Source organism: Desmodus rotundus, chromosome X, assembly GCF_022682495.2.
Source record: "Desmodus rotundus isolate HL8 chromosome X, HLdesRot8A.1, whole genome shotgun sequence".
Lineage (NCBI taxonomy): Eukaryota > Metazoa > Chordata > Mammalia > Chiroptera > Phyllostomidae > Desmodus > Desmodus rotundus.
The window spans coordinates 29,385,483-29,673,840 of record NC_071400.1 but is presented as its reverse complement, the minus strand read 5'-3'; the positions used below and the strand labels follow the sequence as shown (position 1 = coordinate 29,673,840).

Below are 288,358 nucleotides of genomic sequence, written 5' to 3'. Positions count from 1 at the left end.
ATCCCGTTCTTTCTATCCATATTTCCCTATCCTTTCTCCCAAGACACCTTTCTGAGTGCCAAGGTGGCTTCCAGGGGTAGACACATCCACTTGAAGACCTATAAACCAGGATAAAGACACCAACCATGCAGATAAAACCTAAGCGATGGGTATCACAGGACCCAGCTGAGGCCTCCCCACATACCGCCACATCTAGTACAGTGTGCCTAACAGTCTCTCACTCTCCTCAACATAAAAGCCAGGAAAGCAGGTTTCTAATCCCACTTTGGCCATCAGTCACTCTGTGGTCTGTTCAGGTCACAAAATCTCTTCGGCTATTTAATCACATTTTCCTCTACTGTGTAAGTGTTTGAATTCCATCGGTGTTTCTCAAAATGCATGGAGTCCTTGGGTTTAGAGGAGGTGCCTCCGAGCGGGTATGGAGGAGATCGGCTGGGCAGGACATTCTGCTTTTCACCCCACATCAACCAGAAGGACTCCAGTTTTCTCTGTTGTAGATCATGGGATTTCGTGTGAAATTTTGTTTGAACAAGGGGCTCCATGGCTAAAACACTACATTAAACATTGGACTAGAAAATCGCCATGGTCTCTTTCAGCTTTAACAGTCTAAAATCCTAGTTTCTTTCTGGGTTTCCAAGATACGCTTATCTTATAATAAAAATGTATGGTCTATTTTGCTCTAAAATAGTAGCTCAAATGAGTAGCTCAAAAGAGCACACCCATGGCAGGCCTCTAGGATGACCTACGTCTGAGCTGGTGATACCCAAAAAGTAATAACAGCTAGCACATCCTATATACGAGGGACTGTCACAGCCTTTTACGTGTATTAGCTCATGTAATTCTCACAGCTCTATAAAATAGGTACCATTGTCCGTGTTTTACAGATGAAGAAAATGAAGCCCGGGAGAGTTAAATAACTTGCCTGTTTTTGTCTGTTCAAACTGCTTTGACAAATTACCATAGACTGGGTACCTTAAACAACAAACTTTATTTGTCATAATTCTGGAGGCTGGGAAGTCCAAGATCAAGGTGCCAGGAGATTTGGTGTCTGTTGAGAGCATACTTCCTGGTTTACAGACAGCCACCTTCTTGCTGTGTCCTCACAAAGCGATGAGATTATTTTGTGGAGCTCCGGAGAGAAAACAGGAAGATTAGTTTAAAGTTACAAGGAGACAGAATTCAGTTTAGTAGGAAGGAAGAGTCTCTAACAATAGGATCTTAAAAAGTAGTAACTCATAGTGACTGGTTCTGCGTCACTGGAAGTGTTTAACAAGAAGCTGAAAGAGCATTTGTCCAGAAAATGTCAAATGAATTTCAACACTTAAAGAAAGGTTACATAAGATGACCTGTGAGCACTCTGTCAACTTGGATCACACAGCTTTCTGATATTCCTTGTGCTCCAGTAGTTGTTAGAGGAAGGAATTTATAGTGACTGAAAATACAAAGGACAGTGATATTATAAAACTAAAAGAACCACGAGATAAGGAATGCAAGCAATCTATATAAACTAGAAAAGTCAAGGAAACGGTTTCTCCCCATGAGCCTCCAGAAGGAACATAGCCCTGCTGACACCTTGATTTCAGGATTTCCGACCTCCAGAACTGTAAGATAACAAGTTTGTGTTGTTTTAAGCCACCGAGTTTGTGGTGATCTGTTAAAGCAACAGTAGAAAACTAATACACTATTATTGACTACATTCCCCTTCACCTTTTTCACCCATCCTTCCACCTCACTCCCCTCTGGCAACCATCAGTTTGTTCTGTTTCTACGAGTCTGTTTTTGTTTTGTTTGTTCATTTGTTTTTTAATTCCACATATAAGTGAGATAGTCAATAATAGTGTAATAATTTTGCATGGTAGCAGATGGTCACTAGACTTCGTGTGCTGATCACATTTAAGGGGCATATATATATATATGTCAAATCGCTATGTTATACACGTGAAACTAATATGCTACAGTATGCCAACTGTACTTTAATAAGAAATTAAATTAAACTAAAAAGAAACCTAACACAACAAACTCTGTATGAAAGACCAGCAGGTGTTAGATGGAAGAAGAGGTGGGCTGCTGAGCATTTTGCTCCTGAAGTCAGCTTCTGTAAGATTTTGATTAAAAAATGTAGTTTGTAGTTTTTGTTTTTTTTGTTGGTTTGTTCGCTTCCTTTGCCACTTAAAAGTCCTGGAGTAAGAGTATATGCCAGTTTTCAGTGGTCTCAAGACTTAGGTTTCTCATCTAGCCCTGTAGAGACCTGCAAGTCTGGACAATGATGGTGGGGTAGTTTGAGGCCCTGGTTCCACTTTATAGGCCCTGTCCACCCTCCCCTCCCTTCCACCACTCAAGTTCCACAAAGCCTGTCTACAGCTGTCTTCATCTGATAACTTCGTTCCAACTCAGCAGCTGCTCAAACACTCATTCCTTCAACTTGCACTGCGGGTAGGGTTTTTTTCGTACTTGCTAACATCTTGCTTTGAAATCACATATCTAGCTATTTACTCATTTACGTAATAACCTTTACTCCTCTCTATCCATGTTCACTGCCTTGCTGTTCTTCAGTTATGGTCTTACTGCAGGGCCTTTATACCAGCTGTTTTCTCTGCCTGAAACACTCTTCCCTCAGATATGCAGACGGCTAACCCTCTCACTTCCTCCAAGTCTTTGCTTACCCGTCACTTTCTTAATTAGGCCTACCCTGACTACCCAATTTAATACTGAAACACACACACACACTTTTTCAAATTCTCTTTTCTTGCCCTTTTTAAAAATAGAACTTATCTCTTCCTAACAGAAAGAACAGAGTCTGGTCCACAGTAGATACCTGGTAACTACTGTTGAGTGAGTGAATTTATTCCCTTCTCTGTGCTAATGTTAGGCCAGATCCTGGGGCATAGCTATAAAAGAGTAAAACAATGTGTGATTTAGAATCTTCCTGCCCAGTACTGCACATGGGTTTGACTTCATTGTGAATGGTTGGGCTCTAAACACTAGTCCCCTCGAGCTCAGTCCCATTCTCCCCCTTCTCCACAACCCTAATTGCTAGTGATTGCCCACTGCCTCCAACTTTCTTCTACTCAGTGGAAAGAATTGAGTGAAAAGGGAGTTAAAGCATTCCTTTCTCTGATGGAGGTGCTTATAGATGTATAAAGTGTTGAAGCATTTTGGAAAAAAACCACAAAAGATGCTTAGAACAATAGTTAATAGTTTCGAGGCTATATCAAACATACATTTGTAGGAAAACCTCCAACAACTCCCAAACTTTAAAAAAAGTTCAGGTGTGCTTTACCTTAAGCAACCCCAATAAATGAGAACTCAAAAACTTCTGCAGGGAAGCAGAACATGCTACACCAAAATGTGCCATTTTGGCAGGTGGATTGTTTTGAGCTAAAGGCAGTTAAAACCCAGAAGACTCAGGAAATGCTTTTTTCCTCCCCCTTAACTGCCTAAAATAATCTAGGTAGGGGTCGTGTACAACAAAGAGAGTTAGTACCATAGAAACTTAAAAAATATATTTTACTACAGTACTGTTCATTTCTTTTTTAAAAGATTTTATTTATTTATTTTTAGACAAAGGGGAAGAGAAAGATAAAGAGAGAGAGGAACATCAATGTGTGGCTGCCTCTCACATGCCCCCTGCTGGGGACCTGGCCTGCAACCCAGGCATGTGCCCTGACTGGGTATTGAACCTCTGACCTTTTGCGTCACAGGCCCACACTCAATTCACTGAGCTATGCCAGTCAAGGCAGAAACTTTTTTTTTTTTTTTATCAGAAAGACTTATCTACATGGCATGACAAAAATTTGTTTACCAAACATTTGCTCTTCTCATCTTCCTGTGAATTGTTTTTTTCCCTTTTGAAGCCCCAGACCCCCTACCCTTTTCTCCTTAGCTCAGAATGGCACATAAGCCTCAATGGCCTCCCTGTGGGTTTCATATTCTTATGGGACCCCCACATATAAAATTAAATGTTTTTTCTCCTGTTAGTCTGTCTTATGTCAATTTTATTATTAGGGCAACCAAAGAACCTAGAAGGGAAAAGTTTTCCACCCTACACTTACAAAAATAAATTGAGTCTGGGAGCCCTGGCCAGGTGTCTCAGTTGTTTGGAGCATCATCCCATACACCAGAAAGGTTCTGGGTTTGATCCGGGTCGGGGCACATATGGGAGGCAACTTATCAATCTCTCTCTCCTCCCTCCCCAGCCCTTCCTCTCTCTAAAATCAATAAAAACATATCCTCAGGTGAAGATTTAAAAATGTAAAATAAAATACAATAAGATTGGGTCTGGGAGTAGCTATTCACATTTCAAAGGATGCCTCACTACACAGAAAGAATTTACAATAGGGTTATTCTATATAGTTTGCTCAATTGAAAATATGAGGGGGGACCCCCCAAAATTGGAATTATCTTCTGGAGGGTGGGCCCCTTGTAGTACAGGCTTCCCCTGCTAGGATGAATGTTCTAGGAACCCATCCGTACCAGTGTACCAGCTGGCATTGTTGTGAGAGGCTGTGTTCAGCTTCAGTGAAATTTTTTTGAAGACTCTTCCAACACCTTTGCCCATTTCATGATGAGTGATTTACAAGCGCACCTGCCCACACCACGCTGAGTGTCGAGCAGTTTTTGACCAAAAATCAGCATGACCCTCATGCCCCACCCTCCCTATTGACCATATCTCAACCCGAGTGACTTTTTTTTGTTTCCTGGAAGAAAAAAGTCCTCAGATGGAAACATTTTGCTGATGTGGAAGAGGTGAAACAAAAAACAGCAAAAGCACTAAAAGGCATCAAAATTGAGTTCAAAAGCTGTTGTGAGCAGCGGAAAAAACATCTTGATAGATGCATTGCATCAAATGGAGAAGACTTTGAAGGTGACTGAAGTTTAAACATGCAAGAATAAATACGTACTTTTTATAAATACATCCTGGGTTTCTTTTGGGTCCCCCCTCGTACTGAAGCTAAATGTTCCAAAATGGAAGATTAAGTGATACAGGTTACATTCATACAATGGACTATTAAAAGTTATGCTCTTAATACAATGGGAACATGCTAATGTTGTAATGAGGGAAAATAAATTGGAAACACTGATGAGGATGTGAAGGGAACCCTTATATGCTTTTGGTGGGATTGTAAATTGGTGCAGCCACCATGGAAAATGTTATGGAGATTCCTCAAAAAATTAAAAATAGTGCTGGCTGGTATAGCTCAGTGGATTGAGCATGGGCCTGTGAAACAAAGGGTCACCAGTTCGATTCCCCGTCCGGGCACATGCCTGGGTTGCCAGCCAGGTCCCTGGTGGGGAGAGACACCACACATTGATGTTTCTCTCCCTGTCTTTCTCTCTCCCTTATTCTCGCTCTAAAAAATAAAGAAAAGAAAAGAAAAGAAAGAAAGAAAGAAAGAAGAAAATCTTACCTTAAAAAAAAATTAAAAATAGAGCTGGCATACATTCCAGCAATACCACTTCTTGGTATTTATCCAAAAAAAACCCCACCCCCAAACCACGAATTTGAATAGATATCTGTACCCTTATGTTCATTGCAGCACTCCTTACAATAGCCAAAATATGGAAGCAACCTGTGTCCATTGATAGACAAATGGATAAAGATGTGGGACGCTTACACAATGAAATCTTATTCAGCAATAAAAAAGAATGAAATTTTACCATTTGCAACAACATGGATGGACCTAGAGGATATTATGTTAAGTGAAATAAGTCAGAGAAAGACAAATACTGTGTGATTTCACTTACATGCAGAATCTAAAAAAACAAAAAAAAATGAACAAACAAACCCATAGGTACAAAGAACCAGCTGATGATTGCCAAAGGGGAGGTGTTGGGAGATGGGTGAAAAGAGGGAAACACACACAATGTTGGAAACAAACCTGTACAATTACAATGTTTTTTTTAAATCCATAATAAAAAGACTGGAATGCAAGACACCAAATAATTCACAGGAATAGTTTCCAAGTGTCAAGATTGTTAACAATTAACTTTTTGTCGTTTGAAATGTCTGATTATCCACATTTTAAAAATGAGTATGTATTATTTTTATTATAAAGATTAAAATGAACCTTTAAAAACAAAATCAATGTTTGAGTTCTAAATATTCAATTTGCACACAACTTTTCAGAATTGTCACTATTGGGGTGTGCTTGTGGGAGAGGGAGAAAAAATTTCAGGACAACTATTTAGCAAGTCTTCTAATTCTTTTCTATGTTTACGAATGGATCTATAAGGCCCTGGCTAGGTCGCTCAGTTGGCTATAGCAACGTCCCCAGACTAAGTGGAACAACAAATTGATGTTTCTCTCTCTCTCTCAAACCAATTTTAAAAACAGGTCTATAATAATCTAGAACTAAGGTAGAAGAATGGAAAACAACCCTGACGATCCTTTTAACAAAATGTGTGGCACTTGCTTCCCTGGGGAATGAGGGAGGAGACTGTGTCAAGTGATTATTTAAAGCCCCTACATCATTTTGCGGACTTGAATTTAACAGGTGGTTTCTTTCTTATTTGTATCAAATGGGAGAATTCTGCTTAAATATTCAAAACTGGTAGGGAGGGCTATACAAGAAAAGGCGAAGGCGGTGATGACAAACCAATAAATTAAAGGAGGCTGAATGGAGAAATCGCTGAGTCATGAGTCCGGCAATCACGTGAAGTTTTTAATAAAAACGAAACTTAACCAGAAGTGGTTGGCTTCCCCTCCCATTCCCACCCTTTCTTGATGTTGTTACTGGCACCGAGAGCATCGGTTCAATTTATCCTTTGGATCAAGGCCTGGGCGGACCCCGGTCGGGCCAGAGCAAACGGGGTGGCAGAAGGAGGGGGAATCTGGGCGGGCTGGCGCGCCATTGAACTTGTGAATCAGCGTTTCGGAAAAGCGAGCACATCGATCTGAGCGAAACGTTAGCTTTTTGTGTCTCCTGCATTTGGTACCTTTGGGGGGCCGGCTGCATCTGTGGGAGACTGCGCGTGCTGCCAGCGGTCAAGGCGACCTTGTTAGGCAAAGCGACGGTAGACATTGAGCTGGTGACTCCGGAGGTTTTGCCGCTGTCTAGGGATTCCTTCAGGAGCTTTCTCCCCCTGGAGGCCTAGCCTATAAATACAGTTTGTTTTTGCAGTGGGATGCTGCTTTATTCTTGGCGTTTGGCAACAAGAATAGCATGTAATCCTTACCAGTTAGTGATGGACTCTCGGAGAAAAGAACAGTGAAGTGTTGTCCTTTATGTCTAAAGTTGGTGTTTCTGAGTTCACTGGCAGTAGTTGCTTTGAACTTTAATGGTGTCCTTTATGACAGCAAGAACCTTCACTAAAGCCTAGTGCTGTCTTGGGTTGGCTATAGATGACTCAAACATAGACACCACAATCATTTCATGCATACACGTATGTCAAAACTGATCGAATCATACAACTTAAATATGTGTTGTTTATTGAATGTCAATTATACCTCACTAAGGCTTTTTTTTTTTACTGTGAATCATTTGCTCACATCTTTGCCTATTTTTATTATTAATTTGTAGAACCTCTATTCTAAAAAGAAATAATTCATCTGTTATAATTGTGGTAAATAGTGTCTTTCAGACTATTATTTTACCTTTTGTTTATGGTGTCTTTTGTAAAAACAGAAGTTTCGAATCTGAAAAAGAATCTGACAATCTTTTTCTTTATAAATTCTGGGCCAAAGAAATAAGTGAAGGTGTAAGGGTTGTTGATCACTATTCATAACACACATTTTTTTCTCTTTTTTTCACCGATCCCCTACCCCTCTCCCCTTTGGCAACCATCAATTATTCTCATAATGTGTCTGTTTCTGTTTTGTTTGTCTTGTTTTTTTAAAATGCCAGGTTTATCTTTCTCTGAATTATTTCACTTAGCATAATATCCTGAAGGTCTTATCCGTGTTGCCACAAGTGGCAAGATTTCATTCCTTTTTATTGCTGAGTAATATTCCACTGTGTGTTTGTGTCACATCTTCTTTACCCATTCATCTATAGAAGGGCATCGATAAGACTATATAAAAGTATAATTCAAAGGGTGAAGTAATAAATGGTAAGTAACTGATAAAATAGAAAAATATATTTCTTTTATCTATGTCATTGACAAATGAAAAAAATATCTATAGTCCTTTTTTTGTGAGTTAACTGTGCTTTATTTTAAAGCCTTATATTTCTGTAAATATAGGCACATGGTTTTATTGCAGTTTTTCCTAAATAAGGATATTTCATTAATATTTTATTTACTATGGCTGTGACACCTCAGAAAACACACAGGTATCACACCTCAAAAAGAAGAAGAAGAAGAAGAAGAAGAAGAAGAAGAAGAAGAAGAAGCAGCAGAAGCAGCAGCAAAACATCACAGCCCAGTAAGAGGTAACACAGCTCCAGAGTCAGAGGAGCCTGTCTAGGGAGTCAGGCTGGACTAAGTCTAAACTCAAATTCTGCTACTCATCAGCTGTAAGAGCAGAACTGAGCCCCTTATTTTCTCTGAGCATCAGCTTCCTCCCAGAGTCCTAAGTGAATCAGGGTAAGCAGAGGAGGAACAGAAAGAGGCATCACTTGGCTAGATCCTTGAGTCTAGGTGGGCCTCACATATGGGCTGCTGTCTTGTAGTAAATTTGTGTTGAATTGCTGGGAGAATGATCATCACAACGTTGATCCTAAGCAAAATCCGTGGAACCTTGGCACTAAAGGGTTGGAGGTTGGTGAATGTCTTCAAAATCTGAAATCTTTTCTGGCCTTGAGGACCTTTAAGGAATAAATGAGATAATAGTAAGTGGGAAAATTCAGAACAGTACTGGATACATAGTAAGTACTACACTCAGTCATTGGTACTTGTTTTTATTATTATTTTGTTATTATTATTGGTGGTGAAAGCACCTATGTAATAGTATCTTCAGCAGGGTACCAATGAAATAAAGTAAGTGAAGTTCCTAGCAGAGAGCCTGAGACATGAGGTGCTCAGTAGATGTTAGTCCTCTTCCTCCTTCTCGTTCCTTACTTTGAAGCGGTCACCTCAAATTCAGCCCACTCCATGAAGCTTTCCCTACTTCATGTCCCCCCCAACACATGTGGCTTTTCCTGTCCCCATAGGGCAGAATACAGGGAAGCATGGTGTGGGAGAAGTGGATCGGGTCACCAGGTACTGACCTACAGGGAAGCATCTAAGTTTGCACTGAGATTGCCCTGGATTTTGTGAACTTTTTAAAAAAGATTTCCAACTTTATATTTTTAATACAAAAAAGTTTAAAGAAGAGTACAATGAACATCTAAATGATTCCAACTAGATTCAACATCAACAGAAAAGTAACATTAAAAAGTTTAAATATTAATACCAAAATAAAATATCCTTTCAGTATTATTTTGCACTGGTTTTAGGTGTATAGCATAGTGATTAGAAAATTATATACAAGTGTTCCCACTAATATCTCCAGTACCCACCTGGCACCATACATAGTTATCTCAATGTTAGTGACTATATGCCCTATGCTGTACTTTACATCCCCATGACTATTTTGTAACTGCCAATTTGTACTTCTCGATGCCCTCACCTCTTCACCCATTTCCCCAAATGCCTTCACCTCTGGCAATAATCAGTCTGGTCCTGTGTCTATGAGTCTGTTTAAATTTTGTTTATTTATTTTGTTCTTTAGATTTCATATATAAGTGAAATCATATGGTATTGTCTTTCTCTGACTGATTCACTTCACTAAGCATAATGCCCTCTAGGTCCATCCATGCTGTTGCAAATGGTAAGATTTCATTCTTTTTATGGCAGAGTGATATTCCAATGTATATATGTACCACCTTTTTTTATCCACTCATCTATTGATGGGCACTTGGGTTGCTTCCATTTCTTGACTACTATAAATAACACTGCAATAATATATTCTTTTTTAAAATTGTTGTTCAGTTACAGTTGTCCCCATTTCCCCCATCAGTAAGTGAGTGGATCAAAAAACTATGGTGCATTTACACAATGGAATACTATGCAGCAGAGAGAAAGAAGGAAATCCTACCCTTCACGACAGCGTGGATGGAACTGGAGAGCATTATGCTAAGTGAAGGAAGCCAGGCGGTGAAAGACAAATATTGTATATTCTTTTGAATTAGTGTTTTGGGTTTCTTCAGATAAATACCCAGAAGTGGAATTGCTGTGTCACAAGGCAGTTTCATTTTTAATTTTTTAAGAAAGCTGCATAGTGCATTCCACAGTGGCTGCACCAATCTGCATTCTCAACAACAGTGCCTGAGGGTTCCCTTTTCTCCACATCCTCCCCAACAGTTGTTTGTGGATTAATTGATGATAGCCATTCTGACAGGCGTGAGATGATATCCCATTGCGGTTTCAATTTCCACTTATCTGATGATTAGTTATGTTGAGCATCTTTTTATACATATACTGGCCATCTGTATGTCCTCTTTGAGGAAGTGTCTATTCAGATCTTCTGCCCACTTTTTAATTAGGTTACTTGTTTTTCTGGTGTTGAATTGTATCAGTTCTTTATAAATTTTGGATATTAACCCCTTATCAGATGTATCATTAGCAAATATCTTTCCCCATTCAATAGATTGACTTTTTGTTTTCTTAATGGTTTCTTTTATTGTGCAAAAAATTTTTAGTTTCATGTAGTCCCATGTGTTTATTTTTTCTTTTGTTTCCCTTGCCTAAGGAGATACATCAGAAAAATATTACAAAGGGAAATGGCTGAGATTTTATTCCTTATGTTTTCTTCTAGGAGTTTATGGTTTTAAGTCTTACATTTAAATCTATAATCCATTTTGAGTTTATTCTTTTATATAGTGTAAGAAGGTGGACTACTATCATTTTCTTGCACCTATTGGTTCAATTTTTCCAACACCATTTGTTGAATAGACTGTCTTTTAGCCATTGTGTATTTTTACCTCCTGTGTCAAATGTTAATTGACCATGCAGGCATGGGTTGATTTCTGGACTCTATTTTGTTTCACTGATCTATATGCCTTCTTTTATGCCAATGCCATGCTGTTTTGACTACTCTAGCCTTGTACTATAATTTGATATCAGGTAGCATGACCTCCAATTTCATTCTTCTTTCTCAAGGTTGCTCTGGGTATTTGGAGTCTTCTGTGGTTTCATGTAAATTTTTTGGATTATTTGTTCTAGTTCTGTGAAAAATGCCATTGGTATTTTGATAGGGATTGCACTGAATCTATAGATTATTTCAGGTAGTATGGACATTTTAACAATGTTAATTCTTCTTATCCACGAGCACAGTTTATGCTTTGACTTATTTGCACCTTCTTTAATTTCTTTCTTCAGTATCTTACCATTTTCCCAGTACAGTTCTTGACTTCCTTGATGAAATTTATTTCTAGGTATTTTTGATGCAATTGTAAATGAGATTATTTTCTCTAATAGTTCATTATTGGTGCATAAAAAATGTAACCAATTTCTGAATATTTATTCTGTATCCTGCTGTTTTACTGAATTCATTGATCAGTTGTGGTATTTTTTGGTGGAATCTTTAGGGTTCTATCCATATAGTATCATGTTATCTGCAAATAATGACAGATTTACTTTTTTCTTTACAATTTGAATGACTTCTATTTCTTTTTTCTTGTCTGATTGCTGTTCTAGGACTTCCAGTGATATGTTACCTAAAAATGGTGAAAGTGAACATCTCTGTCTTGTTCCTGTAAGTGAAACACTTCTAGCTTTTCCCCATTGAGTATGATATTAGCTGTGAGTTTGTCATATATGGCCTTTATTATGTTGAGATAGGTTTTCCTCTGTTCCCACTTGGCTGAACATTTGTATTATAAATAGGTGCTATATTTTGTCTACTGCTTTTACAGCATCTATTGATATGATCATATGATTTTTATTCTTCATTTTGTTTATGTGGTATATTATGTTAATTGATCTGAGGATATCGTACCAACCTTTCATCCCAGAAATAAATCCGAGTAGATCATGGCATATTATCTTCTTAATGTATTGCTGAATTCAATTTGCTGATACTTTATTGAAGCTTTTTGCATCTATGTTTATCAGGGATATTGGCCTATAATTTTCTCTTTTTGTAGTGTCTTTATCTGGTTTTGGAATTAAGATTATGCTAGCCTCATAAAATGAACTTGGGAGTCTTACTTCCTATTGAATTTTTTGAAAAAGTTTGGGATGGATAGATGTTAGTTCTTCTTTGAATGTTTGCTAAAAATTTACCTGTGAAGCCATCTGATCCGGGACTTTTGCTTGCTGAGAGGTTTTTATTTTTATTTTTATTTTCTGCTTCGATTTCTTTAGTTGTAATTGCTCCATACAGATTTTCTGTTCCTTCTCGATTCACTTTGGAATATTGTATGTGTTAGGAGTTTATCCATTTCTTCCAGATTGTCCAATTTGTTGGCATATAGTTGTTCATAATATTCTCTTATAACCCTTTATATTTCTGTGGTGTAAGTTGTTGTTTCTCTTCTTTCATTTCTGATTTTATTTATTTAGGTCCTCTCCCTTTTTTTCTTGATCAGTCTGGCTAAAGGATTATCGATCTTTTTTACATTTTCTAAGAGACAGCCTTTGGTAACATTGCTCTTTTGTATTATTTTTTTAGATTCTTTTGTTTATTTCCACTCTGATCTTTATTATTTCCTTCCTTATACTCACTTTGAGCTCTGTTTGTTGTTCTTCTTCTAGTTCCTTTACGTGTAAGATTAGATTGTTTATTTGAGTTTTTCTTATTTCTTGATGTAGGCCTCTAGCACTGTGAATTTCCCTATTAGGACTGCTTTCGCTGTATCCTATAGATTTTGTGTTGTTGTGTTTTCATTTTCATTTGTCTTAAAGTATCTTTTGATTTCTTCCTTGATCTCATTTGTTGTTAACCTATTTGTTGTTTTAGTAACATGTTATTGAGTCTCCAAGTCTTTGTGTGCTTTTCAGTTTTTTCTTGTGATTTATTTCTAGTTTCATATGATTATAGTCAGAGAAGATCTTCATATCAAGCTTCTTAAATTTATTGAGACTTGTTTTATATCCTAACATGTGGTCCATCTTAGAAAATATTCCAAGTGCACTTGAAAAGAATGTATATTCTGCTGCTTTGGGGTGAAATGCTCTGAAAATATCAATTAAATCCATCTGTATCATTTAAGGCTGCAGTTTTCTTGTTGATTTTCTGTCTGAAAATCTACCCATTGATATCAATGGCGTGTTAAAATCCCCTATTTTGACCGTATTACTGACTGTTTCTCCTTTTATGTCTATAAAAATTTGCTTTATATATTTAGGTGCTCCTATGTTGGGTGTGTAAATGTTTATAAATGTTACATCCTCATGTTGGATTGATACCTTTATCATTATGTAGTGTCCTTCCTTGTCTCTTATTATACTTTTTGCTTTTTGGTATATTTTCTCTGATATAAGTATTGCTACCCCAGCTTATTTTCATTTCCATTTGCATGAAATATCTTTTTCATTCCTTTACTTTCAGGCTGTATGTGTCTTTCGTTCTAAGGTAGGTGGCTCTCTTGTAGACAGCATATATATGGGTCTTGTTTTCTCATTCATTCAGCTATACTGGGTCTTTTTTAAAAAATATTTTATTATTTATTTTTAGAGAGAAGGGAAGGGAGGGAGAAAGAGAGGGAGAGAAAGATCAATGTGTGATTGCCTCTCACGTGCCCCTTCCTGGGGACCTGGCCCACAACCCAGGCATGTGCCCTGACTGAGAATCAAACCAGTGACCTTTTGCTTCACAGTCCAGCACTCAATCCACTGAGCCACACCAGCCACAGCTCCCTTGTGTCTTTTGATTGGAGCATTTAAACTACTGTGTTTTCCCGTGTATACTGCACACTCATATTTTTGGGCCAAGTGTTCAGGAAAAAATCTTTTGTTTTAATTTTAAATTCAGTTATTTATTTATTTATATTTAGAAACAAAACCGATTATCATATTCCAGGGCATTATTTTGCACACAGATATTGTTATTGCTTTCTAGAGTTACACCTTTAGTTTTTTAAGATTTTATTCATTTATTTTTAGAGATAAGGAAGGGAAGGAGAAAAAGAGGGAGAGAAACATCAATGTGTGGTTGCTTCTTGCAAGCTCCCTACTGGGGACCTGGCCCGCAACTCAGGCATGTGCCCTGACTGGGAATTGAACCGGCAACCCTTTGGTTCACAGACTGGCACTCCATCCACTGAGCTACACCAACCAGGGATAGAGTTACACTTTTAATGCATAAGCATAAATAAAAGAATTAAAAACATTTATACAGATACGGAATTAGTACTACCCATGTATAATGTGCATCCTTATTTTTCCCTCAAAAATTTGGGCAAAGAAAGTGTGCATTATATATGGCAAAATATAGTATTTACATTTAAAGTGATTACTGATAGGTATGCATTTATTGCCATTTTATTCTTTTAACTATGTTCCTCTTTTTTATTGTTGTTCAAGTCTTTTATTTTTTTCAAGCCTCACTTTTTCCCATGTACCTCTTTTTTTATTTCTTCTTAAAGAAGTCCTCAACATTTCTTGTAATACTGGCTTGATGGTATAAACTCCTTTACCTTACTGTTCTCTAGGAAGCTTTTTATTTCTCCTTCAATTTTAAATGGCCCCCTTGCTTGGCAGAGCAGTCTTGGTTGTAGATCCTTGGTTTACATCACTTTGAATATGTCATGCTAATCCCTTCTGGCCTGAAATATTTTTGTTGAGAAATCAGCTGCAAGACTTATGGGAGCTCTCTTGCAGGTAACTAACTCCCTTTCTCTTGCTGCTTTTAAGATTTTCTCTTTGTGTTTAACATTTGCCATTTTAATTATGATGTGTCTTGGTGTGAGCCTCTTGGGTTTATCTTGTTTGAGATTCTCTGTGCTTCATGGATTTGTGTGTCTTTTTCCTTCATCAAGTTAGGGAAGTTTTCATTCATTATTTCCTCAAATAGGTTCTCGACACCTTGCTCTCTCTTCTCTTTTTGGTACCCCTATGATGCAGATATTGTTAAGCTTCATATCACAGAGGTCCCTTAGAATATCCTCATTGTTTTTATTTATTTTTTATAATAACAAGGGGTTTTTTGTATTTTTCTTTTCTTAATTTTTATTTTTAAAATTATTTTTAAAGAGTTTATTTTAGAGAGGAAGGGAGAGAGAAAGAGAGGGAGAGAAACATGAATGTGTGGTTGCCTCTCGAGTGCCCCCCAGGCATGTGCCCTGACAGGGAATCGAACTGGTGACCTTTTGGTTTGCAGGCTGGCACTCAATCCACTGAGTGAGCCACACCAGCTGGTGCTTAAAATCATTTTTTATTGTTACTCCATTACAAATGTCCCAATTTTTCCCCTTTTCCCTCCTCCGCCCATCCCACCGCCTGCTCCCACAGTCAATTCCTACACTGTTGTCCATGTCCATGGGTCATTCATACATGGTCTTTGTCTAGGCCCTTTCTCTTCTTTCCACCATTATCCCCTCCACCGTGCCCTCTGGTCACTGTCAGTCTGTTCCATGTTTCCATGCCTGTGGTTCTATTTTGTTTGTTAGTTTATTTGTTCATTAGATTGCTCTTATAAATGAGATCATAGGGTATTTGTCTGTCACCAACTGGCTTATTTCACTTAGTGTAATATTCTCCAGTTCCAACCATGCTGTCGCAACAGGTAAGAGTTTGTTCTTTCTGCTGTGTAGTATTTCATTTTGTAAATGTACCACAGTTTTTTGATCCACTCATTTACTGGATGGGTACTTAGGCTGTTTCTAGCACTTTGCTCTTGTAAATAATGCTGTTATGAACACAAGGGTGCATAACTTCTTCTGAAGTGGTGTTTCAGGATTCTTAAGGTATATTAACCAGCAGTGGAATCACTGGGTCAAAAGGTAGTTCCAGCCCTGGCTGATGTAGCTCAGTGGATTGAGTGTGGGCTGTGAACCAAAGGGTCCCAGGTTTAATTCCCAGTCAGGGCACATGCCTGGGTTGTGGGCCAGGTCCTCAGTAGGGGTACACCACACATTGATATTTCTACCCCTCCCTTTCTTCCTTTCCCCTCTCTCCCTAAAAATAAATATATATTTTTAAAGCAGTTCCGTTTTTAGTTTTTTGAGGAAACTCCATACTGTTTTCCACAGTGGCTGTAGCAGTCTGCATTCCCACCAACAGTGCACTAGGGTTCCCATTTCTCTACTTCCTTGCCATCACTTGTTGTTTGTTGATTCATTAATGATGGCCATTCTGCCGGTGTGAGGTGATATCTCACTGTGGTTTTAATTTGCATCTCTCTGATGGCTGGTGATGTTGAGAATCTTTTCATATGTCTATAAGCCCTCTGTATGTCCTCCTTGTAGAGGTGTCTACTCAGGTCCTTTGCCTAATTTTTAATTTGATTTTCTTCCTGGTGTTGAGTCATTTGAGGTCTTTATATATTTTGGAGATCAAACCCTTGTCCGATGTATCATTGGCAAACATATTCTCCCATACAGTCAGTTCCCTTTTCATTTTGAGGATGGTTTCTTTAGCTGTGCAGAAGCTTTTTAATTTGATGTAGTCCATTTGTTTTTTTACCCTTATTTCCCTTGTCCTAGGAAATACATCAGCAAAAATATTGCTATGTGGGATATCTGAAATTTTACTGCCTATATTCTTCTCTAGGACTTTTGTGGTGTCATGACTTACATTTAAATCTTATATCCTAGTAACCAGTCTCTACAAGATATTTTGGATGGTGTTGAATGTCAGAGAAGTGAACAGGTAGGTAGTCATGGAAACAATGGTTCTGCATGAGAAGATGGTATTGTGGACACTACAGAAAACTTTGTTTTTATGTTTTCTGAAGGTCCTTCCAAATGCAAGCCTCATCCAAAGCAAATTGATGTGGTCTCCACTCTAAGAGAAATAAGATAGAACTTAAGTAACACCACTAGAAACCACTGAAATAACCAACATCTGGTGCTCACCCTGAAATGTCCAGTTTTTGAGGGACAGGAAGGCCCGAGCTAAACAATAATCTGACTTAGAACTAACTGCAATTTGAGATTAGTTAGTTGGGTGTATTATTCAATTATTTCCTTCAAAGCATTTTGTTAACTGAGGAAAACATACCTAGTTGTGACAATGTCATTACCCCTTTTTGATGGTGGCTAATTTCTTGCATCCAACCTGACTTTGAATTTATCATTCTTTTAAATTTAAACCACTCTTGTGTTCAGGTTGTTAAATTCTATCACAGTGGTTCTTATGTTCACTTTTTTCAGTGATACTTTGAGTCATCTGTCAGGTATTTAACATCAAAACCGATGTGCTTTTTCGAGTCATCTCAGATTCTTTCCCTAAAATGGTCTGTCTTCCTGAAATCTTCAAGTATTTGCCACTTTTCTAAGTCTGGAATCTCTGTAAAGACAGAATCAAAATTCAATTTAAAGTGAAAAAATATCTTATATCTATTTTGAGTTTATTTTTTGTATGGTATAAATTGGTGGTCTAGTTTCACTTTTTTGCATGTACCAGCCCAGTTCTCCCAACACCATTTATTGAAGAGACTGTTTTTGCTCCATTGTATACTCATGCCCCCTTTGTCAAATATTAATTGACCATAAAGATGTGGGTTGATTTCTGGATTCCCTATTCTGTTTCCTTGATCTATGTGTCTGTTCTTATGCCAGTACCAGACTGTTTTGATTACAGTGGCCTTGTACTATAGTTTGATATCAGGTATTGTGGTCCTTCCTACTTTGTTCTTCTTTCTCAAGATTGCTGAGGCTATGCAGGGTCTTTTTTGGTTCCATATAAGTTTTTGAAATATTTGTTTTAGATCTGTAGTATATGCCATAGGTATTTCAATAGGACTTGCATTGAATCTATTGATTACTTTGGCTAGTATGGACATTTTAATGATGCTAATTCTTCCAATCTATGAACATTGCGTATGCTTCCATTTATTTGTATCTTCCTTAATTTCTTTCTTCAGTGCTCTATAGTTTTCCAAATACAGGTCTTTTACCTCCTTGGTTAAAATTATACCTAGGTACTTTATTTTTCTGTTACTATAATAAATGGGATTTTATTCCTAGTTTCTCTTTCTGATATTTCATTGTTGGTGTACAAAAATGCCATCCATTTCTGAATATTGACTTTGTATCTTGCTGTTTTGCCAAATTCACTTATTAGGTCAAGTAGTTTTTTGGTGGAGACTATAGGACTTTCTTTTTTTTTTTAGACATTATTTATTTATTTATTTAGACAGAGGAGAAGGGAGGGAGAGAGGGAGAGAAACATCAATGTGTGGCTGCCTCTTGCACACCCCCTACCAGGGACCCGGCCCACAACCCAGGCATGTGCCCTAGAATGGGAATCGAACCAGCAACCCTCAGTTCACAGGCCGGCACTCAATCAACTGAGCCACACCAGCCAGGGTGGATTTTCTATGTACAGTATCATGTCACCTGTGAATAATGGCAGTTTTACTTACTCCTTTCCAATTTGGATACCTTTTATTTCTTTTTCTTGTAAGATCACTGTGGCTAGAACTTCCAGTGCTATGCTGAATAAGAGTGGTGAAAGCAGACACTCTTGTCCTGTTCCTGATCTTAAGGGGAAAGGTTTTAGTTTTTGCCCATTGAGTATGATGTTGTCTGCAGGTTTCTCATATACGGCTTTTATTATGTTGAGAAATGCTCTCTCCAATCTCAGTTTTCTGAGTGCTTTTATCATAAATGGGTGCTGGATTTTATCAAACGTTTTTCAGCAGTTATTGATATGATCATGTGATTTTTCTCCTTTATATTGCTTATGTGGTGTATTACATTTATTGATTTGCAAATACTGTACCATATTTGCATCCCTGGGATGAATCCAAGTTGATCATGGTGTATGATCTTTTTAATGTATTTCTGAATCTGGATTGCCTTTATTTTACTGAGGATTTTAGCATCTGTGTTCATCAGAGATACTGGCCTATGGTTTTCTTTCTTCGTTGTGTCTTTACGTGGGTTTGGAATTAGGATGATACTGGTCTCTTAAATAGTTTGAGAGTATTCCCTCTTCTTGGATTTTTTCAATAGTCTGAGAATAATAGTAGTTAGTTCTTCCTTAAATGTTTTTTAAAATTCACCTATGAAGCCATGTGGTCCAGTGCTTTTGCTTTTTCAAACTCACAGTTATTAACAACCACACCTAAAACAAAAACAAAAGCAAACTAAGCAAACAACTAGTACAGGAACAGAACCACAGAAATGGAGGTCACATGGAGGGTTATCAACAGGGGAGTGGGAGGATGAGAGAGGGGGGAAAGGTACAGAGAATAAGTAGCATAAATGATAGGTGGAAAATAGACAGGGGGAGGGTAAGAATAGTGTAGGAAATGTAGAAGCCAAAGAACTTATATGTATGACCCATGGACATAAACTATAGGGGGGGGATGTGGGAGGGTGGGCAGGATGGATTGGGTGAAGGGGGGGAAATGGGACAACTGTAATGGCATAATCAATAAATATATTTTAAAATAAGATTCCATTGAATGTTCAGTTTATTTTTCGGAAGATCAGTCAAGTATACAAGTTGGGGGCGAGAGCAAGTAGAGTCAGTTTCCACCTACTTGGCTGCCATCTACTCCTCCTTGGCCTTGAATAGGCTGCAGCCTCTGGAAAGTTAGCACAGTGTTGTTGACTGAGGATGAGTCCACCAAGTGTCCAAAAGGTGATTTCAATTTCCATTGGCTACACTGAAAAGCAGATGCCCTGTCGGCCATTTTATCCTCATTGTTTTTAATTTTGTGTCTTTTTGTTGCTCTGATTGGGCATTTTCTGCTACCTTTACTTCCAATTCAGTGATTTGATCCTCTGCTTCATGTAACCTATTTTTTATTCCTTTTAGTGTATTCTTCATTTCAGATAATGTGTTCATTTCTGACTGATTCTTTTTATGGCTTCGATGTCCCTTTTACATTTACTATCTCCTTATTTAAGTTTTCACTGAGTTCATTCATTCTTCCCCTAAGTTCCTTGAACATCCTTATAACCATTGTTTTGAACTCTGTATCTGGTTGATTGCCTGCCTGTATTGCATTTATTTCCTTTTCTGGGGATTTTTTCTATTCTTACCATTGGGGCATGTTTCTTTGTCTTTCCATTTTGGCTGCCCATTTTTTCTGTATTTGTTTCTGTGTATGAGGTGTATCTTCTATGTCTCCCAGTCTTGGTGTGGTGGCTTTATATAGCACAGTCTTTCTTATCACCAGAGCAAGGTACTCTAGGAATGTCCCCTGTGTGGATTATGTGAGCTCTCTAGACATAGTTGAGTTTTGATTGCTGTTGGCCTGGCCATGCATGGGGTTGACCCTCAGGCTCGGTGATTGTGAAGATTGACCCTGACCACAGTGTATGAGCTGCTGTGTGAGTGCTGACCACATGAAACAGAATTTACCCCAGAAAGATCTGGTGCCTGCTGAGATCTCCCTTTGGACATGCCACTTGCGGAGCTAATTGGATCCTGCTCTGGTGTTGTCTGAAGCTTGTCACTAGGTGTGTTGTTTCTGGGCCCTCTTCAGAGGGATGCTGGTGCAGTTCAATGTCAAACACTGCCTGTGACTGGCCCTAGGCTACCTGCTTTGAGCTACAAAAGGATCCACAATTTGTGGCTTCCCCTGCTGGGCCTTGGTGTGTGTGGGAAGGGCCAAGCTGCACCCCAAGCTTGGCTTCCACCAGCACTGAGCCCCAGGGCAGGTGAACAAAAGGCCCAAGGCACCCTGAAATCCACCTCCACCTGCTTCTACCTGCCAGCTGTCTGTTAGGCTCAGCCTTTGAAACAGCCTTTGGCAGTACACAGGTTGCATGAGGTAGGGGCAGCTGGTGTTCACCAGAATGATATAGGTTCAACCTTGGTGCCAGTGCCAGGTCTGAGGTTACTCAGCAAATGTCCTGGGGTATTCCAAGTCTAGCTGCTACCGTCCTGGTGCCCACAGACCTTTGTGGTGGCATGGGGTCTCAGAAAGTTGTTAGGATGAGGCCAGAAGAGCTTATCAGACCCAAGAAGACCAAGAATAGTAGAGGGAAGACTCTGCATTGGTCAGGCATGTGAGGGAAAATGTCCTTCATCCTAGAGCCACCCAATCAGTCTCTCCAGAATTCTGCCTGGACGACCTGGAAAGCCCAAGCTCAGCAGGGCAGGGTCACTATGAGTCAGAAGGGTGGGGCTAGTGGATCTCCCATGAGGAGGTGATGTAGGTCAGGTTCACAGGCAGGTAGGGCGAATGGCCTCAGCCTCAGAGCCATGCAAATCAGTCACGGACAACCTCTGTGTCCACCCAGACCTCTACACCTTGGGCCCAGGCAGCTGAATCCTCCAGAGGGTGCACGCTCTGCAGGACAGATGACAGGGAGTCTGAAGGATGGGGTTTTACATTCCTTATGGCTGATGCCCTATGAGGGGGAGCACTATATCCAAGAAAGATGGTGTTTGTAGTGTGGGAGAACTCAGTGCAGGTACACTGGCTATTTTCCCTTTGGCTCTCTCCCTGGAGCCACAAACCCCAGGCTCTCTTCATAGGACTCTAAATTGCTCCAAGTGGCCCTCCCTCTGCCTGAGCCCAGGGTGAGTGGCTGTGAACAAGATTTGTGCATTGGCCCTTTAAGAGAGTGCTGGATTTCTAACAGACTCCATCTCTTTCTGGTGGACGTAATTCCCACTGATCTTTACAGCCAGATGTTTTGTGGGTGCCTCTTCCCTGCACTGGTGCTCTGGACTGGGGATTCTGGCATGGAGTTGAGACCCCTCATTCCTCAGAGGAAACCCCCACCACTGAGATATTCTGCCAGAATCTCAGCTGCTGTCCATTGGAGCAGGGCCAGCCCTCTTTGTGACTCCACCTTTTCTACTGGTCTCACTGTGGCTTCTTCTGTTAATCCTTGGTCATAAGACTTCTGTTCAAGTAGTCTTCAGCTGGTTATTCAGGATGATTGTTCTATAACTTAGTTGTAATTTCAGTTTGGTCCTGGGATAAAGTGAGTGTAACTTCTACCCACTCTACCACCATCTTCGATTCCTCAGACTGGAGTTAAGTTGTAGTTGCTATAACAGCAGGAAATGGGGTGTTACTGGTTGGGTTTTCCAGAAGCATATGCTGAGGTGGAATTTGGGGAACAAAATGTGTAGATATCAATATCTTTGAACAAGTGGGAGGCAAGATTGGGCAAAGGAGTCAAATGGTGATACCAGCCTAACAAAGCCTTGGCTAACCTAACAGGGAAGTCTGGAGTGAGCATTGCCTATAAGAGTATTCCACAATGAGTTGACAAGGTCAGGCCCCCCTCTCTCTTTTCAATCACTGGAAACTGGCTGCCCTAGGAAGAGCATGGCCTCATTACCAGACATGGAGGCTGACCCTAAAGTGACTGGTAGCAGGTGTGTGAGCACACTCTCCACAGCTGAGCAGCAGGTCATTCCTTGAATGGGGATCAGGATGGTGTATCCTCTGTGTCCACCACCCAGGGTGGTAAACCAACAATGAAGTAATATATACCAAACTGTTGCTTGTTCAGAATAGTGAATTCCAATATCTCAACATGTTAAGGAAGAAGATTGGTAGTCATCTCCTGATAAAAGTTAGTAGGAAAAGTTAGCTGAAATGTCTGTGTACCAGAAAACTTTCCATGTGCAGTAAGAGCAGCTTCCACTGAGAAAAGTTTGCTCTGCTCAAGAAGGAAAGAGACCAGGCTATTCCCAAATGAATCATATGCAATTGGTAGGGTTTTATATAACAGGAAACAGGGAGAGGTTAGGATGAGGAGAGGCGAGGGCTAGAGATAGAACAAATCTTAGTCCAGGGCTGTCCCAGAAACCTATATAGCCTCACAACAATGTTCCTCTTCCCTTACAATGCTTGTTAGAGTCCCAGATGCACCACCCCACACCAATCTACACAATCACAATCTCTGGGGTTGGAAGAAATCCAAAACATAAATTTGAAAGAACATATGCACCCCTATGTTCATTTCAGAGTTATTTACAATAGCCAAGATATGGAAGTAACCTCAGTGCCCATCAATAGATGAGTGGATAAAGAAGTGGTACATATATACAATGACATATTAGCCACAAAAAAGAATAAAATCTAACCATTTTGACAGCATAGATTGACCTAGAAGGCATTATGCTCAATGAAATAAATCAGTCAGATATGGACAAATACCATATGATTTCACTTATATGTGGAGTCTAAAGAACAATGTAAATGAAAAACCAGGAGAAACAGATACATAGATACGAAGAACATATTGATGGTTGCCAGAGGGGAGGGAGGTTGGGGCACTGGGTAAAAAAGATGAGGGGATTGAGAAGTGTTGGGAACCGCCCTGCCTGGTTTCAGAGGCTGTAACCCCCATGGTTAAGGCTGAGTCAGAGTTGAGACCATAAGCCATGAAGGAGACAAAGCTTATCTCCCTGGCAGGTGTGCCACCTCTGCCCACTTCACCCTGCTTGGCCCTGAGCTTGGCCGGTTAGCCAATGATGGGTAAGAATCCTCAAGGGAGGATCAACCTAAGACAGGTTCTGGTCATGGAAGAGGCCCGCAGGGAAGGACTCGGGGGGCTGTGGAAAAAGGGGGTGATGGACCCTCGCCCCTCGGCTTTGAAATAGCCTGAGTCCTCATTCTGTCTGCAAGAAGTCTCCTAATCTCTTGGCTGCCTTACTTCCCTTGCCTGACTTAAGCCTGAAACAATGACAGAGGGCAGTGCAGTCCTGTGCTGGGAGGGGCGGATTCCCTGGGGAATCAGGCCTAAGAAAAATACATACATTCCTGTGAAACCTACTTAATCTGTACCCTCAGCTTAAAAGATAAGGGTCCAGACCCGAGATGAGTCTGGTGCCTAGTTTTATGGCCCTCTAACTAATTGGCTGTGACTCAGAATAAGCCCTCGAAGTTCTCTGTAAATCCTGTATTGTTTAACCCTTACTGGCTGACAATGATTGATGAGCTTTATCTGCATTCCTATGCGAATGAACCTAATAAAAGCCCATGGAGGGAAAGGCTCTGGGCCCTTCTCCTTTGAGAGATCGGCCACCTCTCCTCCCCAAGCAGATCATGTCTTGGTAGACTTATTCTTCATCCGTGGCGGATGGGGGCTGCGTTAAAGCCCCTGACAGAGAACTACAGATTGGTAGCTACAAAACAGTCATGGGGATGTAAAGCACAGCATGGGGAATAGAGTTAATAATATTGCAATAAGTATGTATGATGCCAGGTGGGTACTACAAATACTGGGGGACACTTTGTAAAGTATGTGATTGTCTAGCCACTAGGCTGTACACCTGAAACTAATACAAAATAATGTTGAATGTAAACAAATCAGTAAGGAAGTAACCAATTAGATCCCATCATCTTCCAAATTTCACTTACTTAAACTTTATATTAGTTTAAAAAAGATTGCTGGCATAAACAACAGAGAAATGTAACATAATAAATATGGCATTTTAAGCAAAAAAATAATCTCTGGGTTTAGAACCAAGAATCAGCATGTTTGATAGACATTCCCAGTGCTTCTGCATGTTACAATTTGAGAACCCTGAAAAGGAGATCAGCACCATGGAATGCACTCCACAAGATTGCAGAGTACTTTCACTGTTAAGAGTCTGTAAGAACAGATGACCCACCCACATCCTCAATCACAAGCCTCTAATGGCAGAAATGGCAAAGTGGGAAAAGAACTAATGGCACAGGCCATGGGGGCATATGTAAGATTCTGTTACTGAACTTATCAACCAATTGCCATCATATAGAGTGAATCGTCCATAAATGTTGAAGAGATGTGGTAAAGAAAAAACAATCTGAATGGAATCCTGAGTTACAGAAGTAAACAGTGAGATCTCTCTCTAGTTAGTGTCCTGAACTCCCTGTCTCCAAGGCAGGAGTCCTTAAGGCAGCATCCATAGATAGAGTTCAGAGGGGTTCATGAACTAAGATGGGGGGAAAATGTAGCATTTTTATGAGAACCAGCCATTCACTGAAACGTAGGGGTTCCTAAAGTCACAGATACAGGCAACAAACCACAGTAGAATTAGCAATACCTACGACTTGGTCACCAATAGAAACCATGGATATATTTTATACCACTTTACTATTATTGTAGGTATCTTGAAATATGGTTTACTCACCAGTACTTAAATACTGGTACTTTTTACATCTCTAGATCTCGATATTTAATGTGTTAACAGGAAAGCACATGTATTATGTCAAACTTCATTGAATTATTTTGATAATTTCATTTTGATATAATTGGTTTCCTTTGTAATCACATATATACAATTTTGTGCCTTTAAACATTATTCTGTGCCAGGGTCTATAGGCTTAATCAAATTCTTAAAGAGGTGCATAGCACACAAAAACTTAAGAATTCCTATAGTTGAAAAGTCTATGTAGCTAGTGGTCACCTACATTAGTTCATTTATATCTCAACCACTTCCCAACCGCATATAACGCGGGTGGCAAACACAAGGCCCGAAGGCCGAATGCAGCCCTCCACCTTATTTCATCCGGCCCAGCACCTTGTTTCTACCCAGCAGCTCCTTGCCCCTAGTTAAGGAGTAGTTACATTTATACAGTCCTAAAATTACATTCGGCCCTTTGCAGGCAACTGTGAGACTGATATGGCTCCTGGTGAAAATGAGTTTTACACCCCTAGCATATAACACAACTACATTCAACATTTATACCAGTTATTTCCTGGATAAGACACATTAGAAAGGAGGAGAGACAGAAAATTTTGCTTCAGGGCCTTTAAGTTGGGCCATGCAGTTATTTCATTCATTCATTCATTCATTCATTCATTCAATTCAACAAATACTTATTGAACATCTATTATGAGCCAGGCACTATGGTGGGTACTGAGGGTACAGTGATGAATAAGATAGATATTGTCCTTATCCTCAAGGTGTTTACATTCTGGTAAGGGAGACTAGTGAGAAGGAAATAAACAGACAGCAAAATTTCAAGTGTTATTGCTTTATGAAAAAAAAAACAAGTCATAGACATAATAATAGTCAACACTTATTGAGTGGAATGTTTAATACATGCCAAATATTCCAAGCTTTATACTGACTAGCACAACTCTATATGGTCCCCATAGGTTTAGTGTTCCCATTTTAGAGATAAGGAAATTTAGGCACATAGAAGTGACCAATGCTGCAACAGGTAGTAAATGACAAAGGCAGGACTCAAACCCAGGCAACAGTTCATTTTTAGACATGTTAAGTTTGAAATATCTATAAAATATCCAAGTGGATATGTTAAGCAAGTGGGGATGTGAGTATGGTCATAAAGAAGCCCTAGCTGCAGATATAGACTCAGGAGCCATAAGCATAGAATTGGTTTTTAAAGCCATGGAACTGGTCCCCTGGGGAGAGAAAACAAGTAGAGAAGAGAGGCAAGCACAGGACTGAGCCCTGAAGCAATTTAACATTTTGAACTTAGGTAGAGGAGGGGAGACATCAGAGTAAAGATAAAAACTCCCGAGAATCCATGAGACGGAAGGACATTTTAAAGAGGATAGTGTAATCAACTGGGTGCGAAGTTATTCAGCATCATGATATCACTACTCTAGCACACTGGTTAAGACCATGTGGAGTTATTAAAGGCAACACAGTTTAAGAAATGATAATCCAGTGAGAAGTAGTGTAACCAGGATAACTATATATTCTTGGTTTCTGGACAGTCTTAGTTTACACCATTTTCCTGCTTCTAATCCAATTTAGCATTTGTCTCACATTTAAAAATTTATTTTTATTTTTTAAACAATTTTCCTTGTTTTTGGAGAGAGGGGAAGGGAGGGAGAGAGAGAGAAACATAGATGTGAGAGAAAAACATTAATTGGTTGCCTCTCATATGTGCCCAGACCAGAGACCGAACCTGCAACCTAGGCATGTGCACTGACCAGGAATCGAACCTGCAATGATTCAGATTACGGGACGACACCCAACCAACTGAGTCTCACCAGTCAAGACTCACATTAAATTTTTTTTCATTTTTTTATTGTTATTCTGTTACAGTTGCCCAAAATTTCCCCCCTTTTCACTCCTCTGCCCGTTCTACCCCTGCTCCCACCCTGTTGTCCATGTCCATGAGTCATTCATACATTTTCTTTGACTAGTTCCTTCCCCTTCTTTTCACCATTATCCCTCTCTCTCTACCCTTCTGGTTACTGCCAGTGTGTTCCATGTTTCCATGCCTGTGGTTCTATTTTCTTTGTTAGTTTATTTTGTTCATTAGGGTCCATTCATAGGTGAGATCATATGGTATTTGTCCCTCACCGTCTGGCTTATTTCACTTAGCATAATGCTCTCCAGTTCCATCCATGCTGTGGGAAAAGGTAGAACTAACTATAACAATTGGTAGTTGTACTAAAATAATATGGTTTGGGTTTAATAGGTCTCCTTGAATTTACAATTTCTACAGAATTTGTTCTCTCTTTGGTTCTTACATGATTAAACATGAAAGACAATCAGTGATAATCCTCTTTTCCTAACCCTTTCCAGATATAACATAATTAACCTCCTCATCAGGGAAAGCAGGTAGGGAGCTCACTGATAAAAGGACAGGTGCCCATATAACAGCAGCTAGGGACAGCTACTAACCTCAGTTCTTAGGTAGTGGTGGAGAAGGAATTGGACACTGTCCAGCTGCCTGCCACTTGGTATATTGGCCAGCTGTTTCTTGGCCTGCGAGTTTCAGATGTAAGTTGCAGAGGCTGTTGAGTTGCCAGTTAGCAGGGTTAATGGGAGATGCGGAGAACTACAGATTAGATGTACATGAAATATGTGTAGGAAATAGGGGCTAAGCAGTCCTGCATACAGTATATATAGAGAGTATTCTGAACATTCTTGCAACAGTGGTTGTGTAATTTATGCATGTGGTAAATCCACAACTATTTATTTTATTGTTTGATAATGCTTTTCTATTTTGCAATAAATCCTCTTAGCAGTAATGAGCACAAATAAATGAAAACATGTGTTTACAAAAATTTAGATACTAAATTTGATGATGTATATGGAACTCATGAAAATGTCAATTGCTGTTTAACACCCATGAAGACTACAGTGATATAACTGACCACACAAAAACCAGGAGACACCTATCTGCTGAAGAAGCATCTACCTCAGAAGATGGTATTTTCCTGTGCTCAAGGAAGACACATGCAGATACAGAAGGTTTACATATAACTCTGTTGATGCGGATCTCGTCCCGCAAGATCTGCTGTTGAGGTTTCAGTATTCAAACACACATACACACGGACTACAGAAATCCGGTGGGGGAAAAGGGGCTACGTGGACACTCTCCAAGTTAGAGAGAGACCTCTTCACCCCCGCCTGGACAGGCTTTATTGTTTTTCTAGGCCTCCTACATTAAAGATGGTCCTCATTTATTATTCATAGGTTTGTTTGGGGGTGGTTATCTTTGCAGACACAGGAGAGGAAGTCACTGAGTACATCAAAGGGGGATATTTGCAATGTAAAAGGAGAAATGGTGAAAAGGCTTTGTCCCATACCTGGGGGGTCTAGCCCAGATTCTGGGAAGATAAAGATACTCAGTAAACATTTGCTTCCTCAATTCAGGGTGAGGGAGTTTTAGCAAGAGCAAGTCTCATATCAGTCTAAGTACAATGCAGGCCTGATTTCCCACTGGAGAACTTATCCATGGACGTGGGTCCTGCCCGCCAACCTCGCTCCCCACTGGTTTTCCAAGTGGGGGCTGAGCCACATTTCCCACGCTTGGAATGGTTCCCCACACTCTGTGAAGCATAACTTGTCATGTAAATCAAATGGTTGTTCTTCTAAATTCATTTTGCTCAGTTTTATTCTCAATTTCCTTATGCATATATGAAAAGTGAAGTGGTAGCTGTTAAAGTGTTGGCTGAACTGGCCAAACAAATGGTTCCATGACACCAGCTTTGTATCAGTGTCTTCAGGTGCTTCAAATAGACGAGAAGTGAAATTAATCATGGTTTAATTATTACATCCAATGTGTGAAATCAAATAACTTTGGAAGTTAATTCAGATGAAGGTGATACAAAAACACTGAGTTCAGTAACAAAAGTTATCATTGAAGATAAAAATATTTGTTTTTTAAAGATTTTATTTATTTATTTTAGAGAAAAGGGAAAGGAGAGAGAAAGAGAGGGAGAGAGACATCGATGTGAGAGAGAAACATCAATTGGTTGCCTCTTGTATGCGCCCATACCAGAGACTGAACCAGTAACCCAGGTGTGTGCTCTGACTGGGAATCAAACCAGTGACCTTTCACTTTGCTAGACAATGCCCAACCAACTGCGACACACCAGTCAGGGTAATATTTGTCTTTTTTCAGTGATAATAGAAACACAAATTTTAGCAGAGGAAAATTTTTATATAAAAATAATGTTCTTGCTCTGGTCAGTGTGGCTCAGTTGGTTGGAGCATCGTCCCACAAACCAAAAGGTCTGGCTTCGATTCCCAGTCAGCGCACATGCTTAGGTTTTGGGTTCACCCCCAGGTCAGGGCGCAGTATGAGGCAACTGATGTGTCTCTCCCTCACTCTCTCCCTTCTTTTCCCTCTAAAATCAATGCATGTCCTCAGGTGAGGATTAAAAAAATGTTCTTACTCAATTATGAAATCTATACAAAAGGACCATCCTTGAGATTGCTTCTAGTGCACATACAATTGATATATGCATCCAAACCAACTGCAATATTACTCCAATTGCGAAAGGAGCTATAGTGTCAATTTTACAAATATATTTTTCTATAGACACAATTAGTATCTCAACTATATTTTTGGATGTGACAAAGTTCATGTTGAATAGCCAAAAAATAAGAAATAAAAACTTGGCACGGCAGCATGTGCTTTCTCTCTTTGCTGTGCATCATCAGATTATAGAAATATTTGAGCTTTCGAAGAACCATTTTGTTAGTCCACCTAAATGTCCTACAGTGGTACTGGACTTTTTTTAAAAAAAAGAATTCTCTAAATTTTGGGTTATTCTGTTTAACATCAGTTGGAAATATTTAATCAAAATGTTCAACAAATAGATTGCTAAAAAATCCCTTTGGCTTTTAAAGCTTTTACCAAATTGTAGTTAATGAAAACATTAAAATGTTTTCATTTTAGGAAGCTCAGGAAGACATTAAAATGTATCTTTAAAGAGGTTTGGAACAAATTATGGTGAACAATGAATGGGATTTAATTGTGAAATTGTATAGTTGTGCTTTGGGATATCTTGACTTCTGGAAAAACACTTGACATTTTGATAGAGCTCCTATTTCTTTCTTTTTTATCCTCACCCAATGACATTGTTTCATTGCTTTTAGAGAGAGAGAGAGACATTGCTTTTAGAGAGAGAGAGGGAGAGAAACACCAATGTAGGAAAGGAACATTGATTGGTTGCTTTCTCATAGGCGCCTGCTAGGTATAGAACCTGAATCCTGGGTATGTGCCCTGAGCAGTAATCAAACCCATGACCTTTCAGTCTACGGATGACGCTCCAACCAGCTGAGGTATATCAGCCAGGGCCAAGTTCGTATTTCTAAACTGGATAAAATTTTAATTGGGTACATTTCTATTCTGTATCTGAATGGAATGAAATTAAGAAGGCTTATGATTTTCAATATCTTTTATTAATTATACTATTACACTTGTCCCATTTCTCCCTTTTACTCCCTTCTGCCCTGCACACGCCCTCCCACCTGCATTCCCCCACCTCCTTAGTTCATGTCCATGGGTCACACATGTAAGTTCTGTGGCTTCTCCATTTCCCATACTATTCTTAACTTCCTCCTGTCTATTTTGTACCTACTATTTATGCTGCTTATTCCCTGTATCTTTTCCCCCATTCACTTCCCACCCCTCCCCGCTGATAATGCTACATGTGATCTCCATTTCTGTGATTCTGTTCCTGTTCTAGTTGTTTGCTTAGTGTTTTTTTTGTTTGTTTTTAGGCTTGGTTGTTGACAGCTCTGAGTTTGTTGTCACTTGACTGTTCATAGTTTTGATCACCTTTTTCTTAGATAAATCCCTGTAACATTTCATATAATAAATAAGGGCTTGGTGATGATGAACTCCTTGAACTTGACCTTATCTGGGAGGCACTTTATCTGCCCTTCCATTCTAAATGATAGCTTTGCTGAATAGAGTAATCTTGAATATAGGCCCTTGCCTTTCATGACTTGGAATATTTCTTTCCAGCCCCTTCTTGCCTGCAAGATTTCTTTTGAGAAATCAGCTAATAGTCTTATGGGAACTCTTTTGTAGGTACTGTCTCCTTTTCTCTTGCTGCTTTTAAGATTCTCTACTTATCTTTCATCTTGGGTAATGTAATTATGATGTGCCTTGCTGTGTTCCTCCTTGGGTCCAACTTCTCTGGGACTCTCTGAGCTTCCTGGACTTCGTGAAAGTCTATTTCCTTTGCCAGATTGGGGTAGTTCTCCTTCATTATTTTTTCAAGTAAGTTTTCAATTTCCTGCTCTTCCTCTTCTCTTTCTGGCACTGCTATGGTTTGAATGTTGGAATGTTTAAAGCTGTCCTGGAGATTCCTAAGTCTCTCCTCATGTTTTTGAATTCTCGTTTCTTCATTCTTTTGTGGTTGGATGTTTATTTCTTCCTTCTGCTCCAAACGATTGATTTGGGTCCTGGTTTCCTTCCCTTCACTGTTGGTTCCCTGCACATTTTCCTTTATTTCACTTTTCATAGCCTTCACTTTTTCCTCTATTTTGCAACCATACTGAACTATTGCTGTGAGCATCCTCATTACCAGTGTTTTGAACTGTGCATCGGGGCATCTGATAGGTTGGCTATCTGTTCATCGCTTAGTTGTATTATTTCTGGAGCTTTGATCTGTTCCTTCATTTGGGTCATAGTTTTTTGCCTTGGCACACCTGTTATGTAGTAAGGGGAGGAGCCTTAGGTATTTTCCAGGGAGGGGCAACCTCATTGCTGCTTTGTGGTGCTGTCTGTGAGGGAGGGGTCCAAGAGGGAACAATGTTGCTTGCTCAGCTCTCTGCCTGCTTTCAGTCACTTCCTCTGCTACTCACAAGCAAATTGGGCCCTTCTGGTGTTGATTCCAGGGTAGGTGGGTTTGTGTACATTCTGGGACCCTGTGGGTCTCTCCAATGAACTCTCCTGTGAGGCTGGGAATTTCTCCCACCACCACAACCCCCACAGGTTTCTTCAGTCAGAGGTTTTGAGTCTTTATTTTACCATACAGGAACCCTGGGTTGCGTGGTCTGTCTTGCTCCTCAGTTGTTCCTCCTGGTTTATCTGCATGCAAATGTAGGACTGCCTAGTCTGCCAACCACTGCCTTGCTCACCCCAGTCCTCTAGCCACCACCTTGCCACGAGTCCTCTCTCCTGGCTGCCGATCTCTGCCACTCCTACTGGTCTGGATGAATGTTTCTTCTTTAACTCCTTGGTTATCAGACTTCTATATAGTTCAATTTTCTGGCCATTCTCATTTTTTGTTTTTAAATTTGTTTTTGTCCTTCTTTTGGTAGTGCGACGAGGCACAGTGTATCTACCTATGCCTCCATCTTGGCTGGAATTCTCACATTCAGTGAATTTTTTTAAAGAAACATAGAGACAACTTTTTATTTTTTAATTAAATTGATTTGGGTGACATTAGTTAATAACACTATATAGCTTTCAAGTGTACAACTCTATAATACATCATCTGTATATTACATTGTGTGCTGATCACCCAAAGTAAGTCTCCATCCATCACCATATATTTGACTCCCTTTATCCTCCTCATCCTCCCCCCATTCCCCTTCCCTCTGGTAACCACCATACTGTTGTCAGTGTTTATGAGTTTTGTTTGTTTTGTTTGTTTGTTGATTCTGTTTTATATCCCACATAGGAATGAAATCATATGGTTCTTGTCCTTTCACATCTGACTTATTTCACAGCATGATACTCTCAAGACCCATCAATGGTGTCAGAAGAGGCAGAATTTCATCTTTTCTTATGGCTGAGTAGTATTTCACTGTATATATGTACCTCATCTTCTCCATCCAATCATTCTTCAAAGAACACAGGCTGTCTCCCTGTCTCAGCTACTGTGAATAATGTTGCAATGAACTTAGGGGTGCGTATATCTTTACAAATATGTTTTAAAATTTGGGGGTAGATACCCAGAAAAGGGATTTCTGGGTCATATGGTAACTCTATTCTTAATTTTTTTGAGGAAACTCCATACCGTTTTCCATAGTGGCTGTATCAGTTTATATTCCCACCAGAAGTATATGAGGGTTCCTTTCAGAAACAGCTTTTAAATGAATTTTGTCTTGTGAAAATATTTGTTGAAGAATGATATATTAAATAGGCAATTTTTGTGAGAAGATCTGAGATTAAATATGTACACATTTAAGCATTTAAAAATATAATTGTAAATGTCCTCTATTTAGTAGTCTTGATGATATGCAGGGTACTTCAGCACCTGTAGACATAGAATTTTCTCAGTTACAAATACTCTATGATTTACAGATTTGAACCAATTGGAGGTGTTAACAACTTCAAGTGTATTAGCCCTAAAATGCAAGTTTGAAAATGACTGCAGGCAATTTTATTTTTAAAAATTTAAAAATAATAAAATCATATTGAAAAATACATTGTTTAAAAAATATCAGTGATTATTATAAAAAGCAGGGCTAAGAAATTGATCAGACTATGTGAATATATACCAACAATAATTACTTTACTTATATTTCAAAATGTTCAGATAATCAATATATTGTGAATAATTTATCTCTTGCTCAAATATACAGATTGTTTTTAAATGATCATTACTTTTAAATGGTCATTACTTTTGACCATGGTTTTTGCACACCAATATAATAAAACCAATTTTTGGTGGAAAAAATAAATATTTAAAACCATGTAGTATTTTTAGAGCTGTCTTCACTCTCAAGTGTTGCAGTTTGGACAATTACTAACCCTAATTGTGGCACACTTTGCACATTAGCTTTGGCAGCAGCCGGCCAGATCTTCAATCTCAGCTCTGTGATTAGTAGCTATGGAACCATAGGTACATTGTTCAATCTCTCTCAAATTCAGTTTCTTCGTTTTTAAAATGGGGATGATAAAAAATAGCAACTTTCTTATTGGGTTGTTGTGAACATGAAATAAGATAACATGTATAAAGGTACTTAGCACAGCATCTTGGCATATAGCGCTCCCAATGAACATGAACTATTATTATCGCCGTGGTTATTATTATTAAGAAGTTATGGCCATGATTGTTGTTAGATGTTTCTTCTTTTCTGCTTATTTTCTTTTACAGAAAAACACTCTCAATAAATTTTATGTTCAATTGATTGAGCTTCAGGACCTCTTTTCACTCCCTGTAAAAGTGCTCGCATCATAGGCCCACACAGGTCTATGCCCACTCCCAGTGACTTGGTCCGGGGTCCAGTGCAGGGGGTGAGGTCAGGGAGATGGGGATAGAATCGGCAAGTGTTGACTCTAGGGTCATCCTCAAGTCCGAGCTCAAGTTTCTTCAACTGCGGCATCATGAGAGTCACCCCCAAAATGACATTTGAGTACTGTGAAAAATTAACTCCCACAAATCTGAAATATAAGATTTGGCTGAGTCTTGTACGCCTTCTCGCCAAGCATGGTATCTAGAGTACCAAACTATCCATAGGTTTAATTTATAAACAACAGCTCTGAATCCTTCCTCTGTGCAGCTATCACAATCCGTCTGTCATTACCTCAAATGTCCACCAGAGGTCCTCCTCTGCTTCGCAGCATTGTCACATTTTCGATCTGCTTTGCAGTTGCATGTACAAAAGGCAAACAAATTTTTCAGAGGGCTGGTGTTATAAATGCAGTGGCCACAGACATACACAGCCACTAGTGTCCCACAACAACCCCAGTAAATAAGAAGCCCCAACAGCTTTTCTTCAAACCATTGGCTTCAAGACTTGTAGGTAGTACTATCCTGACTTTCTTTTTTAAAATGTTTCTGGAAGTGTATCTCCTCCTGTTATCAGATTTTCTCTTTCAATGACTTGGTGTCCTAACTAACTCTGACCTTGACTTTATCTACAAAACAAGACCCAGTGGTCAGGAAGATTCACCAAATTAAATTACAGTACAGACCAGCATTTTCAAGAGTATTTTCCCTAGAATACTGGCACTGCAAGATGCTCTGCCAGCAAAGGTTCTGCAGTCAGCTGATACTGGGAAGCCATAGCCATGGCTTGCAAATTCATAATCTTTTATTAGCACTGCCTATGCTCTGCAAACTCCTGTAGTTTAATTTTTTTTTAATTTTGTTGAACCCTTGCTTCCCAAATTTATATGATAATATAAATTTGGGAAGCAGCCTCTCCTTTCTCACTTGTGTGTCTGTGATACCTCAAAATTTTAAGAGTATTCTATAAAACATATTTTGTGAAACATAGATCTAATCTAACTTTTTCAGTTTAAAAATTGGAGGCCCAATTGGGAGGAGGACTTTCCGAAGGCCACATCATAATAGTGGATACGTAGGCCTTGATTCCAGGTCTTCATATCCTTGTGACTTTTCTTTTAGGAAAGTCTCTCTGCATGTAATCATCTTTGTGCACAGATACATTTTTGTGGGCTGTATATTAATTAGTAAAAGTGGGATACATTTAATATTTCAAAGACAAGGACATTTTATAATTGCCAGAGGTTTTATATTGTGACACCTACAGTTTTATGAGCCCCCACCCTCTCCTGAACTGAGGGTTTCTATTCATAGGCAGGGACCATAGACCACAATTAATGGGACATTGTCTGTTGGAGTGATGAAAGTTGAACACAAGAGGGCGCTCGTTCCATAGTATATCAATTAAGATTCAAGAAGCAGGAAGGCACAGAAGCAGCACCTGTCAGAAGACTGAAATCCTTCCGTCCTAACTCAGTTCCATTTTTAATTTTTTGAGGTAACTCCACTTCTGGAAATATATCCAAAGGAACACAAGACACTAATTCTAAAGAACATATGCACTCCTATGTTTTTCGCAGCACAATTTACTATAGCCAAGGTTTGGAAGCAGCCTAAGAGCCCATCAGTAGATGAGTGGATAAAAAACTATGGTACATTTACACAATGGCCATAAAAAAGAAGGAGCTCCTACCCTTTGCAATACCATGGATGGATCTGGAAAGCATTATGTTAAGTGCATAAGCCAGTCAGAGAAAGACAAGTACAATATGTTTTCACTTATATGTGGAATCTAATGAACAAAATAATCTAACAAACAAAATATAAATAGACTCATAGATACAGAGAACAAACTGACAGCTGTCAGGGGGGAGGGGCCTCAGGGACTGGGTGAAAAAGGTGAAGGGATTAAGAAAAAACCTCATAGACAACAGTATGGGAATTACGAGAGGGAAAAGGGGTAGGGGAAGTTAGGAGAGGGTAAAAGAGGGATAAATGGTGATGGAAGGAGACTTGACTTGGAGTGGTGAATATGCAGTACAATGTACAGATGAGGTATTATAGAATTGTACACCTGAAATCTCTATAATTTTATTAACCAATGTCAGTCCAATAAATTCAATAAAAAGTAAACATAGCCCTGGCTGGTGTGGCTCAGTGGATTGAGCGCCAGACTGCAAATCAAAGGGTCACTGATTCAATTCCCAGTCAGGGCACATGCCTGGGTTGCGGGCCAGGTCCCCAGTAGGGGGTGAGCGAAAGGCAACCACACATTGCTGTTTCTCTCCCTCTCTTTCTCCCTCCATCCCCATCTTTCTAAAAATAAATAAATAAAATTAAAAATAAACACAAAGAAGACTGAGAAAAACAAAACACACCATCACTGTGAAGGCGATGATAATGGTATTATAGCCATGGAAGACAAATTAGACAAAAAAGGAGGCCAAATAGAACTATATAACAGTATAAAATCTCTGTTTCATAATCAACAAAAGTAAGATAAAAAAGTGATGTGAAAAAAGTGTGTGTATATACACACATACATATATACATATATCCTATACAAATCTATGAGACCACCAAATCTCCAAGAACCAAAGTATATCAAGTTCATATTAGATGAAATAATATACAAATAATAATTGCTAATATTTATTGAGCACCTGCTATGTGTTTGGTATCTTATGTGCACTACCTCATTAACACTTAAGCCTATGAGGTAGATACGATTAGAGTACTGTCCTCATTTTACACATCAGAAAGCTAAGGCTTAAAATCTTAAATAATTGGCCCAAGTTCACAGTACTAAGTAAAATAGACAGTTGAAACCCTTAAGTGTTTCCCTTGAGAGCACTCAACTACTCCTCGCTTCCTTCCCATGGCTTATAAGGCCCAGTGAAGCCTTGGTCCCACTTACCTCTCCAGTATTCCTCATCGCAATTTGTATCCAACGGGATGGAAGCACTTTCAGTTCCTTGTACAGTCTGTGTTCCCCGCATAGGATCCTCTTCTCTCCATCTTTACCTGAGTCAATTCTACTTAGTTCGGGTCTCAGCTTAGATATCACTTCCTCCAGAAGCCTCCTCTGCTTTCCAAGTCTGGGCAGATGACCTGCTTCTGTGCTTCTATAGCTCCCCATCATTTCAGCACACTGCATGGCAAGTGCCCATTTCCTGATCTGTACCCTTTGTTACATTGAAAATTTGGGGAGAGCAGAGAGTAGGTGTGTCTTGCCCCCACTGCATTCCTGGAGCCTAGCACAATGCTTGGGACATAGTAAGTTCCCCAGACATGCAGAAACTCCTCTACTTGAGACGTTTCTTACAGCCACAAACTTATATGGAGGCCAAATGTCATCAAATCTCTGCCACCAGCAGATGATTATTGGCTGTCATTTTGGTCTCTGGCATTGGTGTTCATCAGGCCTGTTTGCAGGGATTTTGCTTAGGTTTGAGCAGTTTAAGGAACATTAGTAACATATATCTGGTACATATAAAAGCAGTGAGAATGTTGAAAGTTCCACTAAGAAGGAACATAGAGTTATAATAGAAACAAAATTAAAATAAATATGTATGAAAATTACCAGTGTTTCGCAAAAATAGACATGGGTAATTGAAGAGTAGTAAATATTCTAATGGGCAAACACTGGATCATGCAACATGTGAAGAATGCTGTGCCTATGAAGACAAAAAAAAATAAAGACCACACCCTGACCGGTGTGACTCGGTGGGTTGGGTATCTTCCTGCAAACTGGAAGGTCGCCCAGTTCGATTCCTGGTCAGGGCACATGCCACAGTTGCTTTCCAGGTCCAGGTCCCCAATTGGGGTTCATGGAAAAGACAACTGATTCTCTTGCACATTGATGTTCCTCTCCCTCACTTTCTCCCTCCCATCCCCACTCTCTAAAATAAATAAATAAAATCTTTTAAAAAAAGAACCATGTATTTTGATTGAGGAAATGAGAGTCCTAAGCTAATTCCTAAAGAACCTTATTTGGGGGGTGGAGTACAGGGTAGAGCTAGAGGTTTTTGCCCACTTTGCAGGTATCACTTTTCAACCCTTATATAACACACTGCTATCCCAAGCTTCTCTGAAAACTATTATTGTGAAATCTTGAATTTAAAGATGTAATAGCAAAGAGCCAGGATAATCAGTCCTTATAAATGAGGGCCACATTCTTTAAAAAGCAAACAAACAAACAAAAAAAGCAGTGAATTCCTCCTATTGTGCACCCCCTTGGTCTATTTGTACATAATTTGATAAAATATTATCACCTACATTTGGTGATATAATTACCATTGCTTGAGTGACTATTAGAGGCCTCGCACTTCTAAACACTATCCCACTTAATCCTTACAAAGTCCCTGTGAGACTAATATTACACAATCTACAGGTTAAGAAACAAAGGCTCTGAAAAGTTAAGTATCTTCCCCCATGTCACACAACTGTGAAGTATTTATGTTGGAATTGGAAGTGTCATTCTGTTGGGTCCAACATGCTTATTTCTCAACACCAGCGTGCCTTCCCTGTTATTTCATTTCATCCTCACAACAATCATGTGAATGAAGAAAATTATTTCCCCCATTTCCAGATAAAAACAGTGCAACCCAGAAGTGCTCTAGGTCTCACCATTAGGTAGTGACGGAGATAGAAGTAAACTAAGATATTGTGTCTCTAAGTCCAGTGCTCTGTCCATGTCACCATACCTTCCACATTGATTTCTTTAAGGCTAATGGTTGGAGTCTTGACAAGGGTTGGACCTTCTCAAAGGCCCAGATGTATGAGCCTGGGGGTGAGGTAAAAGAAGGGCTTGCTTGCTCTGTTGGTGGGATGAGGAAGAGAAGAAGCAGCAGAGTGGCCGAGCCCTTGGATTTTGACCCCTAGCTACTAGGCACTTCCCACTGCTCTGGAGTTAGTTAACATTTCTAATCTGTCCAGTGGAAATTGCCCATTGCCGACCTTTAGTCTTGAAATGCAATCTATGGAATATTATTCAGCCATGATTAAGAAGAAAATCCTGTCACTTGTGACAACAGGGATGGACCTTGAGAGCATTATTCTTTTTTTTTAAATTGAATTTATTGGGGTGACATAGGTTCACAAAATTATTCAAATTTCAAGTATAAAACTCAACAAAACATCATCTGCACACTGCATCATGTGCCCATTGCCCCAAAGTCCCTTTCTACCCCCATTTCCCCACCTTTGCCCACCTCCTCCTACTCCTACCCCCTTTTCCTCTGGCTATCCCCACTCTGTGTCTATGTGTCATGTGTTATCTATATCTATATCATCCTTATCTATATCTATATATATCCGTATCTATATCACCTGTATCTATAGATCATCTATATCTATATATCTATATCTATCTATCTATATATATATCTATATGTTTTTTTGTTGAATCCCTTCACCTTCTTTACCCAGGTCCACAATCACCCCTCCCCTCTGACAGTTGTCAGTCTGTTCCATGTATCCATGTCTACATTTCTATTTCGTTGATTTTTTTCATTAGATTCCACATATAAGTGAGATCATATAATATTTGTCTTTCACTGAGTGGCTTATTTCACCTAACATAATGCTGTCACAAAAAGTAAGATTTCCTTCTTTATAGCTGTATTGTATTCCATTGTACAAATGTACCACCACTTTTAAAAAAATTTTTGTTCAGTTACACTCGTCCCAAATTTTCCCCCTGTTGCTCTCCCCTGCCTTGTCCAACTGCTGTTTCCAAAGACAATTCCTACCCCATGGTCCTTGACCCTGGTTCCTTTGTACATGTTCCTTGACTTGACCCTTCCCCTTCTTTCCCCTATTATCCCCCTCACCCCTCCCCTCTGGTCACTGTCAGTTTGTTCTTTATTTCCATGTCTCTGGTTCCATTTTGCTAATTTGTTTGTTTTGTTGATTAAGGTCCATTTATAGGTAAGATCATATGGTATTTGTCTTTCACCACCTGGCTTATTTCATTTAGCATAATGCTCCCCATTTCCATCCATGCTGTCACAAAGGGTCAGAGCTCTTTCTTTCTTTCTGCTGCGTAGTATTGCATCACGTAAATATACCACAGGTTTTTGATCCACTCATTTACTGATGGGCACTTAGGCTGTTTACAGCACTTGGCTATTGTGAATAATGCTGCTATGAACATTGGGGTGCACAGGTTCTTTTGAATTGCTGTTTCAGGCTTCTTAGGAAGCACTGAAATCATTGGAGCACTGCAGTCATTGTATCAAAAGACAGTTCCAATTTTAATTTTATGAGGAAATTCCACACTGTTTTCCACAGTGGCTCTACCAATCTTCATTCTCACCATCAGTGGATTAGGTTTCCCTTTTCTCCACAACTTCTCCAACATTTGCTTGCTGATTTGTTAATGATGGCCATTCTGACTGGTATAAAGTGGTATTTCATTGTACTTTTTTTGTTACAGATATATATGTATTTTATTTTTCTTTTTAAGTATATTTTATTGATTATGCTATTACAGTTGTATCAATTTTTTCTCCCCTTTATCCCCCCCTCCTCCCTGCACCCCCCATCCACCGGCATTCCACCACCTTAGTTCATATCCATGGGTTGTACATATAAGTTCTTTGGCTTCTCCATTTCCTATACTATCCTTAATTTCCCCCTATTTTATGCCGACTATTTATGCTTCTTATTCCCTGTACCTTTCCCCCCATTCTCCCTTTCCACTCCCCACTGATAACCCTTCATGTGATCTCCATTTCTGTGATTCTGTTCCTATCCTAGTCGTTTGCTTAGTTTTTGTTTTTCTTTCTTAAGTTCAGTTGTTGATAGTTGTGAGTTTGTTGTCTTTTAACTGTTCATAGTTTTTGGTCTCCTATTTCTTAGACAAGTCCATTTAACATTTCATATAATAATGGCTTGGTGATGATGAACTCCTTTAATTTGACCTTATATGGGAAGCACTTTATCTGCCCTTCCATACTAAATGATAGCTTTGCAGGATAGAGTGATCTTGCATGTAGGTCCTTGCCTTTCATGATTTTGAACACTTCTTTCCAGCCCCTTCTTGCCTGCAAGATTTCTTTAGAGAAATCAGCTGATAGTCTTATGGGCACTCCTTTGTAGGTAACTGTCTCCTTTTCTCTTGCTACTTTTAAGATTCTCTCCTAATCTTTAATATTGGGTAATATAAGTATGATGTGCCTTGGTGTGTTCCTCCTTGGGTCCAACTTCTTTGGGACTCTCTGAGCTTCCTGAACTTCCTGGAAGTCTATTTCCTTCACCAGACTGGGGAAGTTTACCTTCATTATTTTTTCAAATAAGTTTTCAACTTCTTGCTCTTCCTTTTTTCCTTCTGGCATCCTTATGATTCACATTTTGGAACACTTAAAGTTCTCCCAGAGGTTCCTAAGCCTCTCCTCATTTAAAAAAATTTTTGTTTCTTCATTCTGTTCTGGTTGGATATTTCTTCCTTTTGTTCTAAATCTTGATTAGAGTCCTGGCTTCCTTCCCTTCATTGTTGGTTCCCTGTATATTTTGTTTTATGTTTCTTTGTGTAGCCTTCATTCCTTCCTTTATTTTGTGACTGAGCTCAATCAATTCTGTGAGCATCCTGATTACCAGTGTTTTCAACTTTGCATCAGATAGGTTGTCTATCTCCTCGTCGCTTAGCTCTTTTTCTGGAGTTTTGATCTGTTATCTCATTTGAGCCATATTTCTTTGTCTCGGTGCACCCATTACATTGTAAAGAAGTGGAGCCTTAGGTGTTCGCCAGGGCAGGGCAACCCTCATTGCTGCTTTGTGGCACTGTCTGTGGGGGAGGGGTCAGAGAGGGAACAATTTGGCTTGCTACCTCCCCTCTAGCCCCACTTTCCAATGAACTCTCCTGTGAGAGTGGGAATTTCTCCTGCCTTCACAACCCCCACAATATTTTACAGCTAGAGGTTTTGAGTCTTTAGTGTCCTGGTCAGCCAACCCTGCCTCATGGACGTGGTCCTCCACCTTGCTGTGGGTCCTTTCTGCCCGCCCAGCTGCCCATCTCCACCCCCTTTACTGGTCTGAATGAATGTTTCTTTAATACCTTGGTTGTCGGAGTTCCATGCAATTTGATTTTTTGGCAGTTCTGGTTGTTTATTGTTTTTAAATTGGTTGTTATCCTTCTTTTGGTTGTGTGAGGAAGAAAAGCGTTTCTACCAACACCTCCATGTTGGCTGGAACTCTTCCTTGTGATTTTAATTTGCATCTCTCTGATGAGTACTGATGTTGAATATCCTTTCAGATGCCTATGGACTGTCTGTATGTCCTCCTTGGAGAAGTGTCTGTTCAGGTCATTTGCCCATTTTTTAATTAGATGGTTTGTCTTCCTGGAGTGGAGTTGGGTGAGTTCTTTATATATGTTGGAGATCAAACCTTTGTCTGAGGTATCATTGGCAAATATGTTTTCCCATGCGGTTGCTTCCCTTTTTATTTTCCTGATGTTTTCTTTAGCCATGCAGAAGCTTTTTAATTTGATATAGTCCCATTTGTTCATTCTTTCTTTTATATCCCTTGCCTTAGGGGACATATTGGTGAAAATATTGCTATGTGGAATATCTGAGATTTTCCTCCCTGTGTTGTCCTCTAGGACTTTTATGGTGTCACGATTTATATTTAAGTATTTTATCCATCTTGAGTTCATTTTTGTGTATAGTGTAAGTTGGTGATCGAGTTTCATTTTTTTGCACGTAGCTGTCCATATCTCCCAACACCATCTGTTGAAGAGGCTGTTTTTGCTCCATTTTATGCTCCTGCCTCCTTTGTCAAATATTAATTGACTGTAGAGACTTAGGTTTATTTATGGGCTCTCTGTTCTGTTCCATTGATCTATGTGTCTGTTCTTATGCCAGTACCAGACTGTTTTCATTACAGAGGCCTTGTAATATAGTTTGACATCAGGTATTGTGATGCCTCCTACTTTGTTCTTTCTCAAAATTTCTGAGGCTATTTGAGGTCATTTATGGTTCCATATATACTTTTGAAATATTTGTTCTATACCTGTGACATTTGTTATTGTTATTTTGATAGGGATTGTGTTGAATCTATAGATTGCTTTTGGTAGAATGGACATGCTAATGATGTTAATTCTTCCATTAACAAAAAGTGAAATTTTCTAAAATTCCATTTACAATTGCCTCAAAAAGAATAAAATACCTAGGGATATATCTAAACAAGGATGTAAAAGACCTGTACTTGGAAAATTATAAAACACTGAAGAAATAAATTGAAGAAGGTCCAAATAAATAGCAGCACATACTGTGTTCAAAGAGTTAACATAATTAAACTGTCTATACTGCCCTAAGTAAGCTATAGATTCAATGCAATTTTTATCAAGATTCCAAAGACATATTTCACAGAACTAGTAAAAATATTTCAAAACTTTATATGGAATCACAAAAGGCCCTGTATACCAATAGCAATCCTGAGAAAGAAGAACAAAGTTGGAGGAATCACTCTACCTAATATCAAACTATACTATAAGGCTATAGTAATCAAAACAACATGGTACTGGCACAAAAACTGACATATAGATCAATAGAACAGAATAGAGAGCCCAGAAGTAAACCCACAATTTTATAGTCAATTAATATTTGACAGAGGAAGCAAGCACATACAATGGGCTAAAGATTGTTTATTCCATAAATGGTGTTGGCAAAATTGGACAGATACAGGCAGAAAAACTAAACTAGACCACCTTCATACACCACACACAAGAATAAATTCAAAATGGATCAAAGACTTAAATGTTAGACCCAAAACTGCAAAAATCATAAAAGAAAACATAGGCAGCAAAATCTCAGACATAGCTCATAGCAATAGTTTATCAGATATATCTCCCTAGGCAATGGAAACAAAAGAAAAAATAAATAAATTGTACTACATCAAACTAAAAAGTTTTTCTACAGCCAAGGAAAACATCAATAAAATAAACACAACCTGCACAATGGGAGAACATATTCGCTGATACATCTCATAAGGGGTTAGTATGCAAAATTTATAAAGAACTTACAAAACTCAACACCAAAAAACCAAACAACCCAATTAAAAAATGAGCAAATGACCTGAATAGACACTTCCCCAAAGAGGACATACAGATGGCCAATAGACATATGAAAAGATTCTCAATATCAGTAATCATCAGAGACATGCAAATTAAAACCACAATGAGATATCAGTTCACACAGGTCAGAATGGCCATCATCAATAAATCAACAAACAAGTGCTGGTGAGGATGTGGAGAAAGGGGAACCCTTTTGCATTGCTGGTGGGAATGCAAATTGGTGCAGCCACTGTGGAAAGTGGTATGGAGATATCTCAATAAATAAATAAATAAATAAAAATGGATCTGCTTTTTGACCCAGTGATCTACTTCTGGGAATATATCTGAAGGAACACAAAACACTAATTCGAAAGAACACAAACACCCTATGTTCACTGCAGTGTTATTTACAATCGCCAAGATAAGGAAGCAGCCCAAGTGTCCATCAGTAGATGAGTGGATGAAACAACTATGGGACATTTACAAAATAGCACACTACTTGGCCATAAAAAGAAGAAAGTTTTACCCTTAGTGACAGCATGGATAGACCTGGAGAACATTATGCTAAGTGAAATGAACCAGTCAGAGAAAGAAAAGTACATATGATTTCACTCATATGTGGAATCTAATGAACAAACTGAAGTAACAAGCAAAATAGAGACAGACTCATAGATAGAGAGCAGCAGTTAGGGGTGGAGGGATTGATCAAAAAAGAAAAAGGACTCATGGACATGGACAACAGGGTGGTGATTGTGGGGGAGAGGAGGGTACAAAGGGATTAAAGGGTAATGAAAAAATGCAATAACAATCATTAAAAAGATTAAATCTAAGTAATGATGTGTACAATCTTTATGGAAATATCATAAAATTTTATTTTTTATTCATAAAAACTTATTAACAGTCATTTAAAAAGGTCTTAGCTTAAAGTACAAAAACAGATGGCTGGCCATATTTGACTTGCAAGTCATAGCTTCTTAATCCCTGTTCTAGAACAGTGGTTTTCAAACTTCAGAGTGCATCACAGTCACCAGGAGTGCTTTTTAGAACACAAATTTCTTAGCTGAACCCTCAGACTTTCAAATTTAGTAGGTTTGAAATGGAGCCTGAAATTTGCATTTCTAATAGTTTCTAGTTGGTACTGATGTCACACTTTGAGAATCACTTCTGTAGAAGAACAGAATGAGACGATGTGCTTTACCCAAAATCAAGATTCACCATATGATATAGTAACTCAGATAGTATTGGTTCATAGATAGCAAATATACCAATGCAACAAATTAAACATGTAGAAATAGACCCACATGTATATGGACACTTGCAATATACTGAGGTGGCCCTGCAGATCGGGGGAGAAACAGTTTTTTTTTTCCCCAATAAATGATGCTCAAATGGATTTCAATATTGAAAAAAAATGAAACCTGACCCTAACCTCATTCCACACCTGCAAAATCTATTCCAACTGGATTATAAATCTAAATGTGAAGGTTAGAACAATAAAGCTTCTGAGAAGAAAATATTCTTCAGATCTTATGGTAAGGAAATATTTCTCAATATACAAAAAGCTCTAACCATCATGGAAAAGGTGGATAAATTGGACTGAAGTAAATTAAGAACTTGTGTTCATCAAAAGATACCATTAAGACTGTGAAAAGGCAAGCTACCATGTATAATACAATAGCCATTAGCCTTGTGTGGATACTGAACACAAGAAATGTGACTCATCCAAATGGAGATGTGCTGTATGTGTAAAATACACTTTTTTAATTTTTAAAATCATGTTTATTGATTTGAGAGAGAGAGAGAGGAAGAGAGAGAGAGAGAGAAACATTCATCAGTTGCCTCCAACACTCACCCCAACTGGGGATCAAACCCACAACTGAGGTTATGTGCACTGATCAGGAATGGAACCACTGACCTTTTGGTGTATGGGATGATGCTCCAACCAACTGAGCCACACCAGCCAGGGCTACACTCTAGATTTTGAGACCCTAGCATAAAAATGTAAAATATGTCATTAATATTTTTATATTGATTACATGTTGAAATGAAAATATTTTAGATACATTGTGTGTGATGGTTAATTTTATGTGTGAGCTTAACTGGGTCATAAGGTGCCCAGATATTTGGTCAAACATCATTCTGAATATGTCTGTGAGGGAGTTTTTTTGATGAAAGTAACATTTGAATTGGGAGACTGAGTCAAGCAGATTGGTCTCCCTAATGTGGATGGGCTGCATCCAATCAGTTGAAGTCCTCAACAAAAAGGCTGACCCTCCTAAGAGTGAGTGGTGATTTCCTCTTGCCTGACTGACTGCTGGGGTAGGACATCAATGTTCCTACCTTTGGACACTAACTGAAACATCAGCTCTTTTGGGGTCTCACTTCTGCTGGTTTTATGGACTGTAACTATACCATCAGCTCTCCTGAGTCTCCAGTTCACTAATTGCAAATCTTGGGATTTCTCAGCCTCCATCATCATGTGAGCCAATTCCTCATAATAAATCAGTCTCTCTCTCTCTCTCTCTCTCTCTCTCTCTCTCTCTCTCACTCTCTCTCCTCTCTCTCTCTCTCTCCATATATATATTTCTGTTTCTCTGAAGACTCTGAAGAACTCTAATATATTGAGTTAAATAAAATATATTAAAACTAATTTCACCTACTTATATTTGGCTTTTTAAAAATGGCTACCAGAAATTTTAAAATTACACATGTGGCTCATATTTTATTTCTATAGGCCAAAACCAATCTAAAATATATAAAACAACAAGAAAAAGACAGACTACTCATAAGATAAATGGCAAAAGATTTGAACAGGAACACCACAAAAGAGGAAATCCAAATGGCTAAATAAAATATGAAAAAGATGCTCAATCTTAGTAATCAAGGAAATGGAAATTAAAATTACAGTGATGACAAAAAATAACAAGCATATAAGGAAACAGACCACCATGAATGGGTCAGCAGAAATAATAAAGAACAAACTGATATCCCCCCAACCCTTCAGATATTGGAATTATCTGATGCAGGATGTGAAGTTATTAATATAAGAAAAAATTTAATTAAAAGAAATAACTACAAAAACGAGCAAGCAACAACAGACAATCAAAATTACCAGGTAGACCTACATAAGAAGCAAATAGGACTTTTAGAAATAAAAATATAAATTACTGAAATTTAAAATTCAATAAATTCATTAAATAAATTAATCAGAAAATTGGGCACTGAACACAGAATTAGTTTATAGGAAAACAGGTCTAAGTTAATGATCCAGAATGCAGGCTTAAAGATGGAAAACATTAAAGAGAAATAAGAGAGCCCTGGAGAATGTGGCTCAGTTGGTTGGGCATCCTCCTGCAAGGCAAAGGGTCGCTGGCTGGATTCCTGGGGCAGGGCAGGTGGCTGAGTTGTGGATTCCAGATTCTGTCCTGGTCCCAAGTAGAGAGCACAGAAGGAGGCGACCAATTGATGTTTCTCTTCCTTTCTTTCTCCCTCCCTTCCCTTCTCTCTGAAAATAAATACATAAAATCTTTTAAAAAATTGAAAAGAGAGATAAGAGACATAGAGGATACATTGAGAAGCTCTAACATGTTAAATTTAGTTCCAAGGGGCAGAGAAGAGAAAGCATGGAGGAGAGTCAATATTTGAAAAACAAATAGTGGCTGAGAATTTTCAGAACTAATGAAAGACATGAAGAATTACTATCTACCAAGCAGGATAAATAAAAACGAATCCACACTTCTCCATATTAAAACTGCAGAACACCTGCTGCAAAGAGGCATTCTTACATATAAATAAGAGTGGTAAATCAGATCATCTGTAATGGAACAAAAATTCAGCTAAGAGCAGATTCTTTGCTGTAATAATGGAAGCTGGAAGACAGTGTATTAGTCTTAATTTTTGAAGTGTTGAGGAAAAACTAACCAGGCAACTAAGAATTGTGTGACTAGAAAAATATTTTAAGACAGACAGAGTTAAAACAAAAACATTCTCAGTTAATGAAAACAAATTTATACCAATAGACCTACACCAAATAAATTTCTAAGAGATGTACTTCAGAAGGAAAGTAAATTAACTGAGAGAGAAGCTCTGAAATGCCAAAGGAATAGTGAAGAAAAATTGGCAAATATAAATATTGAGCTAGATCTTGTATCAAATAATTTGTTCATTTAGTCAGCATGTATTTAGCATTTGCTGTAGTAGGCTGACAAATATCCACCTAAAGATACCAGGTCCCTGAAGCCTGTAAAATGTCATTTTATTAAAAAAAAAAAAAGAAGGGGGGTTTGCAGATGTGATTAAGGATTTTGAGATGAAATATCTTGGATTATCTGGGTGGGCCCAAAATGCCATCACAAGAGTCCTTATAGAAGAGAGGCAGAGAAAGATTACAGACAGAAGAGAGGAAAACCATGTGATGGAAAGCAGACTTAGAGAGAGAAGATGCTACATTGCTGGCTTCAGAGATGAAGGAAGGAGACAGGAGCCAAGAAATGCAAGAAACACAACTCTAGATATTGGAAAAGACAAGGAAACCAATTCTGCCCTAGAGCTTCTGTAGGGGTGTCCAACCTTTTGGCATCGCTGGACCACACTTGAAAAAGAAGAGTTGTCTTGGGCCACATTAAATACATTGTAACATCGCTTCTCAGCCTTTTGGCTAATATCAAGTGTAAATACGTTGTGACACATAGTCACAAAAATATCTCATAATGTTTTAAGCAAATTTACGATTTTGTGTTGGACCACATTCACAGCCATCCTGGGCTACATGCGGCCCATGGGGAACAGGTTGGACACCCCTGCAGGGAATGTGGCCCTGCCAAAATATTGATTTCAGCCTTGTGAAATTGATTTCTGACTTCTGGCCTGTAGAACTGCGAGAACATTTCTGCAGTTTTAAGTTACTAAATTTGTGGTAATTTGTTACAGCAGCCACAGGAAACTAAATGTACCTACTATAGCTGGACATTGCTCTAAGTGTTTGAGATACATCAATCAAGAAAACAAAGGTCTCCACCCTAATGGAGCTTAAGCTCCATATGAAACAAGCAGATTGCATAGTATGCTAAAAGGTAACATTATATGTGAAAAAGGAAAAAAAGAGCGGGGCAAGTGAGGAATCAGGAGTGTATGTGTCATGGGGTTGGCAAGCAAGTCAGTGTTTTATTTTATTTATTTTAATTTTTTTTTATTTATTTAGTTTTAGAGAGAGGAGAAGGGAGGGAGAAAGAGAGGGAGAAAAACATCAATGTGTGAGAGAAACATCAATAAGTTTCGTATTGTATGCACCCCAACTGGGAACCAAACTCGCAACCCAGGCATGTTCTCCAAGCTGGCATTGAACCAGCAACCTTTTGCTTTTGGGGGACAAGGCCCAACCAACTGAGCCACACACACACTGGTCAGGGCGCAGGTTGATATTTTAAATAGAGTGGCTACAGTAAGCCTCATTGAGAAGGTGGTGTTTGAGCAAACACTAACGTTCTAATTTGACATGTTTAAATTTTAAAAAGAGGGTAAAATTAAAGTATTGGACAGCAATACTGTGTAAGTTGGGAGAGAGGTGATCAGAATGAAAGTGTTCTAACATCCTTATGTTAATTGGGAGAATTTAGATATTAATTTTCAACTTTGTTAAACATATATGCTAACATATCAAAAGTAATCAGTAAAAGAATAGAAATTGAATATATAATTTACAAACAATTAGCGGGGAAAACGGAGTAACAAACAAAAAAACTCAATTTTTTTAGGCTGAGAAAGAAAAAAAAAACAAAGAAAATTGGAACAGATACAGAGCAACTAGTTAGATATCAGAAACAAATACAAATAAATATAACCACAATAAATGCAAATGTACTTGCCAGGTAAAAGACATATTAGTCAGATTAGGGAGAAAAAAGGAAAATACAGCTAATATAGAAGAGACACACCTAAAATATAAGAATACAGATTGCTTACAGTTAAGCAATGAAGAATTATACCAAGCAAATACTAACCAAAAACCAGTGTGCTTATATTAACATAAGACAAAATAGAATGTAAAATGCATTGCTAGGGTTTAAGAGGGTCACTGCATAAATTATAAAAGGTGGGAGATTGTAAGGCATTTTCTCAATTATTGATAGGTTAAAATTAAACTGACAATTAGTAACATATAGAAAATTCAAAGAACCTGCTTAACAAACTTGGTTGAAAACTGCTGCTATGAATGTTCATGGACAAGTCTTCTCACATACATGGAGCAAGAGTTTTTCCAGGATGAGGGTGGAATTGCTTAATCTTAGTGTTTGCACATTTTCATAAAACACTGCAGATGGAATTCAAGTGCCATGTCCCCCTCTCTTGACCTTATTCTCCTCCCTCTTCCTCCAGAGATTACCACTATCCTGAATGTAGTGTTTATGATTTTAAAACAATTTTTTAAATTTCACTATTTCAAATGTATATGTGTATTCATGTGCCCTTTAACATTATATTGTTTACACTGTAAAATTTTTTTAAAAGGCCTTGGCTGGTGTGGCTCAGTGGATTGGGCACCAGCCTGCGAGCTGAAAGGTCTTCGGTTCAATTCCCAGTCAAGGCACATGCCTGGGTTTTGGGCCAGGTCCCCAGTAGCGGCAACAACACAATGTTTCTCTCCCTCTCTTACTCCCTCCCATACTTCTTCCCTTAACACTCTTTCTAAAAGTAAATAAAGAAAATCTTTTTTAAAAAGAATTTTAAATATTTAATTTTAATACATTATTTAAAAACGTATATAAATGGTATCATACTGGATGTGTATCAGCTTGTGCTTTGCATTTTCACTTATTGTTTAGAGATTTATCTGTGTTGATATAGTACTAATTCATTCATTTTCAACTATTTAACAGTTTCTACTTTTTTATTTACTAATTACTGATGTTACAGGAATAAACATTCTTGTATATTTCTCTTCATACACAGTGAGAGAATTTCTCTAGGATGTATAACTAAGAATAGAATTGCTCTAATAAGACATGGACACTTTTTTTTAATCAGCTTGGCAATAACCCACAACCTTTGGACCAACTTGGACACCTTTTTTAAGAAAGGTTATTTATTTTTAGAGAGAGGGGAAGGGAGGGAGAAAGAGAGGGAGAGAAACATCAATGGTTGCCTCTTTCATGCCCCCTACCAGGGACCTGGCCCACAACCCAGGCATGTGCCCTGACTGGGAATTGAACCAGTGATCCTTTGGTTTGCAGGCCCGCACTCAGTCCACTGAGCCACACCAGCCAGGGCGATATGGACACCTGTGACTTTACAAAATATCGCTATATTGCTTTTCAAAGTACTTCTGTCGATTTATATTGTCACCATGGATGAGTTGGCATTGCTTATAACCACCATCATCTAGTGCTGTGACTTTTCTATTTATTTTGGTCAACCTCATACATATGAAATAGTACCTTATTGTTTTATTTTGCATTCTCCGTTACAGAATTATACCATATGCAGCCTTTTGATTCTAGCCATTTGGGTTTCCTCTTCTGTGATTTTCCAGTTCATATTATTTGCTAATTTTGAGTTGCCTATTTTTCTTACTGACTTTGTGAAAATTAGTAAAAGGAAACCTCACTTAAAATGGTGCCAGGAGGCTAGCAGAGAGAACTGTCACCCATGTGTCACTCAGTGCACACTACTGACCCCAACAGGAAGAGACATCCTTTGTATCTCTCACAGGAGGTGATACTACTTTACTACCTCAACACGTGGAAGAAAAGATTTCTCTTTGCTCAGTAACAGGTCAGTCAAAGGGAGACTGCCATAACTCAGCCAATGAAGTCACTTCACTATACTCTGAACTTTCACTTTCCTGCAATGAAAAAGTCCTCATTTGCAACAGCTCTTACCAAGTTAAAACAGAGCTTTCCTCTCCTGTTTCTGTGGACTTGTGCATTGTTCACCATTAGACCTTATGTCTCAAATTGCAATTATTTGTTGTTCCTGAATAAACCCATTTTTGCTGCAGAAATATTTGTTTGAGGTCAGTAACTTATAAGTCATTTATATTTTCTGAATATTAATCTTGTGTTGGTTATATATACTATATCTTCCCCCAGTCTGGATTGTCATTTCCATTTTTTATGGGGCCTTTCAGTTAAGTTATATTAGAACTATCTCAACCATATTATTTTGAGCTTTGTATTAACTTTGTTTTTTCTAAGCTTATTTTCCTGCCCCCTTTGTCTGACTCTATTGATCACGTTTCTCCCCTCACTGGCTTGGCTGTTATACATTTTGTTTCTTATTTGGTCACCCTTAAAATGCTAAAAAAAATTAAATTTGTAAATAGTAAAATTGATTTTTTTTGGTGTACACTTGCATGTTTTGACAAATGTATAGTGTAATGATCACAATTAAGAGAGTAGTTCCATTGCTTCCCAAAATTCCCTCCTACTATCCCGTTTTAGTTAGCCCCTCCCTCATGCCAACCATGCTAATTAGTTGATCTGTTTCCTACTCCTGGTTTTGCCTTTTGCATAATGTAATGTAAATAGAATTGTATCGTATACAGCCTTTTGATTCTGGTTTCTTTTACTTAGCATAGTACACTGGAGGTTTATTCATGTTGCTGAATGTATCAATACCCCATTCCTTTAAGTTGCCCAGTAGTAATGTTCCATTGCACAGACATACTACTGTTTAACTATTCACCAGTTGAAGGACATATTGGTTGTTTTAAGTTTTTGGTAATTATAAAAACACTCTAAACATTTACATAAAGGCTTCTGTATGAACAAGTTTTCATTCCTCTTCGGTAAATTAGGAGTGAGATTTGTAGTTGTCCTTAAATTTTAACATGCATAGTTATCCTCCCTCTGCACAAACCAAAGACCGTAATACATTTAAATTCCAAACTCCCTTTCTATCTTCCATGGTAGCTTTATTACTATTTAAGTGCCAATCTTATTTTTACATCCTCCAACAAAATTATTCTGAAGATGAAATTACTTTGGCCATCATTGCTTCTTGCACCCCACTCATCTAAATGGCACATTTTAATGCTCTGCTTTGGATCAATGAATTAGAAATTAAATGAACAGTATGGTCTAATATTATACTAAAAATTAATAGCCCCAAAATACACATTCTTACATGATAGAACTTAATGATCTGTTCTATGTGGGGTTATATGCATATATACTGGTCTAGAACAAGGAACTTTTCTAGTCCACTTCAATTGTAAAGGAGATGACCTCTATTACTGCCTAAATAAAAGTAGGGTGAGAAGGTTAACACAGGTCCCATGCATTTAACAGCCTTGAGGCTATCATGCTACCCTTGTCTTTGGTTAAAACACCTTACCTATTTACACCTAATTTCCTCTTAAAATAATCAAATGCAAAACCATGTTAAGCAAGACACAATATTCCTAGACATTTTATAAATATAAATTATATGAAGAATTTAATATTTTTAAAAGTTAGATAAAAGGGGAAAATGTTTGTACAGTATCTTTCTGCCTCATAATCAGAGCTCCTTAACTCGAAGAGGAATTAGAAACATGACGTCTTTGAAAGATGTCGACTCCACAGCCTGTATTGCAGTTAGTGTTTTAGGACAGAAGTCTCATTGACCACGTAGGTCTCATATTTCACACAGCCCTTTTAGTTATTATGTTGACCATTGTGAATAATTTTCAGACAACTAATGATCTTTTAAAAATATTTGCATACGATATAAACACACCAATAATTTAAAGAAATCAACAATGGAATAGATGTCTTTCTACTTAAAAATTTTCTTACTGTCTGCAAAATGTTTTAAAAATAACTTCTGACATATAGTGATGAACAATAAGAAAATACTTTTATGCATAGCAAGGACTTAGTCAACATAAAACAGTTGAATACCTAAAAACTTATTCTTTGATATTTATATTGTTTTCTATGTAATGCCTCATTGGCTACTTAAGACTAATCAAGAAACATGAAAAATATTTTATTTCTATGATAACGAATATACAATGTATAAAGATGTAATTTGTGACAATAACTACATAAAGGAGAAGTAGTGGAGGTGTATAGGAGCAGAGTTTTTAAATATTAAAGAAACTAAAATGGTATTAATTCATACCATTTCATTGTAAATTTAAGATAGCATTTGCAGTCCCCAGGGTAACCACTAAGAAAATAATGAAAAGATATACAGAAAAAGGACTGAATGGAAGTCAAAATGTGTACTGCAAAAAAATTCAACACAAAAGAAAGCAGTAATAAAGGTATTGAGAAACAAAAGACAAGATAGATAGCAAACAAAGAGCAAAATGGCAGTAGTTCTTTCTTTTGTTATTTTAAATGTAAATGGATTAAAGTCTCAAATTTAAACAGGAAGAGGTTGAAAGAATGTATTTAAAAAACATTAACTATAGGCCATCCATCAAAGACTCACTTTAGATCCCAGGACACTAATAGATTGAAAGAGAAAGAATGGAAAGACATTTCATGCAAATAGTACCCAAAAGAAAGCTAGGGTGGTTCTACTAATACCATACAAAATAGACTTTTAAGTAAAAACCTGTATTATTACAAGAGACAAAGAACAATATATAGGATGGGCAAAAGTAGGTTAACAGTTGTGAGTATCCAAAACAGTTTATTCTTATACTATTATTATTGCATTATTTACCATACGAACAACTACAAACCTACTTTTTAAAAAAGATTTTATTTATTTATTTTTAGAGAGAGGGAAAGGAGAAAGAGAGGAAGAGAAATATCAATGCGTGGTTGCCTCTCACGCCTCCTACTGGGGTCCTGGCCTGCAAAGCAGGCATGTGCCCTAATTGGGGATTGAACTGGTGACCCTTTGTTTCACAGGCCAGCACTCAATCCACTGAGCCACACCAGCCAGGGCATGCAAACCTACTTTTGCTCAACCCTGTAAATTAAAGGCCAATCCACCAAGAAGACATAACAATCATACATATCAGGGGTGTCAAACTCATTTTCACCAGGGGCCACATTAGCCTCACGGTCGCCTTAAAGGGGCCGAATGTAACTTCAGGACTGCAGAAATGTAACTACTCCTTATCAGTTAAGTGAGAGCTCACCAGGTAGAAACAAGGTGCCAAGCCGGGTAAAACAAGGTGGAGGGCTGGATTCGGCTCGAGGGCCTTGTGTTTGCCACCTGTGAATATATATACACCAGAGTCCCAATACATATGAAGCAAAAGTAGACAGAATTTGAAAGGAAAATAGACAGTTCTACAATAAGATTTGGAAAATTCAGTACTCCCCCTATCAATAATGGATAGAACAACTAAACAGAATATCAATAAGGAAATAGAGAACTCAACACCATAAGCCTATTTGACTTAGCAAACATATATAGCACACTCCACACAAAACTGCAGAATATACATCATTCTTAAGTCTACATAAAACATTCTCCAGGATAAATCATATGTTAGACCACAAAACAAGTCTCAATGAATTTTTTAAAAGTGAAATCATATATAGTACTTTCTCAGACCACAATAGGACATAATTAGAAATCAATAACAGAAAAAACCCCTGAAAATTTCACAATATGTGTAATTTAAACAACAAACTTTTAACCAATGGATTAAAGGAAAAAATCACAATATGGATTAGAAAATAGTTTGAGATAAAAATAAAAACAACACACCAAAACTCATAGAACGCAGCAAAAGCAGTGCCCAGAGGAAAATTTATAGCTATAAATGCCTACACTAAAAAAGAAAGGATTTCAAATCAACAGACTAACTTTATACCTTAAGAAACTACAAAAAGAGCAAAATAAACCAAGAGCTAGCAAATGGAAGTAATCATAAAGATCAGAATGGAAATAAATGAAATAGAACAGAAAAAGCAACAAAGTCAAAAGTTGGTTTTTTTGGAAAAGATCAACAATCTATCATTCAATAAATCCACAAATAGCAAGTGTCGGCAAGGACACAGAGAAAAGGGAACCCTTGTGCACTTTTGGTGGGAATGCAGATATATGTGGAATCTATAGAACAAAATAAACAAACAAAATTAAAACAAACTCATAGACACACAGAACAGATTAATGGTTGCCAGAGGGGAGGTGGGTTGGGGTACTAGGTGAAAGAGATGAAAGGATTGAGTTACAAATTGGTAGTTTTTTTTAAAATTAATTTTTATTGTTATTCAATTACAGTTGTATGCCTGAGGGACAAATACCATATGATCTCACCTTTAACTGGAACATAGTCAACAAAAGAAAAAAGCCAACAAAATATAACCAGAGACATTGAAGTTAAGGACAAATTGGTAGTTTTGAAATAGTGACAGGGATGTATAAAGTACAGCATAGGGAATATAGTCAATAATATTGTGAGGACTATGTATGGGGCCAGGTGGGTACTGACAATACAGAGGGAGAAGGCTTTGTAAAGTATATGACTGTCTAACCACTATGTTGTACACCTGAAACCAATACAAAATAATATTGAAAGTGAATGGTAATTGAAAAATAAATTAAAAAGAGATCAATGACACTCACAAAACTTTAGCTAGACTAAGAAAAAAAGAGGGTAGGCTCAAATGACTAAAATCCAAAATGAAAGCAGGACATTGCTATCAACCTTAAAGAAATTAAAAGGATTATAAAATAATGCTATGGACAATTGTATGCCAACAAATTAGATAACAAAGATGAAATTGACAAATTCCTAGAAACAAAATACTAAAACATTCAAGAATAGAAAATCTGGACTTCCGGCCAAGATGGAGGTGTAGGTAGACACACTGTGCCTCCTTGCACAACCAAAAGAAGGATAACAACAATTTTAAAACAAAAAACAACCAGAACTGACCAGAAAACAACCAAAAACAACCAGAAAATCAAACTGTATGGAAGTCCGACAACCAAGGAGATAAAGAAGAAACATTCATCCAGACCCGTAGGAGGTGTAGAGATGGGCAGCTGGGCAGGGAGGACTTGTGGCAAGGCAGCGGCTGGCAGACCCAGAGAGGTGGTGGATTGTGGAATGGGCAGGCCAGGCTGCAGGTGGCAGACCCCACAAGGTGGTGGTTGGCGGACCCTGTGGCCCCACATTCGCACATAGACAAACCGGGAGGAATGGTGGGGTAGTGAAAAAGACCTCAAAACCCAGGGCTCTAGTGCAGGGAAATAAAGCCTTAAACCTCTGATTGAAAACACCTGTGGGGGTTGAGGTGGCAGCAGCAGAAACTTCCAGCCTCACAGGAGAGTTCATTGGAAAAATCCACAGGGGCCTAGAATACAAACCCACCCACCTGGGAAGCAGCACCAGAAGGAAACAATTTGATTGTGGGTGTTGGAGGGAGTGACTTAAAACCATCAGACAGTGGAGCAAGCACCATGGCTCCCTATCAGACCCCTTCCCCAGGTACAGCATCACAGTGCAGCGACCAGCGTTACCCCGCCCCTTTATGTAACATGTGCGCCAAGACAAAAAAAAATGGCCCAAATGAAAGAACAGATTAAAGCTCCAGAAAAAATACAACTAAGCAAAGAAGAGATAGCCAACCTATCAGATGCACAGTTCAAAACACTGGTAATCAGGAAGATCACAGAATTGGTTGAATTTGGTCGAAAACTAGATGAAAAAATGAAGGCTATGCTAAGAGAAACAAAGGAAAATGTACAGGGAACCAATAGTGATGGGAAGGAAAGTGGGACTCAAATCAACGGTGTGGACCAGAAGGAAGAAAGAAACATCCAACCAGAAAAGAATGAAGAAACAAGAATTCAGAAAAATGAGGAGAGGCTTAGGAACCTCCAGGACATCTTGGAACGTTCCAACATCCGAATTATAGGGGTGCCAGAAGGAGAAGAGGAAGAACAAAAAATTGAAAACTTATTTGAACAAATAATGAAGGAGAACTTCCCTACTCTGGCAAAGGAAATAAACTTCCGGGAAGTCCAGGAAGCTCAGAGAGTCCCAAAGAAGCTGGACCCAAGGAGGAACACACCAAGGCACATCATCATTACATTCCCCAAGATTACACAGAAGGAGAGAATCTTAGAAGCAGCAAGAGAAAAGGAGACAGTTACCTACAAAGGAGTTCCCATAAGACTGTCAGCGATTTCTCAAAAGAGACCTTTCAGGCAAGAAGGGGCTGGAAAGAAGTATTCCAAGTCATGAAAGGCAAGGACCTACATCCAAGATTACTGTATCCAGCAAAGCTATCATTTAGAATGGAAGGGAAGATAAAGTGCTTCCCAGATAAGGTTAAGTTAAAGGAGTTCATCATCACCAAGCCCTTATTATATGAAATGTTAAAAGGGTTTATCTAAGAAAAAGAAGATAAAACATATGAACAGTAAAAATGACAGCAAACTCACAATTATTAACAACCACACCTAAAACAAAAACAAAAGCAAACTAAGCAAACAACTAGAACAGGAACAGAACCACAGAAATGGAGATCACATGGAGAGTTATCAACAAGGGAGTGGGAGGGGGAGAGAGGGGGGAAAGGTACAGAGAATAAGTAGCATAAATGGTAGGTATAAAGTAGACAGGGGGAGGGTAAGAATAGTATAAGAAATATAGAAGCCAAAGAACTTGTATGTATGACCCATGGACATGAACTATAGGGGGGGAATGTGGGAGGGAGGGGGTGTGCAGGATGGAGTGGAGCAAAGGGGGAGAAATGGGAAAACTGTAGTAGCATAATCAATAAATATATATTTTTAAAAAATCTGAACAGATCTATAAGAGATTATACCAATAATCATAAACTTCCCCATAAAGCCCAGAAGCAGATGGCTTCACTGGTGAATTCTATTAAATATTTAAAGAAGAATTAACACCAATGCTTCTCAAACTCTTCCAAAACAAAAGAGGAGAAGCAAATACTTTGCAACTCATTCTATGAGGCCAACACTACCCTGATAGTAAAGCCAAAGATACCACAAGAATACTACATACCAATACCCCTTATGAAAATAGATGCAAAAATCCTCAACAAAATACCAGTAGACCAAAGCCAGCAACGTATAAAAAAGGTTACACACCATGATAAAGTGGGATTTATGTGAGTAATGCAAGGTTAGTTCAACATGAAAACCAATCAATGTAATAAGGTAGTTCCCCCTTACTCGTGGGGAATGTGTTCTGAGACCCCCAGTGGATACTTGAAATCAGATAGTATCAAACCCTGTATGTAGTGGGGTTTTTTTTCCTATAAACATAACTTTTCACTTAAAGGAAGCACTTTATGGCTTCTCTTTGGCATATCCAAATTAACAGTATCACTAGTCTTGTACTTTGGGGTAATTATTAAGTAAAATAACAGTTACTTGAACACAAACACTGTGATATCATGACAGTGGTTCTCATAACACTGACGGCTATTAAGTGACTGCTAGGCAAATAGTGTAGACAGGGTGGATACACCAGACAAAGGGATGATTCATGTCCTTGGTGGGAGGGAGTGGTATGGTGCAAGATTTCATCATGCTACTTAGAAAGGTACACAATTTAAAACTTAGGAATTTTTCCTGGAATTTTCCAATTAACATTTTCAAACTGTGGTTGACTCTGGGTAACTGAAACTGTGGCAAGTGAATCTGTGGATAATAGTGGGGGCTACTGTACACCAATTTAATAGAACTAAGGGGAAAAAAATACATGACCATCTCAATTGATGCAGAAAAAACATTTGACAAAATGCAACATTCTTTAGTGATAGAAACACTCAGAAAACTACTAATAGAAGGGCATCTTCCTCAACATGATAAAGGGCATTTATGAAACACCTACAGCTAATATACTCGATCACAAAAGACTGAAAGCTTCCCCCCTAAGATGAGGAACAAGACAGGGATGCCTGCTTTAGCCACTTCTATTCAATATTGCATTGGAAGCTCCAGCCAAAGAAATAAAACATAACCGAACTGGAAAGGAAGAAGTAAAACTATCTCAATTCACAGACCAGTGATTTTCAACCTTTTTTCCCTTAGTAATTGCATGTTTTAAAAATTCTTGTTGTGCCATAGCACACTGATTGAAAATCGCTGTTATAGACAACACAGATGCTTTATATAGAAAATCCTTAAAATTCCACAATAACACAGTAGAGCTAGTAAACGAGTTCAGCTAACTTGCAGGGTACAAGATCAACACACCAAAATTGTATACATTAGCAATGAACAATGTGAAAACTAAATGAAGAAAATTCCATTTACAACAGCAGCAAAGAACAGAATACTGAGGAATGTATTGAACCAGAGAAATGTAAAGCATGTACAGTGAAGGCACAAAATATTACTGAAGCATCTTTTTTAAAGACTTAAATGGTTTGGGAGAACCAGGATGGTGGCGTAGGTAGACACACTGCGCCTCCTCGCACAACCAGAACTGACAGAAAATTGAAAGGCAAGAAGTCCGACACCAAGTAGATAAGAACATTCATCCAGACTGGTAGGAGGGGCGGAGACAGGCAGCCTGGGCAGAGAGGACTCGCGTTGCCATGGCGGACCGAGAGTGGCGGAGTGTGGGAGGAACGGGGCAGGCAGTCTGACCACTAGCAGACCCTGCGGCCCCACATTCGCGCACAGATAAACCGAGAGGGCCGGACTCAGAGTGGCGGAGAACGGGGCAGGCAGAGCTTCGGGTAGGACCCCTCGGCCCCACATTCGCGCGTAGATAAACCAGGATGAATGGCGGGGAGCGGAGCAGACGTTGTAACCCAGGGCTCCAGCGCGGGGAAATAAAGCCTCAAACCTCTGATTGAAAACACCCGTGGGGATTGGGGCGGCAGCAGGAGAGACTCCCAGCCTCACAGGAGAGGTCATCGGAGAGACCCACAGGGGCCTAGAGTGTGCACAAGCCCACCCACTCGGGAACCAGCACCAGAGGGGCACAATTTGATTGTGGGTAGCAAAAGGCCCAAATGACAGAACAGATCAAAGCTCCAGAAATAAGTCAACTAAGCAGCGAACAGATAGCCAACCTATCAGATGCACAGTTCAAAACACTGGTAATTAGGATGCTCACAGAATTGGTTGAATTTGGTCGAAAACTAGATGAAAAAATGAAGGCTATGCTAAGAGAAACAAAGGAAAATGTACAGGGAACCAATAGTGATGCGAAGGAAACTGGGACTCAAACCAACAGTGTGGACCAGAAAGAAGAAAGAAACATCCAACCAGAAAAGAATGAAGAAACAAGCATTCGGAAAAATGAGGAGAGGCTTAGGAACCTCCAGTACATCTTGAAACGTTCCAACATCCGAATTATAGGGGTGCCAGAAGAAGAGGAAGAACAAAAAACTGAAAACTTATTTGAATAAATAATGAAGGAGAACTTCCCTACTCTGGCAAAGGAAATAGACTTCCAGGAAGTCCAGGAAGCTCAGAGAATCCCAAAGAAGCTGAATGCAAGGAGGAACACGCCAAGGCACATCATAATTACATTACCCAAGATTAAGCAGAAGGGGAGAATCTTAGAAGCAGCAAAAGAAAAGGACACAGTTACCTACAAAGGAGTTCCCAATAAGACTGTCAGCTGATTTCTCCAAAGAAATCTTGCAGGCAAGAAGGGGCTGGCAAGAAGTATTCCAAGACATGAAAGGCAACCTACATCCAAGATTACTGTATGCAGCAAAGCTATCATTTAGAATGGAAGGGCAGATAAAGTGCTTCTCAGATAAGGTCAAGGTAAAGGAGTTCATCATCTCCAAGCCCTTATTATATGAAATGTTAAAGGGACTTATCTAAGAAAAAGAAGACAAAAAATATGAACAGTAAAAATGACAGCAAACTCAGTTATTAACAACCACACCTAAAACAGAAACAAAGCAAACTAAGCAAACAACTAGAACAGGAACAGAACCACAGAAATGGAGATCACATGGATGGTTATCAATAGGGGAGTGGGAGGGGGAGAGAAGGGGGAAAGGTACAGAGAATAAATAGCATGGATGATAGGTGGAAAATAGACAGGGGGAGGGTAAGAATAGTGTAGGAAATGTAGAAGCCGAAGAACTTATAAGTATGACCCATGGACATGAACTATAGGGGGGGAATGTGTGAGGGAGGGGGTGGGCAGGATAGAGTGGAGTGTGGGGGGGGAATGGGACAACTGTAATAGCATAATCAATAAATATATATTTTTAAAAAAATAGAAGGAAAGAAAATTACAAACATAAAAAAAAAAACAAAAAACAAATGGTTTAAAAAAGGAAAAGACGTTTTGTGTTCATGGCCTGGAATGGTAATATTCCCAAAGCAATCCCTATCAAACTCCCAATGGGCACTGGCGGGGTGGCTCAGTTGGTTGGAGTGTCATCCCAACGCCAAAAGGTTTCAGGTTCAATCCCCACTCAGGGCAGAAACAAAGGTTGTGGGTTTGATCCCCAGTCAGAGCAGTATGGGAGGCAACCAATTGATGTCTCTCTCTCTCTCTCCCCCCACCCTCTGTCTTTACTTCCTCTCTCTAAACCATATCCTTGGGTGAGGATTTTTAAATATCCCAATGGCCACCCGCTTTTTTTTTTTTTTTTTGCAAAAATATAAAAGTTGATCCTGAAATTCACATGGAATAGCAAGGGTCCCAAATAGCTAAAGACAATCTTGAAAAAGAAGTGGAAGACTCACATTTCCTAATTTCAAAACTTACTAAAAGTAGTAATCAAAACAGTGTAGTAATGACATAGCAACAAATATATGAATCAATGGAATAGACTTGAGAGCCCAGACATAAAACCACAGAAATATTGTCCATTGATTTCAACAAGGGTGACAAGACCATAAAATGGGGGAAAGAATAGTCTCTTCAACAAATGGTGCTGGAACAACTGGATAAATTTGGATGCTTACTTGATACCATATGCAAAAATTAACTCAAATGAGATTGAAGACCTAAATGTAAAAAATAAAACCAAAAACTCTTACAAGAAAATATAGGTGTAAATTATCACGAATTCAGATTTGGTGATGGTTTCTTAGCTATGATACCAAAAACACAAGACACAAAAGAAAATAGGTTCATTGGACTTCATTAAAATGAAAAGCTTTGTTCATCAAGACACTATCAACTATAACTGAAAAATAAATTTAAAAAGAGCACTATCACGTGAGTGAAAAAAACAATTCACAGAATAGCAGAAAATATTAGCAAACCATTATATCTGCTAAGGGTCTAGCATCCCTAATTTATAAAGAACTCTTACAACTCAGCAACATAAATACAAACCAACCATTTGAAAAATAGCCAAAAAACTTGAACAGATACTTCTCCAAAGAAAATGTACAAAGGGTCAATAAGTATGTGAAACGATGCTCAGTATCATTAGTCATTAAGAAATGAAATTCAGATGCTACTTTATAGCCACTAGCATAGCTGTAATAGGAAAGACAGAAAATAACAAGTGTCGTAGAAGGTGTGGAAAAATTGAAACCCTTGTACACTGCTTGTGGGAATGTAAAATGCTACAGCTCCTGTGGACAACTTTGGTGGTTCCTCAATAAGTAAAACACAGAATTACCACATAACCCAGCAATTCCACTCCTGGATATATACCTCAAACTTGAAAACAGGGAGTTAAACAGATATTTTATACAAATCTTCATAACATTATTTACAATTGTCAATAGGAGGAAGCAACCCAAATGTCCATCAACAGAAGAATGAACAAAATGTGGTATATACATATTATTATTCAGCCATAAAATGGAATGAAGTACTGAAACATGCTACATCATGGGGGTCACTTGAAAATATCATGCTAGCTAGGCAAAACCAGACACAAAAGGTCATATATTGTATGGTCCCATTGATATAAAATATCCAGATTAGGCAAACTCATAGTGATAGAAAGCAGATTAGTTTTTTCCAGAGGCTGGGTAGAGTGGTAATGGGGAGCTACTGCTTAATGAGTAAAAGGTTTCCTTTTCGAATGAAGAAAATATTCTGGAACTAGAGAATGCTGATGGTTGCATGAAATGGTGAGTGTAGTAAATGGCATTGTACATCTTTAAATGGTTAAAATGGTACATTTTATATTACGTGTATTTTACAGTAAAAATTAGTTTTAAATTAAAGAATGGTTTTTAAAAGATTTTATTACAAGAATTAGCCCTGGCTGGTGTGGGTCAGTGGACTGAGCACTGGCCTATGACCCAAAGGATTGCCGGTTCGACCCCCAGTGAGGGCACATGCCTGGGTTGCAGGCCAGGTCCCCAGGTGGGGGTGCGTGAGAGGCAACCACACATTGATGTTTCTCTCCCTCTCTTTCTCCCTCCTTTCCCCTCTCTCTAAAAATAAATAAATAAAATATTTTAAAATTTTTCTTTTAAAAAAAGATTTTATTACAAGAATTAGAGGATATGAGGATGTTTTTATAGTTTGCAAACCTATTAAGTTCTCATGTGTCTCTGTAGCACCTTCTTATACCCTACATCAAAAAAGGTTTTACAAAAGAAGTTAGATTTAAGTTTTTACCATGCTAGACAAAAATCTGTAGGAATGTTAAATATAAAAGTATATTATGTATCTGGTCAAAAAAGAATTACCCTTTTTAATATCAAGGAATTGAACAAAGTGTTAAATTTGAACCAAGTGTTTCCAGGTGAACAAATCTCTTCATTATTCAAATACAAAGCAAAACTTCTGTAGGAACCTGAAGTATTAATGAAGCACTAGCATGAATACCATAAAAAGCATAATTATCCAAATGCCCATTAGTAATGCACTTTTCTTTTTAATGAACAATTTGTTTTGGCAATCTTATGTAGATGAGAACAGAACATGTTTATAACACTCCTGCCATTCACAGCTTTAAACAGAATGGTCTTTAAAACAAACAAAAAAACAGCTACTGTAGAAAAAAAAGACTTATGAATGCTAAAATTAAAAAGCAAACAACTTCTGAAATTCTTGATATGCACACGCCAAAACAGAATAAGCTGATTTCCTGAAATGCACACACATGTACGAGATCAGAATTTCAAGAGTATGGTGAGACACCATGTTGAGACATGTCAGCAGACTCAGGAACTGGGTTCAAAAAGGATTCTTGATTTCTGGTTTGGTAAAGTTCTCGAGGAGCACCTTACTGTGAGAGTATATGGCCCAGAACTCATAACAATAGAAGAGGTCCATCAAGAACCGTAACTAAAACCAAAGTATTTAATCTTTTATTCTCCCCTCAATGTACATTTAGACTAGTTTCATACTGACTTTATGTAACTATTTGAGTTAGAGGATTTGAATGAAACAATGTTTATACTTCTACTTGATGTTTCTAAAACGAAATTTAAGAACATATAGCCACCTTGAGGATTCCTGGGAATTTTACTCACCCTTTACCATACCTTCTCCCCTCTCCTACATTCCTATGGCATTATTACTAAATCACCACAAAAATATAACAAATTTAAAAAATAACAAAATCGACAAGCATGAATCCAGTAAAAAATCACTAGGAGGAAGGTTTTAAGGTCTGTGGTTTTATAACTTTCTTCAACATTTGAATTTTAAAGGTCTTCTCTAGAAACTTTTTTAAATAAAAGTTTTATTGGAGAAAAATAGAACCACCACGTACACAGGGAAAAGAGCACAAAAATTCAACTGATACAGAATAACTGAAAAGTCACAATTATCCAATGTTTGCAATTATTTTTCAAGTTCTTAAACAGCTCCCTTCAACTTGTTTTTTAATGCAACCAATTTTTCAGCTGAACTAGCATCAAGTTTTCAAAATATTAAGAGCCTGAGGGAAGGGACCAGCCCTTAAGATGATGAAGGTGACGCCAAGAGTCTCCTCCTAACAGGAACAATTCTACATAAAAATTCCTTAAGAGTAACTACCAAGTCTTCTGGAACGGTCTACATATCTCAGATACCATCAGGGATGAGTTAGAACACTGACGTAGATGGCCCAGTATGGAGAAAGGCACACAAAATAGTTGCATTTCCTTGTCAGATGAGCTCATATAAGGAAACCAAAAGAGCTGAGAATATATAGGTAATGGCTATTCAAAAGAAATTAGGAAGGCATTCGAAATACCACATATTGTTACACAACAGTGTGCACACTGGTGCAATTAGACACACACAACTTTGTTCAAATAGCTGATTATGGGTCTTTGAGAACTCAAGAAAACATCAATAGCAGATAGAAAAAACCAAGTCTCTGGCTAGGTCCTAGGTATTCTTCCTCATGGCTCGAAAGAGTCAGGAAATATATTGGTGCAAAAAGCATTAAAGCAGCTCTGATTTAAAAAAACCAAATGTTCTGCTTTTCCTTCATGATCAGCTCATTTCCAAGCTTTAAGGAAAAACAAATTAAGGAAAAAACCCAAAACAAGAAACCTGTAAAAAAAAAAAAACACTGGTGGTAAAGAGAAGCCTTTTACTTGCATTATCAACTTCAAGAACAATATTTTTGCTATTTTCTATGTCTGAACAACACCCCTGAAAAGTAGGTGTCCAATCATTATGAGAATCCTTCAATTTTGAAAGGAATTAAGATTAACATGACAAAATTCAAAATTCCAACTAGGGGATGTGTGGAGAAAATGAAGGAGGACCTTTACATGTAGGGCTTTAGGAAGTTAGAACAAAAATGATAGGAAAGGCTTAATTACCAACAAAGAGTTGGGGTGCTTCCAAAAGAACTTTGGTAGAAAAAAATAGGAATGCTAAATCCTAAATAGCCTGTAAGAATCTACAGTTGGTCCAAGTTAAAGACAAAACTGTTCAAACAACATTAAAATCTAAAGGAAATTGAAAACGAGTTGATGGAATTTTTAGTTGTGTAAAAACTTATAAAATATGTGGGTTTTGGTCTCCTTTGCAATGTTTATATTGTATTCATTTTTAATATGAAGAAAGAGTTGGATTTTTCTCTCCTATTGTGTTCTTCTAGTACAAATGATCAGCAATTTCCTATTTCAGCTATTTTTATAAGTACCTGTTAATCAGCACAGTAAACTCAGGGCTAAGTCATATACACACATCCCATAACCATGACTGGAGCATTTGAGGATGTGTATATACAAGAGATTATATAAACAACTGTCCCTCTACTCGAAAACTTGTTTTCAAATAATTTTTTTCAAAACATTCCTTTGAGTGTAACAGAACATTACTTAGTAAAATATCGATAGCTATGACAACTTATTTTTCTTTTCAAGGGAAATCACAAAACAGGTGAACAGCCAAGTCCAGGGTGGTTTTTCTATTTGATAAATACATCCAGAACTCTGTACAGTAAATAAAGTTTGCATGCAGTTTAAGTATCTTTAAATGCCATTTTAAGCAAATAAACCTTTGCTTCATAATTAACGGTGTATAAGAATCCCACGTTTTTAATAGCCATAGGGACCTCTTCCCCAGTTCCAAAGAGGAATCATGAAGACCAAGTACTTTCTTAAGAGTTTTCTGCACATCATACTAAATAACATGCAAAGAGTTCAACAACATTCTTCTTTAAGTATTACTCTTTTAATGGGCATGTTAACCACTGAAAATGTCCACTCAACTATTTCCATTACACTGCTTCATTTGGTCATTGGTAGTATAAAAGAAGTCAAACAATATAGGATCAACAAGTTAGGTTTATCCACTGGCTACGACATGAGACACAAAATGCTCCAAGGCCAAAATTTTATGCAATGTAGTTGTACTGATTTGGATTTTCTTTATCTCTCTCCATGTAGTCCCGGTCAATTAAGGATTCTATTCTCTTCTTAAGATCAGCAGGCTGTAAGAGAAGGCAAATATTCAGTGCAAAGCTCATATGCATTGGCTCAAGCCCATTTACCAACATACCATTAAAAAAAGAACAGTTCTGGCTCACTGACAATGTATTTAATCTCTTTATTTTTTTATTTTTTAAAAATCAAAAATTTTAAAAGATAAGGTATAATGAAAATAAACCAGGTTAAGAAATGTTTTAAACTATACACAGACTGTCACACCTTGTCATGTCATTATACAACACTTTCTATTACTTTTCTATTTGAAAGAGGTCTTCTAAGAACCAGGCTATTCTCCACACAAATACAAAAGATGAACTCATAACTTCACATGGAAAAACATTATTTAAGTTTAGGGAGACAGAATGCTACCTAATTTTGCCAAGACAGTTTGTGATGATAGGTAGACCTTAAATTTGGGCAAGAGCTAGTTCTCAAAGTCAGGTTGCACTTCCATTACACTTAAAAAAATGTACTAAAGAACAAAAAATATACTGCAGAGATCACTATTTATAAGAATATTACAACAAATGGTGTGATAAGTATATTCTAATAACTCAGATCTTCATATTCCAGGTTTGATGTAAGATTTAACTATTACCTACCAGAACATTAGGATTTTTGAATCCTACTTGTGGTTTAAAAAAATTGAGAAAGCTTATAAGTTTGCTTTCATGACTGTATTCTTAGTTCTTAGATGACAAATTCCACTCTTTTGTATCTAGCCTATAAAAAATATAATCTTGCTTGCTAATAGTGAGTTTTTCAGATTGTGTAAAATGGCCACTTGATCAACAGGGTTAAAGAAGGAAATTTTGATGGGGCAGCCAAAATTTCAGCCACAATAATCAGAGTAATTCCAAGGTTTGAAAACCAAAATGACTTTCTCTTAATTATGGTGAACCTAGAATATCATCACTTCCTCTTACCTTCTCTAGCATCAGTAATCTTTCTGGCTGGAGGTGAAATGATCGTTAGGCAGACCATGAGGGTGAAAGTGTGGTAATGAGGAGGCAGTGTTAGGTTTGAAGAAGAGAGAAAGCCTACCTTATGGGCATTAACATCTAATGAGCAGCTATTATATGCCAGGCCCAGTGCTAAGTATTTTTTACACACGAGGTCTGTCCAGAAAGTATCCAGCCATGTAATATGAAAAATAGAGACATTTATTAAAGATGATAAGATACAAGAAACATTGTACATAGGACAACGACGCCTCAGTCCCCTTCAAAGCAGACACCTTGGGATCTCATACAGTTCTCCCAATCGCCATCAGCTGCCCCATCACGTTTTTCTGAATCTCATCGACGATCTGAAATCTCTTCCTTTTCAAAGGTGATTTTAGTTTTGGGAAAACCAGAAGTTCCAGGGTGCCAGGGTGCCAAATTTGGGCTGTAGGGGGGCTGAGTCACCTGGGTGATTTGATATTTCGCCAAAAACTCTGCACAAGACGTGATGCATTAAGCAGGCATGTTGTTGTGATGAAGGCCCATAGATGCAGCCTTCTGAATCATCCGAATAGGTCCCAAGGAGGAATGTTGAAGCTTAACACAAAATTTGATGCAGATTTGTTGCTCTACTCAGTCATTTTGAATGCGACGGCCACACAGTACACACGCTCACTCAGTGGCGCTACTGCCCTCACTGACTAGTACAGTGAAGTTGTCATTGTTCACACAGGTGCATTCCAGCCCACTCTCCTTGGCCACCAGGTTACATCAATGTCGCACAAACTGTTCTCATTATATTAATAATGGTTGTACCTTTTCCAGACAGACGTTGTATATTATCTCATTTGGAAATCTTCGAAAACTTGGAAAACATTGTAGTACACCACCACACTGTCTAAGCTTCTTTATCATTGGGAATTAACACTGGAGCATACATTTAATAACCAATTTCAGTTTGCCAGGACTATTGCTAAACTTTTAAAAAAGATAGTTAATGAGGGCTAGTTATCTGTATAGAGTTTCTAATGGCCACTCGTCAGCTAACTAAACAAAAGATTTAATTTAAAATAACAGATCTGCCCTAGCTGGTGTAGCTCAGTGGACTGAGTGTCAGACTGCAAAACAAGGAATTGTCGGTTCAATTCCCAGTCAGGGAACATGCCTGGGTTGCAGGTCAGGTCCCCAGTGGGGGGTATGTGAGAGGCAATCACACATTGACGTTTCTCTCCCTCTCTTTCTCCCTCCCTTCCCTTCTCTCTAAAAATAAGTAAAATCTTTTTAAAAAATAAAATAACAGATCTGTCAAATACCAAGCTGTGTGTGTATATGTGTGTGTGTATTTCAATTACAGTTTATGTTCAGTATTATTTTATATTAGTTTCGGATGTACAGCACAGTGGTTAGACAATTGTATAATTTACTAAGTGATACTCCTAATAATTCTAATACCCACCTGAGCCATATACAGTTATAACAATATAATTGATTATATGCCCTATGCTGTAACAATGTATTTCAAGCAGAAAAAAATAACAAAAATAACAAAATAGCTCAAAAGAAATATAGTGAATGAATCTGAAAAATTCAGACTCATTTAGCAGTTAAACTTTTAGGTATAAGACCTTTTATAAACTGTTTTCCCTTTTTGGTCACAGCTGTCCACATATGCCAACAATGGGTTTTTGGAATTATGTATATGAACATGAGAAATTAAAAGTTTTGACCCTCCAGCCCTGGCCAGCATGGCTCAGTCAGTTGGGTATCATCCTGAAAACCAAAAGGTCACTGGTTTGGTTCCCCGTCAGCATATATGCCTGGGTTGGGGGTTGCAAGCCTCATGCCCCGTTCCCAGTTGGGGCACTTGCAGAAGGCAACTAATACCATGTTTCTCTCCCTCTCTTTTTCCCTCCCTTCCCTTCTTTCTCAAATAAAGTAGAATAATTAAAAAACTTTTGATCCTCCACCTGATTTTGAGACTTTTAATCTGTGTTTAGAAGATTTATGTTTGAGCCCTGGCTGGTGCGGCTGAGTGGGTTGGGTGTCGTCCCACAAATGGAAAGCTTATGGGTTCAACTCTCAGTCAGGGCACATTGCAGGCGGAGTCCCCGGTAGCGGGCATGAGAGAGACAATCACACATTGATGTTCCTCTCCCTTTCTTTCTCCCTCCCTTTCCCTCTGTCTAAAGATAAATAAATGAAATCTTTTAAAAAAGGTTCATATTTGAAAATCTAATGTATTCTCTTTTATATATAACAAGCTCAATACGAAAACACAGAAATACCTACCTTTACTGGAAATTTCAACTGGTTGTACACTTCTGAAACCAGGAGATTGTGGCTAAGTGTCTTCCTCATCTTCATAATTCGAACAATTGCAGCATCAATTTGATACTGTCTGTCTTGAAATACTCTTTCTGTAGTGCTTGCTTGTTCCTCAACCTAGCAAAAGTTTTATTAACAAAAGAAACTTTTAAACTTAGGAATTGTATCTGAAGTAAAACTTGATTAATCCTTATACAAATTGTGTATTTTAGGAACATGACACACTGCTAATGTGTTAAATATGCTGAATTATCTAAAGAAACGTTATAAATACCAACAAATATAACTCCTTTCTGTCCTAATTACATTGCCCTGTACCTATGAAGTAATGACGATATTAATTAACAGCAAAATACCATCTCTGAGTTGCTTTTCTAGAAGTAGAGACATGCTGATTATGATTTTATCATTTTCTTTTACTCTGCCCTTGAATTCTTCTAAAAGTGCCACAGGGGTGGTTGACTAAATTTCTGTATGACATTAGCTTCTCTGTTAAAATGATTGACTCTGACCTCTGACTCAAAGTATGGCACCAACTAGCTAAGCTCATGGAGTCAACTTTTTACAAAAATAATTTTTTGTAATATATAAATCAGAAATACACACTGTTAGTGCTTACATTCATTCAAGACTAACAAATTTAGGTGTTTAGGAGTCAGTTTACCAATTTTATTGCTAAAGCAAGAATGTTCATCTTTAGCAACTAAATCAAAAGAATAGTTTGGGCTTTTTCCCCAGCAGTTCCATTCTGATACAGCAGAACTGTTTTAAAAGCACACAGTGATCTTCTAAAGGAACATGATACCTCTGATGTGAATGTGAACAAGACAGGAACTTGTTTGAGATACTGACCTCTGTCCCACATTAAAACCTTTTCTCAAGCCTTGCATTAAACCTACTGGAACTGAAACCAACTGGTTTCAACAAATGCTGTAGTTGTTGGTTTCCTTAATAAACGTCTGTTACAAATTCAAAAGGCAAACACACCAAAATATTCACTGTTAATCAAAGAAATACTAAATCATTCATATTTTTCATCAAGCAAGTTGGCAAAGATTTAAAAAAGAAAATACACTCTTGAGTGCTGCAAGGGCACTGTTAAGACAGGCCGTCATGCTGCTAGAGCACAGGTGGCAAACACAGGGCCTTTGGGCCGAATCCCGCGCTCCACTTTGTTTTATCCAGCCCAGCACCTTGTTTCTAGCAGCGCTGAGCTTTCACTTAACTATTAAGGAGTACTCACATTCAGACAGTCCTAAATTACGTTTGGACCTTTGAAAGCAACTGCGAGGCTGACATGGCCACCCAGTAAAAATGAGTTTGACACCCCTGTGCTAGACAGAGTGTAAATTGGTGCAGACTTTCTGGAATACAGTATAACATAATGTATTAAGACTGAAAATGTTCGTACTCTTTGACCCAAAATATCTATTTCCATGAATTCATCGTAAGGGAAGTCTCAGAGAGATTAAGATTTGGGTACAAAGAGGTTTATTACAGCTTTATTTACAATACTAAAAAGTCATGAATTTAATTGCCCAATAATGTGTGTTGGTTGAATAAATTATAATAGCCCCATAAAAGAATATTGTATGGCCAACTGTCATTTTATAAAGATATTTAATGGCATGGGAAAAATCTAAAGGTTTTATGTTAAACAAAAAAATCAGTATAGAAAACTACACTGAGTTATCAGGTCCAACTGTATGCATCTCTCCATAAAAAAAAATCACAAAATCAAATACTCAAATACACTGAGCTAGATATAGGCATAGAAAATGTTAATGTTAATGGTGGTGTTGTAAAATCTTCTTTATAAATTTTTATTATGAACACATGTAATTCCAGTGTATTAGGGAAAGGAGAATGCAAAAGAAATACCGTTTCTTTCATCTGAATTTGATTGATCTTTATCCTGAAGAGTTTGTGTTTGAAATCATCATTACAAATGAACTTGTCACCATCTTCAATATCTTTGCCCTTTGGATTTTTTGCCAGAACTCTAGCTTTGCCACATGCCAAAGACTGCAGTGTCCTCCTTAACTCGCCATCCTCTGAAGAAGAACAATGGCTCAGTCATTTATTAGTAGCTTATCAACAAGAACAGCTACATTCAACCTCAGCCTGACTTATACCCCATCTCGCAATTAAAATTGTTTCCTTTTTATCCCAAGGTCACTGGCGACTCCCTCTCTGTTCTATCCAATGGCTTTTTCCCTGGTCATTCTCTAAAGACTTCAATCATCATTCCATGAGGAGAGCTACCAAATCTTCAAAAATGATATCTCACTTCTTTCCAGTCCCACATTTAAAGGATATCTCCACCTGGATGTTTTTACTATCATCAACTCCAGTATGTTCAAAATTTTATTCATCTTCCCCATAAAACTGGGTCCTCTTTCCGACTATTACCTGTGAAGCTACCAACCTCTTCGGGAAAGAAACCCTAGAATCACATTTGACTCTTCCTTCTCCTTCATTCTCCACTTATCTAGTAAGTTGCTGCTTCCTTAGAGATGCCTCTTCTCCATTCTCACTGGCCTCCTTCTAGTCTAAGCCCCTTACCACTTTATGTCCAAATTACCCCACTAGTTTCTGGATAGGAACTTCTTCATCCTCAAGCTGCCCTATTGTCTACTAATTCCAGGTAAGTTGTTCATATAATTCACTTCCATTATGTCAAATACTTGCAACCCTACAATGTAGGTTTCATTTGCTAGATTTGTGAGGTTCTCCATGACCACGCTCCACCTGTCTTACTTACATTTTTATCTCCCTATTCTGTGTGCAGTTAAACACTTCATGACTCCTGCCCACACTGTTCTCATATCTATCTCCAAGCCTTTTCTCACAATATTTCCCCTTGCAGCATATGCTTTCATCCCTAAAACGTTAAGGCCCAGCTCAAGCTCTACCCCGTTCATGAAAGCTTTCCCAATTGTACCCATCCACAGTGATCTCTTGCTTCATGAAATTCTTAACACACTCCTAGTCCATACTGGATTGGAACTAAATAGTTGTAAAATTAGTTCAAGTGTCATTTCCCCCTTTCCCAGTGGTCATATTCTAAGTGCTGAGGAAAGGGATTATTCCTCTGCATCCACCCCCTGCCCAAGCTCTGAACCTTGTGTAGTGCACAGAGTGGACACTGAATAATGCTAATTGACTGAGTCAACACAAACCTATTCCGGTAGCCTGCTTGATCTCTTCTAAACTGAACTCCTCTCCTTCATTAAACATTAGCAGCACCAGTGTTTGAAAAAGAGAGACCTGGAGTTCTTTTTTACCCTGTTGGAGAAACAGCAGTGTTTAGCCATCATTAAAAAAAAAAACACACACATTAAAAATTAATCAAGTAACTAATCTCTTACAGGAAAGCACTTTTTTCAATTAGCGGACTTAGAAACAGGATTAACAGTATCCAGAAAAGCCATTATGTTCAGTGTAGGGCTTACATGTCATGCTACCTAGAACAGGAGGAAGGATTGGGTGACCTTCTTACAGGTCCTTTTTTAAAGCCTTATAATTAAAACTGAACAATAAAGTAATGAAAATTAATACCTTAGCGTCCTTCTGTGTCATTACAGATATTTATCATGAGCAGCAAGAAATCACTATTTCAAATGTATTTTTTACTTTTTTGATTCAGGTAAGTCGTGAAAAGCTGTAGGAAATCTATTCTCTAGTTCCCAACAACAAAAGAAGTTTCCTCTCAAGAAGTGGCAGTGAATTTTGCATTCACAGGTGGGAAGAGTGGGAGAAAGGGTTATTGCTTTTGGTTTTGCAGCAGGGTGAAATCAAGTGTCGAAAAACCACACTCATCATACTCAAAACTGATAAGCTATCACTGTCATGCATATTTTAAGGATAAATTTATAAACAAATTAAGAGGGATGACCTCAACATCAAAGGTGAGAGTGAAAACTTAGTTTGGGGAACATTCACTTACCTCTTTAAATTCAGCCTTTAGCACACAGTGTCCTAGGGTTGACTGCCACTGAAGTTTCCTGCCACTATGTTTGCCTAGGTAAAATGTCTTGAAAATCTCCTGAAGTTTTACCATCTACAGAAATAAAATAGAGTTTCTCTAAGCTGTTTCCAATACCACACATTCACCACTCTTTAGATTTACCTCATGTATAATAATTTCTGGATGTTTTAAAGACTATCCAGTAGGTCCACTGCTGACTGACGTAAGGCAATGATTCCCCAACTACCAAATGTAATGGCATTTATTAGTCTTCACACTCTTGCTTTCTCTGCAACATTTAATCATCTTCTCTTTTGAAACATTCACCTCTAATGCCTCTTGTGCCTCTGTACCATGTGGGTTCCTTTATCTACCTATTGCTTCTTCACTGGTTTCCTTCATAGGTTCCTTTTCTGACCACCTGCCAAATGTAAGCCCTCCCTAAAGTTCTGTCTCAGCCTTTTTCTTCCTGTTTCTACATTCTCCTTCCTAATGAGGGAGGTCTAGTCCCTGGATGTCCATGATTACCTCATTACCTCCATGGAGGATTCTCGGTATCTATCTCTGTAGCCTTAACCCCTTTTCTAAGCTTCAGTCCTAAGTCAGACATTTCTCCAAGGAGTTAGGATGGATTTACTCAAGCACCCATCACTCAGCAATCCAACTTCCAGGTGACCTATGGGCAAGATTTTTTGAGAGCTGGAAAGAGTGGTGAGTGCAATCTGGGGAACTGAAAGAAGAGTCAGGGAAACTGGCCCTGAACCCAAAAACTTGCCACCTTTAGCTATGCTCTATTAATTAGATATTAATGTAAGACAGGGTCCCTAGTCACCAGGGGATGGACTGGTACGATTTGTGGCCAGTTAGGAATCAGGCAGTACAGCAGGAGGTGAGCGGCGGGTGAGTGAGTGAAGCTTCACCTCCATTCGTTCTGGGTTAAAGTCAAGGAGGAACTTCCTGAGACTGCCACAAAAGCACTGAAAATCCTGCATCCTGCTTCCATTCCCAAATTCCTATCTTTGTGAAGCAGGGTTTTCTGCAGTGACAGCAACCAAAACGAGATTACGGAGTAGATTGGACATAAGCAACACACTTCAGGTGTCACTGTCTCCCAACACCCCCAGATGGGACCATCTAGTTGCAGGAAAACCAACTCAGGGCTCCCCCTGATTCTGCATTATGGTGAGTTGTATAATTATTTCATCATATACTACAATGTGGTAATAATAGAAGTAAAATGCACAATAAATGTAATGTAATGCTCTTGAATCATCCTGAAACCATCCCCCGTCCCATCCATGGAAAAATTGTCTTCCACAAAATGGGTCCCTGGTACCAAAATGGTTGGGGACCACTGATATAAAAGTAATATAAACAAAGCAAAATATTATAAGAATTGGTACTTGGTATCGGTGTGCTTACTGACACAAACTTTTTAAAAAAGTATCCATTTTTTGATGACAAGCAAAATAGAAGTATCATGTATTTCTATGCTTAAAACTTAAGTCCTAAACAGCAACTCTTACCTCTGGTGGTAAATGCACTTCCATAGGCACATATGTTGGCCAATAACCCATTGTCAGGATATTCACAGTTAATTCAATATTCCCAGGTACATTCTGGTTCTGCATATACTACAATTAAGATCAAACACACATACTGAGATCTTAAAACTAAAAGTGCATATATTTCATGTCATGTTAACAACCCATTCCAGAACTTCCCCATTAAAATTCCATGCAAATATTGACCATCTCTAAAAAAAAAAAGACAACTATTAAAGGATTATAAATGAAGCCTATGTTAAATACACTACAAAAGTACATTGGTTAACATTTTGTTACAATGGCACACAAGGATCATGTCACCTCGTTAGAGGCATTATCAACTAAAGTAGTTTCGCACATACAGCTGGGCAGTTATAGACTCTCTCTCCATTGTTTTCCCCATACCACCAGCAGTCCCCACCTTCGGAGACCCCTATGTGGCTTGGAACACCTTGCAGCAACCCCCATTCCTCACCCCACCAGCCAGCCCAAGTCTCCGGTTTTTCACTTGCTCCACTGCCTGTTTGCAGGGGATGACCTGAAGTAGGGAAGGAAGAAAAAGGGGAAAGGGCAAAGCAGATAAACCCTATTCTGTAGCTACTGTAGGACGCATGATCCTACTGACCCTGATCTTTCCCTTGAGTCTTCAACTCTCACTTCCCACTTTAGTGATATAGTTAGTGGTAAAGACATCACTATTAAAACCCTAAGAGAGAAGAATCTAATTTGCTATCACTATGCCTACGCTCTTAAATATTTCAAAACCACTTCTAACAACACCTATGAAACTGTGGCTCTAGCTTTTCATTCCCAATGTCCCCAAAGGCCTTACATAACCACCCTGTCACTTCTCCCTCTCCACTGCCAGCTTTGAACATGAGGATCATCAACAGTGATTATTAGATGCTGGAAAAAGTCTTGTTCTCACTATCCAGCTGCAGCTTTTCTAGTCCTGACTTCAGCTCAATACATTTTATTTCTATTTTTGTGTTATCTTGAGTGTACACTGAGAACACTAAAGTAGGTCACATATATTTCATTGGTGATTTTTTTCTTTACTATGAATATCATTTAAGTTGCTATGAAATATTTACAACAAAAACATGTTTCTATTTATCCTTTTCAGTACAAACCACAGCAAGTAAATAACTAAATATGTTTAAGTTCAAGGAATTTAGGAAGAGTTTAACTCACTTTTACCTGTTTGAACTGAATCATGATGTCTTTAGAAAGTTCCATGTCTTTAAACATTCCTTCAAGTTTGCTGGTGAAAGCAGCTCCACATTCTATTAAAATGTTTATATATTTGTAATATTTCAAAGTTGTTAAAAGCAAAGAATTTAAAATTGAAAATGTGAATATAAAACTCACTTTAGCATGAAATAGGATCTGTAACTATTCATAAAAATAAAAAAAAAATCCCTACCCCAAAGTGTATGCCCCACTAACTGAGAATTAAACTCTTTAATCCTGTAGTGACTCTATCTCCTATTTAGGCATAAAATAAATGGGAAATTTTTATACAAGTAATAAAAACAAGAACAATGTTTTATTTTTTAAAAATTGCAATAGCTCTGTATGTTTCCAACAACAGATTGGAAAACTCATGAGCTTACTCAATTTACATTTTCATCGTATGAATGAACATAGAATAAATGACAAAACAGTAAAAATTATGCTAACATTTCCCCCTAGAAATCAAAGATGAAAATGAACAGAAAGAATGACAAACATACCATGTTTAAGTTTGGACAGCATTGATTTTTCAGCATCTACAGATGCACTCTTCCCAACTAACAGGCGTTTGGCTAAATCTTTCTTATAGAAGGCCTCAAAAACATCCTTGCCTATGTTAAATAATAAAATACAACTCTCATAATATTCCAAGAAAAAGTTCTGACCAAATTGCTTTGAAGTGTTTAATAAATCACACCATTACTCCAACAAGTTATTTAAATTTATACATTTTATCCAAGTTTGTTAAATGCAAGAAACATTAGAGGTAGACATTTGTATTAGACATTTCAAAAGTTCTCTCCTACAAAGAATTAAGACTGCATTAACTTTTCTTTAGAAAAGCTTTAGTCAATTAGTAAGCTTTGGCATCAATACTCTAAATTAAAACAAGTACCAAAAATCAAGGCTCCTAATAATGGAAAAGTCAAAACACAGGGAAATTAAATAACATTCCTTAAGTATGCCAATGAATTAAATGCAAGGAACTTCATAGAACTTTAAATATCCCCAACAGAATTTTACATTAATTCCCAAATAATAGTCCCTCCAGGCTGATTATACTTGCTAGTTTCTCTGTTGAGTGCTTTGTTTTAAAACAAAAATAAACTTACCATAGATAAATCTAAATATGATCATAATTTTATCCAACATTTTTTCAAGTTCTTCATCTGTAGCTTCTTTGTTGCCAGCACGAAGTTTTGAATCTACATATTTAGCTAAAATGGGGGAAAGTTTGTTGTTTAGTGATCATGGGTATCCGTAAGGTACTGTGTATTACAGGAATATGATATACTGAGTTTTTCAATGCTTCAGAGGTATACATGCATTTTTAAAAACAATGTCACAGTTCATAAATACCACAGCCTTCATTCAAACCCAAGTGTTCTGGCTTCAGATCTACTGTACTTTCCACTAGAGTGTCTATTTTACAATGATGGTAAGCAATTTAAACACTATGTCTTTATTAAAACCAATCAGATACATTACAAAGTTGGAGGCAAAATCTGCAAAAATTCTAAGTAAAAGTAGTAGACCAATGAAATTTCATCTTTTTCACAGAGGACCCTAGACCTCCTGAGAGTACCTCCTCTTCTGACATTAAGTGGTACTGGGGTGGGAAAGCCTGAGAAGCACTGTGGTATACCACACCCTTATACCAAAAGGGCCTGGATTACGAGGTTTGCTTTTGTCCTGGACATTTTCCTTTTCTCACTGGCAACTATAGTTTCTGCTATCCTTTCTTGTACCCCTAAACTGTAGGCCTCTAAAAACAGCCCCGCCTCTAAATTGCTGTGGGCTTATAAAACAGATCTCAAGCATATTATAAATAAAAGCAAACAGGGTCCAATGTACTGTGTTATAATGAAAGAACATTATGTCTAACAGGTTGTCTCTGCGCCATTCTTTTGCTTCAAGGACTTACTCCTTACATCCAGGTTCTTAGAAACTACCAGCTAAGCAACATCAAATGAATGGTGTTAATACACTACAACCTGAAGTTTTATGAATAAAAGAACAACATTAAATAACTGGAAAAGAGACTGGAAAAATACCTATAAGTTCAGCAGGTTTGTTTGGTCTCTTGTTAATGAATGTTTCAAATGCTTCTTTCATGGCGTTGATAAATTTTTCATTCTTCAGAAAACAGATATCTATTATATGGTCAACCTTATCTTTAAAATCCAGCAATTCCTGAACCATGGTTTTATCTTTTTCAGGATTAATTACAATGGTGCTGCCAAATGCCTAAACAACAAAAATTACCACTTTTTACTAGAACTGAATTATCCACAGTGAAAACAATCCCAAAATCATATTTTAGGTAGGTATAAATAAAGCTGCTTTTTAAAAAAGATTTTACTTTTCAGAGAGAGGTGAAGGGAGGGAGAAAGAAAGGAAGAGAAACATCAATCGGTTGCTCTAGCAGGCTCACAACCAGGGACATGGCCTGCAACCCAGGCAAGTGCCCTGACTGGGAACTGAACTGGCAACCTTTCAGTTTGCAGGCTAGCACTCAATCCACTGAGCCACACACCAGCCAGGACATAAAGCTGTTTTTGAAGTCAGGAAAAGAAAAAATGAAGTGATAAAACATCCAGACTGACACACCATTCGTTTGTATCATGAAATGAAGGATGACCACTGGGTATGTACAATATCATAATAGGGCATGATTATAAGTCTCCAGGCTCTTTTCCCTACTTTTAAAGAAGTCAGCTTTAAGTTTTTTTTGTTGTTGTTTTTTTTTAAATGACAATCTGGCTTCAGTGTAAGATTTAAGAAAGGAAAGAAAGTTGGGGTCCTTAAAAGCCCTCTTTTCATATTCACTGCTATAACCACTGGAGCTAAGAAATCATGAGAGATATCAAGAAGGTAAATGTGTTACTGCTGATCTGCCACACGGCTATCATTCTCACGCTGACTGCTCTCAAAACTCCTATTACTTAAAAAAAGTATTGGCTCTAACAAATAAGAAATTCTTGCTGATATGCACTCTAGGTGTATAGATTATAAGCCATGGCAGAGGAAAAAATTCACAGGTTAATTGTTAATACCTTAATGTACTCTATCCACTGTTGCAGGAGAACCTGAACTCCACCTCGAACTCTACTGAAGAGCTGATACAGAAGAGATAAATCTTGAATTCGGTTTTCATCAAGAAGGTTATTTAAACCTGAAATTTGCAACATTTTGAAAAACGTAAACAAAAACGTCAGATATTTTATTTTAATACTGTATTATCTTTTAAAATAGATTTTATTTATTTATTTTTAGGGAGAAGGGAAGGGAGGGAGAAAGAGGGACAGAAACATTGATGCAAGAGAGAAACATCAATTGGTTGCCTCTCGTATGTGCCCCAACCAGGGACCAAACCCACTACCCAGGCCTGTGCCCTGACTGGGAATCAAACCAATGACCTTTCACTTTGAAGGACAAAGCCCAACCAACTGATCCACACCAGTCAGGGAAATGTCAGATATTTTAATGAAAATTAAGTTAAATTATTATTGCAATACCGTTCTGAGCTAAGACTAGGCTGTGAACTTTAATATAGAGATTTGCTCTGAATTAAATCAAAATAGACAATCTCCTTTCCAAATGAAACTTTAGCCTAAATAAAAATAAAATTAATTGTGTAATGGCTTACACAGCATTTAGTATGGTAGATCAGATGTATAAACCAATTTATAAAAACTGGTTTACATAAATGCACATTAAAATACTTCATGTGCGCAGTATACATATTATATCTGGCATTAGTGTACAGCTATATTTCAGAGTATTGTATAAGGCCTGTAGTACATCAAAACCACACATTAATAGGCCAAGTTTAAATGACGTTCTAATGTATTTGATTTTCAGAATGAAATAACTGTAACTGCATGAAAGTTCTAAAAAATGTATCTACTTTATACAAAAAAAAAAGATGGTTGGAGAGAAAAGTAAGACTTTTGCCTATCTGTGGCATTGCCAAAGCAAATGCAGGGTATACTCTAAGATAACTTAGCAGTGCTTCGTAGAAGTGCTTGGTTTTATATGCTATGAACAAAAACACTTTAATGCAAAAAGGAATGCCTTTCCTTACTGTATGTTACAAATTAAGTCAAGAATTCTCAAATGCCCACTGTTTTTTTTTTACCAGTATTGGTGGACCCCTTTCATCTCAGTTCCTGTATCTTTAAGTTAAGGAAAGAGGCACCTCTTGAAAGTTTACTGTAATAAATAGGAAAAAAGGGTTGTGTCCATACTCAGAAATGCAGCCACTATATGCTATCAAGCTTTTAAAAGGGCAATCTTTAAATTTGTTTCTGTTTGTTGCTACCATTTTAAAAGTGATCTGATTTATAAATTGCCAATTACCTTTCTGAAGAATTGCTGTTAAGTGTTCACCTAGAAGTTGTTTTTCTACAGTAGCAATTAATGACTTCCTACAAGGAAAAAAAGTTTAGAATTATTGAGTTTTGACTTTGCTAAAAATTTAAAGCCTCTTCTGGGCAAGAAAAATCCAATAGCTCATTTTATGTTCATTTTAATATCCCTATCCTATGTATAAATTTATCAGTGCTCAGGGTTACTCTGCTTTATGCCTAAAAGAAGGAAAAGACTGCATAGTTCAAAACCTGATTTACATTATGAAATAAATATTCCCAAGGTCCTTCCGTGGCTGGGTTTTCCAAGTTTCTCTGCTTTTATTTGAAAAGTACAGAAATTATCTATGCTGTTTACAGGAACTCCTTGCTTGGTAATATTTAAGGAAGCACAGAAACAGTTTGTCCTATGAATACCCACTAAATTTTAATCAGCCTAAAGATTTCAAAGATAACATCTGCTTTAATACTAAGCATACACACACAACCAATAATCATATCCTTAATCAAATCTAATTAACTAGGAAGATAACAACTTGAAGTTTGGATTATGAAAACAACTGTTAAAAATATCACAGCTGAAATTAGTTACTAACATGTTTGGGGATGCCTAAAGTGCCTTAAGCGAGTCAACAACACAGGTTAAGGCTATTAGGCAGAGCATGTCATACTTACTGGGTGGTCTGATCTAAGTAAGTAATAAGTCTGTCTGCTTCTTCTTCTAGACGTTTGTTAACATGATGAAGATATTCAGGAACCTACAAAGATAGTTTTTTTTTATATTATTGTTTTCCTCCCCATAAATCATTCAGAAAATGTCAAGTCCAAAAGATCCTGGGAGCAACCCTGTCAAATGTGACAGGGTTGACTCATATGTAAAATTATAGGTAGAGTTTATGATCCAGAATTTTGGCCTTTAAGAAGAGAGAAAAGAAAGGAGCACCTAAGTGACATAAAAGCATCACAATGTTGGGAAGATAAATGAAAAGGGCAGCTTATGTTCTATAAGTACGATCTAAGTGTGAGGCACAGTGGATTTATTAATCATGATTTTTTAATACCTCTCTTTCCTGCATTAATTTTTGGCCTTCGGCTGCATAAAGTCGGTTAGTTTCTTCCAAAAATCGTTGTTCAAAAGAATCCTGATAAATCTGGGAGGGGAAAACAAGATAAAGGAGTTCATTTATTCAATGTCCTCTATGTGAACAGCACTATGGATTTGGTTTTTACACATCAAACTAGGGATAGCCATCAGCTCTGTAGGAAGTGAAGTAGTTAACTTACTTGCAAATCAGAAAGCATGCTTAACAGGCTTCGGAGTAAACTTCTATCAATTGCTTCACCATTCCTCTCCCTCTCAATCAACAGAAGAATGCCATCAATGGTCTTATTCTGCACTTTCTGATCACTTATAATGTGGGCCCTAAATAACTCCAGTCCCATGTCCCTAAAATAAAAAAATATATATATACATCTAAATTAACAATGATACCTACCACTTCTGGAGAGCTGTACTTAACTCCTCATCGCATGTTAATTAGGGCTTCAGGCTTTGAAGCAGCAATTGTAAATGGATAAAATCCACACATTTAATTTTAAATAACATTATTAAACTAAAATATACAAGAGACTCGTTTTGTCTCTAATGAGAACTAAAGCTAAACTCCTGTCTTTTTTCCATAACTAAGTTTTGTGATCTCCTTTGATAAATTTCTTCCTTGGTCAAATTAAGAGACAAAATTAGTTCAAAATTATAATGAAGGCTTAATTGGTTATTTGTCATCTGGCTTGAGGACTCAAAACTCAGGAAACTCTGAAAAGCACTGTAGACAGATGCTAGGTACATGACTGGGGGAAGAGCTCGTTATACAATGCTATTCGATTTTCATTTATACATGGAATTTTCATAATAATAATGTTAAAAGATAATGAGAGAACACTTGATCGGCAACAAATAATACACACTCATAAATAGTTCAGAGCAACCTTTAATTCCCTTAAAAAAAAAAAAAAAAACTTCTTCAGAAAGTATCACAGGCTCAGGGAATGTTAGCATAGGTAAAACATAATTAAGAAGGTAAAATTGGTAAAAATACAAGTTCAGAAGCCAAATGTGAGTTTTTAGGAGAATATTCACAATATCACTTACTCTCTTCAATTAGTGTAATTAAGATTCAACTACGATTTGTAACAAGTCTTTTCATATTTTTTTTCTAGCATCCTTACCAAATGGAGGGTAGCATTGAATTCTGAAGAACGTAAGTTCTATCCAGAAACAAAAAAATGCTCCTGATCATGATCTGTCAATGTAAAAAAAAAGAAATAAAGCAATTTTTATATTTTGTGAAGCTGAAATATTTGTTCTCAATAAAATAAGAGTGAAATTGCAGGACTTGCTCGACTATATCCTAGATACTGAGGATCAAACATACGGATAAACAGATCTACCTGAGAATATGCCCACACCATTTTTATTAAACTACTCTATATTTTTATACAGTATATTTACTCTATAAACTACTCTAATCCTTGTTGTAGTTTCCAGAAAAGGGAAACTTTTTTTTTTTAGGTTTTTTAAGTAACACTTATTTCTTAAAAGTTAACAAGTGCATATAATAGGAAACTGAAAAACACAAGAAGCAAAGAACAAAGTCATCCATGACCACAAGCAGTTTTCAGTTTGACATGTCCTAAGTCCCCCGTGTATCTACACAACTAAGCTTCCGTTTTTGTGTAATTAAGATCATAAAGTTATGAATCATGCTTTTTCACACATCATGAATATTTACCATTTTAAAGTCTCAAAACTATGAGTATTCTGATAACCAAGAATACACTACACCAACTCAGTGTGGAAGAAAAAAAAATGTAATCCTGCCTTTCATGGCGAAAAAAATTGCATAAAGGACAAAAACAGCAACAGACCCCTAGATAAAGATATTGGCAAAGTTATAATTAAAATACTGCATTCCCTTAATGCTCAATTAAAAATGAGACACAAAGTAACAGAGTACATAAAATACAATGCTTCTAAGAGAATTCATTATGATCTGTACTTAAAATATTAGCAAGGAGGCAAGTTTCAACTGAAATACTGTACAGTGTATTCCTACAGTACCTAGAGATGCACACACAACGGTTATCATCACATCGCAGCTATGAACACATCCACATCCAGCCCTCCTTCAGCCGTCCTCCTGCCCCTCTGCTACCAGACCAATGGACAAGTCCTTTCGTCCATTTCTGAGATGGTTTAACAATTCTGTGTCCAAGATACCTCTTCTCTATCAATTGTAATGAAAAGCTATTTACAAACTGGTTAATTCACTAGCTCTACTTTTTATCATATACTGTCACCTTAGGATATCTAAAAAGCTCAAAGATGTTGCAAAATAATGAACCTTGTCCACAATAAACACAGGTAGTTCACAAAAATGCATATATAAACCTAAGGTTATAACCTAACACTCTCTTCTAGATACAGAGACACTAGCAAAGAGCCCTTCCCTTCACCCTTCCTCTTTTCCCCTCCACCATTTCAATGACTAAATACAGGACAGACCTCCCTAAAAACTAACAAAAGGGCATTTATAAAGGGACTACTTTACTACCTCTACTTTTAATATATTTCGGGCATTAAGACTTGTTTATCCTTGAATACATAGCAATATTAACTAAAATGCATATATGTAACAATGGTTAGACAATCTGAATTTGTCTTGACTCAGGGGCACAGAACCTGTCTCTCTGTACTTTCTTCCCTCCCCCGCGAATAGTCAGCATACTCTCCAAGACACAGAAAAGGGAAACTTAAAATGGCTCTATGACTTCTTTGCAACTTGAGAAGTGACTGAAAATAAAAAAAAAAGGAATCAAGGGGACATGCATATAATGCTTCCGCAGCAACAGTGTTCAGGGTAAAGCTGCCTTAAATTGTACTCGTGGGGTTTGGGGAGGGGGGATGGGTTTTAAGATTCTTAATTTGCAGAACATAATGTATGAAATAATACCAGATTAGGGAGAAAGTGAACAGTGATGTGAATAAGCTAAAATACAAGGCCATTAGGCATATTCACAGGTAATCTACTTTTGCATAGGGTATCCATCAAGACTGACAGCAAGTCATGTTTTTAATGAGATTAATACTTTTTGGTTAAATGTGACAAAAATAAAAATAATCCTGAGGTGCAACTCATTCTAAAATGCTTGCTTACTTGTAACTTGCAATTTTAAAACAAAAGACTAAATCAAAATTAGTTTCCAATTCAGAAGAAGAGCAGATGTTGAGGCAGGCCCCTATTGCAAAGCCTTTAAAACTAACATTCCTGTATTCAAAGAAATTTATTTAGCTACAATATTTAACTTTTTCCAGCTTACCATTTGTCTACAGTGGTTCTGCCAGCATCTATCGATCTTCTTTAGAAAAAGAACACTATCCAATGAATCCATGGGATGTATGTCAAGGATATTTAAAAGGGCTTAGTACAAGTAATACAGATATGCAATGTAAGAGCACCTTTGTCTTAAATACGGAATACCCTACACCTAATAAATGAAACTAAATAGCACTTAATTATAGGACAAATGCCATTTCTTAAATTATAAAGAAATTAGATCTCACGAAAAATACCTTTAAACAACAAGTCTTACACATAATTGTGTCTTCAGTTTATGATTTCCTTAGAAGATTATCTTTCCTCAAATGGAAATTTGTCAGGGCAAAAAGGGTAAAGATGTAAGGACAGTTTATTTACACTAATACCACAAAATAGATTTAGGCCCCAATTAAAGCTGAAAAATCAAAAGTTTGTTTCTTCTTTCTCTAGAAGCAAAATAAACAAAAATAACAAATCTAAAAACACAAGTATTCCATTTCAAGCTGGATTAAATAGTGAGAGATAGGATGAGACATAAACATAAAATACAAGATGTTTTGTTTTTAAAAGGATATTCTCTGAACTGATGAATTTGTGCTTTGATGTGATCTTCACAAATCTGTCTCAGCTGTTTGTACAAGTTTGCAGAAATCTTGTAAGAACAGAGATTTTCTACAGCCTGTAAGATTAAACACATACTTGATTAAGGAAAGGATGGGGGGAAGATTCTCAATTATTTACATAAAGTTCTTATTATTTTGATATTTCTCCATGTAAGCTTATTAGAAAGGATTGTGCATCCATTAAAAAAAAAAACAAAGTAAAACAACAATATCAATGTGGTGGTGAATTTTTCATAACTAATGTATTGTACCTAAAAACACAAATTAATATATTGATTATGGCTGTAAAGCTTTAAAAGATGGGGAATCAAGCCATGTTCCCCCCATGAAGACATTCGAATTATAACAACTGCTACATATAAATGCTGTCGTGTTCTTTAAAACATCCATTGTTTTCATAACCATTTTGAGTTTAAAAAATAATTTCACCAATTATTTATTAGAAGGGTTGGGGCAGTCTGACCATCATTTAATAAAAATTTATTTATACTTTGGTTTGCCTGAATAGAACAATGTAGAACTTACTGCTAGCAGTATTATGATAAGTACACTAAAATTTTTCTCTAAATTTCAGTTTCAAAGTATTTCAATAAATATAGGTTTTAAAATTTGAGCAACTGGGCCCTGACTGGTGTGGCTCAGTGGATTGAGCACCAGCCTGCAAACTAAAGGGTCGCTGGTTTGATTCCCAGTCAGGGCACATGCCTGGGTTGCGGGCCAGGTCCCCGGTGGAGGGGCACATGAAAGGCAACCACACATTGATATTTCTCTCCCTGTCTTTCCCTCTCCCTTCCCTTCTCTCTAAAAAATAAGTAAATAAAATCTTCAAAAAAATAAATTTTGAGCAACTGAAGAAACATTAATTACAAAATAAATGGCTATATTTTTACTTCATTCTAGTAATTAAATTGGTCTTCTTTTATACTCAGATCCTAAAAGGACAAGGTTCAGATTTCAGTGAGTTTCTTGTTATGTATATCAAAAGACTTTCAAGTTTAAAACAATAGCCATGGTAAAACTCTTTGGATGAGCTCTAATATAATCTACAATTCCAATAATAACTTAAGTATAACACCAGGATTCCTTTCTTACCACAACAGAAGACAAAAATTCCATTAAAATTGACTCTCAGGGAGCATCCAAGTTCTGTTGGTTGGAGTGGAATTTTATTAATATGTAGTTGCAAGTCATATTGCCAGCATGCAGGTCCAATAAATGAATTAGCAAACGAAAAGAAAGCTTAAAGAAAACCACTTATGCCATTGGGAAAGGAGTCACTACACATCACCAGGAAATACCAGATCCAGCAGCTAAGGAGGAATAAGGAGACTGAGTGTCCACTGGCTACTTTCCATGGGGCCTTGGGTTAGGCCACAAATGCCTAAAGGATGTCTTATTTATTCATATTCTTTTATGTTCATATTGGTCCTCTGTGGACTCTCCCCTTCCTCCTATAGTAGTCTTCTCATTGTATCTAGATATTCCTTTTGAACGACACATTTTCTCAGCATTTCTCATTTCCCTGCATAGATTCAGCTGTCTTCCTACTTCATCTTCTCCACATTTCCCATTTCCAGTACTTTCTCCATTCCCTTGTGATGTGTTCCTCTTTTTCCCACATAATAGTTCAACACAAATATCTATTTATCTTCCCACACAAGATACCATATTCCCTTACCACTCATTTAGGTGCTACTTCTCCCAATAAAACTTTCCTTAATTGTCCCAGCAACAAGTGACTCACCTGGCCCTATCACCAATCACACCATACTGACCTGTCACTAAGTCAATACTATATGCCTTTATGTATATATATCCTGTCTCCCAATTCTCCTTAGTGACAGAAGGAGACCATGTGCTCAGATCTCTTTATGTTCTTTAATACTTTTTGGGCTTTGAACCAGGTGAATATAGTAAATACTAACAAAAAAACAAAACAAAACAAAACAAAAACCCTAACATACATATAAGTAGCAACATGTCCTGCACATAGAAGAGGCTTTTATAGTGTAAAGGAGAAAACCAGACAGACAATATACAACTACAATACACTGTGCTAAGTGCTGTGATGAGGATAAGCATAGATGTGAGGCCCCTAATCCAGTTTTTAGGGCAGGGGCAAGTCAGAAAAGGCTTCCTGAGCAGAGGTAAAGAAGTGAAGTCCCAAAGACCCAGAAGGAAATGGATAGAGCGAGAAACAGAGAAGTAAGCTGGGTTTTATATGCATACAGCCTCAACTGTATTTAGCTGGAAGATGACTTAAGATGTCAGAGGAAAAAAAAAGCAGGAAAATCTAAAGTGAAATTTGAAAGTCAATTTGGAAAAGAACACTTTGTTTCTCTAATTTAGCCTTGAATGTTTAACATATAGACAAGAGCTAGTAAATTCCCTTCCTCAACAACCTTCCATCAAGCTCTTCAAGTACCATATGAAGAAATTCCATAGTAGGTATAAAAAATACAAAGAACTGAATATTGTAGTATGGTGCATGGCTTACTATCATTTATGTAAAAAAAATGAATAAACACACACACAGTTGTTTTTACATACATAAAGTATCTCTGGAAAGATACCTTCTATCTAGTAATGTCTGTGGAGAGGTAAACTAGGTGGGAATTGGAGGACGGGATAGAAGTGGAACTTTTCACTACACATTCTATAACACTTTTTGGGCTTTGAACTAGGTAAATATATTAAGTACTCAAAATGCTTAAATACTTACCTTGCCCAATAAAACCATTTTAATTTCCCCTCACACACCACATTTTTTATTTTAGCATAATATTCAAGGCCTAATCTTACCATTTTAGTATCATGTCTGTTTATAATCTTCTATATACCCTGTGACCTAAACACTCTCCTCACTTTTAAGCAAGGTTTGTTTGGGGCAGTCATGTGTGCCTGAAACACTGGCTTCTAAAAATTTTTGAGGAGCCACAATAAAAAATACATTTTGTGTCATAAGCCATTGTACCTAAAATAAATGTATGTAATTGAAAAAAATCTTCATGAAACTACACTTAATCATTTCTATGTGTGAGGTACTCTGATATTTTCTATTCTATTTCTTCAAAAACTGCTAGTCACAAACTACTAATTAATTTCATGAACCTACTAAATATAAGCACTTTAGGGACAAGAACTAAGTGATCTCTATATGCCCATGGCTTCTGTCCAGCTTTGCATACAATAAGCAGTCACTGATTCAACAAGGATTGAGTGTTTACTAAGTACTTACTCTGTATCCTGTTGGATGCTGGGATATTAACATGAATAAGCAAGGTAAATCACTACTTAAGGAGTTTGAGATGAGTTCTATTTTACTTCAAGATCTTTGAGACTTCTGGCCAAGATGGAGGCATAGGTAGGTAGATACACGTTGCCTCCTTGCACAACCAAAAGAAGGACAGCAACAAATTTAAAAACAAAAAACAATCAGAACTGCCAGAAAATTGAACTGTATGGAAGTCTGACAACCAAGGAGTTAAAGAAGAAACATTCATCCAGACTGGTGCGCCAAGACAAATAAATATGACCCAAATGAAAGAAGAGATCAAAACTCCAGAAAAAGAACTAAGTGATGAAGAGACAACCAACCTATCAGATGCAGAATTCAAAACACTGGTAATCAGGAAGCTCACAGAAATGGTTGAGTATAGTCACAAAATAGAGGAAAAAGTGAAGGCTATGAAAAGTGAAATAAAGAAAAATATACAGGGAACCAACAGTGAAAGGAAGGAAACTGAGACTCAAATCAATGATTTGGAGCAGAAGGAAGAAGTAAACACTCAACCAGAATAGAATGAAGAAACAAGAATTCAAAAAATGAGGAGAGGCTTCAGAACCTCTGGAAGAACTTTAAGTGCTCCAAAATCTGAATCATAGGGATGCCAGAAGAAGAGGAAGAGCAAGAAACTGAAAACTTACTTGAAAAAATAATGAAGGTAAACTTCTCCAATCTGGCAAAGGAAATAGACTTCCAGAAAGTCCAGGAAGCTCAGAGAGTCCCAAAGAAGTTGGACCCACGGAAGCACACACCAAGGCACATCATAATTACATTACCCAAGATTAAAGATTAGGAGAGAATTTTAAAGCAGCAAGAGAAAAGGAGACAGTTACCTACAAAGGAGTGCCCGTAAGACTACCAGCTGATTTCTCCAAAGAAACCTTGCTGGCAAGAAGTATTCAAAGTGATGAAAAGCAAGGACCTACATCCAAGATGACTCTATCCAGCAAAGCTATCATTTAGAATGGAAGGGAAGATAAAGTGCTTCCCAGATAAGGTCAAGTTAAAGTAGTTTATCATCACCAAGCCCTTATTATATGAAATGTTAAAGGCACTTATCTAAGAAAAACAAGATCAAAATTATGAAGAGTAAAAGAACAAACTCACAACTATCAACAACTGAATGTAAAACAAAAACAAAATAAGCAAGCAACTAGAACAAGAACAGGATCACAGAAATGTAGATCACATGGAGGGTTATCAGTGGGGAGGGCAAGGGAGAAGAATGGGGGAAAAGGTACAGGGAATAAGAAGCATAATTGGTAGATATGAAATAGACAGGGGGAGGTTCAGAATAGTATAGGAAATGGAAAAGCCAAAGAACTTATATGTAGGACCCATGGACATGAACTAAGGGGCCAGGGGATGCTGGTGTGGGGGGGCAGGGTGGAGGGGAATAAAGGGTCTGAGAGAATAGGACAACTATAATAGCATAATCAATAAAATATACTTTACAAAAAAACCTTTGAAACGCACTTTTAGAAATTTACTAATTATTTTACATTTCACTGAAACTATGGAAATCCCTGGAAGTTTGATCTAGTATAATTATTACAAAAGTAACCTCAGTTCACCAGCAACTATTTATATTAAACAGATTACAGAGCTATACAAGTCCCTTAAAAAATTATCTTTTCACTTAAGCTCACAATGATTACTGGTAAAAGTGCTATCTTAAGTCCTTTTTGAAGGTAATCAGGTATAAAATAAGAACACTGTAGCAAGGTTTTGACTTTTATTCCTCCAAATTCTAGACCCTCCCCTCCAAAATCCACACATGTCACATCAAAAATGTGTTTGCTTGGAAAAGAAAATACTGAGTTGGCCAAAAAGTTAATTTGGTTTTAAAGTAAAAATAAAAGGTACATTTTTCTTTTTTTCAATGAACTCTGAACTTTGTATTGGCTTCCTGCCCTGCCAAGGGATGCCCCCACTTCTGCTGCCTTTAATGCCTCGAAACTTTGGTGTTGTTGACCTCAGACACCATTTTGCCATTCACAGTCTTGTGGGTTGTGGTCTTTTGGATGGTTTGTAAGGAGGGGCTCTTGTCTAAGGCATCGACAAGATTGAAGTCCTCCCCTTCTTCTAGTAGGCTGTGGTAGGTGGCAATCTCAGTCTCCAGCTTGACCTTGATGTTCAGCAGGGCCTCATACTCCTGGGCCTGGTGCTGCCCCTCTGCCCGGGTCTGGGCCAGTTCTGACTCCTGGTGCAGCAGGATCCCATTGAGTTGTTCCATCTGCATGGCACAGCGCATCTCCACCTCCCTCAAGCTGTTCTCCAAACTGACCTTCAGATTCCTCATTGAGTCCAGGTAAATCTCCAAAAGTGGACCACACATCTCAGCTCCATGAGTGTCATCTCAGCAGCGCCTATCTCAGTGGTCTGCGAAGTGACCACTGTGGTGCTCTCTTCGATCTGGTGGGACCAGTACTTGTCTAGCTCCTCGCAGTTCTTCTGAGCCAACTCATCATACTGGGCCTGAATGTCTGCCATGATTTTGCTGAGGTCCTGAGATTTGGGGGCATCCAACTCCACAGTCAACCGAGAGTTGGCAATCTGGTTTTGTGGACCATATACTTCCTCCTCGTGATTCTTCTTCATGAAAAGCAGCTCCTCCTTGAGAGCCTTGATCTCTGCCTCCAGCTGCAGCCGAGTGATACTGGTGTCACCTTTCAAAGCCCATTGATGTCATTCTCCAGACTGGCCCATGGCCAACACCGTCTCATACTTGACTCTGAAGTCATCAGCAGCAAGACAGGCATTGTCAATCAGCAGAATGATGCGGGCATTGTCTATGGAATTTACAAAGACCTGAGCCATCAGGACCACGATGATCTTGAAATAATGCCCCAGGTCTCTGACCTGGGGTCCCTTCTTCTCTAGGTATTTCAAGATTTTACTCTCCAGTCTCTGATTATCAGCCTCCATGCTTCTCACTCTCTCTAGGTAGGAGGCCAGGCAGTCATTTAGGCATTGCATGGTCTCCTTCTCACTCTGGATGCCCCCTATGCCCATCAGATCCCTGGCCATCCCTGCAGCCAGGCCCCTGGATCCCCAGCTGCCCTGCACACTGGTGGAGTGGGACACTGAGATCTGGGAGCCCGAGCCCCTGGCACCTGCATAAATGCTGGATGCATTGCTGGCCGGTCGGACCCAGTGGCTGGGCAACTGTACCGAGCCCAGGGTCTGGTAGATTGTGGAGAAGCTGGAGCGTGTGCTGAAGCTCATGTTGTTCAGAGAGGAAGGCAAGAAGCCGAGACTCATGTTGAAACTGCAGTCAAAAGGTACATTTTTCATTTTCATCAATAACTTTATTGTACAACACAGTCACCATTTTGTTCTACTACCTTCTGCCATCTTTCAGGTAACTTCATAATTCCATCTTCCCAAAATTTTTTTATCTTTTTGAGCAAAGAACTGTTCCAGGTGCCTTTTGAAGTTCTCCAGGGAACTGAAATTTTTTCCATTGAGAGAACTTTGTAAAGACTGAAATAAATGGAAATCTGAAGGTGCAATGCCTGGGGAATACAGCAGATGAATCAGAACTTCCCAGCCACCTCTAACAGTTTTTGCCTGGTCATCAAAGAATCATGAGGTCTTGCATTATCCTGATGAAAGATTATGCGTTTTATGTCGACTAATTCCGGATACTTTTCATGGAGTGGTGCTTTTAGCTGGTCTAATTGCGAGCAGTACTTGTTGGAATTCATTTGGTTTTCTGGAAGGAGCTCATAATAGAGGACTCCATGCCAATTCCACCACATACACAACATCACCTTCTTTAAGACTTGCCTTTGGTGTGGTTGATTGTGGTTCATTTCACTTGCCCCACCATCTATTCCATCCCACATTATTGTAAAGTATCCACTTTTCATCACCTGCCACAATTTGTTTTAAAAATGGAATGTTTTCCTTACATTTAAGTAGAGAATTACATGCAGAAATACTGTCAAGAAGTTTGTTTTTTTTTTCCACTTAACTTACGTGGAACCCAAACATCAAAGCAACTAACATAACTAAGCTGGTGTAAATGTTTTTCAATGCCTGATTTGGATATTTTGAGTATATTTGCCATCTCCCACATGGTATAACATTGATTGTTCTCAATTAATGTCTTCATTTGATCACTATCAACTTCAATTGGTCTACCCAACCATGGAGCATCGTCCAGCAAGAAAGCTCTAGCACACAACTTTGCAAAACACTTTTGACACATTCGGTCAGTCACAGCACCTGCTACATACACTGCACAAATCTTTTTTGTGTTTCAGTTGTGTTTTTACCTTTCTTGAAATAATAAAGCATAATATGCCAAAAATGTTGCATATTTTCTTCCATCTTCAATATTAAAATGGCTACACAAAAATTCATTAATTTCAGTTGTTTTTTTAAATGCACACTGATATGACAGCTATCACAATACAATCTAACAAAATTGTTTTGAATGAAGTCAAAGACAAGTTAAGCACTACTAGAATCATCTTATGGAATAAATGGTTTTGGTCAACCCCATATAAACATGTAGCAAATGAAATACAAAACTATAAAAGGTGAAAACTGAGGCTTTGGGGAATATAGGATTTAAGAAACTGCAAAGGCAAAGAAGATTATATTTCGGACAAAGGAAGGAGTAGAAATGAGGTTGAGAAGACTAGAATAAAAAATAAATAAGAAAAATATTAAATTCCCACCAAGATGATCAACTCTGGCCACTGGTCTAATTGGTTGCATCTTATTTTTCAAACCATATGTGTAAAGAAACAAAATACATTATGAAATTTTTCAAATACTGATACAGCAATAAAATCTAAATTAACTCTTTTACATCTAGTAAAAATGGCTAACATAAGGTAATCAAAATATATCAAAAACTTAAGAATTTGCAGAAAGGCAGACAATGAAACCTAAATTATTTTACAGTACTTTTTACATGTAGTAAAAAGGGCTTAATTAAAATTAACTATCAAGGCCTAAGAATTTGTAGCTGTACATTTTTTTAAGTGGAAGGGAAATTACTGACTAATAATTCAGTAAAAAGAAGAGCAATACATTCATCTATCAATGGATACCTAGGTTGTTTCCATATCTTATCTATTGTAAATAATGCTACAGTGAACACAGGTGTTCATGTATCTTTCCAAATTAGTGTTTTCATTTCCTTTGGATAAATACCCAGAAGTAAAATTACTGGGTCATATGGTAGGTACATTTTTAATTTTTTGAGGAACCTCTATACTATCTTCCCCAGTAGCTGCAGCAATCTTCATTCTCCCCAACACTGAAGGAGGGTTGCCTTTCTTCACATCCTCACCAACACCTATTCGTTCTCTTTTTGATAATAGCCATTCTGACAAGTATGAGGTGATATCTCATTGTGGTTTTAATTTGCATTTCCCTAATGCAGTGATTTTCAACTTTTTCATCTCATGGCACACATAAACTAATTACTAAAATTCTGCAGCACACCAAAAAAAATTTTTTTTTGCCAATTTGACAAAAAACAGTATAATTTTGATTCATTCACACTGGACGGCTATTGTTGGGTTGGCTGTTGTCATTTTTTTTATTTGACAATCTAGGGAAAAGAGGTCAGTGCCCCTGACTAAATAGTCAGGTAGTGCATGTTTTAAAAATTCTTATAGCACACCAGTTGAAAATCAGTGATCTAATGATTAGTAGTGTTGAACATCTTTTCACATGTCTGTTGGCCATCTGTATGTCTCCTTTTGAAACAACATAGATGTTCATCAATAGATGAATGGATAAAGATGTGGTATACAAACACACACAATGGAATATTAATCAGCCATAAAGAGAATGAAATCTTGCCATTTTATGACAATATGGATGGACCTAGAGGGTATTATGCTAAGTGAAATAAGTCAGAGAAAGACAAATGCCATATGATTTCATGTATATGTTGAATCTCAAAGTAAAACAAATAAACAAAACAGAAACAGACTCCTACAGAGAAACTGATAGTTGTCAGAGGGAAGGGGGGGTTGAGGAATGGATGAAAAAGGTGAAGGGGATTACGAGGTAACATCCAGTTATAAAACAAATATGCCATGGGGTGTAATATATTACAGGAAACACAGTCAATAATATTGTAATAACTCTGTATGGTGATAGATGGTAACTAGACTCACTGTGGTGATCATTTCACAAGGTATACAAATACCAAATCATTATGTTGTGTAGACATTAAACTAGTATGTCAAGTATACTTTAATAAAAAAGAGGAGCAACAAATAACATGATACACTAAGCTTAAAAACACCAACGGAGCCCCGGCCGGGTGGCTCGGTTGGTTGGAGCATCATCCTGATACACCCAGGTTGCAGGTTTGATCCCCAGTTGGGGCACGTACAAGAATCAACCAACGACTGCATAAATTAGTAGAACAAAAAATTGATGCCTCTCTCTCTCTCCCTCCCTCTAAAATCAATAAAAAAGTTAAAAAAAAAAACCACCAATGGAATGACAAGTTAAACAAACTTACACAGAATACAATATAGAGTAGCTATCCATCTCTGCCAGGAATCTAACTGCTCTCCTATAACCATTGACTATTTAATTAAGCAAACATATTTTACAACGGATAATAACCTATATACTGAGATGGAAGAACTATGTCCTTCCAGTCTTGTGGTTATCTCTCGATAAACAAGTCATTAATAGAAGGTTCATTATTTAAGATTTATTTAATAAAAAGCTAACCAAACAAGAGTTCCTGTAATTAATAGAGACAAATTATTTTAATCAGAACTGAAGTATGGACTGGGCTTGCCTCAAAGATAATAGCTAGACATTTATGTTAAGAATAAATATAGCCCTAGCTGGTGTGGCTTGGTTGGAGCATCGTCCCATAAACCACAATGTCACAGGTTCAAATCCCAGTCAGGGCACATACCTAGGCTGTGGGTTCATTCCCTGATTGGGGCATGTATGAGAGACAACCAATTGATGTTTTTCTCACATCAATGTTTCTCTCTCCCTTCCTTTCTCTTTCTCTAAGCATGTCCTCTGGTAAGGATAAAAAAAAAAATAAATGTTACACTTTCACTCATAAAAGTTGAAACAATATAGAAGTATATAGCCACCTCCAAGAATGGTAGATGATTTAAAAACACTACACAGCCCTGGGTGGTGTGGTTCAGTAGATTGAGCACCAGCTTGAGAACTGAAGGGCTGCTGATTTGATTCCCAGTCAGGGCACAAGTCTGGGTTGCAGGCCTGGTCCCCAGTAGGGGGTGCTTGAGAGACAACCACACATTGATGTTTCCCTTTCTTTCTCCCTTCCCCTTTCTCTGAAAATAAATAAATAAAATCTTTAAAAAACCTGTTTAAAAATAAAAATACTACAAAGCTATTCATACAAAGGAGGATAACACGAGGAAAATAACTGCATTATTTAACATATTACAGGGAATTCTGGTCAAGATGGCAGAGGTAAGCAGAGCTTGCCTCTTTGCATAACCACATCAAAATTACAACTAAATTATAAAACAACCATCACTCAGAAACATCAGAAATTGAGTTGAATGGAAGTATGTCAACTATGGAATTAAAGAAACCACATCCATCCAGACTGGGAGGAGGGGCAGAGACGCAGAACAGGCTGATCCACATCCCCATGTGGTAGATAAAAATTTGGGAGGGTTATGTTGGGAGCGAGGAGTCCCAGATCCACACCAGGCCTCCCAGCCCAGGGTTCCAGTGCCAGGAAGATAAGTCCCCACAACTTCTGATACAAAACCCAGCAGGGATTGAGCCAGTAGAAGAAACTTCTAGAGATCCAAGCAGTTCTGCTTAAAGAACCCACACATGGACTTAATCAGACTCACTTCCTCTGAGCTCCAGCACCAGGGTAGTGGCTTGAAAGCACCAGTAGGTGGAGGTGGGGGAGGGAGGGAGGTTCAGCTGGGGTGGGGTGGAGGGATGGGGAGAAAAGGCACACAACTGTAATTGAATAATAAAAATTAAAAAAAAAAAAGAAAGGCACCAGTGGGATACAGGGAAGAACTGAAGTATCTGGTATCAAGGTGGGAGCTGCCGGACAGCTTTCTCCCAGACAGGCGGGTAGAAGCCATGTCTCTTTTCTGAGCCTTCCCTCCACAGCCACAGAGCTGGGCAGGGAGGTGCCATATCTGAGACTCCATCAACCTGGGTAACACTGTTTGCCCCATCCTGGAGATCCTGAGACTTTATCTCACCCAACATACTGGCCCACCAAACTGTTCACCATGACTTTTCCTTATGAACGACTGGTCTTGGATTGTGTTTCACAACTTCCTAAATCCTCTCAAACAAGCAACACCTGGCCTAAGTACGCTCCCAGCCCCTAAACTTCTTGCTATGTGGCCTCAGGACTGGCACCAGCAGCAGCCAGCCTAGATTCATAGCTTGGCTTTGCCTGGGAATCTCTAAGCCCAGCACAAGTAGCAGCCACTTCAGATTGCTTTATAGCTCAGGCAAGGTGGTCCTGGGAAGAACACAGGTAGGGGAAGACCTTGGCCTGCACCACCTGGGAAACCCCAAAGCCTGCACACCCACTGGACAGCTACAGACCATGTCAGAGCACCACCACCCTTCCCCTGCACAGCTGATCCTCTACGGAGGGCAGAGGTTGGTGGTAAGTGGTCACAGCTGATCTTTGCAGCTGACTGACCTGGGTAAATCCGTCTCCTTGACCTGCCAACAGCAACCAAGGTGCAACTACAAGAGGAGAGTGTACTCAGCACACACAAAGGGTGCACCTTGAGTACCCAGTTTGGGTGATAGGGGAGGCTGTGCCACTGGATCCTACAGGAGACCTACTACCAAGATAGGCCACACTACCAAGACACAGAGTCATAGCAGCTCTATCTAATACATAGAAACAAACACAGGGAGGCTGCCAAAATGTGGAGACAAAGAAACATGGCCCAAATGAAAGAACAGATCAAAACTCCAGAAAAAGCTAAATGAAATGGAGATAAGCAATCTATCAGATGCAGAGTTCAAAACACTGGTTATAAGGATGCTCAAGGAATTTAGTGAGGACCTCAACAGCATAAAAAATATCCAGTCAGAAATGAAGGATACACTAATGGAAATAAAGAACAATTTACAGGGAAATAAGATTAGAGTGGATGAAGCCAAGAATCAAATCAATGATTTGAAACCTAAGGAAGCCAAAAACAACCAATCAGAACAAAAAGAAAAAAGAACCCAAGAATAGAAGGACAGTGTAAGCAGCCTGTGGGACGACTTCAAGCATTCCAACATTCGCATCATAGGGGTGCCAGAAGGAGAATAGAAAGAGCAAAAAATTGGAAAACTGTTTGAAAAAATAATGAAGGAAAACTTCCCTAACTGGTGAAGGAAATCAACATGCAAGTCCAGGAAGCACACAGAGAGCTCCAAACGAGATGGATGCAAAGAGGCCCACTCCAAGACACATTAAAGTGCCAAAGGTTAAAGATAGAGAATCTAAAAGCAGTGAGAGAAAAGCACTTAGTTACCTACAGGGGAGTCCCCATAAGACTGTCAGTGATTTCTTAAAAGAAACTTTGCAGGCTAGACAAGATTGGCAAGAAATACTCAAAGTCTTGAAAAGCAGGGACCCACAGCCAATATTGTTCTACCCAGTAAAGCTATCATTTAGAATTGAAGAACACATAAGATATCCCAGAGAAGAAAAAACTAAAGGAGTTCATCATCACCAAGCCATTATTATATGAAATGTTAAGACATATGCAAAGGACTTATTTAAGAAAAAGAAGATCAAAACTATGAATAGTAAAATGGCAATCAATGCATATCTATCAACAACTGAATCTAAAATACAAACTAAGCAAACAAGAACAACAGAGACAGAATCATGGATACGAAGAGCATTTTGATGGCTGCCAGATGGGGTGTGGAGAAATAGGTGTAGAGGTGAGGGGATTAAGAAGTACAAATGGGTAGTTACAGAATAGCCATGGGGATGTAAAGTACAGTGTAGGAAATAGAGTAGCCAAACTACTCGTATGCAATGACCCATGGACATGAACAGTGGTGGGGGGATCACCTGAGGAAGCTGGGGGTGCTGGGCAGAGGGGGGCAAAGGAGGAAAAATAGGGACAACTGTAATAGCAATAATCAATAAAATATAATTTTTTTAAATTAATAAAAATATTACTTAGTAAAAGAGTCACATGCCAATACCAAAATTTTAGTTATTAAGCTACTGCATGTAAAAACAAAATACATTTTTTTATCCTCACCCAACGATACATTAATTTGAGAGAGAGAGAGAGAGAAACATTCATGCCAGAGAGAAATATCAATCAATTGCTTCCTGCACACGCCCTAATGGAGATGGAACCTGCAGCCTAAACCTGCAACCTATCAGTGCACAAGACAATGCTCCAACCAACCAAGCCACCTGACCAGGGCCAAGATACGTTCTTGAGAAAGTGCAGAAGGACACTGTTCCTAGAGAGCTCCTCTCTTTTTCTATTATTTTTTCAATTTGGCTAATGGTGTCTACCCATACATATTTAGAATGTAAACTATGTAGCAGCCAGCTGTTCTGGCTTAGTGTGGATTTAGATTTGAAAACACATGTGGCTTTAGAGCTGTATAATAAAATGTAATCTAAGATAAAGATATATTTTTAAAAGACTTAAATATTTATCATCATCATCATCATCAATGATATCAGTATATATAGCAGGCAATGTAGTAAGTACTTTTTTCAGGATTTTATTTATTATTAAGCAACCCTGCCATATAGGCTGTTTTAGTTTTCCCCATTTTGCAAATAAAGAAACCAAGGGTGTCAGATCTGTAATCTAAAGTAGGCTTATCAACTCAAAAGAAGTGCATTTAACCATACTACTATCTGTAGATGATTAAAAACAAGCAAAGAAAAAAATCCAAACCAAAACAATATTAACCACTGCCTCACTCTTGCAGGGTTCAAGGTTGTCAGTGAAAGATAATTTTTATACTCAGGTAGAATTCTCATTTAAAAACCACTTTGTTTACTGCAAATGCACTCAGAAGAGCATGTTCTTTTCCAGAAATGAAAAACTCAGGAGGCAGTGCATGCAATCCACACTAAGGACTTTCATGCTTAAGCTTTAAAGTAAAATGGTTTTGCATACACGGAAAAAAGTTCTATGTAAATATATGACAAATAAGTGGCTACATTAGGGACAAAGAGAGGATCAGATGGAAAATGAGAGGTTTGGAGAACTTTTGTTTGGTATACTACATACTTGTATAGTGTTTCAATTTTAAGAGAGTATCATTACATTACATTTCAGCCAGTCAGAGTCAAACAAACACCTGAAATCCAGATGGTATGAAGTAATTTTACTCCCTTTATCCTTTTATCCTTGTTTTTGAACTTGAACATCTCAAAATAATCTGTCTGAGAATCCAAAAGAGTATTTTAAAAAAAAAGCAACAAAAGAGCTACACACAAATGCTTTTGAATTTATTATTGCAGATGTAGTAAATTACTATGTAAAATGCAAATATTGACGTTATAATGCTGATTTTAGGCTACATAAATACAATTCAACAACAGAAGGTAATATTTCTAAAATACAAGAAAGAAAAAACAGAAAAAAAGATAAGTTATGAGCTCTTGAAACATAAATGGATTTGACAGAATCAATTTATCAGGAAAAATATTTTTAATCTCGAAAGCTCTAGAAAAATATTCAAGGTAAAGTAACAAGGTAAATTAACAACCATAATCAATACATCGTAAATATGAACTACACAAAATAACACATTACTGAAATTAAAGATACTGTACACAACCCTGGCTAGTGTGGCTCAGTGAACGGAGCACTGGCCTGCGAACCAAAGGGTCATCTATTTGATTCCCAGTCAGGGCACATGCCTGGGTTGTGGGCCAGGTACCCAGTAGTGGGTGCGTGAGAGGCAACCACGCATTGATGTTTCTCTCTCTCTCTTTCTCCTTCCCTTCCCTCCCTCTAAAAATAAATAAAAACTTTTAAAAAAGATACTGTACATAGTATATCCAAATAAACATCCTATGTATGCATGAATAAAAAAATAACCTTCTTTGATGACACACTTTTATCTCCTGAAGTAAAACTATTTATTTCCTTTAAATACTGCACTATAGAGGCATTTGAAGTGCAGTGGTATATTAGTGAGGCAGCATGGTAGGGAAAAAGCACTGAATTAGAAACTTGAGCATCTTAGTTTGAGTCTACTACTCTGGTGATATATGCCTCTGGGCACATTATTTAACTTCCTTGAGACTCAGTTTCATCATTGGTAGAGAATATGGACAATAATTACTACCCTATCTACTTCACAAAGAGTTTCTATAATGCTTAAATGAGATAGTATGAGAAGAACCTTTGAAGGCTGCCATGCACACAGTACAAAGTTATTGAACCACATGGTCTCTTAAGGCCTTTTCAAGTCTAATTCTGTAATTCCACTTTGATTATTGTACAACTTGGGAGCCATGTAAGTAATATACCAACTTAGCCAAATGAGGTGTGTTTATCCTGAAGTAATAGCTTAGGTACTACTACCACTAACACATCGCATTATACTTATGATATCATCAACACTGTAATGCTTATGGTATTACACAGCAACATTACCATGTTGGGCATTGTTCTGAGTGTTTTGCATGCATTGACTCATTTAATTTTTACGGCAACAGAAACTGGTGATCTCAATTAACAAATTACAAATGAAAAAGCCACACTGTGGCTTATGAAAAAGTGACTTATATTTCTGTATCATAGTGAAGCAAGGTGTTTTTCACATTTTATTTGATTCTTATAAGCAACCCCATGAGGCAAATAGGACAGACATTCTTTCCCTTATTTTACAGTGGAGAAATCTGAAGCTGAGGGAGGGTTTAGTTCCTTGCCCAAGACCCAAAGGTAAGAGTAGTCAAAACTAGATCAAAAACCTCTGTCTTCTTACTCCTAATCCAGGTTTGTCCATCACCATACTACCTCGCAACTAAAATAGATGAAAACTATTAATTCTGATAAAGTGAACAACATAAATTCTTACAAGGTACTTATTAATACAAAAACTCAAGCTACTGCCCTGGCCAGGTAGCTCAGTTGGTTGGAGCACTATCCCCATGTACCAAAGGGTTGGAGGTTCAATTTCTAGTCAGGGCACATACCTAGGTTGCAGGTTCCAACCCCAGTAGGGGAGCATATGGGAGGCAACTGATTGATCTTTCTCTCTTTCTCTCTCGCTCTCTCTCCCTTCCTCTCTTTCTAAAATCAATAAACGTATCATTGGCTTTGGTAAGGACTAAAAAACAAACAAACCTCAAAGCTACTGGACTCTGAAATATTTTTTTATGTGAAACTGCGGATGCAATAAAGGAAAGTAACTTTTTGAATTGGTTGTGTTAAAAATACAGTAAGATAGCCCTGGCTGGATTGGCTCAGTGGTTGAGAGTCAGCCTGCCAATCAAAGGGTCACTGGTTAGATTCCCAATCTAGGACACATGCCTGGGTCATGGGCCAGGTCCCCAGTAGGGGGTGCACAAGAGGCAACCACATATTGATGTTTCTCACCCTCTCTCCCTTCCCCTCTCTAAAAATTAAATAAACACATTCTTTAAAAATATACAGTAGGGTAAAATATCTTGGTAGCAAGAAGTATAAATCAGTAATTGTCCTTAATAGTATATTTAAATGAAACACTTCAAGTACAGACCCATTTGTTAAGCAAAAGAAACAAAACTGTACCTCACACCAAGTTGCTGGGCTACAACCTGAAGCTCATTTTTTGGCTAAGGTGTGTCTTGTAGCCCAGGAGATAAGACGAACATAAAAACAAGAAGTGGCAAAAGGCTAATAGGAAGGGGGTAGAAAAAAAATACATAACATGGAGAATATCTGCATTTCTTGAGGCTTTTCCTATAGGTAAGTAACACAACTTAGCAGGAAGTACGACAACAGAATATGTCACCCCAAATCATCTTTGGGATTCAGGCATATAGGTAAAACCTCTATTATACCAAAGTACTCCAAATTGTAAATCCTAATCAGAAGGGTCCAAGATAAGGCCAATTTATACCAATATGACTGTACCCATAGTTTATTAAAGTGTGCATAAATTAATCAAGAAATTGTAATTAGAGAACCAAAAGGAGACATAAGAACCCATATCAGGGGGATCACCTTGTAAAATATATGACTGTGTAACCACTATGTGTATACCTGAAACTAATACAAAATAATATTAAATGTAGACTGTAATTGAAAAAAATTAAAAGATAAAAAAATGTTTAAAAAGAAAGTAAAAACCATATATATCCACCTCCATTTATGCTGACCAAATCTGGTTATCCACATTAATACATACCTGATAGAGTTCTTCTAAATTATACTTAATTGAAGTACTATTCTGGATAGCTTCCACTGCTTCCTTCAGTTTCTGCCATGTTTCATCTGTGTAGTTTTCTGGTAATTTAGGCTTATCTAGATAGGATGTAAAAGGTTGCTATGAGAATAATATATAGAATAGAGAAACAGAAGGACCCATGAAATACATTAATAATATTACTACTTTTAAGGGTAAATTATGATCTTTATAATTATTGTTTGTAAATATTAAAGTAACCACTATATTTAGGCTTAATATAAAGAGTAAAATTGAAATGCCAGAATACTATTTAAGTCATTTTGACTCACCTATTAAAATTGAAGGTGAGGGGTTTTTTTTTTTCTCCTATTGACTTTATTGCTTCAAAAAGTAAAAATTCAAGAATGGAAGATAAAAAATAGCAATCCTGATCTTACTCCATCATGTGTGTAAAACTCAAGTCAGCCAACATGAATTTTGTACCTGAGATTTAAAATAATACTGAGTACCTATTATGTAGAAGGTATTTATAAACATCTTAATTTTCTTAATAATGCCCTGGGCAAGGTATTATTATCCCTATTTTGCAACTGAGAAAACTGAGGCTGGAAGATTCATTTAGTAAGCTTTGCTCAAGGTCACCATAGCCGGTCAGTGGCAAAATTGGGATTCTAACCCAAGTCTGTTTGACCCCCACAGTTATGCAGCATCTATAGAAATGGAGAGAACCATTTTTAATTCAGGTTTGAATTTAAACTACATCTATGAGCACAGGGAAAATTTTAAAATATTAAAACACCCAAATGACTCCGGAACCTATGTAGTATTTTCAGAATGGCTTTAAATTTCCTCTGCCAGCAACGAGTATTCTTTTTTAATTAAAACATCCAAATGCCTTAATAATGAGTGTTTAGTTTATGAGGGAGAGGAAAAAATCCAAACATAATCTCTGAAACCAATATGCAAATGCAATTAGGATCATAGCTCATCTGTTTAAAAATTCTCAGCTATTAAATCAATGTATTTTAAGTGAAACAGTGAACACGTTAGTCAATTACAACTTATATTTACTTCAGAAAGGTCTACTATTAAATCAGGAAGATTACAAAACTCTTGAGCGCCTGGGAATGGGAGAGAAGTAATAGAGAAAAGAAAAGGTTAAAAATAAACAACACTATAACCCTCTGCTTGAGACAAAATAGAGCATATTCCTGATTTCCACACTTATATTGAAAACACGAGCATGGAAAAGCTAATTTTCTCAATAGCAACATTTAGTCACAAGGCAGTTAGTTAATCTGGTAAATGTTACTTTAGTTCATTCATTTACTTCTCCATTTAACAGTTTAGCATCTACTACCTGCCAGTTAAGAGTGTTGAAAAAGTCAGTCAGAAAACTAGAAACACAGTCAAAAGATATAAAGTAATTCAGCTCAAGCTGACATTTTCTAAGTTGTTAAGTTTATATTTGTATCAATATAAAATTTTGCATCCATAATTCTCTCAATCACATATCTCAAACAGAAAAACGAACAAATTTTCCGAAAAGGTGCAGTCAGCACTTTAAAACCCATTTTAATGGTAAAATATAGATGTAGTAATTGTTCCTATCTTTACACTAGTGCCACACAGAGTTACTACTTCTGTGTATACACAGTATTTCTCACTTCCAAACCCTACCTTTGGAAAGAAATGCAGAGATCATAAATATTTTTCTCCAAATATTGTTTCCACAATGAGTTTCAAGGGTATAGTATTAAACATTGTGAATCTAACTATAAATCTTCTTTGAGCATGAAAAGATCATCATTGCTACCTGCATTTCTAGGGACTGGAGAATGTGGCCTACTGGAGCACAAAAATAAAAATCCCAGCAGTGCCAAAACTAACTATGCACCTGAAATAAATAAAGCTCTTTAGAATAGAAATTTCTCACCTGTAAAATCCGGATCACCCATACCGATTATCAATGTTGTAAAGAATAACTGATTAGATACAATAGGCTGAGACAGACCTCAAAAGCCTGCACAGAAACACCCGCTGTATGCTTCAGCACAAGGCTACCAACCACCCCCGGAAAATGAACCCTCCACCCAAAAAAGGACCTCCCTCCACCTCATTGATTATGCATAACACATTAGGCCACCTCTATACTGTTTAATATATTAACATAAATAGAGCACGTGACTGCTCAAGTGTCAAATCCTTAGTAGGTGATTATGGATTTTGGCCTTGGTTACCTTTAAAGTTCTTGATCACTAACTTCTTAGCAGAGCCAGGCTTGCTGTTAGCAAAGCTAGAGACGGTGGTAGAAGATTTAGCCAGGCCGTTTGCGTGATGCACCGAAGCCACAGAAGAGATTAGTATACTCTTATTTTTAAGTTGCTGCTGCTGAGATGTTGCAGCAGTTGGTGAAGATGAGGAGGAGGAAGAGGAGGATTCCTCAGCCATCTTCGCATCAAACCCTACAAACTCCAGGGTGTCTTCAAAACGCAGCTTCTTCTGTATCGGTACGTGGCTGGAAGCAGCCAACGAAACCCCCACGCAGAAAGACGAGGTTGAAGGGGATGCCGAATCCCTAGGTTGTAAAGGAGGAGTGGAAGAGGAGGGAGAGGTGGAATCAAAGTCTTCTCTCTCGTTACTACTGTTACTGCTGCTACTGCTGCTGCTGCTGTTTAACTTTCTCTTCTTGGCAGAGGTGGGCGGAGTGGTGCTGGTATTACCATCAGTGGCAGATCTGACCTCCTGAGCAGCAGCAGCAGCTGAGGGATTGGGGGAAGAAAAACCTGTTGGAAACATGAAAATAGCGGGGTCAACAGGCAGAGGAGCATCAAAAACCTACGTTTATCTGCCTGCGTGCGTGTAGGAGAGAAGGTGGCAGTGCTCGAGGGGGAAGGGAAGAAAGAAGAGAGGAGAAACACAGAGGACGAGAAGGAAAGTGAAGGGGGGGCTACACCGGGGGAATGGGAGGGTTTGGGAAGGCGGATAGGCTGACTCCAGGAGTGAGCAGAACAAGGGGGGAGAGCGAATGAGAACGCAGACAGGTAAACGGCCGTGCCGTCCCCCTTTCCTGCTTTACTGTCTCTCTCCCCCCCTTTCTGCTGGAGCGACTCAGTGAGTCTGTGAGGCTGCAGCTCCTCCTCCTTTTCTCCCTCTCTTTGGGAGGGGAGAAGCCGTGGTTGGGGGGAGGGGGGAAGAGAGCCAAGGCTTGTTATTGTCAATAGCACAAGAGGCTAAAGATGGCGCCACTTCCGGTCACGCGGCCCCGAGGGCGGGGCGGTATATGTCTAGGGGGTAGGAGGGGGTGGAGAAAAGCACTGCGGGCTCCAGGGGGCGGGGGAGCTGGCTGACTGTGCGAGGCAGCGGGCAAGCGGCGGCAGAGGCGCCCGAGATGCTCCGGCTTTTGAGCTCCCGCTTGCTCTCTGCTCTCCGTCTGCTGCCCCCGTTCCCAGGCAGCGCCGTCCTCCCCCGTCCCACGGATAACTCCCACCCCCTCCTTTACGGTCCCAGGGGAAGCTTCGCGCCGCAGCGCCCTTACCGGAAGTGAATGAGGAGACACTTTTCATAGCGCCCAGATCCTGAAGCCCCCAGGTCCGCAGGACTGGGGGGGGAAGGGGAAAAGGGGGGTAAGAGAAGTGGACCGGGAGGAGGGGCGGACCTCCGAGACACCTTCCGAGTCCCTGATTGGAGCTTTCTGAACGCGAGGCCAGTGGGGGTAGAGGTGGGGGGGTAGAAAGGTGGTGAGAGATGGAGCGGGAAGGAGTCTGAAGGGGAGGGAAGGTGGTGACGGTGAGGGGCGGCGTGAGCTAGCTGGGAAAATAGGGGAGGAGGGAGAGAGGGATGGAGGACGGGTGGAAGTGAAAAGTAAGGGTAGGGAGAATGGAAACTTTGAAAGAGATAAAGGAATAAGGAGGGGTTGCAAGGCCAGGGAGGGAGTAACCCCAAATGGAGAAAAACATAATCATGTCGTTCTGTGTACTGCTAGGAAGGAATGTCATGAGGTTAAGATAGGAAAGGAAAAGAAACTGTTTAGATAGCAAGAAAAACAGCTTTTGATTCGGGTGAGCTATAAATTGCTTCTCTTTTACGTCAAGGACACCAATGACCCAATACTGAATGGGCCTGAGTTTTGATCCCTTCCTCAGTAATGTAGCTACAAACCCTTTTAACTCCCTACCAGGAACACTTTCTAAGATGACTGGCTAGAGTTAAGAGTGCATTCTAAGGCCAAGAAAGAGGAAGGTAACACCACCACCCCCCAAACACACACCTACAACACGATTCCCAGGACCAACCCCCGACCCCATCAGTCATTAACCAAGTAGTTTACGTATTAAACGCCACTTTACCAAATTCTGGCTCGTACACTTTGTCTCGAAAAATAAATTTCAGGAGAAGATTGCCAAAAGTCAATGTTTTCTATCAATGTATTCCATGACCCAAAATTTTAAAATGGATTACTCATGAGAACAAACCTCTGAATCTGGTTAAATTAGCAACAATAAACCTTGTAAACTTCAGTTGGGAGTCTGTATTTAACTCGGCATTGGGAGGAGGTGCAGAGAACATAGGCAGGGGAGAGTAATAGGGAAAAAAGGGGGACAATTGTAATTGAACAACAATAAAAAAAAACTAAATTTGCCAACTTGTTGATCATTCTAACCGCAGAAACATTCAACGAGCGTGTATTGAGAGACATATGCCACAAACTACCCCAGGTCCCTGCCATTGAGAAGCCAGTGGGGGAAGATAATTTCAAAATGAATTTCCATAACAGTACTGTTAACAGATGCTGTGGAAAGAGGTGAAACAAGAAATTTGGGGGAATTTTGTAATAGAGGTTCATAAAGGAATTGAAGTTTATGCTGGGTCTCGTAGGGAGAATGGCCAAAAAGACAGGATAGGTGGTAAAAGGCATTCTGAGCAGTGGAAACAGGGAAAGCAGAGAGTTGTGAAAGACCCTGGCCTGTTTATAGAAATTTGGAAAGTGCAGTGGGCCTTTTCATAGGACAAGTAGGATGTCCAGTTGGAAGTAAGGAAGATGAGGTTCAAGAGTACCTGGCACAAAAAGCCAAAAGTTTTGGAGTCTACCTTGTAGGCTAGGGTAGACAGCATGGAAACCAGCAAGTAAGCTGGGCTTTTCAAAGCAGGGGTGTGAAAGGCAAAAGATTTGTACACCCTGAAGAGAAACCAGAGTATAAATGGTGATGGACGGAACCTTGACTTGGGGTGGTGAACACACAATACAGTGTACAGATAATGTATTGTGGGATTGTGTACTTGAAACCTGTATAATTTTGTTAACTAGTGTCACCCCAATAAATTCAATAAAGAGGAAACAAAAATAAAAGCAGGGGAGTGACAGGATTGTAGGTGGAGTAAAAGCAGTTTGTATCCTATAACTTGAGATATACCAGTTAGAACCCTAAGAATAAACCAATTTTCTAACTTTGTTTACAGAGGCTCACTTTGTTTTTTGTCTTGAAAGGTCCTTGGTTAAAATGCAAATCCTCCTTGAAAAGGTACCGTCTTGGGACTCTATCAGCTTTGTGCTGTTTGATGAGCCAGCTGAGAGCAAGGCTGGAACTTAGTGGAACTAAGTGGAACTTAGGATCCAGGGCCACAAAAAAGGGAGATAGAGACCTGAAAGGGGGGCAGATTGACTCCTTCCTGTTTGGTTGTAGTGTATTGTCTTTGCTGCCTAATATAAGTCTGTAAACCAGTCTTAAGACCACAGAAGGTATCCTAAAACAGTAAACCCACTTTTATTGTATCTCACATTTTCACAAGATGCTGAACAACTGTGTAAATGCAGAGTAAATACTGATTGAATCGAATATTTCATTGAATAAGAATAAAATAATGCCATATCTTTATAAAGGATTAACTGGCTAATTTCCACGGTTATGAACAAGGTTGTTCTAATGCATGTAGTTACAGTCCTAAGAAGGGTGTATGGATGGGCCAGCTGATAATGGCCCAAAAGTACCTGTTCTAGGAGGATTTGCATTTTAACCAAGGACTTTTCAAAACAAAAAAGTGGGCACTGTTCAAATTCATGAATTATATTCCTTAGAATGACGTATGGAAGTGCTAGCTGTTTTTGAAATTACAAATATTAGTGCAATGACAAGGCAATGCTTTGCCATACAAAGATAAACTTTTGTAAGTAACATAAAGGATAGCCGAGTCCTGTTAATATTCAACTACATTCTAGTAATAATAGCCCAAAATCTGACATGGTTATCTAAACTCTTCATCTGCTGAGACTTGTTAGTTCTAAAAGACCCTTGGTTCTTGAGCTCTAGCTCACTTTTGATGGCCCAGTAGTTCAATCTACTATTTAAGTTTTCTATGAAATATCCTCAAGTAAGTTTTGTGGAAATATATATGTGTATATGTATATATATTTAATAATCTTCCTTTTGACATTTTACAACCTCATTTTACTTTGTGCCAGGTCAATCCTCACTAAATAGCATATCTTAATATGGATATGTGATATTAATAGTGATTTTTGAATTTAACATTTACATTTTGTGGCAGAAACCAGCTTAAATATTATATGATATATGAGGGCCATAAGTTTGTGACTTCTTGGCCCCTCGGGCCAATTTAAAAGAAGAAAAACCTCCCATATTGCTTTGTAAAATGTCATTTACATCAAGAATCAGCTAATTGGGGCTAGCTAGAACATAAACATGTATTCTGTACACGCAAACATTAAACACATTCTCAACATAAAAATACATTTTTCAAGGTTGAAGTCACTGAAACCGCAATAATCAAGACATGCAGTGTAGGACTCTGTAGAATTATGGCCATTAGACTAAACCAGATTGGACACTTAACACATACTCCATATACTGTATTAGAATCTTTCATCTTGTGAGTTCAATTCATACTTTAGAAACATTAATTAAACTTTACAATGCTTCCAAGTGAGGTGTAGTTATGATTGGCCTTTAAATCAAGTAAATAAATGAATTTGTAGGTATTTATAGGTTTAAATATATACATAAAGGAAGAAATACAAACAATGAAGACTAGTGTTTCTAAATTTAACTCCCTTATTTCTGTAGGCATTTCTCTAAAGGGGCAGAATGTAACCTCTTTCCCTTTTTTTTTTTTTTGATCAAAGGGATTCCCCTGATGCTTGATTTTTCTCCAGACATCCCAGAGCAGGGGCTTGTCAATAGATAGACACCCCCCGGAAGTCTTGTTATCCGTGGGTGCAGTTTTTCCTGAAAATAGGAGACACTGCTTGCTCAGAATACCAAAGATGTTTCCGCAGCACGCTTTGTTTTAAGAATGTGTTGAGAAAAAAACAACTGCTGGGTAAAATGTGGCCTGTGTTCTCTATCCACTTTCCTGAAAGACCACCTTTGAAGCAGGGAAATACAGCAAAGGCAAACCAAGCAGTGATGCGAAATGTTATATCATAATAAGGGCTTTGTTATGTTATCAACAGCAAGGTGCTGCTATGGGATCACTGAGGAGGCCAAAGCTTAAGCAAAGATTATCCAGCTGTACAGTGTGAACTCACCCTTTGTCCATCCTAGAGTTGCTCTATAAAACAAGCAAGTTAGTCACAAATGCTGAACCCACAGTGCTCAGTAAAATGCAAATAACAGATCTCATTTGTAACACAATCATTTATCTGCTATGTAAAATTATCTTATCTACTGAAGAATTACTGACTCAGGTATGTCAACAACCATTTGCACATAGTTCTGTCGCTCAGAGATTTTATCTACTGCTATACCCGTGAACCATCTGGAAAGCAGATTTAAAGACTAACAGGGCCAGGCCATTTGCCTTGGGGGGTTGGGGGTGGGGAACTGAATCAGCCACATATTACTTCTTCTTTTGGTGCTGCCAAGCACTTGCTTATTATGGAGTTGCTGGGCCTATTTTTATCCTGTTCACTTTATCAATGACTCTCACAGTCCTTCCACCCTCACCATGCTTTAGGGTTTATTCTTCAAACGGCATTCAGCTTTTCTTTTTCTCAAGAGCAAGGCCAGTGTAGGTTTGTTTTTTAAATTTGTTCACATATTTAGTTTTTGGGGGGTTTTATATATTTTTTAATTTTTATTGTTATTCAATTACAGTTGTATGCCTTTTCTCCCCATCCCTCCACCCCAGCCCAACCGAATACATATTTAGTTTTAAAGAGAGGGGAAGGCAGGGAGAAAGAAAGGGAGAAACATCAGTGTGAGAAACATTGATTGGTTGTCTCTCATAAGCACCCCAACATGAGACTGAGCCTGCAATCCAGGCATGTGGTTTGTGGGAGGAAGGCCAACCAACTGGGCCACACCAGTCAGGGCAGGGCCATTGTAGGATTAAATCAGTGGCTCCCCACTCTGACTGCACAACAGAATTGCCTGGGGAGCTTTTACAAAAACACCTTTGCTCAGGTTTGAACCTAGTCCAACTAAATCAGAATCTATGTGAGCAGAGTCTCAGCTTTCAGTATTCTTAAGAAGTTCTCTGGATGTTTCTACATACCTCCAGGGTTGAGACCACAACTGAAGGTGAAGTAGGTACCATTGTGATTTGAATGGGGCTGATAAGCCTTTGTACTCCTTTTAATGCCTGAAATTACAATTATTTTAAATTCCTTTTGATTAAAAAAGTCTCCTTGAACAACAATAAAAAAGAGAGAATAAAATAAAATAAAATAGGCCCCTTCTCTAGGAATTCTTTTTTTTCAAGTGCAAATTAGCCAGAGAGTCTTTAAGGTGAATGCTTCTTCAGAACTAAGAATAATAAAGCTACAAAGTGCCTGGAGGTAAACAGAACAAGGAGTAGGCTTTGCAATGGGGGCGGGGTGGGGGGTGGGGAGTGTTGGGGGTGTAAAGTTACCATCAAAGGAGCAAAGATTTCAGACAGTTCATTTTTGCTGACCTCCCAGTATTGCTTGGAGCCAATCTAGCTTTGTGAACTAAATATTTAAAGTATAGCCAAATTTAACTGCTTATTTAATAAAATCATGTTAAAAACTTAAATTTTAATAAGCAAAACAAAGAGCAGACATTAGGAATGTAGGTTTGGTTGGAACTATTCATAAATGCCCAACTTCTGAATTACCACTCACCATATGGATGTTTCTATTGCCAAGTCATCTGCTTTTCCCGATTTCATTAAATGTTCTTTATTCCCACCAATAGCATTATTTCTCTTGCCAGTTCATTTGGTCATTCAACAAAAATGTATTGAGCAACTAACTACTTGGGGCAAGGGATGGTGCTGCTAGAATACAGAGCTAACACAAAATTCCATTTGCAATTGATTTTATAGCTTTTCAAGGCACTTTCACATGCAATCTTATTCTGTCCTCATAGAGACAGTGTGAGATACGTCAGAGCCATCCCCATTTCACAGATGAGAAACAGGCTCAGGGAAGGTTAAAATGACTTGTCAAAATCACAAAGCCCACAGTTAAACCAAAGCTACTTTTTTCTAATTCCAAATACAGTAATTGCCCATAGTTTACAATGTAGAAAGGAGATATGCTATAAAATTGTCTCAAGTAATAGCCTAGTTATGGAAAGACATTCAGAGTCCCACTTACCAGGATAAAATATGAGAAATAGTAAAACTAACTCCTTTATTGAGGTTAGCCAAATCACAGTGTCCAAAAGGAGGCCAAGCTTGGATTCAGTTCAGGCTGTCATTAAGCAGGCAGGACACAGCAGCAAGCAGGGTACATTCAAGGAGACAGTGGCAATTTGGCTCAAGTGAATCCATTTGTTCTCTGGCTGGACCCTCAGCCAGTGGCTGATCTTCACTGGAAGTAGAAACCAGCTCCTTCTGCTAGCTAAATCCAGGCAAACACTGAATAAACCTTGCCATAGGACCCGTTATGATCCAGTCACTGAGTATACAAAGACAACCTTTGCCCTCAAACAGTTCTCAATTGGCCTTGTGGGTGAGGAAGACAATTATAGGACAGATAAAAGGTTGCTAGAGGAACACAGAGAGATACCTGGACAGCCTAGGAGGATAAGGTGCATATAGGAAGGAAGGGTGGAGGAAGGGTGAGGTTGGGAAGTTAAGAAGAGCTTCCAGAAAGAGTAATTCAATTTAAATCCCTGAGTGTAAGTGAGAATTAGCCACAAAAGGGGAGTGGGAGGGAGCAGGGGCACAAAGAGGGGGGGAAAAGGAGCACATTTAAATCCTTAAGGTGAGAGAGAATAAGGCATATTCAGGAAATTGCAAGACTAGTTCTTAGGGAATAGTTTCATTCCTAAGCAGAAACTCTGGAGTGCTAAGGAGGGAAATCAAGACAGCATCCCAATCTCAAATCCCGTAAAGCAGCGATTTTCAACATTTTTTGTCTTATGGCACATAAACTAGTTAATACAATTCTGCAGCACACCAAAAAATATATTACTTTGCCAATCTACAAAAAACAGGTATAATTTTGATTGATTTACAAAAAAAAGTAATAATAGTAATTACCTATTCTTTTTGCTCTGAAGTGACTTAAAAAAAATCAGGTGCCTATACGTGTGTATAAAGACTTCTGGTACCGAGAATTAACCAATCAGATGCAAGCATATGTGACATGACCCATAAGATGCAACTCTGTTATATGACCTGTATATTTATGGTTCAAGACAGAGCATTCATACTAGATGGCTACAGTTGTATTGGCTGTTGTCATCTTGTTTTTATTTTGATAATCTAAGGGAAAAGAGGTCAGTGCTCCGACTAAATAGTCAGGTACTACATGTTTTAAGAATTCTTGCAGCACACAGGTTGAAAATCACTGCCATAAAGCAATTCCTAGGCCTCATAGCATGAGGCCTTACTCCTATACCTTACTTGCTGTTGGAGCTGTGGCTACTGATAATAATTCTTGCTTTGAGCCACACTAGTTCAGGAATTGGACTTACAGTTGGGCTTATCCTTGTATATAGGAGCTCAGAATCACAAAGGTGGGGGTGGGAGGGCCTGATGAAGCATAGGAAATAAGATAATGAGGAAGAAATGAGATAATAGAAATGCTCTTATGATCACAAGACTGAACAATGCTATAGGAATGCAGATGAATGAGAGCAGGTTTTGGGAAATGACAGCCTTTATACCAAATCCAGCCAGTTGCCTGTTTTGATAAAGGATGTTTTATTGGAACACTGCCATCCTCATTCATCCACATACTGTCTGTGGCTGTTTTTGTGCTAAAACAGAGTTCAGTAGTTGCCACAGACCTGAAGGCACAAAGCCAAAAATATTTCCTATCTAGTCCTTTATAGAAACAAAAAGGCTGACCCTTGCCCTTGAACATGGTAAGCACTAAAAATAGAGATATGGAGAATGTCTAGTGGTGGCACAAATAAAGAAAAAAATATTTAAATTATTAAAAATATAATGAAACACAAAGGAGAAAAAATTCAAAACGTGCTAAGAATTTTCTGTTCCTAGACTACATCACCTTTGATACTACAAAGAATGGCAAGAGAATATTCTTTGATAGACTGTCTAAATAAATCATGGTACATTCACACAACAAAATATTACAGAGCATTAAAAAATGAATTCTAGAAGATGGAGACGTAGGTAAACATGCCTTCCCTCCTCACACAACTGTAGCAAAAATTACAGCTAGACTACAAAACAAATATCACCCAGATTTGTCAGAAAATCGAGCTGTATGGAATTCTGACAGCCAAGGATTTAAAGAAGACACATTCATCCAGACAGGTAGGAAGGGCAGAGGCACAGAGAGGCGCAGAGGGTGGAGAGGCATGGAGATGCAGAACAGGCTGTCCCACATCTAAATTGGGAGGGATACCTCAGGAGGGAGGGATCCCAGCCCCAGACCAGACCACACAGCCCAGGGTTCCAGCACCAGGAAGGTAAGTCCCCATAACTTCTGGCTTTAAGAACCAATGGGGGTTGGGGTAGCAGAAGAAACTTTGGGATTCTCAAGAGATTCCTCTTAAAGGGCCCATAGTGGGCTTCGGACTCATGCAGATGCATCCCCTCTGTGATTCAGCATCAGGACAACAGCTGGAAGGGTACCAGTGGCATACGGAGAGGAAGTGACATGACTGGCAACAGGGTGAGTGCCAGGAGACAGCTTCCTCCTGGATAAAACTCCAGAGGCCAGGCAATGGCATTGTCCCCTTTCCAAGTCCTCCCCAACACAGAGCCACAGATTGGTGACATGGGTTACCCCACCCTGGCAATTACCTAAGGCTCCACCCCATACAACTTACAGGTGCACTTTTCTACAATAGGCTGAGCTAGTAAGACGGAGTCAAAGCAGCTCTACTTAATACATAGAAATAAACACGGGGAGGCTGCCAAATTGAGGAGACAAAGAAATATGGCCCAAATGAAAGAACAGAAAAAACTCCAGATAAAGAACTAAACAAAATGGAGATAAGCAACCTATCAGAGGTAGTGTTCAAAACACTGGTTATTAGGATGCTCCAGAAACTCATTGGGTACTGCAACAACAACAACAACAAAAAAGACCCAGGCAGAAATTAAGGTTACATTAAGTGAAATAAAGAAAAATCTATAGGGAACCAAAAGTGGAGGAAATGAAGCTGGGAATCAAATCAATGATTTGGAACAAAAGGAAGGAAAAAAGCTTTCAATCAGAACAACAAGAAGAAAAATAATTCAAAAAAACAAGGATAGGCTAATGAGCTTCTGGGACATCTTTAAATGTACCAACATCTGAATCATAGGGATGCCAGAAGGAGAAGAGGAAGAGCAAGAACTTCAACACTTATTTGAAAAAATAATGAAAGAAAACTTCCCTAATTTAGTGAAGGAAATAGACATAGAAGTCCAGGAAGGACAAAGAGTCCCAAACAAGATGGACACAAACAGGACCACACCAAGACACATCATAATTAAAATGCCAAAGGGTAAAGATAGAGAATCTTAAAAACAAGATAAAAGCAGATAGTTACCTACAAAGGAGTTCCCATAAAACTGTGAGCTGATTTCTCGAAAGAAACTGCAGGCAAGAAGGGGCTGGCAAAAAGTATTCAAAATGATGAAAATCAAGAACCTACAACCTAGATTACTCTATCCAGCAAAGCTTTAATTCAGAATGGAAGGGCAGATAAAGTGCTTCCCAGATAAGGTCAAGCTAAAGGAATTCATCATCACCAAGCCTTTATTATATGAAATGCTAAGGGGATTATATAAGAAAAAGAAGATCAAAATGATGAACATTAAAATGGCAATAAATGCACAACTATCAATAATTGAATCCAAATAACAAACTAAGCAAATAAGCAGAACAGGAACAGAATCATAGATATGGAGATCATTTGGAGGTTTATCAGCTGGGAGGGAGAATGGGGGAAAGTGACAGGGAATAAGAAGCATAAATGGTGGGTACAAAATAAACAAGGGGATGCTAAGAACAGTATACGAAATGGAGTAGACAAAAAACTTATACGCACGACCCGTGGACATGAACTAAGTGGGGAATTGCTTGTGGGAATGGGAGTACTGTGTGGAGGGGGGTAAAGGGGGAAAATTGGGACAACTGTAATAGCATAATGAATAAATCATATTTAAAAAACAATTCCAGCTACATGCACAAAGCACAGAAATAATGTAACATGGAAAAAGCAAATCCTAGAACACATACAATTTCATAACTCTCTCATAAAGCTCAAAAATAAGGAAAGTGTATGAATATATATGGTAAAACTATTAAAATTAAGTAGGGAAGCCCTGGCTGGTGTGGTTCAGTGGACTGAGTGCCAGACTGCGAATCAAAGGGTCACTGGTTCAATTCCCAGTCAGGGCACATGCCTGGGTTGTGGGCCAGGTCCCCATTTGGGGGCACATGAATGCAACCACACATTGATGTTTCTCTCCCTCTCTTTCTCCTTCCCTTCCCCTCTCTAAAAATAAATAAATAAATCTTTTAAAAGATTAAGAAGGGAAATAATAACACAAAATCCAGGATAGGGGATTGCTCTAGAGAAAGCAAAGGGGGAGAATTTAAGTAGATTCAAAAGCATTGATAGTGTTCTAGTTCTAAAGCTGATGATGTGGTCATGGATATTTGTTTTATTATTATACTCCATAAATGACATGTCATAAATATCCTTTTGTATGTATTAAAATTGTATAATAAAAAGTTTTGAAAAGTCAAAGATAGCAAGTGGTGACCTGTTAAACTCTGGATCATAGCAGTTTGGAGGAAGAATGGCTGGCAGGGATGGCAAAGACAGCTAGGACTGATTTTCGGGACATTTAAGAATTTGTTATAAATAACAAAAAATTAAAAAAATTAAAAAATTAAAATTAAAAAAAATTGTTATGGTTTCCTTGAGATTACTTGTGGGCTGGGGGAAGCACCGTCCAATCTGGTGGAGACTTTCCTTGGTCCACAAGATGGGTGCTTAAAGTTGTAATTTGCATATTAATAATACAAATCTGAACTTAGTGTATAGTATTATCAAGAAAGAAGGAGCTTATACCCTTTGCAATGGCATGGATGGAACTGGAGAGCATTATGCTAAGTGAAATAAGCCAGGCGGTGAGGGACAAATACCATATGATCTCACCTTTAACTGGAACATAATCAACAAAAGAAAAAAGCAAGCAAAATATAACCAGAGACATTGAAATTAAGAACATTGTAACAATAGCCAGAGGGGAGTGGGGAGGGGATAGTGGGGAGAGGGGTCTATAGGAGCTACTATAAAGGACACAAGGACAAAAGCAAGGGGGAGGGTAGAGGTGGGGGAGGGAGGTGGGACTGGCTGGGGTGGGGTGGAGGGAAGGGGAGAAAATGCAGACAATTGTAACTGAATAAAAATAAATAAATTAATTTTTTAAAAAAAGATGTGCGGTTGGGAGATCTATGGGTTACTTGAAAAAGGGACCGGGGTGTACAAAGACATGAGGGTATGAGAAAAATCATGGCCCATTTAAGCAAATACAAGTATTATCATGCTGTGTGAGTGGCGTGTGGTGTAACTGCCTGGTGGTATGCCTCTGGGGGTTGTGATGGGAGATAAGACAGAGAGGCAGGTAGGATTCAGGTCCTGGTGAAAACTGTAAGCAATGCTTCAGTTTGGACTCAATCCAGAATTAACGGCTTCAAGCAGGGAAAGGAATAATATGATCAGCTGTACATTTATATATGTCCAGGTCTCCACAAGCTTTGACTACAGAATAAGGTGGCATCTCCCCCACTCGCCACCCCCCAAAAAACCCATTCCCAAAGATAATCACACAGCTAACCACTTACTAATTAAAAGTCTTTTTTATTATGTTTAGCAAGATACAGAGTTTTGGCTTTAAAAATGGATCATATTATATTAATTGTTCTGTGACTTTATTTACTTTTTTAAATAGTATATTATAGACAGCTTTCCCAGTCTGTATACTCATATATAGATCTACCTCACCATTTTTAAGGGCAGCATAGTATACTATGTATAGATGTATATACTCCTGTTAGTTCTTTAAAAATTCTAATCATTGCACTTGATTGTGGTTTCTTCTTCCCCTTTCCTTACTTTTGCTAGACTGACTGAATTTCCCCCCACTTTTTTCAACTATTAGCAGAAGTTCTACACACTATTTACATTCTATTGATGGTTATCTTTGAGTTTTGTTTACTTATACAAATGACACACATACACATTCTTCCATAAAAACAATATAGAGGAATATAGGATAAAACATAGATGTGTCCCTTCACTGTTAAGTTTTGTGCATTGTCTTCCTCAGCATTTATATACATATATATTTGTATATACACTAATAGGAAGCATTGGTATTTTAAAAAAGATTTTATTTATTTATTTTTAGAGAGATGGGAAGGGAGGAAAGAAGAGAGGGAGAGAAACATCAATGTGTGGTTGCCTGTCACACACCCCCCACTAGGGACTTGGCCCGCAATCTAGGCTTGTGCCCTGACTGGGAATCAAACCAGCAACCCTTTGGTTCGCAGGCTGGTGCTTAGTCCACTGAGCCACCCCAGCTAGGGCTAGAGAAGATCTGGTATTTTTAATGCTGTTGTTACCGTACACATAGCTCCACAATTTACTTTTTAAACTTAATATGCTCTGGAGATCTTTGGAGATCTTTCTATGACAGTACACAGAGATCTATTTCATTCTGTTTAAGGGTTGCACACTATTTTATGGTAAAGATACACCACATTTTATGTAACCATTTCCTTATTTTTGGATATTTGGTTATTTCCATTTTTTCCCTACAATAATCATGAAGCAGTGAACATCCAGTAGCACAGATTTTTGTGAATGTGTAAAAAAGTATTTCTGAGGATACATTTGGAGAAGTAGTATTGGGTCAAGAGGAAGATATATTTAAAATTTGGATAGATTGCCATATTACTCTTCAGAAATGTGCATACACTCCTACTTTCAGAAAGACTGCTGATTGCCCACACCATTAGCAGCATTAAATATTATCAACTTTTAAAGTTTTTTGCCAAAATGTTACACAAATTCATTGTCACATAAAACAACCACAGCAAAGAAAAGCAGAAGTGCCCTCTCGACCATCACCTGATAACAATCCTCTCAGGAAATTTATTTCTACATTGCTATTAATTTTTCTATTAATTGTTTTGTTATGCTTTATCGTCTTAGGAATAATTTCTTAATAATTTACTCAAGCTTCCTAGACATGTTCTCAAAAATTATTTTAACTTAACTGTAAGTTCTATTAGTTCATTGACTCACCATTGTCTTCTAACATGGCCTCGTCGTCACTCTCATCCCCTGATCCAGACGACTGTGACATTGTCTGTCTTTGGGAGCCTATGTTAGAAAACAGAGAATCCGCTTTTACAAGCAGCCCTTTCCCATATCAGTATGGTGTCATGGACTCATTGACTCTGGTTTCTTAACCAATTTTATCCTATTTCTTTCAGATCTTCAAGAAAATCCTCACAATTTTGGCATACTAATCACACCCTTCCCTGTTATTCCTTGTGGTTATGGCTCTAATATTTTTTTCTTCTTTCATTTAAAGTGAATTTGGGGAGAAAACACATTTGTTCAGACCAACATCTTAAACTGGAAGTATGGCATGTCCTTTTATTTTTTTTTTAAAATTTTTGACACGGTCTTTTAAAAAAAATTATTTATTTTTAGAGAGAGGAAGGGAGGGAGAAAGAGAGGGAGACAAACATCAATGTGTGGTTGCCTCTCATGCACCCCCTGCTGGGGACCCAGCCTGCAACTCAGGCATGTGCCCTGACTGGGAATCAAACTGGCAACCCTTTGGTTCTCAGTCCAGCACTCAATCCACTGAGCCACACCAGCCAGGGCTTGACATGGTTTTTTAAACGTTATGATGGCTTAGCCCCTGCTGGATTGAATGCCTAGAAATTCAAAGTGTCCTCCAGTTAATTTGGAGGGTTCTCCAAAGTATAATCTCACTTCTGATCTGAACCAGGTTTCTAATTATCTTCTAATTTGGCCTTTTCACCAGGCTACAGTGCCGTGGTTGTTGAGGGTCCTCCTGTTGTCACCACCTTGTTTGGGAGGGTTTTGTGTACAGATCACTATGGCTCTAGCATGCTTTTCTCTATACCTCCATACTGTAGGTGAGTAAAGGCTATAACTTCTAATATATCTTTTCTAAATGTTTGGGAATAATGAATGAAACTACAACATAGAGAATAATTTAAAATTGCCCAAAGATGTGACGACATTCCTTGGAGTCTTGGCCCAAAGCAGATCAATAAGTTCCTAAAGGATACCCTCCCTGCATATTACCATCCCTAATGGGGGCCTAACTTACCGTCCCAGGAGGATGAATAGGATTTATTGCTGTCCTGTTCTACTTTCAGTCAGCTCTATAACCCAAGGGCTCAGAAGAAGAGCTTCAGTAAACAATAATCACCATAGCAACGCTTGGGCCCTATCTTCACGCGAAGTTCTACCCATGATTTTCTGTATATTTAATCAGTTCAAGGATGATTGACAGTAGATCTGACCAATCCCTTCAGGGGAAACTCCAACAGCTTAACAGGGGCCTGGTTGGTCTCAAAAGCAAAAGATAAAACTCAAAATGACCTGAAATAGGTACATTTCCCAAAGTCTGGTTTATTCTAGCTTCAATAAGACCACTTATGGGACATTGGCAGGTCAGCCAAGGTTGTTCTGTACAAAGACTGGCACAGTTCCTACCTGACGCCACTGCGGAGTCCCTCCTTTCTCTGTGACACCACACCAGTGGGGAGGGGCGGAGTTTCAAGGCCTCCACTCCCGCCACCCTGTCCCCGTTTCTGCTGAGGGAGGAGGGGGAAGGAAAGAGAGGGATGGGGGTGAAGATGGAAGACTGCCAAGGGTGTAAGTCTAGGCTCCTCACTTGGCTATTCCTGGCATGAGTGGAGATGGGGCCACGTTTTTTTCCACGGCGAGTGGCTAGAGGAAATCGGTTATCTAAAATTTTCTGTCTTCCTAGGCTGCTGTTTTCCTGATCCTTTTTCTATTGAGCGCAGAAGTTTACGGGAGATTTAGATGTCTGTGGTGGTTAGTGTTTCACACATATCTTGCTCCACTATTGTGAATGGGATACATTTTTTCTTGCTTCTATTTGTTATTGCTAGAAGAAAGCTATTGGAATATAATGATAGAATATTAATTGTAAAATCTAACTGGTGGGTATATTGGTGTTCACTGTAAATTTCTTTAAACTTTTCTGTTTGAAATTTTTAATAATGAATGTTGGAAAATAAAACAAAAGGGAGTTACTCTATAATCTTAAAAAAAGAGAAAGCTATGGGATTCAGTATATTTATCTTACATCCAGCTTGTATCAGTTAGGACTCTTATTTGCAGATGACAGAAACCTAACTTGAACAAGCTTAAGAAGAAAATGGAGATTATTCATTTATATAACTGGGAAGGACCAAGCAGATCTCAACCAGGCCAGAATCCAAACACTCAAATAGTGTTAGAGTTTCACTCATCTCTTTATCTTTCTTCTTGACTTCTCTCTTTTCTACTTTGCCTCATTCTCTAAGATTCTTCCACCTGGTAGAGACAGGATTACCAGCTGTTCTGGGGTCACATGCTTACATTTCAAGATCCAAGGAAAAGAGAAAGCTACTTCTTTATCTCTGATTTGGAATATTCTAAGAAAAGTCTGGGTCACATGTCTCCCCCTTCAAGCTGCCATTGCGTTCACCAGGGTATGACATTATGATTAGCCCATCCTGGGGTTAGGTGTCCAGCCATATATGTGTGTGTGTTCATGTGTGTGTGTGTACACATGGGGAATAGGGCAGGGTAGTCCCATTGCCCATCCTACCGGGACTATATCGAAAGGACAGTGAAGGAGGAGCAGACCTCCAGAGGAAGAAGAGTCCTATAACCAGAAGCAGGAAGAAAGGAATACTTTGCAAACCAAAACAGCAGATGTCCACTACATGTACTTCTCAGTTTTAATAATTTTTAAATTGCATTTCTTGGATTCTCAATGCATATAATCATATAATCTGCAAATAATTATACTTTTTCCTCTTTTTGTCTTTCTTCCTTTTAGATTTATACATCTTCTTTCATTTTCTTGGTTTATTACATTTCAGAACCTTCAAAATACTATGAAGGACATTCATGCCTTATTTCTGAATTTCATGGGAAATGATTATGATACTTGCTCATACCTTTTTGATACTCTTTAGAAAGTTTTCTTCTATTCCATTGTACTTACAGTTTTTATAAGGAATGAATGCTGATTTTAATTAATTAATTAATTTTTTAGGTAACATTAATAACATAAATTTCAGGTGTACACATAATAATTCAATATCTGTATACTCCAGTGATTTTCAACCTTTTTCATCTCCTGGTACATGTAAACTAATTACTAAAATTTTGTGTCACACCAAAAAATATATTTTTTGCCAATCTGACAAAAAAATAGGTATAATTTTGATTCATTCACACCAGCCAGCTATTGTTGTCTTGGCTGTTGTCATTTTTTATTTGACAATCTAAGGGAAAAGAGGTCAGTGCCCTTGACTAGTCAGGTATTGCATGTTCTAAAAATTCTTAGGCACACTGGCTGAAGATGAAAATGGTATGCTCTATTGTGTGCTCACCACCGAAAGTCTAGTTTCCATCCATTAGCATATACAGTAGTGCCTTGGTATTCATCGTTAATTCATTCCAGAACTCATGACAAGTGCCGAGAACGATGACTACTGAACTGTTTGCGACCTATCGTGAGACTGACACATCAACCTCTTTTTCATCAGGAGGGAAGGGCACCAAGTAGCGAGCAAGCACTGAGTCTCATCAAAATGCGATGAGTACAGGGTTTGATGAGTTCTGAAGCTGACAAGTAACGACGTATGACTGTATTTGATCCCCTTTACACATTTCACCCTCCCCCACCCCCATTCCCTTCTGGTAACCAACATTCTGTATGTATCTGTGAGTTTGCTTTTGTTTTATTACATTTGTTCATTTGTTACTTTTTAGTATTATATTCCAGGTATGAGTAAAATCATTGTCTTTGTCCTTTTCTGTCTGGCTTATTTCATAGCTGCTGATTTCTATCCAGTGCCTTTGGGCCATTCATTGACAGATAAGGCTAAATCAAAAAAAAAAAAAAACAACAAAACTTTGTAATAAGTACAGAAGTAAAATATAGAAACCACCCTAAAAAAATAAGGAAAGGAAAAACTGGAATGTAGGGTTTTCATGAAATTAGGAGATAAATGTTACATGAAATCACAGTTATGAAGGCAAAAAGCAGGTGATCAGGTGCCTGAATGGTGATAGCTAGCACTAACAGAAGCTCTCACAATACGCTATGGACTGTTTCAAGTGTTTCATGTATGTTACCCCAGCAAAAAGTTGTCTTATTTGTAGAAACTGAACCAGAGACACTTGAATGCTCATGATAGAGCTGGTTCTGATAGGGGACTTAAGAGTTGGAAAATTTTAGTTTAAGGTAAATAGTTATAAGCCTAGCAAGTAATGTATATGTTAAAGCTTTTGTTTCAGAAACTACAGATAAGGCCCACCCTGGCTACTGAGAAAACAGCCAACCTCCTGGGGCACTGATAAAGACCACCGCCTGGGGACCAGTGGAGGCATCCGGGCCATTGTGTTTCAGGGAGGGGCAAACGACCACCTGCCCCTGGGAACAGCTAACTGCCCAGGACAGGAATGTTGCAGTTTCTTATACCTGACCCTCCCTGAATTTCAAAACCCCTCACCGCACCTTGTTTATTCCCTGCAATAAAAACCTTGGCCTGCAAAGAAAAGAGAAGATGGTCTGTTAGGGTATGAACCCTTCATCTTCTCAGATGGCCAGCCATCTGAATAAAGCGCCCGTAAAGATTCAATCGCTGTCATTGCTTATTGGGTTTGGTAGTGACAGGCAGCCCAAATGCCGGTGTCTTTTCTGGTTTCAGTTCTGCTAGTGAAAATTCAATGAACTATAATATACACTTATCATTTATACATTTCTGTATTCTGTGTAAATAAGAAGTTTTAAAAATAGATTAAAAACAAGTACATGACAATGAACACAGGAGGTTATAGACTTGGAGACAACTAGGGATAGTAGAGTGTGCTATATTGAAAAGAGGGAGATGAAAGGAAAGTCAGGGATTTTTCCCACATCCAGTTCCCAGAATATTGGCAGCCAGGCTTATATCCCACACAGGAAATTTAAAGTAACCTTCTCTGGAGAACTGAAACCCCAGGTTAAAACTAATAATACCATAACCAAAAAGCATCCCGCCATCCAATCACCATACAACAAAGTCCTCCCCCCACACACCAGGCACATAGAACTTCTAATCAGCTTTTTAGTGCCTCATTATTCAACATGAACAAATGATCAAGGATTTCAGAGGGACTTCTGGTCAAGATGGAGCCGTAGGTAGACACATTTCACCTCCTTCAACAACCATAAGAAGGATCACAACTAATTTCAAAACAAAAGACACCCAGAACTGCCACAAAACTGAACTATGTGGAAATCTGACAACCAAGGATTTACAGAACCCATATTCATCAAAATGGGTTGGAGGGGCAGAGATGGGGAGCTGGGGTGGAGAGGACACAGTGTGATGGTGATGCAGCAAGGCAGCAGCTGGCCAAACAGGCGGTCCCACATTCATGTGTGGTGGATAAAAATCAGGAAGTTTACCTAAGGAGCAAGTTACCCCAGCCCCAGGCCAGAATGCGCAGCCCAGGGCTCCAGCACTAGAAAACAAAGCCTCATAACTTCTGCCTATAAAAGTCAATGGGGGCTGGGGCAGCAGAAAAAACTGCTGGTCTCTCAGGAAAGTCTGTTTAAAGGGCCTGCACGGTCCTAGAACATACACAAACCCACCCACTCTGGGAACCAACACCAAGGCAACAGCTAGAGGGGCACCAATCACATACAGGAGGTGGGTGAAGTGACTGGAAGCAGGGCAAGTGCCAAGCAAGCCTCCAGTAGCCAGGCAGTGGCATTGTCCCTCTCTGATCCCTCCCCCACATACACGGCAATAAAGCAGTAAAGCAGGTTGCCCTGCCCTGGCAAATACCTAAGGCTCTGCCCCATAAAACTTAACAGGTGTGCTAAGACAGGGAGTCAAAATAGCTCTACCTAATACACAGAAAGAAATATGGGGAGGCTGCCAAATTGAGGAGACAAAGAAATATGGCCCAAATTAAAGGACAAAACAAAATTCCAGAAAAAGAATTAAACAAAATGGAGATATCCAACCTACCAGATGCAGAGTTCAAAACACTGGTGATAAGGATGCTCAGAGAACTTATTGAGTATGGTAAAATCATAAGGGAAGAAATGAAGGCTACACTAAGTGAAGTAAAAATCAACAGGAAGCAGTGAAGAGAATGAAGCCAGGGTTCAAATCAACAATTTGGAACATAAGGGAGAAATAGTCAACCAGAACAGAATAAAGAACAGAAAATGAAAAAAAAAAAAAAAACAAGGATAGGCTAAGGAGCCTCTTGGACATCCTTAAACATACCACCATCTGAATCACAGGGATGTCATAAGGAGAAGAGGAAGAGCAAGAAATTGAAAACTTATTTGAAAAAATAATGAAAGAAAACTTCCTTCATTTGGCAAAGGAAATACACATGCAAGTCCAGGAAGGACATAGAGCCCTGAACAAGTTGGACCCAAAGAGGAGCACACCAACACACATCGTAATTAAAATGCCAAAGATTGAAGATACAGAGAGAATCTTAAAAGCAAGAGAAGAGCAGAGAGTTACCTACAAAAGAGTTCTCATAAGACTGTTAGCTGATTTCTCAAAAGAAACTTTGCAGGCAAGAAGGGACTGGCAAGAAGTATTCAAAATGACGAAAAGCAAGGGCCTACAACCTAGATTACTCTATCCAGCAAAGCTGTCATTTAGAATGGAAGGGCAGATAAAGAGCTTCCCAGATAAGGTCAAGTTAAAGGAGTTGGTCATCACCAAACCACTATTATATGAAATGTTAAAGGGACTTATCTAAGAAAAAGAAGGAGATCAAAACGATGAACAATAAAATGACAACAAAGTCACAACTATCAACAACTGAATCTAAAAAACAAAAACGAACTAAGCAAACAACTAGAACAGGCACAGAATCACAGAAATGGAGATCACATGGAGGGTTATCAGTGGGGAGAGGAAAGGGGGAGAATGGGGGAAAAGGTGCAGGGATTAAGAAGCATAATTCGTAGGTACAAAATAGACAGGGGGAGGTTCAAAATAGTATAGGAAATGGAGAAGCCAAAGAACTTATATCCATGACCCATGGACATGAACTAAGGGGGGGATTGCTGGAAGGGTGGGGAGCAAAGGGGGGGAAACTGGGACTACTGTAATAGCATAATCAATAAAATATACTTAAAAAATAAGGGGTTTCAGAGAGTTCATGAACAGTTCCAACATGAAAGCCGGAGGCTGAAACAAAAATCAAAAGAGAGGAGGCTTAGATAAAACAAAGACAATGCTAGGAAGAGTCAAAAACATAAAGATAACTGGTGTGCTTCTATTCTAATTAGTATATTCAGAGAAATAAGAGACGTTATACTTATAAAACATCAAACAGGATTGAGTGGAAAAGAAGGCCCATGTGGAGGCACACCACTGTCAAATTTCAGAATCCCATAGTTAAAGCGCAGACCTTAAAAGCTTCTGAAAGCAGGAAAAAGTAAAAGGTCCTATACAAAGGATTAAGTGTAAGAATGACATTGGGTTTCTCAACAGAAATAGGCAAAGCTGAAGTGGAGCCATGCCTTCAGTATTCTTAGTGAATATTATTCTCTCTTGTGTCAGTAGAGAATACTACATTCAGTCAAACTACCAACTGGGTATTAGAATATAATAAATACATTTTTGCTCAAAAGATTTCCTTCCATGCATACTCTTTCAAAAATGACTGGAGGACATGCTTCACTAAACCTAGAGAGTAAACCAAAAAGGAAGCCATGGCATCCAGGCCCTGACAGGTGTGGCTCCATTAGGCCGGTTCAATTTCCGGTCAGGGCACATGCCTGTGTTGTGGGCCAGGTCCCTGGCTGGGGGAGTGTAAGGGGCAACTGATCAATGTATCTCTCGTGCATCCATGTTTCCCTGTCTTTCTCCCTCCTTTCCCCTCTCTCTGAAAATAAAATAAATAAAATCTTTTTTTAAAAAAAGACATGGCATTCAGGAAACAAGATCTGACAGAAGAGATTGAAATATGAACACAGGGGACTGTAAGATAAAAAAAATCTACTAGATTATCCATTAACTTAATCTGTGGAAAGTTATACTGAAAATTTGTCGGATAGTTTGGGAAGACTTAGCCATAGGCACAAACAGGGCTGCCATGTACAGCTGCTCACGCTATGCGCTGCACAGCTATGTGAGGAACCATAGAAAACTAGGGAAATGAAAAGGAGACAATTATTAAATCCAGGAAAATAAAAGGTTGTTTAAGAAAGGAAATAAATCATAATATACTACCTGGCTCACCAGGAAATTATGTATATATAATCATAATAATGTTGATGGAAGGAAACTTGGCTTGAAGCAGTGAACACACACAGAAAAACAAAAAAGAAATTATCATAATAATGTAAACAATTAGATCCCTTTATCCAAAAGCTGCTATAATTCTATTGAGAATGTGAAGGGAGAATAGGGCAAAGGTAAGAGGGCTAAATAACCTACAAACATACTACCCTGAACAAGCTGACTCTTGTCTAATCTTGAAAGCTAAGCGAGGTTGGGCCTGGTTAGCCTTGGATGAGAGTGCTAAAGTAATCGTGCTACTGTGCAAGGGAACGCTATGCAGCCATCGAAAAGAAAGTTATGGAATTGTATATCTGAAAGGTGTGTATGATGCATTCAGTGTGAAATAAGTTGTAGCCCAGTATGTATTGAATAATCCCCATTTTGGCTTTAAAATTATATATAGAAATATGTGCCTTATACATTCTTGTAAGCATAGCAACAAGTCAAGAAGACAATGCCGCAAACTATTGATACAGGGAATTTCTGAGAGATGGTATTAGAGAAGAGCACATGTATTTCTACATCTACATCTATATCTATATATCTCTATGTGTATCTATCATCTGCTGTAAGGCTCGCAAAAGAATAACCTCTGGTAGATATGCTGATGGCTCAGGTTAGGTGAGTAGGTGTAAATTGTGGGGGTAGTAGGGGGAGGTCAGTAGAGTCTTTGTCCCCAGTTTCTGTGCACAACTCTTGGAGAGACCTAGTGGTGGTGAATGGTCTCTGAGCAGGCTGTTGGTGGTATTTGCATTAAAGACCTCTCCTCCTGGTGCCGAGAGTGGCTCTATTAGAAGTGAGGAGGGCCTAGTATTTAAAACAAGAATTTCCCAGTTGTTGTAATGTTGGTTCTGCAAGGATTCAGGGAGGTCAGAGATCTACCCCTTGGGGTGGTGGATGGCGAGGAACAAAAGCTGCTGTCATAGGAGCAAAGTTTCTCTGAGCTTAAGCCTGACCTCTCAGGCCTGTGTGTGGAATTGGGAGAACCCCCAGAGGGTGGAGGCTTATCCTGGGCATTGTAATTGACACTGGCAAAGGCTATTGTTTACTATATATGGTTCTGCAGGACATGTCCTGCGCAAGGGTATATGACTGAAGGGGTCTGTGTGTTGGGGTGGATTAAATCTAGCCTATATTCTTCTTGTCAGCAAGCTTTGTACCCGAATGCAGGGATGCCACTGTCAGCAGAGAAAGGCGAGTGTTTTTATACTTGGACTACCCCAAGGGGTGCCTTTTTCTAATTAATTTACTCCAAGAGGGCACTTTTTCTTTCACAGTTTTTTCTGCTCCAGGGTGGTGCCTGCTAGTTGCTGCCTTGGCTCTCTCAGAAGCACTGATATGCAGATACTAGATTTCTAAATCCTAATGGTCCTGTTTTGGAAGTTCCGAGTAATCAGAAACCAGGACTGGAAGAGGTCCTTTCCGCCTGCCTCTCAGAGCAAGCCCTGGCCATTCTCCTTGCCTCAGACAAATTGACGTAAGAAAATGACTTTGGTCAGATTAGATCAAGATGACAGCCTAAATGCTGTTACTTTGTTCCCGTTCTCCCCGCCCCAAATTCCTTGAAACCTCAGAATAGGGTGGGGGGAAGGAGGGGAAGGAAAATGGAGACAACTATACTCGAACAACAATAAAAATATATGTGGGGAAAAAACAAAAATTAAGGAAAAAACACATCAGAATAGCAAAAGGACCCAGAGTGGTATTAAATAATTAAAGGAAAATGTACTATCAGTAGTTCAGAAATTGAGATGAATTTGTTTAGGAGCCCTGGCTGGTGTGGCTCAATGGATTGAGTGCTGGCCTCTGAACTGAAAGGTTGCTGGTTTGATTCCCAGTCAGGGCACATGCCTGGGTTGAGGGCCAGGTCCCTGGTTGGGAGTGTGTGAGAAACAACTAACTGATATTTCTTTTACACATTGGTGATTCTCTCCCTCTCTTTCTCCCTCCCTCCCCCTCTCTCTGAAAATAAATAAAAATATTTTCTAAAAAAAAGAATTCCTTGAGTATAGAAATCAGATATGATCATATTGATAAGAGAGGAGAAGTCATCCAGTCCAAAACCTGCAAGAGAAAAGTACTAGAGAAAATCAAATCCCAGAATGTATAAATACAAAGAGCAGGGGTGGAAGGGGCCCCCTCGGGTCAATTGGAGAATCGTATTCAGACAAGAACCAGTTGGACCCCACTGTGATTAGCCCTCTCCACCCTTCCCCCAATGCACCCTAAGATTAAAGACAAAAATTTCATCAAAAGACAGTGAACTATTGCTACCAAATGTTTCCTAGTCTGAGTATAGGATCCTAGAAAACAAAAGAATGGGCCTTGGTGTAATTTGGCCTTCCCCATGATACATGGAAAAACAAAAGAAGAGAAGGAACTTTGGCCAGGAGAGAAATACACTGCGGTCCTTCACTGCCACGGTAAAATTGTTTTGGCAATTTGCAGGGAGTGGGAGGAAATGGCCTTTCTGTCTCCTGCACACCCACCCACTTTAAAGTGAAGCCTGACAGGTGAACACATGCAACCCACTTACACAAAGCCCTCCGGCTCAGGAGACAGGCCATCTGGGGACGCATAACTACAGAGTAAACCCAGACAAGCTGTCTTTGTTGATGCTCCTTGTCTCTTATTCACTCACGTGCATAGACAACAAACGATAACCAGAAATATTTGGAGAAAATTTATAACATAAAAGAGAAGAATCAAGAAGAACAAATAGAACAATTGACCCCTGAGTGGGGAAAGGGGTGAGTGAAATAATACACAGAACAAAACTCTGATTTTCAGATTCTAATTTTCCTACACATTCAGAACACATTGCAGACATATTCCGAACCTCTGTGAATTACTCAGGTAGGTATTATAGCAAAGTAAAACATGAATCTTAAAAAGAGGAACATGTGGAATATAAGAAATACTGGTAAGGAAAGAAATAGTAAAACTTTGAGTTGTCCAAATGCTAGCAACCCCCCGCCCCCACTATTTGAATCAGACAAAGACAGAATTCAAAGCTAAAAATATTGAAAGAGACAAAGGGATATTTAATATTGATAAAAGGTGCAGTCCACTAAGAACATGTGACAATCATGGACCTTTTTGTGCATAATGACATGAATTACAGATATATAAAGCAAAGTCTGTTAGAAATATGAACAGAATAAAAATGTACAAATAACTAATTATGAAGGAAGGAGCTTCTCCTCTCCTCCTCTTCTTTTTCTCCTTCCTTCCTTCTCTCCTTTTCTCTTTCCTGCCTTCTTCCCTACTTTCCTCCAAAAATATATATTTAGTACCTAATATGTGCTGGGCATTGTGTTAGGTGCTGTGAGTACAATAGCAAGCAAAACAACCTTGGTGCTTGAATCTCAAACCTTATAGTGTAGTCAGGGCAACAGACATTCAAATATTTGTTCTAATACATGAAAAATTGCAACTGTAATGAGTGCTCTGTAAGAGTGGTACACAAAGGTATGAGAGGTCAAGGAAGGTTTCCTGAGCAAATGAAATCTCCCCAGAAATCTGAAGAATACATTGGAGTTAGCTAGGTGAAGAGGGAGAAAAGACATTTCAAGCAGGGGAAAAGCATGTACAAAGGTCCTGTGGCAGGAGGAAGCTCAGCACACATGAGGGATGAAAGGGAGCTGGTGCAGCTGTAGCTCAGTCAGCAAGTGGAGAATTTTATAAGATGAAGCTGATGTAGATACAGGCCAGGTTACGCAGGGCCTCAGAGGCTATATTAATGATTTGTGTCCCTATCCTAAATACAGTAGGAGTTATTGAAAAGATTAAAAGTGAAAAGACTGGAAAAAGTATTAGATGAGGGGCAAAAATCAAAGCAGGGAGTTCAATTAGATGTCTGTAACTATGCCCGGTGAGAAAAGAAGATATCATAGAGGTGGTGAGAGTGGTAGACATAGAGATAGAGGAAAGCTTTAACAGAGATCTAGTGGACAAAATTGATACAGCTCCAAGATGGCTTGTGCGTGGTGATGAGAGAACATAGCATGAATGATTCCCTGGACTCTGGCTTTTGTAAATGGATGGGTGATGGTGCCATTTATTGAGAGAGAGAGAGTGTTTCAAGAAAACCAATTTATTGTTTTGGTTTTTATGGGGAGGAGGAAAAGAAGAGTTTGGTTTTGAATATGTTAAATTTGAGGTGCTTTTGAGACATCCAAGAGGAGATGTATAGCTGGCATTTGGATAAAAATGTTTGGAGCTCAGAGAAAAAGCTGGAGATATAAATTTGTGAGCTATATCAAGAGGTGGTAATTGAAGCCTCAGATACGGATGAAATCACTTACAGAGAGATTATAAAGTGAGAGGAGAGAGTATAACTAAGTTGAATGTTAACATTTAGTGGTTGAATTAAAGGAGGGTAAGCAGTATCCAGAAAGGTCTGAGGAAAGCCAGGAGAGTGATGTGTCAGATAAACAAAGGGAAGAGAACATTTCAAAAGGAGGGAATGATTACTTGTGACAAGAGCAGCTGACAGGTTAAATAGTGATGAAAACATGTTTACTACATTTAGCAACATGAATTATATACTCTGGTTTCTCTTCAGATCGTATAATCTTTCGCCTTTTACATTTAGGAACATGAAGGCTGTTTTTAACGTTCAATTATTAATTTCTGTATAACACACGATCCCCCAAATTTAATGACTTCAAACTATATTATTATTGCTATTATTTTTATTATCATCAGCATCATCACGTCTCATGATTATTTGGTTCAGAAATTCAGATAAGGAACATCAAGGATAGCTCGTTTCTCCTTCATGACATCTGCGTCTTTAGTTAGGATGACCTGAATGACTAGAAACTAGAATAGTTGAGAATACGTTGGGCATCTTTCTCTCCAGATAGTCTCTCCACATGGCTAGCTTGGGTCTTCTCACAGAAAGATAGACTCGGGGTAGGCAGACTTACATGGTGCCTCAAAAGTCCAAGAGTGAGTGCTCCAAGAGGCCCAGGTGGAAGCTGCAGGGCATTAAAACTAACCGAGTTTCAAAGAGAAGGGAATTAAAGTTCACCCCTCGAGAGACATACAGATAGAGATCAGGAGGGAAAATGGGATGGTAGGGGAGACAGAGAGAGAGAGAGAGAGAGAAATTTATAAGGCCATGTTTCTGAGAAAGTGAAAAACGGTGTGCTTTTCCTCCTTGGAGCACTTCCTCTCCTTTCCCTTCCTCTCTTCGTCCTCCACAGGCATGTGTCTCCTAAACTCTAAGGGATCCCACCAGGCTTGCAATGAGGGGAGCAATTGGCACTGCCAGCTGGTCCTGGGCTAACCCTCTGAACCTGTTGTCTCCAAGGCCCCCCTTTCTCTGACTTCTCAGTGAACCATAGCAGCCTCACCTAGGCTCTATTGTTGCTTCTTGTATTGTAAGCCCTTCCTTGTTTCACTGTCCCCAGCTTTGATAAATGTATCCTCAAAATTAGAAAAAAAGAAAGTGAAAGTTATGGAATTTAAAAGTCAGGTGGGGAGATCAGTTTGAGAAAGAGGGAGAGCTATACAAATAAGAAAAGTTAAATGGAATGGGATGGGGTAGACAGTTTTAAGTTGTATGTTTGGTAGCAGGCAGATGAGGCCAGTCCCATCTTCTCTTCTATTCTATGTATAAAGTAGGATATGATGGAGCAGGGGAGGGTTGTGGAAGTTTGGGAAAAGTGGCAAAGGAGTTCAGAACAAATTGACAAGAAGTAAGTATTAGGATTGCTAGCAGAGTTTTGGGCATATTTGAGGTGAAATATTTCTCTCAGAAATCAACAGATTAGTTGAATAAGTAAGGATATAGAAAAGTTCATAACACTATTTAATAAGGTTGATTATATATGAGAAATTACCCTGTATAAACATAGAATATATTTGCTTTGCAAATACAGAAATCATACAAGTAACATTCTCTGATCACAGGGCAATAACATTAAAAATTAACAACAGAAAAACAACCAAAAATATCAACACACAGAAATTTTTTCTGGTTAAATTCCCTTATAACAGCTTTCTTTAGATATAATTTGCATAAATTATTTTTGATAGTAATTTACATACTATGAAATTCACCCTTTGAAAGCATACAATTCAATGGTTTTAGCACATTCACAGAGTTGTGGAACCATTGTCATATTCTAATTTTAGAACATTTTTTTCATCTACAAAAGAAACTCTGTATTCCTTAGCTGTCACATACAGCTAAGTGGTTAGCTGGCAACCACTAACCTATTTTCTGTCTCTCTGTATTCGCCTACTCTGGACATTCCATATAAATGGATTCATACAATATAGGTCTTTTATGTCTGGCTCCTTTCACTTCACCTAACATTTCAAGGCTCATCCATGTTGTAATGTGTGGTAGTACTTCATTCCTTTTTTATGGCTGAATAATATTTCATTGTATTGATGTGCCAATTTGTTTATCAATTCACCTTTAGTTGAAGGCCATTTGGGTTGTTTTTATTTAATTTTTTTATTGATTGATTTCAAAAAGAGAGAAAAGGAGAGAGAGAGAAACATCAATCGATGTATGGCAGGACAATGATCCAACCAACTAAGCCAACTAAGCCACCCGGCCAGGGCTGATTGGTTGTACTTTTTAAAAAAGATTTTATTTATTTATTTTTAGAGAGAGGGGAAGGGAAGGAGAAAGAGAGGAAGAGAAATAGCAATGTGTGGTTGCCTCTGGCATGCCTCCTACTGGGGACCTGGCCTGCAGTCCAGGCATGTGCCCTGACTGGGAACTGAACTAGTGACCCTTTGGTTCGCAGGCCGGCACTCAATCCACTGAGGTACACCAGCGAGGGCTGATAGCTTGTAGTTTTTAGCTATTATAAATAATGCTGTTATAAACATTCATGGGCATATATTTTTATTTCTTTTGGGTATATACTGAAGAGTGGAATTGCTGGGTCATATGGTAACTCTATGGTTAACATTGTGTAGACCTGCCAAACTGTTTTTTTAAATCATTTTTATTGTTGTTCAAGTACACTTGTCTCCATTTTCCCACCAGCACTTTCCCCCTCCCCACCCACCCCACCTCCCACCCTCCATCGTTCCCCACTTTGGTTTGTCCATGGGTCCTTTATACATGTTCCTCGATGACCATTCCTCTTCTTTCCCCCATTATCTCCCTCCCCCTCTCCTCTGGTTACTGCCAGTTTGTTCTTTATTTCAATGTCTCTGGTTATATTTTGCTAAGAACCCTGAAACAGCAATTCAAAAGAACCTATACACCCCAATGTCCATAGCAGCACAATTTACAATAGCCAAGTGCTGGAAGCAACCTAAGTGCCCATCAGTAAATTAGTGGATCAAAAAACTGGTACATTTACACAATGGAATACTACCCAGCAGAAAGAAAGAAGGAGCTCCTACCCTTTGTGACAGCATGGATGGAACTGGAGAGCATTATGCTAAGGGAAATAAGCCAGGCGGTGAAAGACAAATACCATATGATCTCACCTATAAATGGAACCTAATCAACAAAACAAATGAGCAAGCAAAATATAACCAAATTGTTTTCCAAAGAGATTGTACCATTTTATTTTCCCACCAGCAATGTATGAGGGTTCCAGTGTCTCTACATCCTCTCCAATACATACTGGTATTGTCTTTTTTAACAAATAAATTTTATAGTATGCTATGGAAAAATTGAACTGAGTAAAGCGATAGGGGGAGATGGTATTTTTAAATGGGGTAAGTAGGGCAATGCCTTATTGAGAAGGTAACCTTTGAGGAAAGGCCTGCAGGAGGTGAGGGAAGTAGTCATGCGGAGATTTGGAGTAAAGCTTTCCAGGTAGATGGAACAACCAGTGGAAAGACCCTAACGTGTGTGCATGCCTGGTGTGATATAAAAAGAGCGAGGAGGTCAGTATGACTGGAGAAGAGTAAGAAAAGGCCAGGAGGGGGAGTAGGAAGTGAAGTCCAAGAAGTAACAGCGATCTAGAAAAAGACCGTGTAAGCTATTGTACAGATAATGGTTTTGCTCTGGTTCAAATGGGGAGCCATCGGAAAGGTTTGAGCAGAGGAAAGACTTCAATTTGACTTTCATTTTTAATAGGAAAATCTGGCATGTGTTTAGAATGGATTGTAGTGGGAGGCAGAGGTAAAAGACCAGCTTGGAGGTATTGCAATAATCCAAGCAAGAGATGATGATGGCTTGAACCAGTATGGTAGCTGTGGATGTCATTAGAAGCAGTTGAATTATTTATATACGGTAAAGAGTCAATAGGATTTGCCAATGTCTTGGTTGTGGAGTGTGAGAGAAAGAGATGAGTCAAGAAAATTCTCACAATTTTGGACTTGAGCACATGAATGGATGGAGTTATCAATAACTGAGGACCGTGACAGAAACATTGATCAGTTGCCTCCTGTATGCACCACAACAGGGAATTGAACCTACAACCTTCTGGTGCACAGGATGACACTTCAATTACCTTAGCCACCTGGCCAGGGCTCTTTTATTTTTCAATTACAGCTGACATTCAATATTTTGCGTTGGTTTCAGGTGCACAGCATAGTGGATTGACAATCATACACTTTACAAGGTGTTCCCCCCAATATTTCCAGTACATAGTTATTATAATATTATTGAGTATATTCCTTATGCTATACTTTATGTTCCCATGACTATTTTGTAATTACCAATTTGTATTCTTAATCCATTCACCCTTTTCACTCAGTCCTCGAACCTCCCTCCAATTTGGCAACTATCATTCTGTTCTTTGTGTCCATGAGTCTGTTTCCATTGTGTTCATTCATTCATATTGTTCTTTAGATTCCACATACAAGTGAAATCATATGCTGTTTGTCTTTCTGTGACTGACTTATTTCAGTGAGCATAGTACCCTCTAGGTCCATCCATACTGTTGCAAATGGTTTAAGATTTTATTCTTTTTTATGGCCAAGTAATATTACACTGTATATGTGCACCATCACTTTTTTATCCACTCATCTATTGAAGGGCACTTGGGTTGTTTCCATATCCTGGTGATTGAAAATAATGCTGCAAGGGACATAGGGGTGCACATAAATCATATTATTTGAAATTAGTGTTTTGGGTTTATTTGAATATGTACCCAGAAGTGGAATTTCCAGGTCAAAAGGCAGTTCCATTATTAGTTTTCTGAAGAAATCCTGCGCTGTTTTCCACAGTGGCTGCACCAGTCTGCATTCCCACCAACACTGCACTAGGGTTCCCTTTTCTCCACAGCCTCGCCAGCACTTACTGTTTGTTGATTTATTGATTATGGCCATTTTGACAGGTGTGATACACTATGGTTAGTTGCATTTAGCATCTTTCATATGTCTATTGACCATCCGTATGTCCTCTTTGCAGAAATGTCTAAAATCAGTTTTTAAAATTAATTAATTATTTGTTTTTATCTGAGGGCAGAAGAAGAATTGTCTGGAAGTTGTAGTGTGGCTGCAAGAAGATGCCCACCTTGCCTCCTGACTCTACAGTACATGCAGTGTATAGGTGTAAATTGCTTTCACTTGAAAGTTGTAAGGGAAGCTCCATCCTCATGAGAAAGCCAGAATATCAGTGCATATTCACAGATGAGTTGGAGGATGGTAGGAGAGCGTGTTAATCATGGTATCCAGGAGGCAGAGCAGAAGCACCTGGAAGCTAAGGTGGAAATGAGCGGTCAGGTGGGGTGGAGAAGAAGTACAGAGAAATATGGGAATGAAGTTGGAGGAGAGCAGTAACAACAACAACAACAATAATTTAATAATTACAATATACCTCAGCAATGCTTTGCATGTATTATCTCATTTAATCTTCGTAACCTCATAAAGTAGAGCCTTTATTTTACAGACCTAAAGATAGTCACAGAATTAAGTGACTTGCCCAAGGTCACATAGCAAATTAGTTGAACTGGGTGCTTACATTTTGGGTGATGACAAAGGAAAACAGGGATGTGAGTGAGGCACAGCGGCTTGGTTTATCACAAGTTTGGCAACATGGTTAGTCCTGACAGTCTTCTGATACATGAGGTGGGGAGGTTTCAGGTCTCTTCAAGTTTAGCTGTATTTGGGACTAGAGGTGGGGAGCTGCTGTTGCATTTGTGTTCCTTATATTGCTCAGTATGGAAGGACCCAGGCAGGGGCTGGGCCAATGTAGTAATTGGTGGTGTGGATAGTGCTGTAATTCTTAGCTATGTCTTGCCCTTTCGGGGTTATGAAGCCAGCTGCAGGGGTGAGGCTGACAGTTTGTGGGGAAAGTGACCCTAATGGAAGACTTCGCAGGCTGTAGATTCTTAGAGATGTGAGGCCCTGCAGGAGCCTGGAGGTTGTCCAATTCCTTCTTGCAGTGCAAACAGCTTTTGCAGTGTTTAAAGCTGTGGTCTAGTTCTTAAAGAAACTTTTCTTCACTGGACCCCCTGAAGGGTTTTGGTGCCATGTTTATTGCTCAAGGAAACTTACGATGAAGAAGAAGAGGCCTTACTACAAACCCTTTGGGCAGCATTTTATAGCCTCATGTCAAGATGATCCTATGAAAATTACTTCAAAATTCTAAGAAGGCAAATACAAGCATTAAATATTTACTGCTTGTTCTAGCTTCGTTACTTATTTTAGTAAAATGTATGGTAGACTTAGGCTTTCTGTGTTCTGTGCTGCATGTACATCAAGGACCCTTGTAAAATAAATTGCACAGAACACTTAAGTACACGTTGTAGTACAGAGCATGTATATCTAAAACATAAAATTCCTTTACAAGTATTTACTGCATGGATAAATGAACTTTATTATTTTAATTTTTAAATGGTTTATTTTGAGGTACCCTATTTTGCCATATAATGCATACTTTTTGCCCAAATTTTTGAGGGAAAAATAAGGCTGCGCATTATACATGAGTACTACAAATTCTGTATCTATATAACTATTTTTAATTCTTTTATTTATGCTTATGTGTTAAAAGTGTAACTCTAGAAAGCAATAATGATATCTGTATGCAAAATAATACCCTGGAATATGATAATCAGTTTTGTTTCTCAATATAAATGAATAAATAATTGAATTAAAAAATTAAAACAAAATATTTTTCCCTCAAAGTTTGGGCCAAAAACATGGGTATGCATTATGCATGGCAAACAGTATTGTAGCGGGCATTTATTTGATGAGTTCTTTGGCAGGAGCAAACCAGAGTCCACTTTATGATGATACAATTTACAACACAAAACCAGAAACACATTGTAATGACAAGTGGGCCCTGCTTATGTGTCTGTGATGGTAGGTTATGAATGAAGGCAGTGATGGACACATATAGAGCTGAACACCTCATCAATACTAATGACCTAATGACATTCGTTATAACTCAGATTCAGTTTATGTGATTATCAGAGTGGATGAAAGTAAATTAGCCCTGGCTGGTGTAGCTCAGTGAATTGAGCACCGGCTGTGAACCAGAAGGTTGCAGGTTCAACTCTCAGTCAGGGCACAAGCCTGGGTTGCGGGCTGGATCCCCAGTAAGGGGTGCACAAAAGGCAATCACACACTGATGTTTCTCTTCCTCTCTTTCTCCCTCCCTTCCTCCCTTCCTTCCCATCTCTCTAAAAATAAATAAATAAAACCTTTAAAAAAAGAAAGTGGATTAAAATATGTATGTATACAACCTGAAATTAATGTATTAGTGAATGTCAACTGTAATTGAAAAATAACAAATTAAGAAGCATGTATGTACATGTACTGTATATCTATTTCTGTGCGTGTGGGATTTGTCATAATTTAGATAACATTTAATTTTTATAGAATTAAAAGTTAGCTGTCATTTCTTTAAAAAAAGATTTTATTTATTTATTTTTAGAGAGAGGGGAAGGGAGGAGAGAAGGAAACATCGATGGGTTGCCTCTCACGCTCCCCCAACAGGTGACTTGGCGTGCAACCCAGGCATGTGCCCTGATGGGAATCAAACTGGTGATGCCCTGTCCTTTGAGTCACAGCAGTCAGGGCTAGCTGTCAATTTCTGACACGGCAAATATTCAGTGTAAAAGTTTTTAATACGTCTAAAATAAATAGGTTTCTCAAACCAAAAGTTCAAGAGATTAGGAAGTCCATCCAGGTGTTAGTAATTTTGGGGTCCACTGAGTAAAATTTTCTTTACTAGTGGAATATATATAGGGTCTGGCACAAATAAGCCCCTTTTTATTATAAAATCTTTTATTACAAAATCGTAAGTATGTAATTCTGTAACATAATGTCACAGTCAAGCACACCATGACATTTTAGGTGAAATGTTCAAATTAAAACTATAAATTATTACACTCATATTATTCCCCTACCAACCACACTTAAGCAGGCGTTACTTCTGCCTGCGCTTGTAGCTGTTACATTGTGTTATGTATAGATGAATACAAATTATCTATTTTCACTCATATGAAACGTCTTAATAGTAACTATTTATTGCTGTTATAATGTATTTATTGTGACATGGCAGGCTCCCAGGGTGATGTGAGAGTTGCCAGGGGAGGAAAGCTCTTTGGCAACAAGGCTGACACTGTGGCAGTAACCACAGTTTGGGGGCTGGGCTTCAGGTTTGCATGCCGATAAACTCAAAATTCTAAAGATCTGGGAGTTGATTGATGCTGGGAATGCGAAGTCATGATAAAGTTGTTCACAAGAGCCGGATGTGTAAACCAGAATACCAGTTTATTAATTTACAAACAATTGTTCACTGGATTTGATTTAAAAATAGAAAAGTCTTTGTGGGTAGATCTTCTTGGGAAGCTAAATTACAATCAGAAGATTGTTGATACCATAGAATCCAGGCAAGGGGAGTTAGTTGCACAATTCAAATGCATAGTAGTATTTGTTTTGATTGCTCCAAGGCCCATCTCTCCAATAGAGCCTAGAGTATTTGCTCCCTGGAGGGACTGCTGTATTTGTTTTACAGGTCCGGGCACCTGTATCCCAATGCCTAGGGGTAGTGCCTGTTTCCGTTTTACATTCTTCTATGCATTGTTTGCTGATAAAAAGCCTTGGTTTGCTCTCTTTTTCAGAAGAATACGTAAGTGAGATCTGTTTCTTTAGCTGTTATCTCTTCCATCAGATTAGTCTTCCATTGGTGGACTACAGGTCATTCTATCAGTCAAGGACATTGACTTTCTTGATATGTAGCTCATTTTATAGGTATTGAGGTGAGGCAGGGGATGGCAACCTAGTGAATAATTCTGAGGGCACTCATTATGGCCAGTGAATATGGTTGCTGGATTGAAATACGGGACTTCCTAATTAAATTCCGATAACAAATTTTTCGCTGTTTGTAAGATTGAACTTTAACTGGATGTCCTGTATTTTTATTTGCTACACTTAGGAAGCCCACTGGTACATTTACATGAGACTAGAAGGTTAGCCTGAATTTATGCTGGTCGGTAAGCACCAATCCATTCGGTGGTCTCAGGGAACAAAAATCTTTTTACAATAAAAAATTGTTTAGGTGAATAGTAGGTTTCAAGGAATCGTGAAAGAATGTTGATCCTTTGAGGAATCCGTAATGACGAAACTGTCATAAATAGTACTTTGATTGCTCCGCCCCCTCCATTCTTCTTTTCCTACATCCACAATGATTGCTGTATTTCTTCTTCCTACTCAAGTCCCGCCCTTTCAGCTACCGGGTCTGGAGAGCAATCGGTTGCCCAAAAAGGGCCAGCAAAAGCGCCGACGTGTTCAGAGGAGCGGAAGTAGTCAAATTTCGCTGAGAACCGTGAAGTGCGGCTGCCTGTCTCCCTTTCCGGAGAAGGACTACAGCTCTGCTAGTCAGTGCCGGCCTTCCTCGTGTAAGGGGAGTTGCTGGACCTTTGATAATTCATTTTTTCCCCATTCCAGGCCCTTCCCTATCGTCGCCCCCTTCACCTTGGATCATGTTCAAGAAGTAAGGACATGCTGTGGCCTCCATCCGCTGCTCACAAAGGTGGTGGGGGTGGGGGTGGGGAAGAGGGCGAGAGCAAAGATCCTCTTTCTCTCTCCCCCGCCCCTGCCATCCTTACTCTCCAAGGTTATCTGTAGTACTGTACTCTCACTCGCAACCTGCAACACTTCTCTCAGCTTTCCATCCCTAATCCTCAGTCGGGTTTCGGTTCTACCACCTTTATTTTCTTTGTCTTTACTCCTCTTTCTCTTTTGCCTCCCCCCCCGCAATCCTATCTCCATTTCTAGGGTTCTACCAATCACATCCTTGCACTGTGATTTAGGCGTATATCCTCTTCAGCTAAGAGCAGAACCCTGCACTCACTGCCATATGTTTATTAGTTATGAACGGAGTAAGGGAAGGCTTGACTTCCTGGGTCATGGGAGTGAAGGAGTCTGGGTGACAGGAAGCAAGCGATCTTTTGCCAGATTAAAACAGCGTAATTGCCCCATAGGCTGGCTATTCAGTGTAAAGAAGACAAAAATTTCTTGGGAACCTACCTAGTGGGTTTCCCTTCCAGATTTGGTAGACGCAAAAAGCAAAGGGGAAAGAAACATGGGCAAAGGAAGGTGGGTTTTTTTTTCCACGACATTTTGAGCAAACATGAATAGGGATTCTAGAAATCATCACCATCACTTAGAAAAAAATCTCAGTAGATAACATAGCCTAGCAGGGACCCATTTTCTGTGTTGTATTTGACTTAGTCTTCTGTATCTCAGAGCTTGAGAACTCTTGTTTTGACTTGCTTTTGTTTTCCACACAGGTTTTGTTTAGGAACAAATCTCTGTTTCTTTCTGTTCTTCCTGGGTAGGGACGAATAAGATTTTCCAGAAAAGGCATTTGTGTAGCTGATTACACATTATAATGTGAAATATGCCTCATATCCTCCCTCCCAGATAATTGTGTATATATGACACTTTATTTAATATTGTACTAAGAGATTGGTTGTGCAAGACAGAATAAAAGGTAAATGGTATTTTTAGAAACAGTTTATTTCATTATTATTGTAGGCATCTGAATTCTTGCTTCAAGAATAGATGACTAATGAAAACACTACGTTTAGCTGTTCTGATATGTCTACTTAAAAATGCCTTTTTTTTCTTGCAAACATCATTTGGCAGATTTGATGAAAAAGAAAATGTGTCCAATTGCATCCAGTTGAAAACCTCAGTTATAAAGGGTATTAAGAACCAACTCATAGAGCAATTTCCAGGTATTGAACCATGGCTTAATCAAATCATGCCTAAGAAAGATCCTGTCAAAATAGTGCGATGGTAAGTCTTTATTTTTCTCTATGTAAAGCTCAGAGTAAGTAGCTGAGTATCATATAATTACACTGCACTCATAATAAATGCAATTATTTTCACATTAACTATTGAAAGATTATGGAACTAGATAAATAGAATAACTAAAGTAAGCAATATTTCTATTTTCAAATATTTTCCTGTTTGGTAACAATGGCTTTATATACTGATTGATCAGACTTAAATGTTTTTATTTAGAATTAGTTTCTGTTGTACTTTACAAATTTCTTTATTGAATTATCTAACAATGAAATGAAAATAACATATAAAGTAAAATTGATTGTAACAGCTCAGATATTTTTCTTTTTTCTTTTCTCTACTGGATTAGTATGATAGGTAAAACAGTTTGAACAGGGTTTTTTTTTTTTGTTTTTTTTTTTTGCCCTGGATCTTTATTGAATTTTTTTATTTAAAAAAATATTTATTTATTTTGAGAGAGGGGGAGGGAGGGACAAAAATATCAATGTGGGGTTGCCTCTGGTGTGCCCCCCCACTGGGGACCTGGCCTGCAACCCAGGCATGTGCCCTGACTGGGAATCAAATTCGCAACCCTTTGCTTCACAAGCCAGTGCTCAATCCACTGAGCCACACCAGCCAGGGCTTTATTGAAATTTTTTTAAAAGCTCACTGTATGTCTGTATATGCATGTTTCATATTATATATTATTTAAAGGCTATTTGGCATATTCATTTTTGAAAGAAAATATCTAACTTGGTACTTTGTGACATTTGTCTTACAGCCATGAACATATAGAGATCCTTACAGTAAATGGAGAGTTACTATTTTTTAGACAAAGAGAAGGGCCTTTTTATCCAACCCTAAGATTACTTCACAAATGTAAGTCTTGTTAGAAAATAATGTACTTGAGTATATGAAAAGACTCAAAAGGAGCTGAAAATGACATCTGGTCATTAACTTATTACTACTAGGTAATATGGAATATAAAAGATGAATACCCATCTTGTGGTAAATTTGAAAAATACAGATTCTCTCATGCATTCCTGAAAGCCTAGGAAAGAATGTTCATTCATTCATTCAACAAATATTGAACTTAATATGTGCTAGGCACTGAGCTAGGTACTAAGAATATGATGGAAGGCAAAGACAGACATGGTTCCTGTCCCTGTGAAACTAATGGTCTAGTTGGAAGAGTAGACAACAGTTAGGTAATTGCACAAGTATATATTCACACACTGTGACAAATGTTGTGAGCAATTCTTTTAAATTTGTATCTAGATTTGCCTACCAGAGATAATTCTATAAAGGGTGTTGGAGTGAGTTATTGTTAGTTGAGTATCAGGTGTTATGAAACAAAATAATGTTCATTATGTACCCATTTTTGCATGTTGTTAGATTGAGTACACTACAAAAGAAAATCCAAAGGAAGATAAAAATCCCTGTGCCTAAGAAGGTATAAGTGTGAAGTAGAATTTCTGCTTCTCAAACGGATATGTTCATCTGGCCTTCTAGCCCAGAGTCAGAATGGCAGGGAGTGACTGCAGGGTTCTGTAGGTGGTATTGGTGACTTAATGAGTTTTATTTTTGGTAAGAGTAGATAAATTTTGAATTACTTGTTAAAGCGGAGATCTGGAGCAGTAAAGCTATTAGGCAAGTCTTGAAAGATGTGAAGCACTTCAATATTTCCAAAGGAATATTTATAATTATTTGATTAAGGATTGATTTCATGAAGTTAAAAGACTATGATGGACAGAAACTGAGTCCTGGTGCAAATAAAAATATTTTGGTGACATTAAGACATTTTAGTGACATTAATTCCTACTCAACTAAAAGGACAGAGACAAAATAATCAATTGTATTGCATGAATCTACATTAGATCCTGGTTTGAAAAACAAAATTCAAGCCCCCGACCCATGAAAAAGATATAAAAGACTTTGTTGGAACTATTGAGGGAAATCTGTATATGATTTGGTTATAGTATGATATTGTAGAAATGTTGTTAAATTTGTAGGCATGATAATAGTGCTATGGTTATGTAGGAGAATGACTTTATTCTTAGGTGGTGTGTGCTCATTATGGTGAAGCATTATGTCTGGAATTTAAAATAGTAGAGGAAAAATATGTGTCTTTAAATAGACAGAGATAAAGCAAATGTAACAAAGTGTTAATGAACAATGGTTGAAACTAACAGCATATTGTCCAAGGTGTTCGTTGAACCATTCTTCCCAGTTTTTCCGTATGTTAAGTATTATCTTAATAAGTTGGAAGAAAAAGATGTTCCTATTTAGTAGTATTTTTCTGGAAACAAAGCTTTTAGAACATCTTAAAGTTATTCTTCTACAAGAAGCAGGATAATACGGTGGTTAAAAGCATGAACTTGGAGTTAGGCAGACCTGGGTTCAATTCCCAGTGCATGTCATTTTTGTCAGATTATTCAATCCATTTAAGCCCTATTTCTTTATCTTTTAAAATGGACATAGTTGAATATTAGGCCTCTCAGTTACGAGGATTAAATGAGATAACCATGTAATGTACCTAACACAATGCCTAGAACACAGTAAGTGCTCACTAGATGTACTATGATTATTATTAGATGTATTATTATTATTAATAATGTAGTAGCTGTTTAAACGATATCCACTAGTACCACTGTTGTCATCATGATTATTATTAAAGGGCAGCTATTAATGAGGATGGAGACCTAGGAAACAAATTATGGCTTATGAATACTAAGTGTATTCATTCATTCAGGTTTCTTTTTAACAGTAAGTTGTTTAAATTAATTTGGAGTCTTGGTAGGGAAAAAGACTTGTTTGTTATCTGATGAGTTGGAGGGCTAATGGTAAAACATTAAAGTGAATAAATTTTACCAATTATTGTTGGCATTATTCCTAGAGAGCCCTGGGAGGCCTAAGAAGTTTTTCCCCCAGGCATTGTTTTAAATCCTCCTGGGATCCTTTAATTGTTAGGTTATGAATTATTTGCAAACACACATACACACAAAAATATTTTTAAGATTACAAAAGGAATATGTGTTTATTCTAGAGATTTGGAAAATATAGCTATAAAACCACCTGTATTCCCATGACCTATTGTTAACCATTGTTAATATATCGGTGTATTTCCATCCAATTATTTCTTGTGCTATGTATGTCTGTGTGTGTATGTGTAAATGTATATATTTTTCCTTTTTCAATTGGGCTCTCTGTAGTTTTTTTTAAATTAATAGACATATTTTAGAGCAGTTTTAGGTTTACAGAAAAACTGAGCACAAAGTAAAGGGTTCCCATATACTGACCCTTCCCTTATTACTAATATCTTGCATTGATGTGATATATTTTTATAATTGATGAATAAATATTGATACATTATTAATAACCAAAGTCCATAGTTTACATTAGGGTTCATTTTTTGTGTTGTACATTCTGTGGGTTTTGCCAAATGCATAATGTTCACTGTTAAAGTATCGTACAGAATAGTTTCACTTCCCTAAACATCCTCTAAGCTTCACCTATTTATCTCCCTCCCCCCAACGGACCCCTAGAAACCACTGATATGTTTGGTAGATTTTTATTCTGTTTTTTTCTTCTTAACATTATATGATGAACATCTCCCAGGGTAGTTATGTACTCTTCAGACACATGGCTGTAGTATGTAGACATTGTAGATACACCGTAAGCCATTTATCTCTTACTTTATTGTTGGACATTTAAGTTGATTCCACTTTTTTCTATTATAAATATTAGTGCTGCAATGAGTGTCTCTCTACCTAAATATATTGTTGTGTCTTTCGTTTTTTTCTGAGGATAAAGTTTTAAAAGTAGAATTACTGAGTCAGAGTTTGAAACTTTTCAAGGCTGTTGATACATGTTGCCAAGTTGTCCTAAAGAAAGGTTGTATCCACTTATAAGCCTTCTTCCAGTATATGGCAGTTTTCCTATGCTCTTGCTAACACTGGAAAGAACATTTCTTTAAAATATTTATTAATTTGATAAGTAAAGGATGGTATTTGAGTTTTATTTTGTGTCTGTCAGAGTATTGTAATTTTGGAAAATATTTGTTCATGTCCTTTGCCTTTTGTTCTGGTGAGTAATTAGCCTTATTAATTTATGTAATGCATTTCTTTTCTTCTAGATCCTTTTATCCTGCCACACCAGCAGGTCGATAAAGGAGCCATCAAATTTGTTCTCAGTGGAGCAAATATCATGTGTCCAGGCCTAACTTCTCCTGGAGCTAAACTTTACCCAGCTGCAGCAGACACAATTGTTGTATCCTTCTCAGGCTGTAACACTGAAAAAAATGTATTCATGTTATTTTTGAAAGATCTGTCATCCAAAGGAACATCAGATGTACTTTTTTGGAGGTCACTGTTACTATTATCTCATGCCTTTCTGGTTATATTTGAGGATGTGGGAAGTAACATCATTTCGTGAGACTAAATTGTGACCTATCCTATAAGTTAAATGGGAACAAGTAATCAAAGAGTCCTAGCTACATTTCAGCCCAGTTAGGACCTAATGTTATCAGATTTAGGACACAGTGTAAAACTCTTGGTTATTAATGGAGAGGATATATCTGATATGATTGGATCACTTCTTTGGACATCAGCTTGCTACATTTATGTGTGACTTGCCCAGATATATTGGAGTAAAAGCACTCAAAAGGGAAAAGAACTTGGGTACCAGGTAGAGAGTTAGAAGTGAGTAGTGGGAAATGTTGGCAATTCTCAATTTTTATTTTAAAGTTCATTTTAAGTTTGTTGTTTGGGCCTCAGAACATGATTTCTCTGAGAGAAATGTTAAAGTCCCACATAGTCCTTAAGGATCCATTCAGCTCATGATATAGCTGAACAATTCTGCATTATTTCCATTTCTGTGGTGCTGTTTCAGCTATATTCTAGATTAAGTAGGTTTTTGCTAACCAGTCTAGACAGGAGACCATCTTCTTTGTCATAGATAAAGTGCCCATTTCCTTAAAGGTGAGAAAAAAATCATACTTGGGAGGAATGGGGAAATCACTGTGGAGGGGAAGGCCATTGGAATGAGCTCAAGAATGTGTCCTGGGCTGTCCTCTGCTGTGGCAGTTCTATCTAAGGGGTAGTATAAGCTGTGTGTTTTATCTTAGGAACATTTTGTATTGACATAGATACTGGTCACATATGAGGTACTCAAATATTTGTGGAACATTGAATGAATGAATGAATGAATGAATGAATTGAAAATCAGTGGAGAAAAGTATTCTATAAAAATAGGTTACCTTTTAAGGTTCGTGAATTTTCTAAGTGTTGTAAGTTTTTAGTTCTGAAGTTCCTTTAAATGGAAAATTTTCCTAGTACCTAGCCTTTACTTTTAAAATAATTTTTAGTTTGAAATCATGATAGACTTTTAGAAAGTTGCAAAGCTAGTACAGACAATTACTGTGTATCCTTGAACTTTTACTTTTTAGAAATATGTACTGCAGTTTTTAACATTCTAGATGCGTGAAATGATAACCAAGAATGTTCTGAATGTTCTAGACAGGTTGACATTAACATTGAGCTCTTAAAGGGAGATTAGAGATATAATTGTTGTTTTACTGTGTCTTTTAGATAAGACCATTCAGTTTTTAAAATACTAGAAAAATGGATATTTATTTCACAGTTTTTAATATTTATGTGCAAGAAATTTTATTTCCTTTTTGTACGACTTATTCTGGTTTTGTTGGCATTGGGTTATAGAATTAACATTCAGCTTAGAAACCAAGAACGATGATTAGATTCATTCAGTTCTCATTTACTGAGTATTCACAGTATGCCCATATATTCTGCTAGGTCCCTACCCTCAAGGAGTTGATGGTGTAGGCCAGGATATAAGATGGGTTCAAAGTGGCTTAACTAGTCATGTGATCATTATTTGATACCCCCTCTCCAAGGCATTTTGATAAGTAGTTCTTAACTGTGTGTTTTAAGGCCATCATGGCGGAAGGAAAGCAGCATGCTCTGTGTGTCGGAGTCATGAAGATGTCCGCAGAAGATATGTAAGTCTCGCGTTAGCCCCCTTAGCTTTTGAGATATGAGTAACCTACGCAGGAAGCATCAGAATTACAGGTGAAATTTGCTCACATTCATTCCATATCTTACGAATATGTAAGCCCAGAAGCCTCATTTCTGACTTTTCCTAGCACTTAGGGAGCCAGTGAAACATATTGATGACATTCTTTCTTAAACACTCTGAAAAGAACCCGTGTGCCAATACAGCTGTTTTATATGTATGGGGCATTTTAGGAATTTGTAATTTAGTATGATTTAAATTGAGTGGAGGGAAAGATGTTTTGCTACTAAATTTTATTTTTTATTATTTTTTAAAAGATTTTATTTATTTTTAAAAAGAGAGAAATGGAGGGAGAAGGAGAGAGAGAAACATCAACGTGTGATTGATGTGTGAGAGGAACATTGATCGGTTGCCTCTCACACCCCCAACTGGGACCTGGCCTTCAACCCAGGCATGTGCCCTGACCAGAAATGGAACCGGCGACCTTTCTTTTTGCAGGCCAGCACTCAATCCTCCAAGCCACAACAGCCAGGGCATTTGCTACTAATTTTTAAAACAGTGACAGTTTGGCACTACAAAGCATTTTTCTTATATTTTGACCTGGTGATATAGAATATTAAGGGACTATTAAAGGTACAGTATCAAAATGTAGTTAATATATTAAAAAATTTTGCAACTCATTTGAAGACCACATTATTCCTATTAACTTTGTTTGAGGCTTACTTGTAACACTTTGATGTTCTCCTGATGTGGTGACGTGTTATTACTCTGTTTCTATAGACCCACTAGTTAGTCACTAGTCACTTTAAGACATGAACTGCCCCAGAGTAATGTAGTTTAATGTAGACAGTAATGTGAGTATAATACAAATAAAATCCCTACATGTAGCTCAATAACTACAAAACAGCTATGCACTTTGAATTATAAGTACCATGACTAAGCCTATAAAAATGCATAATAATGTATTTATGTGTTTTTTCCTTCTATAGTGAGAAGGTCAACAAAGGAATTGGCATTGAAAATATCCACTATTTAAATGATGGGCTGTGGCACATGAAGACATATAAATGAGCCTCAGAAGGAATACACTTTGGCTAATATGGATTTGTGCTATATCTGTGATTGTGTCTGTGTATGACGTCATGAAGACAGTACTGCTTTAATTATGCTGAATAAATTCAACAGATGCTAAAATTCTGTTAGCTTCAAAAATTATTTTACTTTTCTTAAACTCAAGTTCAAATTGGGTAACAAACTTGGACATTAAAAGGTATCTGGTAAGTAACCAAACTCAAGACAGCTTCATGTCCTTTTTTAGGCTAATGATAAAGGAACTTGCCAGTATATAGCTGAACCCCCTAGAGATTCTGACAACTTTTTGAGAATTTTATCCCATTACCCCAGGGCACCTAGAAGTGCCCCTTCTCTTTCGTGTGTGGTGTTTGTTGTTGTTTTTCAATTTTTCATTATGGAAAATTCCAAACATATACAAAAGTTTGGGGAGAATAGTATAATGTGTCTTTCCTGTATCCATCACCTAGCTTCAGTTCATGGCCAGTCTTATTTCTTCTGTGTCTCACTTATTCCTTCCCACTCTGCTCCTTAATTATTTTGAATCAAATCTCAGATAATGTAATTTTATCCATAATTACTTTAGTATGCATCTTTAAAAGATAAGTGATTTTCTTTTTATTAAAAAACATAACCACAATATCATTATCACATCTAAAAATTAATTTTTTAATATGATCAAATATCTAGACTGTGTCCAAATATGTGACAAATGTACTTAATCACTTTTTGAACTGTTGGTTTGCTTGGAATAGGTACCAAAGTCCATTTATTGCATTTGATTGTTATTTATTTAAATCTTTATTTTAAAAAAAGATTTTATTTATTTATTTTTACAGAGAGGGGAAGGGAAGGAGAAAGAGAGGGAGAGAAATATCTGTGTGTGGTTGCCTCTCTTACGCCCCATGCTGGGGACCTGGCCTGCAATCCAGGCATGTGCCCTGACTGGGAATCGAACCCTTGACCCTTTGGTTCATAGGCCAGCACTCAATCCACTGAGCCACACCAGCCAGGCCTAAGTCTCTTTTAATTAGTAAGTTCCCCCTCCTTCTTTTCCTCTTTAATATATTTAGTTGTTTTGTTCTACAGAATTTACTCTGACATTCTGGATTTTGTCAATTATATCACTGTAAAGCAATTTAACTTGTTTTTATGCCCCCTGTCTAGTCTATAAACAGATAAACTTAATCAGATTCTGGTTCCATTCACTTAGTGCACTCTCTTGAAACTGTATAAATGCCCTGAACTTCCAGATTTGGGTCCCCACTGTATTCTTCAAAGAATGTGTATCTCCTATCATAAGTGTCATAGAAAGACCATAGATCTATGTCAGTAAGATCAGTAAGCAGTGTTGGGAGTTATATGAGCAGTTATGAACTTATATAGTGATAATAGACTTTTTCCCTCATAATGTTGCTGTTATTCTAGTGTCTCAGACATCTTTACATGGTTGTTTATGAATATGTGACATGTGGTTTTATTTTTCAGATGGATACAGACATTTACAAGATTGTGGTGACCTGTGTTACAGTTAGAAGTTGGTGAGAAAAGTGAGGGACAGTAAAAAGAGAGAGACCATTTGGCTAGCTGTTGTAGCTGGGCCGTCCAAAATGTAACACAGGTGAAGGTAATAAATAGATCCAGGGTCTGACCCTCAGAGTGAGAAACGATTTCCCACGAATGAAATCTGTAAGACTTGAAGAGTCTCATGTTAGAATGTAGATGTATTAATTTATAGTGATAAGTCTGCTGAGGAGAAACAATTAGTATACTGGAAATTTCTTGGTGAACATGGCTAAGAGCAAAGGAAGGTTGATAATTTGGGGAAATATTTCACCTGGGCTGGGGCAAGGCTTAGAGAGGTTTTCTTGCTTCATCATCAGTTAGAATTCGTATGTCTGCCATATTCTGTGTTTCCTAGCCTGGAGAGGCACCCTAATATTTTACTTCCTCTATCCTTTTTAAGTTCTATGTTGAATATGTTCCTTTGTTATGAAAATTACATTTTACAGCCTTCCATATTGTTATGTTTATTATGCCTGGTGGATAAAAGTAAAAATAATGTTATTAGTAATACATTGATAAACCATCTCTCAGGGTAGGTTTCTTTAACAGATAGTCTCATTTTATGCTGACTTACCAGTGTGAAGTTCAGAGAGCTCCCCATTTGGGGGAGGAGGGACCGTATATGAGGCCTATAGCTCCTTGTATTCTTAAAAAGAGAAGATCTGAGTTATTAGTGTCAGAACTAAACTTTGAAACTTCATTTTTGTTGCTAAGATAATTTTAATTGACCAAGATTGCCTATGGAGTGTTAGTAATGAAAAACAAAGCATATACATATATTAGAGAAAGTAAAATATTTTATTGCCTTGGTTTCTGAAATAATTTATCCTTATTTCTAACCACTGTTATGGTGGGTGTAGGGAATACTTTTTAAATATTGAACATCAGCATCTGTGCTTGTTTTTCTATTGTGCTGAGGGACATTGCGTTTCCTTGGTGATGTGGACTAATTATTTAGTATTGTTTCCTGCTTCCCCTGGGCCTGAGGCCTCAGGTCATGGGTGTTAATCAGGTTAAACAAGGGAGCCTTATCAGTTTCTAAACATTAGGTCATGAAGGGAACCCAATTCAAATAGGTTAAACTAACAGATAATGTGAGCCTCTTTAGGCACTCTTCTTAAAGGAAATCTAGTTTACCCACATTCCTGAGAGTAGGAATATAGGGAGACCCTGTTTTCACTCAGGCAATGTGTCTTCAGTTCATTTTTAGTCTTAAAATTAATTTTATGTCAAGTCAACCTACATTCTAGCCATTTCTGTATATCTGACACACTTTTACTTAGGCAAGGTCAGTTCAGCTCAATGGACATTTATTGAATATGTCCTAGGTTCTAAGTGATGTGGCACAAAATTGAACAGTATACAAGTGGCCCTTTCCCTTAAGGAATTTCCAAGTGTACTGAGTAAATTTACATGTTAAAAAATCTGGGTAATGGTGGCAGCCCAATACCAATACTAATTTATAAAGCCAGTAGGAAGTTACTAATACTTTTCTAATTTTAGTCATCAAAATCTGCAAGTTACACATGAATCAACTATAAAAATGTTCCTTCAGTCGTATTCACTGTGAGAAGGTGAAAACAAATCCAGATGCCTTGGAGTTTCAACAATTCAGAATTCCAACTCAGATAGCTGTCCCATTGTGCAGTAATATGAAGGACTGATCACCCGTTTTCTAAGCAGACTATCTATCATAGTGGTTGGGTGGTATTCTGTTGATAGCTGCATTTTTCCTTTTTTTAATATTCTGGATCCAAAACAGGCAGCTGGATTTATCCCAGGGGTAGTCACGAACATTTCAGTTTGAGGTATCTGATAGACCCCCAAGTAGAAGGTCATACGGCATTTGTCAGATAATAATGATATCCAGCCAAGTTCCCTCTCTATATACACATTAGCTACTGAGGATACAGTATTTCTAAGCATAGTACTTCAGAAAACTATATGAAAGAATGCCAAATACTAAATTTGCAGAGGCATTTAATTATAATAAATATTTTACTTTTTCATTTTGAGAATATTACTGGAACAATAAATGTATACCCAAAGAAAGTATAAATGTTTTAACTTTGTTTATCTAAGTTCCTTAATGTTGAGACTGTCTCTCAAGGCTGTTCAGGAAACTCAAAGTGTTCTGATTTCTAAGGGAGTATCCACTAAAACTGACTTATAATGAAAGGAAAAAAAATGAAAATATATGCGTCCTATGTCAGTATAACCATCACTTCTGAAGTCTCAAGCAATCAGAAACTTATTCAAGTTATTCGATAACTTGTAAGAATTGGGCCATTGCAATATATATTTTAAAGCCCTTCAGAACACTTATGTTTAGTGTGTTATTCATTGTATATTAAGGCAGTAAAAATTAGACTAAATATAATTGTATTCTCAATATCTGAGTCTCAGCAATAGTTCCTAACGAAATCATGCCTGTCAACATGGAGACTGACACATGTAAATGTATACTCTGTATTATATGTTTTTATACTTTGTATACTTTATCATACTTTTCAAAGCAGGTAAAAGAGTAGCTATAATGAACTATAACACTGATTTGTTTGCTATTGTATTTAAACTAATTAAGTACTTGTAAAGGACTATAATGCCATCAGAACAGCAGTGAATGAACAAGATTGAGAACCAGTTTTTAAGTCTGTTGAGACTACTAGGCAGGCTGGTTGCTTGGTTGAAGAGGCTGGCCCTCTTGGAGAATATAATTTATGTATGGAAAGAGATACGGGAAATGACTTACTGGAATTTTCTCCTAATATCACATTCATTAGAACAGGTCATGGGGAAGAAAAATTGATAAAAATATATAAACTAATTAGTACTATTAAATCAGTTTAATTTAAATTAGTGAAAAGTTACCACCACATTTTATTCTTAAACATTTTGAGAAATAAAACATCAATTAGTGAAATAGTTGCTACTGAAAACTGTTAGAGAATGACATGCCTCACTATTGTGCAATGTTAACTAAGTACTTATCTGATACACTTAAAAAATCACATTTTAAAAGTCAAACAAATCATCATTTCCACATCATAATTTTATTGCTTTTCTTGTTCCATTCCTCAATTTTAAAATACTTTAATTTCAGAAAATATGTGAATATACTCGTAGTGGGCTTCTAAGGCATAATCATTTACCCCACTCTCAAATTCATTGTAAGTGTTCTCATAACTCTACCATACCCATTAATTTAAAACACAAAGATTTACTTCTAATTTTATTTTAATTTATCATAAAACTTGATTACCAAAGATAGCTATTAACTTTTATCTATGTTGAAATAATTAATACCTTCTGATTTTCACAAGCATAACTGGAAAAGACTGGATTTTAAACAGTAAATCATTTGTTTTAACTAAGCACTTGCTTGGAGAAAGTGCCACTTCTCCAAACATATGCGTGAAAAACAAATCAAATTTCCTTGGGAAAACTATATTGGGGAGACTTTTGAGGTTGGGCAATCTATTTTTATTCTTACCAACTTCTGTTTCAAAATGGGATACTTTCTGTCTTTGTCCCTAAATGCTGTGGTTGTCCTTCTAAGCTGATGCAATGATGAAGCCCTGAGGCTTGGAGACTTGAAAACTACTAAGATGATTTCATGATGAAACCGCATGTTAGAGTAATACTGTCTGTTAATAGTCCTTGAATGAGCTTAAATTTGAGACAACTTTTAAAAGTGGCAGCATACACTTTCTTCCGTCAGCGGGGCTTGAAGTTTTTGCTTCCTGCATATTGACATTTTAACAAAATTTTCTGAAAGATTTCGTATATACTTCTTAGTGTGGATACTGTTTTCATCAGTTCTAATTCTGCCACACTCAAAATTCAGTTTTAAAGACAAAATCCACTGTTCACTTACACATCTGGACTAGATTGGGCAAGGTAAGAAGGATGGGGGAAGTCCTTTTTGCCCTGTAGGCTCTGGACAGATTTTTTAGAGTTGATTTATCCAAGATTAGGAAAAAGTATGCTCTTGCATGACTAAGATCGTTCTAAAGTTTGCTTGAGTAAGCATTTTATATTTAAGAAAGTTCAACCTGAAATGTATTTGAACATAGAGGTAGAAACAGCTTCATTTAGTGGGATTACAGCAGTCTCTAACCCATCAAATTAGTATCTACCTCTTCAATAGCTTTCAAAAAGCACATGACCAGAAAATATTTTTTTACTGCAATGCTTTGTTCTGTTTTAAAAATACTAGGGGCTAAAATGTAGTAAAAACTTGGACACTTATCCTGTACTTATGCTGCGTTTTACAAGCTGAAATGTTTGTTTTGTAAAATGTTTTAAAAGGATCCACAAAGTAACTTCACTTCTTCCAAATCCAGAGGTCTGAGAGAAGGAACATGGCCTCGTTAGCTTCTGGGTGTTGTCAATCCCAATGCTCTCTCAGGAACTAAATGCCCAGTACATTCACTCGGGATGCAGGAATCTCACTTAACCAGTGGTTTTTGCCAATATAAAGAGAAACATCTTGATTAAAGTACGAGGGGACAGAAACCACACCAATCTGGGCAATTTTGGCTCCCATGATGTCTAATTTGTTGTGAAAGGGGAACATGTTCTAAGTTAATGTTCTTAAAAGCAACTGCTGAACTTTTCCTTAAAAAAGATTTACTTTATTAAAAAAGATGTTTGAGGAAGAGCGATTTTATTACATGGCACAGATTAAATGTTCAGATGTCATCTGAAACTGTTAATTAAGGCATTCCCTTGTGAAATTGAATATTCAATACCAGCTGTTAGTTACATCAATATTTTAATATTTTACCATCAAGGTATTTAATGAAAAGGATTGGTACATATTTAACTGTTTAAAGTAGCAGTTAAACTTGTAAGAGGGAAAGGGCAATAACATTCCCTGAGTGCCTACAATATGCAGGAGTTCTACTTCCATATCTTGCTTAATTTTTATGCTAAATCCATGAGGTAGATTTTAAATATCATTTTACAAATAAAGCAAGTAAGGCACCAGGAGGGTTATACGACTTTTCTGAAGGTGCCCATTAGTGAGTGGCAGAATTGGGATTTGAACTTAGTTCTGCCTGACTGCAAAGCCTATTTTACAGTCTCCCCTCATTTTTCATAAAATGTTAACCTTGGCCCACAGTAGCATCACCATCTTTGTTTATGGGTAAGTGGAGAGAAATAAAGTTGCCAAGCCTCTGCTCCACTGTGGGAAATATGGGTGGGATGTGATTGCATAAGACTGGGTTGTTGCTTGCACAGTGTCTGTCCTTCCGAGAGATTGTTTTTGTTTCCCTCTTCATCAGCAGGGTATAAGTTTTGAAAGGACTCAGTCCTGAGGTCTGAACCTTTTGTGTTATTAGTCACCTTCAAGCCAGGTGATTTTTGACTTTTTAAAGGTTATGCATTCAGAAGCCATGGCTGGATCATTTTAGAAAAGGGTACAGGGGAAGGGTTAGTTAAGAACTGGAGAGATGACAGTGTAGAATGTAATGTGCAAAGGCAGGACTAGCAGCTGCTTTGTGACTACAAATATATCCAAAAGACAGATGGAGAGAAGGATTAGTGAGTATTAAAATTAATGACAGGAGCAGTTTGGTTCAATTATAATCTAAAAAAAAAAGCTAAGGGGTCTAATTGTAATTTGCTCCAGATCCAATTATTTAACTTTGTTTGTTTATTTTTAGAGAGGGGATGGGAGGGAGAAAGAGGGGGAGAACCGTTGTGTGATTGCGTCTCGCGCGCCCCCTACTGGGGGATCTGGCCCATAACCCAGGTATGTGCCCTACATCGGGAATCGAACCAGCGACTTTCATTTGCAGGCCTGCGCTCTGTCCACTGAGCCACACCAGCCAGGGCCCAATGATTTAATTTTGATAACGAAGATCCAGTGATTCAACTCATACTAAGAGATGGCTTCTGGCCTATTGCAAGTAAGGTTGCAATTTCAATAGCATTCTCAGGACAACCAGAAAAATAAATGGGACTTTTAGAAGAAACCAAGTTTTCTCCCATTCATATGTTCTTGGAGGGTGCGGTAGGGTCCTCACACACGGAATTGCTCAGACCTTTAGCTGGAACTGTAAAATACATACTGAATTTCAAAGACAATAAAAAATGAATAAACTATATTCTGTTGACTGGATGTTAAAAATAATTTGGATATACTGGGTTAAATAAAAGATAATGCTATAAGTAATTTCACCTGTCTTTTTACTTTGTTAATGTGGCTTTAAAACTACACAGGGCTCACATTATACAGTGTCTGGCAGAAGTGACGCCTGCTTGAGTGTGGTTGGTAGGGTAATATGGGTGTAGTAATTTATAGTTTTAATTTGAACATTTCACCTAAAATATGTGGTGTGCTTGAGTGTGATATTATTGTTACAGAATTACGTGCTTATGACTTTGTAATAGAAGATTTTATAAAAAAGGGGCTTATTTGTGTCAGACCCTGTACTTCCATTGGGTTGCACTGGAATGGGGAATGGGCAGTATTCCCTGAAGCTTCCTTTTAAAATCTTTTTTTTTATTAAAGAATTTATTTATTTTTAGACAAAGGGGAAGGGAGGGAGAAAGAGAGGGAAAGAAACATCAATGCGTGGTTGCCTCTCACTCGCCCCCTCACCAGTGACCTAACCTGCCTGCAACCCGGGCATGTACCCTGACTGGGAATTGAACCTCGAACCTTTGATTCACAGGCTGGTGCTCAGTCCACTGAGCCACACCAACCAGGTCTGAAGCCTCTTTTTTTTTTTTTCCCTTAGAGGCAAGTGCTTTAGAGTGGTAAATATGGAAAACATTCTCAGTACCAGTACTGTCTTCCATCAAGCTAGGAGCAGTTTTTTCCTTTTTCCCCTCCGATGGTATGGGGCTGGGGTTTTGAAAATTAGAATGTCCCCATTCAATATGTTGAGTACCCATGTGGATGTTGTGTCACTAGATCAAACTATTTAAGTTTTTTCAAATGCAAGCCTCTCACATATTAAGGGCATCCTCCTTTGCTCCCATCCCTCCATCCATTGAAAATCAGTCTTATTTTTAAGCCCTGCTCTTCCTGCCAGCAATGACATAACCAGTGTGGCATTAGTAAAAACTACCAAAGAAACGGAAATTATGTGGGATAAAAGAAACAGATAGTATTTATCAAATACAGGACTTTTAAGGCAAAAGAACCACCACATTCTAATAAACCATGGCTTGTTTTACTGCTCAGGCAAAGCTCACGCAAAGTGATTATTTGACTCCCTTTACGAATCATGAGTTTGCGCTCTTTTGGCTTTACACAAAATGCCAGGTCTGGAGTTGAGCTCAGTATATATGGGGAATATTATAGGGTATAGACTCCATAGTAATAAAGGTGGGTTTCTCTATGATAGAGACCCCAGAAGTACATCATCATTTCACTTCATACTTTTCAAACAAGTCATTGTTTCCATTACCCTTCAAAGACTTTACAGTATTTTACATTTGATGATATGGGAATTGGTCATTATTTTAAACTAGACTTTGCAGGACTCCTTTGCAGGGCGGTTGGCAAACATTTCTGAATTCCTTTGTATGCCAAAAGAAAGCTAAAGTTTTACAAACGTGCTCTTCATGTAGCCACTCAAACACTGAATCATTAATCCAATTCAGCTGGCCCTAAAAGGAACACCGTATTCTGAACAAACGAAGGGCGAATTAGTGGTACATCATCGCCAGACTGCTTTCAGAAATGTTTCCAATACAGGTGTGTCCTGTTTTAAGAAAGCCCAATAGATGGGTTTGTTTAAATGCATTATAGGAGCACTTGAGATCTTGCTGCTTGGTAGTTGTCATCAGTTTAACTGAAACACAGGCACTGGGGATACAGTGAAAATGAGGCTGTCAAGGTTCCTGCTTTCACAGAACACAGTTTTATTGGAGAGGCTCATAGGACATCTGCATAGCTGAGGCTCTGCACCGTATGTGATCAATCTGGACACAGTTGTGCAAGAGGTTCCCTTCCCTGCTAATATTGGTATTTGTGATGTTGCAAAGTATAAAGAACTCATGAAACAATATGGACTTGGGCCCAGTGGTGGCACAGTGACCTCACTTAATCTCTTTGCTACCAGATTCAATCACGTGATGGCATTTATTAAGAAGGTCCAGAACATGTCTAAATATGTTTTGATTGTCACACCTGGGCAGGTTGAAATATTCACCTGGTCAGCTTCTGGGACAATCATCACCAAAGCCCTGGAATCCTCAATTCTAAAAACTGTCATATATGTAAAGGACACATGAAGAAGTACCAACTCAGTGACTCTCAAGTCCAATATGCTCTATGCCTGCAGTATCTTGTACAAAAACCAAGCTTCCTTTCACTGTGGTCGTGAATCAAACATCATTGACTACAGCTTTGCAATGGAATGGATGCAAGATTTTGAGGCTTTCCAAGACGCCTTGAATCAGGAGACTAAATATGTCAGTAACCTGACTTGTTCAATAAGCTTGGTGTTAGATGAGTTTCGCAGCTCACTCAGATTGGTAGGTGTGTCTGCTGTTCTGAGTACAGGCTTAGATGGACTCTGTGCAAGTCACCAGTGGTGCAGAAGAATATGAAAGGGAGTATCATCCTGAATATGAACGTCTGAAGAAATCACTGGCTACTGCACAGAGCCAGCAGCAGAAAGAAAAACTGGAAAACTTATGGGAAGATTTGGGCTCTGTAGCTTTGGACACAGGACTGCTACAGACAGCTTATCCTCTGTGCAGGATCCTTCTGACTTGAACCTGACTCAGAGAACCTTGGATGAAGAGGATGAGAAAGCAGACAGTGACACCGATGATACTGACTGCAGAGAGGAAAGCCACGAAGAACCAGAGTTCCAGGATTTTATGCAAGATTCAATGGCACAGTACTGGAAGAGAAACAACAAAGTTTCTAGAAGTCCAAAAGTTTGTAACTGTGAAGGAACTACCCTTACCGCTGATTGGGGTTACTATAAGGAACAATTTTGTTCAGAATAGCAGAGTTTCTCTTTTCAGGGAAATCTCCTGACTCCAATGATGCCAGGGAGAGAAGACATTTGGATCTGTCAGGTAGATGCCAATTCCCCTTAGCCTTTCCATTGGATTTTTGCAAGAAGGGATATTCTGACCGTTTTTGGTTGCTGGTATTCCTTCAAGTGTAAAACCACATTTTATCATTTGAACTCAAGTACTTTTGCTGCTGATGGATGGAATAGAGAGAGAACATATTGTTCTTTTCACATGTCTATTATTAGGCTGGATCTATAGGCTCTATTTCCCTAGCATCTTGCCCTTGACCCACAATTTCCCCTTCTTTTAGCACAAAGGAGGAGGGGAAACATGAGCTTGTGCAGAATAGCAGTGGAGTCTCCTTGGCAACCAATCAATGTTGGGACGAAATGTGTCTCACGCTTAGTAGCTCATTATAGGACACCAGGTTTGTTGAAGAAAGTGAGAAAAATATAATTAGTGAATATGAATCTTGCTTTTGATGGTGCCTTGGATAAAGAATTTCTAACTTTGTTGTAAGCCTGCCTGTCATAAATTTCAAAGAAAATTATATAACCACAAATAGATTCACTTCTGTTCATGAGGTTTAAAGCCACATGTCCAAACCTGCCTCAGTAAATAGGTGATATTCACTAAAGTTTCCCCTGTACACATACCTAGCAGTCCCTGTTTGTATTGTACTTTGAACTTAACGCAAAGTATCCTTGGTGATTTACGCAAAGGCCATGGATTTGCGTCAGCTGTACATTCCATATATAACAGTCATGGTAAGGGTTTACCCTGCCTCCATCCTTCACAATTTCTTAAAATGTAGTACATTTCTCTTAAGGAATTTTATCCCTGCCTAATCTGTAATCCAGTGGTTCTGAAAGTATGGTCTCTGAACCAGAAGCATAAGCATCACCCATGAAATTATTAGAAACGGGACACTGAAGACCTCAATCAGAAACTAGGGGTTGGGCCCAGCAATCTGAACCACTGCTCTAACTCAAACAGCCTGTGACAATTCCAGGCCAGGTGAATCTCATATGACCTGCTTTAATCAGAGTACCCTAACTTTGACCATCTGGTGCCTATTCTCCATTTTAAACACTCTAAAAATAGAAGCATTAAGCCCCAGCCAGTGTAGTTCTGGGGATTGAGTGCCAGCCTGCGAGCCATAAAGGTTGTGGGTTCAATTCCCAGCCTGGCCCCATGCCTGGGTTGAGAGGCAGGTTCCCAGTTGGGGACATGCAAGAAGCAACCAATCGATGTGTCTCCCACATATAAGTGCTTCTCTCCCTGTCTTTCTCCCTCCCTCCCCCATCTCCAAAAATAAATAAAATTAAAAAATATATTGAATATTTTTACTAAAAAAATTAATGCATTACAGAAAAATCTGGGCATTATAAATCAGGTTTGACACATAAGCAATCTTTTAGCTACATGAACAAAAAGTCAAGGGGTCTAATGTGCACACTGCTCCAAATCCAATGTTTTATTTTTGAGAAGGACGATTTAGTCATTGAACTTGTGTAAGGAGATGGCCTGGGGCCTGCTAAAAGTCAGGCTGCAGTTTCCACTGTATTCAAGACAACCGAAAAGATAAATACAACTTTTAGAAGAAACTTCAAGTTTTTTATCATTTATATTTCAGTCAGTGGGTCTCACACTTCTGTAATGTGTTACACCTGTGTTGTCCAGTATGGTAGCCACTAGACCTATGTAAAATACATTCACTATCAAGATTGATTTCCATCAGATCTTCATTCTTCCCATTCTCCCCACAAGTAACAGAGTGGGGTTAGATTTAGTTTTTGGCTGTTGAATGCATGGTGAGCCAATCTATAATGATAACCTCAGCAATACCATTTTCTATGTTATAGAATCAGATTTTATCTACAAGACTGGGTATAAATAAATTCAAAGAGACAGCATATTATTTAAGACAACTAACATTTTATAAAGAAATACTTACGTATAAAAATATAATCAAGAACATCAATTTGGTTTAAAAAGCAACTGTTACCTTAGCACCCATTAGGAAATCAAACAATGGAATGCATTCACTGATATATTTGTTACAACTATACCGTGATACACTTACGAAACTGAAGGTGATAAATATAGTAGAAATGTAATACAGTGGTGTTGGGAGCGCTGACTGGGTGTTACAGTCAATGACATACTGTTTGTCATTGGACTCACACTGAACATGATTTGATCTGTGATAACTGCAACTGAGACCACATATTAGGGTGCTTGATAAAAGGGGTTTTATTATTTTTCAAAACCAATAATGCTTCATTTTAACCCAAAAGCCCCAATAAGGAAAATTATATAAATTAAAACAAATGGTTTTTACACACTATTCTCATCAACAATTTGATGCCTAAGGTCCTCTTGAGGAAATTATCTTTCTGGTTTGCAAAAGCTGTGGGAGACCATTAACATCATGAGCCCAGTTACAAGAAATGTTGAGCTCTAAAATGTCATGGTCTCTCGCCCTTATAGGTGCTTACAGATGTGACTTAATACAGCACATAAAGGCCCAATTTTAGGACAAGTCAGCTCCAAGTATCTCACACATTTACAAGCACAGGAGCTATTGCATTCACCACTGGATAAAGCTTGTGGGTAGCCACTGAAATTATGATATGGTAATCCAAGGTGAATAGTGAGGTTAAGGCTTCCACACCAAAAACAGTTGGATATGGTGCAACTATAAACATGGGGAAAATTTCAACATTTTAACAGGTAAACAAAAACAGGAAGGACTCAACTAAGGTAAATGAAACTGCCTGATTGCCAAAAGTTTTTTTTTTTTTTTTGTCCCTGAGGTGGCGCACCATTCCCAGGGATACCGCAATACCAGGTCAATGCAGGGCACAGATGGGGCAAGTTCCCGTTTTATCTCCCTGCTCCAAAAATCCATGTAATACATTGTTCTCAGATAGAGGACATATCAGATGTTAAACTGGTAGGAACTGATACCTACACTTGATTTTAGCCAAAAGGCTGAGACGTGATCAAGTTTTTCAAAGGAGACTTCCACAGAACTCATTTGCCAAGCAGGAATATATAAATATCAACTGATATAGTTTTATCTGAGTCACAGCTGAGAGCTTGATGAATTGGGAAACCACACAGTTAAATGACATTACATTCTTCATAGTCATCACTCCAATTTCAGTATCTGCCTAGACAAGTACAGGAATTACACTGAAATTGTGTATGCTGAGGAATGCCACTATATTAGCTCCCAGGAAAATTATTAAACTCTGTAAGTAATTGTAATTTTTTTTCTCTCAAGGATAGATTTCAACTTCCATTTTTACATTGGTTGAGATCATTTCCTTTGTTGCTTGGTTGTGTATTTTGAGAAAGCAAATTCACTGGCACTTGCAGAGGCTTAGAAAATAAACCAACATTAGAAGTAACGGAAACACAGCTGAAAGTTTTACTTTAATCAGAAGTTCACAACTACAGATTCATTTGCCTATCTTAGCCAGAAAGACCTTAAATTTTTTAACCAATTATCAAAAATATGTGCCACAGATTTTAATGTTCATAATTTAGAATTTATCACATAAATATATTTATAAATATATGCTTTATTTGCAAAAGTATTATTCTTAAAACATTTCTTCCAGCATGTTTGAAATTTTCATGTATGTTTTAAGGAAAAAAACCACCATATTTAAAAGGGTACTACTAAATTTTAATGCGTGATTAAACCAGTGTCACCAAATGGAAAAGGAAAAAGAGAAACAGACTGCTGTTAGATATGTAGTTGTTACTACAAATAATGACAACACATGTCCTATAAGGTGATCACATACATGCTCTTGTTTCACTTCTCAGTCATTGTCAGAACCATTTGGAGGTAAGAAAACCAATGCATCATTGAAAATATGCCCAAATGCCCTAAGACGGTATACCCCGTACATCATCACATGCATTTGATTAGGAGTCAGTCCATTAAAAGTAACAGCCATATCTGAACAACATCCTTGTACTACCAAATTGGGTTGATTAGTCATTGCCTCTTTAATAAAAAGCCCAACAGATTTGGTATTAAATACATCTTTTCCTTCAGAATCTTCTGCATTTTCTGCAAACACTCCAGCATATTTCAGGCAGACTGCTAGCTGCTTATCTTCAGATATCTTCCAAATCATCCCTCCCTGTTCAGGACACTTCTCAGGGACACTGAGAAGGCTGTTAAGTCTTTTCATTGATTCTATACTTAAGACAATTCCTCCTTCCACAGTCACATATTCAAGGTCTCCAGATTTTACAGTGTGGCCTAGATAGAAAGGCTGTGATGGATCCTTTTTTAACAAAAAGTACTTTAAGTTTTCAATAATGGCAAACGTTGAGGGGCGTGCAAGAAAGAACCAGTTGTACTGGTCTCTGTATTTGTCAAAGGCGTATTTATAAGCTTTTCTCATCATTAACCACATGTCATTTGTTTCCATGTTAACTGACTCAAATACTTTAACATTTTCAGAACTGAAGAACTCCGCCTTGTCACAGTGTTTGGTCCAAGTCTCCTTCACTGCAGCCCAAAGACTCACATCTTTGGGTTTTACAAGGATGATACAGTATACCCGAAAGCTCTTACTGAGCTCCATGCGTTCATTCTCTGAAATTTTCAAGATATCTTCTTTGTTAGGAGCTTGTAGGTGATGATGCTCATGGTGGTACATTCTATTTCCATAACCAATCCTAACGTGCCCTAGCATAGTGATCAAGGCACAGAAAATGCTTCCCAGCATCACACCCTTCAAAAATGAACTGCTTTCAGAAAGCATTTTTTCCTATAAAGAAGAAAGAAATCCTTAGGATACTTATTAGAAAGAATACTAGTGTAGTGATTTGATTTGGTATTCCTTATACACTTACATTTTGCTCTTAACATTAAAAAAGGTTCCCAAGTTTGAAATCAAGTTACTTGCATATAGTACCAAGGATTCTAAGACTTATTAGCTTCCAATTTATACTGTTCAGTATAAACTGGAAATTTGTAGCAACACCTCTAAGCAGAATTTTTTCTGGGAGGCTATTTTTGTACTTCAGCTATAGGGATTTAATTAACCAAGTACTGTATCAAAGCATTAGCCCGAGAAACCAATATTACATAGGTTATCTGTCCCTAATTCCCTTTAAAGGAATTGTTTCACAAGCTTGTCTTATACTATTTATATACCTCCCAGATAGAAATAGACTTTCATATCAAAACCTTAAATTGAAGAGATAAAACCACCAACAATTGGCAAATCATCAATGGAATCTGCTGACATTTTTGTTCTCAACCCAGTGCTTTATTTAAACGATGGCTGCTGTCCTTCGGTGTTCTGAGTACATCCAAAGCAATTTTCTTGAGATTGACACCATATGTGCTAATATTTACCCTTTCGTTCCTAAGACTAAATGGTTTCCAATAAATATCCCAACTAATTGATGTAATAAAAGTCCATCATGAAAATAGTTAAATTATTTGCATAAGAACTGAGTCAATATAGGCATATCTAGGGACCATTAATGAACATTTTTATTTCCTCTCAAGGTATTTTCTTATTCTTTGGGGAAGTGAGAGGGGGAAAGTCTACACTTGTATTTCAATTACAAACTAAAAGAAAAGCCAACATTAAATACAACTGTTGAGATTTTCCCAGTCTCCCCTCTATCTCCACAGGGAATGGTCTACTTAGCTACTGAGATTTTCTCTTTGACTTGTAAAGTTGAAAGGGGTCTTAGAAGCTACTAAATGTCATTTCTCTCATTTTACAGATAGGGAAACAGAGGGTCCAGAGAGTTCAAGTAACTGACCCAAAGTCACACAGTAAGTATTAGAACTGAACTAGAAATTAGATCTCCTGACATCAGTTTAACGCTTTTTCTATTACAGAATAATGATCTCAACAGTGCTTCTATCTGTATTATCAAGAAATAAACAAGTTAGAGAATAACCCTGTTTTCCTATAAATGAAAAAAATGTGGGACTTGTTAACCACAATTGACATTTTGCGCACATCACCATACTATTACAAGGAAACCATCCCTTGATTTTCTTATAGAGGAAATGGACTTTGACTTTTCCTAGGACAGATGTGGAATAGCTTGGCAAATGTAATTCCTCAGTGGGTGTGGGGAGGGTGAGGAAAGAGGTAGGATGGTTTTCTTGTGCCACTCACAGAACTTGGTCAATAAACACAGCTCTACGAAGGCAAAGAAAATCGACAGGAAACAAGTTCCGCTTAATATCAAAATTGTCAGATGCCATCTAAAATTAACTTAGGATTTTGGCATTTCAAATTATGCAATTTTCATTATTTCTGGCCAATATATAATTCACACGTGCCTCCCAACTTGATAAGGGCATATGTAAGAAACTTTTCTGATTGGCATACTACTCAAGTATCACTTGTACCAATTTTTCTAGGGAATAGATCTTTTTTTTTCCATTAGGGGAGGCAAAACAAAAAGTAACACTGGAGATGCACATGATAGGATGTTTGGTGCAGAAGAGAGGGAAACTTAAAACTGCACATGGGCACAAATGAAGCAAAAATTACTCGAGTGGTTTCTGAGATGCGTCTTTTTTAGGTGAAGATAGTTGGGGTGGAGTATGGAACGGGAAGGAGGATGAAATGGACAGCACAAGTGAGAGGGAGGTCATGGACACTACAAGACCCCATTGAAGGGCCAAGGAGGGCCTCCAGCAAGGCGGTTCTCAAGTCTCTCCATCCGCCCCCCTCCCGCCCCCACACTACTCCTCCCACTGCACCTGCCCCGTTACACCGCGTAGAGCATGCTGGGAGTGGGTGAAGGCCCAGGCCATCCCCCAAACACGGGCGGGGTCGGGCCCTGCCGGGGCCGCTCTAGATGCAGACCGATGCCCTGGCACTCACCCGCGTCTAGAACGACTCAGGGGTGGGAAAGCGCAACTGCGCACGGCTTTGCTCTCACGTTCGCGCGCCCCTCGGTTACGCTCCTGGTCGGGCTGCTCTAGATGTGGGCGGTGTCCTCTCGTTGGTTTCGCTAAAAGTGGGGAGGGCCAGGAAGTGGACGCCGCGACGGCGCGGGCAGCGGGGCGGGGCAAATGAGCCCTAGGCCTGAGGGAGCCGCTGGTCCGCGCAGACGTCAGAAGGGCCAGGAGCAAGCAGCACGTCCCTCTCCCCGCCCTCTGCCGAGGTCAGAGACGCGCGTCCTGCTGGCGTGACCCGCACGCTCCTCTCTACCCAATGGGACGCCCAGAGAAGCCTGCGTGCGTGACCTGCTGACACCTCCTACCACTTTGCATTCCCGGCGTGGAAGCTGCGGTAACCAGCAGGAGCATATCTCGTTGCAGACAACGTACTCCGTCATCATTGCACCCTCCAATTAACAAGAGGGTGCTCAACCCAGTACCTATGGACTGCGACCAAAATGCAAGCCGCAGAAATAGTTATCAAGTTATGAGGGCGAGGATTCGCTGTGGTTCGTGGAATGGCATCTGAAGCCCCAGTGTCTGCAATCCAATCCTGTCTTCACTGCGTCCGTTGGTATGCTGGAAAAGTTATCTCGCCTCGCTACGCCTCAGTCCCCTTCTTTGTAAAGTAGAGAAAATATCACGGTAGTGCTATCTCATAGAATATTAAATGAGAGTGCATATGACTCCATCAGCAAAAGACCAAGAATTAAGTAAGCATTCATTAAATGTTGGTTATTTTCACCCCTGTATCACTAGCACTTACCTTAGTGCTAGCACGTAGTAGGCAGTACATATTTGTGGAATTAATGAATGCTAGAGCTACAGATAAGAAGCCAACATCAGGATCAGGTGATTTCTATAAAGGCCACAGCTAAATTAATGGCAGTGGTAGGATTAGAACCCAGGTCTCCTAATTACAAGTGCAGAACTCTCCGCTAAACACGTTATCTGCATTTTTAAATTCATTTTTGTGGCAGGCAGGGTGTTTTGCTAAAACAAATTCTTACAAATATTTAAAAAGTACTGTCACTACATTCTATCCAAAAAATATTGAATGGCGACTTACTCAGGCCTGAGTTCCTAAAGACACATATATTTGTGCATTGGCAATGACCCAGTTTAGATGGAACTTTTCAAGAAGCATGGAAACAATGAACAAATAGATTTTAGGCATTTACTATCCTGGCAGCATTACCCTAAATTCTGGAGTTAGTGGTGAACAAAATTAGACCCCCTGCCTTCATGGAGCTCTCAGTGTAGCAGAGAAGAAAGACATAGAACAGTTCATTATAAATAATTGTAATGCTGTTATGTTCTTAAAAGGAATACAAAAAGGAATTTTAGTACTGGAAAGAAACGTAAGTCTGCAGAGCATCTTCACTATAATTTGTTAAATAATATAGTCCTTTCACATCACATAAATATATGTGTATGTATGTACATATATAGTTAAAATGAAGTATGTTGCAGAATAATATGTATAGTATGGTTATACAAAACAAAATTTTGGTGAAAACAAGTGAAATTTTATATAAGTACACATTTTTTGATCTGTGTGTATGAGCAAGGAGAGTTGGGGAAGGCTCAGCAGGCTGGTACTATTGATCACATCAGGAAGTCGAGGTAATTGGTTTTGTCTTCATACATCCTCATATTGCGTTGTTTCACTGGTTATAACAAGCATTTGTTTCTTTTGAATTTGAAGAACAGTAGCTAAAGGGATCTTTAAAATTAGAGGGATGAAATGGATAAGAGGAAAAGATACCAATAAAGATACTTTTTAAAGAATGAAATGTTTTGTGACAGAATGGACGGGCCTAGAGGGTATTATGCTAAGGGAAATAAGTCAGACAGAGAAGTACAAATATCACATGATTTCACTTATATGTGAAATCTAATGAACAAAACAAACAGAATACAAACTCACAGACACAGAGAACCCACTGACAGTTGTCATGGGGGGTGTTTGGGGCTGGGTGAAAAAGTGAAGGGATTGAATGGTCCAGTTTGGTGGTTACAGAAGAGTCACAGAGATGTAGATTACGGCAGAGGGAATATAGTCAAGAATACCGTGGTAACTGTGTGTGGGGCCAGGAGGGTATTTGAAGCAGCAAGGGGACCGACCACTCTGTAAAGTATGTGATTTTTTAACCACTTTGCAAGACATCTGAAACTAATACAGAATAATATTGAGTGTAAATTGTCATTGAAAAATTTAAACAATTAAAGAAACCAACAGGTTAGGTAGAAAAAAGGTAATTCAGGAGAAAGAAAATTGAATAACCTCATTAACAGTCAATGACTGTGTATAAGACAGAAAAAAATAGTACATCTTGTTTTACATGGCACATTGATAATTAGTTTATGTGTTATACTACTTTACAAGGGAAATTTTAGCTTATTTCAGAAAAATTCACTGAATGCAATAGAATACATTGAAAATAAAAATATGATCCCAAAAAAGAACCTTTTAAAGAGTGCAGAGAACTAGTATCTCCTTGCAAAAAGAGACCCAGGAAGGACAGATAGAAATGGTACTCAGAATTCAGAGACAGTGACAAAGACGTAATTTAAAATGCATCTTTTATCTAGTACAAGGGTATACCAAACTGGAAGTATTGCTATTGCTACAAGATGTTCTGAAACAAAAATACACCACAGGATTTGCAACACCAAAAACACTGTTAATTAGAGATTGTCTAAAAACTTAGTTTCTTTTTAATTTAAAGCAGAGTTTAAATATACTTAGTATTTGAAGTGAAGTTAACGAGGTAATTGACTTGTAGTCAGGTGATTGCATTTATAAAACACAATTCCACATTGTACCTCTAATTTAAAATTACATGCAATTAATATCTGTTAAAGTTAAGAATATTTATACTCTTTGGCCCAGTAAACCCACTTATTGTGATATCTGTCCCAGAAATTAAAGCGCCAGAATGTAAGGCTAAATGTGTAAGGGCAAATGCATTGTTGTTTATAATAGCAAAAATGGGGACTATCCATCAATAAGAGGGTGGTTGAATTAATTATGATGCCTCCACATAGCGAACTATTAAGCATAAAATAGGCATCTCATTTCAATAACCTGCACTAAACACGTCACTAAATACACTAACCTGCACCTTCTTGGGGAGGGTTGCTTTTGAGTTTGCTTGCCTTCATGTACGCAGTGGGTAAAGCATTCACAACCGACAACACTGCAGTTTTGGTAATGCCCTCCTGCCAAGTACATGCATTATTCACCATGAGAAGTCATTTATTTCTACCAATTGGCAATTCACTTGCATGTGAGCACTCAAATTTTCGAAATCGCTGCCAAGGCCTTTCAGAAATGAACATGGCTTTCTACAACAGAGCACTGGAATAATAAATGTTGAGGAAAATCTAAGATGGGTTGTTTTCTATATAACGTTTTTTTGGAGGGTCAAAAATGCCTTCAGTGTTTACCAACATTAAGTACCTGTAGCATATGTGCCAATTCTGCCCAGAGTTTTACAACTGTTCATCTTCAGTGAACATATTCCCTTGTCTGAGCACATTCATTATTGTTTACATTTGAGTATAGTTTGGTTCCTCAATGAATCTCATTTGTGTGTTCAGACACATTTATGCTTACAATCTCATTTCAAAAATGTTTTCCCATTTGATGGCCATCTGAGAGCTTTCCTTTTTTAAAAGTTAACAAACCCGCTTACTTGCCCCTGAATATGTTATAAGTGTTTACAGTAGGTAAGGCACTGTACTAGGTATTACTTAAAAAAAAAAACGTTATGGGGAATTTCAGACATATACAGAAATAGAAAAGTATAATGAAACCATATGTAATTTTTAGGAACCTTTAACATCAATTCAGAGCCAATCTTCTTACATCTCTACCCCGTCCACTTCCCTCCTCTTCAGATTCCTGTGAAGCATCTTCAGGACATCATGTCATTTCATCCACAAACATTTCAAATATCTCTATAAGAGATAAGAGCTTCTTATCTCTTAAAACCTCCCCACAATACCACTAGACAACTAAAAATGAATAATTCCTTAATATAATCAAATATCCAGTCAGTGTTCAAATTACCATTATCACAAATATGATTTTTAAATAATCTGAATCAAAATCCAAATAGTCTAAACATTGTGTTGCTTTTTGTGTCTGTTGAGTCTCTTTTTAGTCTATAGCCTCCCTCTCTCTTCTGTCTCTCTTTCTCCCTGCCCCGACTCATCCCAATTCTGCCGTGATTTTTTTATTGTTATTCAATTATAGTTGTCCCACATTTTTCCCCATTGCTCTCCCCTGCTATGCCTCACTCAGTCAGTCCCTACCCCATTCTCTGTGCCGACATGTCCTTGATACATGTTCCTTGACTCGCCCCTTCCCTTTCTTTCCCCTATTATCCCCCTCCCCTTGGTCACTGTCAGTTTGTTCTTTATTTCTCTGCCCTCGGTTCTATTTTTGTTATGTTTTGTTCATTACATTCCACTTATAGGTGAGATCATATGCTATTTGTCTTTCACTTCCTGGCTTATTTCACTTAGCATAATACTCTACAGTTCCACCATACTGTTTGTGAAGGATAGGTGTTCTTCTGCACAGTATTCCATTGTGTAAAATGTACCACAGATTTTTGATCCACTCATTTACTGATGGGCACTCAGGCTGTCCAGCACTTGGTTATTGTACATTGTGTTGCTATGAACATTGGGGTGCATAGGTTCTTTTGGATTGGTGTTTCAGGATTCTTAGGATATAATCCCAGCACTGGAATTGCTGGGTCAATAGGCAATTCCATTTTTAGTTTTCTGAGGAAATTCCATACTATTTTCCACAGTGGCTGCATCAATCTGCATTCCCACCGACAGGAACTAGGGTTCCCTTTTCTCCACAACCTCACCAGCACTTGTTTGTTGATTTGTTTATGATGGCCATTCTGACTGGTATAAAGTGGTATCTCATTGTCGTTTTAATTTGCATCTCTCTGATGGCTGGTGATGTTGAGCATTCTTTTATGTGTCTATGGTCCCTCTGTATGTCCTCCTTGGAGAAGTGTTTGTTCAGATACTTTGCCGATTTTTAAATTGGATTGTTTGTCTTCCTGATGTTGAGCTGTATGAGTTCTTTATAAATATGGAGTTCAAATCCTTGTCCAAGGTATCATTGGCAAATAAGTTTTCCCATGTGGTTGGTTCCCTTTTCATTTTGTTGATGTTTTCTTTAGCTGTGCAGAAGCTTTTTATTTTGATGTCCCATTTGTTTATTCTTCCTTTTTATCCCTTGCTCTAGGGGACATATCAGTGAAAGCATTGCTTCATGGGATATCTGAGATTTCCCTGCCTGTGTTCTCCTTTAGGACTTTTATGGTGTCATGACTTATATTTAAGACTTTCACCCATCTTGATTTTATTTTGGTGTAAGGTTTAAGTTGGTGGTCTAGTTTAATTTTTTTGCATGTACTTGTCTAGATCTCCCAAAACCATTTATTGAAGAGGCTATTTTTACTCCATTTTACACTCCTTTCCCCTTTGTAAAATATTAATTGACTGTAGAGACATGCATTTATTTCTGGGCTCTCTATTCTGTTCCATTGGTCTATGTGTCTGTTCTTATGCCAGTACCAGGCTGTTTTGATTACAGTGGCCTTGTAATAGTTTGATATCAGGTATTGTGATCCCTCCTGCTTTGTTCTTATTTCTCAAAATTGCTGAGGCTATTCAGGGTCATTTATGGTTCCATATAAATTTTTGAAATACTTGTTCTATATCTGTAAAATATGTCATTGTTATTTTGATAGGGATTGAATCTATAGATTGCTTTGGGTAGCATGGACATTTTAACGATGTTTGTTCTTCCAATCCTACACAGTATACGCTTCCATATATTTGTATCTTCCTTAACTTCTTTCTTCACTGTTGTGTAGTTTTCTGAGTACAGGTCTTTTATCTCTTTGGTTAGGTTTCTTCCTAGGTACTTTATTTTTCTTGTTGCCACAGCAAATGGTTTTTTTTTTCCTAATTTCTGTTTCTGATATTTTATTGTTAGTATACGAAAATGCCTTCGATTTCTGAGTATTGACTTTGTATCCTACTGTTTTACCAAATACACTAATTAATTTGAGTACATTTTGGTGGAGTCTATAGGGTTTTCTATGCACACTATTATGTCATCAGCAAAAAGTGACAGTTTTATTTCCTATTTTCCAATATGAATGCCTTTTACTTCTTTTTCTTGTCTGATCGCTGTGGCTAGAACTTCTAATACTGTGTTGAATAGAAGTGGTGAAAGCAGACACCTTTGTCTTGTTCCTTAGGGGGAAAGCTTTTAGTTTGTGCCTGTTGAATATGATGTTGGCTGTAGGTTTCTCGTATACGGCCTTTATTATGTTGAGTTAGGCTCCCTGTACTCCAACTTTACTGAGTGTTTTTATCATAAACAGGTGCTGTAACTTATGAAATGACTTCCACATCTATTGATATGATCATGTGATTTTTGCCTTTCCTTTTGTTTATGTGATGTATTATACTTATTGATTTGCGAATATTGTACCATCCTTGCATCCTTGGTATGAATCCCACTTGATCATGGTGTATGATCTTTTTAAGTATTGGTGGATGTAGTTTGCCAATATTTTGTTGACGATTTTAGCATTTATGTTCATCAGCGGTATTGGCCTGTAGTTTTCTTTTTTTGTTGTGTCTTTATCTGGTTTTGGGCTAGCTTCATAAAAAGAGTATGGAAGTCTTCCCTCTTCTTGAATATCTTAGAATAGTTACAGAAGGATTGGGGTTAGCTCTTCCCTAAATATTTTGTAAAATTCTCTTGTGAAGCTGTCTGGTGTAGGGCTTTTGTGTGCTGAGAGTTTTTGATGACTGCTTCAATTTCACTAGCTGTTATTGGCTATTCAGGATTTCTGCTTCTTCTCGACTCAGTTTTGGAAGATTATATTTTTCTAGAAATTTGTTCATTTCACCCAGGTTTTCAAATATCTTAGCATATAGTTGTACATAGTAATTTCTTACAATCCTTTGTATTTCTGTGATATCAGTGATAATTTGTCCTCTTTTGTTTCTGATTTTATTTGGGCCCTCTCTCTTTGTTTCTTGATGAGTCTGGTTGAAGGCTTGTTGATTTTGTTTATCATTTCAAAGAACCAGCTCCTGGATTTATTGATCTTTTGAATTGTTCTTTTAGTCATTTAATTCTGCTCTGATACTGATTATTTCTTCTCTTTTACTCACTCTGGGCTTTGTTGTTGTTCCTCTTGTTCTTGTAAATGTAGGGTTAGGTTGTTTATTTGAAATGTTTCTATCTTTTTGAGGTAGGCTGTTTCTCTATGAACTTCCCTCTCAGGACTGCCTTCACTGTGTCCTTTAGGTTCTGGGCTGTTGTGTGTTCATTTTCATTTGTTTCCAGAAAGTTTTTGATTTCTTCCTTGATCTTGTTCTTTACCCATTTATTGTTTAATAACATGTTATTCAATCTCCATGAGTTTGAGTTTTTTCTTTGAGGTTGGTTTCTAGTTTCAGTCCCTTGTTGTCAGAAAAAATGCTTGATATGATTTCAATTTTCTTGAACTTGTTGAGGCTTGTTTTGTGTCCTATCATGTGGTCTATCTTTGAAAATGTTCCATGTGCATTTGAAAAGTATGTGCATTTTGCTTCCTTGGGGTGAAAGTTTCTGTATATATCAGTTATGTCCATTTGCTTTAGAGTGTCGTTTAATGCCACAATATCCTTGTGATATGTTATTTGGAAGATCTGTCCACTGTTGACCGTGGGGTGTTAAAATCCCCTCGTATAAGAGTGTTGCTCTCTATATCTTTCTTGAAGTCCTCCAAGACTTTCGTTATATATTTGGGTGCTCCTATCTTGGGTTTATATATGTTTATACTCTTTATATCTTCTTGATGGATTCTACCATTAAGTATTATGAAGTGTCTTTCTCTGTCTCTTGTTATGACCTTTGTTTTGAAATCTGTTTTGTCTGATATAAGTATTGCTACCCCAGCTTTTTTTTTTTCCTGTCCATTTACTTGGAATAGTCTTTTCCAATCCTTCACTTTTAGTCTGTGTAGATGTTTTGTTCTGAGGTGGGTTTCTTGTAGACAGCATATATGTGGGTCATGTTTTCTTATCCATTCAGTTACCCTGTCTTTTTAGTGGAGTATTTAATCCATTTACATTCAAGGTTATTTAAGAACACCACACACTCTACTCTGTGCCTCTTCTCTGGGCTGGGGCTGAGAAACCACCTCCTTTTCCGCCCAGCTGATCAATCCACCCAGCTGTACTGAATGGGAGTAAATTGCACCCACAATCCTCCCTCCTTTTTGGCAGGGCAGCTGTATTCATGGGGTCCTTGCCCAGCAAACCTAAGCTCCCCTTTTAAAAGATGTCTCTCTGGGCTCTCCCACTGCAGCACTAAGCCACCCACCAGCTTTCCACACATTACGCCTCTCCAATAAGTCAAGAGTCTATCTCAGTCATGGCCAGTGGTGGCCCTCTTTTTCCCCCAGATCCAGGTGCAGACAATATCCCTGGCACTCCCTGGCACTTTCCTGGTCAGTGTCCACCACTGCAGCTAGTGTGTGCTGCTAGCTGTGTATGTATGCAGTCTGGTTCTCCCAATGACTTTGCATATCCAAGTCACTCCTGCCTGGGTCTGGGGATTCCCTGCCCTGGGAGGGGAGGGAGCCACTAGGCTGCTATCTCTGACTGGACTCTCCATGGATGCTGGCCCTGAGGCAGCTGCTGTTCCTGGTGCCATGTCTGGGGACTTTCCCTGTCCATCTATAAAACCTCCTTAACACCTGTTTTGAAGTATCTTCTGTACTCTTTCGCTTCCAAACTTCATATCAGCTAAGATTCTGTTGATTGCTCACTTTGTTTTTCGGAAGATTTGCTAAGTGTCCCAGTTGGGTGCACAAGCAACTGGCCTCAGCTCCCACCTACTTGGCCGCCATCTTCTGAATTTGCCTTGATATATTTTTGTTGAAGAAATCTGTTTTTTGGTCCTGTACATTTAACCACAGCCTGATGCAGGTAGCCTCATCCCGTTTCCTTTAATACATTTCTCTGTCCTTTGTGTTCCTTATACACAAGTAGTTAGATCAAAAGCTGGGTTACCAGGCTTAGCAAATAAAAGTACAGAGTGCTCAGTTAAAATTGAATTTCAGATAAACAATGAATACTCTTTTAGTATACGTATCTCCCAAATATAATGCATGTGGTATACTAAATGTGTCATAGGACATGCTTACACTAAAAAAAATTATTTGTTATTTATCTGGAATTCAATTTTAACTGGGCATTGTGAATTTTATCTGGCAACTGTGATCCGAATCTAAACGTTTTGCTTAATTCAGTTTCCATTTATTTTTTGGTGGGGAGCAGGGGCAATATTACTTCAAAGATGGTGGCACATGGTGGTTTGTTCGGGAGCCTTATCTCTAGTTGTCACTCTTTTGATGTCAGCTGCCATTGATGCTTAATGCCTAGATCCATAATTCATTAGGGTTGCATTATGGTAATCTAATTTTCCAAGGCATATTTAATTTTATTAAAATTTTTTTTCAGGATGCATGTATCTTTTATTTTTAATATTTTGATTTAATCTTTATTGTATTTCTTTTCAATTACCATTTAATCATTTTATACCCCCCATCCCCAGGAATTACCACACTGTTGTCCATGAGTCCTTTTTCCTTTTTGCTCAATCCCTCCACCCCCTTACCTCCCTGCCCCTGACTAGCAGTCATCCTGCTCTCCATCTATGAGTCTGTCCCCATTTTTTTGTAAGTTCAGTTTCTTCATTAGATTCCAAATATGAATGAAATCATGGTATCTGTCTTTCTCTGACTAGCTTATTTCACTTAGCATAATGTTCTCCAGGTCCACAAATACTGTCTCAAAGGTTAAGTTTTCTTCCTTTTTATGGCTGAGTAGTATTCCACATGTAAATGCCCTGTAGTTGTTTTATCAACTCATCTACTGATGGACACTTGGGCTGCTTCAATATCTTGGCGATTGTAGATAATGGTGCAATGAACATAGGGTTGCTTATGTTCTTTCTAATTAGTGTTTTGGGTTCCTTCGGATATACTCCCAGAAGTGGAATCGCTGGGTCAAAAGACAGATCCATTTTTAATTTTATGAGATATCTCCATACTGCTTTCCACAGTGGCTGCACCACTCTGCATTCCCACCAGCAGGGCAAAAGAGTTTACCTTTCTCCACATCCTTGCTGAACTTGTTGGTTGTTGATTTATTGATGATAGCCATTCTGACAGGTGTGAGATGGTATCTCATTGTAGTTTTAATTTGCATCTCTCTGATGATACTGATGTTGAGCATCTTTTCATATGTGTATTGGCCATCTGTATGTCCTCTTTGGAGAAGTGTCTATTCAGGTCATTTGCCCATTTTTTAATTGGGTTGTTTGTTCTTTTGGTGTTGAGTTATACATTTTGGATATTAACCTCTTACCAGATGTATCAGCGAATATGTTCTCCCATTCTGTGGGTTGTGTTTTTATTTTGTTGATTACCTTCACTGTGCAAAAACTTTTTAGTTTGATGTAGTCCCATTTGTTTATTTTTTTTTCTTTTGTTTCCCTTGCCTGAGGAAATATATCCGATAAAATACTGCTATGAGCAATGTCTGAGATTTTGCTGCCTATGTTTTGTTCAATGAGTTTTATGGTTTTGGGTCTGCCATTTTAAGTCTTTGATCCATTTTGAATTTATTCTTGTGTGCAGTGTAAGGAGGTTGTCTAGTTTCATTTTTCTGCACATATCTGTCCAATTTTCACAACACCATTTATTAAATAAACTATCCTTAGCCCATTGTATGTGCTTACTTCCTCTGTCGAATATTAATTGACTATAAAGGTGTGTTTTTATTTCTGGCCTCACTGTTCTGTTCCATTGATCTGTGTGTCTGTTTTTATGCCAGCACCGGGCTGTTTTGATTATTATGGCCTTACATTGTAGTTTAATATTAGGTAGTGTGACTACTCCAACTTTGTTCTTCTCTTTCAGAATCACTGTTGCTATGTGTGGCCTCTGTGGTTCCATATAAATTTTTGAAGTATTTGTTCTAGTTCTGTGAAATATGTCATTGCAATCTTGATAGGAATTGCCTTGAATCTGTAGATTGCTTTGAGTAGGATTGACATTTTAATGATGCTAATTTTTCCCACCCATGAACATGGCATATTCTTCCACTTATTTGCATCCTTTTAAATTTCTTCCTTCAATGTGTTATAATTTTCTCAGCAGCGGTCTTTTACATCCTTGGTTAGATTTTTTCCTAGGTATTTTATTCTTTGTTAGCGATTGTGAATGGGATTTTCTTAATTTCCCTTTCTGTTAGTTTGTTATTGGCATACAAAATGCAACTGATTTCTGGGTATTAATTTTGCATCATGATACGTTCCTGAATTTGTTTATCAGCAAAGTATCAATGAATGGGTCAACAATGAGATCAAGGAAGAAATCAAAAGATACCTTGAAAGAAATAAAAATGAAAACACAACAAGCCATTCTAGTAGTTTCTTGGTGGAATCTTCGTGGTTGTCTATGTACAGTATTATGTCCTATGCAAATAATAACAGTTTTACTTTTTCCTTTCTCATTTGGATGCCTTTTATTTCTCTTCTTGTCTGATTGCTGTAGCTAAGACTTTTAGTACTGTGTTGACTAAGAGAGGTAAGAATGGGCATCCCTGTCTTGCTCCTGATCTTAAGGGGAATGCTCATAGTTTTTGCCCGTTGAGTATGGTGCTGGCAGTGGTTTTGTCATATATGGCTGCTATTATGTTTAGATATGTTCCCTCTAATCCCACTTTGCTGAGAGTTTTTATCATAAGTGGGTCTGGGTTTTATCAAATACTTTTTCTGCATCTATTGATATGATCATGTGGCTTTTTTCCTTCATTTTGTTTATGTGGTGAATCACATTTTTTGATTTGTGCATGTTGTACCAACCTTGTATTCCCGGAATAAATCCCACTTAGTCATAGTGTATGATATTTTTGATGCATTACTATAATTGGTTTGCTTATATTTACTGGAAGATTTTAGCATCTATGTTCATCAGGGATATTGGCCTATGATTTTCCTTCTTTGTTGTGGTTTTATCTGATTTTGGAATTAGGAAAATGCTGGCCATGTAAAATGAGTTTGGGACCTTTCCCTCCTCTTGAATTTTATGAAATAGTTTGAGTAGGAGCGGTGTTAGTTCTCCTCACAATGTTTGGTAAAATTCACTTGTGAAGCCATCTGGTCCAGGGCTTTTGTTTGTTGGGAGTTTTTGACTACTGCTTCAATTTCATTAGGTGTAATCTGTCTATTCAGATTCTATGAATCTTCCTGATTTAGTTTTGGAGGATGATATGTTTCTAGGAATTTATCCATTTCATCCAGGTTCTTGGTATATAGTTGTTCATAATATTTTCTTACAGTCCTTTGTATCTTTGGTGTCAGTTGTTATTTCTCCTCTTTCATTTCTGATTTTATTTATCTGGGTCCTTTCCCTTTTTTCTTGATGAGTCTGATCAAAGATTTGTCAACCTTGTTTATCTTTTCTAAGAATTAGGTCTTGGATTCATTGGTCTTTTGTATACTTTTTAAAATTCTATTTTGTATATTTCTGCTCTGATCTTTGTCATTTCCTTCCTTGTACTCACTTTGGGCTTTGTTATTCTTTTTCAAGTTCCTTTAAGTGTGAACTTACATAGTTTATTTGAGCTTCTTCTTTTTGTTTTTCCTTTTTTTTTTGAGGTAGGCTTGTAATGCTATGAATTTCCCTCTCATGATGGCTTTCCCTGTGTCCCAAGGATTTCGGGTTGTTGTGTTTTCATTTTGATTTGTTTCAAGGTATTTTTTGATTTCTTCCTTGCTCTCATTGTTGACCCATTCATTATTTAATAACATGTTATTTAGCTTCCACGTCTTTGTGTATTTTTTAGTTTTCTTCTTGTGATTGATTTTTAGTTTCATAGCATTGTGGTCAGAGAGGATGTTTGATATGATTTCAGTCTTCTTAAATTTACTGAGACTTGTTTTGTGTCCTAACATGTGGCCTATCCTATGAAATATTCCATGTGCACTTGAAAAGTATGTATATTCTGCTGCTTTGGGGTGAAATGCTCTGAAGATATCAATTAAATCCATTTGATGTAGTGTGTTGTGTAAGGCCACTGTCTCCTTGTTGATTTTCTGTCTGGAAGATCTATCCATTGAAGTCATAGAGTTGTTAAAATCTCAAAATATGACTGTATTTCTATTGATCTCTCCCTTTATGTCCTTCAAGATTTGCTTTACATATTTAGGTGTTGCTATGTTGGCTGTGGAAATGTTTACTAGTGTTATATCCTCTTGTTGGATTGTTCCCTTTATCATTATGTAGTGTTCTTCTCTAGCTCTTACTATAGCCTTGGTTTTACAGTCTATTTTATCAGATATAAGTACTGCTTACTCAGCTTTTTTTTCCATTTGCATGAAATATCTTTTTCCATTCCTTTACTTTTAGTCTGTATATTTCAATCTGAAATGTGTCACTTGGAGGGAGAATATATATGGGTCTTGTTTTCTTATCCATTTAGCTAACCCTGCATCTTTTGGTTGGAGCATTTAAACCATTTACATTCAAGGTGATTATTGATAGATAAGTATTTAGTGCCATTTTATTGTTAGTTATTATCCTCTGTTTTCTTTTCCTTTCTCACCTTTTTTTTTTTTTTTTTTTCCCCCTTAAAGCAAGCCCTTTAATATTTATTGCAGTTTTGGTCTGGTGTTAACTCCTTTAGCTTTTTCTTGTCTGGCAAGCTCCTTATTTCTCCTTCAATTTTAAACGTTAGCCTTGCTGGGTAAATTAGCCTTGGTTTAGGTCCTTGCTTTTCATCATCTTGAATATTTCATGCTGCTCCCTTCTGGCCTGAAATGTTTCTGTTGAGAAATCAGATGCCAGTCTAATTTGAGCTCCCTTGTAGTAAATACCTGCTTTTCTCCTATGGCTTTTAGGATTCTCTCCTTGTCTTTAAGCCTTGCCATTTTACTTATGATGTGTCTCAGTGTAGGCTTCTTAGGGTCCAAATTTCTGGAAATTTGAGTTTCCTGGACTTGTTTGTCTTTGTCCTTTACCAGATTAGGGAAGTTTTCAGTCATTATTTTTTTCAGATAGGTTCTTGATCCCTTGCTCACTCTCTTTTCCTTCTGGTATTCCCATGATGTGGATGTTCTTACGTCTCATGCTGTCCAAAATGTTTCTTAAGCTCTCCTCATTTTTTAAAATTGTTTTCTGATTTTGCTGCTCTGCTTGGGTGTTTTTTCCTACCTTGTCTTCCAAATTGCTTATTTGATCCTCTGGTTCATCTAACTTACTGTTTATTGCTTCCAATGTATTATTTATTGCAGATATTGCATTCTTTATTTCTGACTGTTCTTTTTTTATGGGTTCTATGTCTTTTTTAATGCTGTTGATTATCCTTATAATCATTAGTCTAAACTCTCTGTCTGATAAATCGCTTGCCTCTGTTTCATCTATTTCTTTTTCTGGAGATTTCTCTTGTTCTTTCATTTGGAGTCTGTTCTTTGTCTTCCCATTTTGGCTGCTTCTTTGTATTTTCTGTGTTAGCTGTTAAACAGTCAGTGATATGGCCTCAAGCTGTAATCAGCAGCCTGGTTTAAGCTCCACAGGGTGGGGCTTTTGCTTCCCCTCAGGCTGAAGACACTGAAAAGGGATTGCTCTGCCCGAGAAAGATGGCTTTTGCATAATGTCAAATGACTCAACACAGGGATCCTGGAGGCTGACCCTTTAGTTTCCTCCGCCGAGCCACCAACCCCAGACTAGTGTTTTTAGTCCCCTCTGCCCTCCCTCTGCCAGAGCCCAGGTTAAGTGAGTGCAAACGAAACTTTGTGTGTTGGCCCTTTGAGAGGCTGTGTTTCCAGACTTCTCTCCCTGGCAGACAGAAACCCTGCTGCTTTTCGCAGCTGGATGTTATCTGGGTTCCTTTTGTGGCTCTGTTGCTGTAGGCTGGGGAGCCCAGTTTGGGATTTAGACCCCACACATGTCAGGGGGACTCCGTAGCCACATAAATATCCCTCCAGTGCTTCAGCTGCTACCTGTGGGAGCCCAGCCAGCCCTCTTGCAGTTCCTCCACACTCCCTACCAGTCTCATTGTGGTAGGGAGTGTTTTCTCAAGTGTTTTCTTCTTTTGTCCTTGGTAATAAGGCTTCTCTCCACTTACTGTTCAGTTGGTTATTTTGGATGCTTTTCTTTACAATTTAGTCATAATTCCAGATTGGTCCTGGTAGGAGGTTAGTGTAGCTTCTACTTACTCCTCTGCCATCTTGGATCTCCTAAGGCATATTTTCAGAGGAATTTTGTTGTAGTGATGAAGAGGCTAAGAGGTCAGGCCCTGGCATAGGATATAGACTTCATTTGAGCTTTGGCTCAGTGGTTTACTAGCTATGTGACCAGGGGCAAGTTATTTTCCTTCTCGCAGCCTTAGCGTCCTCATCGTAAAACAAGGTTCATAAGTGTACCTATGTCATAAGATTTTTTGAGGATCAAATGACTACATGGAGGACTTAGAACATTGCACAGCACAAAGCAGATGCCCACAAGAGCTAGCTATTAGATCTAATGAGACTCTTGAATTATGGCCTGTCAAATTCATGATTTTCCAGTATTAAAAACTTTAAATCCTATATTCAGCAGTTAGGTTATAGTTTCAAATTATTAATAAAAAGCAATAAATATGTATCGAATGAACAGCGTCTCGTAATTGTCCAATGCTTTGCAGTTGACACAAGCTTTCCTCACGTGAATCCATTCGCACTTGATCCTCATAGCAGCCTTTCCACTGGAAGGAGTGGTCTCATCCATTCTTTACATCCAGAGAATCTTTATCTGGAGGTTGTTACACAACAGACCCGGGGGGGTGGTGGTAAATGATATACTATTACCAAATGGACCCCCCATTGTGGTCCAGGGGCCCCCCTCCCCGTACTAGGCTTGCCTTGCCCACCACCAGGGAAAGACATCTCCCAATGCCAGAGATTGGTGAAAAGGAAAGGAATTATTTATTCAGTTATACAGACTTAGAGTAATGACTTAATGTCTTCATTAAAATACTAAAGCCCTTCAGAATACCCACAGACACACACAGTCCTTCCTTCTCCCTCTGCCCAGTCCGGGGCACCGTGTCTCAGGAAAAGAAGTAGAAATCCGTGGCTCAGGTAGGCCCTCGGTTCCCAGCACCATCAGCTGTGTCACCACCACGATCTCAAGTTCTTAATCCAAACCCACATGGCACCACCTTCTCCTGTCCCACCAGCAAGAGTCCTTTCACCCCTTTCCTTACCGCAGCATCTCTCCTGCATTCTTCCAAACTGCTGAGAGAGCTCTTCATCATTGCTACATCTTGCTTCTCAGCTTTCTAAGCTGTGTGGCAAAGGAAGCCCCAAATCCATGTTGTTCCAACCATCCAGCATGGCTGCCACGCCTGGTTTTAAATCCCAGAGCCAATCTTCCTCTGGAGCCCCATTTCTGACTCCTCCCACAGTCAGTTACACCTGCCAGCATTACCTATTTTTCCATCCTTTCTTGGCTGCCATAGTAAGTCTGGGCAGGCGTGGCCCCATGGCGTGGAGCCAGTCTTATCCAAGCTCTCACACAGGCCCTGTAACCAGGGGGAGTTGCCTCCCAGTTACATCCTGGGTGGAAGTCACTCCCATCCCCCTGGCTCAAAGCAGGGCCACAGCTATTTAACATATCCATGAAACCACTTAAAGGTTATAGATATGTTAAATGACCATGCCTGTGGTTAGTTGCAAAATTGTTGCTATGCAAAACAGCTCTGGATGGCCCTGCTCCATGTGTCCCATTCCCCAGTTTAGAGTGGCAGGGGTGAGGACATCCCATATTTTTTTTTGATATTTCCTGGACACCCTGAGTTCTGGACCCCGTTACAAATCCCTATTTGGGTCCCCCTTTGGCTGCACCCTGTTACAGTGTGGCTTGTTCTTGCTGTGTGTAACACAGCTAGAAAGTCACACAATTGGCAGTGACTTGGTCCTATCCCACGGCTCTTCTGATGGAAAACAAAGTGAGCAAATTTGTGTGGTCCTCCCTCTGTGCAGTGCTTTCATTTCTTGGTTCCAGTGACAACTCTGTCTTGTTTTCCTTTTCAACTTCTCTTTTCCCCTCAAACTACTCCCTCCCTGTCCCTATTCTTGGTGTCTCTTTCTCCTTTTCTGAATGTACTTTTCCCCCAATGTTCTATCCTTGGGTCATTTTTAGGTTAGAAGCCTTAGAAATGGGCAACGAAGGTAGAGATAAAGGAGGTTAAGGACATTATTCTGACATTTCAAAAGCCTCATTTTTTAGTGATAGGAAGGGGGTTAGTTTTTAAAAAATAAATCTTTATAAAAGATCTGAAGGAATTGCAGTGAAATCTCCAAGAGGACAATTCCATGAAATGCTTCCTGACAATAAAAAGTTTAGTTGATGGGAATAAAGTATAAGGAAATCTCGGGAGTATGGGTATGGGCTCATTATTGAAAGGCCTAAGGATAATTTACATATGTAAATGTACACACGTGCATTTGATGCTAAGGCAGGTGGCTGGGGTTGATTGTAGAGCTCAGAACAGATTTTTCTCCTGCTGAGATTGGTTGGCATTTTGGAAGGTATTGGCAGACACTCTAATATGGACATCCACAATCCATCCTGTCAAGGGCCATGGAAGAGTGTAAAACTAAAATCTACGAGGGAAGAAAAACAGTCGGGCCTAAGGGGTTTCCCCTCCTTTTCCAGAGAGAGTTGATAGGCCTGTTGACAGTGGAAAAAATGAGTCAAAAGCTACCTTGTTGAGAGGTTTCCCCCTTCTACTTGAAGGAATGAAAATGAGAGTAGCAAGTTCTCACAGTGGTGATGGTTATAGAGCAACATGCTGCAGGCAAGCTGTACTGCTGACAGGACCAGCTACATAATTCGCAGGACCCAGTGCAAAAGGAAAATGTGAGGCCCCTTGCTCATGAATTATTCAGAATTTCAACATAGTGACAGCAAAATATTAAACCAAACATGGGCTCTTCTAAGCTTGGGCCTCTGTGTGACAGCATAGGTTGTATGTCTATCACTTACTCCTGGGCAGCGGGGGTAGTCATAGCAAAAATTCAGAAGGCATGATAGAAAGGTATAAGGCAGAAAACCAAGCTCACAGAAAAATTTACCACCTAGAAACAACCATTGTTATCCTTTTGGCCCTTAAAAAAACATTACATCTTGGACAGTTTTCCATGTTAGGAGATATAAATCATCTCAATCCTATTGTGGAGGGAGGAAAAATCATTTTCCTTATCATTTTCTAAGTTATTCTGGCTGGTCTGATAGGTTAACATGAGCCAGATTAACATGACCAAATTTATTATGGATGTACATACTGGCGCTCCATAAGAACATGAGACTAGAGGACACACTGGGCTGTTGAGGCTTATATGCCCTTCTGGGCTAAGGAGAGGGAGGCAGGGGTCTGGGTCTGGGACTTCAAAGGGAAAGTAGGCAACTCACAGATAGAACAGAAAGAGCAAACATTTGGTAAATTCTTGCTAGGCCTCCCAGAAACAATGAGACACAAAGGGGAAACTAACAGATAGACTTTGCTTGGCTTCTCCCTGTTTGCCACACACTTAGATCATATTATGATGCTAAGGTGACAGCTCCCTTCCTTTAAACAGGTTTTTCGGTACGAAAAGAGGGAGGTTCAAACTTCTTTCTGAGTCTTTCATTTCTTAAAAATACCCAACTTAAAATAATAAATATCCAAGAGGCATATTTTGAGGTGGCAAAGTCTGCTCTACCTCACTACTGTATAGAGGTTCCATGTTCCATTTAACCAAACCCTATTGTTGGGTATCTGAGGAGTCTTGACTCTTCATTATTACAAATGGTGCATATTGAATATCAATAAAGTTAAGTGGGATGGAATAAGTCAATCAGTGTAAAGCACTTCACAGAGTACTTAGCAAATAGCAAGCTCATTATAAATGTTAGTGTTACTTTTATGTTGTCCAGTTGCCCCATGTGAAGGTGAATTGATTTACATTTTCAATAGGGCTTAATTATCCTAAATCCTTGCCAATTCTTTCAGTTTTTCCTTTTGTATTTCTTCCTTTGTTAATGATCTGTTCATGTGCTTTGATGGTTCTCCTATTGGATTCCTCGTGCTTTCAAAATTGTAATTGATTTCTGTATTGGGGCTACTGATCCTTTGTAATATGAATAACCAGTGCTTATTTTCCCTATTTTTTTGTTTGATTTCCTTTGCTTTAACTACACAGGCATTTTGAAGTTTAATACAGTACAGTTAAATCTGTCCATCTTTTACGTTCAGATTTCTGTCTTTGCTGCCCTTTAGAAAGTCTTTTGCCACAGAACAAGTCTAGAGTTCAATGGTGGTGTAGCCTTTCCTGCTGTAGGTTGGCTCCCCCAGTTTTCCTCTGAGGCTTCATTCTTCTGGGGCATCATTTTCTAAGTTTTATCAATGGACTTCACAACACTGTCAGGGGTGTCCAACCTCTTGGCATCTTTGGGCCACATTGGAAGAAGAAGAGTTATCTTGGGCCACACATTAAATACACAAACACTAATGAAAACTGATGAGCAAAAAAAAAAAAATTTTAAGTACATTTACGATTTTGTGTGGACCGCATTCCTAGCCATCCTGGGCTGCATGCGGCCCACCTGACACAGGTTGGACACCCTGCATGTATATGGGAAGGGAATACACATATTAACCTTGAATCTACACATGAAGATACAAGATATATTAAAAATATGTTGTCTATCTTCTCCCAACCCAGGAAACAATTCTGCGCTTTTCATATTTTCTGCATTTCTTTGTCTTCTAGGGAGAGTTCTGTCTTTACCAGAGCTGTTCCTTTGGAGGATCCAACCAAGCAGAAGTTGAGTTGGGTTTAGTGGGTGTAGTTACGTGGTTTGCTATCACTTCTGCATATAGTTAAGTTATTGCTGGCTATACCAGTGTAGGAATGACTTGTGGGAACATTTCTAAAGTAGTAAATCCAAAGGTTATTTAAGATTAGTCATTATATAAAAACATGACATATCCTAAAATATTGCAGCTAATATATAAAAGAAATGATAGAGGTTTGATAGAGGTTTTTCCAAATTTGACAATCCAGAAAATTTATATTACATCGACCAGTGATGAGTGGTAGTGAAGCTGAAAAATACTTTTCTAAACTCAGAAAAAACTAAATTGTTTTTCTATTCTTGCTATAGAAATTACAGTACAGCCCTGGCTAGTGTGGCTCAGTGCATTGAGTGCTGGCCTGTGAACCAAAAGATCACTGGTTCAATTCCCTGTCAGGGCACATGCCTGGGTTGCGGCCAGGTCCCTAGTAGGGGGCATGCGAGAGGCAACTGGTTGATGTGTCTCTCACACATCGATGTTTCTCTCCCTTTCTTTCTCCTTCCCTTTCCCTCTCTCTGAAAATAAATAAATAAAATCTTTAAAAAATTAGTGGTATCTCATTGTGGTTTTAATTTGCATCTCTCTGACGGCTAGTGATGCTGAGCATCCTTTCATATGTCTCTGGGCCCTTTGTATGTCCTCCTTGGAGAAGTGTCTGTTTAAGTCCTTTGCCCATTTTTTAATTGGATTGTTTGTTAAAAAAAACAAGCAAGAAAAATATAGCCAGAGACAGTGAATTTAAGAACAAACTGACAGTAACCAGAGGGGAGGTGGGAGGGGATAATGGGGGGGAAAGGGGGAAAGGTTTTCAGGAACAGCTATAAAGGACACATGGACAAAACCAAGGGGGTTAGGATCAAGGGTGGGAAGTGGGGATAGCTCAGGTGGGGGGTAGTGGCAGGGGGAAAGTGGAGACAACTGTACTTGAACAACAATAACAAATTTTAAAAAATAAAAAGAAATTATACTACAAAAAGTGGTTTCAGTTGAAGAGGTGATCAAAAGATATGCAGCCCCCAGATCAAAAAAGGGTAGCATAGAGGTGTGTTAATTTAATGAAAAACATTGTTTTTTTCAGTTTTGTGATGTACGTGGTATTTGTGAGTTTTTAAAACATGTAATTTCTTGTGATTTATTGTCTGATTGTAAGTAAATATTCGGAATTGTCTCTAATTTTTCACTTTAAAAACTGTATTTAACCCAAATGGTATAATCTTCAGGCCCCACCATACCCGGATGTGCCAGTGCTTGTGGCGTAAGTATTGATGGTCATTGGAGTGTTTCGTGTTACAGATGACCCTGGCTTGCCCAACCCTGAGTCTGACTTGCCTCAGTGCTTATGTTTTTTTCACCATGTAAAATTGTCTTAGATATCAGGACACTGATATATATTATTTCATTTGGACAGCACAATTGTTTAAGTATTACTGTATAAGTATTATTATTCTGATTTTACAGATGGGAATACTGAGATTCAGAGAGCTGAATTAAACTGCCCAGGCTCACACAGCTAATAAGTGGTAAAGCCAAGATTTTAACCCTTGTTTAAACAAGTCAAAAGCCTCAACTGTTACATACTGCCTGGGGAGAAAACTCTGGAGTCATTACAAAGGAAGACTCACTTACCCGTTCCGTCAGCAGCCTCCAGGTGAGTACAGAAGATAGACAATGACTTCCCCAATGCAGATGTGAACAGAGGGTCAAGCCCTCCCACCACAAATTTGGGCATAACAGCAAAATGCCCTAGATACCTCCTCCTGCAAATCCCACACAGCCTTCTGTCTGTGCCTTTTCCCACTCTCCTCTCCTTTTTTGATCATGACTACTCGACTGTGGTGTTCCTGAGAGAGGGGAGGCCTGAATGGGACCAGTCAAGGAGCTTTCTGGCCTCTTCTTCAGGGTCATGATCACAGTTGCCCCTGAGGGCCCAAGGCATTAACATGCTTTAAAGCAACCCTGCCCTTCCTTCCTCCCCTCGCTCTCGCCAGTCCTGCTTTTGGCAGCAGTACTACCTTTTCCAGCTATTTAGTTCATGTCAGATATGATTGTCGGCACCTGGGCTACCATGACCCCTTTTCCTTCGAGAAAGGTAGAATCCAAGGCACACACCTGGGTAATGCAGCTCTCACCTCACTTCTCAGCTTGGAGGAGAACAGGGACTTCTGGGTCACAGCCTTTCCATATTCTAATATGAGATTTCAGCCTGCCTCTCTCCATAGGGCAGGAGGAGGCTGAAACAAGCATTTTGGGGACCTGTGAAAAAGAGGCAGGGCTTTTCTTGAATTAGTTTACTTGACTCCAAGCAAGCTCAGGGAAGGCATTTTGCAGCTTTCTTCTCAATTCCAGAGACTGAGTCTGCACTTGTTACTCTTTGCTTTCCACTCTCCCTACCCAGCCAATAGTTCACCCCTCCACCATAAAGGAGATGCCCTTTCCTCAGTCAGTCAATCAGTCAAGGCCTGTGCTCCCTGCCTTCCAGGGCACCAAGTACCTGAGGATGTTGTCTAGAAATGTCCACTTTCTACTACAAATTTGAATTTTTGAGTCAGATTCTAGGTCTCATAAGCTGAAAGATTCCACTTGGCAAAAAGCAGTGGTTATCTTTGCTTTGTCTTTTCATGACATAGCACAGATCCCAAGTCTTCAAAACTGGCATCAGTTTATCCAAGGCATTGGTAGTGGTAGACAGCACATGCTGCTAAAACAGAACCATGAGCCAGGAGCCTGCCAACCTGAAAAAGTTCAAGTAAGAGGTAGGGCACATGGGAGAAGTTTGGCCAGGTGAGAACGCCTTTGTGTGATTGTTTTTGCCCCTCCCCCCAATCCCAGAGCAGCTTTATTTTGATATGTAGTATAGTTGTGCCCCCAGCACAAGTTCTGACCTCCACAGTGACCTCCACAGTCCCTGGTATTTTGTGCCTGCCTTCCCCTCCCTCTTCAACTCACGTGTGCTACAATTATGATCTCATTACCCTGAGCCAGGGGTGTCAAACTTGTTTTCACAGGGCGCCACATCAGCCTCGCGGTTGCCTTCAAAGGGCTGAATGTAATTTTAGGACTGTACAAATGCAGCTACTCCTTAACTAGGGGCAAGGAGCTTGGTGCTGTTGCTGGGTAGAAACAAGCTGCTGGGTTGGATAAAACAAGGTGGAGGGCCGGATTCGGCCCATGGGCCTTGTGTTTGCCACCTGTGCTGTAAGCCAACTCAGTGAAGTGTTTTACAATTTTTGAATAGTCCCTCAACCAACTGTGGTAGTGTCTGCTGAATCACTCAAATATTTAAAGAATTTGGACCCTGGCCATTCAGTGATCTTTCCAGAATCTGTGCCCAGCCCCTGTGAGATTTTATATGTCCAGTATATTTTTTAAAGGATCTATTTATTTTTATTTTTAGAGAGAGGCGAAGGGAGGGAGATTGGGAGAGAAACATCGATGTGCAAGAGGAACATCAATCAGTAGCCTCTCCCACGCCTCCAACAGGCGACCTGGCCCGAAACCCAGGCATGTGCCCCGACCGGGAATCAAACCTGTAACCTTCCAGTTTGCGGGACGACGCCCAGCCCACTGAGCCACACCAGTCAGGGCTGTCCAACATATTTTGAGGTCTGGAAGAACTGGCATTTGTCAAGGGACAATTTAGGCTGGGTTTCCCAGGTGATCCAGTAATATAAGAAGTCATCGTTCCTCTCCTCCAAAGCATTGCCAGACATAATGATCTCATCTAGACAAATAAGCACCTCCAGGTAATTCATATTGCCAATTGCTTTTTCCATCAGACTCCTGAAGGTGTCTGGGGCTCCAAAGATGTGTGGGGCGACCTTTGAAATAGGTAAAGCCCCAGTCAGCCGTAGAGATTCAACAATAGCACTTTTCAAACACGGTCATGGAAATGATGGATTCCCTACTGTGCAGTCTAGAGGCTAATGTGGACACAGAACTCTCTCTAAGGCACAGAAAGATAACAAAACATTGATATCCCCCCTGTTCTGAGTCTGCCCTTTCCTATCATGAATTTTCCTTCTTTCCCTTTGCGTATTTGTATGTTCAGCTCAACAGTAGTTCTTAACCCTGACTGCCTATTATAATCCATGGAGTTTGTTCTAAAACATCTATCCCTGGGCCCCATTCACCCCTAGAGATCCTGACATTTTCTAAACGCCTACTTGATGGGAGGCCCTGTGCCTGCCCTAGGAGTACAGATGATTGAGTTATGGTCCTTGTGTCCATGTAGCTCACAGTCCAGGGGCAGAGGCAGAAAATTTGAAAAGTATTATTCAGTGAGAAAATACAGTATAAGTCCAGTTCTTTTAGAACTGGAATCCAGTTCAGTCTAGCTTGTTTCTCATAAAACTGTACGTGTGTGGGTGAGGTAAACATGGATTTGTTCAACAAGTCCTAGTACTGAGGGGGAAGAGGCTTTCTCGCGGTCTTGGGTGACGTAAATTGAGAATTAAAAAAATATTTAAACTGTACATGAATGTCCATAGAAGTTTTATTTGTAATAGACAAAAACTGGAAACATCCAGATGCTCTTCAGTGGGTGAATGGTTCAATGAAGTGGTGCATCCATACCTTAGAATAGTACTTAGTAAGGGGAAAAAAAAAGGAATGAACTATTGATACATGTGACAGCCTGGGTGAATCTCCAGACAGGTTGTGCTGAGGGAAAAGGCTAATCCCCAAAGGTTACATATTATGTATTTCCATTTGTATACCGTTCTTGAAATGACAAAATTATAGAGGTGGAAGAATGTTCAGAAATTACTAGGGGTTAGGTAATTGGAGAGGGAGCCTTGTAGTGATGGAAATGTTCTATATCTTGATTGCGGTGGTGCTTATGCGAGGCTACACACATGATAAAATTATAGAGAGCTAAACACCCACACCCCCACACACGCAGACACAAATGTGTACATGTATAACTTGAAATCTGAGGCACTGTGGATTATACCCATGTCCATTTTTTGGTTTTGGTATTACACTACAGTTGTATAAGATGCTAACGTTGGGGAATACTGAGGAAAGGGTGCGTGGATCTTCCCTATACATTTCTTGCAGCTTCCTTTGAATGTACAATTACTTAAAAAAATAATAGCATAAGAAGTTACTAATCAGAAGCAAAAAGGATTATGAGTGTTAGACACAGTTACAAATGCAAAACCATAAATGGCTACATTGGGAGAAGATGGCAGTATCGTTCCTTTGGATGTTATAAGAAAGGCATACAGTCTTCTCAGGAATATTATATTTAAAAAAATAGATGTTTCATTGTTTCTTCCAATTAAGAAAAGAACGTTTCTTTTTGGATAGTTAGAATATATAACTCAGGAAAGGTCACTAGTAATCCTATCATTTTGAGATAACCAGTTTTTCAACATTTAGGATACATCTTTTTAATCTTTTTTGTGTGCATAAAATTAAAACAAAAAATTTCACACTCAGCAAGAAAAAGATTTTTCCTGTCTTTAAAGAGACTTGTGTTAATATGATTTTAATATATATACAGTATTCTGTCATAGGAATGCAGAATGAATTATTTACCCAATCTGCTATTTTGGATATTTCGATTATTTTCAAGCTTTTGGTACTATAAATAATGCTGCAATACACGTCATTGTGCTTGCATCATTTATGTATCTCTGATTACTTCCTTATTCTAAATTCTTAGCAAAATTCTTGGGTCAAAGATTATGTAAAAATTTAAAGCTTTTGTTACGTTTGGCTAAATTGCCTGCCAGGAAGATGGCATGAATGTTCCACCCCTGTTTTTTTCCATAGCACATTCTTTGTTGACGATGTTAGCACCTTGGTAGTCGGCTGGATAGACCCACTGTGGCAATTCTTCTGTTCCTTGGTATGGTGTATAGGACCTAGCACAATGCTACATACACGTACACAGTAGGCCCTCAGAAATATTTGCTGATTTAATATCTTTCATAATGCATTCTTTGAAACTCTGGTCTGGGGTTGGTGGGAAACAAAATCATCAAAATATCAGTGTGCTTTCTTTCACCCTGAATTATATCACTGACATCTAGTAAATAGTAAGGACTTGAGGGAATGGACAGGTGTGTTTTAATAGAGAGGAAGGACTTGGGAAAACTCTGGAGGCTCTAAAGTGGGAAGCCAAATCTATCTGAGGTTTCTGGGAACAGACAGAAGGGGCCTGAAAAACTGAGGTTTACTGGGAAGGAAGGTGGTGCCTGGGGCATCGGGGTAGTTGTTGGGAAGATGGGAGAGAGGAAACCTTGTGCTTAATACTGGCTTCCCACTTCCCCCGCCCCCGCCCCCCCCTTAGGGACTCAGGATGTTAATCAGCCTAGTGGCTTTTATGTAAAACATTAGTGTGCCAACTTCTCCCAGCAGAGGTCTGGGCATAATTATACTGAATTGTGCTTTTATATTTTTATTTGGGAGGGTCGCTTTTCATCTGCCTTTGTAAGTTTACCCCTTCATGTCCTGCACGTGGCTATTACTAGTCAATTGGGACCAGTGGCCAGAGGTCTGGGCTGCCCATCATTGCTGCTCCTTCCACTCTCGGCCTGAAATGCAAACAGGGCAGGCAACCACACGTGCCCCAGTGCTCTCTGAGAGGAGCCTGCCATGGTTTCAGAAAAGAGCAGGCCATGGCCAGCTCTGTTTAATCACCAGATGTGACTAAATAATAAAAATATGTGAGCTCTTGAAAAATTATACCAGGCTCTTCTTGGATGACTTCATGCCACTTCATTTAATTTTTCTACAAACCTGGTAGGATAGATTCTTATTATCCCCATTTTACAGTTGAGAAAATGGATTTAATTAATTTACCTGGATCCCCCAGTTAGTATGTTGCAGATCTCAGGTCTGAAATTGGATTTGAAATCCCCTCTAGCTTATGCCAAACACCTGCTGCTAATCACTGCCTGATTTGGAGCACACAGGGCAATGTGCTCTTCTTGAATCTATTTTATGCATTGCATGTCTTATTTTCTTAGATTCCACCATTTGAGATTTAATCCCTTGGATTGTGAAGGCTTTTCCTACCCAGAGATCCCTTTTTAAAAGGTGTCTTTCCAAAGGAGTAGCAATGGCTTAAGCAGATCAGATAACGTTTGGGTGGAGGAAAATGGACTGTTAGCTAATTACTCCAAACAAAGGACATGGGCAATTAATTTAGTTTCCTCAAGGTAGTAAGTTTTGGAGAATCAGAGGGATAGGATAGATTAGGTCAAGTATGAATTTTATATTGGTACCCTCAGTGGTTTGCTACCATTAAGATAGCCAGCCCTCTGGGGCCTTCTCCACTGTGTTTGCATTCCAGACAATGTTTCATACAATAAACAATGCATTTTAATTCTCAGAGGCCTCTGACTCAATGTTCTACAGCCTTTCTTGTTTTCTTGAAAGTCCTCTTTAGTTTTCCTGATTGCAGGTAGGTTGTAATATATCATGACAGAGTTTTTGTTTTTCTTTTTTTTTCCAGCAGCAGGCTGGGACATTATGCTCTCACAGGCCCTTTGATATTTTGGTTTCACTGGACATTTTAATAGGTATTTGTTCAAACTATCAAGAATCTGTAAGATGTAACAATAGTAGTTTTGAGTGCATATTACGTTGCAGACACTGTGCTAAGCACTTTCCCTGCATAATCTCATGAAAGTTTCCTGAGTCTGAGAACAAACACTATGCCAGAAAGACTAACTTGTTTGCAATCACAAAGATAGTAGCGGAACAAGGATTTAGGTCTAGTCTGACTTCAGAGTCTCATAACCATGCCTGGTGGTAGTTATAATTATATAATAATAATTGATCTAAATATAGATATTGGGGCCCTGAATAAAGGTGCTAGAGTATTTATTGACCAGCAACATGGTCTGTGCCATCATTTTGCTTATATGTTCCTGGTTAATTATCAATAATCATCAATAAATGGCATATTTATGATTATAATATTTAGTATAATTAAATAACAGAATAATAATTATTATTACCTTTACAGTTATTTTTATTTGTAGCAGTAGCCATCATCTTGATAATTCAATAAACAGATACTCGCTGAGTGCTTCCTGCATGTCAGGCATTGGGCAACGTTCTGCAGGTACAAAAGTAAGCAAACAATATGTGTTCCTTGCTTTCTTTGTGTTTATATTTTAGTGAAAGAAACAGGCATTAAAAAAATCACACTGGTGACTGTGTAATTACAGACAAGTGATTAGAAGAGAAAGAACATGGTTCTCAGTGAGTAAATTACAAAAGAACCTGAAATAGACGGTGGGCTGGGATCAGAGAAGGCTTACTTCCTGAAGAAGAGAAAATAAAGATGAGTTGGAATGAACTAGGTGAGTAGAGGGTGGGAGTGTGGAGCTGAAAAGTCCATCTCAGGGAAGAGAGCAGCATTAGCATGTCTTAAGGATCTGGTCTGTATCCTAAGAGCAGTGAGAAGGCACTGAAAGGTTTAAGTAAAGGTGTGCCAAGATCAGATTTACATTTCAGTAGGACCATTTGAGTTGATGCAGGGATAATGGATTGGAGGGGATCAAAAGTGGAGGTCAGGGGACCAGTTAGCAAGAGTCCAGGCTTCAGACAGTGACTCAGACTGGGGTGGTGGCGTTGGAGATGCAAATGAATTTTGAAGGTGACAGATTTCTTGAAGGTAGTGCTGATGGAACTTGGTGACAGATTCAATAAGAAGGTGCAGATGGGAGAGGGCGGTGGTGACCTTTAATCTTTACAGCTACCTTATTCAAGGAGGTGTTACTATTCTCCCTCCTTTACAAATACAGAAAGCGAGACATCTCATTGTTTGAGCACAGTCTACAGATTTTATAGGGCCCTCAGGACAGTATAAAACCTAGGCTCTGTTGACTTATATATCCCCATCTCTCCTCCGCCCTTAGCTCAGCAGTGTTCTGTGCTCCAGCTACTGTGGCCTTTCAGTCCCTTGCCATGCCAAGCTCCTTCTAGTCTTAGAGCCCTTGCACATGCTGTTCACTTGACCTGAAATGAACTCAGCTTTGCCTGGCTTATCCCTCCTTGGAGGAACCTTTGACCTACCAGACTGGGTTAGGCCTTTAGGTTATCTGCTCTCATAGCACTCTGCACTTTTGCACTTATTACAATTTTATCTAGTTTCTTGTGTGATTATTTTTGGACTGTTCCACCTACAAAACTGTAAGCTCCAAAGAAGGGGTCTTGTCTGTCCTACTCATCTCTCTATTCCCAATGACTGGCATAGGTCTCACCATATAGTAAGGATTAGACCATTCAACTAATATGTTACATACATATTTGTTGAACGAGTGAGGCTTATAGAGGCTAAGTTAACTTGCCTACTATTGAACAGATAGTAAGTAACTGATGCAGGACTTCAACTGTCTAGCTAACAGTAGAGCCCAGGCTCTAATCACGGCCCCAGACTGTCACTGTGTTTGCAGTGGAAACATGACAATGGCCATATAGCAATCGCTGGGGGACTTAGAATCAGTTTCCTTTTTCCTCTCCTCCTGTCCCCCCCACCCTTACCTTCCATTTCCCTCCTCTTCCTTCTATTCTTCCTCCCTTCATATTTCCCTGCCTGCCTCCCTGCCTGTCCACCTCCCTATCTTTCTCTCTCTCTCTGTTATAAGATTTGTGAGGGCCATTAGAGGTCATCTTGTCCAACCTGCACATTTTACAAATAATGAAACTGAAGCTAGACCCAATTGCCAGCCTAAAGGCTATAGTTATTGCAAGACTTAACAGATAACTTTAGCTTTTATGGTGGGCAAAACTTTAGCAAAATCAATGGAGATCTAATTTATTTAATCTTGTTTACCCAATATCTGTTTGTTATAACCAGGTTAGTGTCATCACTGACCTGGGCACCTGTTTTGTTCATTTCTACTTCAATAGCATGACTCACACTGTTCCCTTTGCCTGGGACTTATTCTTTCTTTCCAGTCTATTTTATTCATCCTTCAAGCCCCAGTTCAGTTCTTACCTCCTCCATGCAGACTTCCCTCCCTATTCTGGCTCCTGAACTCACACAGCAGTGTGTAGCACTCATTTGGGACGTAATCATGGGTACTTTCATTTAAAGGTTCTCAGGGGTGTTTTTCTTACCAACAGAGTGCCTTTTCCCCAAGCTCATTAAGGGCAGGAACCATAACATGTGACTCTTTTGTAATTTGTTGATTCCTAGAAAAGCACTGGACACATAGTAGATCCTCAGAGAATAATTCTTCAATGAATGAATGATGTAAACAAGAAAAAATGAGATGGGAAACTCTGCCATCTTGTGGCTGTCAGCCTTAAGCGTTGCAATTTCCACTGGTTTTTTTTTTTTAGTGTTGAAATTACAAAACTGGCACATGGTAAGAAATAAAGCTCATGATGGTAAATTGTGGAAAGTTTCTTTTTCTTTTGCATAATATACCAATGGCATTATTAATGAAGTATTTCATAAGAGAAAACAGAGATTTAAGGAGACCCAAAACCAAACTAAGCATGTGCCTAAGAACTGAATATAGACCTGGGAAATATTGATTGAATTTTCTCAGTTACAACCCCTGGTTTAAAAGCGCCAAGTAAAAGAAACTGTTCCACATGTTCAACAGTTCAGAACTCTGATCGCATAACCACTCTTCTTATTTGGAGGGGGTGTCTACTAAGAGACCTTTTATAGAAGTCATCTGGTGAAGAGAATCTCTGCCTTTGTGTTAACAGTCGTGGAATCCAGTCGTAGTTTTGCTGAGCAACCCTTGTGAAGCCCATAACCTCTCCTGTGTCATTTGTCTTTTCTTTTGTTAAAAGATTTTTATTTTTTATTTTTTTGCTCTAAAAACATGAGTCTTAATGGTGACATAGTATTTTCTTCAAAAATATATTTTATTAATTATGCTATTACAGTTATCCTATTTTTCTTCCCTTTATTCCCCTCCGCCCTGTACCCAACTCCCACCATCATTCCTCCTCGTTAGTTCATGCCCATGGGGGTTGTACATGTAAGTTCTTTCATTTCTCCATTTCCCATACTATTCTTGACTTCCCCGTCTATTTTGTACCTACCATTTATGCTTCTTATTCCCTGTTCCCCCATTCTCCCCCCACCCCCTACCCGCCGATAACCCTCCATGTAATCTCCATTTCTGTGATTCTGTTCTTCTAGTTGCTTGCTTAATTCATTTTTGTTTTTGTTTTTTTAGGTTCAGTTGTAGATAGGTGTGAATTTGTTGTCACTTTACTGTTCATATTTTTGATCTTTTTTTAGGTAAGTCCCTTTAACATTTCATATAATAAGGGCTTGGTGATGATGAACTCCTTTAATTTGACCTTGTGTGGGAAGCACTTTTATCTGCCCTCCCATTCTATATTTTTAATTTTTTTTTTGTTATTCAATTACAGTTGTCTGCCTTTTCTCCCCATCCCTCCACCCCACCCCAGCTGAACCCACCTCCCTCCCCCACCTCCAGCCTCCCCCTTGATTTGGTCCATGTGTCCTTTATAGTAGTACCTGTAATCCCCTCTTCTCACTGTCCCCTCCCCACTCCCCCCTGCACATTGTTAGATTGTTCTTTTTTTTTTAAATTTTTATTGTTATTCAATTACAGTTGTCTGCCTTTTCTCCCCATCCCTCCACCCCACCCCAGCTGAACCCGCCTCCCTCCCCCACCTCCACCCACCCCCTTGGTTCTGTCCATGTGTCCTTTATAGTAGTTCCTGTAATCCCCTCTTCCCACTGTCCCCGCGCCCCCCCCCCCCCCCCCCCCCGCCCTGGCTATTGTTAGATTGTTCTTAACTTCAATGTCTCTGGTTATATTTTGTTTCCTTTTTTCTTCTATTTATTATGTTCCAGTTAAAGGTGACATCATATGGTATTTGTCCCTCACTGTCTGGCTTATTTCACTTAACATAATGCTCTCCAGTTCCATCCATGCTGTTGCAAAGGGTATAAGCTCCTTCTTTCTCTCTGCCGCGTAGAATTCCATGGTGTAAATATACCATAGTTTTTGGATCCACTCGTTTGCTGATGGGCACTTCGGTTGCTTCCAGTACTTGGCTATTGTAAATTGTGCTGCTATGAACATTGGGGTGCACAGGTTCTTTTGGATTGGTGTTTCAGGGCTCTTAGGGTATAATCCCAGCAGCGGAATTGCTAGGTCAAAGGGCAGTTCCATTTTTAGTTTTCTGAGGAAAGTCCATACTGTTTTCCACAGTGGCCTCACCAGTCTGCATTCCCACCAACAGTGCACTAGGGTTCCCTTTTCTCCACATCCTCTCCAACATTTGTTTGTTGCTTTGTTTATATTGGCCACTCTGACTGGTGTGAGATGGTACCTCGTTGTGGTTTTAATTTGCATCTCTCTGATGGCTAGTGAGGCTGAGCATCTTTTCATATGTCTCTGGGCCCTCTGTATGTCTTCCTTGGAGAAGTGTCTGTTCAAGTCCTTTGCCCATTTTTTAATTGGGTTGTTTGTCTTCCTGGAGTGGAGTCATGTGAGTTCTTTATATATTTTGGAGATCAGGCCCTTGTCTGAGGTATCATTAGCAAATATGTTTTCCCATACTGTTGGTTCTCTTTGTAATTTGGTGCCGTTTTCTTTAGCCATGCAGAAGCTTTCTATTTTGATGAGGTCCCATTTGTTTATTCTTTCCTTTATGTCCCTTGCTTTAGGGGATGTGTCTGTGAGGATGTTGCTGTGTGGAATGTCTGAGATTTTCCTGCCAATGTTTTCCTCGAGGACTTTTATGGTGTTACGACTTATATTTAAGTCTTTTATCCATCTTGAGTTTATTTTTGTGTATGGCGTAAGTTGGTGATCGAGTTTCATTTTTTTGCACATAGCTGTCCAGATCTCCCAACACCATCTGTTGAAGAGGCTGATTTTGCTCCATTTTATGCTCCTGCCTCCTTTGTCAAATATTAATTGACCGTAAAGACTTGAGTTTATTTCTGGGCTCTCTGTTGTTCCATTGGTCTATGTGCCTGTTTTGATGCCAGTACCAGGCTGTTTTGATGACAGTGGCCTTGTAATACAGTTTGATATCAGGTATTGTGATCCCTCCTGCTTTGTTCTTCTTTCTCAAAATTGCTGCAGCTATTCGGGGTCGTTTATGGTTCCATATAAATTTCTGAAATGTTTGTTCTATATCTGTGAAATATGTCATGGGTACTCTAATAGGGATTGCATTGAATCTATAGATTGCTTTGGGTAGTATGGCCATTTTGATGATGTTAATTCTTCCAATCCATGAGCATGGTACATGCTTCCATTTGTTTGTGTCTTCCTTAATTTCTTTCTTCAGTGTTGTGTAGTTTTCTGGGTATAGGTCTTTTACCTCCTTGGTTAGGTTTATTCCTAGGTACTTTATTTTTCTTGTTGCTATAGCAAATGGGATTTTTTTCCTGATTTCTGTTTCTGCAGTTTCGTTGTTGGTATACAGGAATGCCTTTGATTTCTGAGTATTGACTTTGTATCCAGCTGTTTTGCCAAATTCATTTATTAGGTCGAGTAGTTTTACAGTGGAGTCTGTAGGATTTTCTGTGTACCCTATCATGTCATCTGCAAACAGTGACAGTTTTGCTTCTTCTTTTTATTTCTTTTTCTTTTGTTTTATTTGTTTATGATGGCCATTCTGATGGTTGAAGTGGTATCTCATTGTGGTTTTAATTTCCATCTCTCTGATGGCTAGTGATGCTGAACATCTTTTCATATTTCTCTGGGTCTGTATGTCCTCCTTGGAGAAATGTCTACTCAGGTCCTGTTCCCATTTTTTAATTTTTTAAAAGATTTATTTATTTATTTTTAGAGAGAGGGGAAGGGAGGGAGAGACAGAGAGAAACATTAATGTGTGGTGGTCTTGTGCCCCCAACTGTGGTCCTGGCCTGCAACCCAGGCATGTGCCCCAACTGGAAATTGAACCAGTGACCCTTTGGTTTGCAGACCCATGGTCAATCCACTGAGCCACACCAGCCAGGGCCCTTTGCCCATTTTTTAAGTGGATTGTCTCTCTTCCTGGTGTGGAGTTGTGTGAGTTCTTTATATATGTTTTGGAGATCAAACCCTTGTCTAAGGTGTCACTGGCAAATACATTTTCCTATACAGTTGGTTCCCTTTTCATTTTGCTGATGTTTTCTTTTAGCTGTGCAGAAGCCTTTTAATTTGATGAAGTCCCATTTGTTCATTCTCTCCTTTATGTCCCTTGTTTTAGGGCACATACTGGTGAAAATGGAATATCTGAGATTTTCCTCCCTGTGATCTCCTTTATGACTTTTATGGTGTCACGAGTTAATATTTGTGTTTTATCCATCTTGAGTTTATTTTTGTGTATGGTGTAAGTTGGTGGTCGAGTTTCCTTTTTTTGCATGTACCCGGTTCCTATTTAATGCACTGATGTGACCCTAAAAAAAAAAACAAACCCGGATAAATCATGGCAGGTAACAAAATGTAGGATCACAGGTTTTACTACGTAGTAGTAGCAACTGCTGTGTCAGAAGAGGTGTCTTCACTGGGACAAATTAACATAGCCACATGTATGTGGCTATTGATCTAGTGAATGTGTTCTTTCTCATACCAGTTAGAAGGCAGAATAGAAGGTTTGCATTCACATGATATTGCCATGAGTACATGTTATGAATGTTGTAATGTGTCACCCAGATCTGCCTTCAGCAGTGAAGATGTTATTCCTCTTAACTGCTGGCAGCATGTCTTGAAGAGAGCCCTCAGGTGTCAGCCCTGTTTAGGTATTGCTGTGGCTAAAGAAAGCTGCCTCACCCGAGGTCATGCCTCCTTTCAAGGTATGCCCGCATTGAGTGAACAATTAATGCAGTGGTATAAAGGTCCTGTCCTCCCTCTAAACCCAATTTGGGCCAACCAGTCATTCTAGTTTGAGAGCCTACCATGGCGTTGGCTGAGGCCTTTGTCGGGACTACATCATAGCTTCATTTTTCCCTCTTTCCAGTGCTGTTTCCTCCACCTCCTTTCCATGTGTTGATCCCTAATATATATCTGACACACTAGTCTCCATCTTCGAGTCTGTTTCCTGGGGAACCCAGAATCTGTGACAGTTGGTGGCAAGAGTGGTCTGAAGAAGCAGGAACTCAATATTTTCATGGGAGTTTGGACCTGGATCACTACTGCCTGGCTGGCATTGAGGACTCCATTGAGGTGGAAGGTGGAGCGTGGATGTTCCCTGACACAAGGTAGCAGTAAAGTTAAAACTTTCATTGGTAGAAGGGAATACATCAGCTATTGGTTTGTGTCAGACATTTGAGAAATATGGGGAGAACAGTAACGTTTAAAAGAATGGAATTTGATGGTTACTCCTAAGTTTGATTGATACTTTGGGAAAAAATAACAAAAAGCTGAAAGTGATTAATTGGCAATTTAAAGTTAAGCATGAAATCCCTAGAACTTCCTTGGTAGCATATAAAGAGGCTCTCACGTCCTGCAGCAGAATGATAGAGGAAGCAAAGGCCCAGCCCAGGACTTAATTATGAGTAGGAATTCTCTAAACATGGTAAAATCTTGACTAAGGCAGGTGTGCTATACCAAAGTCAGGGTTTAGGATGGGAAAGAATGATAATTTGACATAAGAGAGAGAGGGACTTCTGGGCCCTAAAAACCTTGAATTCGCAGATTTCCCTGAATCCTCTGAGCCTGTAGAAGTGGCACACTCTTTGCTGTTAAGAGCTAGCATGCTTCATTTGCTTCAATACAATACAGAGGCCTCTCCCTTACAAGACAACATGTTTCTGCCCCTTCAGCACTTGCCTCCCTCCCTGCCTTGGTCTTTTTGGACAGTAAGCCAATATCTAAGGGTAAATCTCAATGTAACCCAGCTAGGAGTGTGTTATGCCAGCTAAGATAGGAAAGGCACAATACCTGGTTAAAACTGAAGCATCTTGGCAAAATGTGCCTGCAACAGCTGGGACAGTAGGTATGGGCAAGGATTTTGTTGAACCAAGTGAGGAAGAACACAAATTTGGATAAGAGATATTTTCTAGATATAGAAGTCTCTCCTGGGATCCAGGATTTAACACCCTGGTGAGGACCTTGGAAGATGGTGCAAACACCCTGTTAAAATGGACCCTAGAAGCATAGAAAACATGTTGGCTGACACCTAGTTGGGTACAAATGCCTGATTTACCATGGAAGACAGTGAGTGGAAGGCTCAGAGTGGAGCCTGCTGAGTGACTGTGGTATGTGAGGTGAGAAGATCCACTGGGGGATTACGTTGCACAGAAGGGCTCAGGGAACACACTGTTCACCGAGGCCATGGGGAATGTATGATGAGAGGGCACCGGCATCATGAAGAAGTTCATGTGCAGGCCACATGCAGTCCAGAGTGGACAGGAGGAGAGGCAATCACAGAGCTGGGCTCATAGCTAGCAATGGAGATGATGGGGAAACCGAGGTAATACAGGCCAGCTGGTAATTAATGCTCAACTTCCAGAAGCTAGGTGGATGCAGTGATCATAATACAGAGGTCAGAGAGGCAGCCAAAGGGCTTGACCCAGTAGCAGTTGTGGAGGTAGTTAATAAAATATGGTATCTCTCATGGGTAAAATAGATGGGGCAATAACAAAGGCACTGGTTAATCTGCAGATCAAAAGCAGTCAAGCTTGAATGATGAGGAGGCTGAGGGCAGTTACTCAAGTACAAAGTTATTACCTCCTGCTGAGTTTCTCAACATGAGCTAGTTTTCACACCTGGAACCCATGGACTAAATGGGCTTTAAGGCCCCACGGAGGAAGGACCATGCAATACCACTGCACACACTTGTAGTAATGATTCTTTCAGTTCTTCCCCAAAGATCTCCTGGCCATTACATTGGGTGAATGTGCACTGGAAGAAGGCAACTTAAACATTTTGAGAACTGTTGGGTATCAGGGTATAAAGCGTCTTTTCCTCAGGGTTGGGGAAGGAACGCTTGGTAGTGCACTTTATACTTCAGAGGATTTCTATGGGATCAGACTGAGGCTAGTTTCCAGCTAAGACCAGATTCTTCCCTAGCTGTCTTCTCTGGCCCTATCCTGCTTGCCTTCCTCCCTTCTCCTCAGAGCAGCTCCCTAATAAATCTGTGCACAAGAATCTTTATCTCAGACCCTGCTTCCGGCAATCCCAATCCAAGAACTACTGTGTGTATTCATACATGAAACATTCATAGTAATCCACAGCATAGTTACATTCTGGTCATTTAACCATTCTCCAAATGATGGACGTTTGGGTTTATCTAGTTTTTTTCTATGACCAAGCATACCTCATTTTACTGTGCTTTGCTTTATTGCTCTTAATAGGTGTTGCGTATTTCACAAATGTAAGGCAAGATCCTCCGCCAGCTGAATACGATGTGCTTTATTGTGATACTCACTTTATTATGGTGTTGTGGAACTGAAACCACAGTGTCTCCGAGGTATGCCTTCACTTGATTTATTGCAGTAGTCTGGAACTGAACCTGTAGGATCTCCAACGCATGTCTGTACAAACAATGCTTCAGTGAATATCCTTGACTCTTTATGTGCCATATGAGCTCAAACTTCTTTATATACGTTCTCATCAAAATGCTTATCTAGGATTTCAGATAGTCCTGAGAGGGCTATGAGTATTAGTTTTGTGGGCTATGGCTGTATTCCAGGAAATTAATTACCTAAGGTTAATCATAAAAGATTTCATCAGTTACGAAGTTCCCCAGAGATATTCACAAAGGGTCATAGATTAGGGAAATGGAAGGGGTAAAGAATGCTTGGGAAAACAAGTTGAGTTAGTAAGAATAGTCAAAATAAGCTTTGAGAAGGTGGTTAGATTTAAGTAGCATTTCAGATTATTTTTACTAGAGGAAAATTAGAATGTTGAAGTTAGGTTAGGATTAAGTGGCAAAAAGAGGTTTGAATGTTTTGGTTACTTAGGAGACTGAAAAGATGAGGCAAAGGAGTGAAGTAGGGATCTTAAAGTAAAATAATGGAAATTACAATCAAAATCTAAACTCAAAGGTGCATTTAGGAATGAACTGTCAGTGAATACACATGTCCGTGAATCATTTTTCTTGAATTTATTTCCTGTAGTGCTTTTCTGAAAGAACAATGTGCTCCTTTCTAAGGTTATTTTCTTTGTTTTAATCATCATTCCTCCCTTACTTTCTGTCTTCATTGCCAAGATCCAGGAGGCAAATACAGGCAGGAGAGCATGTCATGGACCATAACTGGACCACCTGTGTGACTCTGGTAGTCAACCGAGATTGGGGCACTGCAGTCCTGCTTTGCCTATACTCTCACACAGAGCGGTCACCTGACCTATTTTTAATTTAATTTAATTTTTATTTTTTTATCTTTACCCAAAGACATGCTTATTGACTTTAGAGAGAGGGGAAGGGAGGGAGAGAAGGGGAGAGAAACATCAATGTGAGAGAGAAACATTTATTGGTTGTCTCTTGTACGTGCCCCGACTGCACACCGATCCCTCAACCTAAGCATGTGTCCTGACTGGGAATCAAACTTATGACCTTCTGGCTTACAGGATGATGCTCTAACAAACTGAGCCACACTGGCCATGGCCTGGCCTAGTATTTTTTTTGAAAAATGTATCCATTAATGTGATTTTGTGATTGCTGCACCATGTATATCCCTACAGCATGGTGCTTTTACTTCCATTATACCACTGTTTTCATTCGGACTTGCATTGTAGTTAAATTATTTACTATTTTGTGGTCACAAAGTAGTAGCTTCTGGGACACTTCTGGCCTATAGATATGCTTCATTAAGGTAATACATGTTCACAGTAAAAAATAGTTCCCAATATTTAAATATAGGAGGGTTTAGATAAAAAGATGGATTCTTGACTTCTGAAAACACAGAATCTGGCACACAGGGCCCTCATTTCCTCATGACAGCTGACTGGAACTAAACAGTGGCTGCCCTTGTCAAATCGACATTGAATCTGAAAGCTGATTACCATTTTCCATTGAACTCCATTATTGTTATTTTTACAGTGGCATTAAGAAGACTTGAAATATTTTTCTATATCCAACTTCTATTAAAAAATTGGGAAAACAAAAGCTACATTGAGAGGGGAGAAGACCAACTATTAAAGAATAGAGGGTGGGTTGAAAAAATGGGTTAGACTAGGAATGGAGAGCTTGGACAAAACCACTGAGATGCAGAGGGAGAAAGTAGAGGAGATTGTTGGGTCACTTCCCTTACCAGCCCTCTCATGGGGGAAATCATTTCCAGGGTATGTTGTTCGCTTTCTCTGCCTTCAACTGTGTTTCTCATTGAGTACCTACACCACACTTGGGATATGGTGGTGAACAAAGGAGACAGCCCCTTTCCTCCTGGGGGTCACAGTTTGACTGGTGCAGTCAGACAATAAAGACTATGAAGGAAAATAAGAGGATGCTAAGAAGACAAACACTCAAGAAATATTTTTCCTCAAGGTCAATCCATGTTGTTGCAAATGGCAGAATGTCCTTTTTTCCTCATGGCTGAATAATATTCCATTACATACATATCTCACATCTTCTTTATCCATGAGCACATTATGCTAAGTGAAATAAGTCAGACAGAAAAAGGCAAATACTGTATGATGTTACTCATGTGGAATATTAAAAACAGGGCTCGTAAAAACAGAGTAAAATGGTGGCTACCAGGGAATGTGAGATGGGTGTGGGGTTAGCGCCGATGTTGTTTAAGGGAACAAACTTACAATAAGTAGTAAATAAGCCCTAGAGATCTAATGCACAGTACAGTGACTACAGACAGCAATACTGTACTCTAATCAAACTTGCTAGGAGTCTGGACCTTAAATATTTCAACCACTAAAAAGAAACGATAATTATGTAATGTGATAGAGGTGCTAATTATTGCTACAATGGCAATCATATTACAATATATAAATGTATCAAATTAACATGCTGTACACCTTAAATTTATACAATGTTATATGTCAATATATTTCAATTAAAAAAAGGAAAACTTTTCTAATCTAGAGAATCAGAGAAAGCTTTCCTGTGGAAGGAACACTTAAATTGGGGCTTAACAAGTAAACCCAGGCAAAGAGAACAAGATAGAGCTTTATAGACAGAGGGAACAGCATGTGCCAGTGCCAGGCAGGACTTTGGCACCACTGAAGACCACACAGAAGGTCAAGCGGCTGCTGTTACACAGTAGGGAGGCAAGTGGCTGGGAATGAGGATGGAAGGGCCGACAAGGCTATGGAAAGGAGTCTGGATCTTATCTTCAGAGCAGCAGTAGTCACCAACAGGTTTTAAGCAAAATGTACTCTAATTATAATTTCATTTTAACTCTTGCTTCTGTTACCCAGTAGTGAGTTCTTGTCCATAGAAGGCTTATTATTCTAATTATTTTCGATGATTATAAAGCTGTGAAAAGATTTTCCTGTGGAGGATTATGGGAAAAAAAAGCTTTTCCACTTAGAAATAATAATTGCAGCAGAAATCTCTGACCTCTGTGGACAATGCCTTTTAGGAGATATAAAATAAGTCTAGGGAAAAAAAAAACCCCTTAATTCTTTCCTGGCTCACTGGCCATATTGAAACCAATTGGAGTGGTGAGAAGTGTATTTTTCAACCATGATGGTTATTTTTAAAATTTAGAGCAGTATTTTAGTGTCTCTGGTTATATTTCGCTTGCTTGGTTTATTTCTTTTCTTTTTTTAAAAAATATATTTTATTGATTAGGCTATTACAGTTGTCCCATTTTACCCCTTTATTCCCCTCAGCCCTGCACTTACCCTCCCACATGCATTCGTCCCCCTCTTAGTTCATGTCCATGGGTCATACATACAAGTTCTTTGGCTTCTCCATTTTCCATACTATTCTTACCCTCCCCCTGTCTATTTTGTACCAACCATTTATGTTACTTATTTCCTATACCTTTTCCCCTATTCCCTCCTCCCCCTGCCTGCTGCTAACCCTCCATATGATCTCCATTTATCTGATTCTCTTCCTGTCTAGTTGTTTGCTTAGTTTGTTTTTGTTTTAGGTTTAGTTGTTGATAGCTGTGGGTTTGTTGTCATTTTACTGTTCATGGTTTTGATCATCTTCTTTTTCTTAGATAAGTCCCTTTAACATTTCCTATAATAAGGGCTTGGTGATGATGAACTCCTTTAACTTGACCTTATCTGAGAAGCACTTTCTCTGCCCTTCCATTCTAAATGATAGCTTTGCTGGGTAATCTTGGATATAAGTCTTTGCCTTTCATGACTTTGAATACTTCTTTCCAGCCCCTTCTTGCCTACAAGATTTCTTTGGAGAAATCAGCTGATAGTCTTATAGGAACTCCTTTGTAGGTAACTGTCTTCTTTTATCTTGCTGCTTTTAAGATTCTTATCTTTCATTTTGGGTAACTGAATTATGATGTGCCTTGGTGTGTGCTTCCTTGGGTCCAACTTTTTTGGGACTCTCTGAGCTTCCTGGACTTCCTGGAAGTCTATTTCCTTTGCCAGACTGGGGAAGTTCTCCTTCATTATGTGTTCAAATAAGTTTTCAATTTCTTGCTCTCCCTCTTCTTCTGGCACCCCTATGATTCGGATGTTGGAATGTTTAAAGTTGTCCCGGAGGTTCCTAAGCCTCTCCCTGTATTTTGTTGTTGTTTTAAATTCTTATTTCTTCATTCTGTTCTGGTTGAATGTTTATTTCTTCCTTCTGGTCCAAACCGTTGATTAGAGTTCTGGTTTCCTTCCCTTCACTGTTGGTTCCCTGTACATTTTTCTTTATTTCACCTTTCATAGCCTTAACTTTTTCCTCTATTTTGAGACCATACTCCACCAATTCTGTGAGCATCCTGATTACCAGTGTTTTGAACTGTGCATCTGATAGGTTGGCTATCTCTTCATCACTTAGTTGCATTTTTTCTGGAGCTTTGATCTCTTCTTTCATTTGGGCCATTTTTTTTGTCTCAGTGCACCTCTTACATAGTAAGAGGTAGAGTCTTAGGTGTTCACCAGGGCAGGGTAACCCACATCACTGTGTTGTGGCTCTGTGGGGGAGGGGTCCCGGAGGGAATAATTCTGCTTGGTCAGCTCACTATCAGCTTTCGTCACTTCTGCCTCTACCCACAAGCAAATTGGGCCCTTTTGGTGCTGATTCCTGGGTAGGTGGGTTTGTGTACATTCTAGGACCCTGTGGGTCTCTCCCAACAAACTCTCCTGTGAGGCTGGGATTTTCTCCTGCCACTGCAACCTCCACAGAATTTTTTCAGTCATAGGTTTTGAGGCTTTATTTCCCTGCACTGGAACCCTGGGTTACACAGTCTGTCTCGCTCCCCAATTGTTCCTCCTGGTTTATCCGCATTCGAATGTGGGACCGCCCGCTCTGCCAGCCATTCCCTCACTTGGTCCTCCAGCCACCACCTTGCCACGAGTCCTCTTCACCTGGCTGCCCATCTCCGCCCCTCCTACCAGTCTGGATGAATGTTTCTTCTTCAACTCTTGGGATGTCAGTCTTCCATACAGTTCAATTTTCTGTCAGTTCTGGTTGTTGTTTGTTTTTAAATTTTTTGTTATCGTTCTTTTGGTTGTGTGAGGAGGCACAGTGTATCTACCTATGCTTCCATCTTGGCTGGAGGTCCTGTTTCCTGTTTAATTCATGGGCTGAAATCACTAGGATCAACTTCCTTCTTAAAGAAAAGAGAGGAGAGAAAAGGGGAACAGCAGGTTGAAGGTATGATGAACCTTTGTGAAACTTGCATCTGACTGTCACACAGGTTCCCCAGGGCTGCTTGCCAAAACAGGCCTTTGAGTTTTTTGTTTTGTTTTCACAGCCAGGAGTTTCATGTAGTGATTAAATCTCAGCATTGTGTTCACAAATCAAAGAGAAAAGCAAGAGAGAAGCTTGCACCTCCAAAAACTTTTCAGAAGATCTATATATATATATATATGTGTGTGTGTGTATATATATATTTTGTAGAAGCCTTGAGAGGAGAAAGAGAATCAAACAAAATGTATACAAACAAATTAGCTGGACATGCAACTAAGCAGTGATTCACCCAGAGTTTAAACAGATCACAAATTTCACAGTTTAATATAGGGGAAGGGGCAGAACAACAAATAAATAATACATGTCTCAATCTCTGTAATAAAATGTGGCAAGAGCTTATTGACTAAGAGGGTACAGATGAAGGCGAAATAAAGCTTTAAATCAATAATGATTATTCTGAGCATCAGCCCTGGCTGTGCTGCTGGGGCAATTCCTACTACACCTCACTGCAGCGTAGGTCACAGCTTCTCTGTACAATGTTGCAAGTTTTAGTGTGGAGAGTTGCAAAGAAAAAAAAAACACTAGAAACCCCAAATAATAGTAACAAGAAAAATAACAACAATCATCATAAAAAGTTAAGGGATGCGCGAACTGGTTTTAACTAAGCAGACCACACATGGTATGAAGTGATATGGGGATCATTGGTTCTGATGTGTATTCACCTAGCCCGCAGGTGGCAAACACAAGGCCTGCGGGCCAAATCCGGCCCTCCACCTTGTTTTATCTGGCCCTGCACCTTGTTTTTACCTGGCAGCAGCGCCGAGCTCCTTGCCCCTAGTTACGGATCAGAGTAGTTACATTCGTACAGTCCTAAATTACATTCGGCCCTTCAAAGGCACCCTCCAGGCACCCCTGTGAAAATGAGTTTGACACCCCTGACCTAGAGTAGATAAAAACCTTGTTCCGAGATTAGTTCATACATCCCTAATACCATTAAAAGTTATATACCTCTACTTCTTTCCTTTCACATGCAAAGATATCACTTTTCATTATTTCAAGACTATGTATCTTCCTGTGAAGTCTGGGTGGTTGGATTTTGGCCAGTAGCAACTGGTGAGGAAATGGGAGAAAAGGGTCTGTGTGCCTGTGCTGCAAACTTACACTGAGTGTGTAGGAGGTGCACTCGGGACCAGAAAGGCAAGGGCCCTGGGAAGGGAGGCAGGGGTACAGGAGCACCCCCAGGGCAAGGCAAGGGATTGCTTTGAGGGGTGGAGCAGCACAGGAGGTCCGGGTACTTACCAGCACTAGGCCTCAGGTGTCCTGGAGGTCCCATCCAAAGGACGGGATGTTGAACAAGCTCAGTTACAGTAGGATATATTTCTTTTCATTGCTGGTACCTACAGCGAGGGAAGTATATTGCCTGCATGGGGTGCTAAGAAAAACCCTGCTTTTTTGCATCCAGGGGTTTGTTATTTCAGAAAGTACAAACAACACATTTATGGAAGATCTATCCATTGTCAACAGTGGGGTATTAAAATCCCCTACAGTGACTTTGTTGTTGTCAATATCTTTCTTGAAGTCCTTTAAACTTTTCTTTATATGTTTAGATCGTCCTATGTTGCGTGCATATATGTTTACAAGGGTAATATCCTATTGTTACATTGTTCCTTTAAGTATTATGTAGTGACCTGCTTTGTCCCTTTTTATGGCTTTTGTTTTGAAGTCTATTTTGTCTGATACAAGGATTGCTACCCCAGCTTTCCTTTTGTGTCCATTTGCTTGGAATATTTTTTTCCATCCTTTCACTTTCAACCTGTATAAATCTTTTGTCCTTAGATGAGTCTCTTGTAGACAGCATGTATGTGGGTTGTGTTTTCTTATCTATACAGCTACCCTATGTCTTTTGATTGGAGCATTTAATCCATATATGTTTAAGGCTATTATTCTTAGGTACCTATTCAATACCATTGTATCCATACCTGTGTTTCTCTTTCTCTCTTCCTCCCTCTCCATCTCTCTTCTTTGTTTTATAGCAGTCCCTTTAACATCTCTTTTAGTATGGGTTTGGTGGAGACATACTCTTTAGCCTTCTTTTGTCTGGGAAACTCTTTATTTTGCTTTCCATTTTAAATGAGAGCCTTCCTGAATAGTCTTGGTTGTAGGTCCTTCCTTTTCATTACCTGGAATATTTCATGTCAATCCCTTCTGGCTTATAGTGTTTCTGTTGAGAAATCAGCTGATAGCCTTATTGGAGCTCTCTCCCATCCAAGTGCTAACCAGGCCTGACCCTGCTTAGCTTCCAAGATCAGACGAGATCGCGTGCAATGAGGGTGGCGTGGCTGTTGACTGGAGCTCTATTTTATGTTACTTGCTGTTTATGCCTTGCTGCCTATAAGAAACCCTCCTTGTCTTTAACATTTGGCATTAAATTATGGTATGTCTTGGAGTAGGCCCATTTGGGTTCATCTTGATTGGGACCCTCTGTGCTTCCTGAGCTTGTATGACTTTTCTCCTCATGAAGTTAGGGAAGTTTTCTGTCATTTTTTCAAACAGGTTTTCTACCCCTTGCTCCTTTTCTTCTCCTTCTCATATTCCTGTGATGCGAATGTTGTTCTGTTTCATGTTGTCCTGAAGTTCCCTTAAAGTATCCTCATTCTTTTTCAATCTTTTTTCCTTTTGTTGCTCTGTCTGGGTTTTTCTTTCCACTTTCTCTTCCAGTTTGCTGATTTGGTCCTCTGCTTCATCTAGCCTGCTTTTTATTCCTCCTAGTGTATTTTTCATTTCTGATGTTGTATTCTTCATTTCTTCATGGTTCTTGTTCATAGTTTCTTTGTCCTTTTCCACACTGCTGTAGTTCCCACTAAGTTCCTTGTAGTTCTCATTGCGTTCCTTGAGCTTCCTTATAACCATTATTTTGAATTCTATGTCTGATAGATTGCTTGCCTCAATTTCATTTAGCTCTTTTTTGGGGGATTCCTCCATTCCTTTTGATTGAGTGTTCTTTCTTTGTGTACTCATTTTACATGACTCTTTTTGGTTGTTTCTGCATTTCATGTTTCTCTGCTTTGCCTGCCCGTCTTTGTGGGGCAGATCTGTGGTAGGAGTTCTATGGTTCTATGGGACTCAGTGGTACAGTCTGTTTGATCTCCTGATCTGGATGCTCTAGGGTTGCCCTTTATTCAGTTTGTGTGGGCTTTCTTGGTGTACTTGGACTTTGCTTATTGGTGGCTCATTCGTTGGTGGCTTGTCACTCCAGTGATAACTGGGAGTCTCAACTCCTGCCATGTCTTCTTGCTGTTGTAAAGATGTTGGCTAACAAAACAATATTACCATAAACCAAGCCCACACCAACAAAATGCCCCCTAACTCATCAACAACATCAACAGAAATTGAGCAAAGATGATAAAGGTGGAGAGAGATTAAGAATATTATAAGACACAAAAAAGTAATATGAGATGACTAAAGGAGGAAAAAATGATTTTGAGTGGGAAGAGGGAGGAGAAATAATAAGAGTAAGGAATAGAAACAAGGCGAAGAATGGGAGAAAATAAAATTTAAAACATAAGTAAAACAGGGAAGGGTGATGGCCAAATGGAGTAAGAAAAGGGAAGAGTATACTATGCGGTTTGAAATAAAATTAAGAAGGTATTGAACCAAAGGGAACATAATTGCAGAAAACCACAGCAGGGTCAATAACAATAACAGCTAAGCAAAGATTAATAGAGGTGTAAAGGGAATAAGATGTTATATACAAAAGAATATGAGATGTCTATAGTAAAGAAAAGTGATTTTGAGAGGACAGGGGGAGGAAAACTATGAGTAAGTTATAGAATTCAGGCTAAGAAAGGGAAAAAAAACAAAATAAACTTCCTAACTGAAATGAGCAAAGGCAGGGGTAAGGCAAAATGGTGTGAGACATGGGGAGAGTAACCTATGTGATTTGAAGTACAAGAAAACATGAATAAACAGGAATACTAATTAAGAAGAACAGCAATAACCATAGTATCCACACCCAACAAGCCACAATTTACAAAGGTGTAAAGGAAATAAGAATATTATAAGTCAGGGAGTAAGAATGTGAGCTCACTAAATGGAAGAAGAATGTTTTTGAGAGGATAGAGGGAGGAGAAATAGTGAGAGTAAGGAATAGGAACAAGGCATAGCGTGGGGGAAAATAAAGTTTCAACATTAATAAGAAAGGTCAGGAAGAAGGCAAAATGGAGTAAGACATGGGAAGGGTGCATTGTGAGATTTGAACTAACATGAAATGAAAAATAATCTGAATAATAAGAATAAAAAATGAAAGGCCAAAAGTCATGAATTAGTTGGAATACAAGTGAAGCAAAAGAGGAAATATTAAAGGGCTATGTGAAAGGAAGAGAAGAAACAAAATAAGAAAAAACCTGCTAATTCTGAAGAAGAATGAGGTGAAATTCGTCTCAGCAGCGTTTGGTGTTTGCCTTCTGTCTTCTCTTTCTGGATTCACCTCTGGGTTGTCCAATGTCTGGCATCACCGCCTGTATCTCCTTCACCTGCCTCTAGAGGGAGCTTCTGTTGCAATCGGGAGGGTGGGACCCCTGGGTCTCCCCTGGCAGGCATTGTTTAGTCTTCTTGGAAAATTGTTGGTGTGTTCCCCCTGCCCCTGTACCACCCATCTTGGCCTGTCCCAGCTCTTTTCCAATGACATATAGTTTCTGATTAAATAGCTGCCTGTTTCAGTGCAATCTGTGTAAGAGTGTCAGCTGTCTCCTGCTTGATGTTGATGGCAGCTGTGTATGCCAGCCGAGGTTGGGCGGGACCCTGAGTCCCCCTTGCTGCAGTGCTTTCTGATCTCCCTGCTTTGCTGGCCTCAGTGAAATAGGGCCCTAGGAACCAGTGTATTTTGTCTCCCTGAGAGAAGTACAAAATGGGCCCTTTAGGCATTCCTCTTGCTGTCTTGCTCTTGTGGAAATACACCCTGCAGTGATCTTGAGCCTACCCAGCCTGTTTTGTGGATTTTCCTCACTCCTGCAGGAGGTGGGGACTGGGTGCAACCTTCCCTTCCCTGAGGTTCTGCTAGGGACGGTGGCTCAGTCTGGCTTTAAATAATCTCAGGAGTACTGTACCCAGTCTACTGCCCTCACAGTATACGGAACCCCGCACTTTCCACTCTGCATAGCTGCACCAGGCTGGGGCCAAGAAATCCTCTCACTTTGCACCTTTTTGATCAATCTGCCCAGCTGCTCTGATTGGGAGCAATCCTTGCCCTCACTCCTTTCCCCTTGCTGGCAGGGCAGCTGTGTGTGGGGTCTCAGCATGCCTCTGCTCCCCCTTTTAAAAAGCTTCTCTGGGTGCTTCCACTGAAACGCTGAGTCACTGACCAGTTTTCTGTACAAACCACCTCTCCAAAAACTCAAGAGTTAATCAGTTATGGCTGGCCGTGGCCTGCCTCCTCCACCAGACCCAGGTGCAGATAGTGTCTGTCTGTCTGAATGTCTGTCTGTCTGTCTCTCTCTCTGGCTCTCTTCCGGTTGGCATTTGCCACTGCTGCTGTCTGCATTTTTAAATGGCATTAAAATTTCAGAAGATAAGCTCACTCTGAAACCTTAGGATACAAGGTATTTTCTGTACTGTAGGATTTCTCTTGTCATTGAAAGATATGTTTAGACAGTTTTAGTAATTTCTCTTTCTAGTGATTAAAAAACCTGAACAATAAAAAAAGTTGAAAGAAAAAATTTCTATTTCTAAAATATTTATGCTCAATTAAATATTAAATTATTATAATTCAAAAGAAAATAATACTTAAACTCAATACTGAAAAAGTTTTATTTTATTTTTGTTTATTATTATAATTCTTTTTAAAATATATTTATTGATTATGCTATTACAGTTGTCCCATTTCCCCCCCTTCACTCCACTCCATCCTGCCCATCCCCTCCCTCCCACATTCCCCCCCTATAGTTCATGTCCATGGGTCATACATATGTTTGGTTTCTACATTTCCTATACTATTCTTACCCCCCTGTCTATTTTCTACCTACCATTTATGCTAATTATTCTCTGTACCTTTCCCCCACTCTCCCCCTCCTGCTCCCCTATCGATAACCCTCCATGTGATCTCCATTTCTGTGGTTCTGTTCCTGTTCTAGTTGTTGGCTTAGTGTGCTTTTGTTTTTGTTTTAGGTGTGGTTGTTAATAACTGTGAGTTTGCTGTCATTTTTACTGTTGAGAGTTTTTATCTTCTTTTTCTTAGGTAAATCCCTTTAACATTTCCTATAATAAGGACTTGGTGATGATGAACTCCTTTAACTTGACCTTATCTGAGAAGCACTTTCTCTGCCCTTCCATTCTAAATGAAAGCTTTGCTGGATAGAGCAATTGTGGATGTAGGTCCTTGCCTTTCCTGACTTGGAATACTTCTTTCCAGCCCCTTCTTGCCTGCAAGGTCTCTTTTGAGAAATCAGCTGACAGTCTTATGGGAACTCCTTTGTAGGTAATTGTGTACTTTTCTCTTGCTGCTTCTAAGATTCTCTCCTTATTTTTAATCTTGGGTAATGTAATTATGATGTGCCTTGGCATTTTCCTCCTTGGGTCCAGCTTCTTTGGGACTCTCTGAGTTTCCTGGACTTCCTGGAAGTCTATTTCCTTTGCCAGATTAGGGAAGTTCTCCTTCATTATTTGTTCAAATAAGTTTTCAATTTTTTGTTCTTCCTCTTCTCCTTCTGGCACCCCTATAATTCGGATGTTGGAACGTTTCAAGATGTCCTGGAGGTTCCTAAGCCTCTCCTCATTTTTTTTTTGAATGCTTGTTTCTTCATTCTTTTCTGGTTGGATGTTTCTTTCTTCTTTCTGGTCCACACTGTTGATTTGAGTTTCAGTTTCCTTCCCATCACTATTGGTTCCCTGTACATTTTCCTTTGTCTCTCTTAGCATAGCCTTCATTTTTTCATCTAATTTGTGACCAAATTCAACCAATTCTGTGAGCTTCCTGATTACCAGTGTTTTGAACTGTGCATCTGATAGATTGGCTATCTCTTCATCACTTAGTTGTATTTTTTTCTGGAGCTTTGATCTGTTCTTTCATTTGGGCCATTTTTTTTGTTTTGGTGTGCCTGTTATGTAAAGGGGTGGAGCCTTAGGTATTCAACAGGGCGGGGTAACTCTGGTCGCTGCGCTGTGACACTATACGTGGGGGAGGGGTCTGATAGGGAGTGATGGCGCTTGCTCCACTCTTTGTGGGTTTTCAGTCACTCCCTCTGCTACCCACAATCAAATTGGGCTCTTTTGGTGTTGATTCCGGAGTGGGTGGGTTTGTGTACATTCTAGGACCCTGTGGGTCTCTCCAACAAACTCTCCTGTGAGGCTGGGAGTTTCTCCCACTGCCGCCTAACCCCTGCAGGTGTTTTCTATCAGAGGTTTGAGGCTTTATTTCCCCGTGCTGGAGCCCTGGGTTTCGCCATCTGTCACCTGGTCCACCAGCTGATGCCTTGCCGGCCAGCTGCAGGTTTGCTTGCCCTGCTCCACAATCCGCCACCTCACTGGGTCCGCCAGCCGCCACCTTGTCGTGAGTCCTCTTTGCCCAGCTGCCTGCCTCTGCCCCTCCTACTGGTCTGGATGAATGTTTTTTCTTTTTCTCCTTGGTTGTTGGACTTCCATACAGTTTGATTTTCTGTCAGTCCTGGTTGTTTTTGTTTTTGAATTGTTGTCCTCCTTTTGGTTGTGCGAGGAGGTACACTGTGTCTACCTACGCCTCTATGTTGGCTGGAAGTCCGAAAAAGTTTTAAATATCAAGATTGATCTCTCTCCAAAACCTTGTATTTATAGGCAAATGTTGTTCTTTATCACTTTTGAGCAAATATTCAGGTTTAATCAAATTGTTGTAAAGTACCAGTACTTATCAGCCTAAGACAGATAAATGTGAAAGAATCTTGTTTCAATTTACATGTTATTTCAAGATACATTTAACTGTTTTCTAAAGCTTTGCATTTTCAGCTACCACCTACAAAGATTTTGAGCCTCATTTTTCTTTCATACTTGAAAGAGGGCGAGCTAGAACACTTCATCATGTTTAATCTGTTAAACCTGCTGCAAGAGCCATAATTTGGAGTTGTGTTCTAAATGAACTGTGGGAATCGATCCGGGATTTAGAATTTTTTGATCTAAACTTTATGCTGCATAAAACAGTATCAGAAGTGCACATTTCATAGTATAAAATATGAAACACTCTTACAACTTATCTAAGGTAATGTATGCACCTTTTAGAAATTTGATATGTGTCCAAGTGAAGCATATTAGAATAATTATAGGTTGACATATTTTTTGTAGAATTAAGTGTATTTGTATGGGGTTTTGTTTACAAATAATCAGACTATAATGTTTAAACATGCAAAACAATCAACAGTAATGTTGCACTTGTTTACTAAAGATATACTTGAAATTGTTCCATGAGTGCCCATGTAGACACAACATACACACAAATTTCTGCACTGAGAATTCTGAAGCTGGTAGTTTTAGAAAGATTGTTAATCTGTCATGAAGGTATACAATAATTTAGTAGTGAATGTTTTTCTGTACCATTCATGTGCAATTATACTCTAAATTCCACTACGCTGCATGAAAATAAATGGACATTCCAGAGTATAGATGTGATTATATGGTCTTTATTATTAAACCAATGATTTTTGAAAATCAGTGATGCATTTGTTATGGTGTATAACTCATCATTTACAGTATATTTTAGGTGGTGGCATCATAATAATAGAAGGTAAATAAAGTATTCCCAATAAATTTATATAGCATTGAAGAATTACATCTTCTGTGGACATTTTATAAGTGCATTTTATATTGCAATAAAATTTTTTCTCTTTAAAAAATGATACTATCTCCAAATACAGTTATATTCTGAGGTACTGGGGAGTTAGGACTTCAACATGAATTTTGGGAGGGCCACAATTCAGCCCATAACATTAAGCCATATGCACTAGAAATATTTGTTAAGAATGTACTCGTTAAGAATGTTAAGAATCCCGTGCTCCATCCTAGATCCACTGATTCAGAATTTGCTTGTTGCTAGTATTAGAACACATGGGTTGTTTGACTTCAAAAACCCTTTGAATGGTAGGACTTCACACTCTTCTCCTTACCAGAGTATGTATGTCTGAAGGGAAGTCATGCTTCCCGTTTGCCTCTGTGAATCCTAGGAGGGAAACATTCCACCCTTTCATTCTGCTCCTCACAGGCCAGGCCCTGGAATGTATACTACCTCTGTCTTAGAACAGACAGGTAGTGTACTGTCTTATAAATCCCCATCCAACTCCACAGATTAGAAGGCATTACTATTGTCTACTCTCTTCCAGTTGTTTTCAGTGGATGTTATATTTTTACACATATGGGGCTTTTTGCCTCTCGGTTCATGAGACATTGGTTTGTAATTTTCTTGTACTCTTTTGGTCTGGTTTTGTTATTAGGGTGATGCTAGTGTCATGAAATGCATTGGGAAGTGTTTGTTCCTCTATTTTCTGATAGAGATTGTGTACAATTGATGTTATTTCTTTAAATGTTTAGTGGTAAAAACAATTGGAACCTATAGGAGGTCTGTCAGAAGAAGTCCACCCATTGTTAATATGACAAGACTGGTTTTAATGACATCGATGTAACCTGGCAGCCAAGGAGAGTGGACTGGAATGCATGTGCATAAACAATGATGACTTCACTGTACTGGTCAGTGGGGACTGTAGACACCATTGAGTGAGCATGTGTACTGTGTGGCCATCACATTCAAAATGACTGAGTGAGTAGAGCAATGAATCTACATGAAATTTTGTGTTAAGCTTGAACATTCCTCTGTGGAAACTATTAGATGATTCAGAAGGCCACAGCTACGGGCAACTGGTGATTGGCAGCTTAATCATGACAGTGTGCTTGCTCATGCATCACATCTCATGCAGAGTTTTTTGGCAAAATATCAAATCACTCAGGTGACTCAGTCCCCCTACAACTCACATTTGGTGCCCTGCGACTTCTGGCTTTTCCCAAAACTAAAATCACCTTTGAAGGGGAAGAGGTTTCATATCTTCGATGAGATTCAAGAAAATACAGTGGGGCAGCTGATGGCAATTGGGAGAACTGTGTAAGGTTCCAAGGTGCCTACTTTGAAGGAGACTGAAGCATCATTGTCCTGTGTACAATGTTTCTCATATCTTCTTCAAGAAATGTCTCTTTTTCATAGTGCATGGCTGGATACCTTCTGGACAAACCTATATTTGGTTTTTGGAAGTTTTTAAAAACAAGACTTTAATATCTTTTAATATTTATATAAATATTCAGGTTATATATTTAATCTTGGATGAGTTTTCATAATTTGTGGTTTTCAAAGAATTAGTCCATTAATCCTAAGGTTTCAAATTTAGCACATAGTGTTATTTATAGTGTTCCCTTATTTTCCTTCTAATGTCTGAGGCATTTCTGCTGATAGTCTCTCTTTTCATTTCTGGTATTGGTAATCTGTGTTTTATATTCTTTACTTTATCAGTCTTTATCAGGTTTATTAATTTAATTAATCTTTTCAAATATGAGCTTTTATTTTTATCAGGTTGGCCAAAAAGTCCATTTAGGTTTTTCCATAAAATAAAAGACACATTTTTAATTTTCACAACAACTTGATTGATTTGGATATTTTAAGTATGTCCACCGTCTGCCGCATGGTATAATGTTGACTGTTTTCACTTAATGTCTCAGTTTGATTGCTATCAACTTCAACTGGTCTACCCAACCATAGAGCAGCATCCAGCAAGAAATCTCCAGCATGAAACTTCACAAACCACTTTTGGCACGTTTGATCAGTCACAGCACCTTCTCCACACACTGCACAAATGTTTTTTTGTGTGTCTTTCAGTTGTGTTTTTACCTTTCTTGAAATAATAAAATATAATATGCTGAAAATGTGTATTTTCTTCCATCTTTAATTTTAAAATGACTACACAAAAATTCACCAATTTTGATAAGATTTTTTAAAATACACGTGGATGTGACAGCTGTCACAATACAATCTAATTAAATTGTTTTGAATGAAGTTAAAGACAACTAAGTGCTACTGGAGCCATCTTCTGGAAAAAAACCAAATGAACTTTTTGGCCAACCCAATATTTTTATCTTATCTATTTTTTTGTTTTCAATTTCATTACGTTTTCCTCTTATTTGTATTATTTCTTTTCTTCTGATTGCTTTGAGTTTATTTCTTTATTCTTTTTCTAGTTTCATAGGGTGGAAGCTTAGATTAATGATTTGAGATGTTCCCTTTTTTCTAATATAAGCGTTCATTGCTGTAAATTTCTCTGTAAGGATTACTTTAGCAGCTTCCCACAATTTTGATGTTTTCCTTTTATTCTGTTTTATTTAATAACCCTTGTTAATTTTTTAAATTTTTCCATCTTTTTTTCTCTCTGGATATATTTTAGAAAAAAATCTATTGCTGTTCATTCCAATTTACATATCTTTCTTTTACAGTTCCTATTGGCTTTCAATCTATCAACTGTGCTTTTCACTTCATCTACTGTAGTTTTTCATCTCTAGAAGCTTCACTTGAGGTTTTTTATATATTTCATTTCTCATGCTCCTATTTTTGCCTACATTCTTGAACATATGGAGCATATTTATCATAGCTATTCTAATTTCCTTGTGTGCTATATCTATCTTATTGGTCATGTCTTAGTCTCTTTCTGTTGACTTTTCTCCTGATTAGGGGTCATATTTTTTGTGCTTCTTTGTGTGACTAGTAACTTTGCACTGAATGCTAGACATTACTAGGTTTTTGTTATTGGTTGCTAAATTTTGTTGTATCCCTTTAAATCATGTTGGATTTACTTTTTTTTTGTTATGCAGTTAAGTTACTTGGAATTAGTTTGATCTTTTCAGCTTCCAGCACTTGGCTATTGTAAATTGTGCTGCTATGAACATAGGGGTGCATAGGTTCTTTTGCATTGGTGTTTCAGGGTTCTTAGGATATAATCCCAGCAATGGAATTGCTGGGTCAAAAGGCAGTTCCATTTTTAGTTTTCTGAGGAAATTCCATACTGTTTTCCATAGTGGCTGCACCAGTTTGCAATCCCACCAACAGTGCACTAGGGTTCCCTTTTCTCCACATTCTCTCCAATACTTTTGGAGATTTATTATTGATTTATTTATGATGGCCATTCTGAGTGGTGTGAAGTGGTATCTCATTGTGGTTTGAATTTTCATCTCTCAGATGACCAGTGATGCTGAACATATTTTCATATGTCTCTGGACCCTCTGTGTCTCCTTCTTGGAGAAGTGTCTGTTCAAGTCCTTTGCCCATTTTTAAAAATTGGGTTGTTTGTTTTCCTGGAGTAAAGTCATATGAGTTCTTCATATATTTTGGAGATCAAACCTTTGTCTGAGGTATCATTGTCAAGTATGTTTTCCCATACAGTTGGTTCTCTTTTAATTTTAATGCTGTTTTTTAAGCTATACAGAAGCTTTTTAATTTGATGAGGTCCCATTTGTGTATTCTTTCCTTTATGTCCCTTGCTCTAGGGGACATATCGGTGAAAATACTGCTGTGTGGAATATGTGAGATTTTCCTGCCTATGTTCTCCTCGAGGACATTTATGGTGTGATGACTTATATTTAAGTCTTATCCACCTTGAATTTATTTTTGTGTATGGTGTAAGTTGGTGACTGAGTTTCATTTTTTTTTTTCATGTAGCTAGCTGTGCAGATCTCCCAACACCATTTGTTGAAGAGGATTTTTTTTGCTGCATTTTATGCTGCTGCCCCCTTTGTCAAATATTAATTGACCATAGAGACTTGGGTTTATTTCTGGGCTCTCTGTTCTGTTCCATTGGTCTGTGTGCTTGTTTTTATGCTAGTACCAAGCTGTTTTCAGTACAGTGGCCTTGTAATACAGTTTGATATCAGGTATTGTGATCCCTCCTACTTTGTTCTTCTTTCTCAAAATTGGTTCAGCTATTTGGGGTTGTTTATGGTTCCATATACATTTTAGAAATGTGTGTTCTACATGTGTATAACATACCTTTGTTACTTTAATAGGGATTGTGTTGCATCTATAAATTGCTTTGGGTAGTATGGCCATTTTGATGATGTTAATTCTTCCAATCCACGAACACAGTATATGCTTCCATTTGTTTGTGTATTCCTCAGTTTCTTTCTTCAGTGTTGTGTAGTTGTGTGAGTACATGTCTTTTACCTTCTTGGTTCTTGGTTAGGTTTATTCCTAGGTACGTTATTTTTCTTGTTGCTATATCAAATGGGATTTTTTTCATGATTTCTGTTTCCGATGTTTCATTGTTGGTGTACAAAAATGCCTTTGATTTCTGAGTATTGACTTTGTATCCCGCTGTTGTGCCAAATTCACTTATTAGGTCAAATAGTTTTATGGTGCAGTATCTAGGATCTTCTATGTACACTATCATGTCATCTGCAAACAATGACAGTTTTGCTTCCTCCTTTACAATTTGGATGTCTTTTATTTCTTTTTCTGGTGTAATTGCTATGGCTAGGACTTCCAATATAAAGTGGGTATCCTTGTTTTGTTCCTAATCTTAGAGGGAAAGGTTTTAGTTTTTGCACATTGAGTATGATGTTGGCTGTAGGTCTCTCATATATGGCCTTTATTATGTTGAGGAATGCTCCCTCTATTCCCACTTTGCTGAGTGTTTTTTATCATAAATGGGTGCTATACCTTATCAAATGCTTTTTCTGCATCTATTGATATGATCACGTGACTTTTGTCTTTCCTTTTGTTTATGTGATGTATTATGTTTATTGATTTGTGAATATTGTACTATCCTTGCATCCCTGGGATGAATCCCACTTGGCTATTGTATATGATCTTTTTAATGTACTGCTGGATGCACTTTGCCAATATTTTGTTGAGAATTTTAGAGTCTATGTTCATTAGCGATATTGGCGTTAAGTTTTCTTTCTTTGTTATTCTTTATCTGGTTTTGGGGTTAGGATGATGCTGACTTCGTAAAAAGAGTTTGGGAGTCTTCTGTCTTCTTGGATTTTTTGGAATAGTCTGTGATGAATAGGGTTAGCTCTTCCTTAAATGCTTCGTACAATTCTCCTGTGAAACCATCCGTTCCAGGGCTTTTGTGTACTGGGATTTTTTTGATTCCTGTTCAATTTCGTCAGTTGTTATCGGCTATTCAGGATTTTTGCTTCTTCTTGACTCAGGTTTGGAAGATTATGTTTTTCTAGAAATTTGTCCATTTCACCTAGGTTTTCAAATTTCTTGGCATATAGTTCTTCATAGTAATTTCTTATATTCCTTGGTATTTCTGTGATATCAGTTGTAATCTCTCCTCTTTCATTTCTGATTGTGTTTATTTGGGTCCTCTCTCTTTTTTTCTTGATGAGTTTGCTTAAAGGCATGTCAGTTTTCTTTAACTTTTCAAAGAACCAGCTCCTGGATTTATTGATCCTTAGAATTGTGCCTTTAGTCTCTGTGTCATTCTGCCCTGATCGTGGTTATTTGCTTCGTTCTACTTGCTCTGGGCTGTCTTTGTTGTTGTTCCTGTAGTTCCTGTAGGTGTACAGTTGGGTTGTTTATTTGAAGTGTTTTTATATTTTTTGGGGTAAGCCTGTATCACTGTGAACTTCCCTCTCAGGAATGCCTTTGCTGTGTCCCATGAGACGTTTGTGAGCTAATTTTCATTTGTTTCCAGAAACTTTTGGATTTATTCCTTAATCTCATTCTTGACCCATTCATTGTTTAATAGCATGATATTCAGTCTCCATGAGTTTGAGTGTTTTTGAGGTTTTTCCTTGAGGTTGGTTTCTAGTTTCAGTCCCTTGTGGGCAGAGAAAATTCTTGATATGATTTCAGTTTTCTTGAAGTTGTTGAGGCTTGTTTTGTGTCCTGTCATGTGGTGTATGAAAATGTTCCATGTGCATTTGAAAAGAATGTGTATTTTGCTTCTTTGGGTTGAAAGGCTGGGTATATATTGATTAAGTCCATTTGATATAGGACATTGTTCAATGCCACAATATCCTTGTTGATATTTTGTTTGGAAGTGGGGTGTTAACATCCCCTACTATAATTGTGTTGCTTTCAATACCTTTTGAAGTCCTCCCAGATTTTCCTTCTGTATTTGGGTGCTCCTATGTTGGGTCCGTATATATTTACAATGTTTATGTCTTCTTGATGGAGTTTTCCTTTGTGTATTATGAAGTGATTTTCTGGGGCTCTTTTTATGGACATTTTTTTGAAGTTTATTTTGTCTGATATGAGTAATGTTACCCTGGCTTTTTTTTTTTTCTTGTCCATTTGCTTGGAATATTTGTTTCCAGTCTTTCACTTTCAGTCTGTGTACGTCTTTTGTTCTGAGGTGGGTCTCTTGTAGTTAACATATGTGTGGGTCATGCTTTCTTATCCATTCAGCTATTCTATGTCTTTTGATTGGAGCATTTAATCCATTTACATTTAAGGTTATTATTGATAGGGACTTATTCATTGCCATTTTTTCATACCTGCGTTCCTCTCTCTTTCTCTTTTCCTTCCTTTCCTTAAAGCAGTCCCTTTAGCATCTCTTGCAGAGCTGGTTTGGTGGAGGTGTATTCTTTTAGACTTCTTTTGTCTGGGAACCTCCTTATTTGGCCTTGTATGTTGATTGAGAGCCTTGCTGGGTAAAGTAGCCTTGGTTGCAGTCCTCTGGTTCTCATTTCTTGGAATATTTTTTGCCATTCTCTTCTGGCTTGGAGCGTTTCCATTGAGAAGTCAGTTGCTAACCTTATTGGGGCTCCCTTGTATGTTACTTCCTGTTTTTCCCTTGCTGCCTTTAAGATCCTCTCTTTGTCTTGGAATTTTGCCATTTTAATTATGATGTGTCTTGCAGTGGGCCTCTTTGGGTTCCTCTTGCTTGGGACTCTCTCTGTTTCCTCGATTTGTGTGACTTTTTCTCTCATCAAATTAGGGAAATTTTCCGTCATTACTTTTTTCAAACAGGTTTTCTATCCTTTGGTCGTCTTCTTCTCCTTCTGGTATCCCTATTGTACGGATATTATTACGTTTCATGTTGTCCTACATTTCCCTTAACCCCTCTTCATTCTTTCTGAGCCTCTTTTCCTTTTCTTGCTGTTTCTGGGTGTTTTTTTGTACGTTGTCCTCCAGTTCGCTCATCCAGTCCTCTGCTTCCTTGATCCTGCTTTTGATTCGTTTCTACTGTGTTCTTCAATTCAGAAATTGTATTCTTCATTTCCTCTTGGCCCTTGTTGATAGTTTCTATTTCCTTTTTCATGTTGATATAGTTTGCAGTGAGTTCATTGTAGTGTTCTTGTAGTTTCTGGTAATTTTCTGTGAGCTCGGTGAGCTTCCTGATAACCATTGCTTTGAACTCAATATCTGATAGTTGACTTGTCTCTATTTCATTTAGCATTGTTTCTGAGATTCCTCCTTTCCTTTCATTTGGGGATTGTTTCTTTGTCTTCCCATTGTTTGTGAGACTCTTCGTGTTAGCCTCTGCCTCTTAAATTGATATGTTCTGATTCCCTGGTTTTGTGGTGTGAAGTCGTATGGTGGGAGATCTATTAGATTTAGTGGTGCACTCTCTATGATCTCCTGAACTTGCTCCTCTTGGGCTGTTGTTTATGTTGGCTCTCCTGATGTATTTTTTTTTAAAGATTTTATTTATTAAATTATTTTTAGAGGGGAAGGGATGGAGAAAGAGAGGAAGAGAAACATCAATGTGTGGTTGCCTCTCACGTGCCCCCTACTGGGGACGTGGCCCACAACCTAGGCATGTGCCCTGCCTGATTGGGAATCGAACCAGTGCACCTTTGTTTCGTAGGCCAGTACTCAATCCACTGAGCTACACCAGCCAGGGCAATGTGTTTGGGTTTTGATTGTTGTTGGGTTTTTCTTTGGTGGGTCCTTCCCTCCAGCTGGTTAACTGAGGGTCACTCTGCCCACCATGTCTTGTGTACTGTTGTGAAGGTGCAGACAAGTTTTGTTGAAGCTGGTTCTTTCTATCTGAGGTTTTGAGGCGCTTCTCTCGTTATTGTGTAGTTGTTTGTTCTGGGTAATTTCTCCACTGTTTATTTGTACGTCAAGATTGGTCCTGGGTGGAGGTTAGTGTGGCTTGCACTCACTCCTTCACCATCTTTCTTTATTATCTGTTGGTGGTTCCTTTGTTGGTAGGTTCTCTCTTCCAGCAGGTATGCTGGTGTTCACAGCTCCCATCTACTCTTTTATGTGATCAGTTGGAGGGGGAAGGCAAAATGGATTAAGACAGGTGGGAGTGTATTCTATGGGATTTAAAGTACCAAAACTTTGAAGAGATAGGCAATCCTTTGGATAAGTATATCATTAACCGTGATATTTCACCCAACTAGCCACTTTTTATAAAAGGTGGAAAAAAGGTAAGACTCTTGTAAGTGGGGGGGATAGATTACGAGATGGATCTAGAAAGCAGTGAGTTTGTGGGAGGTCAGATTATTAGATGATGTGAGAGTAAAGGATAGACAATAGATGTAATGTGTGGGAGAATAGAGTTAAGCACAACAGTAATAAAGTTCAGGAAACAGTGAAATGGGCTAAGATCTGGGAGGGGTGCTGTGTAGTATTTACAATTGTATGGAACAACAATTACTACAATAATACTGGGAGAACAATCATATGCCAGAATCTATGTGATCTGAATAACAAGGATAGGAAGTACATGACCTAGAGTCATGTGCTATTAGAACACAAGTGAAGTAAAAGAAGGAAAATTAAAAATACACTATGAAAGAGAGAACAAGGGAAACCAGTCAAACAATGCAATTAAACAAACAAAACAAAGAAAACTAAACAGAAAGAAGAGAAATTTAAAAATACTAATAAAATAAAAGAAGTAAAAATAATGAAAAAATGATAATAGTATAAATAAACAATAACTTGCAAGTTCTCTGGAGTAGCAAAGTGAAATTTGTCTGTTTCTCAGTTGTTGGGATGATACCTCTTTGGGTCTGACTCTGGTCCTTTCACAGCTCCAGGTCTTATTGTCTCACTTTTTTTTGGGAAAAAAACCCCCTCCTCCTGACTTTAAACTGGCCAAGGGATTTCTGTTGGTCTTCCTGGCAGCAGCAGGCTGAGGGGGGATGGGTTTCACTTTTCTCTCTTCCTGTGGTTTTGTGAGGATGGGGTCCAGGTCTGGGCTGCACTCTTTGCTGTTGTCTAGCCTCTAGCCCAGGTCCTCAGTATGCTGCCAGGTCTGCAGTTGCCCTTCTGTGCCAAGCCTATGGCCTTCAGTCCACCAGTTGTCCTGTCCTTGAGGTGCACCAATTAGGGGCAGCTCACACACCACCTTGTTGTTCTTTGCTGTCCTAGATGATAGGGACTCTCAGAGTCTCTTCAGGGTATTTCCGCTCCCCTACTGAGTTAAATCTTTCTGGGGACTGCTAACTCCCTGAGCCCTGCTTCTGTCCTCTGCAGGGGCTGCCTCCTTCTCCTTCTTAGCAGCCAGTCTGGCCCCACAGGGTGGGAGTGCCACAGTGGCTGCTGTGGTGGGTACGGGTGCTCAGACTCCGCTGCTGCAGTGGGGGTCGCGGTGTGCCACTGGGGCCATGGGCGCAGATGGACGTCCTCCACTGCTGTGTCCAGGGGGAGGGGAGGGGTGCCGCCACAGTCATGGCAGCAGGAGCGGACCCACGCATGGGCTGTGGTTGTTGTGGGGGTGTAGTTGGGGAGGTGGGGTTTTCACTGTGGGAGAATTCCCTAAACAGCCACCAATAGCCTTTTTTTGAACAAATTCCTTCTGTTCAAGCCTGCTGCTCCTAACAAGTGCCCCGCCTCTCACAGAGCCCAACTTTCCAACCATACTGGAGACTATCCAGGTAAGGATCCATCACAGCCAACTCTTCTCCCTTCTCCAGGGATCACCCAGCTCCCCAATTTCTCTGGTAATGACCCAGCCAGCGTCCACAGTCTCAGGACGTGAACTACCCCTGTGCGTTTGCCACTTCGTCTTTATTCCCCCCAGTGACTTCAAGCATCCAGGTCCATCTTGGTGCTGCTCAAACCTAGGAGATCTTTGGAATCTGGCTGATGAGGACTGAAGTATATTATCAGCCTTATGTGAGCTCCATGCATTATTCTAGTTACTTTTGTGTTTCTTTCCTTGGACCTGGGTATTTCCCTGTGACATCTGTGCAGATCAATACTCAGTCAATGACATAAAGGGACCCTGCTGCATATCTCTGGAACTCTTTTGCTGTGTACCTTCTTACTCAATGGTGGTCTACACCATAAATTAAAGCAGCCTCGGCCTCCCTGAACGCCAGTATCTTTCTCCTCAATTAAATGAGACTGCTGAGCCCTATTTGGTTTCCTTCTCGTTGTGCTGCATCCTGGAACTGACTCAAGTCAGTAACCTGGTGCATTTGTAGAATTCACGTTGTTTGTTTCCATATGCCTGGGGATTACAATCCTTCCCTGCATATTGACCAATGTCTGAAAAATATTCTTTCGTGTATTTTGTACAATGTTATAGTTTTTAAGGCAGAAGAATAAATCTAGTCCCAATCTACTCAATCTAGTCCCAATCTACTCAGTCTTGACTGGAAGCAGAAATTAAATTAACTGAATTTTAACTTTTATTTTGCTTTGTGTTTCTTACCTTGCAATGCCTAGCTTTTAGGAGAAGGAGGCAAATAGAGTAAAACAAGGCTTTTACAATAAATCAGGAATTTATTGGCTTTTGGGATAGAGGATGGTGGTGGCAACATTCCCTTCCTAGAAAACCGTTCAATACTGCCAGGCTGACCTTCTCCCTCTCCTAGTCCCCTGTGTGAGTGAGGTGGGAGACACATCTTCAACCTTTCTCTGGATTCCCTTGAAGTATAGGCATCTATTTGGAGGGATCCTCCTATAGAGGAATTATTTCTCCTTCTCCTTTTCTTCCTCTTTCTTCTGTTTTTCATTTGTCTCTCCTTTTCCTCCTCCTTTTCCTTCTTTCTTCTGAGTTTCTTGGGGGCTCTCTCTTGGACTCAAGGCAGGGAGGTGCTGGCTCAATGGCACCTCTGGTGGCCTGGGCTGCCTCATCTGTCCCATACAGGGTGAGGAGACTCCACTTTTCCCATGGATGTTAAATCTTTGTTGCTTTTATTTTTTATTTTTCAATTACAGTTTACATTCACTATTATTTAGTATTAGTTTCAGGTGTATAGCACTGTGCTTAGACAACCATATACTTTACAGAACGATCCCACTGATATCTCAAGTATCCACTTGGTACCTTGCATCTTTATTATAATATTATTGACTGTATTCTCTATGGTGTAATTTACATCCCTGTGACTATTCTGTGAAGTCGCAATTTGTACTTCTTAATTCCCTTCACCTTTTTCTCCCAGTCCCCCCAAACCCCCTCCCCTCTGGTAACCATCAGACTGTTCTTTGTATCTGTAAGTCTGTTTCTGTTTTGTTTGTTCATTTATTTTGTTATGTAGATTACACAATAAGTGAAGCCATATGCTATTTGTCTTTCTCTGACTGATTTCACTGAGCATAGCACCCTCTATGTCCATCTATGCTGTCACCAATGGTAAGATTTCATTATTTTTAATGGCTGAGTAGTATTCCATTGTGTATATGTACCAGCACTTTATTTTTTAAAAAATTTTTTTAATGCTCAGGATATGTTTATTGATTTTAGAGAGAGAGGAAGGGAGAGAGAGAAGCATTGATCGGTTACCTCCCATCTGCACCCTGACAGGGGATTGAACCCATAACCTAGGTGTGTGCCTTGTCCAGGGATACAACTCAAAACCTTTTTGGTGTACAGATGATGTTCCAGCCAACTGAGCCACCTGGCCAGGGCTGAACCAATACTCTTTTGTCAACTCATCTGTTAATGGGCACTTGGGTTGCTCCTATATTTTGACTATTGTAAACAATGTTTCAATGAATATGGGGGTGCATATATTCTTTGGAATTAGTGTTTTGGGTTTCTTCAGATAAATACCTAGAAGTGGAATCAGTGGATCATAATGCAATTCCATTTTTAATTTTTCTGAAGATTATTTATATTGTTTTCCATAGTGGCTCCACCAATCCACTTTCCCCAACAGTGCCCAAGGGTCCCCTTTACTCCACATCCTCACCAACACTTGTTTGTTGATTTATTGATGATAACCATTCTAACAGGTGTGTAGAGATATCTTATTGTGGTTTTAATTTGCATTTCTCTAATGATTAGTGATGTTGAGCATCTTTTTGTATGTCTATTGGCCATCTGTATGTTCTCTTTAGAGAACTGTCTATTCAAGTCTTCTGTCCACTTATTAACTGGGTTATTTGTTATTCTGGTTATTCTGTTATTCTGTTGAGTTGTATGAGTTCTTTATAAGTTTTGGATATTAACCCCTTATCAGATGTATCATTGGAGAATATGTTCTCCCATTTAGAAGGTTGTCTTTTCATTTTGTTGATGGTTTCCTTTCCTGTGTAGAAACTTTTTAGTTTGATGTGTTCCTATTTTATTTTTTCTTTAAAAATTTTTTATTGATTGATTTTAGAGGAAGAGAAAGGGGAGAGAGAGAGAGAGAGAGATCAGTTTGTTTCATTTGTGCATTTATTGGTTGCTTCTTGTATGTACCCTGACCAGGGATTGAACCCGCAACCTTCTTGTATTGGGACAATGCTTTAACCAACTGAGCTACCTGGCCAGGGCTGTTCACTTTCCTTTTTTTCCTTGTGCCCAAGGAGATATCTCAGAAAAAAAGATAATTGGTAAGAGAAATGTCTGAGATTTTGCTACCTATGTTTTCTTCTAGGATTTTTATGGTTTTGAGGCTTACATTTAAATCTTTAATCCATTTTGAGTTTATTCTTGTCTGTGGTTTAACTAGGTGGTCTAGTTTCAGTTTTTACATTGTCCAATTTTCCCAACACCATGTATTGAATAGACTATCTCTACCCCATTGTATATTCCTGCTTCATATGTCAAATATTAATTGACCATGTAAACATGGGTTTATTTCTGAATTCTCCTCTCTTCCATTGATCTATATGTCTGTTTTTATGGCAGTGCCAAAATGTTTTTTTCCTTTTCATTGAATTTATTGGGGTGACACTGGTTAACAGAATTATATGGGTTTCAGGTGCACAATTCCATAACACATCATCTAGTAGTAATCTGTTTTTGATTACTATAACCTTGTAGTATATTTTGATATCAGGTAGTGTGATACCTCCAACTTATTTTTATTTCTTAAGATTGCCATGGTTATTTGGGGTCTTTTGTAGTTACATATAAATTTTTGGATTATTTGTTGTAGTTCTCTGAAATACACCATTGGTATTTTGATAGGAATTGCACTGAATGTGTAGATTGCTTTGAGTAGTATGGACATTTTAATGATGTTAGTTCTTCTTATCCATGAACGTGATATAGGCTTCCATTTATTTGTATTTTCTTCAGTTTCTTTCTTCAGTGTCTTATAATTTCCCGAGTACAGGTCTTTTACCTCCTTGGTCATATTTATACCTTAGTATTTTATTATTTGATGCAATTATAAATGGGATTGTTTTCTTAGTTTCCCTTTCTGGTAGTTTATTATTGGTATATAAAAATGCAACCAATTTCTGGATATTTATTTTGTATTTTGCTACTTTACTGAATTCATTTTTTAGTTCTAGTAGTTTTTTGGTGGAATCTTTAGGGTTCTCTGTATACAGTATCATACTATCTGCATATAATGACAGTTTTACTTCTTCCTTTTCAATTTGGGTGCCTTTTATTTCTTGTTCTTGTCTGATTGTTGTAACTGAGACTTCTAGTACTATGTTGATTGAGAGTGATGAGAGCGGACATCCCTGTCTTGTTTCTGATCTCAAGGGAAGCATTTTTAGTTTTTCCTCATTGTGAATGATGTTAGCTGTGGGTTTGTCATAGATGCCTTTTTTTGGTTATGTTCCCTGTTTTTCCATTTTGCTGAGAGATTTTATCATATTTTGTGCTGGATTTTGTCAAGTGCTTTTGGTGTATCTATTGATATAATCGTATGATTTTTATCTTTCATTTTTTTAGTGTGATATGTCATGTTAATTGACTTGTGGATATTGTACCAACCTCGCATCCCAGAAATAAATCCCACTTGATCATGGTGTATGATCTTTTTAATGTATTGTTGAATTCAGTTTGCTGATGTTTGTTCAGGGTTTTTGCATCTATCTACATCAGGGGTATGGGCCTATAATTTTCTTTCTTTGTCATGTCTTTACCTGGTTTTGGAATTAGGATAATGATGGCCTCACAAAATGACCTTGAGAGTCTTCCCTCCTTTTGTATTTTTTGGAATAGTTTGAGGAGAGGTGTCAGTTCTTCAAATCTTTATTGCTTTTCAAGTGGCCATTCTCCTGTCCTTTGGCCTTGATGGCGGAGTGAAGTATAAGTGGTGGTGGGGTAGAGTAAGTGTTCACATTCCCCTAGGGAACCTAAGATCTGTAGATGCCTGTACTGGGGGTCTGACGAAGGTTACGAAGAGCCTCCTCAGACCCATGGCCCTGGTGGAAATATGGTGCTGGTGGAGTAGCTGGACTGCATTCCTGAGGAGTAGAGTGTTAGGGGAGGAGCTGCACCAGAATCTCTCATTTAATTCTTACAACAACTCTGTGGGATAACTATTGATATGTCTTATTTAAAGATCATGAAACTGAGTCTCAGAGGAGTTAAGTAACTCGTCCAGGGTTACACAGCTAGTAAGTGGGAAGGGATGTCAAGTTAAAACCTATGTTTATCTCCAGAGCCTGTGTTTTAACCAGGATATGTTAGCCTGATTTATTTGCAAATCAGTAAACTATTTGAATGCTTCTACTGGCAAATATGGACTTTTTTTTGCTACTGACTGTAGCTATAAGGTTTTAAAGAGATTAACATTTTAAGGGGTATTATTATTATTTTTTTTTTTTTGAATTGTGAGCAGTTGGACCACCTACTGTTCAGATGTGGCAGACATACGTAGAACATTTGAAGGGAATCCAATAAGGGAATCGAATTAATTGCCAGTTGGACAACAAGTTGAAGTCACTTTGTCTTGCTCAGCAGAGCCATATAAAGTGCTGAAGGAAGAAATTACAACTAGTAGCTAATGGAGGAGAAACACAAATTGAAGCAGAATTCCTCTCTCTCATTTGCCAACCTTCTTACCAAAGGGTTTCCTGATGAAACTCATCTGGACTTCATTTCTTTCCTTGAATGAGTCAGGAGTTTAGAATTCAGGCATCTGATTGCCAAGAGGTTCCTGCAGCTCCTACTGAAAGGTGTCAGCCAGAGCTCTCCTGTGTCTGCGATAATTACCAAGCTGTTATTGAAATGGGCTTTGGAAGAAAACTTGTTTAAAGGGTTATATACTGGGAATTTTTATTCCTCCAATGTTACTGAAACTCAGTTGCTGTTTTCTCAGGCAAATGTTAGCAGAAATGAAATATAAACAGATTAATTTCTTTTCTCTGACTTTTGATTTGCTTTAAGGACAAGTTATACTGTGTACCTTCTAAAGCTCTGTTTTAAAAAGCTAACATATATTTTTCCTTTGAGATTGACAATGAACTTTAAAACTCATGTTTCTAGGAGAGAGCTTTGATGTGTCCAGCCTTTTTTTGTTTATCCAAATGGTATATTCTTGAATATGTCTTTTTGGGGCAGCAAATTGCCACCAAATAGCTATAAAGGAGCATTCAAAAGCTTCCATTGGTGGATCCGCACTTATTTAACCATTTTTCTCCATTTTCCCATTCTTGCCTCCAGCCAGCTTGCACTGATCACTCTGATCCTCCATTGTAGTGTGCTCACCGCTCCATCAAAATGTCCTTCTTCAGGGCCTTCTACTCAGTTTCCTGGTTCTGTCCTAGCATTCTTGTTTTCTTTCATTCTGGGCTGGAACTGACTCCTTCTTACTGTTTCTCCTGGTCTGACCCTCATATGCTTTGGTTTCAGCCTTGCTATATATCCTACATTGTGCCAGAGGCAACAATAAATATTTGTTGAATCAATTAATGTGTAAATGAATGGATTTAAGTAATTCTGATAAACATGGCAGATCTTTATTTTATTAAATCGAAATCATTTAATATGAAAAATTTCAAATGACAGAAAAGTAGAGGCTATAGGTTAAAGAATCTGCTGTAGCCATCACCCAACTTCAATAGTTATCAACATATCGCCACTTTTCTTTCATTTTAACCCCTCTACCTCTTGTCAGGCCCTTTAACTGAATGTAGTTCAGACAAGCAAGTGTATGTTGGGAACACTTAAGTAAAGAGCCACTGTAGGTATCTGTTCATCATCTGAATTCATTTAGAACTCCTGCTCACCCTCTGTTACTTTTTGCTGTTAAGTTTCCTGGTTTCTTGTTTGGCGCCTGTTTTTCACTTCTACCAGGGGTTCTTAATATGGGTACAAGTATCCAAGGTGTCCATGGAAAAATACGTCAATTATATCTCAAGTAAAAAAAAAATAAAGGGGTCAAAACATTTGTCTGGGAAAAAATATAGCTTCGTTTTCACTAGTTTCTAACTGGAATTGAACATTTTCTGTCATGAATGTAAGTACTGAACCACAGTAGTATTCACAGCACCTGCAACACTGAAACCAGAAGAAATTCTTTTTTTTTTAAATTTTTATTGTTATTCAATTACAGTTGTGTGCCTTTTCTCCCCATCCCTCTACCCCACCCCAGGTGAACCCACCTCCCTCCCCCACTTCCACCCCCCCCCGATTTTGTCCATGTGTCCTTTATAGTAGTTCCTGTAATCCCCTCTTCCCACTGTCCCCCCCTCCCCGGCTATTGTTAGATTGTTCTTAACTTCAATGTCTCTGGTTATATTTTGTTTGCTTTTTTCCAGAAGAAATTCTTTTATATCAAATAATAAAAGTCTTAGAGATTTCAAAATACCTCTTATGCTCATCACTGCTTTGAAATCGTGGTAGTTATTATACCCACAACTGGATCTTGTTCTTCAATGTATTAATAAAGAGACACATATTACTAAATCATATATTTGATTTCCTTTGTAATCATTTGTGTTTTATTTTGTGTATTTAAAAATATTGTTATGAAATGAAATCCATATTTCACCAAACTGTCAAAATGACCCATGACTCAGAAATGATTAAGAAACCCAGGTCTGGACACGTTTGTTAATGACATATTTGAACTCCTTGTTCTAAATATGACTTGCTGTCTTCCTCCCTGCCACTCTGCCCTCGCCCCTCACCACTATACTGTTGCTTGTTTTCTGGCTAATACACAGCGAGGAAGCACCTCTCTTCCAAACTGTGCCTGTAGGGCTAATTACCCAGCGCCTGCTTCTTTACTCCCTGCCTGAGCAACCTTTGCTGGCAACCCCAGAAAGTAGATTCAGCCAGTTACCATTTACTGGGAATGGTTGGGCCTGATGGATGACCTTAATATTTCTTAGTTCTCTACTGCTTAAGTAATTCTTATAATTCAGCTGGCTTCACGTTATAATCTGTTTGAGTCCCTGCCTGTTGAGTAAATATTTAATCCCTGAGTGTTCTGGGGTTTGGGCAAGCATCCCAGCCCTTAAAATTGTGAAAGAAGAAGCAGATGTTCTGTGGCCCTCCATACTTTCTTTTATCAATGTTTCCCCCACCCCAACTTTTCTATACATTCTCTGCCTCCTTCCCCTTCACATTCAAAGACAGGTTCATTCCTTCTGGGCCCAGCTGTCTGCCAGGTGGCAACAGAATCTGACGGCCTCTGTGCTGAATTTACAAGCATGAGCTGTAGGAGCAGTGCTCAGACTGAAGGGGCGACCATCCCAGTTGTGTACTAAGTCCGTTATGCCAGAGGTTTTGTCTCACTCTTTGCCTCAGCTCTGCCTAGCTGTCCCCATTTTCTCTACCTGTTCTCATTCTTATCCTTCAGGACACTGACTTGACCTGGACCCCTAGCACATGCTCTTTGTTGCTGTGGAGGTGGTGCTTCTATAGCAGGTACCAATACCCCAGGATGTTTCATGTAATGTGCAATTTCCAATATCCAATATCCAATTGTCAGGGAACAGGCAATTGTTCTGTCTTCAATTTCTAAAGTCACTGTGACTACAATGAAGTGCCCTTTAAGTTCTTTTATTATGACTGAGGGATGCTGCTATTTTTATAGATAATTTGCAGAGGAGAAATGATTGACATACTCCGATTCTTCGCTTCTCCAGCTAACAGCTCCTGCCAGTTTCCTAGGTAACTTCTCTCCTTAAAAGGCAATGTTCTTAAAAGAATCTAATAACTGTGGTTTATAATGTCAAAATAACTTAAACTTTCAGTTCTTTTTAGGCCTTTCAATGAGAAATCAGGCATGAGAATCTATAAAAATCTGAGGCAGACAGCTCAGGATTACTTTAGGCTTTCCCTAACTCACTTCGTGTGCTAGCTTCTGCATCTGTCCAATTTTTGCTTTTATATCTTGGTTCTACATTTCTGTTAACCCCTCAGACTTGGTGATCTGTGTTTTGGCCTCTATGCTAACTTGCATCTTGGCTTCCTCAGGACTCTGCATTTGGAATCTGTTCCTTTACTCCATGCATTATGACCTTGGGCAAAACACTTTGGCTTCGCCCACAATCCTTGGAACAGCCTCATGTTCTCCCCCTGCCTAATACAAATGCTGAGATTATTCACTTTCCAGGCATACAGTGTCATGGATTATGCATCTACCCTGTAGCTTAGCAAAACAGCATCTGATGAGAATTGGACAAAAGTTGACCCAGCACACTAAATTACCACCATCCATGTGCAAAATCAATATTGAAGTTGCTGCCCTGTTCTCAGGCCCCCTGTCAAGATGCCCTTGAGCTTCTTTTGCTTTGTTATGGCTTCTCACTTCAAATATAGGCATTGACACAGAAAAAACAATTTATTCTTTTTCTATTGTAAAATATATATGATATAAAGTTTGCCATTGTAACCTTTTTAAGTGTACAGTTTAGTGGCATTAATTACATTAACAATGTTGTGCAGCCATCACCTCCATCTATTTCTAAAATGTTTTTATCACCCCAAACAGAAACTCTGTACTCACTAAGCAGTAGCTCCCCATTCTTCCCTCCCTTCCATCCCTGGACCATGGTAACCTCTAATCTATTTTCTGTCTCTATGAATTTGTCTGTTGAAGATATTTCATGTAAGTGGAATCATAAATCATTTGCTCTTTGTGCCTGGCCTATTCCACTCAGCGTATGTTTAAGCTTGGTTTATGTTGTATCATATGTCAGTATTTAATTCCTTTTTATGGCTGAATAATATTCCGTCGTGTGGGTATACATTGTGTTTAGCCATTCATGTGTTGATGGACACTTGGGTTGTTTCCACCTATTGTGAATAATGTTGATAAAACACTGCTGAAGGGGTTCAGAGTAGGCTTCCCTAAGATGTACCACATTGGCATGAGGGTCACTTTCACCTGAAGGTTATTGAGACACTGCAGGTGCAAGAGAAAGTTTTACCTTTCCCTTAAAGAATTTAAATTAGGGCCCTTGCGGAAACTGAGTTAATCAGAAATGACTTTTTTGACGTATCTATACGGCAGGGCAAACATCTAATCACTGAATACCTGCTCTTCTTAATGTCCTGGGAATGACCTTCCTCCCCTCTGAAGCCCCAAGGAGCCTTACCTCATCCTTAGCTCAGAATGTCATACACACCTCATTTTCCCTTTCTGTCTCTGACCCTCTCGTGTGTGGGGGGGTCTCTTTCGTGTATGTGAACTTCCCATACATATGTATGTAATTAAATTTGGTCATTTTTCTCTTGCTAATTGGTCATGTCTATTTGATTATTAGACCAGCTGAAGGAACCTAGGAGGGTAGAGGAAAGTTTCCTCCTCCTCCACAGTGGTATACAAATATTTGTTTGACTCCCTACTTTCAGGTTTTTTTTTTTTTTTTTTTTTTTTTTTTTTTTTTTTGCGAGGGGTTATATACCCAGAAGTGGAGTTAATGGATCATATAGTTGTTCTATGTTTAACTTTTTGAGGAACTACCAAACTGTTTTCCACAGTAATGACACCATTTCACATTCTCATCAATAATGTGTGAGGGTTCCAATTCCTCCACATTCTCACTAACTTGTTATTTTTTTTATTTTAAAAACTGTAGCCATTCTAGTAAGAGTGAAGTGGTATTTCTTTATGGTTTTGCTTTATATTTCCCTAATGACTAATGATGTGGTCCATCTGTTCATGTGCTTTTGGCCATTTGCATGTCTTCTTTGTTGAAATATCTATTCAAGTGTTTTGCCCATATAAAAATTGGATTGTCTTTTTGTTGTTGTGTTGTAGGAGTTCTTTATATATTTTGGATCTTAAACCCTTATCAGATATGTGATTTATAAGTATTTTCTCCTATTCTGTGGGTTGTCTTCACTGTTTTTTAAAATGTGCCTGATGTACAAAAGTTTTACATTTCAATGAAATGCAATTAGTTTTTTTTTGTTGTTGCCTGTGCTTTTGGTGTCATAATTAAGAAACTATGCCCAAATGCAAGGTAATGTAGATTTGCCCCTATGATTTCTTCTATATATTTAGGTGTGTGATTCATTTTGAGTTAATTTTCATATCTGGTGTAAGTTAAGGTCTACTGTGTTTTGACAGTGTTGATTCATAAGTTCTCTTGACTCTTCATCCAAATTTGACTTCACACCATTGTTCCTACCTTTTAAAAAATCTGCACGCTTGAATTGGCTATACACCTAGGATGTGGGCCCTGTGAAGTCTCTGCAACCGTGAGACTTAAGAGTCACTTAATCTGTGTGCTCTCAGCCAGTGCGTCAGAGAATGATATGAAACATAAACACAGAGTACCAGATGATAGGTCACCAAGTCTAAACGCAGGATGTTTTCTTAAAATATAGGAGAACCATGTGCTTATCACATGCCTAATTGAATATAAAAGGATAAGAGTATAAAAAGTAGTATATATAATTATATAATAATATACTATATAAAAAGTGTAAAAGGATATTGTAATCAGAATTCAGGAGGATTGAAGAATCATAGGTTGCCCACAAAGAGCTGTAAGAACTGAGATCTGGCTCTCTCCACATTAGTGAGATGATCCAATCTCTGCTGTATGTTAATACTCGATAGTAAAAAGTACGTATCTGAACCATTTAGAGTGAAGACTATACTCAGAGGATAAAATCACTGTGGACAGGCCATTGTGGGGGATTACTTTGGGCAGGAAACACTTTTAGTGCTGCTAGGTGTGCACACCATGCTACTGGTGGTTAACTGTGACAAAACAGAAAGCTGAGACCACCTGGATGGAGTAATGAATTTGCATCTAATGTGAGAGAAAGTTACTCTGGAATGAAAGCCTTGCTATGTCCCTACTCATACTGTAGATGACAGCATCCCTCTCTCAGTTTCTCTGCTGCTAAATGCTGTGGCATCTGCTAAGGAAGGTTGAGAATCACTTCTTCCTTCTCTACTTGCTTGTGCAATTCAGTGAAATTTCACTGAGCATGTACTCCGAGACAGGCCTTCCACTATACTGGGGATTTAAAGTGAAAACACACTTGGTTCTTATTCTTGGGAGCATTCTCATCACAGTCTTGTTTCATTGCTGCCCTGCTTTATTACTTTATGGGAACTTGAGTCCTTTAGTCTGTATTGGTTTCTGGGGACATTTGAAGGAGCCTATGTGTCAAGGAAACTCAGGATTTTATGCTGATGTTTAAAATAGAGGAAAAGGGCTTTCAGGATGTGTGTGAGAATAGATTTGAGTGACGGAAATAGGGCATGGTTCTACAAGAAAATCTTCCTTCTGCCAACCACTTAATACGGTTGTGTCTTGTTAGGTTGTTGTGGTTTAAAATATGTGTTGTTAATACTACTACTACTAATAACAACAACAAATAGTTAATACTTAGTGAGCACTCACTGTTGTCAGGCACTGCACTAAGCATTTTACATGTACAAATTCATTATATATTTGACTCAGTCATATGAAGTAGGTGCTATTGTCATCTCCATTTTATAGATGAGGAAGCAGAGGCACATAGATGGATATGCTGGTTTTTCCGTCTATAGGTTGACATAAATGAAGCAGCACCCCTGGGGATAGAAGTGTATTTTCAAGGGGGTGCCAGTCCAGTCAAGCTCTGCCTGAGTTGGGGTTGCATTTATAGCCTAAGAATCTCTGGCTACCATTTGATCCTGTTGGCATGGATGATGTCCTGAAGGCTATTTGAACCCCCTTAGGAAACTATGCCTCTTATGCCTTCACCAGGCACTGCCTCTGCCAAAAAGGGCTATGAAAAGCCTTAGGAACATGTCGGTGAGGGCAGATCCAAGATGGCAGCAGAGTAGGTAGGGCTACACACACCTCCTCCCGGTACCAGACTAGATTTACAGCTAAATTATAGAGCAACCAACCTGAATGACCAACTGAAGGAGAGCTGAACAGGAGTATTATATACAAGGGATTATAGAAGAAGCTTCATAGAGACTGGTAGAAGGGCAGAGACATGGAGAGGGCTGGCCCTTGCACCCAGGTGCGTTGGCTGAGAAGCCAGAGGGATATCTCAGCTGTATAAGTCTCCCTAAGGAACATGGGGTCTCAACTCCATGCCAGGACCCACAAACCATAGCACTAAGGCCAGGGAGCAGAGCCTCCATAGCATCTGGCAGTGAAAATCATTAGGGACTCTGTCTGCTGGAAAGAGGAGGGAGTCTTCTAGAAACCCAGGTTCTCTCCTAAAGGGCCGTCACACAGGAGCTTCCTGCCCTGGGGCACTCACCCAGGGCTCTGGTAGAGGGAAGGCAACTGGGCATGTGGAAGCTGTAAAGCACAGGTGGCAAACACAAGGCCCATGGGCTGAGTCCGGCCCTCCACCTTGTTTTATCTGGCCTGGCACCGTGTTTCTACCCAGTGGCAGCACCGAGCTCTAGCTTAACTGTTAAGGAATAGTTACATTTATACAGTCCTAAAATTACATTTGGTCCTTTGAAGGCAACCAAGAGGCTGATGTGGCCCCCAGTGAAAATGAGTTTGACACCCCTGCCATAAAGGGAAGACCTGGGTGGCATGGCTCTGAGGAGAGATCTGGAGGGTCAGCTACTATGGTACCCATCCTGAGCAACATCCCACACCGGCCTCTGGTGCCATCTCCCAGGGCTGGGCACTCCGATCTTACAGCACCAGCTGGGGAATGCACTGACCTGGTCCTCTAAATACTGGTGACACCACCCCGCCAAGCTCCAGCAGGGCAGAAAGGAATGCTGGGTGCACACAACAGGGGCCTATGGTGCTGTTTTTGTGGAGAAACTGTAGGCAGGCACTTAATAGTCATTGAACTGTGTGGCTTTGGAATGGGGGCTGATCTTGCCTCCCTCCCACAGGTTATGCAGATGTCACCCCCAACTAAAGACTCCCTTGTCAGGGTCTCTGGCTGCACAGCTGCAGAGCTAAGGGGAGGCATGCAGCTTGCTCCCCTCCTCTCCCATGGACCTGCACCACCCCCAACAGAGGGCTGCCTTGCTCTGTTTTCCCAGTACTGCTGGCCCTGCCCTGCTGTGCTCAATTCCACCTGGGGTGGAGCACAGCCTGGAGCTGGGACCTCCTGACTGGGGCTCCGTTGGGGTCTCTGAAAACTGGCTGTGCAGCTAGGGGGAGGCAAGCAGCTTGTTCCCCTCTCCCCTCTGGCTGGCCAGTGCCGCAGCTAACGGAAAACTGTTTTGATTTGCTTTTCCAAGACCAGCTGGCCCCGTCCTATAGGGGAAAGGCACCTCTGCTCAGAGCTGGGACATTTGGAGTGTGTCTCCCTCAGAGGCTCCATTCTGGGGCTTGAGCCGGTGTGGCTATAGAGCTTAGGAGAGAAGTGCAGTTTGCCCCTCCTCCTGAAGCTCAGCCCATGCCACCAACAGAAGGCTTTCTTGATCTGTTTTCCCAAGTCCCTGTGGCTCAGCCCTACTGAGCTTGCTCCTGTAATCCGAACAGCTGGCTGCACACAACCGGAACCTGTGGGGTGTGTTCCTCCCAGGGTAGCTAGAGTTAGAGACTCCTGGCAGAGACTGAGTGGTATGGCTCTGGAGAAGGGGCCACATTCTCCCCCATTGAATGCCTGACCGTGCTGCCCCCAAGTTGGGGATCCACTCACCCCATCTTACAGAGCTTGAGCTGTATGGAAGGGTCAGTGGGGAACAGCCAACTTGATCCCACTCTACAGCCTTTCTTCATAAGACTCTAGAGGACGTCCAGGCAACGTGGGGTGGGACGTGGTTTGGAGTAGCAGACAGGTGGATGCTGACCTCAGGGAGCCTTGGACTTCTATTGATCTGTCATCTGCTCAGAGCTGCAGGAAACTAATCCTGATACACAGCCTGGCCCCTCCCACATATATCCAGGCCCAGTGCATGCAGCTATAAACAGTGAATAGCACGGTAGTCCAGATGGTTGGCCCAAAGCCAGTTACACACAATGTCTGAGATCGACCTGCACTGGAACCCCAGCCAAGGGGGCCCAGAACCAACACCAACAGTGGTGGGCTTCAAACCACACCAGAGCTAGACCCAACTAGCCACACAGAGGAGGTAAAACTGTCATTTGCAGATGACGTGATACTGTACATAGAAAAACCTAAAGACCCCACCAAAAAACTACTAGAACTGATAAATATGTTTGGTAAAGTAGCAAAGCTATTATTCAGAAATTGGTGGCCTTTTTATACACCCATAATGAACTGTCAGAGAAATTAAGAAAACAATCCTACTTACTATTGCAGAAAAAAATAAGGCACCTAGGAATAAATTAGGCCAAGGTGGTAAAAGACCTGTACTCAGAAAATTATGACATTGAAGAAAGAAACTGAAGATACAAAAAAACCAAACCAACCAAACAAACAAAGCAGTCGGGTCTTATCTTGGGCTCCTGGACCCCAAAAGAACACATAGTGTGGAGGATCACTGTTGGGAACCCACTGGTACACCAGTTAATTTCTCCTGTACCAAGTCTTGGGTGATAAGCTTCCTGGGCTGCCCCAAAAGGAGGTGACATTCTCCAGCATAGGTGCCCATCATATTCAGGAATTCCTGGGCCTCCTCAGAGGCATGGTTGCCATTGAAGAAGATCACACCCAGGAGAGGCATCAGAAAACCTTTTTTTTTTTTTAAAGGAAATATCCAGCCATTGCTTATACTCCCCTCGCTGGTGTCATCTTGATTGTTGACAAGGATGTAGGAGTTACCTTTGGGCTTGACTTTCAATACTAGGCCAAAGAACAGATCCATGTATTCAGGGGCTCTTCTGAGGATCTCAAGGAAGTCCCTCCTACACCATTTGTGAACTACCTTCAGCATGTCTGCCTTTTTAATGGGCTCCTTCATTTTATGCTCATACAGCAGTTTCTCTACCAACTTAGTAGCCTTCTTTCTTAGAAGATCTTTCCCATAGCTCCCCATGGAAGTTGAGGCTCCAGAGGAATTTTTACTTTTCAGAACACGGCCTTTGACTTTTATAGCAGATCTTTCGCGTGACACACCTGCAGAGGCACCGGTGGTGGCTGAGGTGCTCGGAGGTGCCTGAAGAGTGCCAGCACCAGTAGAGTTCAGGGCAGCATCCCCCAAAATAGGAGAGGAGGAGCAAGCAGCCTTTTCTTCCTCTCCTGTAGTGGCCTGAGCACTCTTAAAACCTGGGGTCTCAGCTCTGTTGTGGCAGCACTTCTCCCAAGCACGTAGGCATGGTGGCTGTTGTTCAGGACAGTAGGCAGAAGTGTAAGCCAACAGACAGGTGATTTGGACACCTCCAGTTGAGGCGGGTCCTGCAAGTCCATCCGCAGCATGAAAGAAGGCAAGGGCGTGTATAAGTCAGTATCCCAGAGGGCTTTCCGGGGAGAGAGTTTTCTGTGTGTGTAAGAACTGGGCAGGGTCTGGATGAAACTGCTGTGGTGCTTTAGTGATTAGGGTGGTAATGCTTCAAGGAACAACTGTGCTTGGAGTGGGGCTCACACTAAAGTAGGAGCCTTGAATATTTGTTTTTCGTTTTAAATTAGTACAGTTTAGCTCATGCTAAGTTATATTCTACTATATTTTTTAACATTAGATTGTGAGCATTTTCCCATTTTCACAGGACATTCTAGGGATTTATGGTTTTTATTTTATTTTTAATATACAAAAAATAGTTTTTATTTTATTTTTAATTATTGTTGAGTTACAGTTGTCCCACGTTTTCCCTCGTTGCTCTCCCCTGCCCCGCCCCCCACACCCTCTACAGTCAATCCCCACCCCATTGTCCATGCCTATGAGTCCTCTATTCATGTTCCTTGACTTGCTTGCCCCTTCCCCTTCCCCTTCTTTCCCCGTTATCCCCCTCCCCTCTGATCGCTGTCAGTTTGTTCTTTATTCCCGTTTCTGGTTCTGTTTTGCTCGATTGTTTCTTTTGTTGATTAAGTTGCAATCACTATTCTCTGAAAGCAGTGGTTGTGAACCCTGGCTTTGGAATCAGTTGAAAAGAAATCAGTTGAAATATATGCCCATACCCAGTCCCCAGACGTCAGGGTTTCTTATTGAATTGTTCTGAGGTGTGGACAGAGCATCATTACATTTTATGAAAGTGTTACTGGCGAGATGACGCTTAGATCTTGGTTCTTGTCTTTTTGAAGGAAACATTTCAGTCAAGAGACAAAGCGCAGTTAAGCAAGCAGGAATTTATTGGCTGCAGCAAAAGCATATTAAGGGCAATGAAACAAGGAAGGGCCTAGTAGAAAAGCCATAGGAGAGCCCAGGTGGGGCTGCTTTAGCTTGCTGGAAAGTAAGAGAAAAGGTGTATTGGAGACAGGTTCGGGGGATTAGCCTGGGACTAGCTGCCACTGCTGACTGTCCCCCTGGTTGCAAGTCTCCTGGAGTCTCTTAGAGTTTAGGAGATGTGTGCCTGGGGAGGAAGGAGAGGGAGTGGGGGAAGGCACTGGTGTGCTCCTGGGAGGGAGAGCACTGGGTCCTTTGTCTGGAGGCTTGCAGGCAGAATCTTAGGGGAGGTTTCAGGGGAGTTTCAGCAGATTAGTCATCAATTTTCCAAGTGTGCCCTTTCAGGGTCATGGTCTCCACTAATTGGTTGGTGCCAGGGCACAGGGTCATTAGTCAGTGCAGCTGGTCCTGGCATTGCCCACCTAGTTTTGCTGCTTTTCTGGGCCTCGAGCTGAAATTCAACTGAGGCCTAGATGTTATCTTTAGGGAAGAAAAGTCAGGGTGTCTAAACCGCATGACCAGCGATAACACTTGGGGAGGAAAGGTTACCGTGGGGGTGAGGCCCTTGTTCTCCCAGTTTTGCCCATTGCTAGGCACTGGGGCTTTCCGCCCTGGTGGCCTTCTATTCCTGGCTCATCATCCTTCCTCTGCTCATGTCTGTGTAACTGCTTACACAAAATGTAAACTGTTTAATTTAAAAATGCTACTCTATATTAAAAATAGCTTTTATAAATACATAGAATGTATTTTCTAGCTACCAGATTTCCTTTGCTTGAAAATATTTTATCTATCATCTGCCTGGCTATCTGTTTATCTATCATCTATCTATCTGTCTGTCTATCAAAACTGTTTCATCTATGGAAAAGCCTCTATTCTCTCACTGGTGTGTATGGCCACATTCCTCAGACCCCTATTTTTTGGTTGGTATATTTTAGATTTTTCATTATGATACAAATGTAGACAGAACAGTATAAAGAACCCCGATGTTCCCATCACTCACCTTAAATAATTATTACCCCATGGACAATCTTGTTATATCTATATCCCCATTACCCTCCCTGTGCTGTGTCTTAGTCCATTTGGGCTGCTATAACAAAAATCCCATAGACTGTGGTGACTTCAATGACACACTTGTTCCTCACAATTCTGGAGGCTGGGAAGTCCAAAATGAAAGCACTGATATATTTCCTGTTTGGTGAGAGCCTGCTTCCTGGTTTATAGATGGCTGTCGTCTCACTGTGGCCTCGTGTGGCAGAAGGGGCCAGGAACCCTCTGGGGTCTTTCTTACAAGGGCACTAATTGCATTTATGGAGCCTCCACCTTCACAACCTCATTACATCCCAAAGACCCCACCTCCACACACCTACATACCATTACATTGGGGATTAGGTTACAACATACGAATTAGGAATTATGGGGGGAAACATTCCATCTATAGCAATTTGGAGATTATGTGTATATATATATATTTTTTCCAACAGTTCTGTTCTTTTTAACAGGTTTATTGAGGTATAATATACCTTCTTTTAGTGTACACGTCTATGAGTTTTGAAAAACTCATACATATCATTATGATGAAGATTAGAATATCTGCATGACCCCAACATATTCCCTTATGCCCCTTTGTATTGTAGTCAGTAGTATCGCATGGTATGGATGTACCATACTTTGTCCGTTCACCCACTGAAAGATTTTGGGGTTGTTGACAAATTTGACTGTCATGTTAAAGCCATTATGAACATTTGCATACAGGTTTTTGTGGGAGCATAACTTTTAATTTCTTTTGGGTAAATATCTAGGAATGGGATTTCTGGATTTTATGGAAGGTGTTTAACTTTATAACAAATTATTGACTTTATAAGCATTTAATATTGTCAGGATTCATTATTTTTATTGTAGCCATTCAGCATGTGGCTTTAATTTGTATTTCTTTAATAGCTAATTGTGTTGAGCATCTTTTCATGTGCTTATTTGTCACCTGTACTGTGTTGAATAGTATCCCCCTCTAAATTCATGCCCAGCCATAACCTATGAATGTGACCTTGCTTGGAAATAGGGTCCTTACAGATATAATCAAGTTAGGATGAGGTCATACTGGATTAGGATGGGCCCTAATATAATGACTGGTGTCTTTATGAGAACAGTGAAACTTGGACGCATATGTACACTGAGGGAAGACAACCATGTAAATATCAAGGAAGAAATTGGATTTAAGTTGCCACAAGCCAAAGTATACCAAGGATCACTGGCAACCAGCAGAAGGTGGGAAGAGGCAAAGAAACATCCTCTTCCACAGCATTCAGAGAGAGCATAGACCTGCAAACACCGGATTTCAAATTCCTGAACTCAAAAACTAAGAGAATAAATTTCTGTTATTGAAGCCACCAAGTTTGTGGTACTTTGTTACTCTAGAAAAAGAATACAGTATCTGTTACATATCCTCTTCAGTAAAATGTCTTTTCTTCACTTTTGCCTATTTTTTGATTTTTTTACAGTTACAATTGTCTGCATTTTCTCCCCTTCCCTCCACCCCACCCCAGCCAGTCCCACCTCCCTCCCCCACCTCTACCCTCCCCCTTGATTTTGTCCTTGTGTCCTTTATAGTAGCTCCTATAGACCCCTCTCCCCACCATCCCCTCCCCACTCCCCTCTGGCTATTGTTACAATGTTCTTAATTTCAATGTCTCTGGTTATATTTTTATTGGATTGTTTGTTTTCTTACTGTTGAGTTTTGAGATCATATATATGTGTGTGTGTATATATATATATATATATATATATATATATATATATATATATATATATACATATATATATATATATGAGATCTGTCCAGAAGGTATCCAGCCATGTAATATGAAAAATAGAGACATTTAATGCATAAGATACAAGATACAAGAAACATTGTACATAGGACAATGATGCTTCAGTCCCCTTCAAAGTAGGCACCTTGGGACCTCACACAGTTCTCCCAGTCGCCATCAGCTGCCCTGTCATAGCTTCCTGAATCTCATCGACAGTCTAAAATCTCTTCCCTTTCAAAGATGATTTTAGTTTTGGGAAAAGCCAGAAGTTGCAGGGTGCCAAATCTGGGCTGTAGAGGGGCTGAGTCACCTGGGTGATTTGATATTTCACCAAAAAACTCTTCTCGAGATGTGATGCATGAGCAGGCACATTGTCATGATGAAGCTGCCAATCACCAGTTGTCCATAGATTTGGCCTTCTGAATTATCTGAAAACTTTCCATGGAGGAATATTTAAGCTTAATGTAAAATTTGATGCAGATTCATCGCTTTGCTTGCTCAGTCATTTTGAATGTGATGGCCACACAGTACACATGCTCACTCAATGGTGTCTACCACCCCCACTGACTAGCACAGTGAAGTCATCATTGTTCACACATGCACATTCCAGTCCACTCTGCTTGGCTGCAAGATCACATTGATGTTGTGCCAACCATTCTCATTATATTAACAATGGCTGCACTTTTTCCAGACAGACCTCGTATATGTAACATATAGTGTAATATATATATAAAACAAATCCTTTATCTGCTATGTGGTTCGCAAATATTTTCTCCTAATCTATGGATTGTGTTTTTATTTTCTTAACTATGTCTTTCCAGAAGGAGAATTTTTAAGTTTTGATGTTTTAATAAATCATTTTTTCTTTTATGAATTATGCTTTTGATGTCATGTCTAAGAACTCTTTACTGAACCTCAGATCAAGAAAATTTTCTCTTATGTTTTCTATGACTTGATTTTTTTTTTTTTTTGCATTTTGATGTCTAATTGATCCAACATCATTTGTTGCAAAGACTGTAATTTTCCCATTGAGTTTGAAAAATCAATTGAGCACATATGTGTGAGTCAGTGTCTGGACTCTATTCTGTCCCATCGATCTGTGTATCTGTCCTGACACTTCTTGATTACTGTTGCTTTATAGAAAGTCTTGAGAGCATGTAGCATGACTTCTACAACTTTGTTTATTTTCTTTATTTTTTAAAAAAGATTTTATTTATTCATTTTTAGAGAGAGGGAAAGGGAAGAAGAGAAGGAGAGAAACATTGATTGGTTGCCTTTTGCACCCTGACTGGGGACTAAACCCGCAACCCAGGCATGTGCTGCAACTGGGAATTGAACTGGTGACCTTTAAGTTTGTGGGATGATGCCCAACCAGCTGAGCCACTCCAGTCAGGGCCAACTTTGTTCTTTTTCAAAATTGTTTTGGTTTTTCTATTTTTGTGCTTTTTCATATAAATTTTTGAATTAGCCTGTTGGGCTCTACAACATACCCTGCTGGGATTTTTGATTGGATATATGTTGAAAGTATAGCTCTCAGTTTAGAGAGAATGTACATGTTAACAAATAGAGTTTTCAACCCAATAACATGGGGTTATCTCTTCATTTATTTAGTTTCTCTTTAATTTTGTACCACCAACACAATGTTGAATAGGAGTGGTGAGAACAGATACATCCCTGTATTATTTTGATTCAAACAGAAGGTATTGTATGTTTCATCTGTAACTATGACTCTCTATGTATATCTCTAAAAGAAAAATGGTTTAAAAACATTTGTATTACATTTGAATTAATGCCTTTAATACAATCAAATATTCATTCACGTGTAAATATCTAGTTGTCTTATAAATGTCATTTTCTGTTTGCTTGTTTGAATGCAAATAAAGTCCATACACTGTAATTTGTTATGTTTCTTACATTTATTTTAATTTATAGGTTATTCTCATATTTTTTAATTCTTTGCAGTTTGTCTGTTGAAGAAATTAGGTTGTTTGGTAGTTTCTACAGCCTGAATTTTGTTGAAAGCTTTTCCATAGTGCAGTTTAACATGTTCCTCTTTCCTCTGTGTTTCCTATAAATTGGTAGTTGGATGTAGATGCTTACTCAGATTCAGGGTTTTTTTTTTAATCCTTACCTGAGGATATGTTTTTATTGATTTGAGATAGGGAGGGAGGGAGGGGGGGGAGAGAGAGAGAGAGAGAGAGAGAGAGAGAGAGAGAGAGAGAGAGAGAGAGACATCAATCGGTTGCCTTCTGTATGCACTCTGACCCGGGATGGAGCCCACCACCTTTTGGTGTATGGGATGACACTCCAACCAACTGAACCACCCGGTCAGGGCAGTTTAGATTGTTTTTTAACAGCCTCAATTATTACATCCTTGGATCAAGTCATAAACAATATTATTGCAAAGGGCCGTCAACATATTTAATCAATTCTAGTGTTGTAATTGCTATACCACAACTCAGTGATATGCACAAACATGCATCATGGGGAGCAAGCACTATCACCCATCCATTCTGTAGATTAGCCTTTGCCAATCTGGAGTAACAGTGCTCACTTCACTGAATATGGGTAGTCATTTTTCACACTCATCCTGAGTAAATGATAGGATGACTTCAGCTCAAATGCAACATATAAACATTTTCTTGCAAAAAATGTCACGAGTTAAAAACAAAACATTTTGCATGATTTACTACTAAACACCATAAAACTGCCTTAACTTAAGTTCTTTCTCACTGCATATTTCGAGCAGGCTAAGAGGGTATCTTAAGGCATAAAAGAGATTCTTTTATCAGAGATGACTCAGCAGTGAAAACCTTCAAATGAAACCATTATCACTAGCTTGCTGAAGTACACTGTGGCTGCACTGTGGAGCCTGAAATCTATCTTGAAGTCCTGGATAATTTCCCTTATCAGCTTCTGGAAGAAACCTTTGGGTCAGAAGGTCTATTGATTTCCAGCCTGTAAAATACAACTTTTTAAGCCACTAGCAGACTTAGTGGCCAGATTTTTTGTGGGGGCTTTCCAATCAGTGGATTTGCAAGCAGGGTGCTTTGTGCCACCCATTTCCTTTAACCTAGTACCAAAAGTGTACGTTGCTTTGTGTTTGTCTCTGCTGCTATACTATTAATGTGCTCCAGTAACCAAGCAAAAAAAGCTGCTCTTTCAACCAATACCTAAACTTTTCACTCTTAGAATCAATATTTTTTATAAAGATTTTATTTATTTATTTTTAGAGAGAGGGGAAGGGAGGGAGAAAGAGATGGAGAGAAACATAAATGTGTGGTTGCCTCTTCTGTACCCTGTATTGAGAACCTGGCCTGCAACCACGCATGTGACCTGACTGGGAATCGAACAACACCCCTTTGGTTCACAGGCCAGTGATCAATCCTCTGAGCCATACCAGCCAGGGCAGAATCAATGTTTTTTGAAAGAGTTTTATATATATGTACATATGTGTACGCACATACATATATAGTGTACATGTATGGACACACAGACACGTATGTAACTTAAATAATTTTTTAAATTAATAAGGGCTTTTTATATAACCAAAATGACATTATCACTTCTAACAGAATTGACAATAATTCACTAATATGGCCTACTGCCCACTTACTTCCTATCCAAATTCCCTTGTTCTTCTAAAAACAACAGTGGTTAGTTTGAATCAAGATCCAGAAAGGTCCACACATTTTGTTTTGTGGCTGTGTTTCTTAAGTCTTTTTATTCTATAATAATTCCCCCTCTTTTTTTTTCTTCTCATGTGTTATGGGCTGAATTTGAATGATCCTGTTGCCTTGCAAAATTCATATGTTGAAATCCTACCCTCAGTGTGATCGTAGGAAGAGGTAAGGCCTTTGATGAGGTGATTAGGTCATGAGGTTCGATGGTGCCCTTGTCAATGGAAATAGTGCTCTTACAGAAGAGACCCCAAAGAGCTCTCTTGCTCCTTTTACTGTGTGTGGACACAGCAAGAAGACAGCTCTTTGCAACCAGATAGCAGACCGTCACCAAGAACCCCACCATGCCAGCACTGTGATCTTGGACTTTGGTCCTCCAGAACTGTGAGAAATAAGTTTCTGTTGTTTATATGCCACCCAGTCTGTTATATTCTGTTAGAGCAACCAGAACTAAGACATCATGGTATTGGAGAAATTGGGCTATTTGTTTCTTAAAATGTCCCACTTTCTACATTTGACTGATTATCTCCTGATACCATTTAACTTTTTCCTCTATGTCTTTTATTTCCTATATACTGGTATTTAGATCTAGACTAGAGGATTGATTTGTTTCAGGTTCATTGCTTTTGGCAGAAATACTTTGTAGGAGGTGCTATGTACATTCTGTTGTATCAGTCAGAAGGCACATCATATCTGGTTGTCTCACTTTTAATAATGAGATTGATTTTTTTTTTGATGAGGTGCGGTGGCCTGTTCCTTGTTAAACTTTCACCTACTACCTTTAGCATTCATTGATGACTTTTGCCTAAATCCCGTATTTCATTAGGAGTTGCAAAATGGTGATTTTAAAATCCTATCATTACTTTTGCAATGATTAGTGGAATTCTCCATAATGAAGAACTTCCCTTATCAACTATGTAGTGACTCTGAAATACTGTTTGACCAGGAAATGCAGACCCAGTGTTTAATTCTTTACCTTTATTAAATTTTAGTGTAATGAGTTGTTGCTCTAGAAACTTCCAGTGATGATCAATGAGTTCCTTTCTTCAGTATCATAATGAGTTTGTAGAATTTAATATATTCACTGTGTCTCAGTCAACCACAGTCATTTTTTTAAATGCTAAATTTAACAATGTTGGTCAGTAGAAGCACCTTCAAGTTGGCTCCTGAGTCCTTTTGATGTATCCTTAGCAGTCTTTGCTAGTGTCCTTGCTTTCTGGTATGATGATTCCTCAGGCTTATCTTGAACGCTTTCTACCCAGACCTAGAATCAGCCGTTTCTCCAGGGATCCGTGGATTCTCTCAATGGGAATTGCAGTGGACATAAGTATTTTTATTTTTATTTTTAAAATAGACTTTATTTACTTTTTACTTTTTATTGTTAACACTATTACAGATGTCTCCATTTTTAGAGCAGTTTGGGGCTTGTAGAAAATTTCAGCTGAAAGTACAGAAAGTTCCTATATATTCCCTTGTTCCCTCTTTCAGGTTCCCCTATCATTAACACCTGATACACTTGTTATACTTGACGAGCCAATATTGCTGTGTATTATTAACTAAAGTCCATCATTTACATTAGGACTCACTCTTTGTGTTGTGTAGTTCTATGCATTTGGACAAATGCATTATTTCCTGTGTCCTCCATTACAGTATTATACAGAATATTTTCACTGCCCTAGAAATGCCCCGTGCTCTACATTTTCATCCCTTTCCCCCAACCTTGAACTGGCAAGCACTGATCTTTTCACTGCTTCCATAATTTGTCCATAAATATTTTAAAACTCCCATCAGATGGAGGCAGTTGCTAAAAGACCAAAAGTGAGGGTGACATAATATCCAGAGGGATAACTGAAGGGCCCAAGTCCCTGTAGAGGCAGGAGTAAATGGAATCTAGAACGGATTAGCCTCTGATAGAAGCAGCCAAAGACACCAAGAATTTACATAGAGAGGACAACTAAGCCTGGAGGGAAATATTGCCCTAAGCTGAATTTCTACTACCACCTCCAGGTTTTGAGTGGGGTGATGATCCTAGATACTCTTAGAACATGCTTCCTGTACCTTTACCTACCCAGGCTCAAAGGATCTAGCCCTTTTCTAGCCTCAGAATTTTCTCCTTTCCTCCTACTCTTGGAACCCCCCTCCAACTCTTAGACATTGCAGTTCTAGTACTTAATCTCTAGCAAGCTGTGAAGTCTGAATGAGATAATAGTACATATAACATGCCTTACACACAGAAAGCACTCCATAGTAATAAGATGTTTTTGTTAATGAATTAAGCCTCCAAACTAGAGAGTGCTTAGGACTGCAGGCCAGGAAACAGCTGCCAGGATTTAGAAATCTGCAGGGGAGGAAGCTAGGTAGGCTTGAAAGTAATCTCTTTAGGCATTCTTCCAAGAAACATTTTAGTGGCCCAACTGGCATTTTGAAATCTAGGCGCCCTTCCATCACAGTCCCTTCATTTGTTTTCTGGACTAGTTATTTTGCAGTTAACAATGGATTAACTGGTTGGAAATGTTTACTTGACTGAGCTAAGATTTAAACTTGCTCCTGGGAAAGTATCTTGGGTCAGAAGCTTGCACTGGGTAGTTGGCTGCAAAATGGGAATTAGATAGAGAGGGGATCCATCTCCATTAATCTCCACTTACATAGTGATTAGACTTGTGAAGAGAGCTAAGAACTTAATTGTTCAGTGTCATCAGGAAGTCAATTATTTTAATCTCTCTTCAATAGTTAACTGTTAATTAACTGGGAATAAAGAGAATAATTGGAGATGGATTTGTTCAGACTATCTTGTGCCTTGTGGAGCAAATATTATTGGCTATTTAATGAGATCTTAGATAAAAGGAAGTAGGCACAAAAGGAGGCAACCAGCTAGAGGTGATACCTGGCTAAGAGAAATATGATGGGTTAGATAGGCTCAAAGTATCCTGCATCTTCTCCCAGCTTTTCAGCATTACCCCCCCCCCCCCCCCCCCCCCGCCCAGGGCTCTACACATTAGTCCCAACCCCAGGACTACTCAACTATAGACAGAAGATTTCATATGTAATGATTAAGAATATGGGTCTGGAGTCAGATCTGACCTAGGATCCCAGCATGGCCACTAACCCCCTGTGTGACCTTGAATAAGGTACTTAATCTTTGTTTCCTCAGCTGCAAAATGACAATAATAATAATACCTACCACATGGTCGTTTAGAAAGTTATTTGAAATTATTGCAATAAAGTCCTTAGTATAATGCCTGACAAATGAAAAAGTGCTTGTCAATGAATATTTGTTTCCCTTCATACTTCTCCACACCAGGAATCTTTTGTGGTGGAAAAATCCCGACTGCTCTGATCTTTACACATTCTTCGTTCCACTAGGCTGCTACCAGTGAAGGTTTGATTAATCCTCGAGCCCTACTTAGAGCTTTGGCCTGGCAGCCCCTCTGTCGTTGATAAACCCATCTCTACTCTTTCCAATATGATATAATGGTTTTAAGTGTGGGTTCTGGAGTTAGACAAATCTGGGCTGGAATCCAAGCCCAGCTACTTCCTGGCTGTATAACTTTGGGCAAATCATTAACCCTTTTATACCGCAATTTCCTCATCTGTAAAATAGCAATAATAATATGAAGTTACCTCATGGGATTATTGGGAGGATTCAATGAGCTCCTGCATATAAAGCACTTAGAACAATGTCTGGCCCATGGTAAGTGCTCAAAAAGTGGTAGCTATATTATTATCTATATTATTTTCTTGATCCTGGCTCCCATTCTCTCAGGGACCTGAAGGGCATCAAGGGTTCATCTGACATCCCTTGCTAGTGTGGAACAGTTGGTTGGAGCGTTGACCATAAATGAAAGGTTGTGGGTTTGATTCCTAGTCAGGGTACATGCCTAGGTTGTGGGTTTAATCCCCGGTCTGGTTGTGTAGAGGGGGCAGCCAATTGATGTTTCCCTCTCGCATTGATATTCTCTTTTCCTCCCTCCCTTTCTCTCTAAAAAGCGATGAAAAGTCCTTGGGCTAGGATAAAAAAAAAGAGTTCATCTGACAAAATCATGTAAGTGGACATTCAAAGGTTTTAAGTGTCTCCTCCTCCACTATCATGAAACCAAGGACTCTACTAAATAATGACAGGTTATGGTTCCTAAGCTATGACATTTTAAAATATGCCCCCTAAAATTTTTGATACTCAAGAGGTGATGTCTAGTCCCCTCCCTTTGAATCTGTGTTCTCTGAGTGCTTGACCAATAGGATATGGAAGAAGTGACACTGTACCAGTTTCTGGGGCTATGCCTCAAGAAACTGGCAGCTTCTATTTTCTGTCTCTGGGGGTGTTTACTCTCAGAACCTAGGTAAATGCTGTGAGGAAGGCCAATTAGCCCACAAAGAGTCCTCCTATGGAGAGGAAATGAGGCTCCTGGTTCTTATCTCTGGCTGAGCTCGCAGTTGACAGCCAGCACCAACTTGCGAGTCAATGTGAGTGAGCCTTCTCGGACGTAGATCTCTTAGCTTCCACTTTAGCTACTCCAGCTGATACCACATGAAGCAAAGGTCATACCACCTTGCCAAACTTTGTCCATTGTTGTGACCAGGATAAATGTTGTTTAAGCCACTGTTTGGGGTAGTTTGTTACATAGCAGTAGGTGATCAAAACATAGATTATGGGCAGCTGGCCAATAGGTGGGGGAGATGTTTGGGGGCAGGCTGTTCCATGTATTGACAAGTACATTATGCAAGTAGTAACTGGTCCTACCCACATGTAGGGCTGGCCTTAGGCTGAATTATGGAATAAACTTACCATGAGACACAGTTATTAAGTCTAATGTTTTATTCTTTAAAAATAAACCATGAAAACAAAATGTTTTTGACCAAAGTTTTTGAACAATATTACACTAAATATTGATCCCCTCCCTGTCAAATGTATTGCTCCTCATATCCCATATCTCAGAAGTGATTATCATGTTTTACCCAGTTACTCAAGTAAAACATGTCGGGGTCATCCATGAATCCACAACTTTCCCTGACCCCTCACATCTAGGTCATTAGAAAGTTCTGTTGGGTCTATCCTCGAAATATCCTAAATGTGTTCTTTCTCCATCCCCATTGTTACTCCTGTAGTCCAAACTATCCTTTTGTCTTATTTGGACTAACCTGCCACAGACACAAACTTGTGTGCCTTCGCAAATTCTTTTCCAAGATGCTTCCCATTTCCACATGGTGCTGCTGCCCTTCCATTGTTTGACATTCTTTGTGAACTTTCAGAGCTAGAAGGTAGTCTAAGTTGCAGCTCTGAACCTGCATGACCTTCATGTTCTGTAAACTGAGCCTATGACTGTCACGTTATCTGTCGCTCCTCTTCCACACTTGAGTAAAATGCTGTACCATGGGCATGGGATCTGGCTTTGTGAGGAGCTGTCAAAGGACCAAATGATGCAAGCTGGAGGCAAAAGGTAGTCTTGGGGTATGAAATTTGACTAGTGCAAATGAGACTTAAGGGAGCCAGACAGATACATTTCTCCTACTATTTCCCTTCGTTTACAACCCTGAAATGTGTTTTCCTTTCAACCATGCTGAGAAAACTTGGCAAATGACCTTCAGTTTAATTGATCCAAAGGCCAGTGAGGTAATGCATTGCAGTACATTGCTTTATATCTTTCCTTGGCCCACGTACCTTTTTCCTCATCCTTGTTGCCTTAGGCTTTCACAACTCCCAAATGGTTAGTATGTGAATTACGAACTCAGACTCAGTTTCAGAAGATGCTGGCTGAGCCCTGATGGGTGTGGCTCAGTTGGTTAGGTATCGTCCTGCTAAGTGAAAGGTTGCTGCTTGGGTTCCCAAGTTTGGTCCTCGGTTGAGGTGCAGACAAAAAGGTAACCAATTGATATTTTCTTACACATTGATGTTTCTCTCCCTCCCTTTCTCCCTCCTTCCCCTTCTCTCTAAAAATAAATAAATAAAATCCTAAAAAAAGAAGTCCCTGGCTAAGATGTTTGATATTAGAAGTGGTTCTAGAAAATGCACTGTCAGGATGGGGTTCTGGACTTGAACTGTTCACTTGTCTAAGGACCCTATCGGTGGTGCTAAGTGTGTGGAAATAACCCTTGACATGAAGTGGCATTGCAATTACTTGAGCTTTCATCTGTGGTATGTGGTATTTTATTGGTATGATACAGAGCTGCAGTGCAAGATATGGGAAAGTCAACTGGCCGTGGCACTTAATCAACATATAATGTTATTTATACAAATCTTGAAATAGAATGGTTACTTTTGACTGCAGTGGGAACCCTGCCTCTATGGGAGATTTAAAGGAGATCCTTATCTTCTGTAGCTGCAGGACAGACTGTACTAAAAATCAGGCTCAGGATCTGATAACAGGGATGGCAAAAAGATTAAATGTACAACATTGTGAGGCCCATTTTAAAACAACAGATAGGGAAAGAGTGGAACGTGGAGATCTGGAATGCTTATTTGGGTGGATGAATCTAAGTATTGTTTATCCTCCAATTTCCTTGAACTTTGCTTGCTGGCACAAGCTGCCACCTTTCTCTTGCTAGAAGAGAATAACTTCGTTTTTCATGGAGACCATGTCACGATTTCACCTGAAGTAGCTGCCTTGCAAAATGACTTTTTTTCAAGATGCACGCCACCATTTTCATTATCTGCAATTCAATACACAGAATCACATCTCAACACAGCTTGGATGGAGAAGTACATACCCTGCTCCAAAAGTTTCTTTTGCTCATTAATAGCAAGCATTGAAAGCGGTTCGTTCGCAATCTCAAAAACATCATTTGCGTGCAAGAAGTAAGATACACACAGAAATGTATAATGCATGATTCCATTTAAATGACTTCTAGGAACAGACAATACAAATCTATGGAGAAAGAAATCAGAAAGTGGTTGCCTCTGGGTGGGTTTCAGGGAATTAATTGGACATGGCAGGAGGGGAATTTCTGGGGTGGTGAAAATGTTGCATATGTTGTTTTGAGTGGTGGTTACATGTATATATATAACTACCACAACTAAGGCGTCTATATTTTGTATGTAAATTATGTCAATAAAAAGTTAACAAGGCATTCACCTTTATTTGGCAAGGACATGCTCACTGTCTTACCTCAGGTATTTTAACTTGCATGCTTTCTATAATAATACTGCATGTAGGAAGCCTAAACATCTTCACACACCACAGAATGTCACACTGGCCCACTTTATTGATGAATATATATATCGTGAATTTCTACAGATTGGGGGTCTGGGGCAGAACATCCCCTGTAAGGTAAAGGACAAAATACTATATTTTGCATTTCCTACCACTGAGAAAGTGGCCCAGCATTTTTAGATCTTTTGAGATTTTAGATACAACACATGGGAACACTGCTCTGACCAGTTTCAAGTGAGGCCCAGGGCAAGAGAGGGCAGCAGGGCTAGACCACAAGCTGATCTGCCTCCTGGGCCATATGATGATATATCAGATCCACTGGTGCTACATTAAGTCTCTGGCAAAGCCCTAGGAAAGTTACAGTGAGGATAGACATTTCAGGTTCTGAAGCAAGGCCATGCCGTTGGTGGCAGAAAACTTTTCTTTTAAAAACATCATCTGGTGTGCTAGTAGAGACTGAATGCCTAATCATGGGGCACTGTATGTATGGCTGAGTTATCTATGGCTGAATTACAATGTCGTCATAAACTTAGCTGCTCGAAACACCACAATTTATTTATCTGATAGTTTCCATGGGTCAGGAGTCTGGTATTGACTTAGCTAAGTCCTTTGCTTAGGGTCTCACAAGGATGCAGTCAAAGTGTTGGCCACGTTACCTTCCTTTCTGGAGTTCAGGGTCCTCTTTCATGATCACAGGCTTGTTGGCAGAATTTAGTTCCCTTCAGTTGTAGGACTGAGGTCCCTGTTTTCTTGCTGTTTTTTGACCAGGGGCCTTGTTAGTCCCAGAAATTGCCTGTAGTTCCTTGCCATGTGGTCCTCTTACAATGTTGCAGTTTAGTTCTTTTATTTTTATTTCAATTTTTTAAAAGATTTTATTTATTTATTTTTAGAGAGAGGGAGGGAGAAAGAGAGGGAGAGAAACATCAATGTGTGGTTGCCTCTTGTGCGCCACCCCCCACTGGGGACCTGGCCTGTAACCCAGGCATGTGCCCTGACTGGAAATTGAACTGGTGACCCTTTGGTTCGCAGGCTGGCAGTCATTCCACTGAGCCACACCAGCCAGGGCTTATGTTTGTTTTTTTGATATACATATACAATGTAGAATGATTACTGAGATCAAGATAATACATCAATCATCTCACATACTTAACATAGCCAGTTTGTGTGTGTGTGTGTGTGTGTGTGAATGCTTAAGATCTACTCTAGCAACTTTCAAGTACATAATACTATATTATTAACTATAATCACTACACGGTTTAGTTCTTAAAGGCCAGCAGGAGAAGCTTTCACTCCAGTCTGCTAAGACGGAGTCTTAGATAATGTAATATAATCACTGCAGTGATTATCCTGTCACTATTTGCCATATTCTAGTGGCTAGAAGCAAGTCACACCTTCCACTTACACTCAGAGGAGGGAATTCACCTTAGGATGTTTCTACTATAAGCACCAAGCATCTATGAATATGAGCTCCTTACAGTAAGCTGGGTGTTATCTAACACACCAAGTTGTAAGGTTGGGCATGAGCATCAAGCATCTATTGTGTGATGGAAGTGGTACACTTAGTATTGGGCTCAAGCAGGTCCAGTCGGCATGAACAAAGTGTAGGAGCAGATGGTTCAGACAGGTGTTGCCTGTTTCTGCCACACCAGTGCCCCTGTTTCAATCCATACCTATGTTACTTTATGTTGGGGAGGGAGGGTGTTGCTATCAATTGACAGGCAGAAAGGATTCTGGCCTGATTCACAGAGGGGCCAGTGAAGTATGTCGGCCTTATGTGGAAATGGATTGCTCTCCCATTATAGCCCCACTCAGCAGTGGCTCTGAAGGACAGTGGGGAAGGAAGTACTCCCAGTGGGTAGGCTTCCCTTCACTAAAGCTGATGTAGTATCTGCCACAGGTAAGTGTCCAGCCTGTCAGCAGCCCTCCATACAGCACTGTTTTTCAGGGAGATCTGCCAGTTACCAGGTATCAGGTCAATTACTTGGATCCCTTCTGTCCTAAAGGGAACAGTAATTCTTCCTGAGCAGAATGGTTATCTACTCTAGATATGGATTTGCTTTCTCTCTCACTGGCACCACTGTCTGAGGGCTTATAGAATGTCTGAATACCAATAGAAGAGGCTGTTGAAAGCTCGGCTAAGGTTCCGGAAAGAGGATTAAACTTTGTTGGGTTGGGTGCTATATATTATATATGCTAGGCTGTGGTACATGCCTTGATCCAATGATTGGTATACAGTACTGCATCCCTTATAGTTAGAATACACAGATCCAGGAATGTGAGTCAGGAACCATGAAAAAAATCCTATAAATCCTACAGGAGATGGGAATTTACTTCCCACCTTGCTGGGATAACAGCCTCGATCACCGTGGAAGCATTGTTTGTGCTAATGGCAGCCATAGCTGCTATCAGAGACAGCCAAGGGCCCAAATGAAGAATGCCATTGTCAGAGCAGCGGGAAAAACTTCATTACAGATGGGGAGAGTAGAAAAATCAGGTAAATAGAAAGAATTTTGGGGTTTGGGGTGCAGTGAAGTTCTGGAATCATAGAGACCTAACTTTAACTTTTGGTTCTACAACTTACCTTGGCAATAGCTTTATCTTCTGAACATCACTTCCCGTATCTATAAAGCAGATAATAATAGTACCTACCTCCAGACATTGTGAGAATTAATTAATGTTTGTGGTAATGTTTGTAAAATGCCTACAACAGTACCTGCCAAAGATTAAATGTTCAATAAAATCATGTGTGCAGTGAACATATTCCTCATTTTAAGGCACACATGGCATGACTATAAAAGCAATGAGATAGAGCTGTCACAGAAGCTGTTTGAGGGAGCTTCTTTGATGGTGCCTTTAGTAATCTGCCAGTGCTTGTGCCAAAGATTTATGTTGACACTAATAAAGCTTGAACTTTAGGGTCCTGTATTTGCACCAGCCCCAGCCAAAACTCTGGGAGTGGCTCTAGTAGTAATGTGTTCATATAACCATGGTTTTTCAGCTGTATTCTAAAATTTATTTATTTATTTTAATTACTTTATTGTTGTTCGATTACAGTTGTCTGCATTTTCTCCCCACCCCTGCCCCCCACCCCAGCCAAACCCATCTCCCTCCCTTGCTTCTACCCTCCCCCTTGGTTTTGTCCATGTGTCCTTTATAGTAGTTCCTGAAAACCCTTCCCCCCACTGTCCCCACCCCCCTCTCCTGTGATTACAGTCAGTTTGTTTTTAATTTCAATGTCTCTGGTTATATTTTGCTTCCTTGTTTGTTTTGTTGATTATGTTCCAGTTAAAGGTGAGATCATATGGCATTTAAAACAATTGATTTAAAATTCCCTTAAAATACTCAGCTGATGTTTTTCTTTTAAATTTCTGCATTTTGTTTCTGGTGTCCTGAAACACTAATCAGAAAGAATATATGCACCCTTATGTTCATAGCAGCACTGTTTACAATAGCCAAGGTCTGGAAACAGCCCAAGTGCCCATTAGTAGATGAGTGAACCAAAAAGCTGTGGTACATTTACACAATGGAATGCCACACAGCCATAAAAAGAAGGAACTTTTAACTTTTGCAACAGCATGGATGGACCTGGAGATTATTATGCTAAGTGAAATAAGCCAGTCAGAGAAAGACAAATGCCATGTGATCTCACTTATGTGGAATCTAATGAACAAAATAAACTGGTGAACAGAATAGAAACAGAAGCATGGACACATGGAACAAACAGACTGACAGCTGTCAGAGGGGAGTGCGTGGAAGGACTGGATGAAAGAAGAGGAAGGGATTAGCCAAAGAACATCTATGTATAACCAATAGACACAGACACAGTGTAATGATGGCCTGAGGGAAGAGGAGTGGGGGCTGAATGGAGGTGGGCAGAGGGGTGGGGGAATGGGGACATCTGTAATAGTGTCAATAATAAAAAATAAAGAAATAAGAAAGGATCCTTCAGTCAGGTGTTTGTAATAATTTTCTGCAAATGATATGCTGCCTGTATTTCCTCATTTTATGTAGCTCTGCTCTGGCCTTGTGCACAGTTGTTATTTGGGGACTTGTCTTTGCATCTCTTCTATTGCCTGTTTCCTGTATTTCACATGTTCCTCTCAAGAAGTTTCCTAAGAAAAGATGCATTGGAAGTAAATTCTTTGAGAATTTGAATATCTGAAAATGTCTTTATTCTTCTCTGGAATTTGTTGTTCGGCTAGGTATCTATTTCTAGGTTGGGAAAAAAGAACTTCTGGTGTTGCTATTGAGGAATTGAATGTGATTCTGATTCCCAATGAGTATTATTAATCTGTGTATGTGTCCTGTTATGATTTTCTCCTCTAGAAGCTTATTATAACTTATCTTTATCTCTGATTTTTTACAAGATTTAATGATGATAAACCCTATGGGGATATTTTCTCAGTCATTGTGCTGGGTACTCAGGGTGCCCTTCTATCTGGAGACTCATGTCCTTCAATTCTGGGGAATAATCTTGTCTTGCTTCTTCAATATTTTCCTTTTCTTCTTTTTTCTGTTATTTCTGTATAGTACACCTATTAGTCAGATATTGAAAACCCTAGACTGGTATACTGATTTTATTTTATTTTTCTCTTTTCCATATTTGATGCAGTCAGGCTACATCAGTAACTCCTAACTTGAATATAGGGAGAGAAAAAGCAGATGTAAGACTGGTAACTGGTAACAGAATGGAGAAAGGGGTCCCATTCCATGTGTTCGCAAAAGGATATGCTGATCAAAAATAAGCTAATCCCCACTTCAAAATTCCTGATAGTCTCAGGAATTGGAGGAATCATGTAACTTTGTCAGGAAGTACAGTGAGTGGCTCTAGTAATGTGTTCAATATAACTATTTTTTCAACTATATTCTAAAGTTTATTTTAATACATTTCCTTTAAAATTCCCTTAAAATAGTCAACTGATTTTTTCTTTTAATTTCTGCACTTTGTTTCTGGTGTTTAATAAGGAAGGATCACTTAAAAGTCTATTTATGGAGCAGTTAGGCCTCCAAATTCTTACCCCCACTCAGTGCAGTTAAGATGCCAAATCAAACAGGAGACGGGAAGAATAATCTTTAGCAAACTGGATCAGAGAAGCTCTGAGCTCTGGCACACTAGGTACAAAATACAGCAGTGATGCATGAAACAAACAAACAAAAAAAGGTAAAATAATCGAAAATCTGCCTCTGGATTGATATACTCCCAGCCCACCTCTCCCGCCCAACATCAGAATGCAAGCAGTAAGTCTTACTCAGTACCCCCAGAAGCAGTTGATTAAAGAAACTTTCTCTGGAGAAATTGAACATCCCAGTGATATTAACATTTAGGGGAACCTAGAAAAAATGCCTAAAGGCTATATGTTTGTTCTAATATGCAGCCCAGCACTTGACAAAACCCACTTCCACACACAGATCCCACACAGCATTTACAAGTTCAATTTTAAATGGGTAACCAAGGATCAGTGGTTATTTGAAAAGGGCATACAAAATGCAAGACAGGGACAAAGTGAGCAGAAGGGGAGCAAATCAAAAGAACAAGAGATAGTTTAAAACCTAAAGAAAACTTCAAAGAGAATGTAACATTCTTAGAGTGGTAAAATATTAAATCCACTCAACTAGAATAGGATGCTATATAAAAGAAACAGAGCACAAGTGACTTTGGCACTCATTCTAGGACACAACTTTGGTTTTTGTCTACCATGTGGTGGAAGGTAAGAGTGTAGTTGTGAGCCTGAAAATAGGGGATGTAAGTAGCCAAAATGTTACTAAATACTATATGAAAATACATTTCTATATTTTCTCATATTATAAAACAATCCATGTTGTTTGATTTTCTTTAAATTATGTAAGCAAAAGTGTAAATCGTCAGCTGCCATAGTGCTTAGAGTGTTCGCAACTCTCTTCTGAGCATCCATCCAGTCTCAGGCATGTGTGTGGCCTTCTACATTCTCAGGAATATGTGGAAGCTTTCAAAGCCCTCATTCCCCAAGCATCTCATTGCCCAGCCTTTCCTCCCAAGATTTTTGGTTAGTCTATTGTTTGTCCCAACTGTTACCCCTTCCTCCAGGTTACAGTGACTAATATGTTTGCCTTCAAATGTTTTTGACAATAGTTGCCTCCAACCCTGGGAGAGTTTGGAGATAGGCTCAACAAAGGCAAGCCCTTTGAGTTTGTCTTTCAGGGAGTCAGCAAGCAAGTTAAAACAGACATAATTCTTTGAGAATATGGTCTGTTCTTTCTCTGCTACTGGGCACTGGGTACTTGTACCAGGAATGTGGGCTATTGTCTTTTAAGGCTTCTGCTGAACTGGGTGGCAGGGAGTGGGTCCAGGGTAAGTTAAAATGCCACAGAGCTCTCTTATTAAGACACAGCTGCTTCTTCTTGATTAAATATGCTCCTGTTTCTGCAAGCTTTTGATTACTATCCAGAGTTGTGAAAAAGTTATTCTGATGGATTTTGCCAGTTTATTCATTGCTCTTGTGGAAGGATGGACTTCAGGAGTTCCCTACTTCACTGATTTTGCAGATGTCACTTGGATTCTTTCCTTGTCTTTGATGGCTTGAGAGATTGGGGAATTTTTTTAGAATGCCCCATCATTGATATTTGTCTGATATTTTTCTTCATGATTATACTAGGGTTATGCAATTTTGGAGGAACACCACAGAAGTGTGCCATTCTCACCACATTGTATCACAGGCATATGCTATCAACATGGCTTACTACTGGTACGAAGAGTGGAAACAGAGTATAGTGGTTTAAAGGCTCAGACTTTCAAGTCAAACACATCTGAATTCAAATCCTGGCTCTTCCAATTGCTTGAATGAATGATGAAACTTTTCTAAGTGTCAGTTTTCTGATATGGAAATCAGGAGTAATAATAGTAGCTACCTCATAAGGTTATTGTGGAGAATCAAATCAGAAAATGCATGTGAAGTAATTAACATGATGTCTAGCACATAGTAAGTGCTGAATATATGTGAGCTAGTGGAATAACAGGATGTATGTGTATATGGGTATGCACAAGAAAAAAATTTAAAGATTGTACATTTGACTTTGAGTGGTGGGTACACAATACAATATATAGATCATGTATCATAGAAATATACACTTGACAACAAAAGAAAAAAGCAAACAAAATATAACCAGAGACATTGAAAGTAAGAACAATGTAGCATTGTTGATTATGTTCCAGTTAAAGGTGAGATCATATGGTATTTGTCCCTTACCGCCTGGCTTATTTCACTTAGCATAATGCTCTCCGTAACAATAGCCAGAGGGGAGTGGGGAGGGGATAGTGGGGAGAGGGGTCTATAGGAGCTACTATAAAGGACACAATGACAAAATCAAGGGGGAGGGTAGAGGTGGGGGAAGAAGGTGGGACTGGCTGGGGTGGGGTGGAGGGATGGGGAGAAAATGCAGACAACTGTAATTGAATAACAATAAAAATAAAAACAAACAAATAAATGCAGCCCTTTTGTACAACAAAAAAGAGAAATATACACTTGAAACCTATATGATCTTCTTAACCAATGTAACCCCAGTAAATATAATTACAAATATATGATAACAAAAAAGAGAATCAAATAAAAAAGTGCCATGATATTTCTGAAAAAATTTGATGGGAAACCCAGAGTTCCATGGGGTTAGATGTAATTTGGTAAGGTTCATACATGGGGCATTATTCCTTAGGACAGGCCAGATGGCTACTATAGCTAGAGCTCCTTGGTAGCCAGGAGCTAGTATAAGGCCTGGAATTTGTGGTGATGGAGGGACCTGAGAAGAAAAGAAAGAGGTGAAAACTATATAGTAGTTAAAAGCACAAACCAAGGATCAAATCCTGGCTGTCATTCCACAGGCTCTATGACCTTGGGTAAAGTGACTTCATTTCTTTCAGCTGAAGTCTCCTTTTTTGTAAAACGGGGATGATAAATAGAGGGTTAAATGAAATAACTGGTGTAAATGGCCCAGAACATTCCCTGTCACATAGCTCAGTCAATGTTAGCTGCTCATTCTACCTAACAGTTGTGAATTGGTCAGGAGGGACACCAGAACAGTTAGGAGTCTTTAAGTCAGGGAGGACATTTTGTGCCAGGAGGTGGCTTTGGGAAGCTCTGCTTTTCAATATGGAGCATGTTTTGGGCTCCTCCACTTTCTAGTGGTCTCAGTCTCTTGTTCAGATTTGCTGCAAATTGTTTTAGGGGCATGATGCTTTTGTGATATTTGTGGTGACTAAAAATTTTAAACAAATATTTTAGTGCACAATCAGAAAGAAAATGTAAACCACATGGTAAATTTAGCCCATTCCAATGTGTTCTTAGTCCCTCATTCTACACCCTGCTAGGCCCTCTTCTGCAGATGATGGCTGAGAATATCCTCTTTAGAGCAATAAATCACAGGAACATTAAATGCATCCTTACAGCTGCATGAGGGCTAGTTAGAAGGCTATTCAAGAAAAGGGCTTATGTGGAGGAGTTTTCCCCCATTCTTTTTAAAAAGCCACCTGTACCAGTTTTTGTCTTGGTTTTTAAGTGGAAATGATTTTAACATGTAATTTTCCCTCTACTTCTGTTTATGATGTACAAACAGTTCTTTGTTAGTAGGAAAAGAAAAAAAAATCAAACCAAAATGCCAAACCTAATTATGGCTCTTTAGAGAAAGTGTGCCTCTTTAACTTTCCAACTTCCTTTCTAAGTTAGTAATTTAGGGGTTGGACAAGATGCAGGTGGAAGGAATTGCTTCATTGACAGCTGGCCCTGAATCTCACATTCCTGGAAGTGCACCAGTTCAGGGTACCGAGCTATCTGGGAGGACTAGGACTGGTCTGGAAAGAGCACGTATTGTAATCTAAATCCTTTTCCTGTTGATTGGCAAAGTCCCAAAATTTCTTTGAGGCTAGGAAAGATAGCTTTGAGGAGAAAATTGGGACCAGATCATCTAATCCAGATGTCAGAAACCAGGCTTTGAGGAGGAAAAAACCCTTTTATTATAAATTAGGCCTTGAGGGAAGAAAATCTCTTCTTTATAAATTAGACCTTAAGGAAGGAAAATCCTTTCATTATAATCATATCACTTCTAGTTAGTTTCACATAATGAGGTTACCTGTGCAATTTGGTGGAGATGATAATCAGCCATGCAGAATGATTTAAAGACTTCCAGAAGGGCTCCCTGTATACAATAAAATCATCCCTACTCAGGTTCATAATGCCCGATATTCTTTCATCAGTAATTCTTAACCCTTTTTGGGTCAAGGACTTGCTTTAGAATCTAGTGAAAGCTACTGACCAAAAATTTCTCCCCCCCAAATGCACGTTTATTCACACATCAGTGTTCATTTTTATGGGGTTCACAGACTCTTGTGAACCACCATGGGGAGTTGTTGGATGGTCACTGCTTCTCACAGTTGATTTTCAAGAGCCATGTAATGGATGCCCTGTCCACACATAGACAACCACTGAAGTAAATTGAAAAGAAGCTATTTCACATTTTTATCACCACCAAATTAAAATATTTAAAATAATATATTTACTAATAACCTCATATCAGGGAGAGGGATGGTATTTTTTTTAGGTCTGTCTACTTTGCTGTTGCATAGCTTGATCACAGATCAGCTTCTATATTGAGTTGGTTTCTTTTCTTCTTATTTCTACTAAATTTTTAAAAGTATCCAAACTGTAAAAAACTTTAAAATGCTTTAAAACAGCCCAGGATAGATGAAATAAGAATGGTAAAACTTGATAACCATTTGTGTATAGTTAGGTTCCTCAAAGAAGAGTCTGAGGCAAGAAATTGGGGTGTTGTTCCAGGAAGCAGGATTAAGATAATAGGGACTTACATAAGGTGGAAAAGTCAATGCAAAGGCGCATTATGAAGTTGTTACATGGGCAACAAGGGGTTGTTACATGGTCAGACTTCCTGAGAAGGATGCCTAGTATCTCTCACAGCTGTCCCCCTTATGGATGAGAGGTTGTAGCTGTCATCCACTGGTTCCTGTCCACCAATGGTTCAAAGTTATACCCCAAAGCATTAACACTCCCATACTTCTATGCTGTGCTCTAATGTGAGCTGACTTTGGAGAAGGTACTGGGGAAGAAGTGGAAAAAGACAAGCTTGATCTTGAGGTGAGATGCTGTACCAGTGATGGAAGTCTGAGTTCTCATAGAATTGTCCATCACACTTCTGGCTGAAATCAGAGGTGGAATGAGGGGTTGTATTGTAGGGCACTAGAGGCACTCTTTACATTATTGATTCTGAGTAGTGTACACAGAGGTTCATTATCCTATCCCTTCTACTTTTGGGAATATTTCAAAAATTTTCATAATAAAAAGTTAAAAATCCTACCTCAGAATCATAGATCATTGGGTACTGCCTCAAGTATTTAGTGGCTTTATTATACAGTTTTGGATGTTTGGAGCAAACATGGGCCCAGAAATTATAATGAACAGTTCCCTGTGGACACTTTGAAGCACTCCATCAGATGCTAAAGTCCTTGAACAAATCACATGCAAGAGCTGGAAGTTTGAATAGTTCAACTTGGGAGATAGGTGGGTGTGGATTCCTAGGATTCCTAATCACCTCTTTCACTGCATTCAGTTCTAGAAAGTGTGGTGGCAAGTTTTACTGAAAGATTTGGATGTGATATTTAAATATACCCAACAATATGTAGTCTCTTTCTGTGAAAACTGAAGAAATCACATGTTGAGGCACAAATTCTTTTTTTTAATCCTCACCTAAGGATATGTTTATTGATGAGAGAGAGAGAGAGAGACAGAGAGACAGAGAGAGAGAGAGAGAGATGGATGATAAACATCGACCGGGGATCAGACCCACAACCTAGTTATGTGCCCTGACTAGGATCGAGCCTGCAACCTTTTGGTGTACAGGCCAATGCTCCAAACAACTGAGCAACCTGGCCATGGCCACAATCAAATTCTTGGTCATAAAACTGCACCATAGTTTGGCCTTTTAAAGAAATCTTGAGCCCTGGCTGGTGTGGCTCAATGGACTGACTGCCAGCCTGCAAACCAAAGGGTCGTGGGTTCAGTTCCCAGTCAGGGCACATGCCTGGGTTGTGGGCCAGGTCCCCAGTAGGGGGCATGCGAGAGGCAACCACACATTGATGTTTCTCTCCCTCTCTTTCTCCCTCCCTCCCCCTCTCTCTAAAAATAAAATAAATAAAATCTTAAAGAAAATAAATCCTTACTTCAATGTTTCTGGTTATATTTTGTTTGCTTTTTTCTTCTGTTGATTATATTCCAGTTAAAGGTGAGATTATATGGTATTTGTCCCTCACCGTCTGGCTTATTTCACTTAGCATAATGCTCTCCAGTGCCAGCCATGCTGTGGCAAAGGGTATAAGCTCCTTCTTTCTCTCTGCTAACTAGAGACATTGAAATTAAGAACAATCTAACAATAGCCAGGGGGGAGTGGGGAGGGGACAGTGAGGAGAGGGGATTACAGGAACTACTATAAAGGACACATGGACAAAATCAAGGGGGAGGGTGGAGGTGGGGGAGGGGGGTGCGTTCAGCTGGGGTGGGGTGGAGGGATGGGGAGAAAAGGCATACAACTGTAATTGAATAACAATAAAAATTTTTAAAAAATCTTGATTATTTTATTTTTAACGTTTAACATAGCAATATTTCATCACAGAAGTAACTAAAGTATCTTCAAGATTCTGAATAGATGGCTATGAAACTCCTCTTGACCTCCTGACTAAGGAGATTAAAATCTGAGAAATGATCGTTAGTGGCATTGTCATTGTCGTAAAGCTCTTTCCTGCATCCCCTGTTTCATTTACTTATAGAAAAGTGGTTTTTCTTAACAGCTGACATGCATAGAGTGGAAAAGTGAAGTTTGATGTCTGATGCTTGTTATTTGTACAACATGTTGGGAAGACATAACTTTAGGGACCACGATATGATTATAGTCACATTTTTCTGGTTTTCTTCAACATGATCAGGGGACATAGTGCTGATCGACAACTGTTATCAGTGAATCAAGCAGGAGTGGCTTGGCATGTGGGTGCAACCTCGATTATTTGCATAGCAACATATTTCTGGAATGTGTCCATGGCTAATGCTCCTTAGAATTGATCCCTGTGCCCCTTTTCCCATCTACTTAGTGACTCATGCATACACACACACACACACACACAAACCATTTGTTAACTGAATTAAAAAACTTTCTTCTGATGGAAAACATGGGTGATTCTTACATTGCTGATGGAAATGTAAAATGGAACAGCTCTTCTGGAAAAGAGTTGGACAGTTCCTCATAAAAGTAAATATGTGCTCATGGACATTTATCCCAGAGAGATGAAAACTTATGTTCTTAAAAAAACCTCTACACAGGAGAACCAAGATGGCGGCGTAGGTAGACACACTGCGCCTCCTTGCACAACCAGAACTGACGGAGACTCGAACGGCAAGGGGGACCGACACCAAGGAAATAAAAAATAAACATTCATTTAGACCGGTAGGAGGGGCTGAGACGGGCACCGGGGTGGAGAGGAATCGCGTGGCTGTGGCGGGACCTAGACTGACGATCGGTGCAGGCAGTCCGAGCACTAGCAGACCCCGTGGCCCCACATTCGCACATAGATAAACCGGACGAACAGCGGGGAGCGAAGCAGACTGCGCAACCCAGGGCTCCAGCTCTGGGAAATAAACCCTCAAACCTCTGATTGAAAACGCCCGTGGGGGTTGGGGTGGCAGCAGGAGAGACTCCCAGCCTCACGGGAGAGGTCGTTGGAGAGACCCACAGGGATCTAGAGTGTGCACAAGCCCACCCACTCGGGAACCAGCACCAGAGGGGCCCAGTTTGATTGTGGGTATCAGAGTGAAAGATTGAAATCCAGAGGAGAGTGAAGCGGGCGCCATTGCTCCCTTTCAGCCCCTCCCCCATGTACAGCGTCAGAGAGCAGCGACCAGCGTTACCCCGCCCTGGTGAACACCTAAGGCTCCGCCCTTTAAAGTAACAGACGCACCAAGACAAAAAAAAAAAAAAAAGGCCCAAATGACAGAACACTTCGAAGCTCCAGAAAAAATACAACTAAGCGAGGAAGAGATAGCCAACCTCTCAGATGCACAGTTCAAAACACTGGTTATCAAGATGCTCACAGAATTGGTTGAATCTGTTCAAAAACCAGATGAAAAAATAAAGCCTATGCTAAGAGAAACAAAGGAAAATGTACAGGGAACCAATAGTGATGCGAAGGAAACTGGGACTCAGATCAATGGTGTGGACCAGAAGGAAGAAAGAAACATCCAACCAGAAAAGAATGAAGAAACAAGAACTCGGAAAAATGAGGAGAGGCTTAGGAACCTCCAGGACATCTTGAAATGTCCCAACATCCGAATTATAGGGGTGCCAGAAGGAGAAGAGGAAGAACAAAAAATTGAAAACTTATTTGAACAAATAATGAAGAAGAACTTCCCTCATCTGGCAAAGGAAATAGACTTCTGGGAAGTCCAGGAAGCTCAGAGAGTCCCAAAGAAGCTGGACCCAAGGAGGAACACACCAAGGCACATCATAATTACATTACCCAAGATTAAATGCAAGGACCTACATCCAAGATTACTGTATCCAGCAAAGCTATCATTTAGAATGGAAGAGAAGATAAAGTGCTTCTCAGATAAGGTCAAGTTAAAGAAGTTCATCATCACCAAGCCCTTATTATATGAAATGTTAAAGGGAGTTACCTAAGAAAAAGAAGATCAAAAATAGGAACAGTAAAAATGACAGCAAACTCACAGGTATTAACAACCACACCTAAAACCAAAACAAAAGAAAACTAAGCAAACAACTAGAACAGGAACAGAACCATAGAGATGGAGATCACATGGAGGGTTGTCCATAGGGGAGTGGGAGGGGGAGAGGGGGGGTTAGGTACAGAGAATAAGTAGCATAGATGATAGGTGGAAAATAGACAGGAGTAGGGTAAAAATAGTGTAGGAAATGTAGAAGCCAAAGAACTTATAAGTATGACACATGGACATGAACTATAGGGGGGAATGTGGGAGGGAGGGGGTGGGCAGGATGAAGTGGAGGGGGGGGAATGGGACAACTGTAATAGCATAATCAATAAATATATTAAAAACAACAACAACAACAACAACAAAACAAAACAAAAAACCTCTACACAAATGTTCACAGTAGCTTTACTCAAGATAGCCCCAAACTAGAAACAACCCAAACAACCCAGATGTTCTTCAACAAATGAGATGGTTAAATAAACTGTGAAATATATGAGGTCTGTCTGGAAAAGTCCAGCCATTGTTAATATAACAAGAATGGTTTGTGTGACATTGGTGTGACTTGGCAGCGAAGATGAGTGGACTGGAATGTGCATGTGTGAACCATGACAAGATCATGGTATTAGTCAGTGAGGGTGGTAGATGCCGTTGAGTGTGTGTACTGTGTGGCCATTGCATTCAAAATGATTACGTGAGTGGAGCCACAAATCTCTATCACATTTTGCATTAAGCTTGAATATTCCTCTGCAGAAACTATCTGGATGATTCAGAAGGCTGCAGCTATGGGCACTGGTGATTGGTAGCTTCATCATGCCTGCTCATGCATCACATCTCATGCACAGTTTTGGGGCAAAACATCAAATTGCCCAGGTGATTCAGCCACCCTATAGCCCAGATTTGGTGCCCTGCAACTTCTGGCTTTTCCCAAAACTAACTTTACTTTTGAAAGGGAAGATATTTCAGACCATCGATGAGATTCAGGAAAATATGACAGGGTAGCTCATGATGACTGGGAGAACTGGGTGAGGTCCCAAGGTGCCTGCTTTGAAGGGGACTGAGGCATCATTGTCCTATGTACAATGTTTCTTGTATCTTGTATCTTCTTCAAGAAATGTCTCTATTTTTCATATTACCTGACTGGATACCTTCTGGACAGACCTCTTATTATGCAGTACTACTCAGCAATAAAAAGGAACACATTATTTTTTTAAGATTTTTTATTGTTAATATATTACAATTGTCCCAATTTTTTCCCCTTTGCCCTCCTCTGCCCATCCCACCTCCCACCGTCAATTCCCATACTGTTGTCCATGTCCATGAGTCATTCATACACGCTTGTTAACTGGCCCCTTCCCTTTCTTTCCACCCTATCCTCCTTGCTCCTCCCCTCTGGTCACTGTCAGTCTGTTCCATGTTCCCATGCCTGTGGTTCTATTTTGTTAGTTTATTTTGTTCATTAGATTCCTCTTATAGGTGAGATCATATGGTGTTTGTCTTTCACCAAGTGGCTTAGTTTACTTATTATAATACTCTCCATTTCCATCCATGCTGTCTCAAAAGGTAGGAATTCCTTCTCTGTTTCTGCTGCATAGTATTCCATTGTGTAAATGTACCACAGTTTTTGACCCACTCATGTACTGGTGGGCATTTAGGTTGCTTCTAGCACTTGGGATGTTATAAATAGCACTGGTATGTACATTGGGGTTATAGGTTGTTTTGATTTAGTGTTTCAGGATTCTTAGGGTATAATCCCAGCAGTGGAATTGCTGGGTCAAAAGGCAGTTCCATTTTTAGTTTTTTGAGGAAACTCCACATTGTTTTCCACAGTGGCTACACTAGTCTGCATTCCCACCAACAGTACACCAGGGTTTCCTTCAAAAGGAACAAATTATTGATACACATATCTTGGGTAGATCTATGAAGAATTATACTGAGTTAGAAAAAATAATGCCCAAAGGCTATATACTGTATGATTCCAAACATATTCTTGAAATGACAAAATCATACAAATGGAGGACAGATTAGGGGTTGCCAGGATTAAGGCGGGGGTGGAGTTGGAGATAGTGGCTTTGACTATAAAAGGACAACATGAGAAATCCTTGGGGTGATGGATGTTCTTAATCTTGACTGTATCAGTGTCCATATCCTGGTTGTGATGTAGTTTTGCAAGACTCTTATTGGGGAAACTAGGCAAACAGTACCTAGTTTCTCTGTATTATTTCTTCTTTTTTAAGATTTTATTTATTTATTTTTAGACAGAGGGGAGGGGAAGGAGAAAGAGAGAGAGAAACATCAATGTGTGGTTGTCTCTAACGTTCCCCCTACAGGGGACCTGGCTTACAACCCAGGCATGTACCGTGACTGGGAATCGAACTGGCAACCCATTGGTTTGCAGGCTGGTTCTCAATCCACTAAGCCACACCAGCCAGGGCACTCCCTGTATTATTTCTTACAACTGCATGTAAATACTCAATTACCTCAAAATAATGCATTTAATTTAAAGAAAGCCCTTTTCTCTTAAAGTATGTGATTTTAGCATCAAAAATGCAACAACAACAAAAAGTCATGGAGCACCTCTCCCTTGTATGTATAACACACCTTTGCCAAGAATCTGCATATCAGTGGTATTGTCTGACTTTCAAGTACAATATCTGCTGGTGTCCACATGTGTTTGCAATTGCCCTTCTACATTGTATGCCATAGATATTATTGATGTCTAGTGATGCTGTTTGTTACAGCAGTTCTGCCAATAGCTCATTCTGCTTTCTCTGTCATTTGTCATTAATGTTGTGACTGGTTTTACAAGCTTTTTGGCAATAAAGTGACTTATACTTTTTTTGCCAAGAGGTCTTGTGACTTTGAAGAATACCGTTGTAGATTTGCTATCTTCTCTACCTTAGTCACAATATTTATCAACTTCATACAGCAAATAATTACTTCATGCTTATTGTCAAAAAATTCTATTGGTTTACCACAGGGTTTGTTGTACTTTGTTTAATAATTATTGAAAGCCTTGATGACTTTATGTTACAATTTTATATGTTTAATTACGAGTAGCATGCTGGAGACTAGGATCACATGGATGACAGGTGTAATGAAGTCAAATTTTCAGATAGTTTTCTTCTTACTTCATATTCGTACTTGTGGCTACTTGTGTGATGTTGCCATGTGTACATATTTATTTGTCCCAGCACATACAGGTTCACATTCTGAATTCATACTGAATTACTTTTCACTATTTATATTCATGATGTTTACTAAGCTATAGCATTTAATTTACTATTTTTATTACTACTTCAATACTCAGCGAACTACTTTAACATTAAAAAATATTTTTTCAGTTATAGTTGGCACACAACTTAATATTAATTTTAGGTGAACAACATAGTGATTATATATATATGTATGTATACATATATATATACACACACATGACTTATAAAGTGATCATCTCAATAAATCTAGTACTCATCTGACATGAAACATAGTTATTACAGTATTATCAGTTATATTCCATGTACTGTACTTTATAGCCCATGGCTATTTTTTAAAGATTTTATTTATTTATTTTTAGAGAGGGGAAGGCAGGGAGAAAGAGAGGGAGAGAAACATCAATGTGTGGTTTCCTCTCATGAGCCCCCTACTGGGGACCTGGCCTGCAGCCCAGGCATGTGCCCTGACTGGGAATTGAACTCATGACCCTTTGGTTCTGAGGCCGGCACTAAATCTGCTGAGCCACACCAGCCAGGGCCCATTGCTATTTTTATAAATGGCAATTAGTACTTAATCTCTTCACTGTTTCAGTGAACCATGTTTGAGTAATTGATTTGATTGGGGGATATAATGGTACACAGTAGTCAAAACACAGAATATAAATTTAACCAGCATAAGCAATAACATGTGAAAGGTACAGAGATATGTTACCAAAGATGAATTGTACCCTAAGTGAGTGTTTGTAGAGACAAATACAGTTATTGTTCATGCCCAAGTTTTAAGAACATGAGGATTATTAAGAATGTAATGTGATTGCTGTGAAAAAATCATAATTACCTTTATATCTCAAATACATAGAGGGTTTGTGAAGCCATAACCTCATTGGCTTTTCCTCTGCCACTTGCTAGGTTTCTGGGGTCAATAGATGAACCTGGACCACCCAGAGTCTATGGACAACACTTTGAAAACCAAGGCATAAGAGAAAGATAATATGCTATGCATTAAACACAATTATTTATACATTAATCTTGGATTCTTTTTAAATTGGTTGATTGTCAAGTTTCCATTCTGGTAGGAAGTTGTGACAAAACATATGCCTTTTACTGACAGGAAAGAGGTTATGGCATCTTCCATAATAACAGATTACATCTGGGACAGGCTGTCTAGCTGGGAATTACATTTTCCAGCCTCCCCTTATGGTCAAATGTTGCTCTGTGACCAGTGGAATGTGAGTGGAAGTGACATGTACTCATTGTAGGCCCAGCCCTTTAATCTTCACACATAGGCTCCTCTATGCTTTCTTCCCCTGTCTGTCAGCAGAAACATGGATGTTACTGGGGCAACAGTTTCAATTGGGTAGATGAGACTGCCACCTTAGAGGAGGGTGGAGAAACATGTTGGGATGGAATGAACCCAAATCCATGAATGACTGATGGAGCCATGAGCCACGTAGCTTACCTGTGCACCCTGGACAGTCATATGGAGAGAAACTTCATTGTTCTTTGACTCATTGTATTGTTGAGTCTTTATATTATAGCAGCATAATTTCTTAATCCTGATGAGGAAGAGGAAACTCTGGAGGTCAGAAAGCCCTAGGTAGATTGTGGGAAAGTGTGAGTGCTTCTTGGTGGCATAGGGCAGGTGAGAGGACAAGGGAGTCAGGACTTGTTGGAACAAGGCTAGCCACTATGGTAGGTATGTCAGGTGAATGCCCACCTGCTTTCTTTATTTATTGTATTTTATTCGTGCTATTACAGTTGTTCTACTTTTCCCCCACTGCCCACCTCCACCCAGACCCCTCCCTCAGGCAGTCCCCATATCATTGTCTCTGTCCACAGGTCATGCATATATGTTTGGCTAATCCCTTCACCTTTTTTCATCCAGTTTCCCCTCCCCTCTGACAGCTGTCAGTCTGTTCCATGTATCCATGCCTCTATTTCTACTTTGTTCATAAGTTTATTTTGTTCATTAGATTCCACATATAAGTGAGATCATATTGTATTTGTCTTTCTCTGATAGCTTATTTCACTTAGTATTAGTCTCCAGATCCATTCATGATGCCCCAAAGGTAAGAGATTCTTCTTTTCTATCACTGCATAGTATTCCATTGTGTAAATGTACCACAGCTTTTTTAACCAATCATTTACTGATGCGCACTTAGGCTATCTTCAGGTATTAGCTATTGTAAATAATGCTGCTATGAACATGGTGCATATATTCTTTTGTATTGCTGTTTCAGGATTCTTAGGATATAGTCCCAGAAGTGGAATTTCTGAGTCAAAAGAGTTAATTTTTTAATATTTTGAGGAAATTCTGTGCTCTTTTTCACAGTGGCTGTACCAATCTGCATTCCCACCAACAGTGCACAAGGGATCCCTTTTCTCCACATCCTTACCAACACTTGTTGGTTGATTTATTGATGATAGCCAATCTGACAGGTGTGAGGTGATATCTCATAATTTTAATTTGCATCTGTTCGATAATTAGTGATGTTGAAAATTTTTTCATATGTATTTGGGCCATCTGTATGTCCTCTTTGGAGAAGTATCTATTCAGCCCTGGCTGGTGTGGCTCAGTGGATTGAGTGCTAGCCTGAAAACCAAAGGGTCACTGGTTCGTTTCCCGGTCTAGGGCACATGCCTGGGTTGCTGGCTAGTTCCCCAGTAGGGGGTGCATGAGAGGCAACCACACATTGATGTTTCTCTCCCTTTCTTCCTCCCTCCCTTCCCCTCTCTAAAAATAAATAAATACAAAATCTAAAAAAACAAACAAACCCAGAAGTGTCTATTCAGGTCCTTTGCCAAATTTTTAATTTGATTGTTTGTCTTCATAGTGTTGAGTTGTGTAAGTTCTTTGTATATTTTGGAAATTAACCCTTTATAAGATGTATCATTAGCAAATATGTTTTCCCAAACAGTGGGCCACCTTTTCATTTTGTGGATGGTTTCTTCAGCTGTACAGAAGCTTTTTAATTTGATGTAGTCTCATTTATTTTTTCTTTGTTTCCCTTGCCCTATGAGGTATATTGGCAAAAATATTACTATGTGAGATATCTGAGATTTTACTGCCTATGTTTTCTTCTAGGATTTTTATGGTTTTGTAATTTACATTTAAGTCTTTTATCCATTTTGAATTTATTCTTGTGTATGGTGTAAGTCGGTGGTCTAGTTTCATTTGTTTGCATGTACCAGTCCAGTTTTCCCAACACCATTTATTGAAGAAACTATCTTTGCTCCATTATATGCTCTTGCCTCCTTTGTCAAATATTAATTGACCATAAAGTCATGGGTTTATTTCTGGGGTCTCTGTTATGTTCCATTGATCTATATGTCTGTCCTTATTCCAGGACCAGGCTGTTTTGATTACAGTGGCCTTGTAATATATATTGGTATCAGGTATTGTGATCCCTCCAACTTTATTCTCCTTCCTCAAGATTGCTGATGCTATCTGGGGTCTTTTTTGACTCCATATAAAATTTTGGAATATTTGTTATAGATCCATGAAATATGCCATTGGTATTTTAGCAGGAATTCCATTGAACCTATAGATTTCTTTGGGTAGTATAGACATTTTAATTATGTTAATTCTTCCAATCAATGAACACAGTACATGTTTCTACTTACTTGTATCTTCCTCAATTACTTTCTTCAGAGTCTTATAGTTTACCAAGTACAGGTCTTTTATCTCTTGGGTTATTTATTCCTAGGTACCCTTTTTGTTATTGCAGTTGCAGTTGTAAATGGGATTGGTTTCTTAGGTTCTCTTTCTGATAGTTCATTATTGGTGTATAAAAATGTCATCGATTTTTGAGTATTGACTGTGCATCCTGCTGCTTTCCTAAATTCACTTATTAGGTCGAGGTTTGTGTGTGTGTGTGTGTGTGTAGTATTTAGGATTTTCTATGTACAATATCATGTCTGTGAATAATGACAGTTTTACTTCCTCCTTTCTAATTTGGCTGTCTTTCATTTCATCTTCTTGTCTGATAGCTGTGGCTAGGATCTTCCAGTACTGTGTTGAACCAGAGGGATGAAAGCAGACATTCCTGTCTTGTTCCTGATCTTAAGGGAAACATTTTTAGTTTTAGCCACTTGAGTATGATGTTGGCTGTAGGTGTTTCATATATGGTCTTTATTATACTGAGGTATGATATCTCTATTCCCATTTTGACAAGAGTTTTCATCATAAGTTCGTGCTGTATTTTATAGAATGCTTTTCCTGCATCTATTCATATGATCATGTGTTTTTTATCTTAAATTTTGTTTATGTGATGTATCACATTTATTGATTTGCAACTATTGTACCAATCTTGCATTCCTGGGATAAATCTCACTTTATCATGGTGTATGACCTTTTAAATTTATTGCTGGATCCCATTTGCTAATATTTTGTTGAGAATTTTAGTATCTATATTCATTACGTATATTGGCCTATAATTATTTACTTTGTTGGGTCTTTATCTGGTTTTGGAATTAGGATAATACTGGCCTTGTGAAAAGAGTGTGGAAGCCTTACTTCCTCTCGAATTTAACAAGATAGTTTGAGAAGGAGAGGTGTTTTTCTCGGAATATTGGGTAAAATTCGCCTGTGAAGCCATCCAGTCCAGGGCTTTTGTTTGTTGGGAGTTTATTGATTACTGCTTCAATTTCACTGTGTAATCTGTCTATCCAGATTCTCTCATTCTTCCTGATTTAGTTTTGGAAGATTGTATGTTTCTAGAAATTTACCCATTTTGTGCAGATTGTCCAGTCTCTTGGGATATAATATTGTTCTTCATAATATTTTCTTACAATCCTTGGCATTTTTTTGGTGTCAGTTGTTACTTCTCCTCCTTCACTTCTGATTTTATTTATTTGGGTCCTTTCTCTTTTTTTCTTGATGAGTCTGCTTAAAGGTTTGTCAGTCTTGTTTATCTTTTCAAAGAACCAGCTCTTGGATTCAATGATCTTTTGTATTGTTTTATTAGACTCCATTTCATTGATTTCTGCTCTGGTCATTATTATTCCTTCCTTCTACTCACTAAGGGCTTTGATTGTGTTTCTTTTTCAGGTTCCTTTAAGTGTGAAGGCAGATTGTTTATTTGAGCTTTTTCTTGTTCTATTTATTTATTTAAAAAAAATTTTTTTTTGTTATTCAATTACAGTTGTATGCCTTTTCTCCCCATCCCTCCACCCCAACCCAGCTGAACCCACCTCCCTCCCCCACCTCCACCCTCCCCCTTGATTTTGTCCATGTGTCCTTTATAGTAGTTCCTGTATTTTTCTTTTTTAAAAAATTATTTTATAGTTCAATTACAGTTGTATGCATTTGCTCCCCACCACTGGCCCCCACACCAGCGAACCCACCTCCCTCCCCTGCTTCCACCCTCCCCCTTGGTTTTGTCTATGTGTCCCTTATAGTAGTTCCTGAACACCCTTCTCCCCACTGTCCCTTCCCCCCTCCCCTCTGGCTATTGTGAGATTGTTCTTAACTTCAATGTATCTGGTTATATTTACTTTGAATTTTTCTTCTGTTCCAGTTAATTGGTATTAACTGGATCATATTAATTGGGATCATATGGTATTTGTCCCTCACCGCCTGGCTTATTTCACTTAGCTTAATGCTTTCCAGTTGCATCCATGTTGCCACTAAGGGTAAAAGATCCTTCTTTCTCTCTGCTGTGTAGAATTCCATTGTGTAAATGAGTTTTTTGATCCACTCGTTTGCTGATGGGCACTTCGGTTGCTTCCAGTACTTGGCTATTGTAAATTGTGCTGCTATGAACATTGGGGTGCATAGGTTCTTTTGGATTGGTGTTTCAGGGCTCTTAGGGTATAATCCCACCAGCGGAATAGCTGGGTCAAAAGGCAGTTCCATTTTTAGCTTTCTGAGGAAATTCCATGCTGTTTTCCACAGTGGCCTCACCAGTCTGCATTCCCACCAACAGTGTACTAGGGTTCCCTTTTCTCCACATCCTCTCCAACATTTGTTTGTTGATTTGTTTATGTTGGCCACTCTGACTGGTGTGAGATGGGACCTCATTGTGGTTTTAATTTGCATCTCTCTGATGGCTAGTGATGCTGAGCATCTTTTCATATGTCTCTGGGCCCTCTGTATGTCTTCCTTGGAGAAGTGTCTGTTCAAGTTTTTTGCCCATTTTTTAATTGGGTTGTTTGTCTTCCTGGAGTGCAGTGGTGTGAATACTTTATATATTTTGGAGATCAGGCCCTTGTCTGAGGTATCACTGGCAAATATGTTTTCCCATACTGTTGGTTCTCTTTGTAATTTGGTGCTGTTTTCTTTAGCCTTGCAGAAGCTTTTTATTTTGATGAGGTCCCATTTGTTTATTCTTTCCTTTATGTCCCTTGCTTTAGGGGACATGTCTGTGAGGATGTTGCTGCCAATGTTTTCCTCAAGGACTTTTATGGTGTTACAACTTATATTTAAGGCTTTTATCCACCTTGAATTTATTTTTGTGTATGGTGTGAGTTGGTGATCAAGTTTCATTTTTTTGTACATAGCTGTCCAGATCTCCCAACACCATTTGTTGAAGAGGCTATTTTTGCTCCACGTTATGCTCCTGCCTCCTTTGTCAAATATTAAGTGACCGTAAAGGCTTGAGTTTATTTCTGAGCTCTCTGTTCTGTTCCATTGGTCTATGTGCCTGTTTTTATGCCAGTACCAGGCTGTTTGGATTACAGTGGCCCTGTAATAAAGTTTGATATCAGGTATTGTGGTCCCTCCTGCTTTGTTCTTCTTTCTCAAAATTGCTGCCACTATTCGGGGTCGTTTATGGTTCCATATGAATTTCTGAAATGTTTGTTCTATATCTGTGAAATATGTCATGGGTACTCTAATAGGGATTGCATTGAATCTATAAATCGCTTTGGGTAGTATCACCACTTTGATGATGTTAATTCTTCCAATCCATGAGCATGGTACATGCTTCCACTTGTTTGTGTCTTCCTTCATTTCTTTCTTCAGTGTGGTGTAGTTTTCTGAGTACAGGTCTTTTACCTCCTTGGTTAGGTTTATTCCTAGGTACTTTATTTTTCTTGTTGCTATATCCAATGGGATTTTTTCCCTGATTTCTGTTTCTGCTGTTTCATTGTTGGTATACAGGAATGCCTTTGATTTGTGAGTATTGACTTTGTATCCAGCTGTTTTGCCAAGTTCATTTATTAGGTCGAGTAGTTTTTTGGTGGAGTCTATAGGATTTTCCATGTGCACTATCATGTCATCTCCAAACAGTGACAGTTTCATTTCCTTCTTTACAATTTGCATGCCTTTTATTTCTTTTTCTTGTCTGATTGCTGTGGCTAGGACTTCCAATACTATGTTGAATAGGAGTGGTGAGAGAGAGCATCCTTGTCTTGTCCCTGATCTTAGTGGGAAAGCTCTAAGCTTTTGTCCATGGAGTGTGATGTTGGCTGTAGGTGTCTCATATATGGCCTTTATTATGTTGAGGAATGGTCCCTTTATTCCCACTTTGCAGAGTGTTTTTATCAGAAATGGGTGCTGTATCTTATCAAATGCTTTTTCCGCATCTATTGATATGATCATGTGATTTTTGTCTTTGCTGTTGTTGATGTGATATATGATGTTTATTGATTTGTAAATATTGTACCATCCTTGCATCCCTGGGATGAATCCCACTTGGTCATGGTGTATGATGTTTTTAATGTATTGCTGGATGCGGTTTACCAATATTTTGTTGAGAATTTTAGCGTCTATGTTCTTCAGCGATATTGGCCTGAAGTTTTCTTTCTTTGTTGTGTCTTCATCTGGTTTTGGGTTTAGGATGATTCTGGCTTCATAAAAAGAGTTTGGGAGTCTTCCATCAGTTTGGATTTTTTGAAATAGTCTGTGAAGGATAGGGGTTAGCTCTTCCTTAAATGCTTTGTAGAAGTCTGCTGTGAAACCATCTGGTCCAGGGCTTTTGTGTTGGGAATTTTTTTGATTACTGCTTCAATTTTGTCTGCTGTTATTGGTCTGTTCAGGCTTTCTGCTTCTTCTTGACTCAGTTTTCAAAGATTACATTTTTCTTGAAAAGTGTCCATTTCACCTAGCTTTTCAAATTTCTTGGCATTCAGTTTTCATAGTGATTTCTTAGAATCCTTTGTATTTCTGTGTTACCAGTTGTAATCTCTCCTCTTTCATTTCTAATTCTGTTTATTCGGATCCTCTCTCTTTTTTTCTTGATGAGCCTCCTTAAAGGCCTGTCAATTTTGCTTATCATTTCAAAGAACCAGCTCCTGGATTCATTGATCCTTAGAATTGTTCTTTTGGTGTCTATGTCATTTAACTCTGCTCTGATCTTGGTTATTTCCTTCCTTGTACTTTCTCTGGGCTGTCTTTGTTGTTGTTCCACGAGTTCTTGTAGGTGTAGGGTTAGGTTGTTTGTTTGAAATGTTTCTATCTTTTTAAGGTAGGCCTGTATTGCCATGAACTTCCCTCTCAGGACTGCCTTTGCTGTGTCCCATAGGTTTTGGGTTGTGAGTTCATTTTTGTTTGTTTCCAGAAAGTTTTTGATTTCTTCCCTAATCTCATTCTCGACCCATTCATTGTTTAATAGCATGCTCTTCATTCTCCATGATTTTGAGTGTTTTGGGCTTTTTCCTTTGGGGTTGGTTTCTAGTTTCAGTCCCTTGTGGCTGGAGAAAATGCTTGATATGATTTCAATTTTCTTGAATTTGTTGAGGCTTGCTTTGTGTCTTATCATGTGGTCTATCTTTGAAAATGTTCCATGTACTTGAAAAGAATATGTATTTTACTTCTTTGGGATGAAAAACTCTCTATATATATCAGTTAAGTCCATTTCATCTAGGGTATTGTTCAGTGACACAATATCCTTGTTGATATTTTGTTTGGAAGATCTGTCCACTTTTGACAGTGGGGTGTTGCAATCCCCTACTGTAATTGTGTTGCTGTCAATATCTTTCTTGCAGTCCTCCAAGATTTTCTTTATGTATTTGGGTGCTCCTATGCTGTTTCATATATATTTACAATGTTAATGTCTTCTTGGTGGATTCTTCTTTTGAGTAGTATGAAGTGACCTTCTGGGTCTCTCTTTATGGCCCTTCTTTGGAAGTCTATTTTGTCTGATATGAGTATTGCTATCTGTGCTTTTTTTCCTTGTCCGTTTGCTTGGAACGTTTGCTTCCAGCCCTTCACTTTCAGTCTGTGTAGGTCTTCTGTCCTCAGGTAGGTCTCTTGTAGGCAGCGTATGTGTGGGTGATGCTTTCTTATCCATTCAGCTATTCTATGTGTTTTGATTGGAGCATTTAATCCATTTACGTTTAAGGTTATTATTGATAGGTATTTATTCATTGCCATTTTTTCATACCTGTGTTCCTCTCTCTTTCTCTTTTTCTTCCTTTCCTTAAA

At 38.9% G+C, this 288,358-nt stretch overlaps 3 protein-coding genes, 1 long non-coding RNA gene, 1 other non-coding gene and 3 pseudogenes across 11 annotated transcripts; 3 read left to right on the top strand and 5 right to left on the bottom strand.

Moving 5' to 3' along the window:
- Positions 1-34,312: 34,312 nt before the first annotated feature.
- On the bottom strand, positions 34,313-37,563 carry LOC112310541 (ATP synthase subunit C lysine N-methyltransferase-like; annotated as a pseudogene).
- A 30,074-nt stretch (positions 37,564-67,637) lies between these two features.
- CUL4B (cullin 4B) lies at positions 67,638-122,015 on the bottom strand. 7 transcript variants are annotated; one of them, XM_024566889.4, is made up of 22 exons: positions 121,935-122,015; positions 107,460-108,005; positions 105,220-105,335; positions 87,519-87,622; positions 86,945-87,014; positions 84,794-84,867; positions 83,852-84,014; positions 83,629-83,718; positions 83,243-83,325; positions 82,560-82,627; positions 81,254-81,372; positions 80,252-80,444; positions 79,310-79,414; positions 78,698-78,808; positions 78,162-78,247; positions 77,437-77,499; positions 76,941-77,048; positions 75,394-75,507; positions 74,627-74,732; positions 73,326-73,498; positions 71,409-71,561; positions 67,638-68,177 (listed from the first exon to the last, which is right to left on the bottom strand). In XM_024566889.4, the coding sequence occupies exons 1-22, from the start codon at positions 121,993-121,995 to the stop codon at positions 68,082-68,084; spliced, it is 2,802 nt and encodes a 933-aa protein (XP_024422657.2). In that variant the 5' UTR covers positions 121,996-122,015; the 3' UTR covers positions 67,638-68,081. The 7 variants fall into 7 exon arrangements, with proteins under 7 accessions (XP_024422657.2, XP_045056667.1, XP_045056668.1 ...); XM_045200732.3 differs by lacking the exon at positions 121,935-122,015 and adding an exon at positions 108,758-108,862; XM_045200733.3 differs by lacking the exon at positions 77,437-77,499 and having other exon boundaries at positions 78,156-78,247; positions 121,935-122,014.
- Positions 92,798-94,168, bottom strand: LOC112310641 (keratin, type I cytoskeletal 18 pseudogene; annotated as a pseudogene).
- MCTS1 (MCTS1 re-initiation and release factor) lies at positions 108,244-152,635 on the top strand. The gene is given in 9 exon segments (XM_024567115.4): positions 108,244-108,263; positions 143,833-144,109; positions 144,604-144,697; positions 144,699-144,715; positions 145,268-145,420; positions 146,190-146,287; positions 149,544-149,677; positions 151,357-151,424; positions 152,428-152,635. Coding segments are annotated over 9 exon segments (939 nt in total). The 5' UTR covers positions 108,244-108,247; the 3' UTR covers positions 152,510-152,635.
- Positions 152,636-160,745: 8,110 nt separating this feature from the next.
- LOC123480430 (GPN-loop GTPase 1 pseudogene) lies at positions 160,746-163,287 on the top strand (annotated as a pseudogene).
- Positions 163,288-165,856: 2,569 nt separating this feature from the next.
- Positions 165,857-170,143, bottom strand: C1GALT1C1 (C1GALT1 specific chaperone 1). Its single transcript, XM_024566817.4, has 2 exons — positions 169,966-170,143; positions 165,857-167,871 (listed from the first exon to the last, which is right to left on the bottom strand). The coding sequence occupies exon 2, from the start codon at positions 167,863-167,865 to the stop codon at positions 166,909-166,911; it is 957 nt and encodes a 318-aa protein (XP_024422585.2). The 5' UTR covers positions 167,866-167,871; positions 169,966-170,143; the 3' UTR covers positions 165,857-166,908.
- On the bottom strand, positions 165,887-166,078 carry LOC112310908 (U2 spliceosomal RNA). The gene has a single exon (XR_002975417.1). It is a non-coding gene; the product is annotated as a U2 spliceosomal RNA (small nuclear RNA).
- A 184-nt stretch (positions 170,144-170,327) lies between the features above and the next one.
- LOC112310405 (uncharacterized) lies at positions 170,328-250,950 on the top strand. The gene is made up of 4 exons (XR_002975380.4): positions 170,328-170,737; positions 191,481-191,670; positions 193,417-193,765; positions 250,544-250,950. It is a non-coding gene; the product is annotated as an uncharacterized lncRNA (long non-coding RNA).
- Positions 250,951-288,358: the final 37,408 nt, after the last annotated feature.

Coding starts and splice junctions, on each gene's coding strand:
- CUL4B (XM_024566889.4), bottom strand. CDS start 121,995: ATGTCACAGTCGTCTGGATCAGGGGATGAGAGTGACGACGAGGCCATG. Junction 82,628..83,242: donor TACTTAGATCAGACCACCCA/GTAAGTATGACA, acceptor TTTTCCTTGTAG/GAAGTCATTAATTGCTACTG. Junction 77,500..78,161: donor TCATGATTCAGTTCAAACAG/GTAAAAGTGAGT, acceptor TCCCTACTTCAG/GTCATCCCCTGCAAACAGGC.
- C1GALT1C1 (XM_024566817.4), bottom strand. CDS start 167,865: ATGCTTTCTGAAAGCAGTTCATTTTTGAAGGGTGTGATGCTGGGAAGC.